At 34.8% G+C, this 284216-nt stretch overlaps 25 protein-coding genes, 1 long non-coding RNA gene and 1 pseudogene across 40 annotated transcripts; 10 read left to right on the forward strand and 17 right to left on the reverse strand.

The window, feature by feature from the left end:
* Positions 1–17843: 17843 nt before the first annotated feature.
* On the reverse strand, positions 17844–20204 carry LOC121247214 (chlorophyllase-2). Its single transcript, XM_041145587.1, has 2 exons — positions 19828–20204; positions 17844–18831 (listed from the first exon to the last, which is right to left on the reverse strand). Exons 1-2 carry the CDS (start codon positions 20107–20109, stop codon positions 18115–18117), a joined length of 999 nt encoding a protein of 332 aa, XP_041001521.1. The 5' UTR covers positions 20110–20204; the 3' UTR covers positions 17844–18114.
* Positions 20205–20453: 249 nt separating this feature from the next.
* Positions 20454–24126, forward strand: LOC121245902 (protein LIFEGUARD 4-like). The gene is made up of 4 exons (XM_041143809.1): positions 20454–21010; positions 21125–21238; positions 23442–23599; positions 23703–24126. The coding sequence occupies exons 1-4, from the start codon at positions 20758–20760 to the stop codon at positions 23907–23909; spliced, it is 732 nt and encodes a 243-aa protein (XP_040999743.1). The 5' UTR covers positions 20454–20757; the 3' UTR covers positions 23910–24126.
* Positions 24127–25528: 1402 nt separating this feature from the next.
* On the reverse strand, positions 25529–29178 carry LOC121246675 (VAN3-binding protein-like). 5 transcript variants are annotated; one of them, XM_041144909.1, is made up of 7 exons: positions 28687–29178; positions 27976–28083; positions 27052–27472; positions 26741–26974; positions 26533–26582; positions 26293–26350; positions 25529–26139 (listed from the first exon to the last, which is right to left on the reverse strand). In XM_041144909.1, exons 1-7 carry the CDS (start codon positions 29011–29013, stop codon positions 25925–25927), a joined length of 1413 nt encoding a protein of 470 aa, XP_041000843.1. In that variant the 5' UTR covers positions 29014–29178; the 3' UTR covers positions 25529–25924. The 5 variants fall into 5 exon arrangements, with proteins under 5 accessions (XP_041000843.1, XP_041000844.1, XP_041000841.1 ...); XM_041144910.1 differs by having other exon boundaries at positions 27052–27469; positions 28687–29177; XM_041144907.1 differs by having other exon boundaries at positions 27976–28086; positions 28687–29177.
* A 10174-nt stretch (positions 29179–39352) lies between these two features.
* LOC121245806 (neurogenic locus notch homolog protein 1-like) lies at positions 39353–41363 on the reverse strand. The gene is made up of 6 exons (XM_041143677.1): positions 41114–41363; positions 40800–40955; positions 40134–40214; positions 39914–40039; positions 39720–39815; positions 39353–39618 (listed from the first exon to the last, which is right to left on the reverse strand). The coding sequence occupies exons 1-6, from the start codon at positions 41217–41219 to the stop codon at positions 39566–39568; spliced, it is 618 nt and encodes a 205-aa protein (XP_040999611.1). The 5' UTR covers positions 41220–41363; the 3' UTR covers positions 39353–39565.
* A 1050-nt stretch (positions 41364–42413) lies between these two features.
* On the forward strand, positions 42414–48041 carry LOC121244296 (protein IQ-DOMAIN 14-like). 3 transcript variants are annotated; one of them, XM_041142307.1, is made up of 6 exons: positions 42414–42549; positions 44422–44591; positions 44693–45914; positions 46055–46291; positions 46715–47407; positions 47585–48041. In XM_041142307.1, the coding sequence occupies exons 3-6, from the start codon at positions 45447–45449 to the stop codon at positions 47603–47605; spliced, it is 1419 nt and encodes a 472-aa protein (XP_040998241.1). In that variant the 5' UTR covers positions 42414–42549; positions 44422–44591; positions 44693–45446; the 3' UTR covers positions 47606–48041. The 3 variants fall into 3 exon arrangements, with proteins under 3 accessions (XP_040998241.1, XP_040998250.1, XP_040998246.1); XM_041142316.1 differs by having other exon boundaries at positions 44422–44554; XM_041142312.1 differs by having other exon boundaries at positions 44422–45914.
* A 13621-nt stretch (positions 48042–61662) lies between these two features.
* On the forward strand, positions 61663–67170 carry LOC121245763 (sulfate transporter 3.1-like). The gene is given in 13 exon segments (XM_041143619.1): positions 61663–62251; positions 62347–62478; positions 62481–62553; positions 62667–62838; positions 62966–63031; positions 63890–64003; positions 64417–64533; positions 64954–65080; positions 65223–65509; positions 65663–65856; positions 65993–66081; positions 66186–66262; positions 66410–67170. Coding segments are annotated over 13 exon segments (1950 nt in total). The 5' UTR covers positions 61663–61935; the 3' UTR covers positions 66596–67170.
* A 2531-nt stretch (positions 67171–69701) lies between these two features.
* Positions 69702–72728, forward strand: LOC121247161 (40S ribosomal protein S3a). Its single transcript, XM_041145511.1, has 7 exons — positions 69702–69853; positions 69951–69998; positions 70105–70210; positions 71261–71398; positions 71506–71691; positions 72069–72269; positions 72471–72728. The coding sequence occupies exons 1-7, from the start codon at positions 69843–69845 to the stop codon at positions 72564–72566; spliced, it is 786 nt and encodes a 261-aa protein (XP_041001445.1). The 5' UTR covers positions 69702–69842; the 3' UTR covers positions 72567–72728.
* Positions 72729–73321: 593 nt separating this feature from the next.
* LOC121247060 (protein NETWORKED 1A-like) lies at positions 73322–81754 on the reverse strand. Its single transcript, XM_041145389.1, has 3 exons — positions 81486–81754; positions 76374–80635; positions 73322–74688 (listed from the first exon to the last, which is right to left on the reverse strand). Exons 1-3 carry the CDS (start codon positions 81586–81588, stop codon positions 73504–73506), a joined length of 5550 nt encoding a protein of 1849 aa, XP_041001323.1. The 5' UTR covers positions 81589–81754; the 3' UTR covers positions 73322–73503.
* A 6152-nt stretch (positions 81755–87906) lies between these two features.
* LOC121247042 (protein tesmin/TSO1-like CXC 3) lies at positions 87907–94058 on the reverse strand. The gene is made up of 10 exons (XM_041145374.1): positions 93785–94058; positions 92536–92696; positions 91658–92438; positions 90662–91149; positions 90470–90544; positions 89188–89368; positions 89008–89103; positions 88857–88923; positions 88522–88678; positions 87907–88439 (listed from the first exon to the last, which is right to left on the reverse strand). The coding sequence occupies exons 1-10, from the start codon at positions 93833–93835 to the stop codon at positions 88091–88093; spliced, it is 2406 nt and encodes an 801-aa protein (XP_041001308.1). The 5' UTR covers positions 93836–94058; the 3' UTR covers positions 87907–88090.
* An 8357-nt stretch (positions 94059–102415) lies between these two features.
* On the reverse strand, positions 102416–122703 carry LOC121247210. Its single transcript, XR_005937234.1, has 3 exons — positions 122573–122703; positions 107240–107244; positions 102416–102428 (listed from the first exon to the last, which is right to left on the reverse strand). It is a non-coding gene; the product is annotated as an uncharacterized LOC121247210 (long non-coding RNA).
* LOC121247209 (homocysteine S-methyltransferase 3-like) lies at positions 118821–123805 on the forward strand. Its single transcript, XM_041145579.1, has 7 exons — positions 118821–119123; positions 120483–120539; positions 120633–120859; positions 121350–121479; positions 122355–122558; positions 123068–123139; positions 123347–123805. Exons 1-7 carry the CDS (start codon positions 118944–118946, stop codon positions 123488–123490), a joined length of 1014 nt encoding a protein of 337 aa, XP_041001513.1. The 5' UTR covers positions 118821–118943; the 3' UTR covers positions 123491–123805.
* A 325-nt stretch (positions 123806–124130) lies between these two features.
* On the reverse strand, positions 124131–127893 carry LOC121247548 (protein RDM1). Of its 3 annotated transcripts, none has more exons than XM_041145907.1 (4): positions 127689–127893; positions 127206–127237; positions 125498–125734; positions 124131–124719 (listed from the first exon to the last, which is right to left on the reverse strand). In XM_041145907.1, the coding sequence occupies exons 3-4, from the start codon at positions 125715–125717 to the stop codon at positions 124352–124354; spliced, it is 588 nt and encodes a 195-aa protein (XP_041001841.1). In that variant the 5' UTR covers positions 125718–125734; positions 127206–127237; positions 127689–127893; the 3' UTR covers positions 124131–124351. The 3 variants fall into 3 exon arrangements, with proteins under 3 accessions (XP_041001841.1, XP_041001839.1, XP_041001840.1); XM_041145905.1 differs by having other exon boundaries at positions 127206–127240; XM_041145906.1 differs by lacking the exon at positions 127206–127237 and having other exon boundaries at positions 127689–127892.
* A 9743-nt stretch (positions 127894–137636) lies between these two features.
* LOC121247554 (type IV inositol polyphosphate 5-phosphatase 7-like) lies at positions 137637–142865 on the forward strand. 4 transcript variants are annotated; one of them, XM_041145915.1, is made up of 13 exons: positions 137637–138179; positions 138315–138402; positions 138930–138998; positions 139103–139187; positions 139284–139388; positions 139488–140196; positions 140304–140497; positions 140709–140817; positions 140942–141090; positions 141342–141606; positions 142139–142216; positions 142309–142482; positions 142564–142865. In XM_041145915.1, the coding sequence occupies exons 1-10, from the start codon at positions 138150–138152 to the stop codon at positions 141562–141564; spliced, it is 1761 nt and encodes a 586-aa protein (XP_041001849.1). In that variant the 5' UTR covers positions 137637–138149; the 3' UTR covers positions 141565–141606; positions 142139–142216; positions 142309–142482; positions 142564–142865. The 4 variants fall into 4 exon arrangements, with proteins under 4 accessions (XP_041001849.1, XP_041001847.1, XP_041001850.1 ...); XM_041145913.1 differs by having other exon boundaries at positions 142312–142482; XM_041145916.1 differs by having other exon boundaries at positions 141342–141590.
* A 4395-nt stretch (positions 142866–147260) lies between these two features.
* LOC121246032 (proteasome subunit beta type-2-A) lies at positions 147261–154218 on the forward strand. Its single transcript, XM_041144006.1, has 3 exons — positions 147261–147573; positions 147678–147801; positions 153750–154218. The coding sequence occupies exons 1-3, from the start codon at positions 147416–147418 to the stop codon at positions 154080–154082; spliced, it is 615 nt and encodes a 204-aa protein (XP_040999940.1). The 5' UTR covers positions 147261–147415; the 3' UTR covers positions 154083–154218.
* Positions 154219–154942: 724 nt separating this feature from the next.
* Positions 154943–156272, reverse strand: LOC121246034 (non-specific lipid transfer protein GPI-anchored 20). The gene is made up of 4 exons (XM_041144009.1): positions 155822–156272; positions 155686–155712; positions 155457–155516; positions 154943–155352 (listed from the first exon to the last, which is right to left on the reverse strand). Exons 1-4 carry the CDS (start codon positions 156156–156158, stop codon positions 155150–155152), a joined length of 627 nt encoding a protein of 208 aa, XP_040999943.1. The 5' UTR covers positions 156159–156272; the 3' UTR covers positions 154943–155149.
* A 1037-nt stretch (positions 156273–157309) lies between these two features.
* On the reverse strand, positions 157310–162695 carry LOC121246033 (stearoyl-[acyl-carrier-protein] 9-desaturase, chloroplastic). 2 transcript variants are annotated; one of them, XM_041144007.1, is made up of 3 exons: positions 162479–162695; positions 158691–159195; positions 157310–158170 (listed from the first exon to the last, which is right to left on the reverse strand). In XM_041144007.1, exons 1-3 carry the CDS (start codon positions 162601–162603, stop codon positions 157610–157612), a joined length of 1191 nt encoding a protein of 396 aa, XP_040999941.1. In that variant the 5' UTR covers positions 162604–162695; the 3' UTR covers positions 157310–157609. The 2 variants fall into 2 exon arrangements, with proteins under 2 accessions (XP_040999941.1, XP_040999942.1); XM_041144008.1 differs by having other exon boundaries at positions 158691–159263.
* Positions 162696–183186: 20491 nt separating this feature from the next.
* LOC121246035 (mitogen-activated protein kinase homolog MMK1) lies at positions 183187–189132 on the forward strand. Its single transcript, XM_041144010.1, has 6 exons — positions 183187–183525; positions 183642–183771; positions 185105–185242; positions 186175–186507; positions 186859–187039; positions 188725–189132. Exons 1-6 carry the CDS (start codon positions 183302–183304, stop codon positions 188898–188900), a joined length of 1182 nt encoding a protein of 393 aa, XP_040999944.1. The 5' UTR covers positions 183187–183301; the 3' UTR covers positions 188901–189132.
* A 532-nt stretch (positions 189133–189664) lies between these two features.
* Positions 189665–194752, reverse strand: LOC121246036 (serine/arginine-rich splicing factor 4-like). Of its 3 annotated transcripts, none has more exons than XM_041144013.1 (5): positions 194343–194752; positions 193362–193463; positions 190605–190746; positions 190480–190526; positions 189665–190053 (listed from the first exon to the last, which is right to left on the reverse strand). In XM_041144013.1, exons 1-5 carry the CDS (start codon positions 194427–194429, stop codon positions 190030–190032), a joined length of 402 nt encoding a protein of 133 aa, XP_040999947.1. In that variant the 5' UTR covers positions 194430–194752; the 3' UTR covers positions 189665–190029. The 3 variants fall into 3 exon arrangements, with proteins under 3 accessions (XP_040999947.1, XP_040999945.1, XP_040999946.1); XM_041144011.1 differs by having other exon boundaries at positions 189665–190005; positions 193362–193469; XM_041144012.1 differs by having other exon boundaries at positions 189665–190005; positions 194343–194750.
* A 12903-nt stretch (positions 194753–207655) lies between these two features.
* LOC121246037 (formin-like protein 2) lies at positions 207656–214245 on the forward strand. Its single transcript, XM_041144014.1, has 4 exons — positions 207656–210059; positions 210325–210533; positions 211409–211653; positions 213015–214245. Exons 1-4 carry the CDS (start codon positions 208537–208539, stop codon positions 213837–213839), a joined length of 2802 nt encoding a protein of 933 aa, XP_040999948.1. The 5' UTR covers positions 207656–208536; the 3' UTR covers positions 213840–214245.
* Positions 214246–214896: 651 nt separating this feature from the next.
* Positions 214897–219180, forward strand: LOC121246039 (sm-like protein LSM36B). Its single transcript, XM_041144016.1, has 4 exons — positions 214897–215057; positions 216173–216317; positions 218691–218804; positions 218941–219180. The coding sequence occupies exons 2-4, from the start codon at positions 216203–216205 to the stop codon at positions 218985–218987; spliced, it is 276 nt and encodes a 91-aa protein (XP_040999950.1). The 5' UTR covers positions 214897–215057; positions 216173–216202; the 3' UTR covers positions 218988–219180.
* A 750-nt stretch (positions 219181–219930) lies between these two features.
* On the reverse strand, positions 219931–224869 carry LOC121246038 (BTB/POZ and TAZ domain-containing protein 3-like). Its single transcript, XM_041144015.1, has 7 exons — positions 224655–224869; positions 224221–224306; positions 223076–223464; positions 222657–222787; positions 222240–222546; positions 220917–221230; positions 219931–220303 (listed from the first exon to the last, which is right to left on the reverse strand). The coding sequence occupies exons 3-7, from the start codon at positions 223415–223417 to the stop codon at positions 220192–220194; spliced, it is 1206 nt and encodes a 401-aa protein (XP_040999949.1). The 5' UTR covers positions 223418–223464; positions 224221–224306; positions 224655–224869; the 3' UTR covers positions 219931–220191.
* Positions 224870–230897: 6028 nt separating this feature from the next.
* LOC121246040 (integrin-linked protein kinase 1-like) lies at positions 230898–236728 on the reverse strand. The gene is made up of 12 exons (XM_041144017.1): positions 236023–236728; positions 235868–235942; positions 235676–235783; positions 234243–234328; positions 233398–233518; positions 233230–233309; positions 233023–233085; positions 232796–232911; positions 232277–232362; positions 231935–232059; positions 231728–231859; positions 230898–231379 (listed from the first exon to the last, which is right to left on the reverse strand). The coding sequence occupies exons 1-12, from the start codon at positions 236449–236451 to the stop codon at positions 231373–231375; spliced, it is 1428 nt and encodes a 475-aa protein (XP_040999951.1). The 5' UTR covers positions 236452–236728; the 3' UTR covers positions 230898–231372.
* Positions 236729–241790: 5062 nt separating this feature from the next.
* LOC121246041 (2-alkenal reductase (NADP(+)-dependent)-like) lies at positions 241791–243809 on the reverse strand. Its single transcript, XM_041144018.1, has 5 exons — positions 243386–243809; positions 243048–243231; positions 242626–242792; positions 242417–242499; positions 241791–242334 (listed from the first exon to the last, which is right to left on the reverse strand). Exons 1-5 carry the CDS (start codon positions 243758–243760, stop codon positions 241953–241955), a joined length of 1191 nt encoding a protein of 396 aa, XP_040999952.1. The 5' UTR covers positions 243761–243809; the 3' UTR covers positions 241791–241952.
* Positions 243810–245267: 1458 nt separating this feature from the next.
* Positions 245268–250182, reverse strand: LOC121246058 (2-alkenal reductase (NADP(+)-dependent)-like). Its single transcript, XM_041144041.1, has 5 exons — positions 249756–250182; positions 247736–247913; positions 246433–246599; positions 245964–246046; positions 245268–245719 (listed from the first exon to the last, which is right to left on the reverse strand). Exons 1-5 carry the CDS (start codon positions 250002–250004, stop codon positions 245341–245343), a joined length of 1056 nt encoding a protein of 351 aa, XP_040999975.1. The 5' UTR covers positions 250005–250182; the 3' UTR covers positions 245268–245340.
* Positions 250183–253725: 3543 nt separating this feature from the next.
* Positions 253726–255961, reverse strand: LOC121246059 (chitinase-like protein 1). The gene is made up of 3 exons (XM_041144042.1): positions 255350–255961; positions 254853–255012; positions 253726–254354 (listed from the first exon to the last, which is right to left on the reverse strand). Exons 1-3 carry the CDS (start codon positions 255735–255737, stop codon positions 253937–253939), a joined length of 966 nt encoding a protein of 321 aa, XP_040999976.1. The 5' UTR covers positions 255738–255961; the 3' UTR covers positions 253726–253936.
* Positions 255962–257429: 1468 nt separating this feature from the next.
* LOC121246061 lies at positions 257430–259245 on the reverse strand (annotated as a pseudogene).
* Positions 259246–260275: 1030 nt separating this feature from the next.
* On the reverse strand, positions 260276–263326 carry LOC121246060 (polygalacturonase-like). Its single transcript, XM_041144043.1, has 4 exons — positions 262745–263326; positions 261337–261626; positions 260969–261197; positions 260276–260837 (listed from the first exon to the last, which is right to left on the reverse strand). Exons 1-4 carry the CDS (start codon positions 263198–263200, stop codon positions 260619–260621), a joined length of 1194 nt encoding a protein of 397 aa, XP_040999977.1. The 5' UTR covers positions 263201–263326; the 3' UTR covers positions 260276–260618.
* Between the last annotated feature and the right edge of the window lie 20890 nt (positions 263327–284216).

Below are 284216 nucleotides of genomic sequence, written 5' to 3' on the forward strand. Positions count from 1 at the left end.
ATCCTAACCATTCTTTTTTGTTTAAGGGTGGCCAGTAAGAATTTATGGATCAGCAACCAATGATGCTAACTAACTTGGTTTCTTCCATTTAGCGCCCTTTATGTTTGAGAGAGAGAGAGAGAGAGAGAGAGTCCTCATTGAAAAGAAAAGCACCCCCCCTAAATAATGTAGTTAAGGTTGAGAGTTCCACATCAGTAGTCATAAAAAACTTAGTTCATAAACATTGCAATAATGAATGAACCAGCAAAAAGAATGTGCAAACCTGATTCCGTGTTGCAGCTATCCAGCACCAAGGATGATGCACTGAAGGTGAACTATCAGCAATGAAAGCTATTGTACTTGCTTCTCGTATGCTAGCTACTACTTGATGGTGGTAATTCTCTCATGATCCATAATATAAAGAGTGAGGCTATTGATGAACCTGACAGCATAATCTTCATACAATAAGTTACTGTTAAGTTCATTACTTCTTCAGAAAGATTGAATTGGTTGATCCCTTCTATAGAGGAGCAAGTTCATGTTATGCCCTAATTAAATGGTGAAGAACTGAAAGCATCTTTTAAGCATTTCATTACCATTTTTTTAAAAGTAAATTAACAGCGAGCATTTTCATTAGCCTAATATTTTCTAAAATCCAGAGCTACCCCAAGCAATAGACTAGAAAATAAAATACAAATAAATTAATATCAACCAGTTTCCAATAGAACAGCTAATATCGTAGACCAATGGATAGAAGTCAACAACTTTATTAACGGTTAAATCTATGGCTTGTTTGGACTACGGTTTTGAAAAATGTTACCTTCCATGAAATTAATTTTGAAATTGGAATTCGAAGCAGCTAAAAATTAGGGGGGAACTCATTCTAAACCATATCGCTATTCTAAAAGCTGTATCCTATGAGCTACCCAAAACAATGTCGCAAATTATTTCCCTTTCATTTTCCAAGTATCCACAAAATTTAAAGAGAAAAATGCAAGCATTGACTGAGTACAAAATGGGGAAATAGATACCACACGAGGCACGAGCACAGACAAATAAACCCATATACACTTGCATATATCCAGAAAAAATCGAGCAAAACTTGTAGTAGAATAAATTTTGAAGAAATGATTCGAACTATTCAAGAACAAGAACGATCTAGATCAGTCAGGAAACTACTAAGACGAAAAGCAATTTCCATGGAATCTGATTTCAAATATACAAAGGTAACAGATATCTTTAGATCAAACAACAAACAAAATACTAACGGCACGGATCTACACGAACCTCGTTTACAAAGGGAAGAGAGTATCGAAGTGTGGGAGAAAGAGGGAAGCGGAGACTTTGACAGGGAAGCTGAAAAGATGTTTCATGAATCAAATAGCTAGGGTTTTTGCATTGATTTAACAGTAGGGTGAATAAATTGAATAAAAGAGGTAAAGAAATTAGCATACCGTGGGGAAAAGAGAAATCTGCGTCTAGCCAAGCTGAAGTTAGGATTTCAACAAGGGATGCATAGTGAAGTCCAGTCTCATTGGGAATTTATCAGAGATAAATACTTCAGATCGATTGCATCCCAGGTGTGCTGTCTGAAACTTCAGAGCATTCTCACAAGTTCTATAATTTCACTAGGGAGAAACAAAAAAAAAATAAAAAATAGAAGCAGAGAGCTGAAAGTGGGAAAATAATTTAGAGGGAAAGAAACCGACGGCTGTTTTCAAAAAGTGGAGAGAAGAGATGATAAAAAAAAAAAAAAAAAAGAAGAAAAAAAAAAAGATAAAGATTCGCTCTGTCTACAGTATACATCAAATATGACTTTACTTTTAGAGATGTTTGTATTCACAAGTCATCTCAACTCATTTCAACTCATCTCACTACTATTCATTACTATTCATTAACTTTAACTCATAAATCTCACTATTATTCACAACCCATCTCACTACTATTCACAATTCATCTCAACTCATCTTAACTCATTTTCGAATCCAAACGAGACCTAGTGTTACTATAGCTAAAACTCGATTTGAGTGGCTTTGCCTAATTCATTGCAGCCGGTTCTTCATCTATAATAGCTAAATGGGGCGTTGAGAACAATGTTTTGAATACCGTACCGGACGTCGTACCGGTCAAGGCACTGGAACGAAATATTTCGGTACCGGTACCGTTTCGAGATAGCGTTTCAGGATAACGTTTCGGGATAGTCGATATATGAATAAATTATATATATAAAAATATATAAAAATTATATTCTAAAATAATAGTCTATATATAAATAAATTATATATAAATACATATATATAAATTATAAATAGTCTACTCTGAATTGAGGATTAAAAAATAAGCTTGTAGTTTGGAAAAAAAAAAAAAACACAGGCCGAAATATCGGCCCGTACCGGCCGAAATATAGGCCGGTACAGGCCGAAATTCAGGCCGGTACAACCGGTATCTGCCGGTATTTTGGCCGGTACGGAAACAGGTATAGTACCTGTACCGGCTGGACGGCTGAAACGAAAAATTTCCACCGTATCGGCCGGTACGGTACGAAATTTAAAACACTGGTTGAGAATGCTCTAAAGTATTCATGTTAGCCCAACATAAGTAAATGCTAGCTAAAATTTGGTTAACAATTTTTTTGAGCTTTAGCATTATTAGTTTAAGTAAAGGTAATTAAACATAAAATTTGACTAAAATATATTTTATATTTTGCCTATTCTATGAGGGGATTAAATACACCAAGTCTAAAATAGTTCTCAAGGCCTAGCCCATCAATGGGTCATCAACTAGAAGACAAAGGAAGAGAGAGAGAAATGGGACAAGAAGGGACAAGAGGATAAGGGTGTCAGTAGGCAGAGAGGTCTCAGGAGAAAGTGGGAAATGGAGAGATGGTCAGACACACAAAGCAGACATCCATCACCACTACCAAAATGCAAATAAGAAGAGGGTTAGATAAAAGAGACCGGGTGCCTACAGTTTCACCTAAAATTGTAAACCTCGATAATGGATTCGATTACAAGCCTAATAATAATAGTTTCACTAGACAATTATCTTAACTGCAAATAAATATAATTAAATTCTCCACATAGAATAATAAAACTCTCCACATGCAATAGTAACCTTAAATAAATCATAACTTAAGACTCTCCCAAGTTCAGATCCTAAATCCTACAACTCGTACTTGACAATAGAATCACGTTACCTATAGAACATAAGAGTACAACCAATCATCATAAAATACTATACACCATATATAAATATATGTCATAACTATAAAAATCCTCTAAATTCATTCATAATTTCTTCAAATAAAACTCTTCAAAATATAAGACTATTTCCTCATGAACAAGATGCATCATCAATCTTAAAACCAAACGTTCCTAACCCCATATTTAGAAACTTCCTTATCTTAGGCGCTAAAACTCTTTCACGTAGTAGGTGCACTTTGACATGCATGTATTCAAAAATTTCATTCATAATTTTCATTAAAACAATAGAATAGTAAAAGTTATAAATACTTACTGCAGAGCAGGAGATGCCTTGATGCTCCTTAATAAAGACATTTTTAGAATTTTCGGAAAACCGGTGTACTACTAAACTTGACTAAAATTTTTCTTTTAAACAACGCGCCAAATGCGAAAGATTCCATAAATAAAACAAACTTTATTAAATACTTAAAATCCAAAAGAGAGTCTACAGAAGCACTTATTTAAAAAAATACTAAAGTCTCGGGTGCTTATGAAAATAATTTATATAAACCTTAAATTATAAACTAAACAAGATATAAACTATTTAGGCCTCTGCCTCGCCTCTGTGGGTCAAGTATTGTCCAGCAGTCTCATCCTCATAAACTTCATCACCTGGGGTACTTTAAAAAAGATAAAAACATACAAAAATGAGTCGAATACTCAGTAAGCAACACATCATACAGTAAACATAATAATCATAATGTTTATTGAAAATATACATACTCATAAATACATACGTAAGCAACATGAACATGAACTTATTTTTCACTTATCATAAGCCGATACTCAATGTTGACTCCCGTGAGTTAGGGTTAGCGAATCTTTTGATTCTGCCCGTTGCTGCAAGTTGTGGAATCCATACATAAGAAAGACACACTGTGTGCACTACCAGCATGTACAACCTGGCAATTCAATATGCCCATAACATATAGTACCGTCTTCATATCGTAACATAGGCTGTTACATATCTTATTATTCATGCTTCATCATAAGTATACTTGTCATGTCTTGTTATATCATATCATAGATTTCAAATGAAATCGTGCCTTATCATTTCAAATGAAATCGCATATTTCATAAAATGTCGCGATATATGTTTCTTCACATAAAATCATGATTTCTCATAAATATTTTAATGCATAAACTTCACATAAAATCGTGCATGACTTTTCATAAACTATTTTAATGTATAACTCTTACATAAAAACATGACTTTTCATAAATTTTTTTATGCATAACTCATTTGATAAAAGAAAAATCTTGCAGACCGGTCGGGCTTATATTATCCAAATAACAGCTCACCAATAATATACTGACACGTAAGCTTTTCATTTAAACTACAATAGAGCCACACCCCTAGGAAATCAAATTAACTGTTCGTCCATCCGTCACCGAACTATTCAACTTTTTTGGAAGCCATGGAGGCCGAGCTTGCTGGTTTCGAGCCGATGACTGTGAGAATGTAAACAGAGGGTATTCGGCATCTTATAATAGCAATTAAAGTAAATTCTAACAATTAGTAAAAGAAGAATGAGAAGAATATGACTGCTTTTTTTTTTCCCGGCTTAACGACGATCCTCTTTTCACATAAGGCAATCACTTTGTTATTGGCAAAGTTGTTCAGTACCACAAGAATAAAATCTCCTAGCACCTTTAAATTATCTTGACATCTATGGCAGCCAAAACAAGAAAGAAAGTGGAAAAAAAAATATTTTTGTTCGATGGGGCAAATTTAAAGCAAAACAAAATTGCAAAAAGACTGGTATTTTGAGGGGAAAAAACAAAACTAAGCAAAATATTTTCTTGTTCAGTACAACTAATTGCACGGGAGAAGAGATCTGCCCATGTGGCGCCCTCGACTCTCACATGTTATTTTTGTGAAGTTCGTGATACCGGGGATGATGACCACACGGATCACGCACCCCAACGACCAGTGCTCAGAATGTGTACATCATGTAATAAGTGTACAAAATTATATTCGCAGTGAAGAAATAAAAAGGTCTTTCTTTATTAAGTACCAAAATTGCTCACAAACAGTAAAATATTAATACAAGATTTATACAGTCATCCGACAGATAAATTAAAGACAAGAAATAACATAAGAGAAACAAATCTCATAACGCTGATCAACATATCAGCAACTTAAACCTCCAGCGGAGCTGATCCCTCGGGCTCTGCGTCAGACTCTACGGCGCCATAAGACGGAACTGTATGGTAAAACACCACAATGAGATTATGATATCTCAGCAAGTAATTAATCAAAACAACATCCAAAAGATTTAAAACATATTAATATAATCACACATTCTCATACGGACAAATATGCAGAAAAAGAAACCACATTCTTTTTTCCAAAAGTACACTTTTAGTACTCACGCCAAAAATCCCATTTTTGGCCCAATCATAATCATTATTACAAAAATACGCATGCACCACGGTCTCCCCTATGGACTGTCCGCACACCCTGGCTCTCATCGTCACATCACGGGTAACGTCCGTGCATGAAATTTCGTAATAAGCAATGCCCAGTTCCGCGCCCAGCGCGTACATGGCCAAGCATCCTCTAACCTTGCCAGCCGAAAGGTCACGGAATCGGTACGAGAGCGTTACCGTCTCATCCATTCTCGTCGTCGCCCTGCGACAACTCAGGGGACATCACGTTAGTCTGTTACGCTCCCGAGTGACGAGAGGAGCTCCACCGAGATAATGCCCTATCTTGGCTTGGAGTCGTGGTACACATGTACCCACATAATCAATCTCAATTTCTAAAACAGACAACGTGACTTCATAGTACAATTTATTTAAGACGATAAATATGCATGACAACAATTTATTGGATGACATATTAAATAACTCATTTACATAAAATAGCCTTCCATTTACAATTATACAGTTTCACAATTACACACGTAATCCCGACCTCCAATCCGGCCCAAGGCCCAACACCAAAACCAACTACAATTACAACCCAACACTTCAACGGCCTAAGGCCTAATTTTTAACAAACCAACAGTTTACAATTAAATAATAGTTATAAAGCCAATTTAAATCACTTGAGTTGCAATGGAAAATTACATACACACGAAGTTGGGAATTTCTGAAAGATCACTCGAGATGGGTGTTGCTTAAGGTGGCGGCACAACGGCAGCAACAGTGATTGCAAGAATAAAACAATGGCTTTTCTAGTGGGTTTTCTCTCAAAGGAATTCGATCTATGAAAAAAGATGAAAAACTCAACTCACGGCAAGTACCAACAATTCACTAAAATCAATTGAAATTCCACAAATTTTAGAACAAAATAGAGCATAGCAAAACTTCAAGCTCTCGGATTTAACAACCAAAATTCTTAAAACAATACACTAAACACTTAGAAATGAAAATAGTTTAGACAAGAGAGGGAGGAAAAGGAACTCGGAAGAATTTAATTTGAGGAATCCGTGGACTATAAATAGACCAAGTATGGCTGTTTGAGGAGCTGTGTGTCGCACGGGTAGAAGAAGGGTGAAAACGGCAGCATAAACCGTGGAGGAGATACGTGGCAGTGAGGGTCACGAGGTGAAGTGGTGGCTTGACGGCAGATGAGGTATGGCGTAGCTGAAGGACACAGAGGCAAGCAAGGAAGCTCGAGGTGGAAAGTGGTGGCCACGTGGAGCGGCAGCTGAACAGCAACCCTTCGGAGTCACTACTGAATGACACGAAGCTGCCATGAGGTGGAGGAGAGGAGGTGGTGGTAGCGGCAGCTGGTAGAACAAGTAGAAGCTGGAAAATGAGAGAAGAAAGAAGAAGGAAAGAAGAAGGAAGGAGAAGAAGAGGGACGATGCAAGGAGAAACAAGATGGAACCCTAAGTTCCATCCAAAATGGCGTCGTTCCACTAAGGGGGAGTTGGTTTCCAGATGCCGCACGGGCTGGGCTCTACACAGGTTGGATAAAAAATTAAAAAGGGTTGGGCTTCAACACAACACACACACGGGCTGGGTCTTCCTTGCAAACGGGTTAGGCTTTACTTAAAACACACACACAGCCCAACAAAATAAAACACTACAAATTAAAAAGTCCAACCGAAAATACACCAAATTAAACATAAAAAAATAAAAAAATAACACAAATAAAATAAAACAATACAATTAAATAAAAACTAGGGATTTAAAATACATGAAAATTAGGAATCTCACAGCCCAGGTGTTTAACAGGAAGAAGAGATCTGGAGAGGGGGAGATCTAATCCCCAACTTGTTTCTTCACCCACCCACAGATTATTGGATTGGCCTAAATTGCCGCATCTTTGTTTTCCCATTGATTCTGCAAATGGGTTCTTGATGCCACCAACTTCTGATGGTGGTGGGATTACAACGAGCTCTAGGTGAATGTTATTAGTTAGGTCATGGTCATTAGCAGCACATGATTCTTTGAGATTGGTATCTGGCAATGAATCATCTCTGGTTGTGTAGATTTTTAATGGCTTGTATTTTTTTTTTTTTTTTTTTGAGGAGCTCTCCAATTGATCTGGTGTAATGAACTTTATTATGTTTTGGATAGACTTGTTGATGTGGCATATTCTCATTGAAGTCTGTTAAGGGCAAAAAAGTAGTCGGATAGCTCCAAAGCTGCTCTATTCATAAAATTATATTTTTTTATAAATAATTTAATGCATAATTCTTCATGTAAAATCATAGATTTTTATAATTTTATCATGTCTAGGGTACGTAAAAAGGGGCTTCCAATGGAGGGCGTACATGCATAATATTTTTATAAAAGACATGTTGTTTATCGTACATATATATAAAGGTATGATCATAATACTTACCTCGTAGCGCTAATCTAATATTTTCGAGGCGCGACTGATTACTTATAAAATATGCTAACTTATGTAAATCTCTACTTTATCACATATTTCGAAATTAAAGTCTGACATAAAAATCCATATTTTCCTAAAATCTTCAAAACTCTAAAATATCGTCACTCTCCAATTATTCTAACTTTCAAATAATTTCTCCAATTATCAGGTGATTAACCTTAACAAATACTACCAATCCCAAGTATCTTATTTATCCTGATTTCTGTCATCAACATGTCACTTAGAAAATAATACTCGAATAATTTCTTGTCGTTGAACATCTATTTTCTCTTGGTTTTTACAATAGGAACTCATCATACTAATAAATAGACCATTCTATCAACACTAATTGAACAAGGGTACTCTTGTAATTTACCTTAACACACTTCATATTCCATGGTACAAGGTATATAAACTCTATATGGGAATGAGTTTACTTGAGAGATAGTGGCAGTGGGACTTTGGCCTTGATCTTCTGGTGGGGATGAGGAGCGACTAAAAGTAGGGGCGTGGTGGTGCTTCACGGCGGCTCAAGACTGGGTAAGAGAAGGTAGCAGCGAATAAGGCTCATGGGTTGGGAGAAAAAAAAAATCCTTTATTTTCGGTGGTGCAATACAGAGTACTCCGTAGTGAAATTGCGATGGCTGGGCACGGTGGAGGTCTAAGTGAGGAGCTGCGACGTGGTTGGCTTGGCTTCGGGGTAGCGAGGTTGCAGGACGTGCCTGGTGTTTGTCGTGGCTGATGGCACTAATTTGCGTTGTTTACTGCACTTCACATGTGGTGGACGTTCTCGCTCAACAGCTTGGCTGCAATCGTGAAAGGGGTGTCATGAGGGGCAACTGTTTTCGGACATGTGTAGCGGGTGACTTGGACATGGGCTGTGAGAGAGGAAGGGGTGGTGGGTGGTGCTGTATGGGTGCGTGGGTCTTGTTTGATGTTTCCGTAGTTGTTCATGACGGAGGGAGCGGCTTGGGCATGCGAGTTTGAGGGGAGGAGGTGGCGAGATAGTCTGGGAACGCGAGGGGTTGGCTGCAGCTACCGATCCTTGGGCAAGTTTCTTTTATGCGTAATGAGCCTTCATATATAGACCAACGGAAAACCCTAGTGATGAAGAAAGAAAGATGTACGTGCATGAGAGTGGAACTAGATTCATGCGTAGTTGAGATATATAGAAGGAAATCTAGTAGCTAGGAGCTTTATTATGAAAAGGAAAGCAGAATGGTAATAGTGTTTGGGGTCTAACACTCACGAGCTTGGAGTTTAAAAAATAATGGAGCCTTAACTTTAGTTTAAAATAAATATAACTTATCCGATAAACTCTTTTATGGGTTTTAACTTATTTATTAAGCCTAATAAAATTATCCATAATTTATTCCTAATGATATAGGATCGGATCGTTATATTAGTACAAGTCCCCTCCTTTTATAGAGGTCTTCTTTATTTTTAAAGTATTTGAATCATACTTGCCTTATGTCACGTTTACATTTTATATCTGAGTCAACCTCTTGGACTCTATCACTTCATTGTCTTATCTCTTCCTTTACTATTGGAAATAAGTTTCCAATGAGCTGACTCTAGCTCATTTTATATTTCACACATAGCATTTATGATTGTACGAGGTGGAAGACTTACTTATTTTTTTCTCGGCAAGTTTATATATATATATTAAAGGAAATATTACATAAAGATATCTAGAGCTTAATTAGCCTAAGATTATAAAATGTGGGTCTTTTCCATTATGGAAATCTAATAAACATTGAGGTATTTGTGTATGGGTGCGTGGGTCTTGTTTGATGTTTCCGTAGTTGTTCATGACAGAGGGAGCGGCTTGGGTATGCGAGTTTGAGGGGAGGAGGTGGCGAGATAGTCTGGGAACGCGAGGGGTTGGCTGCAGCTACCGATCCTTGGGCAAGTTTCTTTTATGCGTAATGAGCCTTCATATATAGACCAACGGAAAACCCTAGTGATGAAGAAAGAAAGATGTACGTGCATGGGAGTGGAACTAGATTCATGCGTAGTTGAGATATATAGAAGGAAATCTAGTAGCTAGGAGCTTTATTATGAAAAGGAAAGCAGAATGGTAATAGTGTTTGGGGTCTAACACTCACGAGCTTGGAGTTTAAAAAATAATGGAGCCTTAACTTTAGTTTAAAATAAATATAACTTATCCGATAAACTCTTTTATGGGTTTTAACTTATTTATTAAGCCTAATAAAATTATCCATAATTTATTCCTAATGATATAGGATCGGATCGTTATATTAGTACAAGTCCCCTCCTTTTATAGAGGTCTTCTTTATTTTTAAAGTATTTGAATCATACTTGCCTTATGTCACTTTTACATTTTATATCTGAGTCAACCTCTTGGACTCTATCACTTCATTGTCTTATCTCTTCCTTTACTATTGGAAATAAGTTTCCAATGAGCTGACTCTAGCTCATTTTATATTTCACACATAGCATTTATGATTGTACGAGGTGGAAGACTTACTTATTTTTTTCTCGGCAAGTTTATATATATATATTAAAGGAAATATTACATAAAGATATCTAGAGCTTAATTAGCCTAAGATTATAAAATGTGGGTCTTTTCCATTATGGAAATCTAATAAACATTGAGGTATTTGTGTATGGGTGCGTGGGTCTTGTTTGATGTTTCCGTAGTTGTTCATGACAGAGGGAGCGGCTTGGGTATGCGAGTTTGAGGGGAGGAGGTGGCGAGATAGTCTGGGAACGCGAGGGGTTGGCTGCAGCTACCGATCCTTGGGCAAGTTTCTTTTATGCGTAATGAGCCTTCATATATAGACCAACGGAAAACCCTAGTGATGAAGAAAGAAAGATGTACGTGCATGGGAGTGGAACTAGATTCATGCGTAGTTGAGATATATAGAAGGAAATCTAGTAGCTAGGAGCTTTATTATGAAAAGGAAAGCAGAATGGTAATAGTGTTTGGGGTCTAACACTCACGAGCTTGGAGTTTAAAAAATAATGGAGCCTTAACTTTAGTTTAAAATAAATATAACTTATCCGATAAACTCTTTTATGGGTTTTAACTTATTTATTAAGCCTAATAAAATTATCCATAATTTATTCCTAATGATATAGGATCGGATCGTTATATTAGTACAAGTCCCCTCCTTTTATAGAGGTCTTCTTTATTTTTAAAGTATTTGAATCATACTTGCCTTATGTCACTTTTACATTTTATATCTGAGTCAACCTCTTGGACTCTATCACTTCATTGTCTTATCTCTTCCTTTACTATTGGAAATAAGTTTCCAATGAGCTGACTCTAGCTCATTTTATATTTCACACATAGCATTTATGATTGTACGAGGTGGAAGACTTACTTATTTTTTTCTCGGCAAGTTTATATATATATATTAAAGGAAATATTACATAAAGATATCTAGAGCTTAATTAGCCTAAGATTATAAAATGTGGGTCTTTTCCATTATGGAAATCTAATAAACATTGAGGTATTTGTGTATGGGTGCGTGGGTCTTGTTTGATGTTTCCGTAGTTGTTCATGACAGAGGGAGCGGCTTGGGTATGCGAGTTTGAGGGGAGGAGGTGGCGAGATAGTCTGGGAACGCGAGGGGTTGGCTGCAGCTACCGATCCTTGGGCAAGTTTCTTTTATGCGTAATGAGCCTTCATATATAGACCAACGGAAAACCCTAGTGATGAAGAAAGAAAGATGTACGTGCATGGGAGTGGAACTAGATTCATGCGTAGTTGAGATATATAGAAGGAAATCTAGGAGCTAGGAGCTTTATTATGAAAAGGAAAGCAGAATGGTAATAGTGTTTGGGGTCTAACACTCACGAGCTTGGAGTTTAAAAAATAATGGAGCCTTAACTTTAGTTTAAAATAAATATAACTTATCCGATAAACTCTTTTATGGGTTTTAACTTATTTATTAAGCCTAATAAAATTATCCATAATTTATTCCTAATGATATAGGATCGGATCGTTATATTAGTACAAGTCCCCTCCTTTTATAGAGGTCTTCTTTATTTTTAAAGTATTTGAATCATACTTGCCTTATGTCACTTTTACATTTTATATCTGAGTCAACCTCTTGGACTCTATCACTTCATTGTCTTATCTCTTCCTTTACTATTGGAAATAAGTTTCCAATGAGCTGACTCTAGCTCATTTTATATTTCACACATAGCATTTATGATTGTACGAGGTGGAAGACTTACTTATTTTTTTCTCGGCAAGTTTATATATATATATTAAAGGAAATATTACATAAAGATATCTAGAGCTTAATTAGCCTAAGATTATAAAATGTGGGTCTTTTCCATTATGGAAATCTAATAAACATTGAGGTATTTGTGTAAGGGGATTCCCCCCCCCCCCCCCCAAGGCCCAGCCAAGCCCGGTCCAAGATGAAAAGTCACAAATCCGGCCCACTAGGAGAATTCCCTGTGTGTAGCCTGCAGGAGGGATGGTGCAGCAAATGATGGGACTCGTCGGGACTCATTGATCTAAGGTCCCTCGGATAATGTCCAGTCATTGAGTGTCCGCCCACACAGCAGACGTGACATGTGAAGGATCATCAATCTACTGACAAGGAAAGCATGAACAGACCAAGAGAAAGGCAGACCGATAGAAGAAGGTTGGAGAACTACACTGCATTTAATGGATCTGCCGCCCGGAAGGCACGCCACATTAATGACGCCATCGCAGAACCATGCCACATTAATAGGACCATCGCAGAACCGCTCTGCATTTAAAAGTTCTGACAAAATGAATAGTACAAAGACTCAGAACCTTATAGTGATAGGCATGATCTGCTCTTCGAACTGATAGTATAAATAGTTGATTCCATGTACGAGGAAATGCTCTCTGATTCTAAGACTTTCTTACTTATTTACAACACTGCAAGAACATTGACTATGGCATCAAAGACTCCTCAGCCCCTAAGCTTCCTTCTCAAAGCCACAATAACAAGTGGAGTTTTCGCAACCCTCGTAGTGCATATCTACTCATATAACAAGTGGACACCATTTAATGTGGAAACGTAAGTGACACTATATTGCCACGTATGTAAAATACAAACTGTCGCTCGACAGGCCGGAAAGGGCATAAGAAGAGTTCATCCCAGACACGTCCAAAAAGAACTAGTGGGGTATCCATACTATAAAGGGTTTTAATCCTATTATCTAAGTACTACCCGGCTTGGAGACGCTAAATAACCAACAAGGTGGACTGTCCCAAAAGTCAACCTAACAACCTGTGTCAGCCGCTAAACACTCCGGTTTGTTTCCCTAAAAACTTGTATGAATTTTATTTCACTAACACAATTATCTTTTGTGGGGTGAAAGTCAATTGGTTTCAATCAGTAAAACCAATTTCACTTAGAGGGATTTCCGTAAACAACTCGCCCACTCCGTGAAGCGAAAAAGGAAGGTAGACCTAGAAGGTTGCCTTGTCCCGCTCGCAGAGAAATGGGGACCGGCTCTTGGCCACGTGAATGACAAAACCTCTATCAACAGAATCTTCACCAACAAAACAAAAGACGCCAGCGGGGTCGGCCAAAAGAAAAACAAAGATACGACCGGTACAACCACCAGAATGACGACCACGACAATAGCCGCATTCAAGGAATTACTATCCATAGGGATAAATGAGTCCAGTGTGACCGGCTAGAGGGGTAAGCTGAGGCACTGCGAACCTCTTTACCCATGATGGCCATACAACAATAGGGATGAATGGGGAAAAGAGGTAAAGGCGTGATGAGCAAAGATATGTGCATTATACATTATGTTTCTATGTACAAGCCGCCGAACAAAAAAGTGCAAATACATGTTAAAAAAAAGGAGGGGGTTGATATAGTTAGGTGCATGAAACCCCTACGTTTCAGCACCAGGAGCACCAGTCTTAATAGCCGGAACAAAGTTTGCCGAATCCACTAACGCTGGCAATGGCACAAAAATGGTCGGCATCTCCTTTCTCCCTAAGTCGCGGTTGGATTTAAAGGATGTCTCGCTAGTGGGGATATCATCAGGCATAAGTCACTGAAGATACTTGGTGAAAGATCATGAACGTAGCTCCAGACTCTAAAGAAGAAATGACCGCATCGATTCATGGCCCTCATTGATCTCTTGTCCCCACGCTTTATCACGAAGTGTCGGGAACCACCTTAATTGCTTGAGTAAGAAGAGGTTAATATCCTGGAGACTAGTCTGCAGTTGCACAACCGGTCAATCTCTTCCTGCAACTACCTCTTCTCTTCCTCCTACTTTTGCTTGTGCTTTTGAAGACGACGCTCCAACTTTTCAACCTCTTGCGCTCGCTCGACAAGTCGAGCCTCATCTTCTCAAGCTCGGACTTCAGATGTTGCTTTTCTTCTTTGTCGCGGTGAGCGCAGTCCAAACCCTCCCGAGCAGCTACCTCCTAATCACCCACGATGAAGGTCGCAAGCTGAGAAACACCTTGATGACACGAAAGCAATACTAAGAAAGAGTGATGAAAGAGAAAAAGGCAGGAAAGGAGTAAGCAAGCCTCGCGGAAGAAGGACGATAGGCATTTGACCACCTGGCCAATGGCTTCCTCTCGGCTCCCTTCCATGGCCAGCTGAGACAAGGAAGTGAGACAAGGAAGGGAGGGTCTCAACAAGATCAGCAAATTCATAGAACTCCCCATGAAGCTCAGAAGGAGCAGTCAGGTCCTCACTCACACACCTCGGGAAGGGGCCTGTTGTAGCATCCGGAGGAGAATCACCACCTGCGAGAGGTTCTACTTAAGTAAGCAGATCGACGACCGGGATCCTCGTACCATCGTTAGCCTGAACTGAAGAATCTGCAACGGAGCACGTCGGTCTCCCAAGAACCTTAACAATAGGAGGAGGTCGACCTCATATGCCTTCCACATCCGCAAGGTGGCTGGAGGAAGCTTCCCCCCCACGTCAGCCACCTCAAAAGAGTGACCCCAAGCGACCGAATAGGATGAGGAAAGGGGAGAGATCTGTGAAGAAGAATGCTGCACCACCCTAGGAGGAGAAGGCGTAAAAATAATTTCGAGAAGGCTGCCCATCTCAGCCTCAACTCTGGGCACCCGTTCTTCTAGTTTGGGGCCGCCTTTGTAATTAGAAGGCTAGCTTCTAAAGTAGTAATTTCCTGCATCAAAGGATCCCGACCTCTGAGAAGTGGTCTGCCCTCGACTGGAACTCCCTCCCGATGAGATTTCTTCCCTTTATATAGAGTAGGTAGGTCCGTGGAATGCCTCCGAAGCGAAGTGATTTGTGGCTGCACAACCAGTGACCTGTCACCAGAGGAAAGGTGCCCCAGGGGAGGCATAGAACCTTCCAGACTTTCTTTGGAAAGAAGGGCCTCAGAATAAACACTGGTAGGGTGTTTTTGCACCCATTCTAGCACAATCGCCAGGCGCGTTGATTCGTAAGGGGTGGCTATCGAATGTAGGGCCTTATCCTCCGGAACCGCTCCCTAGTCTGTCCATATGGGATACTCTCGGCGGTTCACCTAACCCACCAGAAACTCCCAACCACGGCTTGAGACAAAGAAAAACTTGGGGACAAATTTTTTACCTTGCGATACTGTTGTTTCAAGGTAACTAAGCATGGGATGCCTTGAAGCTGCACACATTCCCTTTAAGGCGAAGCACTTTGTGAGCAAGAAGAAACTCGCAGCCAGTATGGTCCTCATCGTACGAGTAGGATTCCAGCATAGCTAGCCGCCAAATAATGTTATAGTAGATCAATAATCGTCAGGTGTTCAGATGCAATTAAGAAGGGACCAAGCCAAGGCGGTCCAGAAGATTGCGGATGGGGAGAGGAAATGACAACCTCAAGCTGCACGAAAACATAAAAAGGGTATAAGGCTACCTTGTAGGAGTGGCCCTCTGAGTCAATGACACCGTTGTCAAGACCCAGAACTTCAAAGGCAACGGATTCTGGCACTTGATAGGTGAAAGCTAAGGAGGTCAATGTGGACTTATTGATGGACGAACACCACCCACTGCCGAAAAACACTGGCTCGACGTTGGCAAAAACACTGGGTTGAACAGATTTTTAGAAGCCATCACTGCCAAAATGCGAAGTAACAGACAGACAGGTTGAAAAGAACAAGAATGACAAGACAATCGTAAAGCAATGAGAGCAAGCCAGGGCCCACTCCCACGTTTTATAAAAGAATGTGACGGTTGGACTTCCGTAAGTCGTCACAACCAGGGTACATGCCGCTTCGGTTTCCTGAAAATGCAGTTCATGAAGCGATATCAACGCGAAGAGTCGCCTAACACCTCTTCATTAATGAGTTTGAAAAGATATGATGAAAAGATGAGTCCATCATGAGGAGACACCGTCAGAAGTAACCAGCCCACAAGAGCTTCTCAAACAGCAAAAAACCTAAATACAGTACCCGGCCTTGGGAAGAGGGTAGAGTAAGTCATGATAAAATTCCCACCATACTCATCCGATGAGAATTACCTAGGTAACTATAATGGGATTCCCACCCCTACCAAGGCCCAACCAAGCCTGACCCAAGACGAAAGGTCACAAATGTGGCCCACTAAGAGAATTCCCTGTGCGTAGCCTGCGGGAGGGATGATGCAGCAGAGGATGAGACTTATCGGGGCTCATTGATCTGAGGTCCCTAGGATCTGAGGTAGGATTGACAAATTCAATCCTAGGGTCGGGTACTGTATTTAGGTAGGATTCCCACCATACTCGTCCGGTGAACATCACCGTACTTAATGATAGAATTAGCGGAGCTCATATCTGAGGTATGATTGACAAATTCAATTTTTTGAGTAGTCGCAAATATGATTTCTCCATTGTTTGATTTGCATATAGCTGTTGCAGTGGAAAATTTGTTCCTGACAACCACATTATAAGATAAAGAAAAAAAACCTTCTAGAAGGGGTATCCACTCTGGAGTTTTGGATGGTGGATTGTTTTTGGTGGTCCACATCAATTGGTGTTCTTTGAAGATTTTTATCACAAAGTTTGAGAACATTATGGGAGTTTGACTTGGATGTTTGTGAATAACCTAGTTTCAAAGGAACCATAGAGAGTCCATTGCTATGATAGCAAATAGTTGGAAGTTATGTGTCTCATCTTTATGGAGGTTTAGGATGTTGGGGTTCAATATTATTCTAGTCCACTCATGAAAGGGCTGGTTACCAAAAAGAGAGATATCTAGAGGCCAGGGTGAGTCTCCATAAGATTTTTGAGTGGACACACCTGAGGAAGAGATGTTCAATTGTTTCCTCAGATTTACAAAGGGGGCCGAGGATGACTGACTTTATTTATCTCGATGTCACTCTAACCTTTAGAGTTCATACAGTAATTCTAGAAGATCTAAACCCTTTTCACCTTACCACAACAATTCCACTAGGTTCCTCTTAGAAGCTGTAAATTAAACTCTTTTGCTTGGCCTTTGGTGTTTTGTTTTCAGGCATGGCATTGTGATCATATCCATGATGGCTTGTGCAGAAATTGTTAAGCAGGAGATAAATTATTTATATGTTTATTTGTTTTCAATCACCGACTCTCTGCTTTATTATCTCTACGAACTGAGGAGCATTTTGGTTTCCACCTACCGGGGCAAATTTCGTACCCAACATATTGCTGTGCTTGGATTTGCTCGATTCTGTGTTTCATGGAGTTGGATATATAGACAAGGTCAGCTTTACATATTTTGTAAGTTTAATTGATTGAAATTTGTTAATAAGATCTATCATCAAAATTCTTTTCATAAGATCACCTTCTGATCTGTTGTATTCTCGACCCTGGAAGCTTCACTAATTCTCAATGTAACGTTAAAGGTATAATTTTGCATTCATTCAACTGTTGAATTGGAGACTAAACAAAAATCACTTAACTTTTTCAACATCTAGCCACGTGCTAGGATTTTACCAAAAACAATTTGTCCATTATCCAACAAACCGACTAGATCTTTTAACTGGTATGAAAAACGCATACCGATTGATCTGGAGCATTCCATCGAAACTAGATCTGGTATGGCACCAAACCAAGCTACTCAATCTCAGCCCCAGTGGAATGTCAGAGGCAAACCCATCTTCCTCTAAGAATGGCCCCGGACACTTCTCATTTCCTCTTTAAAATTCGACCCAAGAAATTCAATATTTCTGAGCTCCACCGGTGCAGTCTCACGCCTATCTATTATAGCCATCAAGTCACTATTATCATCCAGCAGATAAGCTTTCATGAATGCAACCACATTTCCTGCAACAAACCTCCTCATGGGTTCCCTAGACTCCCCATTCTTACACAAACAGTACGTAGCTTTCCCTCTAATACCGGGGGTGTCATCATCCAGGATATCCAAGTGACCATAGTCCTTGGCAACAAAATAACAAGCTGGTGCTCGACACTCATTAAAGAAGTCCTCATGATTAACACCCTTGGGAGCACAAGCAGGCAATAGAGGATTCTTTTTCATTTCACCCAAGCCCGTACCGATAACCATCACAGCCATATCGAGCTCGAATGAACGAGGAACATAGGTGAGTACTGGTGGATGGGTTTGCTTTCCTTTGTCCTTTCCATCAACTGGATCGATGCCTATCAAGGCAGAGAAGTTTAGAGAAGTCTCTGCTTTTTCAAGGGCAAGTGCAAAAGCGGTCTTGCCTCCACGGCTATGGCCAGCAAGTCCTAGCTTTCTTAAATTTGGTCGAACATTTGGTGGAAGCACGTTTTGGAGTCCTTCCGATAACCATTTTGTTGTTGCTGCTGTGGATTTGATGTCACCTGTTGCATCTGCTCCAGCCACGGTGTATAACTATTGAATTGCAAAGAAATTTTTTTAGGAATATGAGATACGTATCATTCAAATGTTTCAACTGCATATCTCAACACATTCATCAGAGTAAAAAAAAAAAAAAAAAAAAACAGAGAGAAGGCCTCTTGAAATTCAAGGCGCTTCATGCTTTTAAAAAATATTCGCCTCCAAGTAGAAAAAAACGTTATAGGAGAGAGAGAGAGAGAGAGAGAGAGAGAGAGAGAGAGAGAGGGTGCATCATCTGATATATGACAATGTAACGTTTCCAGCAGGTACATAAAAGAGAATCATCCGCAACATGGATTTCAAGGATAAAGGGGAAGAAAACAGAGTATGTAGCTCCGAAATATGGAGCGTCCACTGTCCAGGCATTTGAAGTTCGATCATGACCAATCAAAAACACGCCATGAGATAGATATCATGGAGCTTGATAATTTATTCCTGTAGGGAAAATGAAAGCTCCATACTCACAGGTTTTGCAAGTGCCCAACAAAGGAGCGGAAGTCTCTACCATGGATATGAACATCCGGAATATTTTCAGGCAATCAAAGAGATAAGATAAGAAATCTTTCATCTTATTATTATATTTGGATAAAGAAATACTTTGAGGCCTAGTTTTCATTAAATTTTGCAAAAGTATATATGAGAAGTTGCAAAAATAAATTTGTTTGTAATGAAATTTGTGGAGATAGATAAGTAGATTTTAAAAGTTATTAATAAAATATTTTTAAAGAATTTCTTTTAATTTTTGTGAAAAATTATTATGATTGTTCTTTTATTTTCTGCATAAATATAGTCAATTGTAAGCCATACAAATCCAATTGCTTCATTTGCAAACAATAAATATCAAAGGTTATCAAAGATGCAATCAGGATAACTCACTACGCAGCGTGAATCATAATCTAATTGCCTAGAAAAGAGAATCATAGATTGATTCGTATCCGGACCAAAATCAAAACCATTGTACTGAAATAGCAGGTAATGAGAGAGACGAGCCTGAGGGGCGACGACGATGAATCCATGGGAAGCGATGTGTTGGAGAAGCTGAGAGTAAAAAGAGTTATAGAGAAGGTAACCATGGAGGAAGACGAGTAGTGGGAATTCTCCAGCTTCACAGGGCGTCCCAACCAACAGCGGTTTCGGTGGTGGGATTGGAAGCTTTGACTTTGCCGTGCAAATATCAGCTTCCACTGTTTGCAGCATGGTCCTGTACTTCCCAATTTCAAAAACATTTGTAGCTGTAGCAGAAGCAGAAGCAACATCAGAAGAAGGCGGCATGACTCTGTGATGAAGGTGGTGCTCGGCTATTGAAACAGTTTCATCATGCCTGTTTGGATAAGTAAATTTTGTGTGGCATTTGTGGCCTCGGCTCATGAGGCAAAAAGATTTTTTTTTGTTACCGGGATTGAGATTTTCAGTAAGTTAACCGTGGCCCAAAAACCCTGTTGGTTGGCGGTTCGAGTTTGGCGCAATATAAGTAGTGGATCGTGCATGAATCTGGGCTTTTGATTCTACAAGCTGGTTTTTTTTTTTTTAGCTTACTAGCCCAAGTTCTTCTATACTATAATTCATTTACCCCCGCGTATTTTGGCTGCTTATTTCAAAATCATAACAAACTCTAAAAACAGACAACTCTCTCTCTCTCTCTCTCTCTCTCTCTCTCTCTCCCCATCTGCTGAAGGAGAAACGCAGAGCCGAGGGGCGCCATGAAACTCGCTACGCCCATTATATATACAACCACCTTCCAACTTATTTCCACTTTCACGCCTCTAAAACCCCAAAACCAAGACATTTCGATCAAACGCTCCGCCCATCTTCTATACATTTTCCCTCCCCTTCCCGCACTTCCTGTCCTCCCAAACAAAACCCAGAACCTGGCCATACTGCTTCATATCCTCCAACATCTCCCATTTTGTGATCACAAACATGACGAACAAAGGTGACATTGAGTCTGCTTGGGGAAAGAACAACGCCGACCAACTCTACCCCATGTTGCTTGAGAGCCCCCAGCTCCGTTGGGCTTTCATCCGCAAAGTCTACGCTATCTTGTGCTTGCAAATGCTTCTCACAACTGCCGTCGCCGCCGTCGTTGTCTTCTTCCGCCCCATACCCGACTTCATCGCCCACACTTCCGCTGGCCTTGCCGTCTACATCGTCATCTGCGTTCTTCCTTTTATACGTACGTAACTTTTCAATTCTCTAATCCTTCCCTCTTTTCTCAATAAAATTCTTTGTCGGTTTAAATTGGTGCATTCTTGAAAGTTTTCTTTGAAATGCTTTCTATTGTATGTAGTTTTATGCCCCTTGTATTGTTACCACAACCGTCACCCGCTGAACATGTTCCTTCTCGTACTGTTCACCATCTCGATTGCATTAACCGTGGGACTTGCTTGTGCTTTTACCAAAGGTATCTCCTTTTCCTCTCATTCTGTCTCTCTCTTGATATATATTGGTTTTGATTATGAATCGTTTCCTTCAGTTTTTTTTTTTTTCCCCAGCGAACGGTTTTGGTCGGGATTCCATTAATTAAATTTTCTTCTCATTTCTTTTTCCTTTTTCTTGTTATCTCTAATTCTTTATTTTGTTTCATGCAATGAACGAAAAACGTATTAATAGTTGTTCTAAAATTTCTCTTCTCAAAAAAAGTTGCTGTAAAAGTTTAAGCAGACGAATAGATAAGAATTTAATTATTTAATTTGGTTGGCAATAATTGTTTATAATGGAATCAACTCAGATTTTTTCTAAGATTTGGAATTGGACGTATGAATCTTGAACGAAACTGTTATTCTCTGTTCGTTTTGGAGAAACAGGAAACAGTTACAATAATTTCCCGTCAACCAAACAGACCTAGGCCTATTTTTGTATTTGTTCACCAAAACAAAATCACAGTATAATGCTTTTCAAGACAGATAAAAATTCTTGCCATTGGAGAGATTTTTCCTTGGTAAATAAGATTACATTGAATTATCTCAATGAGCGGAATTTTCACAAGGTCGGATCTTTGTTCGTCTTACGACACACGTCACTTTGTTGTTTGCACTTCTATGTCATTTAGGAGGCTACTAGAGTCTCCTAAAAAATTCTACGCTTCAAGATCAAGAGATCTAGATGGTTTCTCTAGGAAAATGAAGAGAGAGAGAGAGAGAGAGAGAGGAGAGTTTTTATCTTTTTCAAGACTCTTTTTCACTTAGCCTACGTACTCTTATTTAAAGAGTCTTCACTCTAAGAAGTTAATTAACTTCCCTAAATTAGTGGAAGTTAAATAACTTCTCTAGAGTTGTGATAGTGGTAAGGAGTTAGCAAATAACTTCCCCGCCCATATGGACATTACTTGTAATGGGATTTACCCACTACCAACATTCCTGTTCGTCTGTAAGATTTGACAGATGTGATGATATATGTATTGAGGACAAAACACAAAATTTTAGGAAAATTTTGTTGAAAGAGACAAAGCTTAATCCTGGTTTTCCTTGAAATTCTCGAGAGATTCGATTGTGTTCCCTCAGTTACCATTGAAGAAACCCCTGAATTGATCCGTGGTGGAAGCCCAAATAGTTCTCTGGATTCTTCACAGATTTCAGCTGAGAAACATAGTGAAACAGACGATTATTAAGGAATTTCCTGGCCAAATTTTATGAACATGCTCTTAAAGCCTACTGATTCACCCATTTGGCCATTTTGCTTTCTTGGATTTTGAGGAAGCCTCAGTTTTTTTCTCCAGAGATTCTGTTCCCAGTCATAGCATGTATGATTCACTCATCAGCAGACATGCAAATGTTAAAGCGGGCATTAGTTGAGACTTTTCTTCTTCTTCTTTTTTTTTTTTTTAAAGGTGGAAAAATCCTATAATATTATAAACGAAAACTTCACTTTTGACGAAGGAATACTTCATTAAAAAACATGCGCAAAGCAATCTTATTACAATCAAATAGCAAAAAAACTCCTCTATATACCCAAGAAACCCTACTCGTGTAACTTTCAAATAGCAAAAAAAAACTTCTCTATAGCCTCGAAGATAGCCCAGGAACTTCTGCCTTTCATAAGTAGGGCAAACCAATTTTATCAGTGCGTAAAATACCCTTAAAGAAGTGGAATACCTATCTGCGAATACCGTACATTAGCACAACCACTACTCCCCATCCAGGCAAGAAAATCGGCCGCCGCATTTCCTTCCCAATATTAGTTGAGACTTAATCAGTCCTTTTAATATTACTATTATTTTGATTAGCCTGCTGGCATGAATAAGACATCTAGTCAGAAAAGATAGCTTTGGGACTAAATTTCAGGCCTATATGTTGTTTACTAATGACAAGATGGACACTCTTTAAACTGAATCGACCAAATTGCTTCCCCTTATAGCTAGCCATAGATGAATCAAAGTAATAAAATCGGGTGCAATGAACCCCAATGCACCACTGCATAACTCATTATCACTGGATTGCCACTGCTTAGAGAATTGAGCTTCCTTAGGGATCCTCAAAACGTTTACGATACTCACATAATCATGATGCATGATGTAGTTATTTTGAGTACGCCTTTACATGTGCAGGAAAGATGCTAGTTTCTTTCTTACCTGATTTGAACTGATGTTTGTTTTCTGTGGAAAACAGGGGAGATCATCTTAGAGGCTGCTATTCTCACTTCTGTTGTGGTTGTTAGCCTAACTCTCTATACGTTCTGGGCAGTCAAGAGAGGTAGTGATTTCAGTTTTCTAGGACCCTTTCTTTTTGCTTCTCTCCTGGTGCTTATGGCTTTTGGCCTCATTCAGGTACATGGGGACTTGATAATTTCCAACTTCCTCTCTCTCTCTCTCTCTCTCTCCCCACATATAGATTTGGACTAATCAAGGGACTAATTTTATGAATGAACAGATATTCTTTCCTCTGGGGAAAATAACAGTGGCAATCTATAGTGGATTGGCAGCGCTCATATTCTGTGGTTACATTGTATATGACACGAATAATCTGATCAAGCGCTTCAGCTACGATGATTATGTCTGGGCTTCAGTCTCCCTCTATCTAGATATTGTTAATCTCTTTCTTAGCCTGCTCACTATACTCAACATTGTGGACAACTAAAAAGTCTTCAGTTTCTCTCTCAGTCTCGTGTCTTTCCGTATTCAGATTGTCAAAAGTCGTCACAGAAACCTTGAGCCTTTGTTCACTACTTAAGGGAGTACAGTAAGCATGTAAATCCAATTGAAAGAGTATTTTTTTTATTATAAAGTGATGTGATTTAATGTAGAATATCATATATTATAAAATTATTTTTATTATAAAATAGATTTAACGAATTCTACGAAAATCTCATAAGTTTATAAATTTTTTTGTCTTTGGCTTTTATTTTCTTTTTAAAAAAAAGGGGGGGAGTGAATCAAAGACACGTGATATTTGTTCTGGAGTACTCATTACTCACAGCAACTTCCTTTAAATCCCAACCTATAGAAAGAGAAACAAGATATGTTTGCTTTCATATACTCCACACTTTCTCTTTATTTCTCTCTATAGAATTTAAATAATGATATGATATTTTATATAGTATGTACATGACAAAATAATTATCCTAAATACTCCTTTAAGAGAAATTCAAAGGAAGTTGTCAATAAATACAAGAATTATTTTTTTCAATTTATAAGTAATATAAGAGAGACACTTTCTAATAGTGTTGCAAAAATATTTTTCAAGGAAATCTACTAGGAATAATATTTTCCAGTGATTTAATAAGATGGTGATAATTCAAATTAAAAAAAAAATTATAAACTTCATTACACAAAATAAAGAATATATTTTATAAAAATAAGATTATTTTACATAATATCCCATTATAAAAAAGACCGTGGTATGTCCACTATTTTCAATTCTTGTCGGCTACTGTTAGGCATAATTAATTTTTTTATTTATATTTTTTAACAATTTTAAATATTTTAAAAAAATAAAAAATAAAAATATTATTAAAAAATATTTCTTTAATTATTAAATAAAAAATTACAACAATAATACTGAGCGATAACAACAGGCAGTCAGAATATCTTTTTACTTAAAAAAAAAAAACCGTATTGCGTAAAATTTGTTGTTGGTACGACTGCTATTGAGGGAAGGATGACAGCAGTGTCTCGTACATTTCATCGAACCGACAACCAAGTACTGAAGACTTGCGATGCTGTCCAGGTTGTAAAGTTCCGTCTGGGGAAACTGGAGCAAGTATTGGAAGAAGTTAGAAGAAGTAATTCACACATGAGTGGCTATACAGCCACCGCTCCCAGCTGTACTTGCGATGCTAGTTTTAGGATTTTATTTTTTATTTTTTTTCATATATGCATTTTTAAATATTTTTAAAAAAATAAAAAAATCATAATATTATTAAAAAATACATACTTAATCATTAAGTAAAAAATATATATATATATAAAAAAAATAAAAAATTGGGAGCGGAGCGGTAGCCCCCAGCGGGACATTATATCATTTTCGTTAACACATTATCTGACAATTTGGCGGTTCTCTGCTTCTCACTGAATAGAATATTATATTATGGCACAGCTTGGTTTCTTAATCCAATAAAAAATGTTAATTTATAGAAGACAATCATTTATCCACCAGAACAGAAACTTTCGGCAGAAATGTGTTTGTTTTAACCCCAAAAGTACTTAACTAAACTGGGTGCCAGAAATAATGCAGAGACAGAACCAAACCCACATTCATAAAATAAATAAAAAGCACGTCTTCTCTACTAAATATTGTTCTTTACACAAAATGAGATCCTTTCCTTCGCTTTTTGACTTGGACTGCGACAGAGTCCAATATACTCCTTTTCTTTTCATGAACAGCAGAACAGACTCGGACCACATGGTGTTAACTTCGACTTAAATCACTCTACTTTTCCATTCAGAAACAAAAAGGAAAGCTCCACATTCCCCCCAATATCTGATAAACCACTTAAATTTTAATCACTCCTTTTTACAATAAGGAACCCAAGAAATATCCCCACCAAACTGCAAAATACCCCTATTATGTTAGGAGGGAGTCAAAAATCCAAGAGTCCCACAACTTGGCCATTTCCCCAGAATTTCTCCTTCATGTGTAAATTGCACATTTCTTCACATCCTCTGCCTGTTATTCTTTTCAGCAGAAATGGCGAGGAGCCTTGAGACTCCTTGAGTCCAGATATCATACTCTCTCTGGTTCCTGCACTCAAATTCAACCACACCGCGCAACACTGTCTTCAATCCAAAGTATCGGCGGTGCTCACCACCTTCCAGCAAGTGGCGGCCGGGCCATGCTGGCATCTCTTTAATCACTTCCAACACCACATCTGTAAATTCAAAAGGATATGGCGTTAAAGAAGCAGCCTTTTGATCTTTATCCCCCTTTAGTGCCAATTGCTTTCACAAATCCCCATATATACGAGAAGACCCACCTCCAATTCTGTTCAAATTATTAGAGAAGGACAAAGGCAATTACTTACTCTTTTTCTTCTTTGTGATGGTCCCAGCAATATGCCTGCTCTTCATTTTCAGCATAACCTGCACAAAAAGAAGTCACAAAGATGAAAAAACAAGACAAAAAAGAAAGTAGATCTTCATTTATTTCATCATGCTCAGTTTTGTTAACTTTTACCCATCAACCATATGACCAAAAAGTCCAATTGATAATTGAATTCCAATTTCTGAGGAAAATCAAACAGTTCCAGGCACAGAATGGCTACCTGATTCATTTTGTTGATGTAAACAGACACTATTTTCCCGTGAAGATCACCTGCGTTCATCACAACAATGGCACAATCAAATTCTCTTTCCATAATTGACTCAGTTTCACATTTGAGTAAGAATCGTGACGTTTCCATATGAACAAAAATACAAGTAAATCAAATTTAAGATATTTCTCGGTAGAGAGTCGGCAAGAGAACTTTTTACCTTTGCGGGTGCGCTTGAGCAGCTCACCTCCTCGAGCAAGTAATTCTCTACTGCAGATTCCCAGAAAATTTTCTTCAGGAACAAGCTCACCACTGAAGCTACTATTGGAATTACCGTTACTGCCGTTGTTACCGTTACCCCCAGCACCAATTCCCTTGTCCACCGGTATAACAGCTGCTATATTCCAAACTTCCTTCAATGCCCTTGCCTTCAGTGTGGCCGCTCCACGTAAAGCTGAGGGATGTTAAGTCAGTAAATATTGAAATTACACATTCCACCAATGCCCCCAGATGATTTTAGAAAAAATTTACCTGTTGCAGCCGCAGCAGTTAATGTCATTATATCCCCAGGCGACCTGACGTTCACGGCGGAGCTTACCACCGAAGCAAGGTGCTCACGCTCGGCTCCCATGGCCTCCGCTGCCTCGACGCATTGGGTGGCAACCAACGTAGCAGCCGACGCCACTGCCATGTCCGTCTTTGCCAACTGATCGTCCTTCCCTGCCCCCGAGGATGCTGCGGTGGCAGCAGCTATAGCAGCCATGGCGGCAGCCACCCCAGCCACCGAAACAGCAGCATGAACCTGGGCATTGTAGGCCCTGGTCTCTTCCTTTTTCTTCTCTTTCCTGTCCTTCAGCCACCTCCCCACAGTCTTCCCTCCGCCACCAGCTCCGCCAGGAGTGGTGGCGGTTCGGTATTGGGTGTTAAGAGGATTGGTTGAGCGGCAAAACTGCAACAGAGATTCAGAGGAATTCGCGAGATGAAGTGCGTGTTGTGTGGGTCACTACAAATTGGCATCATGCGTGTCTATGTACACCTCCCCTCATAACGTTAATAAAATAAAATACCACAAATTTTTAAAATTTTTACTTTTGTTCATATGCGATGCAATTTTTAATATCTCATAGATTTGAACGAGAGTTTTACAAATGACAACAAAACTTATTTTAAAATTGAATTGCTACAAGTTCTAGAGAATCAGAATTTGGTCTCTCTGAGAAATTCTGACGTTGGTTACAGAGAAAGCCTGGAATACGCTCGCTCTTAAGAGTGGTCAATTCTGTAACAAAATAAAAAAAAGACCTAGTATTCGTGCTTTGTATCGAAAACGAGGAAAACAAAAGTGAAACAAGTACGATCCACTTGTATGCCTGTCTCTCTGGGTGTGGTTTATGTTTTACTAGTTTCCGGTGACCGTAAACGGTTTTGGCCGGTGATAAAGAGTAAAAAAGAAACCTTTACGTCGTCCATTTCGGAGGGGGAGACAGGTGGGCTATCGGTTAAGGAGCCGTTGAGAGGGCCACTGCTATGTGAGAGCCTGCCTGAGGTGCGTGGTGATACTTCCTGCTGCAAACAGAGAAAGGAAGATCAGGATGTGTATTTGGATTAGCGGTAATTAATTGCATGAGAATGATTGAGAAAGTAAGAGGAATCGTTGAATTTCAAATGCGGGCGTCAGCTATAAGATTAGTGATAGAGAGATCTGAATTTAGGACCCAAAAATAGACATATTGATAACAGAGCGTGTATGAGAAACACTAAAATAAAGGGCCAGAGGCGGAACACAAATCTATGAAAGCTCTGTTGGGGTTGTAAAACATATAGTACGGTATATACCAGAAGTCTAATGTAGACAAGAGAGCAATAGAAATTAAAGAACGAGAAAGGCAGGAATGGGCAACTATGAACTACGCAAAAGTTTAGAACATAAGCCAAATTCAGAAACAAACACCAGGATAAAACAACGGCAGAGCAAACAAAATAAGAGACCAGTCAAAAGAAGAGGAGAAGCTGGAATAAGATATAACCCATAAGAGAGAGAACAAAAAAGCAAAAAATAAAAGACCAAGCTAAAACAAAAGTTTCGATCAGCCCCAACAACCCAAAATTCTCATAAGTTGTCCACACACGCTCGGTGTTGGTTTTCCAGTCGCCGCAAACACTCACCGACTGAGACATAATCCTGTCCATGACCATCTGAGAGGTCTCAGACGAAGCAAAAGAAAAGGGGTTCCCGGAGACCGTAGCACTCTCCTCCAACTCCCCGGCCAAGTCCTCCATTATAGTTTCGCCATTAACACCAGCACCAACACCACTGGAGGTCTTCGACAATGCCACCATTTGTGGTGGGGCCAGAACCTTTGAGACCTCCAGCGCCGAGACGCTCCACGACCGGGAGAGAAACTCCATGGGCTCCCGAGGGGTCTCTGGTGGCGGGAGCAACGAGCAATGGAGCAAGTTGGGTCGCCATGGGTCCTGAACGGCCTTCTCCATGACAGCGTTTCTCCGACTCCGTGACTGTTTGTGTGTTTGAAAGAGTGCGTGGGTCAAGGTAAATTCTGAGGGAGGAGATGACTGTCGTCGCTTTATAGACGCGAGTGGCTACGTGTGCATCTGAGAGAAAGAGACAAAGCGGCGGAGATGTCAGTCTAATTGAAAGCTCTCGAGGATTTAACTAAAAAAAAAAAAGTACATTTTATTGGTGAATACTGAATACGGCCTTCTATATTGTTGATGTAAAAATATCTAATTTCAGATTATTATTTTTTTATTAATCAAATTATGTTACGATAAAACTGTAAAATTACAAGCTGGCGCATCAAAACCGCACGCTGATATGATTTTAATCTTTTATCTCGTAAAAATAATTTTTATCTTTAATTTATATAGTTAAATTAAATAAATATCTTACGTATCAATATTAATATATAATTTAATACACAAATTCATTTACAAAAAAATTTTTCTTTCTTGATGATTATAAATTTTATAAACATTGAATCTCGTTTGTATTCAAAATCTATCTTAATTCATCTCATCTTATTATTATAATTTTTTTAAATTTTCACATAAAATATAATAAATAATTTAATTTTTTCAAATCTTAAAACAAGTATCGACAACTAAATATATTATGTGAATTACAAGCAACATTAATATATCTATTTGTACCTTAATTATAACAAGTGCTTACGAAAAAAAAAAAAAGAATTATAGGAAATCTAATCCCTTGAACTTAATAGTGACCGTATCGTATTGAGAGCAAAAATCTTAATATATATATATATATGACGTATGATTTTTTTTTGAGAATATATGACGTACGATTTTAAAATATCGTAATAGTCGACACTTTGAAGAAAGAGAAAGAGGGCTCGACACATCAAATAGTCGGTACCAAATATTCCGGACTTATTCCAATGACAAACAAAATAGTACTTACCCCGTAGCCTCGAAAAGACAATAATATGGAAAACTATGGGAGTTTGCAGCTTCGTTGCAAGGTTATTTAGGGAAAAAAATCATTGTTAAATTTTCCACTTTAAAATTTAAACTTTCATGTATATATTCTTTACACCAGAATTACTTTAATAAGAATTTTTTAATGAAAGCTTCTTATTTAATATTTATAATTTTGCAACAAACTAAAAGTAAAATAAAATTCACAAAATTTCAAATAATTATCATTAAAAAAGATTCCAAAAATTATTTTATTTTATTCTACCAATTTGATCAAATCAAATTATAGTTATTTTTTAAAGAGAAAATTTACATACATTCTTGAAGTACGTAAATATTTTGTAATTATTTTGAAAAAGAATAGAGTCTATTATTAAAAAATTAATTTTTTCTATTTGAGTCTAATGTTTTATTATTATTTTTTAAATAATTACACAATAATTATATAATTCATAATTACAAATATGTTACACAGAAATACAATAGACATCTTAAAGAAATAAAAGGAGCAAAAAAGTGAAAATTCGAAAATATAGACATTATTGGAAGAATGATGTTATTATATCCTTGAAAATATAGACATTATTGGAAGAATGATGTTATTATATCCTTCCATTTTATCATTTTATTTTAATTGCTTGTATATTTATTTATTTATTTTATTAATTAGGAAAGTGAATAATATATTTATTTTTTATATCTTTTAAAAATATTAAAAAAATATAAATAAATAAATAAATTTTGGCTACCCCTAACAGCACTCTTATTGGAATGGGTGTGGAAGGGAATTATACTTGGCAGTTGGCAATTGGACCCACACGGACCTGAAAGGCTGAAAAAACGAAGGGTGGAAACTGGATCAACGAGGGGCATTAAATGAGATGGGCCAGCTGTACTTATGGCCGTGGATAACCTGCGAAGGAAGGTAAGCCATCATGTAATTGCGTGTAGCTAAATGATTGGTAGCCAGCATTTCAGCATGCATGACCCTCCACCTAAATTATGAGAAATGATATACATAATATATTTTGTATAAAATAATATTATTTTTATGAAATATTTTATAAAAATATCTTTATTTAAAAATAATTATATAAAATATTATAAAAAAAATATTATGTGTAAATCATTTTCTTTAAATTATTAGGCTCTTTTGTACTCCTGATCAATTAGAAAATAATTATTCATTTTAAATAATAAACTTTTGGATGTTTAAAATTAGTATTTTTATTTTACTTATTTTTATTGAAATCAATTATCTGGAAACAAAAATTTGACTAATTTTGAGTTGTTTAGTTTGAGAAAAATGATAATTATAGTTGTAAGTATATAAATATTATATAATTATTTTAAAAATAATGAATAAATATAAGAATTATATAAAAATAAAATAATTTTTTAATAATAAATTTTATATTTTTAAAACAATTGTACGATATTTATATTCTTTATAACTGTATAAATGTATAAAGCATTACCCAATTCGATAATTTTAAATTCGAGACATCTTGACTTGTACTCTTCACCCACCTTAAAATTGGATAATCCCTTGTCAAGTTTATTGGGGGGTGGGGGAGTCAAAGATAATGGAGGGGGTAGAAAAATCCCTAGATAGCCCGTACCACAAGAACCTCAGTATTGTGTCTTCATTCTAAGGGAGCCATGCACTGATCATTCAATCTATCATATAAAGTCGATCAGATTCGTTCTTATCTATTTGATGCATGTATACATTCGTTCTTATCTATCACATGCTAATCACGCGGCATGAATCTTTTTAGAAGTGACTTCGTTTGGTTATTCAATTCACCTCAATTTATTTTAACTTATTATTACAATTTTTTCAAATTTCAATACAAAATATAATAAACTATTTAATTTTTTCAAATCTCAAAATAATAATAATATTAAAAAATAATATTCTAACAATATTTTATCATCTCAACTTAACTCAACTTAATTCAGTTCAATATCCAAACGCAACCTAAACATTTGGTGATACAGCATTAATGAAATATTCTACACATCATTCCTGCATATGCATCGCTTGTATTTGTGACGTTTTGTTATCGTTATCCGTACATCACAAATTTATTAAAAAACTAAAAAGTAAAAAAAATTATGTGATATATAAATGATGAATATAATAATTCTATTGCATTACATGACCATGTATCTTATCTCTTCGAGTAATTATCCTGTTGAAGATCATGGAGCGAGATATATTTTTCAAGTGCAATAGCTCAGTTCAAAATTAGTGCAACTCATTCGATGACTATAATAGAAGATTATAAATAGGCATTCAACTTTCTGTCAAACCTAAATTAGAGGTGTTAATATGTAATATGATTTATGAATCAAACACTAACATAATATGAAATTAACTGGCTGATTTAGCTTTGATATAAATGGATTTATATTAAAATAAGTTGATCCGTTAAGACATAATTAATAAATAGGTGAATAACAGATTAGACTGCTTAACCCAAAGTCAAGAGCCTCAATAACACCTTTAGATTTTATTTCAAAATTACAGTTTTATTATTGTTTGGTTGTAATATTGATATTTCTCATTATGCTTTTATTTCTATTGTTTGAATTATAATTCTAGTCCTATACTCATATTTTTTATTGTTAAGTTTGTAATATTGATTTTATTTTAGGTTAAAATCTGGAAAGTATTGATATTTTTTGTTAGCAGGTAGTCTTATTGGTTTTTTTAGATAATGTGGCTACTAATAAATATAGATTTGAACTTTTATGTACAATTATGTTAATTATGTCAAATGAGTTATGCGAGTTAAGTCAATTCATTTACATGAAATGTATTAAAATTAGTTGACATATTTCTAATTAATTACTTTAAAATTGAAGCTGTTTTATTATTTTTGATTGTAATATTGATGTTTCTCATTATGTTTTTATTTCTATTGCTAGAATTGTAATTCTAGTCCTATGACAATATTTGTTATTATTGGGTTTATAATATTAGTTTTATTAGAGGCTAAAATTCAGAAAGCATTGATATTTTTTGTTAGTAAGTAGTTTTATTCATTTTTTTAGATAATGTGGCTACTAATAAATATAGATTTAAACTTTTATATGGAATTATATTAATCATGTCGAATGAGTTATGTGGGTTAGTTCAACCTATTTACATGAAATATATTAAAATTAGTTGACATATTTATAATTAATTACTAAACGGGTCAAAACAAGTGACACGATATGACCCGTTATTTAAACAAATCGTGTTAGTTTTGAATGTCTGATCCGTTTAATTTAATAGGTTGTGTTCGGATTGACTCATATAATCGAATGATAATTTGACAGAACACAAACACTACCCATAAACACAAATTACCTCCCCTAACCTAAATAACCTTCATGACTGTGACCTAGTGCATGGCCTCTTGGTTGATATTGCAGTTTATTAATAAATAAATGGGATCTGAACTAATCTGAGTCAAAGCTTATCATTTATGTATTATTATTTTATAAAAATAACTTATAAATAGAAAGCAATTGAATCATTTTTATTTATTTATTTTATTTTTACGTGAGATTGATGTAGTACCTACCTGTTAATTAAAATCGTAATGTGTATCACTTTTTTTAATTGGTTATTGGTCCCCACGTGCAACTACTAGCAATTAATTCCAATCGAATGCACTTAGAAGCTATATTTCCTAGTTCTGACTATGCAAAAGGCAACGATCGAGTTCAAAAGATTTTCAAACGTGTGGGTCGGGGAGACATGCAAATATTGTGTAGATGAGATATATATATCTCTATTAATTCAATGGAGCCTACCTTCGTATATGTATATTAATTATAAATAGAAATGGAGATGTAATATATATGTATGCTTGTTTTTCAACGTAAATCATGCTACCTAATGAATTAATAGCCTGGGAAGGCAGGCAAGCCACTTAACCTTGCAGGTCCGTCGTGGTCCAATGAATTGGAGTTTATTATTGGAAGATATGCAGTCCTATTTATGTCAATTCTCGCATCTGTGGCGTAGAGCGTTTTTAGTCCCCACCATACTCGCCCTGTTGACAATAGTCTGGTCCTCGCCAAGGAATTAGAAGCATAAACCTATTCGATATGGCTGGACACTATGCTAATTTTGATTAATTCTTATTAGCGATGCCAACCCATTTTCTTATATCACTATTTACAGTACTTAAAGAGAAGAAAATATAATAGATAAAGTTATTCTATTTTCAAACTGATCATTTGTATAGTATATATAATATACATCACTTAAATAATAAGATTTGATTTATAAAATTTAAATTTTAAAATTTATCTTTTAAAAGAGATTATCATGTAATTTAAGAATTTTATTAGCTAGATATATATGTTCTATACACTAACTTGATGGTAGAATTTTTCAAGATGAAACAATTGTGGCAACTTCTTGGACATGCCACGTAAAAACATGCATGAATGTTCAACTCCTAGCCAGGTGCATGCCTTAGCTTGTATACGGATGTATGTCTTCTTCGAATCCTTTTGAAAAATATAAATTCACGAAAACTATATATCGAATTTTATTAAAAGTGGATCAAAATTCATATTTCATTAGTTATCTACGTCTTCATGCACGTAAGACAAGACCTATATAGCTACTATATATGCTAGCTAGAACGTACGTATTAGTTGTATTCCACTTGTAACTGTATATATAACTTAGATTATAATATTATTTTATCGCTTTCTCTAAATCGTGATTTTGAAGAACGGTCTGAAGATCTCTCTAAAAATTATCTTATGACAATAAGTAACAGTGCATCCATCACTCTCACCGCTACCAGTAGTAGTTCCATTATTCGTAATTTTTTACAAATATCTTATTTCTATCTTTTAAGATATCGTCATCTTTATAAGATATGAGTGACGATCAAGAAATTGATCATAAAAATTTTTTTATTTTTACTTTTTTATCCATCAATTTGTATTTTTGTTATTATTCTAGGATATTTATTAAGAAATCCCACCCCTCATCTTATATCATATTTTTTAATGAAATATATTTACTTGTTTAGAAAAAGGAAAAAGAGAGACAGAATTTTGGAGAATAATTTGTATTATTTTTGTGTCTATAAAACTGTACAAAGCAGGCCTACTTTTAGTTGAATATGGCCAAATTAAATAAGATAATACGAGGAAGAAATATTCTAATATAGAGTAATTACATAAATTTAAGAATATTTACCATTATATTTATTAAGAAAGATGCTAATCTTACAAACACTAACTCCAACGTTCATCAGGCGAAAACCTCAGGGGTCTAGGCCACGTTTCAACCCGACACTACAAGAGAGGTCCTGACTCTGTCCTGACAAGCTCGCCCAGTTCCCCTTCTGTTCTCTTCAGCGGTACTGTGTGGCATAATGTTTTCGTTCTTGGTGGTGTCTCTCTGTTTCAATAATTTGTTGCCCTGAGGTAAAGGACGTCTGGCACAAACACTTCTCTCGATTTGGTACATTCTTCCCGCGATCGGACCAAAAGCTTTAAACCACGACTGGCCTTTTTGCCCCCCTCCTTTTTAATATTAGCATTTAGAACGTAATATAAACTCGTATTAGAGAGAGCAGAATATAGTGTGTGTATATATATATATATGTACTGAAATACGTTATCCATGGAGCAGTTCTCTAATGTGGACAACACAGGGGTGTCACTATAGCCAAAGGTATGGAGCTGTGTGCTTATATAGTACTGGGACTGCAGTCTGCTTGAAATCTTGAAACCCAAGAGAATGTTTGTACGTTTTTTTTTTATATAAAAATGTCAACACTTTGTACGTTATCAAACAATTTAATATATATATATATATGTATAGGAAAATCTGTCCCAGATTCAGACAAGTTTATAGAGCTTTGTGTTGTAAGCGAAATCATCATGTGCGTATCGGGAGAGTATTAAAACTATAATGTGTACGGGAATCATCATGTGAAGCCAAGGAGAACCATGACCATCTACATATTCTGATCTATCACAGAAATTGTCCCCGATGACACCAGTACCACGCGCACAGGCCATGCAGTGGCATTAAATCCTTGACGTTGCTCGGGGTTCCTTCCCATCCCATCCCGTCCCGTCCAATATCCTATATGCATGCGTGGAATAAATGGCACTGCATATTAGACCGATCCCACTTGCGTTGGTTTCAGTTTTGGTAAGCACATTGATTGTGATGTAAATGCATTTGGACGAACCTCCCCATTAAGTCCAGATGCCGCTGTTATCGATCTTGTCTATCTATCAATATGGGCTGTTAGCTTGATGTTGCAGCTCACTGCTCAGACTAGATTGGATAGGGAAAGCATTAATGTAATGGGACGTAAATTCTCCCCCATTCATAGTTTCTAACTCTCACTTCCAAATATAATGGCCGGCCGGCATTTTTGTCGCTTTTAGGTGCTATATTTCTTCGAAAGGCTTGAGGTGATGGCGTTGTTTATCAAAAAAAAAAAAAAAAAATCATTCTCATTCTTTAGTGTATCAACTTGTGATTAAAAAACTTGATTTTATTTAAGTTTAATTACGACTTGGTCAAAGACTTTGTTTACTACCCTTTTCAGCACAAATGGTGATCACTAAAGAAATTATTTGGAGTGGCAAGAACAAGAGCAGTGTGGTGGTGGATGGGCTGGTGGACAGAAGGATCTCATTTTCATCATTAAGACTCAGATGCTACGTGTACGGTGTAACTGGAGAGAAGCTCTCAACCAATCTTAATTATTCAAAGAGCTAGTCTAGTTTGCACTTGCAACCACAGGCAATCTATCCTATCCTTATTCATGTCCCACGCCCCATTAAAGACCGAGGGCTCTCTCTGTCCCAGCCCTGCAGTGCGGCATATATTGCTATTTAATTCAGCGCTGAAGGCGCGCACCACCACAGTCGCTAAATAATCTAATGGGAGGACTGAGTTATGGAAGGAGATCATGACTTCAAAAAAAAAAAAAAAAAAAAACCATATCCACTCGATCCACTGTCGCGCGCAGACATCCCAATCCTTACTTTCAACGTGAATTTAAGTGGAATCTTTGAAGAGGTCGCATCATCTGTCCCTCTCTTTCCCCCTGCCCCTCCCCCACCCTTTCTCCTTTTAATTTTTCTTTGATACATAGACCAAACCTTACCTTTTGATAAAAAGGGCTTAGGCGTTATTTATTAATTTAGGATTTATACGTACCATTATTCATTTGAAGAATTCAAATGATGTTTGGTTTCTGTATTAAAGAAAATTAAAAGAATAATATTAAGTATAAGTTTTAAATAAATAACTTCTGCAAAAATAATTTATAAAACAGTGGTGGGAGTTAAATCGGGATAAAGACAAGAATAAACCTCAAGTATATTATATGATGAGTGTCCTTACTCAAGTAATCAAATGATAGTCCTTGTATTTAGTCGGTGACGACAGGCCCACACGAGCACATACTAAATATGCAACTAGCTAGGATGTGCGTACCAAAGATAAGTTGAGGTACACAAGCTTGGCAATGATGATACCTTTAAAACAATACCAATTCCCAATTCATAAACCTTGCATTTTTTGCAATCACGGTATAACATTGATCATGATGATTAGCATATTAATGAAGTGCACCGTGGGCCTCACCTCACCCAAGAATGCACCATCTCGACTATTATTTCTCCATTAATTAATCTTTTAGGGAAAATAAAATAGGGGTCCCTCAATAATTAACCATGTTTGTTTTTGTTTTTGTTTTTTTTTTTTGAGAAAAGAGCATGTCTAATAGACTATAAACATAGATCTGTAGCTCCAATTTCCAAAGACATGAATCCTGTCATGTTCCAAAATTTACTGCGATCTGAAGACAAAAGTGGCACATCATGCTCAAAAGTCCAAATTAAAAAAACCAAGACAGAAAAATAATAAAGAAAAATAGAAAATGAATACAATAATTCAAACAAAAATTTATTTTGTTTCACGGACATCAAAATTCAAGAATTAATACAATAATTGAGAGGTCACGTAAAGATGTAAACACGAAAAAATAAACGAAGAGCGATAATTTTTGTACTATAACTTCACCAAAAGAAATTATATTATAGACGGAGAAGGAAGATAAAAGTGAAAGTGAAGGTTACTGTTCTATTATATGCCAGAGATCCATGAAGCCAGATGGGAAAGCTTTTGAGGGAAACGAAGTTCGAGACTGTGGAAAAGCAACATATAATTCACACACGAAATTCGAAAAAATATAAAGAGTGAAAGGGAGAAAGCAGTGGCAGTTGTGAGCATAAGTATTGATAAAGATCTCAATTTATTTTATTTTATTATTATAATATGTTTAAATTTTTATGTAAAATATAATAAAAAATTTAATTTTTTAAAATTTTAAATAATGAAATATTATTTAACTTATGTCACTCTATCTTGTCTATTTTATTTTGAATGATTTCAATTAATTCTAAACTAGTCATAGATGAAAAATTTATTATTTTTTAATTTATTTTATAAAAAATTTAAATTCATTTAAATGTATATTTTAAATTATTTATATTCAGATATATTTTATTATTATTTATAAATCATACTACGGAGCCTACAAATAGCAGAAAAAGGTATGCGAATGACATAATAAGGAGGTCCAGAGGTTCAAATCAATCAAATGTGTTTTAATTCCATCTATCAAAGTGGGCCGTACGCCGCCGATAGAGTGGCGCCGTAACTCATAGAGATGTGGTTGTGAGAGAGTAGAGGTTGGATTTCTTTATTTATTATCAAATAGATGGGACAGCTTAATCTGGACCACCTGCGTTGGAGTGATTCTTGGTTACTTTCGGGCGCCATAAAAAACCCAGCAAACCTTTAATTGTTATTCAGCCAGAAATCCAGAACTCCTTTTCGGGTAAAAGCTGCGCCAAGCTCGGCCCAAAACCCTCGACTAGGATACATGGGCCTACATTTATAGTCTGGTACTGTCTCTAGCCTCATCCTGAACTGATCGAGCATTTTATTCCTTGCCCAGACTCCTACTCTTTTTGATAATTATGCCATCCCTTCCAAAATCATGTTAATGAAATCCATCGACTGTGCCTGGTTTTCTTCTATTTGAAAAGGTGTTTGTTTAGTCAAAAAACTGTAAAGGATCTTAGTTCCTGTTCAACCACTCCTCCAAGTGCTCGTACTCAAAATTCATGACCAAGTTTGGCACATTGCTGCTCACATGTCCAAAATGATAGAATTATTGGTTAAATGATTGATTTGTTTATGGGTTTTTAAGGCTTTTTACTTAGGAAGAGTAACTTGTCCTTATATAGAGATTAGCAAAGTGCTCTTAAGTTACAAAATGCCTAACAAAATAACAAGTAGTAGCGATTTTAGAATGTATAGAAATTATTTATAAGACCTGAATATATATAATACATATAAATGCCTTGTAATATGTATCGATCAATAGACTCTTCCCGGAATTAGTGTGTCAATTTATGTGTATAAGACCTGAATAAAGCAGAGTTCAGGGCCAGAAACCAGGTGTAGCATATGCTCATAATATATAATCATCCTATTTCTACGGAACCATAGCCCCAATAATCATATCATTATCATCAACCACAGCAAAATTCCTTGTAGAATTGAAGAAGTAGCTGTAAAAGAGAAAACAGGCAAAACATCATTGATAATAACCCAAATAATTGGTGCTTATGGAGAATTAACAGACTCGAATAATTAGTAATACATGTCTCACCTGGGCTCGTTCCTTCATCAGCCACTGCTTCAGCGGGAGCAGTAGATTTGTTTCCAAGTGGAATTCCAAGGTTCGCACAATTCATCCCAATTGCACCTAAAATACATACAAACAAACTCAGGTCTGGAGTTCCCTTCTTTATGTACTATTTCCCTTTTTCTCCATGACAGCAAAATAGGTCTGTGCTCTCTTACATTCTTCAAAACATGGGAAGGCAGTAGCATTGAGAAGATTATGATAACCATCGGCGCACACACAAGAGTATGTGAAAACCGATGTCTTGTTGCAGAAACCACCTCCACAGTCAGTCCAGTAGCAGGCTATATGATCAAAACAACGAAATAGATCCATCAATACCAGTAGAAAAATGTCGAGCTGACAACAATATTTAAGGTTAAAACTATAGTGCATTACGATCAAAGATGGATTCATTAGCTTTGCGTGCTTTCTCTTGGAAGGGTGAGGGGGCTTTTGCGCACGAGTAACTAAGGGTACCTGGAAAAATCCCAAGCTATCAGCATCAGCAGAATCATCGAATAGTTTGACAATGATTAAAACGGATAATACCTTTTGAATATTAATACCTTTTGAATATAAATTCTTAAGGGCTACTGTCCAAAGATGTCAAAGAAATAATAAGGCATTGCTTAGGTACGATATGGACATCTCATATTATACATCCATACAAGTTTCTTCCTTTACGAGTAAGTTGGGCTCATCTCGGCATGACACGATTCTATAAGAAAAGATTAGGGTGTAATTGATATGCATCACCAACTTATATCAAATTTCATTCACTTAATTACTTATATATTACCTCAAATCTGATATGCTTGGTTATGCTTTGTTGTTATTCCCAAGTTATTTTGAACACCAAAAGTATTGATCTGATGCCAATAACACACCACCAAACCACAAGTGACCAAGCTATAGCTACAAGTTCAGCAGAAACAATATCGGACCCCGGGCTGCAAATCTTTTTCAGTGGAAGCAATGCCATAATCATTGAAAGAAAATAGCGTGGCCACTTGGATTTACGAGAAAAACAGAGACAGGGATAGAGATAGAGAGATATCTTACAATTGGGAACCACGCAAGGAAGAAACTTGAGGTGATCATCAAGGTCAGAACTAGTCTGACTCCACCCGGGATCACATTCACATTCATAGAAGAAAGTGCTATTAGCAGATGGCTTGCAAGTTCCTTTTCCACATTCCACTTCTTTGCACACATCATCTGTGGTCACGAAGAAAACCAATATTAATAATAATAATAATAATAATAATGCAATGACATCCCAAAACAAACAGAGAGCGCGGCAATCAAAAAATATATGAGCTTAATGATCATGACCCCAGACGTGGTAAACAAAGTGTACAAGGTCGATGACAAACCAAAGATAGGAGACAGAAGAGGGGATAAAAAGTCTCCCAGAGCAATCGGAGGGAGGAGAACAAGCACAACTGCAAGAAAGGCAATGACCCTGGCGGAATTAGCCATCTCTGCAATCACGACCAAACAACAGAGAGAGAGAGAGAGAGAGAGAGAGGCAGAAAAAAGAGAGAGATATGGAAAGCGCCCCCGTGAGGTGTTGTGTATTAATGGAAGAGCCGCAAGAGAAGAAAATAGGGTGTGTACTCTTTAAATGCAGTTGGAAGTAATGAAGCATCGTGGCTGAGGTATAAAAGCTTACATGTCTACAGTGAGTAGTTGAAAGTTTGGGGGTTTGAATCCTCTTCTTCAGTATATTATTAATGAGAGTGTTTAATTTAACGTGTGGAAATATTCTCATAATTTAAGGCGTTGAAGAATGAAGGGATCGATCTCTGTCTCAATGTTATCATCAATGTCTTCGGTTGATCTACGCGTTCAAACCGGCTGTAATCTCGGTTTGTTGATCTCATTGGCACCGCAGACTGCAGAGACAGGTTTTGGTCAACATCCGATGATGCATATGGGTGAATAAAGCATGTGGGTATCATCACTTCGCAACTCTTCAAAATGAATGTTAGACGAAACTCGCGAAATCGAGGGCGTTCCCAAAAAGTCAACAAACTGACCAAACAAGATGACTACTAAACTATCAGACCTCCTAACAAATGACTAATGAGATATCCGGGCTGTCCAATCCTCATCGTTCGAATCTTAAAGCCTGAGCCTGGCGCTTCTATTCACTGGGCTTTTCTATGCTTACGTGGGCCGAGACTAGTTCGGGCCCAAGCCTATCATTAACGCCACGTGTTCTTTTGGGCTAATATAGACGACCACACAACTGCACTAGCAATATACTCATAGAAAAGCGAGCAAATTATAATAAGAAGAGTAATGTTAGAGAGAAGTTATTGTAGTAATACATACTCTATACTCATTACATAATTATTTTTAGTTCTCTATTTTTTTATTTTAGATTTAAGAAATGTGTGGTCTAGATGATATTACATCATATGTGCAAAATAGTTACTCTCAACAGTAACTTCTATCTATATTTATTCTAACAACAATAATGCCAATTTAAAAAAGAAAGAGATTGACTATACATCAACTTACACTCTACACACACTCTACATGTCATCATTTTTTTTTTTTTTTTTAATCTACAATGTTAAGTGTGCTGCAGCAGACAGTAAGCTGCTGTAAATATTTTCTAAAATGAAATGTAAATTGTGGGGGGCAAGCAGTGGCAGTACTTGCCAACTTTGGGAGCTGTGCTTATAAAAGATACACGTACGACGGTACGAGTATAGAGCCAATCCGACATGATCCAAGAGCATCGGTGATGCAAAGGGTGGTTGGAAGATGTCCACCTGGTTTCCCCTTCTCACTTAACAAAGTAATTCATTCTCTCTTTTCTAGAAAACATAGTTTACAGTAGGTATGAGAATCTATATCACTGTGGACAAGTTTTCAAGTAAATATATATATAAGAGTGTGTGGCGTTTCCTGAAGTACTTTTCCCTTCTCTTACTTCGGCATTAATGTTTGAAATGTCAAATTACTTGAGTGCAATTTGTGGGATTGGTAAGGGAACAACAAAAAAGTGGTATGGCAAGGAGAGATGGCCAAGTTAATTGGTTTGGATCTTTGCTTGGCTAGCTAGTCTATCTGCAGTTTGTTGTACCAATTTGCAGCTTGGCCTTTTATATTCTTTTCTCCCTAGAAGAGACTGACTCCATTTAGAAACACAAGCAAAACCTAACTCTGAATCTGAGGAAGTGTTGCGTTAGGAAACAAGCAAAAAGAAGAATCATATGCCATATGGAGCCAACAAATTAGCATGTGCTTTGAAACAAGAAAGAAAGAGATGCACGTACTAACAAAAAGAAAGGAGGATCTCTGTATACGTTCAATAAAGCAATCTTTCACATGCATATATATATATATATATATATATTATCTTTTTTGGCCCATGTGATTACTTAAAACACACTCTGTGATTATATAGTAATTTATCATTTATTTAGTGTTTCTTTTCACAACATCTCCTTTGCCTTGTATTTTCTATCACATACTCTTAACTATGTAATGAATATATATAGTAACCTCTCCATTGCTATGATTATATTATTGCTCAAGAACAGAATGTCCTTGAAGATATATCTACTGTTTAATTTGCACATGACCGACAAACAAATGGGTGAGAACACACAAATATCTTTTCTGTCTCCCTAGCTGATCTTCTGGATCAGAGATTGAATTAATTGAACCACCCCCCCCCCCCCCCCCCCCCCCAACATCCATTGAACTCTGCAAAGCTACCTTTGTACTATCTTTCATTGCTGAAGGTTGTTGTTGGATACATTACACATCAAATTATTACAGCTGCAGTTTTTTTTTTGTTGTTTGGGGGGGGGGGGGGGGGGGGGGGGGGGGGGCGGGCGGGGGCGCTTCAGTCATGATTTAACTCTTTTGGCTTCAGCTGAACTTCTCCAAACTGAGGATCTCATTTGTCTGGTCCCATTTTTTCTTTCACTGGTTTCAACCGTTTGCCACAACTGCAGTTCTTTTTGTCTTTTGTAGACATAGGTTGGAGTAGAGACTTCAATTCTTATAAAGCACAAATTATTAATCAGCCAAGCACGTTGCCTCATGAACCACTTGGATCCAAATCCCAAAAGAAACCCAAAACTCCCAGTCAGTCTACACAGTATACTGCAGATTGATTATAATTGATAAAAGTTAAGAGAGAGTTGCATGCTGATAATTTCCATTAAAAGGTGGTTAAGGATTGATTAAAATGACTGGAGTGGAAGAAAGGGAAAATCCCAAAACAGTGTTTCCAAGAACCAAACACCACGTGAAAGGGGGAGCATATGAGCATACCATGTGACTGCCACCTAATTGTCCCATTGAAGAAAATAATAGAAGATAATAGTACATGGGTAAGATGGTCCCACATAACATCAATTCAATGTTCATGCATTAACCAACACCGGCTCTTGAGGCCTAACTCTTCTGCTTTATTCCCTGTAAACATAAATCCAGAAATACTATATGAAAAAGCATTTGTCTTGTCTACAATCTATTCCTATGTTTTGCAGATTGAAAAAGATATATCATCAAGTGCAGTCATTTTAATTCAATGATCCAAGAAAATAAAAATGCTTAAGTTAGGACTTAATTAAGTTCCCTTTGTTGGGATGGGGGTGGGTGTATTTTTATCATCATGACCATATTGTAATTAAGTTCCCTTGTTCTTCTGCAGCTTTAATGATTTCTTCTACCACTTTTGCTGATCTGTAAGAGTTTCTCCCTTCTCTCAGCCCTACATCTAATACTACCTAACTATTCAGATGTGCAGTGCTGGACTGGTTGTCCTCTCCAACAAGCCAAGGCAGGTACAAAATCTCATTAATTAGCTCGTCTGCAAAACAAGTGCTCATATTCTCTTTTAACATTGTCTCTAGTAAAGAGGTAAAAAAGGCTTTTAGCTCAGGTTATAGGGAGAATGACTTCCTCCTTGTTCTTGGTATCAGGGTGACCTTGCTTGGATCATGGAACTTGGAAAGGTTAGACTTGACTCCTTAGAAGGAGCACGTGCAAACACCCATGCCCCAAATCATTAATTTATGATGCAATACTTGTAGTGTGGAACTCAATATCCCCTTAATACAATTCTGCATGAACCCCACAAACCTACAAGGTCTTCCATTTTCTTATATCCATGACCCGAAATGGACCCCAAGTGGACAGCTTCCCTGCCCAGATATGAGTATTTTACTCTGATTCTGGATGTTCATGAACCATTTTCACATGCTTTCTGATCCTTTCCATCCCGCATAAACCAAAATCACATAGTGACCAAAACATCCTAGCTAAACATATCACAATAAGGAACACCTGCAAGGACAAAATGGGTAGAGGAGAAAGCTCAAAAAAAGGTAAGGATTTCGTACCATTTTACTTTTAGGAGGGTGGCAAGTGGCTTATTTGGGAGCTTCCTCTCTTTTTCTTCCCCTTATGAAAGTGACACAAACACCTGATCGCCAACTGTAGGTGGTAGTTGTAATAGATGAAGTGATATTATATCAATAAATGAGACGAGATAATAGAACAGTAAAATTAGACTATCATAAGAAGAGCATTTATGCTCAGTTCGGATGAGGGGCATTATAGTGTTGAAAGCTACATATCAAATATAGACTGAGGGATCTTAGAGTATCAGTAGTTGCATTCTTCTACTTGTGCTATTGCTGTGATATAAGAACAGCTTAGAAAGATTTGACGGGTATGGGGAAGATGGGCAAATGGTTTAGAAGCTTCTTGACAGGGAAGAAAGACAAGGAGAAGGACCAGCAGAAAGAGAAGGAAAAGCTTCCAAGTAATCAGAATTCTTCCATTACCATTGAGAACAATTCGACAACTACAATTTCCATACCACGAACAACATCTAAAGAGAAAAGAAGATGGAGTTTTCGAAGATCCTCAGCTACAGAAGCAGCTCCAAAGGACTTGAATTCTACTGAAACCGTTGCAACATCGCCGCCAGTGGTAACGGCCACTCTGGACATTGAGAATGAGCAGAAAAATCATGCCATAGCAATGGGCGCAGCTACTACAGCAGCAGCAGATGCAGCCGTGGCTGCTGCACATGCTGCAGCTGCGGTGATCCAACTCACAGCACCTGCCAATGGTAAAACCCACGCAGTTGAAGAGGCTGCTGCCATAAAGATTCAATCCATTTTCCGTTCTTATTTGGTAAGAAACTCTGGAACTCCATATCTTTACTTGGGTAGCCGATATATCTATCTTAAATACAAATTACAGAGGTAACATATGGTGATAATATCGCAGAAATGAAAGTGAGAATTGTAACAATTTCATTGGTGTTGTGACAGGCAAGGAAAGCACTATCTGCTTTAAAAGGACTAGTGAAGTTGCAGGCATTAGTGAGAGGACACCTGGTGAGGAAACAGGCCACGGCTACACTTCGGTGCATGCAGGCACTGGTGACGGCACAAGCTAGAGCTCTTGTAGAGAGGATCCGGATAGCGGAAGAAGCAAAGCCTGCTAATTATTGGCATTCTACCCACAGAAAATCGACACAAGATTATCGGTTCAGACACACCTATCACGTTAGTTTCTTTGTTTTCTTGCAATACTTTTGGCATTCGTGATCTTATTTTCTATAAAAAATAAAAAATAGTGCATTGCAGCCAAAGTATTTTAGAAACGGACATTCTATTTGTTTCCACAATTGCGAATATATGTCTTCTTTTGTTGTAGCACTTCAGATATGTTGAAGAAGAACCATGGTTCACATTTTCCAAGATGGTTTGAAGTGTCATTTATACACCGTTGACCTTGTCTTTGAGAAATGAAACAGCTTTATTAGTACTAAGAAGATTGCTATTTTTCTCTTTCGCTCTTCTCCAACATTATAAAAATGGGAAAATGTAGAGATTTTCGAATTACCAGGGCTGGCAAAGAAGTCAAATACTGATGAAAATTGGTACTTTCTACAACAATGATCGGCAATCTGGTTATTGTGTATCTAGGAAATGGATGAAGGCTTGGAGGAGGACACTAAGATTGTGGAGATGGATCTTGGTGCATCAAAAGGAAGTTTAAAGAGCAGGAATAGCTACTCTAGCCACCCACAATTTGAAGTAGCAGAGCCTAGATTTTCCATGCGTTATGCAGCACAATGTGCATGCTCTAAGCAAGACAACTGCCAGGCCTCACCAGCTCCATCAGCTCTGACTGACATGAGTCCAAGAGCATGCAGTGGGCATTATGAGGACTATTCCTTTGACACAGGGCAAAGCAGCCCCCAATACTACTCCGCTGCGTCCAAACCCGATCCTTCAAGAGTTCCTTTCTCTTTCCCCAGGCCTAATTATGGAGAACCTATGTCCTATGACTACCCATTATTCCCAAGTTACATGGCCAACACGGAATCTTCAAGAGCCAAAGTCCGGTCCCAGAGTGCACCAAAGCAAAGGCCAGACTCATTTGAGAGGCAACCAAGCCGGCGTAGGGCATCAACGGAAGGAAGGAATGTCCCAAGGGTCGTGCGGATGCAGAGATCATCTTCACACTTGGGTTTAACTGCTCACAACTACCAATACCCGTGGCCAATCAAGCTTGACAGATCTGCAGTTTCACTTAAAGACAGTGAGTGTGGATCCACCAGTACAATACTCACAAATCCAAACTACTGCAGACCTTTTGTAGCATATGATGCGACTGTGAGTATTAACAACCCAGAAGTCGCAAAAGTTGTTTATGAACCACAAAAAATGAAGTAAATGCCACTTGGAGGAGGAAAACTTATAAATTCACTAAAAGAAGATCAACATTGTTAGCTAATCTTAATCAACATCTGACCCAGTTGTTTCATGATTTCTTCTCTTCTGTGACTGCAGGCTCAGGGAAATAGGTACTAGGAGTTTATCTCCCACCATAATGCAGACATGAAACCTGTCTATGTCCCGACCCAAAGAAACATGCAGATGTCAAATAGACATTGGATGATCCAAGAGGGAATGGTGAAAAATGGTGACACTATTTGATATAGAAGCTACATAGATTTCTTACTCCCCCTCCTAGTCTCTGAATTCGAGAGTTGTTGCAAGAGTGCAAGTCATCTTTTAGTAGTGCTTTTATTTGTACTTTGGCTGAATGTTGCTGCGGCAAAAGTGTAAAAACAACCTCCTAAGGAATACTTCAGTCGGTTAATCCATATTCCAGGGCGCTCAACCCCAACTGGAAACTGGCATCTAGCTGAAGTTTTATAGATGCTGGCTAACAACTTTATATGTGGACGCTTGCGGTTAGTTTTGTGCAGTCTGTCGATTTGTGCAGGTTACATGGTGCTGCTCTTCTCCTCTGTCTTTTTGGCTTTGGCTATCTTGGCTGTGATCTTGTGGAATTGCTGTGTGCTTGTTTTCTTGCAGCATGGTTGGTGATTCCATTGCAGGTTTTTCTTTGCTTCCCACGGTCTATACCCTAGCTTTGCTGTAGTGTGTGTTGAATGGTCTATTGTTGGTCAATTGCTTGTTGCGGGTATTGTATGATGAGATGAGATGAAACATTTGCTTTCATCAACCAACTTATAACTAATAAGAACCTGACCATATCTTATTTGCTGAATCTGCTTTAATGTATTGCCTGCATGACATTGAGAAGGATAACATTTGGAAAAGTAGATTTGGCAAGGAGAATTTTGGTGTCTAGATGCAAACATGATATAATTGACAAAGATGAGGCATTAAAGGCGGAAAAATATCCCTCAATTTCTTGCCCAAACTTGAAGGTTTCAAGTGGGAGAGAGGTAAACATATAAAATTGATCGTACTATCTTAATTGCTCATTTAATGTTGTTCGAAAATATTTATACAGACATCAATGAATGTTGTAGAATCCACTTTATATATTTATTTCTATCCTACTTGAGGCCTTCAAGTTCAAATAAAAACTTGACAAGGCCTTAACCCATAAAGACAAGTGAATCACCCGAACAGGTATCACAGTGTAATCAATGATAATATTATTAACTCTTATCTTCTCTAATTAAAACTCAAGTCAATCCAAACATTCTCAAATTTCTTATAAAGTCAATTAGCCCATATTAAGAAGTGTGCTAATATTAAACTCAATCGTTTTAACGAGCATTTCTAGTATGTTCAAACGTTGTGTTAAGAATTTAGTCCTGCCTTTTCTTTTTCAATTAGCCCATTAAGGAAGGCCCTGGCATTCTGTTATGGGCCTTTTGAGGTACGGCCCGTAACGTCCCAGCCCAGTTACGACCACATGAAAAACACCGAATATCTAGATAATACTTGAAATAGTAACATGTAGGCCCATGAATTGATACTTGAAGCTTTACACGCAATCCAAATCCTAAATCCCAAAATAATTACTGTGTGAATAAGTCGTTGATATAATATACTTCATCTGAATTTAGATTAAATATTAAAGGTTCTTCTTAGAGATATTACACGTTTTACTTTTTAAACTTAGGATTAAAATACATATCCAGTGAGAAGATCATAGTGTCTAAAAAGTACTATAGTCTAAAAATTAATATTCCTAAACTTATTCGGTTGAATTATGATCTAGGGCATGTTTGGTAAATATGAAAATTTTCAAAATTTCTTATAACTTTATTCTCAAACATTAAACACTTTTCAATTTCAAATTTAACATTTTCATTTAATTGTTATCTAATCATTACTCAAACATAAAAATCAATAAAACTCTTACAAACTTCAAAATAAAAATTATATTAAAATAACTAATTTTTTAATTTTATTTATTCACTTTCATAAACTCCAATTTAATGCTTATTTTAAAAAATATTCTTATTTAACATTTTCTTTCCGTCTACTAAAATCTAATAAAATATATTTATTTAAATATATTTTATTAGTATTCACAAAATTTTAAAGATAAAAATTGCTAGGTTTACCGGATGGTTATGTACTGATGAAATGCACCGAAAAAAAAAAAAAAAAAAAAAAACAGAAATATTGCACCATTAATCGGTGTACCTAGAAGGGCAAATTAAGATACTCCCAGGATCTAATTAAACATGCCTCAGATGTTGCAAACTTCAGTCACAATGTTAACGCGACGATCATTTCACTTCGGCACGATTCTCGTGTACGTTAATCTAGGCCAGTGGGGGCAGCTGCTGGGAGAAACGCCTTTAGCCCCAAGATAGACATGACATCTCTATCCACTGCTTGTTTTTCTATGTTAGCTTTGTCCCATTCTTAGTTTTGGAAGTGGGGTTTGTTTTCGTCTTTGGAATGTCTTCCTTTGTATATAATATATCTTGAAAGTGTACGTACTGTTGTTATATCTATAAAAAAAAAAATATATATATATATAAAATAATTCTAATTTTACACTTGATCTATTAGATAATTTATTTAATAATAAAAATAATTTTATAATCTAACGAACTATATCAAACCACATCATGAGTTTGTAAGATTAATATTTTTATATAATCAATTTATGAGTAGAATATTTTCCATCTTGAAAACATTGACCCGCAAGATCTGATCTCGAATCATCGTGATTTCTTTTTCAAGTCCTAAGCCGTTCACCCCGCGCGGCCCCCTCCATTCAAACCTGATCTACTCATGATCATATTTTCATCGACATGACAGGGTCGATGTTTGCTGGTAAACAACCGCGAGTTGCTTATGCTAATGAGGTTTTCTGGCACCATTATATATAAATATTGGACATGATCTAGAAAAAACGAAAAAACAAAAGGAAAAAAGATAAAATGTCTGAGCATTTCTCGACAACGTTAATTACAAAATAACGTCCCCTTTCTTAAAATAATAATAATAATAATAATAATAATAAAAAGTCAGTTTAGCAAGATATTTATTGATTTTCCTAGAAAAACTGGTGCCATGCATATAATATTTATTGATAAGTACGATAATGGAACCTCTCATTTCAAGCGAGTACATGAGGCTCATTGATTCCTGCATGATATTGGACCTGAGGCATTAATGGAATCATGAATGGATGAAAAAGAAAAAGAAAAAGAGAGCACTGCATTCTTGATATATAATGTGAGAGGAGGTAGCTATTCACGGGTCTGAGAGTGCAGCAGATATTCCAAAGCATATATAATAAGATACATATAAAAAAGTGACCCTTATCAAAAGGAATAGGGCCGGGGCATGCAATTATAAGGTCGCCTTTGAGATATAGTGAGATTCACGATCTCATTAGGAAGTCCCACTTGCCCTTCAATAATTAAACAAAGCCCACCATTCTATGGTCACCTGGCCTGCAATATTGCCGACTTTCCTTTTGCATCTCCATTTTCTTTCATTATTGCTTTTTTTTATGATTGCTGATCTGCCTTTTTTCCAATATGAATGTCCTTATAAATTCATGTACTACATTCAAGTATATCTTCTATAGAAAAATTTTCTTGCAAGCGAGTTTACACACCAAATTACGCACTGATAGTGACATATAAGACATCTGTTTAATGAAACGATATGAATAGAGATAGAAATGATTTTCGTGAGATATAAGATCTTCTTATTTTTTCAAAATTTTTCTTCTTTTAGTTTTCTTTTCAATAAAAAAAATTATATCAACATCGATATGCAATTTGATATGACCGCTTGTACCTAACAAGACTAATCTTCCTTCCATTCATTTTCTCTCGAGTTTTAGTAAGGACTATATTCTCGTATGAGTTATGCTATCAATAAATTTGATGCGTAACTTAAATGGATATTAGATTAGTTGATGTGACAGGCTTCCACATGACTAGTTATTGTGGATTGCTGTGCCAATAAAAAAAACTTTCAAATAGTTCTGGGATGCGTTTGAGAACGCATGTATTGTCATATATTTTTAGATATTTTTAAATATTTTCTTTTCAAATATTATAGATATTTTAGAGGATACTTTATAAGAAATAAGATGAAATAAGAAATATATAATTAATAATGATATAATTTATAAATAATAGTAAAATAATTTGAGTTAAGATATTTTATTAAATTTTAAAAAATGAGAGAAAAAATTGAATAAAAATATTATAAAGTTAAAATATTGTTATAATATAATTTTTTAATATAATTTTTATTTTGAGATTTGAAAAAGTTGAATTATTTTTTATGTTTTGTTTAAAAATTTAGAAAAGTTGTAATAATTAAGTAATGATTAGATAAAAAGGTTGAAGATTTGAAATTGAATAGTATTTATGTTTTAGTGATATTTGGAAAGGAAATGAGATGAAATTTTTTGAAATGAAATGAAACCATCTCTACTCCCAAACAACCTTTAAATATCCAATCAAGTCTTATTTTTCTTGTATATACCATGCATTTCTTATGTGTATACACACGTACAAGTAGAGTGAACGGTTCCGTACATCGTGTTGAAGGGTAATATTATTTTTATTATGAGTAATGCTATACATCACATCACCATCTCACGACTTTCATCTCATTATGTAAGATGTGACATATTTATCACTATTGAATGATAAATAATCATCAAATAAAAGATCATCTAATAGTAATAAATATGTCTCATCTTATATAGTAAGATGAAAGTGAAATATCCTTTTATTATAGAATTTACGATATGGTCATGTATAGAATTTTCCTTTCATTATATATAAAGTTCATTGAAATAGAGGCCGAAAAGGTTGACAAAGTTTTATACATGAACTAGAGAAGTGCGTTGTGCAAAAATCATTCAAAAGTACCAATGATCATCAAGACGATGAACACATGGACATGATGACAATCAACGCAGAAGAGCTATACAAAAAAATTATTAACACAAGATCAGATCATAAAGACATGAAAGCGCGTGTACGTGCAAACTTCGGCCAGATTGTCTCTATATACACGGATGAGGATAATAGCATTCTATTATTTATGAAGAGTGATGAAGTACGTACGTAAGTAGATCACGATTAGGGTTTGACATAATTAGCGGAATACTAAAGAGTTAATTAAGAGGTATACATGATATATAGCGCCTATGACGTTGATCTACTGCATGCCTTTTTAATAATAATCGTCTGCATCCTGCATGCTTGCAGAGATATAATATTAAAGGATGATGCTACAGCCCCCAGCGGGGGGCTTCCGCTTGGTTGTAGTGTTGTTTTACATGTGTCCTTTTTTAAGTTATTTTTTATATAGATTTTTTAATATTTTTAAATATTTTTAAAAAATAAAATAAATTTATAATATCATTAAAAAAATACTTCCTTAATCAAAAGTAAAAAAAAATTATAAAAAAAATACTTCTTTAATCAAATAGTAAAATATTTTTATAATTTTTTATTTTATTTCGTGATTAAGAAAATATTTTTTAATAATATTATGATTTTTTTTAAATATTTAAAATAGTTAAAAAAATTTATATAAAAAAAACTTAAAAAAATACATTAAAATATTTTTACTAGATCCCAACGAGAGCCCAGCGGGAGATCTAAAATTTTCTAATAATATTAAAAGTTAGGGTTATGACTCATAGACAAAAAGTACAGGAGGAAGATCAATAGTATCCGACATTAGTGTTCTTTTAATTTCTAACGTACAATAGAAGATCTCTTTCTCAGAAGAAGAAAAAAAGGAACTAGCTAGGAATATAGCTCTCACGTACCAATGCAGTATGCGGTCAAGCTAGGATGATCATGATTGCGATCGATCGATAACTGATCTATACCCCATTTTAAAAAGTGAAGTAGCTTTAATTTTTCAGGATCACTGCTTTCTGGCAATTGAAGGGAATCTTACACATGATGAGAGTGCTGAGTTACGAGGTAAAGCTAGCTTCGATCCTAGTACTACTTATGAGCAATTCAATTTCGAAGTGTAAGACAGGAAATTAGCTAGGCAAGCTGTGAAGATTTGAGTAGTGGATGCATGGTCGGTCGGTCGGTCGGCAGGCGCAGTACGTTGGCAATGATGAGATCAGGAACTGGCCGGAAGGTGTATATTGCATTTGCAGCAGCATGCATGTGATTATATTGGCCTGCCCGATTGCTGTCCTTCACTTTAATTCTCTTGTCCTCCCTTTTTCTTTAGCATGCTTTTGCGCATTTATGACTTTATTGGCCTACACATGATGATATTCTTTTCAGAATACATAATACAACATATCTTATGTTAGTTCTTCGTTTTGGGTTCATTTAAATGTTGAATTGAAATGATAAAATATTGTTAAAATATTATTTTTTAATATTATTATTATTTTAAAATTTAAAAAAATTAAATTATTTATTATATTTTGCGTTAAAATTTAAAAAAATTATAATGATGAGTTGAGATGAGTTGATGATCCAAACATACCAGCTTCGAACGTATGTAGGTTTGGCAAAACTCTACTACCATTATTATATGAGTGATGTTTATAGGTACAAGCTCTAAATAGATAAGTCTCGTATATGTCATTTGTAAAAAATTGAGTCCCACTAAAAAAATAAAATAAGTTTTTTTTAATACTTTTTTAAGGTAGAGTCTAATTTTTTACAAAGCTTGTTCAGGATTTTTCTATTTAGAGGGTGTAAAAATCATTTCTATTATTATAATTATAATGTGCATGACAAGTACTAATTTCTTTAGTGATCAGCAAATGATTATTATTATTATTATTATTATTATTATTATTATTATTATTATTATTATAGGATCATGAGCTAGCGCGACAAAGAAATTATATGTGGAGTTTAATTAAAAAGCAGCTCCCATGACCAAGTCCCAACATATAATATATCAGATGGAAAACGCTTATGATCAATTGTGATCAGTTATAATTATTACGAAAATATCATTTCCTACTCGAATGAGTTCACTCTTGTTACAACTAATTACTCATCACATGAAATACTTATTTTTCTTGCTAATACTGATGAATGCATGCAGGCCAGAGATTTTGCACTTGTTGATTGCATGCAGCTGCATGCATGGAATTTTAAGTTTATAATTAACTCTACATGAGCTAGCTGAGGCTGTGGATCGAGTGTGGAGGCTTCCCTCAAACTTAAACGGGCATTACTCTCTGTGAATGTTGTTTCAAATTTACACGGGCAGTACTTGTTGTTTCAAATCTACGAGTATCATTTAATACTCAATTTATGGTCACAATTACCAGACCTTCACAGATCATAACCATCATAAAGAAACATTAATCATTTTTCCAAGTGAGGCGCAATTCCCTTAATTTATTAATCAGTCGCAAAGTATTTACAAAATATGTAGCTAGGCAATAATAATGCAGTACTTTATTAATCAGATCACCCAGTACTTCAAAATGGGTATGGAGATCAATCTTTAGTAATCAAACCCAACACACACACACACACACATATACATATACATATACACACATGACTACGTAAGTACCTGAGGCCATGCCAATTTCTTTCTTGGTACCACACATGCACAGATGCAAATGATCAAGCCGAAACGCCTCGTATAAGTTCAGTCCTATAGATAATTCAACCTTTTAATTTTTTATTTGAGTCCCTTTGAAGGATACCCTGTTTATAACTCTTTTCTTCAAAGTCGAAGCATTTAGCATACCATGATCGGATCGGAATTCCTTGAAATTCATGTTCGAATTCTACTAACTAGATTTGGGATTAAAGAGATTATAAACATATTGTGAATTATAGTACTTGTGAGAAATATTGTAGAGTACTTTCATCTCATGACATTAATATATATTTCGATTTTTCTCTAAGTCTACATATATATATATATATATGTCGTTATATACCATGTAATTAACAAGGTCAATAAACCGATCACGGCCACCTCAATCATGCCCATGGATGGCTCTCTTTAATTCAGGGTTCTAAATCGATCAAAGGCGCTCATGATCGATGATCAATACTAGGACAGATCGAGAATTCCTTTAGACAACAAGTTTCAAAGGCTCATAATGTTATAGGGTCCCTGGTTATCACCTTATAATCGAATAATATCGTGGTGGTGCTCATAACAGTGCTTCCCACAATTAATTAATGCGATTTTTCTTTTATATGCATGCAGTATGCATGGGTGCATGTCAACATATATATATATATATATATATATATATGTGTGTGTGTGTGTGTGTGTGTGTGTGTGTGTGTGCGTGTGTGTGTGTGGTTATTGATATGTAAGGCTCTCTTCCTATTCTCTCTTATATAACCATGCTATTGCAGTACGGCCTGTTACGTACACAATCAAATGCAAATGCACGCTAGCTGGCCATCACATGCAACCCACAAACTAACTGGGAAGTATATATATATTGATCTCCACATCTGCGATATGAACCTCAGAATTAAAGACTGGTCACTATTGGACTCCTTATAATTTTGTAACTTAGTTTTCAGGTTTCCTAGTTTAAGTACTGGAAAATGAATGCAGCAGGTAATAATTAAATCAGATCCAGTACTTCAAAATGGTTATGGATCAGAAGCTTCTCAATCCTTGAAAAGAGTACAGCAATCATGTCATAGATCAGTGGAAATATTAGGAGGTTATACTTGGGGAGGTTATTAACTGGCCGAACTGTTAGGGCTCAACATGCAGATGGAAGCCATAATTTTCTGGATAACTTTCATCATTACCATATACCGATTTTCCAATTCCTGCTGCATGTTTCAACAAGAAATTCAAGAAAGCTGGTCCAGATTCTCCTTTGCATCTTACTTTGAAGCTCATATATTTCAAGCATGTCATGAGCATGCATGTCTTGATCAATAATGCTCTGCAATTCACTGACTTTATTAATTACAAATTAAGATGCTGCAACTTTAGGCTTGCATTAGAAAAGACTATCATAAAACATGACACCACTACAAAAAAATTGCTTATTTACGACCAGTTAATTCCAGCGAAATGATTATTTGTAACTAAAATTAATTGTAAATAATCTTTTAGTCGCAATAAATTGGTCATAAAAGTCCATTTTTCTTGTAGTGCACATGCAGGTTGGATCGACTTAATGAACATTAATTGTCATCCATATCATGTCATGATCATCTTAGGAAATATGAAAGTACTATTATTTTGTTGTTTGAATCCAAATGATCAGATAGAGGATTTCAGAATATATATATGGATCATGTCGTACTTAAGGATAGGATCGATGCTGCAGCCCGCGCATCATCATCGTACGTACGTAATTGTCTTTGCTGTTATAATTATTCTTCTTGTTGGTTTTTTACGTGGCCATGCAATTGAACGTTTATGATCACAATTTTCTCTATCAACGGAATCAACGCCACAACCCTCGAGATCTTTTTCAGTGATCTTATTAAGACTAGAGAGTTTTAAAAAGGAGAGTACTGATAGATACATCATAAAGTGGATCCTAATTTATATGAACAATAATATTGTTGTAACACACATGAAACTATTTTTATATCCGTTAATTACTCTTAATTTCAAATAAGAATTGAAGAAATCTAAATCCTATAAAATTATCATTTGTCTCAAAAGTTTAAACTGATGAAAAGAAATAGAGATAATCATTTATATTTATCTTAATATTCCTCTAAAGTATGGGCTAGACTCACCCTCAATAAGTGGGTCCAACACATGAAATATAATTTAATGGGATAAAGTACTATAGAGTCAATGTTCAAATTCAGGACATATAATCTGATACCATATAATTAAGACGACACCATAATATTGTCCCCTAAGCCCTACATTGTATAATTCCAATAATTTTCCTAGTCAGGCCCCAAATTTGGAGGTGTGACAGTTTGGTCAAGCCACTTTTACATTATTATTAAAGTGATACTATTTAACTACATGGTTATCATGAACTTTTGGTCTACACCATGCATGTCGATTCTTAATTAATTATCACATAGTGGATCATTCGACCGATTATTAAGAGCAAGACCGTGTGGCTAGCTAGCTGGCTGGCCAGAACTAGAAAAAATATCTCAAAAAATATCAGCAAGTTGAGTCCCAAAAACTTAATTAAGGCCTTGTTTGCATTCAAAATCCATCTCAATCCATCTCATCTCAATTCATCTCATCTCATCATTACAATTTTCTCAAATTCTCACACAAAATATAATAAATAATTCAACTTTTTCAAATCTCAAAACAACTTTATTAAGTTTCCACACAAAATATAATAAATAATTTAACTTTTATTCTACTATTCATAAACCATCTTAACTCATCTCTGAATCCAAACTACAAACAATTCGTGTTACCAATGATCGTGAGGTTTAATATATTTCTAGCTAGCAGGTAGAAAAAACGATGATGATCAGTAGTGCTGATCTAGAAGGGGGAGAATGGCTATCACTATCATCATCCTTTGGTGTAGCACTTATAATTATATATAGAGGGAAAGACATTAACAAATTAAAGAAAGGAAATGCATGTGATCCCCACCTTCCTTCCTAGCCTGGCATGAAACACATAAAGCAACATTTTCAGCTTCCATGGAATATTATATTATGAATTAATATTGTCTGATCGATGGATGGAATTAAGAAGCTTCCCATTTCACAAAAAATCCATCTACTAGATCTGCATAAACGTGTACAACGTGTATGCGTGATTTTTGCTCTCATTTCGATTTTAGTGGATCGATCATTATTGGTACTACTACTCATCATGAGGCCGCGCGGGGCTTGACCATTGAGAGATCGATCGACCTCATGATCAAGTTAGAATCTTGTTATTCATGTAAATATCCCATAGCACTCTTTTTTTTTTTTTTTTTGAAATAATTATGAGAGATTTTATATAATTGTATTAGTTAGTTGTAAAATAATGGACCATACAATAATTGTATTAATGCCATTATTCTGCAAAAAAAAAACATGAATATAAAATTATTTTCATTAAAATATGTGGTAATTTTAATTTAACATGAAATAAACTGAAAATGAACTTCAGAATATTTATCTTAAATTTATCTATGAAAATTGTTGGTTTACATAAAATCATGTGACCAATAATCTCTTTTGAATAGAAAAATCCTATTATACATATATATATATATATATATATATATATATATATATATATATTCCTGATCTCATCATTCCCTTTGAAGGCAAAATTTAAGGAAGCAATTAATTTATAACCTAATATACTTGACAATGCATGCATGCTTCTTATTTAATAATTATTTTATTTCTTTAATAATAATTTTTCTGTTGTTGGCCGTACTAATTTGTAGATCTACCATGATTAATTAAGATTAATGCGAAGAAACACACCAACCATTTTTTTTTTAAAGAAAATTACAATGAACAGTGTATAAGATCCATTCAATTAATCAGAGTACTACTGTACAAATTAGGAAATTAAGCTTATACTCGGTTCACACTAATTTGTACTGTCGACGAGTGTCCGTGTCCCTACAAAATACATGATCATTCGGTCAACTTTTCCATCAACAATATTGGTCAAAGCTTAAACATGATCTCCAACTTCCTTTGACCTAACTTAGGCCCGTTTGGAATTTAGATTAAACTGAGATCAACTCAATTCAATCTTATTTTAAGCTGAATCTGATATCTAAATACATAACTCTCAAATCACTAAACTCATTTTAATCCAAAATTCTTTACACGTGGGACTCACAACATTTTTCAACTCAACATTTCTTTACATGCTGGATCTACAACCTTTTTTAATTTCTTATAAATACATCTAAAGTTATCTTAATATCCAAACACATCTTGCTCATCTTAGGTGGGCCCCATGAAACTCACTTCACCATCTCAACTCACTACTATTCATAAAAAACTCATGAATTTTTTATAAATAGTATCCAAACGGGGCCTAATATTCGCCACCTTCCCAGTAATGATACATGTATAATTTTTTTTACAACTTTTATATAATTATGTGTTAAAATATATTTATATAAAGTGATGTTACTTTTATAAGTTATTTTATAAAAATATCTCTCGTCTAAAATATGCAGATTGTATAAATATGCATGTTATAAAAAATAGTTGTAAGTGTATCGTTTTCGTTTAAATTAATGGATTTTTATTATTTTATATTCTATTTACAATGAACTTAATAAACATAAGATCTTCAACTTCCTTTCTTAGTGTTCCCCTCTAACACACAAAATATAAAATATATTTAACTAAATTAATAATTAATACCCATAGATATATATTGGTAGGACGTAGGACTTAGGACTTAGGAGTAATTAGGAGTATTAATATATATATATATATATTATATATATAGCGGTGTAATGAATGTGAAGAATACTCATGTAGAGACTTGGGTAATTCCCATGCACTGTCACAATCGTCACACGAAATATCAACATCGATCGGTACGTAGGTGCATGTGTCGTTTGGCAAAAAGTTTGCGTATAAAAAATGAATTAAACGTATCGGTAAGAACCAGTTTTGAGTTTGCCACTTGTTATGACATTTAAATTAAAATCAATAACACCTATATATAAAGTGATAATTACAATTTACAACATGAATTATTGCAAACTGGCCGGCCGGGGATATCTTCCGTTCCGACTATCCAAATGCCAAATCCCTGCCCATCTTAATTGGTCCGGCCTAATACGTCACTTGTATAAAGGTGTGGTCTCCATCCCCCATCCATTAGAAGTTTACCACGGCCACGTTTAGTACACAGATTGTCGTACGTCTACGTGCAACGAAGGCAGTGATAGTCGGTATTATCCGAGTAGATCAACTACTTTATATGTACGATGAGAAATAAAGTGTGTCGTCGTGTATTTCTTTTTTAAAAAAATATTAAATATCAGATTAACATAATTTTTTTTTTTTTTTACGATAGATTTTATTTTTTTTAAAATGACTGTGTAACGATTGCATAACCCATAACCCACTCTTTTTCATGTTATTGTGTTTGATTTTTTGCCCGCGCAGAAGCCTTCCCCATCCCCCTGCATTCCTTCGGAGCCAATGTGAGTTTGTAGGTGACGTTGCCACTGTTTCCGTCTCCTATATCGTCTTTGTAGCTCTTGTCCCTCACCGCCAGCCCCATATCTTGCTATCCCTCGCCCATAAACTCCCCGCGTAGAAGCCTTCCTTGTCCCCAACCTACGTCCCCCTACATTCTCATCGGAGCGAGCATGAGTTTGTGGGCAACATCGTTGCCGCCACTCCCGTCCCTCACCGCCAGCCCCACATCTCGCTCTCCCTCACCTACAAACTCCCCTCGTAGAAGCCTTCCTCGTCCCCAACCCGTGTTCCCTTGCATTCCCGTCGGAGCCAGTGAGTTTGTGGGTGATGTCGCCTCCGCCGTTCTTGTCCCCTCCATCATCGCTACCATTCCCATTCCTCAATGCCAACCCCACAACTAAGTCCATCCAAAAAATTAATAGAAATATCCAAGTCCCAGAACAATTCAAAAGAATAAATCCACAAGAAGATTGAAAGTGGAGGGAGATAGATAGAGAGATACCTAGCGGTGTGATAGATGGCTAGCGGTATGGCAACGTCAGTGTCAACAGGAAGTAGCGGCAGCACTAGGCTACACGGATGGGGGTCTGGGGGCTCGGGTTGTGGGGGGTTTGGGAAAGGAAGGGGCGAGGGGCGCGGGGAATGGGGGGGGAAAAAAAAAAAGTAACCCCTTAACTGAAACTATCGTGGCTCTATGCTACATCAATTTGTGAAATTTTTTGTGTTTACAGTAGTTTTTGAATAATTATATAAAAATTATTTAAAATTTCTATAAAAGTATGTAAAAATATACCTTTTATCATCATTATTGGGGAGATAATATTATCACGAACCTAACTTTGCTTACCCAACTAGTCGGCCGCTGGTCGCGTAGCAAATTAAACAGTACTACTGCAAGGTCGGAGGTCAAAAGTTGACGACTTGCCACGTGTTAATCCCATTTGTGGGGCCCTTAGAGCACTACTCGAAGATAATCCACTACACTCTTATCGCCAACTTTAAATAACTCCCATCCGCTCCCCATTGTTGTCATTGCACACTAGCTTACCTCTTAATTGCCTCCAACCCAGATTTAGCAATCTCTCTCTCTCTCTCTCTCAAATGTCACCAAGCCTAGCCAACTAGCAGCCTTTCCTTCGAAGAAACATAGCCTCATCGTCGTTTACTGCAATTAAGGCCACGTACCGTCATTGCAGCGGTTATATATATAGAGCATATTACGAGAGATATAAGGCCCGCGTCTTGCTAGCTAGCTAAAACATCCTTATAAATTTCTACATAATCTGCAGCAGTGTCTCCAAATCTGATATAGGATTTTCAATGGGTAACGGCGACTATCAATGCCCACACCCTGTTGCAATTCCTCCATCCAAACCGCTATCCAAGTCCTTACAATCGTCTATTAAAGAGACTTTCTTTCCCGATGATCCCTTCCGGCAGTTCAAGAACCAGCCTCTATCTAGGAAGCTTGTACTTGGCCTGCAATACTTGATACCAATCCTCGAATGGGCTCCTAGATACACGTTTGACTTCTTCAAATCCGATGTTATTGCTGGAATCACTATTGCCAGTCTAGCGGTGCCTCAAGGCATAAGCTATGCAAGTTTGGCCAACTTACCACCGATTCTCGGGTTATGTAAGTATCTCGGATTTGTATATCAAAACGCGTATATGCATGTTAAGAATATATTTCGATCGAAATTATGAGAAAATCTCCACTGAAAATTGCAGATTCCAGCTTTGTCCCGCCATTGGTGTATGCCATGTTGGGGAGCTCAAGAGATTTGGCCGTGGGCACTGTGGCTGTTGGGTCCCTTCTCATAGCTTCCATGCTGGGGAAGGAAGTTAACCCTCATGATAACCCAAACTTTATATTCAACTGGCTCTCACTGCTACGTTCTTTGCTGGAGTCTTTCAAGCTTCTCTTGGATTCTTAAGGTCTGCTGCATGCTCTGATCACTAGGGCTTCCTGTTGGTTGCGTTCCGGTTTTAGGGCATAACTAAATACTAGATTTTTTTTGTTCTTTTTAAAATGTTCATTTAAACTGCAGACTTGGATTTATCGTGGACTTCCTGTCACATTCAACGATAGTGGGGTTCATGAGTGGAGCAGCCACGGTTGTTTGTCTTCAGCAACTTAAGGGGATTCTTGGGCTGATTCACTTCACTCATGAAACTGATCTTGTATCGGTCATTCGCTCTGTATTTTCCCAAACACACCAGGTAAACTTTCTTTTTCACATGAATATATATATATATATATATACACACACACACACACAGCCTAATGTATATTTCCAGTACTTTTCTTTTGTTGAAATTAACTTTATGCTCGTGATTATAATTACAGTGGAGATGGGAAAGTAGTGTACTGGGTTGCTGTTTTCTCTTCTACCTTCTGCTCACAAGATACTTTGTAAGTACTAGCTAGTCGCATGACTTTAAGCTGATCATGTACGTACGTTCTTTTTTTAAGCTTTTAATAACGTATTAATCGAAGTTTGTGAGAAAGAATTGAACGTATTACTTATAATTAAGGAAAGCCTTTTCATGCATGTGATCAGTTACCCACCTCAATATATAACACCGCCAACAAACAATAATTAGGCAACTGATGAAAAGTGATTTTCTTTAATAGAACTGTCGGAATCTATCCAAAATAAACGCGTACACCCATATATCATGTTCGTATGAATAATGCTATCATGTCTTCTCAATTTATCTTCTTATTTTGATTGCTCATACATTTATTTATTTTTAATAATTAAGAAAGTGACTATTGTTATATCGGCTCATGTTACTATCCTCCTCAATAGCTAGCTAGCACTGAAGGTCTCGTTGTTCTCTATAAGTGCAAAAATTAATTATGGGCGGATACAATTTGTCAAAACTGCAATCAATCAATTAATTATTTTGACTAAGAAAATTAGGCACTTGATTTAGCTTGTTTTGATGAGTATAAATAGTAAGAAACCTCTAAAAGAATAACTATAAAAAGAAAAATCCCATTTTAGTCTACGTCTTTGTATGACATTGTCTCATTATAATCTCTTTCCATTACAAGAAAACTGCTTATTTGCGATTAATTAATTCTAGCAAAATAACTATTTTGAATTAAAATTGATTGTGAAAAGTCTTTTGGTTGCAATAAATTAGTCACAAAAGCTCGTTTTTCTTGTAGTGTTACTTAATTCCTCTATTGAAATCAAATTTATGTTTACTACATCGATTTACTTATCTATCTACTTTTATGCCATTGATCGTCATGTACTAGAGCAAGAAAAGGCCAGTCTTCTTTTGGATAAATGCAATGGCACCTCTGACGTCTGTCATCTTCGGAAGCATCCTCGTCTTTCTGACCCACGCTGAAAAGCACGATATACAAGTGGTAACCTCTCTCTCTCTCTCTCTCTCTGCACTGCATGCTACCCGCACTAGTATGCGCTGTCCGGCAAAGTAAACCTCCACTATGAGCGAGTACTGCAATTTTCTATGTCGTGGTTGCTTCATATGCGTAATAAAAGTAGCTCTGAATTAATAGCGCACAAAATATAATTAATTCTACGTGCCTAGCTAGCTAAACGTAAGAATCATACAGATCATATTCTTGGACAGTACTCTACACAAATCAAAACATGCATGATTAATTCCAGCTGTACGTATATTGATTAGTACATATATGTTTTTAAGTACTGTTGAGAGGGCCGGGATATATTTGACTGGATGTACTTACGTAGCTAGAAGCATGATCTATATATGATATTTGTGATGACGTCTTTAATTTGTTTGTTCTAATTCCAGATTGGGCATCTGAAGAAAGGCTTGAATCCACTTTCCGTATCTGAGTTGGCTTTTGGGTCGCCTTATCTGTCGACAGCCATCAAAACTGGGATCATCACTGGCGTCATAGGCCTTGCTGTAAGTCCTCCGCCCTTGCTACGGCCTCATTCCTTGCGTCATCCATCACACAGGACAAACGAAATACAACTAGTAATTCTAGTGCTTGAATTGCTCTTTAATTGTAATCGCGGACGCCAGATTTTGCATAGGATGGTACCTTTCCTACCATCTTATCATGTTTATAAGAAATTAATAACTCTCGATCGTTTTGGCGGAAGAATATCATATTTACAATTAGGGCATTTTAGTGCAACTGAAACCGCTAAAAAAATGGCAAAAAAAACCATTAAAAAAACCTGTAACTATATCTCAACGTACGATATCCGAATAAAAGTAGTATTATAAGACTGCCATACTAAAACCTGCTGCATAGGTTATATTAATCTGTGTATATTTCTGAAGAACAAAGTTAATACTTTACTGGTGACTGTGAAACAGGAAGGAGTAGCAGTTGGTAGAAGCTTCGCCATTTTCAAGAACTACCATATCGATGGAAACAAAGAGATGATCGCTTTTGGGATGATGAATATTGCTGGCTCTTGCACTTCATGTTACTTGACAGCAGGTACGTACCTGATCCATACCTCTAATTCCCAAAGTCCAAACCTAAGCCTGGGTCGTTACATCTCACGAGTTGGGCTAGCAATATTTTCATCAGCTGCTAATATACGCATGCATTCAAATATATGCAATGTGATCGCATGCAGGACCATTTTCGAGAACTGCAGTGAATTTCAATGCAGGATGCAAGACAGCAGTGTCGAACATAGTCATGGCAACAGCAGTGATGATCACGTTGCTATTCCTGACACCGTTGTTTTACTATACACCTCTTGTTGTTCTCTCCTCCATAATCATCGCTGCCATGCTTGGCCTTATTGACTATCAAGCTGCCATCCACCTCTGGAACATCGACAAATTTGATTTCACGGTGTGCATGGGAGCTTATCTTGGCGTGGTCTTTGGCAGTGTTGAGATTGGCTTAGTCATCGCGGTATGTGTACGTGGATTCATTAGGAGCTAGCATATAATATCGATCCGTATCCTAAAATACAAAGAAGTTTTTGTTTTTGTTGCCTAAAGTTGGTTTTTATATATATATATATTTAAGGCGTTCTAATTTGTAATGTGCAAATATTAATTGCAGGTTACGCTATCTGTGCTAAGGGTTCTACTATTTGTAGCAAGGCCACGGACTTCTATCTTGGGCAATATTCCCAAGTACTCCATGGTTTACAGAAGTACTGATCAATACCCAATCGCTAACAATGTTCCTGGAGTTCTCATTCTCCAAATTGACGTGCCAGTATACTTTGCCAATGCAAATTACTTGAGAGAAAGGTAAACACACACACACACACACACACACACACACACACACATATATATACACACAGAACGTACGTGTAAATGGTGAACATACATGCATGCATGACAAGATACTTATAATCTTAATTGCAAAACTTGTTCTGATCAGGATATCAAGGCGGATCTTCGAAGAGGAAGAGAGAATAAAATCTTCTGGCGAAATTACCAGCTTACATTATGTTATATTGGACCTTAGCGGTAAGTAATTAAATCGAAATTAAATTGTCAGTCTTAAACTAATGAAGATAAGATTAAAATCCTGATTGCTGATCAAGAAATTATATGCCTTCACAATATCACAGCTGTGGGCAGTATTGATACGAGTGGGATCAGCATGCTTGAAGAGATCAAGAGGATTGCCGATAGAAAGGGCCTCGAGGTAGAAATGATAAACTTTTTTGGCATTATTATATATATATATTTTTGTATTTCATAGTACTTTATATTAAATTGCTATCATAGTCCGAAAATAATCTTTATATATTTGGTTATTAATTATTTTTGCGTTATGTTGTTTTCAATTTAGCTCTTGCTTGCCAACCCAAGAAGCGAGGTGATTAAGAAGCTAGACAAGTCCAAATTCATCGAAAACATTGGTCAAGAACGGATTTATCTAACAGTAAGAGAGGCTGTGGCGGCATGTAATTTCATGTTACATACATGCAAGCCAAATCCGGCCGATGTCCAGGCCATTCCGGAGAACAATGTCTAAGCAAGCCCTGGCCGGCCATCATGATCAACTTATAATTGATCAAAAATCAAGTTAATTAATACGTAAATATCAGTGGATGCAGCCACACACACACACATATATATAGGTAATGGAAAATTCTATACATCACAGTATCATTCCACTTTCATGCATCTTATATTATATAAAATATGACACATTATCATGACTATTGGATGATAATTTATTTTATCACTATTATGTAATATATTTTATCATCCAATAGTGATAAATGTGTCAAATCTTATATATAAATAGAATAAAAGTGAGATGTAAGTGAAGTGTATAGTATTATCATACGTAATTAATAGGCCAAGTGATCCTCTAACGAGGAAGCGTATTACCTAAGTTAACAGAGGATTATTTTTGGGTTCTTATAAATTTCGTGTGTATTCTAAATCAAAATGTAATGTGAATGTAATCTGAATAAAATTCCTGATCAGGCAAGTGCATGGTCTGATTGGGGGTCTTTGTGAGTTCTCAGTTTCTCCATTCAATATATATGCAATCTCTCCAACACAATATATATATAATCAAAGTTTAAATTGTTGGCCACACGTGTGCCTACATGTGTCGTATGTGCTGATCATGCATCAACACTGATATGTTATATTCAGCTTTTGATACTAGAAAAGTAGCACTACATTAACATGTCCATCATGGCATTACAGTGGGTGCATATAGAAGAACAAATCGCGCGCGCCATTGAGATAGAAGCTAGGGAATTTATAAAGAACTAAAAATAAGTGAAACTCAATCTGAATCAAAAGACCGGAACATGTTCTAATTTTATTGAGTCAATGGGGCCGGTGCCATTAGAACAAAAGGTATTTGTCTAAAATGATATATTCCTTAATTTAAAACTAACCCTAAGACTTCGTTTGGTTCTTAAACCCATCTCGACTCATCATTACAACTTTTTCAAATTTCAATACAAAATATAATAAACAATTCAATTTTTTCAAATTCTAAAATAATAATAATATTAAAAAAATGATATTTTAACAATATTTTATAATCTCAACTCAACTCAGTTTAACATATCAACCGCAACCTAAAACTTTTCTAAAAAACAAGAAATTCAATGCCTTGCCTCAACTAAATCTGCAGATCAACATAAATCTTGGACGTCTTTCATGTCTAAGTGTCTACAATTCTTTCAACTAAAAAAAACCAATGGACCAATGGTATTGGTTTGTATGATGAGCTTTGCTAGCTCAAAGGGGAATCACAACCAAACCCAAGTTTAAAGGCAAATACAAAATACAGTAGTCCTAGAAATTAGAATATTCTTCTTCCCCTCGCCTCCACTTGGCTCCATGCCAAATACAATCCCAAATCTTTTCACCTAATGCCTGCAAACAAGAGAAAGCAATACCCATTTAAAAACAGATAAAGGTAAAAACGATAGACAACTCTTTCAGCTTTGAAAGTTTTCATCTAATGGCTACAAACAAAAGAAAGCAATACTTTTTATTTTTATTTTGGCCAAAAGGCCGATGGCGGCACCCCCAGTACTTTATTGATAAAACCTCACTTGTGGTAGAGGGAATCGTGGTTACAATAATAACTAATTTATTAAAACCAATCAAACCAATTCCCAAACCCAATCTAAACATGCCTATGATCGACGTAAAGACAAAACAAACCGAGCAGACCCATAGCAATGACTAATTACAATTGAATAAAAGAAAGCAATACACATCCATTTAAAACAGACAAAAGGTGGAAAAGAATTGTTCCATGTTAGCAATAGTTGCAGCTCTTTCAGCTTTGAAAGTTTTCCAAACACGTCAAATCCAATATTTGGTCGATCCACATGAGAGATTAAGAAGCCATTAATAAATCTCCGATTAGAGAAACTTCATTAATTTCGCCATTCATAAAGATTTTATTTGCCCAGCAGAGGAGTTTTTGATGGATCATGACAATCCAAATTCTTGTTTACTGTCTCTTGGAATTATTTTTAGTTTAAAAATTAGCCAAATCAATTTTCAGAAAATAAATATAACCATTAAAAAGTAGAATGTTGGATTATTTGATGCTTGCAAATTTATGACGAGTGCAAAGAGAATGAAACACCTTTGCAAGTTTGGATCTTTTTTTGTTGAAAATTGCTTAATTATATACATAAACCCAATTCTTAAATCACAAAATTCATCTTAATTTAAAATCTCTTTATACGTGGGACCTACAACATTTTTTAACTCAACACCTCTTTACACGCAGGACCCATAATATTTTTTTAACTTCCCATAAATACATCTTCTTAACTTCCAAACACGTCTAAACTCATTTTAGATGAGTTCCAAAAAATTCACTCACCATTTCAACTTACTACTATTTATAAAGAACCCAACTCATATCAACTCAGTTTAACATCTAAATAGAGTCTTCGCCAAACTATAGAGATGCACTGGTATTTGGCTAAGCCAATGCATGAAGTGCTCAATACAAGCGAATGCGAGCGCTCTTAGCTTGTATTGAAATTAAACTTTTCAATAAAAGATTTGTATTCCATACAAATTTAGAGTGCTGAGTTCAAACAAAATCTTTCATTTAATTATTTATTAAAAAATAAAAATTATTTATGAGTTTGTTTGTTGATACCTCATACACATTATTGATAAGAAAATCTATTACCGGAATTATTATAAAAAATACTGTACTTTTATATTTTTATAATTGTTACAATAAGTAAAAAGTTTTACTCACCAATTTGTAAATGGTACGATTTTAAAAAAATAATAGCAGAAAAAAGATAGAAAATATTCACCCACTTATTTGCAAAGTTAATTTCACGTACAAAATTACCATTCACTCCCTAAGTTCTAGGACTTTACGGGAGGAGTACTGTTATTTTAAGATATCTACACCATGCTACCTGATATAATTTAATTTAAAAAATAAATTTTAAATTTTAAATTTATAAATAAAATTTTATAATTTATACCACACACTCCTTTGCAAGACGCTCTGTGCTAATTAAAAGAAAAAAAAAAATCGAAACGAAGAGAACGACGTCGCATACTTTTGTTTTGTGACGAAATGTCTAAATTATCCTCGTATCGTTCATTCCCACCAAAATGACATACCCACCCTCTGAGTGCAAACTCGACCTATATAATTCTCACATACAAGATTAGGGTTTTGTGTCTCCGGGTTCGCTGCGTAGCCGTCGTCGCTTGCTCTTACTCGCTTCCCCACTAAGCTCATCCCCTCTCCTAATATGGCCGTCGGGTACTGTACTCTCAATGTTTCTGTCATTCTCTCTCCATGTGAAATAAGATCCTTGGTTTTGTTAAGCACTAATAGTTTTGGTATTTGTCTGGAACAGAAAGAATAAGAGAATTTCCAAGGGAAAGAAGGGAGGCAAGAAGAAGGCGTGAGTGTCATTTTCCTATTTGATGTTAACTCTTCTTTTTTTTTTTTTTGCGCTTTTCTTTTCTTTCTCGAGCTTTGTTGTGATATATAGTTGTATATATGATTAGGGCGGATCCGTTTGCGAAGAAGGATTGGTACGATATCAAGGCACCTTCAGTGTTCGCAGTAAAAAATGTGGGCAAAACCCTTGTTACTCGCACTCAGGGTACCAAGGTATCTTTTTTAGTCATTTAATTTCTCCATTCGTTTTGTGCTGTTTGGTTGGCGAGAAAATGGGATAAGAAATTGAGTTAAAATTTTGGCCTGGATTTCTGAGTTCTCCACTGTATATCGTAGGCTACATCTGCTGTAAAGATGCAATATTTCTTTTAATGTTTTTGGCTGTGGCTTGTCCAATCAATTTATATGCGTTTTTTTAGCTTAACTAGTTGGCGAATTGGGTTGATGGTTAAGCAACCCTTTTTCATTGATATATGACTTGATGTGATTTAATGGTGCTATATTCTATTTAAGTCAGTTGTTCGCTTTCTTATCAAAGTCTCTGGAACATATTGTTTGGTTATGGGGAAAACCAGGTTTCTAATTCTACTTGCTATCCCGTTGCCAATTTCATATATTTGCTCAATGGAGGCGTTTGATTTCTTTGCTTCTAGAATTAGACTTTTATATTAACTTCATAAGACAACTTTACCTGTTTTTTTTAACAATCTAGGTTCCTCATAGTTTATATTAAGTAGTTTTGGACGTGCATCTCTCATGCGAGTCCTTGTACTGAGTAATATTTTAAGTAGGGTAACACCTAGATTTTTTTCTTTAGCTATTTAAATCTGAATTAAGGTTTCAAGTTTTTATGCACCTTACTCTGTCCTTTTAGAAATTATAATACCTCCTTTTTTGTTTATTAAGTAAGAAATTATGAAATTTTTAAAATTATGGAAGTATTGATATTACACAGTAATAATGCTTGAGCATGTCCTGCTTTTATTTTTTTTCAAGAAAATTGTTTTCCTTTCCACTTTTTTTTTATCACCTTGTATATTGTTGTTCTTTTTATGCCTTAGAACATAAAAGTTTTCAGTTTATGCCTCTGATTCTGGTTGTGGCATCCTTGTCTTTATGTGCTTTTCCTCCCTAATGTGAATTTGATGCGATTCTTTTGTTATCTTTACTGTGTTTGTTGATGATGTGCTTTTCCTCCCTAATGCCAATTGCCAATATATGTTATCTGTGTACCTACTTATGCCTCTATTGTCTCTTTCACAGATTGCCTCTGAAGGGCTCAAACATAGAGTCTTTGAGATATCAATGGCTGATCTTCAGGATGATGAGGATCATGCATACAGAAAGATCAGATTGAGAGCTGAGGATGTTCAAGGGAGGAATGTCCTGACCAATTTCTGGGTATGCTTATGTAATATAGTTTCACCTGCGTCCAACATTGTTAATGCTATTTTTTAATGAAAAACCAAACTTACGTTTTTATTTTAAATTGTTTTCAAACATTTCAGGGAATGGATTTTACCACAGACAAGTTGAGGTCTTTGGTAAGGAAATGGCAGACAATGATCGAGGCTCATGTGGATGTGAAGACTACTGACAATTACAGTTTGAGGATGTTTTGCATTGGATTTACTAAGAGGCGGCAAAACCAAGTCAAGAGGACCTGTTATGCCCAGTCCAGCCAAATTAGACAGGTGATGCTAACTAGATTATCCGGTTAACTAGGTACCTATATAACTTTTTATCATCAGACAGCAAAGATTTTGTATCTTGGAAGACTTCTCCTGCTTTGTTCTGTATTCTGTTTGTGTTTAGCATAATTTACTGGGGAAAAATAATCTAACGTACTGGCATAAATGATTTGATTTGTTGTTGAAGTGCTTGATAAATGCAATAACAGATAATATAAAAGATGAAGTTCACTCTCTTTTTCTGGATGTCTGTTTCTATTCATTAAGATTGGTTGCTAACTCCATGTGGTTGGTATTTTGATTTTCTTGTCGACTGAATGCCATTTTTAAATGTTTATTCTATCCGAACAGTACATATAATGTTGCTTTGGTCATGTCAGATCCGTCGTAAGATGAGGGAGATAATGATCAACCAAGCATCGTCCTGTGATCTGAAGGAGTTGGTTCGCAAGTTCATCCCAGAGTCAATTGGCAAAGAGATCGAGAAGGCCACCTCGGGCATCTACCCTCTACAAAATGTGTTTATTCGGAAAGTCAAGATTTTGAAGGCTCCAAAATTTGATCTTGGAAAGTTGATGGAGGTGAGTCTTGTCTATCTATCTATTTGTTGTTGTATGTGCACAATAGAGATTATTGAAGAGTTCATAAGGGTGACTCATTTCCAATCAATAATTTCAGAAAGGTTACACTTATTTGTTGATGTGTTTTTCCGAAACTTTTGAGCTCCGAATCCTACATATGGAGCTAGCATGTTAACTTGCCTGTTATGATCGTATGTGTAGGTTCATGGTGACTATTCAGATGATGTTGGTGTCAAGGTGGAGAGGCCTGCTGATGAGACTATGGCGGAGGTGCCTGCTGAACCAGTTGGAGCCTGAATGTAGGATTATGAAGTTGCCTTCTAGCTTTTGCTATTTTTCTTTTTTTGGCATGAGAATTGTGTTGCTCGATTCTTTTTTATTATGAACGCAGTTCTGCGTATTTGTCGTCAACAAACAATTTTGATCTGTTCAATCAAAGTGGACAACTTGTTGTTTTCAGCCGAAATGCTATATATTACCACCTTTTATCTCACTCTTATACGATGATTTGTCAATATTTATTACTCTATTTCTCGATATATATCTTCTTTTTCTGGGTTTTTCCATAATTCACCGTTTTTATAATGACGAGTTACGAACAAAATTGTAGGTTAGACTCCTGTCCATTGCCTGGTTAAAATTGTTATGCAGGGATGTTTCGGAAGACAATAAGGCCATCCGGCAATGTTTTCACAAACACTTTTTTCAGTTTGGTGTAATGGAAGGCAAATGTTTTCCAATCCCTCAAATTTAAGTTGGATGGATACAAAAATGTAGAGGATAAACATTAAAGCGATCAGAATTTGAGTAGTTTTATAGTCACAAAAAGATTATACAAAAATAAGTCTACAAATTGACATGATTTCATATGATACGTGAGATCTATTTTTATAATAAAGTAGTTTTACAATCTAATATATCATATCAAATCGGGATTACTTTTATGAGATCTCTTTGTGGTTAAAACATTTTCAACAAGATATTGCTAATTACAAGGTATGGCTAAGTGTGCGTGCTTAACTAATATTGATAGTCTTACGAAATTAAAAGACTGAAAATGCTGGAAGAAACAGCATATGATAATTAGATCAGCCCTAAGTTCCCACAGTTTCTGTAAGCAGAAAGTGCAAGATGTTCACTGATTAATCCAAGGAACGATCAACATAATATTAGGAACGTCTCAAGGAGTGGAACTTGTGGCCAACGGAAACATGCTTTCTTCTACATGATCGCTTCAGTCTCCATTAGTTGAAGGTCTAGTACAGCAACAAAAACAAGCCTTCTTCTTGCTTGCACTACTTCTCCCATTGTTGTAAATAAAGTCTCCCAGAAGAATGCCTGTTCTGTCTTTTTGAAATCTATATTTTGCTTTGCTTTTCTTTTCATCCTCCAATTTCAGCAGAATATTTTCGATGTTCTGTAACTCCAACTGCAAATGTCCAATATTTTTGGACCCTTTTTGTGCCTGTTCTGTTCCTTTCTTTGTGGAGACATTTCCAGCCTCCAACTCTTCTGAAGTTCTCCCACCCAAAGATGAGGGGCTACCTTCAACCTCCTTAGTCAATTTATCATTGATATCCACTAGCTGCAAAACAGCCTTCTCAACTTCTTCTAAACGTCTTTGGACTGTTTCATGTTCAGTGTCATTGGCCTTCTTGGTGCTCTTGTTCATTTCCATCCTCTTTTTCAGACTTTGCAGAGTCATCTGAATGCTCGTCAATTTCTGGGCATCGGAAGCAAGACTCTCCAGGATCGTCCTCTTGGTGCCATCTTGATTTGGCTCTCTAACACTTGTTGATACCTCTACCTTGTCAACGCTCAACTCCTTCTCGATCTGTAATTCTGAAGAGAGATCCTGATTCTTCCCTTCCCCATCTGCAAACTCGTGGCATGCAATAACATCTTCCACTACTGGTGCAGATGCCTGATTTTGTGTCTCATAGACCATTGGATCATGGCCGCACTCCTGCTCTGCAGTTTCCCATAACTCAAGCATCTGATCATCAGCTCCACCATTATCTCTCCTGCTTCTCCCATATAATGAACCATCTGAGACTTGATCAAGCAGTATATCTTTCATCAAACTCCCATTTTCACGTTTAGTCTTCTGTGACTCCAGGTCACTGGTGAGATAATTCCCAAGTTCCATCTCTTTCTTTCTTATGTCTTTCTCTTGATGTAACGTGTCTTTCGATTCCAACCCTTCAGTGTCTTGCACTACATCTTCAACTTTGATGACGGTATTTATGCTTTCTTGTGTTGCAAGCTTTTCCATTTCTTCCACCACTGCCCTTTCTACTGCTCTAATCTTAGCCTGCATCTTCTGCAAATCTGAGATTCTGTCGTGTATTGCAACACTTTGATCTTCTTTAAGCTCTTGACAGCTCTTTTCATGAAGATAAATTGCCACTTCTTTGTCCTAAGACGCATGCATGTCAGATAAGAGTACAAGATTAGGTTTGAAAAAAAAAAAAAAAAAACTATGGGATTTAGAGACATTGATACGGACAATATCAAGATAGCGATGTTGAAGGGCTCAAGATTATAGAAAGAAACAACAAATCTATCACCACTATGAAAAGATTAAAATGACTTTAAATTTATATCAATCATTCAACCTGAACATCTCGTACTCATAATTAAATTCTTACTGCAAAGAATGTGATGCTCAAATCAGTCTGAAAATATCATAAAGAGATAACTCTACAAACATTTTGAGTATATTGAGATTCTGCACTACTGCAGTACTGTCAGTCCACCAGCATGAACATTACAAACTTATTCTAATTTTATTATATTTAAAACAATTAACTTGTAATAAATTTAAACTTTTGCATCTTAAATATCTTGAGACACTGACTTGAGAATGTCCTATATTAATACACACATGGAATAGATATGGATAAAATTCATCAGTACCAATTGCCAGTATTAATATAGAAATACTAGATTGATCGAGGCATGAGATAGATTAGTACCATACTAGTATTAATATGGTAGAACTACTTATAAATAAATACTAGTAGCAATTTATGAAGGCACAAGATAGATTAGCATTGAAAATATTGGTCAAGGGATGCAAAAAAAAAAAAAAAAGCACTGTCCCTGGAAAATAATCATCCTTTCTGCACCAGGTTTGCTGGTATCCTTTCAAAGAGATACAAAGATCTTTTGTAGTGTTTATGTGCAATGACCAATTCCTACAAACTTGAATAGCCCAACAGTCGAAAAGAAAAATACAAGCAGAAAGTGTATATATATGATAAGTTAATAACTATGGACACTAGAGATAGAAAGAATGGTAAGTGCTCAAGACTGGCAATCTTGCAGCAAGAATTATTTGTTCTCTGTAATTCTTAATAACCAAATTAATTGAACATTGGAACTGTAAAGACGTGCCAAGATATATGCGAGACTCCCAACTAGGTCTCTATAACTAATAAAGAGTTAAAAAATATGGAGTAACATTGGTACAGCAAAACGAGTTCAAATACGATTTTTTTTATTGGCTCTGGGTGTCCGAGAAACAAAGTCCCGACTAATCCCAGGGGTGCACAGGCCCATGGCAAGGAGTTTCTTGCAAGTGCACCTCAGGTAATTCAAGGGGAAGTTCCCCTAGTTCGATGGCTCCTAAAAATTGTTTGCACCCAAGAGGATTCGAACCTTAGACCTGAAGGGAGCATACCATCAAGGTCTTTACCACTTGAGCCAAACCCTAAGGGTTTTCAAATACCAATGAACTCAGAGTTATTAAAAGAGATAAAATTATTAACATAAAATGTAAATTTTAAATCTAATCAAATGAGAATAACTTTTGTGCTGTCTAAAATTGTTATGATCCTGAGGGTTAAAGGTTTTAACCAAATTACTGATTAGTATACAACAGTTCTAGATCAATGGTTGGGTCTTTGACAAAAATCAATCGCTTCAATGAAAAAGAACCAAGTAATATAAGCCATAAACTTTGCTGGCCCTTTTTATTTTTTAATTTTGGGAGGAAAGAATTCAAAAAACAAATATTGTTATGCACAGCAACCATATGTTTTTAACTATGACAGAATGTAGTTCATACTAGATGTTTTCAGAAAGAGGAAAGAATACTACCTTTTCTTGATTTCCTGCTGCGAAAGGCTTATAGTGAATGAGGGCGTTATGCTCAAGAGAGGCTATATCATTTCCCAATGAAGCTATGGCAGGAACATATGCAGACAACTGAGCCTTCACTCCCCCAAGTTCACTTTCTAAGAAGTTTACTCTTTCCTTCATCCTTTCAATCTCCATACTTTTTGCAGCAGTTTCATCTTCAAGAACCTCACAAACTCCAACAAGCTCTTGAACCTTATTTTCTAGTAAGACTTCACAAATGGCAGAAATCTGGAGATCAAAACAAAAGGAAGTAGCCTCAGCCTCCCAAAGTTCAAATTCATCTCTCTTCTCTTGCATCTCCAAACTCAAATTCTCTTCTCTAATTCTGTGTTCTTCAATTTTTAATTGTAGTATTTCTAATTCAGAATCCATATTTGCATTCACTTCACGGAGGCGTTCAATATCTTTTTCCTGCATTTTGTTATCTTGAAACACTTCACTAATCTGTTTCTCTAGATTTTCATTTATTAGTTTTGATTCCTCACATTCCATCTTCAATTTCTCAACAGTCCTGCACAATTCAACGTTTGACTTCTCTTTAGCCTTTAGCTTCTGTTCTGCTTCTGAGAGCTCTGTTGACTTCTGTCTCAGAAATTCCTCTCCAACAAAAATTTGATTGCATAGTTGGTCATTCAAGTCTTTGGCTTCATTCAGCTCCCTTGCCAGATTTTCTACTGACTCGTTCAGATATTGATTTTCTGCTTCTTTCATTCCCAGCTTCTTCCCCAACATTCCAACCTCCTCCTTTAGATCACTGTTGACCACATGGAGACTGCTGATATTTTCAGTAAGTGCTTTTAGTTTCACCAAATTCTCAGTAGCAAAGCTCTCAAAAACCAAAGAGAGGTTGCTGAGAGCTACTGTTTCATGGAGAATAAAACTGTTTTCCTCTTCAAGGATGCTTTTTTCCTCACTTAGGTCTGAGATTTTCCTGAGCGAAGATTTCTTCTCTTCAAGCAACAGGGAATTCTCTTCCTGCAATACCAAGTAAGCACCGTCCAAAATTTTCAGCTTCACATGTTGGGTTTCCAATTCAACCTTTAAAGCACCCTCCTGATGTTTGCTCTCGCCAATTTCCAATCTCAACTGCATGTTCATCTCTAGAAGCTCCTGCTTGTTATTTTGCAGATTAGCACTCTGCTCTGTCATGACCTCAAACTCATGTTCAATGAAATTTTTCTCCGACTCTAGCTCTCCACTCTCTAGTCTCAGTTGCCCAAGTAAAGTTAAGAGCACTGAATTCTCAACCAGCAGCTCCTGCTTCTCATCCCCAATTCTCAACAGAGAACCTTTTAAATCTTCAATACCATCCAAAACATCTGACACAGGTATATGCTCCAGAGAAATCTTATCAACATGCCTATGATGTGGATCAATTTGAATCGCCCTGAACACCTGATGAATTACCATCCTCAACTTTTGGATTTCGTCTAATAAGAACTCTGCTTCTACTTGTTGCTCAAGATTCTCACACTCCAACTCTGTAATCAGTTTATCAGAAAATTTGGATGCTTCAATATGTTTTTGACATTCAATCACTTGAGCTGCATTCTTTTCTTCTAAATCTTCTATAAACTTCTGCAGGATGAAAATATCAACCTGGGCAACAACTGCTCTATCTATCTCTTCTTCAAATCCCTTCTTCCCCAACCTACTTTCTTCGTGCACGGTAAGGACTCGGTTTTCCAAACCTGCCAAACAAGCCTGACTTGACTGCACAAAACTAACGCGCTCTTGTTTTTCCAAAAAGAGTGAACCCTGAAATTCTACTAATTGGCAAAGGGTCAATTCTTTCTCCTTCTCAAGATCTGAATATTTTTCTTCTAGTTTTGTAAACCTCTTTTCCAGGTTCCCAAGTCTCTGTTCAACATTTTCCAACTGAGATACAAGGGCGCGTCTCTCCTTTAGAAGATTTGACTTTTCATCACTGAGCAACTGGTATAATTCTTCTAAGCTCTTAGATTTTTCCCTCAAACCTTCAAGCTCCATATTTGCACCAGAGAGAGAATTCTCTAGCATGATGTTCTTCTCCCAGAGCTTCTGCATGTTCTCAGTGATAATTTGCAACTGCGGAAGCAGAGCGGCTTTTTCAGCAACAAGCGTGGATTTATCTCCATGGAGAAACTGACAGGACTGCTGCAAATTCATGACTTTCTCTCTCAATCCTTCCAACTCATGATTTAATCCTGTCAAGGAATTCTCCAGAACAGCATTGTCTTTCAAAAACTCATCCATAGGCTTCAACTTCGCATGAAGAGCCTCTCTCTCGTCTCTTTCCCTTTTGCATACCTCTTTCAGCATTGTGTTCTCATTTCGCAAGTCCTCCACTTGTGACTCAAGGAATTCAGGATTCAGACCTACTGACTCCACTTGCTCCATAATGGCCTGGTATCTTCCTTTCAAGCCCTTGATTTCCTCCTTCAAATGGTAAACCTCCTGCTGAAGGGTATTGCTCTTGTCTGATTTTAATGCAACCTCACCTTCAAGTTTCTCTTTCATCATCTTCAAGCTAAAGACTTCATTTTGTATATTGTTTATTGAAATAGCGGAAGAAAACTTCAGTTCATCCAGGCTCCTGTTTTCTTCCTTAACCCTTATAAGTTTTTCTTCCATTCCATGTTTGCAGATCTCCAAGTCTTTCAACATCTGAAGCCCATTTTTGAGCTCCAATGTCAGAGCTCTCTGCTCCTCTTGAGATTGAGAGTGTGACTTCTTCAAAGCCTGAAGAGTGGCTTCAACTTGCTCAAACCGTGAGTGCTCCTCTTGCATTAGATTTTGTAATTTTTCCAACTCATAATGCTTTTCCGAAAGTTCTTGATCCTTCACTGCAATCTTCTGTACCAGATTGTTAGCTTCTAATTGCAGAGATTGATTTGATCTCTCCAATAGAAGACACTGTTCTTCTGCAGTCTTCAATTTTACAGCTCCCAGCAGAATTTCGCCATTGATGCGTTTGGCATCTTCTTCGGCATCAAACAGTTCACTTTCCATCTTAGCTATTATCTCCAAGCACTGCTTGTACTGAAGTGCTGCAGCTTCTTTCTTTTCATTTAGTTCCGTAAGAGCTTGCTTCAGTGTTTTAACTTCAGTTTCTCTTCCTTCAATTTGCTCATTTAAAATTCGAGCATTTTCCTCAGCAAGTGAGATTTTAGTCTCCAAAACAGATATCTTCTCAACATATTGCTTGTACTGGAGATGGCCCACCTCCTTTTCAGCCTCTAATCTAGAAATTTCTTGCTTGAGATATTGGTTTTCATTTTCTGCTTTAATAGCTTGCTCATCAAGCCCTTTTGCATCCTCTTGGGCAACAGATAACATTTTCTCCAGCCAAGATATCCTTTCCAAACACTGATTGTATTGAAGAAGACCAGCATCCCTCTCAGCTTCTAACTCAATTAGGGCTTCTTTCAGTATGTTAATTTCAATTTCAGCTTTGCTTGCTCGTTCATCAAGGCCAACAGCATCCTTTTGTGCGAGATCAAGCTCCCTCTCCAGATAAGATAGCTTCTCCAAACTCTGCCTGTATCGAAGAAGAACAGCTTCCTTTTCAACTTGTATCTCTGCTAGGGCTTTCTTTAATGTCTGAACTTCAGTTTCAGCTTTCCCTGAATGCTGAGAATCGGAAAGGACCTGGCACTTGTTTTCACATGATATATGAGAGAACCCGTCTTGCAAATCTTTTTCGCTCTCTTCTGCTTCATATACATTCAGGCCTTTTCTTATCCTTCCTTCTGTAACATTTGAGTTTTGGGGCATCACTTCTTTAGACCCAAACATCTCATTGAGCTGTTTAAGATCCCTTTTGCTTATTATAGCATCACATTCTTCTGAATTCTCTCCACCTGTTTTATGTAAGATGGTTGAAGAGAACCCTAGTGCATCCTTGAGCAAGCCATCTGGGTCTACTAATGCACGAATTGGATGCAACATTTCTGATGTACGAGGTTCAGCCTCAGGACCTGAAGAACCTGAGGTTGAATCATCAGCCAGCACATAAGGCATGTGGTTGGGAAATGCTTCTTCCATGGTTTGATGGGCCTGGCAAAGCTCCACTGTTGCATTATTGTATCTCTCAGCTAACGCACGGTAAGCTCGGTAGAACTCCTCTACCAATTTCATAAGCTCTGGGCGTTTCTTGTAGTACATTTCTGCCCTCCTTGCAAAAGAATCTGCATCTTCTTCAATGAGCTTGATCATTGCTTTGACTTTGGCATCCATCTCTGTAGCAACAGATTCAGAGTCAGTTGAGAATGTCATATGAAGTAGCATGAAGATGACATGTGCACGTTACAAACAGGCACACGAATGTTCACAAACAGGCATAGAGCAGCACATCCAGTTGTTATCCTGTCTTAAAATTTTTAAGTGGTCAATAATGCCATCCAACCTTCCTAGATCATGACCCATGGAGAATCATCATAACTACACCTTTAACTATAAAAGTGAATTTACCACCTACAATTTCTATCGTTTACAACAAAGGTGATTATTTATTGGGTTATTCAAATCTATTTTGCATGTATAACAGGAGCAATCATGTGGCAATGGAATAGCAAGATGTGTTATATTACAGCCTCTCAAAAATACCAATACAAGACTAATCAAATGAATATACAAGAGGTGAAGTAAATGGCAAATTCAGGAAAATAGACACACAGCCATCTGAGTTGGTTTCAACTGGTGACGAGATTATGAGGAAAGTAACAAAAATGAAATGGCAATATAAAAGAACATACCAACAGAAGTAAAATATCTTGCCAAAATTGCAACAAATTGAAGGCAGTATGTTCTCATAAAGAATTGTTCAACAAGGATCCCTCAATGCTCATCATATGGTTTAAGTTTGGGGACACACTCAGTTGAAAGATTCCAGACTAAAGTGAGGTCCTTATATTTACTAGAGTCTAATAGGCCCTCTTTAAGTTGATTTCAGGCCCTAGAGCAGTTACCAGTAGTAATTAATAGGAATCAAACGCCATCAATGATACATGTAAAAGAGCATATATGAGCAAGAAACAAAATTGTGAGAACACAGTGATAGGAAAATAATTCTCCGAGAAAAATTAACACCTGTAAGATTTTCTTGAAGCCATTTGGAATTCTTCGGGCTAATGTGGCTGTCCCACCACCAAGAGTATAAGCGTCTGGACTCAGAATGTAATAAGGTTGCCATGACACCAGCAAGGAACAACAGCACAACTGATTTTGACTTGGAAAAAGCCTGGCGCTTATACCAGTATTAAGTAACGGATCCAGGCTAGAATATCAAATTAATATATCGCACCGCCCAATTATATTCCAGATGACGGTTTACGGCTCTATATTTCTCACTGCTAGCACCTAAACACCAAGATCAACAATGGAAAATATCAATGTAAGTAAATTGGAGTTTGATCTTCAAAATCCTAGAAAGTTCACATAAGCATCTTCAATATAAACGATTAAAACTCCTTAGAAAAATACATCTTCACTTAAGTTCGTGCTACTCCTTGCTTCAATAGCCTTCAAACTTCCAAATTAACCGATCCACAGAACAGGACCAAGAGGAAAAAAGATAAAACAAATTTTAGAACATCATGAAATAATTAAGTAAATTATCACGGAAATGCTGAAACCAAAAACACGAACACCAGGAATGCATGACACTATCCGCCACAACTCTGTTAAATGCATCACCAAAATCAGCAAGCACTGTCATATAAAGGTACATTAAGGGATCGATACGATAGAGAGAGAGAGGGAGAACTCGTGACCAAGTGAATCCAGAACTTAAAAGAAGCACATACATACAAACGGTTTTCGATAAAGATCAATATACGCCTTTCCAATGCTTTCTAGTCATAAAATATGCATGGCCAGCAAGCGAAACTACCATTCAAAAGAACGTAAGGGTAGTAATTATGAACAGATGGGTCTCAAAACTGCATACAAAAAAAGAAACCAAAAACTAAACCTTTATGAACTTTAGTGTGATAGTATCATCGTCAACTTATCAAATGTATGAAATCCAGTGATGGGTTATGAGCATCGGATGCAGCAAGCAGAGCTACCATCCCAAGGAACACAAAATCACAAACTTCAAAAAGAGGGCAGCAACCAACTCTGTAAAAAAATGATTATTTATGAACCCACTTCGATCCAGTACACACGAAAAGAATGGAAACTGATGATGGGCTTTTGGCCAGCAGCTGAAATACCAGAACTCCTGCTGCCTATCATTCTTCTGACCCCATTCTCTCTCTCTCCCGAATGGGTCCTTTGCATTATATTAAGAGATTTGGCACTCACTGTTTAACGCCTCATCAGCTGTAAAGGAGGACGGGCTGAAATAAAAAAGTACGACGAAACGTTTAATTTTTTTTTCGAAATTTAGAATAGAGGTATTTTGAGTATGCGTATGCGCTCAAAAAATCTTAAAGATAAAGACTTCCTTAATCCTTCGCTGTTGATATCATTGTTGAGTGATACGTTCTAACTAACTACATGGGATTTATTTAGTAAACAGTCGTATTCTTGAGGTGTTTTGCTGTCTTCTTGTCGTTACTTCGAGCGTAGATTTTGGTGATTTTAAAAAGAAAAAGTGAGTCTGGGGGATAACCTTTAGTACTTCTTTTAAAAAAATTTATTTTTTTAGTGGTGTTCCCAATATTTTTCAATATAATGATATTTATACACTCTATAATTATATCTAGTATTACTCATGTGATAATATCTTAATTTTTTAAGAAAATGATCAGCCGCATGCAATTCAACCTCTATACATTAATCCACGCAACACATGATTCATATTGTATAGTCGTGCATATTGGTATTTTTATGCTACATGGTTTGTCTCAATTTGGTGACATGTTAATCACATGATTTATGTGATACCTTATCAAGATTAGTCATAATTTCGAGAAATTTTCTTTTCTAATCGCATGCTTGGATTAGTTTGGATTCGAAAATGAGTTGAAATGAGTTGAGATGGGTTGTGAATAGTAGTGAGATGAGTTATGAATAGTAGTGAGATTTGTGAGTTAAAGTTGATGAATAATAATGAATAGTAGTGAGATGAGTTGAGATAAATTGAAATGAGTTGAAATGACTTGCGAATACAAACTGGGCCTAAAAATGATTTAGTACACATCCATAAATAAATTAGTTTTCCTATTGGAAATAGCACAAAAGATCATTATTCAATTTTAGAATCTAATTAATCACATTAGCCTAGTTGCACATATATATATATAAAAATAAATATATATATATATAAAAATAAATATATATATATATATAAATAAATATATATATATATATATTATCTTGAGGAAAGAGTGGAATAATGTTGTATGAGTCACCCTTTTAGGATTGCGATCACCACCTTTTAGCGGCTACAGCAAAATCACCATTGTAAAGTACCTTTAGCGATAATTCATAAAACAATTTAATGATAATTATTGTTCTTAATTGTCCTATTAATACTTTGGTTATATATTTAGAGTTGTCTTTTATTTTGGCTTATAAACATCACATGATCCTGGTGGTCGCAGCTTAATGATCTGTGCGCACATGGAGTTTTTTTAAAATGTTAAAAAGCATTACACGTCCCACGCACTTAACACGGTAATTATGGTATACCTGCCATTCTTTTATAATTATTAAATAATGAGAAATGATTTCTGTAATTCTTTTATAATTATTAAATAAAGAGAAATGATATTTGTAGTTATCAAGTGTGTAAACGCCGCATAATTTTTTAGAAAAAAAAAAGTAAATATGATATTTATATAAAAAAATTAATTTTTTAATAGAAGATCCTACTATTTTTTAAAAGGAATACACGGTACTTGAACAACTTATGACTGTATCTAACATTACTTTTAAATAATTAACCAATACAAACATGCCACTTTATTAAAAATAAATTTTAGATTTTGCAAAACTACCATTTATTTAATACAAACTTGTATAAGATCAGTTTTCATTTTAATAACATGTGGGGTGTATTAATAAGCAAGTTTACAAATGGATTTGATATATATATATATATATATATATATATATATATATGAATGTGAATGTGCTGTCAGCATAAACATGCATTGTGTGTCCATGCATATATGCCAGCCGGTCATGGACCACCATGGCTCAACCTAAGGTTTGTGGGTGATACAATAGCTAAAAGCTTTTTAAATCTTGTGAAATATATATATATATATACATATATACATATACAAAAATTTTATGTGTAATCATTTTTTCATACTCTTTACGTATTCTATTAATGTGATTGGCTGCGTTATTTTTTTTAATATAAAATAATTCATTTGGTCAATCGCATTAGTGAAATACACAAAGAATACGTAAAAAATGAATATATATAACAAAACTCAAAAATTATGATTAAATATGCAATTTAATTTGCTGGAGGAAATGGTGGATTGGTGGGAGTGAGAAGGAAATATGATCTAGTACTGATCATCTGTTTTCTTCTCACCTAAAAAAGGTATCATCGATATCCTACATTTAGATTTAGTGGGTATGTATCGTTTTCTTTTCTTTTATTTTCTTTTTTTATTGGTGTGGTAAGCAGATCATTTTGTCAAGGGGGAATGTATGAAACTAAAAGGGGGAGATCAGTTGAGAGAACTGTAGATAATAATCATAGAGATCATGTTGTTATCTTGAAAAGAAATGGGAGAATTTAATTGTTAATCATGAGCAATGTTAGAAGCATCTATAGCATCATTTGGTGGGTTAGGTTGTATTAACAAAGGCTGAAAAGTGACCAAGATCATCAGGGTTGTGTTATATATAGTTGCTTCCTGGCCTACTCAGTTGCTAGAGTATCAAGGAATTACGTGCATTTCAGTAATTGTTTAGGTATATTAATCATTGCTGTCAAGTAGTTTTCATCCTAAATTTTACATAAATCCTCAACACGCTTATTATCATTAACGCCGCTAGCTCAAAGGAATCATGTAGAAGAAGATTCTCTCAAATGATAGCGATATATATATAAAGTAGGCCCTACAACATTTATCGTTTTATATATAAATATTTCAAGCAATATTAAATGAGCAATAAATATTTTAAGATCTACTTTATGTGTCTATCTCTGTCCCACTTGATACTCTTAAATTCAGACAATAACTCGTCAAAACTTGATTCTTAGAAGGCAATCCACCTATTGATCATCCTCATGGAAGCTGGTTTTGCATTACAGAAACAGTATTGTTAATGGTTTGAATTCCCTTAGCCCGCCATAACAAAGACATAGAACCTAACTTCACTAGCTAGCTAAGATGTTGCCTGCTGGCACCAAAAGAACACTCACTCACTAAAGACGACAAAGCAAAACCCTAGCTTTGCGGTAAATTTTATCGACCATTTTTTTTGTCTTTTATACCAAGTACTTCCGATGATTTGATGATATATACTACCCACCAAAACCTTATTGCTTTGAAGACAGTACTAGAGCTGTAAATCACGAGCCCATATGATGTGATCTCTCACTCTCACTTCATAAAGTTTTTTTTTTTTTTTGGGTGGCATCTTTATAAAGTAATTGAATGGATAGAGATTGATGGATGAGAGCCATATGTGAGTGAATGTGGTATAAAACCTTAGCTAGCCTCATATCTACGTAGCTCCCTTCATTCACACTTATTCGGAAACTAATTATATCTACCTCCCAACAACCATTATTTATCTTCAAATTATAAAAAGTAAAGGGGAAAGAGAGAGAGAGGGGTTTGCTTAGATTAGATTATCTTGGTCTACCTAGTTTAAGGATTTAAATTTATTTGTTGATTGAAAAAATAAATAATAGATGTTTAGACTTGTTTTATCCTTGTTAGCTTATTGTATAGGTTGTTTTATTTAAGTTGATTTTGATGCTTGGGATGGTTTTTTTTTTTTAAGATTTGTAAATCCCAAATGTTCTGCTTGTTACCACGATATCCCTCTGCCATAAGCGAGGGTAATTAATAAAATTAGAATACCATCTTCTTAAAAAAAACCAGAGAGAGAGAGCTTGGATTCGACCTAAGAGAGAGAATTCACAATGTATTTTGGTTTTTAATGTCTTAGACAGCTATGCCACCACCTTGTTACAGTGAAAGGTATTGAAAAGTTAATAACACCATCATTAGATTTTGCTGGGTTTTCTGCCACAAAGTAAAAAAGTGAAGAATTAAAATGGTAAATATGTTTTGCCCCATAAACTGCCAAGCTGAAAAGAAAAAGCCATGGCTCTCCATATCTCACCACCCACATCATGTACAGGTTGTTTAGTAACTTTATTCCACATGGCTGCAGGGATTAATGGTGCGAGGTTTTGGCAAAGGTACATAACTTGCAAGATTTTTTCGAGAATTTGCATGAAAATTAATGAGACGTATTAAGCATTGGGTGGATCTCTGATCGACTTTAAGCTTTCATAGGCTTCAAAATCCTAGCCTTTGCTAAAGAACGGCATTTAGAACAAGCGAACAAGACATCTCTAAAGTCTCTAAACTATACATATTTTGTACAACATTGGCATCTCTTGGTTTTGAATAATGCTACTATGACTCTCAATTTGTCCCCTCATTTTGACCGCTCATACATTTATTTTTTTTAATTTTTTTTAATTTTTTTTAATAGTAAAAAAAGTGACTATTAGTGTATTTGTATTTTTTTTTTAAAACATGTTTATAACATATTTAAAAAATATTAAAAAAAAAGTACAATTTACATTAGTCAGCATTCAAAGTGGACACATGCATGCCGCAGATAGCACCCCTCCTTGGTTTTATGCTCACATTTCCAAGTTTTGATTTTCCTCTTTTGTTATGTCTTGGGCCTTTTGGCTCTTACCTCACTTCGTCTCGTTTTAGGCTTCGTTTGGATCATCAACCTATCTCAACTCATCATTATAACTTTTTCAAATTCCAATACAAAATATAATAAACAATTCAACTTTTTCAAATTCTAAAATAATAATAATATTAAAAAATAATATTCTAACAATATTTTATCATCTCAACTCAACTCACTTCAACATCCAAACACAACCTAGTTTACTATGTTTTGGGGCTTAGCTTAGTCGGCTTTGGTTTCAAGTACTTGCAAGAGTCAGAAGATCCGAGTCCTAAGAACGGAAACCAGCTAAAGTCCAGTTCCTATTCCTTCAACCCATTTCAAATGTAAAGGTGCCCTCCAACATGCTTCACTAATCCACGCCATCCTCTACAAGACTTGAAGGGCAATTCCAGTATGAGCAACTGCTCAACTTTTATACAGGCACATACCCAAATCAAGCAATGCTCATAAGATCTCATAAAGATGGTGATAGAAGCATTTATAGAAGGAAATTTGTACATAGCATACTCCCAACTTTTGAAATTTCTTTTAGAAAAATAAAAAAAAATATATCCAAGAATGATAAGTGTCACATTTTGCTTGATGGAATGAGCGCGCCGTGTGTAGCATTATTTTTTACAGAACCGACGGGTTAAACTTCAAGAAAGAAAAGCAATGAACTACAATAACATATTTTACAATAGTATGCGTTATGAGGGCAAGATTACATTATTACACAGGTAAGCAAGGCGGGCTAAGATGGGACATGAACTTGACAAAGATATATTTCAACAGAAAAAAAAAAGATTGGAACAATATAATTTGAATTTTATACGGAATTAAACAATTTAGTGCTTGGGAGTGAGAGAAGGAAACGAAGGAATTGATTGTAATATTAGCTTCCGGCCACTCCGGCGACTAGGAGATGACCCAAAACCACTATGAGGAGGAGAGACCCTCTTTCTATTAGGAGAAGCAGACTTGATGCCAGTATTAGGAGAGGTGTTGCCACGCAGAATCTCTGGCATTTCATCTTCAGGGACCGTTTTGGAATGCCTCTCCAACTTGGGTAGGGAACGGAGAATATTTGGCTTTCCAAATTTTTGGCTGGTATATAATCCAGAAGAAGACCCCACGGTAAGAAATGAAGATCTTGGCGGTTTGCAATTTGAAGAAAACGGAAGTGGAAGCGCCGGTCTGGCACATAAAATTACTATTTAAAAATCCATTAAATTGCATGTGAACATCATTAGCCAACAAAAAAGTTTGAAAATTGAACCTGCTAAGCCGTAATGGAGTTGTAGGAAGAGTTGACGCTGGATTCTGCTCTTCATTGTTCTGATTGTCTGATTTCTGTAAAGCCTTGTCCATGACGCTATTTTCACATGCATCTGTTTCTTCTTCTTGGTCAGCTTCTATACCCATTGGAGCAGACTCTGCATTAAAACAAAATACTAAGAACATTGACATATAAAGTTCAGACAACATCAGCAAGACAATTACAGCACTTTGATGGAACACTGATAGAAAAAGAAAGATAAAATAAATAAAGGAAAAGGGATAACTTGATGGTTTCAGCAGCAATATGCACCAGGATTCAGGGTACAGACTCACCATCCTTTCTACCAAACGCATTCTTGCACCCTTCACATCTGCAGCCAATGGAGCATCCAACTCCACCCTTCAAAAGAACATCAACATTTCTGAATTAGATTATATAGGAAAGTATAAGCACACAGACTCTGCTGACTGCTGAGGGGAAAACCTGATAGCATTCACAGTATTTCTTGAGGCAATTTGATTTCTTGCAGTTGCATCCCCTTTTATGTCGTGCCGAAGCAGGGGTCTTGCTGGATTCATCCTGTAAGAAAAATATATAAATCAGGTTTAATTGCACTCCAACTTTCTTTTCAAGTAAAGAGTAAAGCCAGTCTTATTATCTAACCCCAATTTCGGTTACAGATTCAGAGCTCCTAATCACTTTTGGAGCAAATGCTAGAGGGTTGCGGGACTCGATCTGTTTACGAGTTGCAAGAACGGTGTCTTCATGAATAGGCTTGTTGAAGCATTCTTGACATGAACATGGCTCTATGCAGTAAACACCAGCAGCAAAGCATTCACAATAACTGAATGGAAAAAGTAAGAAGAGCAAAACAATAAGCATGAAAGTACTAAAATGAAAAGGCCACTATAAGTTACAACCCAAACCTTTATCACACATATCCATTACCACTAATGCAATATATAAGCAATGCGCTGGAAAAGGATAAAAAAAAGTGAGGAAACGACTACAAGGACTTGCGGAAAAGTTGGGTAGCAGATGCCAAGACAGAAATATTACTCACCTTATAAGATTAAAGTATAGTACAGTATCTTGAAATACGGTGAAGAAAAAAATATGCAAATGGTAAACAGCTCTAGCTTTGGAAGGCTTGCTTCATGGGTAAGTGGGTTGGCCATCAGCTACCCCATAATTCCCCCCCTTTTCCACTGCCCCCTCCTCCCCACCCAAATAAAGGCGAGAATGAGAAAAAACCTTTTTGGTCCACAAGCTAACTGGCTCCTTTGATTCCAGATACTTTCATGGAGGCACTTTCTTTTTTTTGGAAAAGTTATGGACACAGTTACAAGTAAATACTCCCATGACATGTTGGTCAGTTAGGAAATACTCGCATCATAATTGAAAAAGAATCCTTTGTCTCCATCAGTTGGCCTCATACTCAACTCCTTTCTTTTCAATCTTTTTTTTTAGGTAAATGGAAATTTATTGATAATAGAAAAATAGAAGCAATACTTCTTTTCTTTCGATTTTACACCCACTAAACCCTCTGTCAAGCTCTTGTAACCATAGCATGCCCTTCTGGTGATCACCTGTGGCCTTTGTAGGCCAATTTTGAAGCTGGCCATATGAGAATATGTTAAGGCCATTACTTGAAGCCCCTCAAAGGTCCAGGTACATCGCGTTTTAGGTTTTAAGTGTAAATCATACCATCATCAAGGGCTTGTCTATGTTGAAATATGATAATTTAAGACAATAAAAACAAAGAAGAATATAATTTTAGACAATAACTCTCACCTTGACACTCATAGAACAAACAAGATTAGTGAACCTAACACAAACCTGGGCTTCAAAATGAAAATCTACTTCAGTTAAAAACTGATAATCAGGCACGGTAAATCCTAAGCTCGAGGTTTGACTTACGTATGAAAGAAATGTTAACACTTACAGTTTCAAACACTTTGATTTCTTACAGTTGCAACGCTTGCAGGACTCACTTTCTCCAGCATGTTCCAACCTGCGCCTGCAAATCCAATCCAAAATTGTCAGGTGACAAAGAAACCAAAAAAGTAGAAAAAAAAAAAATCTATGAAATAAGATATGAAAAGAGAATGAATAATACGTAAATAGTTGAGCAGACCTCTTCTTTTTGGGGCTATTCTGATTAAACTCATCACTAACTAAATATGCTGATCCCTGAGACACATCTTCTACATGAGAAATCCCATTTTCAGCAAGTTCTGTGTCTCTCTCAGAAGAAGAGACTGAAGTCAAGGATATACGAAGAGGTTCTTGACTGTTTGTAGGGGAGTTAAGGGAAGCAGTTGAGCTGGGCAGATAAAATTGTTTTCCAGAGGACAAACTTTCATGCTTTACATTTTTGTGATCCTTTGAATTTGTTGCAAGAGCATTTAAGTGCAAACCAATTCCAGGTAGAATGCACCGAGAGGAATCTCCACTAGGTTTAATTGGGACCAGCTCCTTATCATAACAGGCAATCTTCTCATCAGATTGCAATAGCATAGAAGAATTAAGATTTGAAGCATCACCTAAGTTCTTCCTACGAGCTCCCACCATCTCAAAATCAAGGCAGCGCCTTCGCATACCACGGTACAAATTAGAGACAGCCTATACAAAGACAACAAATATGTATGTTATGAAAAATAATGTATAGAATTACAAAGGGATCAATATGTGGAGAAACCTAATTTACATTTATGTAAATAGGTTACCAATTTAGCACAGCACTGAGTAATTGCATGTGCAGCAAAAACTGTAGATTTAATGTACGGAAGTTATGTAATTGTACTTATCCAAATAAAAATGAAAATAAAATCAAAATCTTAAAAGCTATAGCAGACAGAATTCAAAATTTCAAGCTAATCATGAATTCACCATTCTGGAGAACTATGTGTGAGCAGATGGTTAAGTAAACCACATAAATTATTGTTTTGCAAACTAAATACGTTGTGTATATCACTTATGCAACAAAAACTGTCGATTTTCAGCATGGAAGGTAAAGTTGAGGAAATAATGCATACACATATTTATATCCAAATTTAGGGTACAAATAAGTTTTGCAGCCATGCAACTAATGCTGCAGAAGTTGGCAATTGATCCTACTCGTGTCATTTACCTTAGAAGCATATGGAATGCATGTTGCCACCCCACTATTCATTTGCTCACTTGTATTGCTAGACATACCCTTATTCAGATTATCAGCAGTGTCATCCTTAGTCTGCTCTATTTCCTGAAGCTCGCTGGCTTCTCCAGTTTCAGCAGAAGGATTGTTGATTTCATGCTGTTTGCCAGAACCAGTTGGATCAACAATTTGCATTGTCTGCACATCATTGATGTCAATTTGCTGGAGTTGTGACATAAGAGAAGTGGAAAATCTTGTCATGGGATCCATTGATTTCTCAATCAGCTCCTTAAAAGCTTCCGAGTTAGTAGGAGAAGTAAAGATAAATAGATCACTGACATCAGAAATCAAACTCTCCCAATCACCTTCCATCCCTTCTATCTTTTGGCCAGTTCGGCACATCTCAGATAGATGCATTTCATCTTCAGACAAACCCTTTTTGGAGGCCTCTTGATCATTTTGAACAAGTAATGCCGACTTGCCAACCAAATCCGACACAAAACCTGTCTCGGTGCCACAAAGAGGTGGTGGGTTACAGTCAGGACTACCACAATCATACTTTAAAGTACATGGAAGCTCAATCACAAACTTTGAATGTTCAGTAGACGCCTGAACAGAATTTTCTCCAAATGAAACCTCTGGATCAAAGGTTTCCTGTAGCTCAGCCGAGTTAACAAACAACTGAGCCCCATCTATACTGATTCCTTCATTTGTACAGATTTTATTCCCATTTCCAGAAGAAAACTCAGGTTTAGATCCATCTAAACAGGTTTTCCTGGAAAAAAAAAAAAAAAAGAATTTTTAAAATAAAGAAATTGCTGAATAAAGTGCAACTTCAGATGGAATGTGAAAGATGTAAGAAAAACTCTTACCTTTTCAGGAACCTAGATTCCTTGTGAGAATTGACATGGGGTGAAGTGAAAACAGATGGAAGAGATGCAAAATTAAGTGGGTTGAACGTCTGAGTAATATGAATGGACTTCACTGGCTTGATAGGAGAAAGACTGTTGATATAGTTGAAGACAGGGGAATCCTACATGCAGTGAAAAAGAAAACTTCTTAAGAGCATGAAAACGAGGTAAGCATAGAAAGACAATCAATTACATTTTTAAATAGACATTCAAATATCCTCAACCGTCCATTATTATTACTAGAATTTTTGTTTTTTTATGCAAATCAAACTTCGTACAAATATCAGAAACTGTCCCATCTGAAGGTAAAAGAAGTGTCAGAAACAGAAACAAATACATCAACTTTCTATATCAAACAAACCTTGCCGATGGAGATCAAAATATTGTAAAAAACCAACGATTAGTCAACTATTAGGGAAAATTAACGCTTACGATAAATCGAGGTCATAAAGATTAAGATTTAATCCAAATTACAGGAGTTTCCATGAATTCTGCAAGAAAAACATGAGGAAGTTCTGTCGATGGCTTAACCAGAACTGCAGAGCACCGAAAGATTTTTTATTTTTTAGGGGAGATAGAAAATTAAAAAAGAACAAAAACAGCTCATTTTTTGAACCTAAATACACCAGATAAACATTACATATAATATATAGGGGGGGATTTTGTTATAAACAAATATTAACAACTTATCTCCCCCAAAAAATAACAAGCAAATCATCTTTCAAGAAATTTGCAGAAGAAGACTGCATAAACTATAGCACAATGCAGATGTTCACTGTATATACAAAAAACTAATTTTTTTTGGTTAGTGTATATAATATATCACCCAGAAACCAGAAATCAGGCAAATAACCACTAGAATTGCAGAAACTGAACTGAACTTGGAGATCTAAGCCCGGTGAAACAAAATTCAAAACATTTTTTTCCAAAAACCATATTCTTAAAAAGGGTAAATAATTAACTGTCGAAACAACAATATCTAATTCATCAACTCCAAAGTAAAAGAAAAACACCCAATTCAACAAACAAAATTCCTAAAACGACCAGCAAAATCAAAGACCAACCCAAGCAGACGAACCAAATACAGAAACCAGATCAACCTTCACGAAAATGCACAAGCTTGTCATCACCATGAAAAAAAAACAAAACTCAATTACACAAACCACTCAAATAACCAGAAACATAAACCAAATGGGTCACTGCATCTCACCTCGAATTTAGATATGGGTGTCCCGATCTGGTTCTTCTCTGGGGTGTCCATGTCCGGAGAAGAAGCTCTTTCGCATGCCTCCCCTTCTCTCTCTCTCTCTCTCTCTACTTACTTTCACTCTCCTTCTTTCTCTCTCTATTTCTCTGACTTTTTAGCAGACGAGATTCAAGAAGAAGCGGGAAGGCGAGAGTGGGAGTACATTTTCTTGTGGGGATAACCCCGACCCTACCACCGCGAAATTCCCCACTCCACACACAAACACACAACACACTCCCACAGCTCAGTATGTCTTTTTGTGTAGCATATAGTTCACATTAGTTTTATAGTCTTTTACAAAAGTAACCTACAGTGTTGACCCCCTGTCTTTCCACTGTCTGCTCTGGATCTCGACACTTTTTTCCCTTCTCCCAAACAACCCCTTCATGTTCTGCTATCTAAAAAAAAAAACCATCTTTTCTTCATTTTTATTTCCGTTCAATTCAAGTCAGCCTCTAGCCAACTGTATATGATAATGCGGTAGTGTTGAGACTTCCAAATCTAAATTAGGCAACAATGAAATTCTCACACTGCATGAAAAGTCGATATCTTGGAGCTTTAATGGGTATGTCATTGGCTAAATCCACCGCTTGCAGCTGATCTTGGGACCATTAAATTGAATCTTTATTAATTTTCTAAGATTGCGTCTTAAACCAGTTGCTAATATTGGAAATTTCTTAGCTTTCATAGCTGGCCAGTAACGTGTAATGAATTTGATATCCAATGACGTACAATTAACTTCCAAAAATGATAATTACGAAACCAAATATTACAAAGTGAAGTTTTGAAACAACAAATACCATCAAATAGCAGCTTTCTATTATCCAAAACCGAAGTCACCAGATTTGCTAAAACCGTTACCAAAGTGTTGAATCCTAGATTTTGGCAATGAAAAATGAGGCAAAGCATGCCTATGATCACGCCCATAAAAACTCCCTTTGACCATCTTTAAAGATAGAGGGACAAATGTCATCAGAATATAAGATCACTAACGATAAATCGTGACGGTTAAAATGCTACGATGATTGCTTTCATTTCATTTTTTAACTTAATCTTTTGGCTCATTATAAATATGTTCTCTCCCTCCCAAATTTGTGTTGCAAGGGCACTGTGGACAATATCTCCTGCAATACTTTATGCATTAATAAATTTATTTCAATGTATTAAGAAAAAGTCTACTGCTGCCGTTTCAAACATATCGTTCGGTTTGATTGTTTAGTAAATTTTTTTTTTTTAACTGAATGATGAAGGAAATAATTTTAAATATATTGATGTATTTTTTTATTTTTTAAAAATATTTAAATATATTAAAAAATATTAATAAAAAAAATTTTATTTTTATAATTAAAAGTAACATCGAACGTGCTAAGACGGTAGAATAGCACCTAACGTTACATTTTTCATGTGAGTGACATAATGACAAAGTTAACTAGGGGTGCGGTACCTTAAAAAAACTATGTGGTTTTGGCGCGCGAAGCTTTTGAAAAGAAGGTTATATAAGCTATGTTTGAGGTCCATCAATGGCAATGGGTACTACCATGCTATCACATATGATTGGCTAAAACCACATCACTCAATTCTTAGCATGGATTTTAACCCCAGTGATCAGATTTTATTTCCATTTTCTCAGACACAATCCGTCATTGGTGTAGACATTTTTACGTGGGTTTGTTGGCCAATCACATCAAGGATTGTTTTCTTTTAATTGTACCCTTCACATCAAAGTTATCAATCCCCTTGGCTAGAACCCACCTAGGGACCAACATCCATTAATGAGTTATCAGGACACGTGTAGGGTTATGATGCAGGCACGTAATTTTTTGGATGAGCATTTATGTCCCCCTTGCATGTATGGGTACAAAACAATCAAGATGTTAATGGGTTTGCTGTAAAAACTGCTGTCACGTAGTACCATTGAAGTTTCCCACTCTTCCAAATATACATTTAGTAATTAGTACCATGCACTGGGGCCAATTGGCTGAAGTGGTCCCCTTAGAGAGCAAAGGCAAGTGTCACGTGACACAACCACCTTACACCTCTCTTGCAGTAATTACACGATTAAATCAGACGGAGGTAGTTCTATAGAGCCCGCTCACAAGTCCCGCTTGTACATCCCATTTGACGTGGTTTGTCACGTGACATTCACCTGTTTATTTTAATTATTAAAAAAAATTGGAGAAGAATAAGAAGATGATGATGAAAAACAACTAGATCCTTTATTTCACAATCTCAAAAACCCCTTTATGCTCTCCAACCTCGACAGTCTACTCCCCAATTTCAGCAGTGGCATCGCATCGAGTCCACACGGCAACAAAAAATAATTTCCGCCATCGTCTCTGTAAGAAGCTTACAAAATTGTAAAGCATGAGAATGCCTAATTCGACGCAGTTTCTCGAGCAAAACACAGTAAATTATTATCGTCGAATAACAATTTATAAATGAGGTTGTATCAGAGATTTAGAACAAATTCATTAACTTGGTTGACCTAAATTTCTAAAACAAATTCTGAAAACCAATTCTACAAAAAACATATAATTCAAACTTACACTAATTTACTTACATATAACTTAAATGTCACATGTATGCAATTGGATAGAGGAATTTCAAGAGAGAGAGAGAGAAACAGTGAGAGCTATTGAGGAATGAGTCTAGAACTATGAATTCAAAAGAAGAACCATATTTTCTGACTATCACTTGCTTTCTATCACTCTGTATGTTTGTGTCTTGGTCTCATTCTGAAACGAAGAAACAAAAGTCTCTTCAATGGATATTTCTAGTGGCTAGTGAAAACTACATAATTTTCAAGTTTGGATCGCAGCTTTTCCCCGTTTGGCTAGGTTCCTCGTCGTTTTATGGAGGCGGCAGAAGAGTATGTTGGCTAGGTTTCGAGTTTGGATCGCAGCATTTTAATTTTAGTTTTTAATTTTTTTAATTTATTTGGCAGCCATGTCAAGCGGGAGCTTGAAGCAGGATCAACGAGCGGTGTGCGCATCTTTTTTCCAGATTAAAATAATAGATACATATACGAATTTTATAATATTTAATGTAGATTATATAAGATTTTTAGCCAAATGAATGTTATGCATCAGTTACTATTCACTCTTATATCTCAAATTTAGAACTTTTTCATAGAGTGTAGATGTATTTTTCATAAGGTGTAAGGGTATTTTCTATAAGATATGAGATGTGAAATGATGAATAATGAATTATGAGAATAATTTTTTTTTACAATAATATGAATAATACATGAACATTTAATATTGTATATATACTTTTTTCCATATCGGATTGGACCATCTAATTCGAGCAATAAGTTGAAAAAGATATTAATTGAAAATAATTGATTGAGGGAGAAGTTGAGAGTTAGGGCCGGTTGATTGGGAAATCCATATCTTTTATTTCAAAATTTTTTAAAATTTCTTCTTCAAATATCACTAAAATAAAAACATTTTTTTATTTTCAATTTTCAATTTTTTCTCATTTAAACGTTATAAATTTTTTAAATTAAAAAAATATATATATAAAAAATAATTCAACTTTTATAAATTTTAAAATAATTGAGATAAACATTTACAACTTAAAGCGACCAAAAGAAAGTCCAGAACTAAAGTAATGAAATAGAGCAGCATGTAGACTGTAGATACTACATTGCTAGACCCCCCCCTTTTTTTTTTTTTTTAGATCATATGTTTTGGAGTCAGTGTAAGAAACGTTTTTCCGGGTTATTTTATTTTATTTTTTGGCTTGGTAATTAATGTTCTTTCTTCTGGGGTTTGCCAAGGTTTTTGTTTTTCTCTGTCATGTTATGTTTCTCAATGGATCTTTCTTGAAAGAAATAAAAATGTGTTGCCGTCTGTCTTCCTTTTTTATAATCACAAAGAGTAGGTATTCGAGTCCTAAAATATGCATGAATTCGGAGCCTTGGTGATTGGAGAAAGGGTATGTATATATTTTCTTCTCATTTTTTTTTCCTGTCAAAAGGAAAGGGTGCCATTTTCAAAGTTTATTATCATTTTTAACTCCAATAGCAAAGAGAGATAACCTCTGCACCATGATTAAACTGGTCATGTAATTGTAATCTGAGGTATGTTTAATTTAGTTAAAAAAAAAAACTCGTTTAAATTTGAGAGTCTTACGTGATATTCAAATAAATATACAAAGTGTATCCTACAATATTTATTATTATCTGTATATATTTATGATGAAGTATGTCATGCAATATTGTACTATGAAAAAAATATATTCATTATCATTTTTCTCGTCATTCTCTCACTATCTCATGACGTGATATTAGATGAGAGGTTCACAAGTAAAATATAATAAATAATCTCCTATCATCTAATGACACATCATAAGATGATGAGAGGATGATGAGAATTGTAATGATGAATATCATTACTCTTATACTATATGTGTATATTATACATACTTCGTATATTTATTTATTTCCCAAAAAAATGCTATTTATTTTTTATTTCATATGAGACTGTTTTGATTTTACAAACTCTACTAGCAGTCTCAAAAGAATGATTAATGAAAACCTGACATTATAGTCATGACACCCACAAAATCAATAAATAGTACTACCATCAAAATCCGATGAGAATAATAGAGCTTTCATGAAATAAATGTCCATCAATCTTACAGAATCATGTTCACTGGAATTAAGCACATTTAGAAACTAGAGCAATACCCCCTTGCACAGCTTAACCATCTCATTAAGCTAATTTAATTTTGATTCACAGCCCTCTTGACACTATTTTGCTATTTGAAATGTTATTTTGCTTCTTAAAAACTATTCATTCTTTGGAGTCGATCACCTTTATGAGATGATGCCTTGGTACAAGATAATCTTGTTTCTTTTGGTATGCTAGCCAACACGGTAAGCTGCAGTTTGAATAGTGAGATGAAATGAGATGATTTTAGATGAAAGTTGAATAAAATATTGTTATAATATTATTTTTTAATATTATTATTATTATAAAATTTGAAAAAATTGAATTGTTTATTATATTTTGTGTGAGAATTTAAGAAAGTTATAATAGTGAGATAAAATGAGATGAGATGAAGCACTTTCACGATCTAGACAGAGCCTAAATTTCTCGTCTCCTTACTATAAATTGTGTAGGTATCTCCAATCTCAAGTATTAGTATTATTATTATTTTATATAGTTTTCTCTTATTCATGAAGGGTTTGTTTTATGATTAATAATTTTCACGTAGTTTTCTTAAGAGGTTGATTGTGAGATTTCTAATTATAACCCAAGCTATCTTATAGAAGGACTTCATCTATCATAGTATGAAAATTTATTAATAAAACCAAGACAACGTACTCTTCTTTAAAAAAAAGTCTGATTTTTCTAATTGTTATGTGCCTAAAATGCCCCAGTGAATCTCAACCCTCCACAAGATCTGATGGTCACATTTTATTGCATGTGTTAATTTTCCTTCCGTATGTTTTTGTTGGGTATGTTTGTTTTGTAGGTGTCGTGTTGTGGGCCACTTTCAGTCAATAGAGTCGTGGGCCTTGTTCGGCCGAGTCCTTAGGAGGTATAGTACTATAGTTACCATAAGCATGTTGTTTCACGGCGGAGTCGTGTTCCGAAAGTTAAATAGATAAATCATGCGTAAGCCCTTTATAAAAAGGAGAGTTCTGCTAAAAAAATAATAGATTTTTTTTTTTTTTTTTTATATTTTTTTAAAGTGAGATCCATTTATTTACAAAGACTTATGTCGAATTTTTCTATTTGGAAAGTGTAAAAATCATTTATCCTATTTACGTGTCATGTTTCTCAATCAATGATAGAGAAAAACTTTCTAACGGTCCATCTGCTTTTCCTCAAATAACAGCTTCCAATAAGCGTTTGCTACATAGCTCTTTCATTACACATAGCATATGCTTATCTATAGAGAAAAAAAATTCCTCCCTCGTAAAAACCCTCTCCCCTTCCACTGAAGCCCCTTGTTTTTGTTCACAAAGTGCTTTCCCATAAATTTCCTCCGACTTCCTTTTGTGTAATCTTTGCTTCATTACACTATATTCTCTCCTTTCTTTTTCCACATCACCTCTGCTACCCAAAATTTTCTTTTTCTACTTCTTCTCAGTCTCTTATTTTGATTTTACTTTTATTTTCATTTGTAACTTATTTCTCAGGCGACTTGTATGTTTTCTACTCTATTCTATTACTCCTTCCTCTAGAAATAAGAAAGAAAACAAAGGGTTATTCAAGTTGTTCTGTGGGTAATCCTTCTCGAGATTGTTTGAAAGTTGGTGGTGAGTTGTTTGGAAGTGTGGCATTGCGAGCCACTCTAGCTTGCCAATTCAAGCTTGCAGATGAGAAGAGGAAGAATAGAGGAGCATTAGAAAGCTTTGATTTTGCATAATAGAAAGAGGAAATGGATAAGTCTCGGCCAAAACATGGATTTTTTTTCTTTTTTAGTACTTTGTGGTAAGTTGTTCTGGGAGAAATCATTAGAAAATGATTTTCGTGTTGAATTGGTATGTAATAATAGGTATTTTAAACATGTAGAATGAAAAAATAATAGCAAAATTAATGAAACAATAGAGATTTTTTCCTAAAAGATCTGGGTGAGGAGAGTGAGAGAAGAGGGGCTTTCATAAGTGATAGAGGAAATGGGAGATAAGAGTTTTGGGTGAGGAGAGAGGAGATATGGGCAAAGGAGAGAACCCGATTGTGATGGGTGACGATCGGGGGTGACGACATTTTCTGGTTGTGGTGGCAATGGACCTGTTTTGGTGTGTCGGCAGACTGATTCGAAAAAGATAAAGTTGAAATGTTTATTCTCTTCTCATAACTGAGTTTCTTAGGTATAATCAAATGAGACTAGTTTTAGTGTGTCTAGTATAAAACTAATTACGTGTCTTATTTTTATTGGGGGCTACTAAACGCCCAACATCAGCCCAACCGGTCAGAAGTGAAACTCTTAATGATATCCAGTATTTTGAAGTAATTTGTAAATGGGAGGTTTTCGTTCCTCTAAGTACCAATTTCTTTGCTATTTAATTAATCAGAGAATTTAGTTAAGTACAAATCATTAATTCAGGATAGAGTTTTTAATTATTAAAACATTAGACATATATGGTGCATGGGGCAAATATCGTCGTCGTTAATTTGGAGGAACACTGATAATATTGATTTCTAATTAATTAATTGTAAGATGGAGGGCCGCCTACGTCAGCAAATCCCTTCTATGCCATAACAGCATGCTTGAGAATTAAAGTGGCAAACTTTATTGCAGAGATTAAAGACTGACCAGCCTTATGTGATGCATAGGGAGGGCTATGTATAGACCCCTCGAATGGTTCTCTGACAATCCTAAAAAAAAAGTTACATAATCTTTCTATATTTTTGTTCTCTCTTGAAAAAGTATATAGACTGTGGGTGTATTGAATGTTACTCTAATTTATTCTACGTAGTACACTTTACCATTAAGAGGAAACGCTTGGGGCTTGCTAGATTATTTGTCCAGACTGGATAGACTTGTGGAGCAATTCAATAATAAACTGTACTAGAGGTATTTCACTGTGCATTCGTACTATTAATAAGGTTATAATGCGTGTTTTCATTAGCCACAGAACGCTTGATTCATGTTCATATCAAATTCTCACACGGCACTGTTGTCTTTGATATCATAGTGAAGCAATTTGGATTGGGGGGGATGGTATTGCCGCATCTACTGAAACTGCTGCCCTGAGGACATCATCATTTCAGCAAGAAGTTGCTGTTTGGCACAACTGACCATCCTAACGTTACAAAAGTAAAATATTTATATATATATCCTATTCTTCAACTTGTAATGTTTAATCTACTGACATTGCTGCAATGATTAATAACATTGATTTTCATTAAATGAGAAGTGGCTTAGGATTTCCAATTGAAGCCCACCACGAATCGTGTATGCATGTGCCAATGATCGACAAACTAGTTATTGGAATCCTCCATTGCGCGCATGCATTGTTCCATTACTAGCTAGTACTAGGAAAAGATAGAAATTATGGAGCTGTTCATTGGAAAAATTGGTACTACTGCATGCATGCACAGATAGGTTTATAATCAAATTGAAACCCAACTCGAATCGTGTACATGTGCCATGGATTTTCTCTTGGCTGGCGATGGAGTCATGCTATATACTCATGTCACTCGTACATCTGTTGGGTGGATGATCATCATGGTTTAAAGGGGTATGAAGCTCAACCTTTTTAGTATATATAAGGAGCTTAATTTGTCATTCATGAAGCTCGTGAAAGCAACTAAAATTATCATGATCTGCAAAATAACAGTGGCATGGAATTGCATTTGAGTAGGATGCTCCCACTCAAAGTTCAGGTAGGAGAATATCTAAAGTGGATGCCATCGACGCTAATTGGCACCAAACTCTCCACGCATATCCTCAAACAAGATAAGCTTTTAAGATCGCATTTTGCTTTCTTTGTCTTTTGTTACGTAAGTTTCTCTAAAGACAAATATTCTAACCACAAAGTGATTACACAAAAGTAATCATATAAATTGATGTAGTTTGATGTAATTTATCATATTGTAAAGTAAATCTAACGGATTACATGAAACTACATCAATTTATAAGATTACTTTTGTGTAATTATTTTATGACTATAACATTCATTTTCTCCAAATATCTCCGACAAGTGGATTTCTAGTTTGACCATTTTGGTAGGAAGGAAGTGAGAGACATGCAGCATGTCTCCCAGTTTTTGTTGTTAATAGTGGGGAACGTGCTGTACAGGATATCGTGTCGTGCCCCAATCTTTAACCATATTTGTAATAGACCAACCTTTATTAGATATGGGTTAACATGTCCATATGTTTTCCTATAAAATATAGTTCCGTTACTTACAAGTGGTTGTGTAGCGACTTGTTATAGGATTGATTACAGATAAAAATAAATAAATACATGTAAATACATGTTTTTTTTGTTATTTGATGTGGCTGGTTTTCATATCAATATTGTGGTGAGATTTTCAGTAAACGAGCTTGAAAATTTAATTTTTAACATAAAATAGAATTGACAATCTTTAAGTGGGAACTCTTTCTTGCAAACCTAGATAACATATCTCCGACAACTATAAGAGTTGTCTTTTTGCTTCTCCAACCATATAATTTCTTAGAGATTGATGATATCCTAAACATCGTCTGTTGTGACGATTGAACAGATCGTATTTCAAGTATCAACAACATCGAGATTGAATTTTGTGAGTAAGATGGCAGAAAGAAATTAATATAAAAATTCCAAGTTGGGCAGCATGCATTCTTAAAACATAAATAAATTATTATTATTATTTTAACAAGAGGATGGTATCTTAATTTTATTGATAGCCCTCACTTTTAACAGAGGAAAACTATGGTTACAATCAGATATGACTGTAAATTATGAACCAGTCTATTCGATAGCCTGTTCGGTACTTGCTCGATTAAACTCGAGTAGAACTCGACTTGTGAAAAAAAAAAGTTCGTTCGTGAAAGTATATACCCGCTCAAATTGTAAATGACACATATCCGACAAAACTCGACTCAACTCGGCTAAGGCTCGTTAAGGCTCGCTCGTTTATGCTTGAGTAGACTTATTAGCTAAACTTGATTAAAACTCATTCATATATTGATAAATATATACACACATCTATGTATACACACACACATACACACATATATATGTAGTAACTAATAGTATAAGCATACTACTTTTATAATTAAATATATAATATGTAATCTAATTACTTATGTTTATATAGTGAAAATACTTTATAAATATATTTTATAATTTATATAATAATTAGTCGATAAAATTTAATAATTTCATATACTAGTACGTAAGAACCATATATGAAATAGATATATGCTATCATATTAAGTGTATGTATTAATAATATATGTAAGCATATAATATATTGTTATTTTGGATAAATATCAACTAGTTAGATATTAATTATTTATAAATTTTATAATTCAATAGAGGTTCTACTTGTTAGTTGTATAAATTTAATATTATATCTTTATTTTTTATTTATTTAATTTATTAATTATTAAATCTTATTCAAAAAATAAAAAAAATATACAGTTCGAGCTCGAGCTCTCGAGCTCGTTTGTAGGAAAAGCTTGGGCTCGAGTTGAAAGTTTAGTTTATCGAGTCGAGCTCGAACAAATAATTAAAAAAAAAATCTTGAGCTCGAGATCAAGTATTTTGAGTCGAGCTAAGCTCGACAAGCCAAAGACCGATTCAGCTCGGCTTGATTACAGCCCTATAACCAAAGACCTGGAGGTTACAAATAAGCATAAAGACTCAAAACCTAGGTATTAAAAACCAAAAGACTCAACCACAAACTAAGAAAGCCAAAAAAATTACAAACCAAATAAAAAAAACAATCCTAAGAAACCAACTTTGATAACCTCAAATAAAAAAAACTAATTCTAACTATGCGAAGAAGGCCTGATAACTGATTAGGTAAAGTATTTCTATGATCACTCCAGCCCGTATTTAATCCCCCAACGCCCTAAATCAATTATTTGTTTTATTAATATAAATTATAGGTAGTGCAGTGATGTACTTGTTTGTTTGCTCGGAAACTTGCTATAAAACAACTAGTGAGGTGCAAGTGATGGCACTGTCTGTTTCAATCTTATCCTTCATATAATTATAGTGACAGCCGGCAGGCAACCCAACCTTATCGTATTTACATTTTTTCTTGGCTATCATCATCATCAACAGCAAATCACCTTTTTGTTATCTTGACTTTGCACAAGTTGCTTGCTAGGCAATCCTAATTCATCTAAATCCCTCTGGTTCCCAGATGGCTTCTATTAATTTTCCCCAATGAATTTCTCTGATCTTCCTCTTGGAAGTGATGGCCTCGTGTCACCATTACTGTCTGTCATTTTCCTTGTTATTTACTTTACTATATATCTCTTCTATTATATAAGTGGCTATTTAACGCCACCTAACGGAAAACCTTGTTTTCTGTTAGTTCTCTGTTAAAGTCACCTTTTTGGGTTTATAATTTTTCTTCTTTTTATGCTCTGCAGGTTGAAGCAAAAAAGGAAAACTGTGGACTCAAATGTCACGTGATAAGTCTGCAGATCCCAGTCCCAAACCAAAAAAGGAAAACGCAAGTCACCTTTTTCTTATCCTTATCCTTTTGGCTTTGCAGTTTTGGCAGATAATAGTTATTTTGAGCTTAACTAATTTTCACCTTTTTTTTTTCTGCAAATCCCAGTCCCAAACCAGAAAAAGAAAACGCAGATAATAGTTATTTTGAGTTTACTAATTTTCACTTTTTTTCCTGCAAATTCCAGTCCCAAACCAGAAAAAGAAAACGATTGAGACACTACAGCAAGTGACCTTTTTCTTATCCTGTTGGCTTTGCAGTTATCAGTAACAGCAACAGCAAGCCTATCTATGTCATAAAATGGTCTCAGACTCTGTCATCACAGCAAAATCACATCCATCAATTTGGTTGAAGTAGTGCAAAACTCACGGATAAAAATAAAATCGTCCTCAATGAAAAAGGAATATCAGTGCATGTTTAGTCAATTTTGCAGTTTCATTAGATTATTTTGGGTTTATTATTTTTCTACTTTTAAGTTTTGACAGTTATGTCAGTTCCTCTTTAGTTGTATACTTTTTCTTCTTTTTATGCTCTGCAGGTTGAAGCAGTCCTGCTCTGCAGGTTGAATCAATGTGGTATTCATTTCAATTGTGCTGTTTAAAAACAAAACTCACGGATAAAAAAAAAAATTACATCCTCACTGAAGAACAGGGAATAAGAAGGAATAAGAAAGAAGCAATAAAAAAAACAGAAAATAAAAGAAAAATAAAAATCATGTCAGGAAGATTTTTAAGTACAATACATCTAAGTGGATAAAAAAACTGTACAAAAAAAAAATCGTACCCCTCACTAGACACAAAAAAACACATGCATGGGAGGAGAGGGGACACTGCAATTTATAAATATAATGTGTTTTGAGAGACCAAACCTAACCAAACCAATCCACGTCTATGCAGCCTTTCTTCCAACTAAACAAATTCTGCTCTTTGCTCCTCATGCAACTTCACTTCCAAGTAAACAAATTCTTGTCTTTGCTAAGGATCAAACAAATTGTTATAGGTGAATAAGCAAATTTAGTGTTCATCTTTTACTGGTTGGGTGTTGATCTTGAGCAAAAGTCCTCTTCTTTCTATTTTTTACTTTTGCTGGTTTTTTTATGTTTACTGATGGTTTTTACTGGTGATTTGTTTTCAGCTGATTTCCCAGTTCTGTGAGGTGTTCTTGGGTGTGGATCAACTGAACTTGCTGTGAGTGCATGATTATTCAGTGTAATATTTTCTTATGGTTGTTTAGTATAGTGCTTTCTAACTTTTTTTTTTTTTTTATTCATTGATTATTGCTTAGTATTGCCTTTGAGTTATTTTTAGTGGTTTGTTTTCAGAACTTGTTAGTTGATAACTTTTAGATCTGCTGATTTTTACTGCTTCTTTTCTGGCTTGTTTTCAGGTTCTTCTAAAGTGTTCTCAGCCTGAGATTTAAAAAGCTGGAACTTTCTGTTGTTTAATCACTGTGAGTGCATGATTGTTTAGTGTAATATTTTCTGATAGTTGTTTAGTATAGTGGTTTATGACTTACTTTTTTTTTCCCCTTTTTATTCATTGATTATTGCTTAATATTATCTGTGAGTTATTTTTAGTGATTTGTTTTCAGATTTTGGAAGTGTGTTGTTGCTATCTTTCTAGGTGCTGAATGTGAAATAAGAGGGGAAAAAATGAAGTTTTAAACTAACTTAAACTTAGTCATCTAGCAAATGAAATTTAAGCCAAAGTTCATGCCTTACATAGTGAAGATATAAGCTGAAAATGAAGGAAAAATTGCTGCAGCACAAGTAGCAAACATCATTGAGATGGGTTTAAATTGCAGCAGCACAAGTAGTATTTTGGACTCTAACAGGTTGGTTTAAACCTGTTACTTTCGGACTAAAAAGTTTATAATTATTGTATTATTATTACATGCACAGTAACAAATATAATATAAGATATCATTTATTTCCTAATTTTACCAATCCAACTAAATAAGATAATGAAAATCATGTTAAATAGTGATACATAAGTGTTAGAAAAAATTTCCAGAGCATAAAATTTATACAACTCATTCTCAAACAATCAATAAAATTGTTTCATTCCATTAAAAGTAAATTTTAGTAGTATAAAATTACTCTACATGAAATCGGATCAAAGCAACCAGTGCAATACACACAATATTCACCCAACAACCAGCAGAAATATATTACAGATGAATGTTAATTTCCCAAAATCAAGTGGTTTTTTTCTCGTTTGTAAATCTCCACATATTTCAGATTTGAAATTTGAAAGTAATTTTAACAACACAAGTCTAAACACAAAACCTAATAACACAAACAGAACCACAAAAATCCTAACTTTCGGATTCAAAAACCCTAATTAAACAATTACATAATATCATGAAGCAGATTTGAGATTTCAAAGTAATTTTAAAAAGACAAAAAAACTTACAATGGGGAATCGAAGACAGAGAGTGAGGTGAGGCCGACGGTCCGTGAGTGGTATCACTGGTAGGCTGCGGCTAGGTTGTGTGCGACGGAGAGTGGAAAGCAGAGAGAGGACGTGGTGGTGGGAGAAACAGAGAGACTCGGAAACAAGGGTGGATGAGTTCGGCGAGATGGGTATGGCGGCGCATGGTTCAGCAAGAAGAAGAAGAAGAAAGAAGAAAGAAGAAGAAGAAGAGATGGGAGAAGGGAGGGGAGGGTTCGTGCGGCACATCAGAGAGCGGAAGAAAAAAAAAGTTAGGGTTTGAGCAAGAAGAAGAAGAAGAAGAAGAAGAAGAGAAGAAGAAGAAATGGGAGAAGGGGATGGCTTCGTGCGGCGCGATATGAGGGTGAGGAAAGCGGAAGAAAAAAAAAGTTAGGGTTTGAGCAAGAAGAAGAAGAAGAAGAAGAAGAAGAAGAGAAGAAGAAGAAATGGGAGAAGGGGATGGCTTCGTGCGGCGCGATATGAGGGTGAGTAAATTATGAAACCCTTAGGGTTTCATTTCAGGGGTGCCAAAACGGCGTCGTCCGAAGGGCTGGGTTACTTCCCTTTTCTCTTATACGGGCTGGGCCCGAAGTCACCCACAAAATCTAACTAAAATAAATAACTATAAAAAGCCCACTCTCAAACAAATAAATCACTTATATGGGCTTCCTTTTTTTTTTTTTTTTTCTTTTAGATCTGAAAAATACATAAGTGTTAGAAAAAATTTACAGCTTAACTATAAAATGTTAAATAGTTTTTCATTACTGTATTTAAATGTTATTGTTGTTATTTAAAATGTTATTCATATTATTTTACTATTTTACAATAGTAAAATAAAATAATGAAATATTATTAGAAAATTGAAGTTTATATCATATATTATTGTGACACAGGAAGCTCAATCTGAAGAACAAAAATAATATATACGAAAACACATTAATACAAAATACACAATAATTTTTGCAATAGTAAAATAAAATAATGAATACAATCATAATAATAATAATAAATTGAAATTAAAGAGACAATAATAGTATAAAATATTATTAGAAACTGAAGTTTATCTAATATATATTATTGAGACACACACAGCCCAATTCCAAAAAAACACCTTAATACAAAATACACAATAATTTTGACAATAGTAAAATAAAATAATGAAGATGCTCATAATAATAATAAAAAAAAACGCACTCTCAAACAAATAAATCATTATATATCCCTTATACGGACTTCCTTTTTTTTTTTTCTTTATATCTGAAAAATACATAAGTGTTAGAAAAAATTTCCAACCTAACTATAAAATGTTAAATAGTTATTCATTACTGTATTTAAATGTTATTGTTGTTATTTAAAATGTTATTCATATTATTTTATTATTTTACAATAGTAAAATAAAATAATGAAATATAATTAGAAAATTGAAGTTTATATCATATATTATTGTGACACAGGAAGCTCAATCTGAAGAACAAAAATAATATATATGAAAACACATTAATACAAAAATAATATATAAGAAAACACATTAATACAAAATACACAATAATTTTTGCAATAGTAAAATAAAATAATGAATACAATCATAATAATAATAATAAATTGAAATTAAAGAGACAATAATAGTATAAAATATTATTCGAAATTGAAGTTTATCTAATATATATTATTGAGACACACACAGCCCAATCCCAAAAAAACACCTTAATACAAAATACACAATAATTTTGACAATAGTAAAATAAAATAATGAAGATGCTCATAATAATAAAAAAAAAACACACTCTCAGACAAATAAATCATTATATATCCCTTATACGAACTTCCCTTTTTTTTTTTCCCTTTAGATCTGAAAAATACATAAGTGTTAGAAATAATTTCCAACCTAACTATTTAAAATGTTAAATAGTTATTCATTACTCTATTTAAATGTTATTGTTGTTATTTAAAATGTTATTCATGTTATTTTACTAATAAAATAATGAAATATTATTAGAAAATTGAAGTTTATATCATATATTAATGTGACACATGAAGCTCAATCTGAAAAATAAAAATAATATATAAGAAAACACATTAATATAAAATACACAACAACTTTTACAATAGTAAAATAAAATAATGAATACAATCATAATAATAATAAAAAATTGAAATTAAAGAGAAAATAATAATATAAAATATTATTAGAAATTGAAGTTTATCTAATATATTATTGTGACACACACGGTCCAATCCGAAAAAAAACACCTTAATATAAAATACACAATAATTTTGATAATAGTAAAATAAAATAATGAAGACGCTCGTAATAATAATAACAATAAATTGAAATTAAAGAGCGAATAATAATATAAAATATTATTAAAAATTTGAAATTTATCTAATATATTATTGTGACAAAACAGGAGAAGTATATAAATAATTCTCATATCCTCATTAGGTTTGGGATTAATGAGAAAGAATAAAATACTATAAACAAATTTTAAAAATTGTTTAAAATTTTTTGCATCATTCCAAAATGTTTGAAAATAATATATTTGAACAGTCTTTTTGTGCTTATAATAGTGTGTATGTGTACAATACAATCAAAATTTACAATGTATTTTGTGTCTAGACAGGAATTATCGTCGTTGTCAAGAGATCTAAATATATAAAAGACTCTCTACTATTCGTTACAAGACATGTAAGTGCCTTTTTATATAATATATATATTTCTTCTTTTGCTAGACCCTACTTGTACTTTTTAGTAGGTACTTACTAATAGCAAATTAATTGTTTATAGCATTTAAAATGCGACATGAAGGTATGCATTTCGCATTAAGAAGTTATTAATTATTCATTTAGTCTTCGTTGTGTGGAAAAGTATCCAACCTTTTGAAGAATTGTTTGCTTCATTAACATAATGAGAAGTGGTAAGATTGTGTTAATGAATTATGTAACATTTATTTTTAAATAGTAATATTAATTTTGTAAAAGTTAAGCTTGAAAACTCTTTTTTGAAGATCATGGAAAACAACCAGCAAAGAAAATCCCGTATAAAGATTTACCAGAAGAGAAAAAGGAAGAAGTCCGTAGAAAACAAAGAGAAAGATATGCTAAAAAAAAAGCGTTTAGAAGCAATTCCATCCAGTTAAAAGATTCAACTTTATTTGGGGATGATCAAATGACTACGTCAATTGATGAACCTTCAAATAATGATGTCCAACATATAAACAGCATTCAGGACTTCGCTGTTCTACAGAAGGTGTCAAAGAGACAACGAATTTTTCGCGCTAATGTTGACATCAATGAATTGACTTCATCTCATGAAGTATGTGTTCCTCCTGGTGTTAATGTCTGTATGATTGGTTCAGAGGCAACTTCATCATTAAACAATGTGACGAATCGTTCTGATTGTCCGAGTGATTCTATGGATTCTCTGATATGCAAATCGGGAAACACATATATAGATGAAACAACCGTCTCTAATCAGCTTTTAATTCAACAGGTTTTCCTGAAAATATTTTTTTTATCTTTCTTATTCAAGCAACCTTATATTCTTTTTCATTGAAATTTGAAAACATCCTATTCAAATAGGCTCCATATGTTATTCGAGAAGAGTCAAGCTTTGAAACAAGTATACCGCCACCGTGTAGGGGTAAGAAACAAGTATAATTATATTATTCGTTCTTCTGATTCTTTTGTCAACTCTTGTGACTCTCCCAATATTGTCCTTAGTCAAATCATTCAAAGAATTCGATGGGTTTACGCCTATTGTCTTGTGTTCATTTTATTACTGAATAGGTGGGGGTCATCGCCGCTCTGTTGGACTTCGACAGTTATTACAAGTCGTGCCATATGAAGCATATTCTTTGCCATATGTCCCTTGTTGCAGACATTGTAAAGCAAAACGATTCTATCACGAGACAAACGGATTTTGTTGTGCTGATGGGACAATTTCTTTGGTCGCAAATGATGTCCCTGATCAGCTTTATGATCTTTTTACCTCCAACATAGATGAAGCCGTGCATTTTAAAACCTATGTTCGAACTTATAATAACAAGTTTGCATTTACATCTTTTGGAGTTAAATTCGATAGAAATCTTTGCAGACGGAATAGATGAATTTATACATTCCGAACTCAGGGACAAATCTATCACTATATCAATGATTTAGTGCCTTTAAATGGCCGTCCTTCTTATCTCCAACTGTATTTCTATGATACTGAGCATGAATTGGAAAATCGCATTTCTGATTCTGGCAGAATGAATCCATCAATTATAGCTCAACTCATTGATATTCTTCGCATCAATCCATACTCTGTGTTTTTCCGGTCTCTTGGTGATTTGCCAAATTTGAAAAATCAAGTAATCCATATAAGATCAGATGCTGGCCTAGATCAGCGTGTATTCAATGCCCCGACATCTTCACAAGTTGCAGCAATATGGGTTGAAAATGAAGATGCAGATCAGTTGGAAGGACGGGACATTTGTGTCTTCAATCATTCCGGTGGAAGTCATATAGTTCAGTACTATTTTGGCTGCTATGATCCACTTCAGTATCCGCTGTTATTTCCTTTTGGGGATACTGGTTGGCATCAAGGCATTCGAAAGGTCAATAGAGGAAGCATATTAATACGTGATCAAACAACCCAATCAATAGATCCTCACCAATCAATATCAGCAGAAGAGTTGCTTAGAAGAGAACAACGAGGTGAGAGTGTAAATTTAATCTTCCCATTTTGTACTTAGTTTGTAGATATCCAATTTTATAATGTTTCATTCTTCTTCAACTTTTGTAGCATCAAACAGAAAAACGAAGGATCCCATTGTTTCATGTCGTGAATATTATTCCTACAAATTGCAAATCAGAGAGAATGTCAGATCGATTTTATTACTATCTGGTCGTCTATTGCAGCAATTTGTTGTTGATATGTATGTTAAGATCGAGACATCAAGATTAGATTATTTTCGTACCAAACAACAACATATTCGATCTGAGTTATATCAAGGTATTGTTGATACTATAACACTTGGGGAAACTAATGCTTCGAATGTTGGAAAACGAATCATTCTACCTTCGTCGTTTATTGGAGGTCCAAGAGACATGCGAAAAAGATATATGGAAGCAATGGCTTTAGTTTAGCGTTATGGTAAGCCAGACATTTTTTTAACAATGACATGCAATCCAAATTGACAAGAAATTTCAAATGAATTACGCCTCCATGAGGAGAGTCAAAATCGGCCTGATTTGGTTGCTCGGGTGTTTCGTGCAAAATTAGAAGAATTAAAGGATCGTTTATTCAAACGACAGATATTTGGAAAAGTTTCAGCATATGTTTATGTTATTGAGCATCAAAAAAGAGGGCTTCCACATGCTCACTTTTTAATCATATTACAGAGGGATTGGAAACTCTATGCACCTGAATCTTTTGATGAGATTGTGTCGGCAGAAATACCTGATAAAAATACGAATGTACACTTACATAATACTGTTGTCAAGCATATGATACATGGACCATGTGGGGTGTTGAATCCAACAAATGTTTGCATGAAAAAAAATGGTTATTGCAAAAACCATTATCCAAAAAATTTTGCATCACGTACAACTGTTGGAAATGACTGCTTTTCAATATATAGGCGTTCTGACAATGGAATAACTGTCAACGTGAGAGGTCATAATTTGGATAATCGTTGGGTTGTTCCATATAATCCGTATTTGCTTGCAACATTTGACTGTCACATTAATGTCGAGATTTGTTCTACGGTAAAAGCAGTCAAATATCTATATAAGTACATTTACAAAGGGCATGATCGTGTTGCTTTCAATTTGGTTTCTGAACAAAATAATCCACAAATTGATGAAATCCAACAATTCCAATCGGCTCGATGGATTGCTCCGCCTGAAGCTATGTGGAGAATATATGGCTTCATTGTTAATGAAATGTATCCAGCAGTGTATAGCTTACATTTACATCTTGAGGATCAACACCAAGTAACTTTTCCAGCAAATGAAGACTTAGTCAATGTTCTCAACTCTGATCGGTCTGCAAAATCGATGTTAACAGAATTCTTTGCATTAAACCGAGTGGACGAGTATGCCAGGACGTTGTTGTATAAAGAATTTCCAGAATTCTATGTTTGGAACCAACAATACAAAGAGTGGACTTGTCGAAAAAATAAAACTGTTATAGGTCGAATTATTACAGCAAATCCATTTGAAGGTGAGAGGTATTATCTACGGATATTACTAAATCATGTAAGAGGGCCTTTGTCATTTGAAAATCTCAGGACAGTTGATGGTGTTGTGGCTCCAACATTTCGTGAAGCAGCGACTATGCGTGGTTTGCTACAGAGAGACAGTGGCTTAGAAGATTGTTTACATGAAGCAGCTCTATATCAAATACCATCCAGTTTGAGGCGGCTTTTCGCAACTATATTGGTTTATTGCAATCCAACCAATCCGAGAGAGCTTTGGGAACGTTTTGAGCAAGATATGTCGGTTGATTTTAGGTCAACTGAAGATTCTATGTTCAATATAAGAATGCAAGTTTTGCGCTCAATCTCTTTTACACTTGAATCAATGGGAAAAGACATTAATTCATTCCATCTTCTTGATGACAATATTTGTTTCGATGAAGACCAATTCGAATCTAGAGAAATTGATGATGAATTGGCTGTTGAAATTCCAGAAGAAGATATTGCTGCATTAGAATCCCTTAATAGTGAACAACGACATGTTTATAATGAAGTTTTGGGAAAGGTTTTTTCAAATAGAGCTGCTACATTCTTCGTTGATGGCCCTGGTGGGACAGGAAAGACATTCTTGTACAAGGCACTTCTCGCAGCAGTGAGATCAAGAAAATTAGTGGCTCTTGCAACTGCTTCATCTGGTGTTGCTGCATCTATCCTTCCTGGAGGTCGAACAGCACACTCACGCTTTAAGATTCCATTGGATACTGACGAACATAGCATGTGTTGTGTCAGTAAACAAAGTGCCATTGCAAAGCTATTGCGTGTAACAAAGTTAATTATATGGGATGAGGCCCCTATGTCAAGAAAACAACACATCGAAGTATTAGATAAAATGCTACGAGACATTAATGATTCAGAGTTAACATTCGGTGGAAAAGTTATCGTTTTTGGTGGAGATTTTCGTCAGGTTTTACCTGTGGTTCGTAAAGGAACAAGACAAGAACAAATCGACCCCAGTTTGGTTTCTTCCTATTTGTGGCCTACATTCATCAAGTTTCATTTAACTCAAAATATGCGAGCAAGATTGGATCCAATTTTTTCAGAATATATCTTAGAATTAGGCAACGGAATGCCACCAATCACAGTTGATGAAACTATAAAGATTCCTGATGGTATGCTTGTTTCGTATGAAGATGACTGCACTTCTTTGGATCATTTAATAGATGCCGTTTTTCATGATATTCATGAATATTCAATAAATATTTCAGCTATGATGAATCGGGCCATATTAACACCGAAAAACAGTTATGTTGATGAAATAAATGCATCGCTAATTCATAGATTTCCTGGTGAGCTTAGGCAATATTATAGCTTTGATGAAGCAATAGATGCATCTGAACAATCAATCATGGAGGATTTTTTGAATACTCTAACCCCAAATGGACTTCCTCCTCATGAATTGTTACTGAAGATAAATTGTCCCATCATGCTGCTTAGAAACATCAATCCTTCAGAAGGACTATGCAACGGAACACGCCTAATTTGTCGAGCTTTTGATCAAAATGTCATTGATGCAGAAATTGCAGTTGGACACCATAGCGGAAAAAGAGTCTTTATTCCAAGGATCCCATTCTTACCAACTGTTGATGAAAATAGTGGTTTCCCATTCAAACGAACTCAGTTCCCTATCAGATTAAGCTTTGCAATGACTATAAATAAGTCACAAGGGCAAACGTTGAATTTTGTTGGGATATATTTACCTCAGCCTGTTTTCTCACATGGTTAATTATATGTGGCTTTATCAAGGGCTAAGACTGCATCTACAGTAAAGGTTTTAATACGGCCAGTGTCGACTGAACGATCAGAAAAGAATTGCACAAAAAATATTGTGTATACAGAATTATTAAGATTGGGATGTTCAGATTAATATTATATGGGTAATGATTCAATTGCATAATTTGAGTTTTATATTATATTCTTGAAATATTTATTGTATTCTTTAATTTTCTTTGCAATTTCCTTTCTAAATTTAGTATTGGGTTTATCATACTTATACGTTTAATATATTTGTATGTGAACAGCTTTAAAGATGAGGACGGTTTATACATCGATAAAAGATATCACTCCAAATATAAGAAATTGGACAATAAAAATGATCGTGGCAGACAAGTCACCCAAACGAACAGGGCAACGCTCGCCAGTAAAGTACCAAAACCTAACGTTGATTGATCCAGAGGTATAATATTTATTTCTATCTATCATCTTTTATTTTTTTCCATATACTAAAAACTTGTAAATGATTTTCTTATTCTTGCATCCTATTTATTAAATTTGTTTATTTGTTTTTTTACTACTGATTTGTTGGGTTTTTTTTTTGTTTCATTTTTTAAATCGTTTCATATTATATAAATGTAGATGATGTTCCGTTTATTTAGTTATCTTCCTATAACACATTTAAAAGAAATTATTTTTTTAAAACCCAAAAACAATTTAAAATTAAACAAAATTATTATGCTCAATTATTCACAATAATTTTTTGTTCGTTTCAATTTCTTATACTGTACAGGGAAATCGAGTGCAAGCCACAATGTTTGATAAAGATATTGACTCACGAGATAATACTTTACATCTTTTCCAGTCATATTACATCAGTAATGCATATGTGAAGCCGCTTGATCTAAAGTATAGAATTGAAAAATATGAATATCAATGGATCCTAAATTCTAGAACGATAATTGAGGAAGTTCCGAAAGATGAAGAACAATTGGAGCCACCGAAGTACCAACTCGTTCCATTCAATGAACTAGATGCTTACAAAAATTCAATTGCAGAAATAGGTAATTGACTCTTTATTTTAGAATATTTGATTATGAATATATTAAAAATTTAAATCTTATTTCTCAGATATTTTGGCTGTTGCAATCCACATCAAGCCATGTAGAGAGATAACTTCAGCGCATGGACCTACAACTATTCAGGAAATTTACGTCATTGATCAAAGGTAAAAATATTTTTTTGGGTAGGTTACTCTTTTAGAATTATGTTTCATTCTTTATTTCTTACATATTTTGTTAATTCTTTTTTTTATTCCAATTTTGTAGCTTAAACCCCATATGTTTAACTATGTGGGGTCAATTTGTTCAAGATGAATGCAAAACAATCTCAGAAATAATAAAGACAAAGCCAGTTATACTTGGAACAGGAATAAGAGTTGGTTCTTACAATGGTATTTTTAATAATTAACAATATTATATTTTTTTTATATTGTATATGCTTGCATTAATTATGATCTCTATTTCCAATGAAGGATTGTCTCTTTCATCGCGTCCGAAAAGTAAATTTGTGATCAATCCTGTTCTTCCTGAAGCAACTTCATTGCAGGAGTGGTAATTATTACAAATATAAGTCATTATTTGTTTCATGCCACTTGAATATTAAAATCTCCATATTTTTATTTTTTATGTTGCATTTGTTTTTATGAATTTTAAGGGCGGTGATTAATGACTTATTACTTGAGAGTATTATTGCAAAATGGTTGACATACCCGTCAACATCTCTATCTTCTGTTGGTATTCGAGAAATTATCAAGAATTGTGATGTTGCTGAGTTCATTAAAAGTTTACAACCCATGCAGGTAAAATCCTATTCTTTGTAGCAGATTGAAATATTTATGCAATCAATTCACCTAAAAAATTGTTTCTAATGTAATGTAGAAAGCAAGATTTTGGATAAAGGCGAAGATAATTGTGGTTGACTTGCGCCAGATATTTTTTTACATGTCATGTATTGGCTGCAATAAAGGAACTGGGTATGATTACAATGATACATTCATTTGTTACCATTGTAAACATCAAAGCATTTCTCAACCACGGTATGTATCTTTCAAATTTTTTGTTTTATTTGATGATTTACGTAATAGATTTAATGTGTAGCTTTTATTGATTCTAACTTAAAATGACATTTCCATCAAATTTATAGTTCTCGAGCATATGTTGAACTCGACGATAGTACAGGAAAATTATCTGCTGTTATGTTTGGTGAAGTTGTAGAACAAGCATTCGGTTGTTCGGCAGTTGAACTCATGAATCACACTGGTGATGTATGTTTTCTTATTTTTCATTAAATTTATTGTTGTTAGTAAAAAAGTTCATCTTAGAATTTTTGACATGTTTACTACATTATCTATGAGCACATTGAGTTTTATATTAATTTCCCATATATCTGTTCTTTAAATTTTTATTAATCATGGAAGCTTATTCAAAATTTTCTTTACAGGAGCATCTACCATATATTGAAAATCTTGTAGCAGAAGTTTCGCAAAAAGAATGGATGATCCAACTTTTAGCAGATCCCAATCGAATCAACCAGCAGCAATACAAGAATTTCAATGTCGTCTCTATTGATGCAGTAGAAAATGACACAAAATGATGCATCATAGTAAAAATATCAAATGACTCATATTATGAACTGATATTTTAGTTAGTTTTGTAAATATGTGTTTGATTATGTTATATTATAAACTAATGTTTTATAAATATTAATATTTTACTGAACTAGACAAACGTGCTTTGCACGTTGTTCCGACCTAGTATATATATATACATCTACTTCCTCATCTATCTCTAAAATCGTGTTCTCTGAATTTTAGAGCACATGAATAAGAGATAGATATCCAAAGAAGAAATGATATGAATAGTAAATTTTTTATGGTTGGTATGTGTTTTCTTCGTGAAAATTATATCATGTATTTGTAGTATGATTTATACCTAAAGTAGATAAATCTTAATGAAGCTAAGGTAAGAGTCTAAGCCAACAAATTAAACAAAAGGCCAAAAAAAAGAAGAAGAAAAGAAAGAATAGAAAATATAACTGTTTTGGTTGGAAAGAAGGGAAAAAAAGAAAATAAATAAATTTCAACAGTTTTTTCCTTAATTGTCATTACAAAAGATAAGAAATATGATAACAAAATAAGTTTTTCCTTTGGTTTAATCTCAATTCATTTCGTCTTATCTTTTTTAATTATTATATTTTAAAAAAAATATATTTTTTAATTATTATTTTTAAAAAAATAATATTATAATAATATCTTATTCAATTTTTAATATTCATTTCAACTTATCTTATCTCAATTCAATATCCAAATCTAACCTTAATTTTACATAAAATTCAGAGAATTATTTTCTGTTTATTTATCTTGATTTTTTATTTTTATATAATTATGAAAAATGTCTAGAAACAAAAATATTGCCTTCCCTCTATAAATTTGTTTTTACTTCTAAAGAACCGTAGGTAGTGAACTCGCCAGTCGCCACGAAACTCACCGCCTTCTCCCCCCGGGCCCCGTGAGATCTCGCCGAAACCTTTTTGGGTTAGAAGACATGGATTTAGGATGTGCGGAGGAGACATCTTCGTTTATGTCCGGTTTCATTCGCGAGTGCGGTGGATACGTTGTCATTGATGGAGGCTTTGCTACGGAACTCGAACGACACGGGGCCGACCTTAACGACCCTCTCTGGAGCGCCAAATGCCTTATCGATTCTCCTCACCTTGTCAGAAGGGTAATCTCTTTATATCTCTGTCTTTGTTTTTCGTTTTGAGTCAACAAAATACGAGTAAAAAATGAAGGGACAGGAGGTACCATAAAATGGTTTCCTGTTTTAGATACTAAAAACATATAGAATTTTTTTAAGAAAACGTGAGCAAAGTTATAATATCCCTTCATCTATCGGAAGAAAAAGAGTGTTTTTTTATAACTCTATTTTTGGTTGGAGCAAATGGTTTTATAGCATTTATAAGTTTTGCTTCTCATTTTGCGATATTCAAAATTTCAAAGTAATTCCCTTTAATATGTGAGATTTTCCTCCACTGTATTTTTGTTGTTGTTTTGATTGCAATGAGCTTTTTCCATTGTAAATCTATCTTAACGGTCATGTTTGAACATGATGCTATTTATCATGTTTTTAAAATTCATGGGTTTAGTATATCAATTTTGATAGTTTAGATGCAGCTTGATAATTTAAAGAGTGACACTGTAGTTGACCCTCAAATTTTAATGGGATTCACACAAATCTAGAACCATCCGCGTGAGCTCTACTTAGTGAAGAGTATCTTCACAGGTAAAGCCTTATGAAGGCAGTGTTCTTCAGTGAAGAATGCAGAGCTGTGTCAGGTATCTCATATTAATAGGACAATCAAGCATATTCCCAGTGGAAAACAAATACATATACATACATATGTAATAGATGTATGCGTAAAGGTTTTCTGTCCACGAGTGGGTATTTGTGGTCCATTGTTGGATTCTCACAAGTCTCTTTCATGCAATATAAGTCATTTTAAAATAAAAAACCGGGGCTTGGCACAAGGTGGCCTGTTGCATACAAGAGAGAGAAACGGATAGTTATAGAGATGTCAATACCAAATTATTCTAAATTAATCACGCATCAGGCCATCAGCAAATCTAATTGCAATCATTCAAATTGAGTTTGAAAGATTGTTGAAATTTAGATGCTTGCCTTGTTTGCAACTTCTTTCACCTGACTCTTGTGAGGTTATTGTCCTATTGGCAAAATAACCCTTCAACGAGAAAGGCTAAACTGCCAACGTAACTGTGTGTTCTGATCGATTATTGGACTAATTGTTAAATAACTGATCTAAAATGCTCTTGTGCTCCTTGTGAAAATTTTTGTTTATCGATATAAAAAATAAAATAAAAAAGAAAAAGAAAAAAAGAAGCTCTTGTGCTAGAAGTAGGCCTTTGGAAAACAGTATTATCGTCATATATTTGTTCTTACTTCTTAGCTTTCCTTTTTCCACCATCACAAGCCTTAATGTCTCTATTATTTTACAATTTAGACTAAAAAAGGAAAAAAACAACTGACTATGACATTTCTTTTGAATATTTTTGTTTCGTTGAATAGGTTCACCTAGATTACCTTGATGCTGGTGCAAACATTATATTAACAGCATCTTATCAGGTAGTTTTTGATACCCACCTATTATCCTCCTCTGTTTTCACCTTTGGAAATTTTAATTGTTAATAGAATTTACGTTGCTTCTATTTGACACAGGCCACCATTCAGGGATTTGAGGCTAAAGGCTTTTCTAGAGAAGAAGCAGAAGCTTTGCTTAGGAAAAGTGTAGAGATTGCATGTGAGGCACGGGAAATTTACTATGATCAGTGCGCAAAGGAATCTTGGGACATCATGGAAAATGTAAAGAATTCGAGACGTCCAATTTTAGTTGTAGCTTCTGTGGGAAGCTATGGAGCTTATTTAGCTGATGGTTCTGAGTACAGGTGTGTGAACATGGTGTCCACAGAATAATTTCTAAACCTGGTTTTCATTGATATTTGATATTTTTACTTTTATCTCTAATTCGTCATTGCTTGTCAAAGCATGCAGCTTATGTGCATGCATATTGTACTTTGTACTTGAATGATGCATGCGTGCCATTTGTTATTCAAATGCTTAGCTTGAAGTCTTAAGTATAGGATTGAATTTAAGATCGTTATGAAACCTGCATAAGTGACACACCATGGAAAATTGGACATTTATCTTTGGCGAAGTGGTCAATTGGACATGGTTATGCCTGTCTTAATTTTGGGGAGAGTTTGTTCTCAAAGAAACTATAATGTCTAGCATGGCCAGGCTTGTTGGCATTGGCTTGTGGTCTTTTTTTTTTTCCTTTTTTTTTTTTGCCAGTTTGGCTTTAGATAGTATGATTTTTTATTATGATTTATCAACATGCCTTTTTATGTTTTTTTTTTTTTTTTTCCCTCTTCACAGCGGAATCTATGGTGGTACAATTACTTTAGAAACGTTAAAGGATTTTCACAGGAGAAGGGTTCAGATTCTTGCCAACTCAGGGGCTGATTTAATTGCATTTGAAACGATTCCAAATAAGCTAGAAGCAAAGGTATCATGCTGACAATATGCAACTATACTTTCTGACACGTGTTAGCACCATCTTTTTTATCTTGTAGTTCCACAGGAGGTTCTCATGCAAGTGCCATCTCGTCAACATCCATTAATTAGTTATCTAGCTCCTTATCAAGTCACTTAGTGGTTATTATGTTGACCTGAAAGGAGAACATGATATGTATGGGAATATATATTTAGTTGTACTCTTAAGTGAATATCAGGAGACGCCAAAGGTAACCTGGTTACATTCTTCCATTTTTAATTCCAAATTTATTTTTACATCTTTAATTCATGCAGCTTAGTTTTGTTTCTCTAATTATTTAACAAAGTGCCTACGTACTCGAGTGATAATTAGAAACATGTCAGGATAGTTATTGAACTGTATCATGTGCAAGGCATATCTAGTTTTCTTTAAAAACATCGTGAAAAGCGGATTTTTTAAGTGACCTTTTAAGTGTAAAACATGGTACACAGCCCACAAGCATCTTGAATTGTTCCACCTGCCGTGCACTTGCGGGAAACTCCTTACTGAGGGCCTATGCACCCCTGGATTAGTCGGGATGCTGCACCTAGACACCCGGTGCCAATAAAAAAAAAAAAAATTTGTTCCACCTGATGTCAATTCCCTTCAGGGGTTCAGCTAGAGTCATCTCATTTGGTATCAAAACTTGTCAATCCAGAAAAAAGGTCTGGGAAATGGTCAGAAGCCAGAACCATAGTGTACATCAAATATATTTTTGCTCATTTAATATGGAAAAATTTATCTTGTTGGTTTGATACTATGCCTTCTGATATTTGATGACAACACTTTCAGTGTTGCCCTTGGCTCTGGCTGAGCCATATTCGTTGACTCTCTTTTATTTCATGCAGGCATATGCTGAGCTTCTTGAGGAAGAAGGCATAGAAATTCCAGCATGGTTCTCTTTCAATTCAAAGGATGGAATTAATGTTGTTAGCGGAGATCCTATAGCAGAGTGTGCCTCCATTGCAGATTCATGCAAGAAAGTTGTTGCTGTTGGAGTCAACTGTACCCCTCCTAGATTCATCCATGGACTAGTTGCATCTATACGGAAGGTATATTTTTCTACTAATATGGGTTCTAAATCGGAATATTTTCTCACGAACTAGTGGAGGAGTTTGGTTAGGTGCCCCTAAAAATTCACTAATCAACATTCCTTATGTTGAATTCATGTGATTTCAAGTTTTTGTAATTCGCACTGTTACACACCTCTTAAGAAAGATTCTTTAGCTGCGGCTTTAAAACTTCGGGTGCTGTGCTCGCCTGAGATTGTTTTATTTCTTTGTTATTGTCCTACACGCAAGTAACCATTATGTCCTGTGACTTGTAATAGAATTGGATAGGTGCATTACATCATATATCCCGGCAATCCTCACCTCATTGTCCAGCGAATTTATTCGATGTATTGCATAGTTGGACCAATCATTCTTTGGCATATTCATCACAGCTAATATAATTCCTCTTCAAATGAGCTGTGAAATGAAGTAGAAGGATACTACTGATGCATTTCGCACTTACCCAGCTTAAAATTAGAAAATTTTGAATTGATGTTTTCAATTGGCAGATAACAAGTAAACCAATACTGATATATCCCAACAGTGGTGAGATGTACGATGCTCAGAACAAGCAATGGGTGGTGAGTTTCCTGCTTTACACTAACGCTCTTTGCTGCAAGGATCCAGTTCATATAGTTTGAAATAATTAGTTTATGCCAGTCCTTCATGGACATCAATCACTGCCTGCTACATTCGTCCAAAACTCACCTTGAGTTCCATGGATGGTAGGTTCTGACAATGTTTAGTATTCCCTCAAAGATCTGAATTTTTATGTTCTCTTTTTGCAGGAATCAAGTGGGGACGTAGATGAAGATTTTGTCGCGTACATAGTTAAGTGGCAGGAGGCCGGTGCTTCTCTCTTTGGTGGGTGCTGCAGAACCACCCCGAAAACCATTAGAGCCATATCCAAGGCGCTCTCTGATAAAAACTAATGCAGTATGGTCTGAAATCATACCACCAGGCTTCCTTCCAGTTCCCTCCTGCAATAAGGTAGACTGCAAGGAACTATGTCTTGACTAGAAAACTGGAAAGGAAATCCAATGCTCCATCCCTTGACCGGCAAAAGTAGTTCAACGCTGAGCTGGCGCATCAGACACATGACCCTAAACTTCGAAGGCTGGGATTGTATTAAGAATGAGAAGCTAGGAATGGGATTTTTTTACTTGCTACTTTCCTTGTATCATACTACTGGAAGAAATAATGACAAAACTTGGGCAATCCGTTTTGGATTCGAAAAGTATTTCGTTTCATCTTATTTCATTATTACAACTTTCTCAAATTTCTACACAAAATATAATAAACAATTCAACTTTTTTAGATCTTAAAATAATAATAATATTAAAAAATAACATTTTAATAATATTTTTTTCAACTTTCATTTAAAATTAATCTCATCTCATCTTGAATCTAAACGAGCCCTCGAATTCTCTCCTACCCTCAAATTCTCCTACCTGCTGCTTAAGTAGATTGTCATCATCAAAGTCTATGTCAGTTTGATTACATATTGCACGAAGAATGAGCACAGTTGCATTTAAGGCTTCGAATCCAAGAGAATAACTTGATAAGATAAACGCCCCAAGAATAAAAAGCGATATCATTCATTCTTGATTCTTTCCAATGACAGTTTATGCCAAGAGTAAACGATTACATGCATTGGAAAGAAAGAGAGAATGTTTTCTTCATACCAAGGAGATACAGATCCTGAACAAATCTGAGGAACCTAAATGACATTTTACAGAACCAGCACATGGCAGGTGAAAACTCTAGGGCCTGCTGGCCTTTCAATATGTGGTTCATAATTGTGGGAAAATGTTATCAACAAAAGTATGGTGCATTGGGTCAAAATGCCAGATTTTGGCTAGATGAAGATGTGATGAGGTGCAACGATGGACTTCTTCCATAAGCCAGATGGCAGCCTCAGCTTTACAAGGGTGAATTATAGTATCCAAAGGCTTATTTTCATCCTCACTGCCAATCCTCAGTTGGTCCCACTGTCTTAGGAGACTATTGGTGAGGTAGTGCAAGGGCTGACCATATAACTGCTTTATGGATTTGCCTAATCCCATCCATGTGTTAAATGGAATGACAGAACCACGGTGTGTTGGAATTGGAATTTGCTTCATGTACACCTGATACATTTCTGCCCTTCTGACTAATGCATCTGCAGCGCCCATAAAAGATAAGGCATTTTTGAAAATGAGATCAACATTAGAATTAAAAAGGCAACCAAAGGTAGAATAAAATAGAAAGCTGTACGAATTAATTTAAATGGCAATGTCAAAAATGGGATCCACAGTAACTTACGAGCCAGAGAAAGTTTCTAAGAGGTTCCTACCTGCTGAGACCCATATTAGCATGACTGTCAGCAAAGTGCAAGCAAAACTCAAACAGACACGATTCTTTTCATCTTAGTCAACATAGAAGAATCTAGTATAAAATATTTTCCTTTTGCTTGATGCAACTTGCAGAATTTCAAAATGATCTAGAAGTGAAATGTTATGCATCCAACATGATGAAGGGAAGGAGGAGAATCAGCTTTTTCACAAGGAAAGCAACATCTGAATGTTGGGGGAGTGGGAAACTTAAGAGATAATGTTGGCAAAGTTAAAAATCTATACATTTGTCCCAAATCAAGTGACGTCATATATTACAGAATTGAGAGCTAGATTAGATTTTCATACTCTTGTGCCATTGATGGACAAGCAAAACTTGTTAGTAATTAGTATTAATCAATTGAGTCAGTCATGCTGAAACTGCTCGTCCAGCACATTTAATGGAACACAATGCATTGTACCACTAGGTGATTATAATTGCTGACATTTAAACATAGATGGATAAGGACGATCCTATAGAATAAAGGCAAAGCAGTGCCACATGGATTCTTTTTCTTTTTTTATAACAAAAGTAAGACAAGGCCTTAATCCCAAGTGAGTCAATACCTTCAGGTGTTATTTCTTTGGAAAGTTGATTTAATGCCACATTATTCATTGGCTGCTTGCCATCACTCTCATCATTGTCTGGCTGCTTGCCATCGCACCACTGGTTGACTGGCAGATTTTGATCACACCCATCATTGACTTCTATCTCTGAGTCTGAGGAAGAAGAATCATCTGACGATATAACATCAACCTGCTCATTCCATGACATTGCCCTCTTCATGGTAGATAGAATTTATCCTGAAGAAGAAAAATGATCGACTTTACATCAAAATCAACAACGGAAAGCTTAAACAGAATAAGCAAAACAGTTCCACGCTCTGAGAAGGATCAAAGTAACTTCATTTAGAGCAATAAATGTATGCCCAGGAGAAGGCGCCAAAAAAAAAAAAAAAAGCACAGAAATGTGCAATGAAGTAAGAAGATAAATAACTGCATGCATGAAACTTTGGCCCAATGAAATTAAAAAATGAGAAAGAAATCAAAGCCTGTGAATGCTTTTAGAGGCATTTCACACCACCATGTATTACTTTCACTAACAGTAGATTTAGATATATTAGCATTCCCATTAGTTCAGATGCATGCCAATGCCTTCTGTTCAGATCCAAATCATGTTTTTTATAAATGAAAAACTTCATGGTTTTGCCATGCTTCATGACTGCAGTTATTTCCAAACAAGTCTTAAAAATGATGTCTACACCCTTGTATCGTTGATTTTCTCTTGTGATGGCCAAAACTAAGCCCAAGATAAACCTCTCAAAGAAGCCATTATATAACCTTAATAAAAAAGACTATGGACAACGAAACAAAAGGGTAACGGCAAGTAACTACACACAAAATTATTTATAAGAAAAAAAAAATTGCGCACAAACAAACCAATAGAAGGAGGGAGGAGGGACCACCCTCCCCTATCTCCTCTCAAGTTTTCTTCTTTCCTTTTCTGTTTTTGGTTGTTTTTTCAGGGCTAAGTATGGCGGAAGGCCGATCTATTGCTCTTCGGTGTTCGGCGGCCACCATGAGCCCTACTGCAGGTTTCCCAAGGCACCGATCCTTTAGACGGGTGAAGAATTTCGCCAAACGGCACTGTGCGTGAGCCACACGCGAGGTCCAAAGTGGGCGCGTGAAATCCACGCTCCACCGCCAAGGTTGCTCTTTTGCCGCCATGCGTGGCTTTTCTGGGTCCAGGGCCATCAGTTACTTCAGACCTGACTAACCACCATACTCCCAGGATGGCGCGTGGCTCTCACACGCTATAACAGTCACTTTGTTTGTCTTTTTTTCCTCCAAAGTTGAAAATGAGGTTCTATGTCTTTCCAAGATGTAATTCATTTTTTCCCACGTATCTTTAATTTCTATTATGTCTTTTTGTTTTATAAAAATAAAAACAAAAAACACAGTCTCTTGAACTTTTGTCCATAAAGTGTGTCCTCTACTCTGCCTTAGACAGAGCATGGGGTTTGTAAACTCTGTCTTGGACAGAGTTGTGCTGTCTCTCAGACGGTGGTCTGTAGAGGTTTGCAACATGGACTAGACCATGTCGGTCACAGTTGTGACTGGGGAGATATTAATGTTGTAGTTAGCTTGTTATGTATGTTTTAAGTCAAAGTTGTAATGTCCGTTATTAATGAATGTAGTATGTTTTATCAAAAAAAAAAAACCAATAGAAATGGATAAAATCCAAGTACTCTAAATTGAACTTTATTGTGCATACCGTTGACAATAAAGCTGGGATCTTTCTGATGTCTACTGCAAAAAAAATGAAACCGATTCACTTCCTCTAAAACCATTATAGGCTCTCCATCTACCATATCTTCGAAGCAGGAGGTCTATCTTCCAAATCTGAGCAAATAAAGAGCCTTTTTACTTGATTAAATTTATTCTCCCCCCCTTCTCTCTAGGTGACTGGAAAATCCAACGACCCATTTGCCTTGCTAATTTGCATGACTATATAAAACTATCTATAATGCACAAAAGATAACCATTTGATCAATGAGAAAAACAAAGCTACCACAGAACCATTGTTCCCACTAAAAATTTATACGTTTCTCCATAATGCAACAAGCTAACCCCCACCCCCAATTCTCCATTGTTGGGTCTTGATCTAAATGGACAATTCGACGAGGACCCAGTTATAACTTTAACAAACGGAAAGAAAAGTATCAAAGAAGGAAAATTGAGACAGAGAGAGACTTACCTTTGAACAGGAACTTGATTTTTCTCGGATGGGTGAACTTTTTTTCAAGTTTTTGCGCTGGCAAACTTTGTCAATTTAACGATGTCGGAGGCAGATGACGATACTGGGGGAGAGATTGCTGTGACTGTTATGGAAGCGTAGACCATATATAGAACTGGTGCAGTTTGCCCCAACTGGCGGCCAGTCAAGACCCTAAGCATTGGCATTCGGTTTGATGATCTCTAAAATAAATACATTTTTTTCGTAAATTTAAAATTAGCATAACTTCGTATTAAATTAACCGTGGCATTAATCAAAATAATAATATAATATTATTTTTTTAATAATATTATTTTTAATTTATTTTTTTTATTTTATAATTACACTAATTATATATTAATTAATAATTTAATTTAATATTTAAATTATTATTTCTCAATTTAAATATATTATAGCTCAAAATTAAAAAACAATAATTTATGTAAATAAAATAATGATTATAGAGCGTAAATAGTTAATCTTTAAATTTAGAGATTATGTATGTTGAATCCAATGCAATGATTTTAAATACAAATTTATCAAATTTTAAAAATGACACTCATTTGATAAATCCAATATCAATGCTCTTACTAGAGATTTTTAATCCTTTTCTTATTTTAATTACGAATTTATAATATCTTTTCGGTACAAAGCGACAAAAACGCATATTTTTGAACTTTTTCTAATTAACACTGAGAATCATATTTAACTGAATTAATAACTGTTTAACAAAATTTTGAATTTTCTCAAATAAAAATTTTACAGAACTTTTGTTAATTGTCTAAGTGAGATTCTTAAGAACTCCAATCTAAACTTAAATGCCAAAAATGGCTGTTAATATAAGGTATTGAATTTGAACGAAAATATGCAAAAATAGTTATTGAAAAATGATTTGTGCAATTTTAGAATATGCAAGATTGTTGAAAAAATGAAGACCCACATGAAAAAATTCGTTTTTTAATTGTGAATCTCACTTTTTCTCAAGATAAATATATATGACTTATACATCTTAAGACATATTACTATTAATTATTAGAATTCTACTAATATTCTCATAAAATTAATACACATACAACGGTTTGCACAATCTTATTTTAAACTAGAGATAAAAATAAAAATTTCATAAAAGAGTAGTTCTACTCATCTGCTTCCTTTCCATATACACCACACGAAGCCGATGATATGGCTTTTATTTTATTTTATTTTTAAAATGCATGTGTTTTAGTTTAGAGACCCCAAATCAGTTTGATGTGGGTGGATTTTGAATCCCCCGCCCCACATTCTTCCTCTGCTAGCCTTCATGTCTGCCATAATTTGGGATCGCCAACGAGAACAACCGATTGGCGAGAATCTAGCAGAGCTTTTTTATTTGCTCAACGACCGACCTATCGCGTTCAGCTCACGTCTATATTCAACTCACATAGGTTTTCTCTCACGAAGCTACTCCATAGTTCTTCATTGTCTTCGTTTTATTAAAGAACGTAAATTTTGTTGGAGGGTGGAGGTTGTTTTGTCGATCTTGGGTTTTGTGGATTTCACAATTTCGAGTCTCTACAAACCACAAATGTTCAATCCCTGTTGATGTTTGTGTTTGTATATATTCCCGGGCGGCTGGGGTTGTTAATTGTTCCTCTGTGATTCAATAATATCTGCTTTACTTCCATTGAAATAGAAAACAATGATGATGATAATATAAATGAAACATATGTCAAACAAGTCAGCTTAACCTAATTATTAATAAGAGCACATGGTATGGGTCATAAATCATGTGTGCATGATAAACATCAGAGATAACCACATTGTTCCCTCCCCCTCTATCCATCTATCTATCTACCAAGTGGGCACATCTTAGGTCAGAAATCATAAAATCGTGCAATAATAGTCTAGAAAAAAAAAAAAAAAAAAACCCACCTCATAAATCATAGAAATCATAAGCACAACCCCAACTCAGAAATCATAATCATACAATAATATAAATCTAGGGGTTCTGGTTGGTCTGTTACACAACTAGACCGCTCAATGGCCGAGAATCGCATGACGGTGGGTGGGAGGAGAGGATTTCTCATATGGGATCAGCAACTGGGTACTCGCGAGGGAGAGTAAGATCTCAGATGGGAGAAAATGAAATGTCTGTCATGGGGAGAGAGATTCAAAAGGAGGGAGAGACATTCACAAGGGTTTCTTACAGGGGGAGAGGGATTCAGATTCGAAGGGAGGGAGAGACGTTCACGAGGGAGGGATTTCGTTTTAGATATTGGACCGGACTTCAAGTTAGGCCGGGTTTGCCACATCATATAATTCGTGTGGTGTATGATCTGAAAACTAGACTAGAAATAGCTTTTTGTTTTATTAAGATATCCTCAATTTAAAATATTGCAACAAAAAATTATAAAAGGATTATACTATTATCATTTATCATAATAATACGTAATTCTTTTAAAGATACGGTGCTCCTCGAAAGTCAAAACCGGGTAACTCACTCGAGTTCATCGGCCTTGCATCTAGCGACCTCTTCTGGGAGGAGAAAGAGGGTGGGTGGTCGAAACCGGGAAGAATTGTTCGACGTGTCGTTTAGGAAGCAAACGAAAGAAGCCACAATTGAACCCAGCCCACTAAAATTGAAAACCATTGAAACAACATGGTTCAATATAGAAGGCGGCCTGGGTACCTTACAAAGGATTTATAAAGTGAAATATTTAAAATTATTTAATAATCTTTTAAATAAATGGTTCTAATTTTATCATTTCAGTGTAAACTCCTTTCAGTTTGTGTTTTATCAAAGTTTCCTGCACATGAATGCACATTTTCTGCTAGAACAAGCCAACTTCTATGAGCAATAGTACTCTTTGAGTGCACCAAATTTATAAGCCATCAGTGTATGATTGTGTCACCAACATCTTTAAAAAATGCACCAATTCAACCTCAAAAATCACATTGGGGGTGTATGAAACTGAGATTATATGGGATGTATAGCAACTGCACCAGTTGTCTGTGCAGAGAATTTGATAGTGACAAGGTTTATTAGGCAGATTGGTTTTCTTTTCTCTTCTTTTTATTTTATTTTTTTTTAAGAAGAGTAAGGTACCTCAATTTTATCGATACTCCTCACTTGTGGTAGAGGAAAACCGTGATTACAACAAGACATATGTGGACTACATTATAATCAAGAATAGCCAAAGTCAGTCATCAAAATGACTAAGCGTTTGGATGTTGAAATGAGTTGAGTTGAGTTGAGATGATAAAATATTGTTAAAATATTATTTTTTAATATTATTATTATTTTAAAATTTGAAAAAGTTGAATTGTTTATTATATTTTGTGTTGGAATTTAAAAAAGTTATAATGATGAGCTTAAAGGAGTTGAGCATCCAAAGTATATCCTGATTACAAAACAGAGGCTTAATAAAAAATACAATGGGCCAAAACCTTCAGTTTGAGACAGGTTGTTACAAAGTAAAACCTCCATGTTTATCTTCACCTTAGGCCGCCCACCCATACTTGCCAAAGCTGGAGCTTTCATGGAGGACAAGACACTGAGACAGATAAAACACCTCATGACTTGAAAAAAAAAGGCAATATTATGGAAGCTGATATCATATCATGCCTCCATAAAAATCCCTTTGAAATGAATGGTGGGTGGCCTTTTCTGGGCTTAACATTCCTCCATTTCTATCCATCCAGCAGGTCCATCGACTTTCATGAGCTATCCAAACAGGAAGTCAACCATACTTGTTGGATAAGAAGCTTTTGTTGTGCTCTTGATTTCTGTACCGACAGAGAGATTGATATTGTGTTTGGTTATTCAACTAAATTCAACTCATCTCAAACTAATTATTAATAAGATTTATTATTTTTTCAACTTCTTATAAAAAAATTAAACCCATCTTAACCTATTTCATTCATTTTAATATGAAAAGTTAAACCCATCTCAATTTAAAAAAGTTAAACCCATCTAAATGAAACTCACAAAATATTATTATTTATAACTCAACTCAATTCATCTTAACATCCAAACGTAATCTCAAATTAAGCACTACGACAGACTTCTTTTTCTAGACATTTTTTTTTTTTTGTCTCGAAAAAGTCATTTTTCATTAAATTCATTTCTCAATTAAAAAAAGGAGCATATTATAAGGGTCAAAACCTAATTTTCTTCCATTCCTCATTAAATAGTGTGGTCCTTAGAAATTAAATTCTCAAGTTATTATGCTGATTCCCATGTAATTGATTGGTTGCGTTTGGATAATCATGTGATCTTAGATATTATGTGAATAATAGTGAAAAAATAATGATAAAATATTAAATAATAACGAATAATAGTCAAAAAGTAATGAAGTATTCTCGAAATACTCCAGATCACAATCAATCAATAGTAGATGGAAAAAAAGAATTAATGGACAATGAAATGAAGAATTATTAGGTATTTTTATAGTATAGATGACGTGATATTCTTATTATGTTATAAATTTTCATGTCATTAAAATTAGCTGCATAAAAACTAAGTTTTAATAATATTATGTTGTAGAATGTGAGTGCTACGACTCCTCAATAAGTACGTACTTTAATGATAGATGCCATATTGTTAAACTCTTTGAAAGAAAATATGGGTTAAAAATGACATCAATGGTCCAACATGATCGTGGTATTATTTACAATGATAGCAACATTAGATATCTCACATGCCGAGGAGATAAAAATGAGACATCTATGATCATGAGAATTCCCTTGTATTTTTTCATTTAGGAGCATGCATGAAAACAACATCAATTAGTACGACATATTTTTGCTAATTATAGCCACCTTTTTCATCTTCGGCTTGGAGATCCCTAAGGTGGCATGCTCAACTACAAAACCATCATCATGGCTAAATTAACCTATATGTATATATTGTCATCATCACACACAAGCATGTCTACCCTTTGTAATTTGTGTGACTTACTCATTGGTGCATGGTGAGTTATTGGGACCCATGATAAAATGGTGAAAAAATAATATAATATATTTATTTATTTATACATAAGAATGATATTTGGAATTACAGGGTATGCAAGATCCGTACACTTCATTCTAAAAAAATAGATAAATTTAAAATGCACATAAAAAAAATTATTTTTTTTAATGATAGATCCCATTTTTTTAAAAAAATAACGTATGTTTACGTAAATAAGTATGTATGTTTATCTTGAACTACTCATGTCATTAAGACAAGAGAGCATTCAAATTTCAAACACGAAATCTTTCTGTGGTGTCTCAGTTTAGGGTTTGTCCTGGGCAAGAGAAGAAGATCAGGAAAAACAAAAACAAAAGACAAAAGATGGATAAACAAATACAAAAGAAGAAGACATAATCCCTTCAATCTGGGAAGATATGATCATAAGCAGATGTATTTGTACATGCAGTGAGATAGGTCTACATCAATACATGATTTACATTACAATACGTATATATATATATATATATATATTTATATATAATCTACTTTACTCATGAGGTAGATGCTAAAGACAGTGACAAGTGAGGAAAGCTTTGTCGCATTTTGAAAACCAAAGGACCCCCCCAAAAACCATGCCTTTGAAATGGGTTTAAAAGAAAGAAACAAACAAACTTCAGTAAAGAAAAAGAAACAATTATGGGGTCTCTCTCAAAGCCAGAAAGAAAGAAGGAAAGAAAGAATGCTTGATGTTCCCTTTGACTGCCTCGTAAAACTAGTTTAGCTTAACCAATGCGCGCAGTTTAGATTCAGCCAAAGGAGGCTGTTTTGGGGAACAAAAAGTAAAAGCAGCAACCAAATCTTCTTGGGAGTTCTTTTTATGTTCTTCACCTTCTCAATCAATCTCGTGTATCTTCTTATCTTCTGTGAGAGATCCTCCTCATTCATGCTCCTTGACCTTAAGCTAGCTCTCAATCTCATCCAGTTTTGAACGTTACAGCCGTTTTGGATCTTTTATATATATATATATATATATATATATATATATATATATATATATATAAAAGATGATAAATCCAGATGATGATCATTTTGAGGAAATAAATGTAGAGAATCAGCACTTGGGATAAAAGTTCTTTTTATCAAAATCTTTTTTCTACCTTCTCAATCTCAATATCAATCTCTTTGATAAAAATGGATAAATCTAAATCTGACAATTTTTAAATGAGTTGAATACGTATTATTTAGATATATCAAGACTGTATCTAACATTACTAATCATAATAAATGCTATCGGCCCATCTCTTCCTAATCCAACACGTCCTAATTAAGATTTTAAAGAAAATCCTAAGAGATATGATCCTGATTTTTCATTAATTGAGTGCAGCCTCATAGTCAACTAGCAAGACAGATGATCGGTACTAGATTTAGATACCTGGCCTATCTATTTTTCTCTCTTACGTTAAAATAGTATCATTCCAAAATTAATTATGTATTCGCTGAATACATGAACCCGGTGTTTCCTTTGATGCCCACTTTGAGATTGGACAACAGACAACTAGCACTGTTGTGTGGAAAATATATATATATATATATATATATGATTATAAAAATTATCAAGGTGGCTTTTGTATAATTCTGATGTCTAATTCATTACTTAAATGGACCCATCATATCCTTTGATTTTGCAACAACTTTCCTTCTCCACAAGATTTTGTCTTTATAATTATATATATTTAAAAACTTAATTATTTCTTAGATTTTAATTGTTCTTCCACTAATATTTTCCCATCACTTGGGCTTATAATTTATTTATATGCACACAGCCAAACCAGATTAATTCAGAGGGAAAAAAAAAAAAAAAAAACAAACAAACTCTCTTGCCTCTCTCCAATCTACAATCATGTTTCGAGAAAGAAAAATTATATTTTTAAGTTGGAGTGTACAACACACCCAATAAATTGTATACATAAGATAATTTGATTTGAAAAATAAATTTTAAATTTTAAATTTTATAAATTGAATATTATTATTTAAGTGATGCGGATGATGTGCTTTACACACCGGTTTGAAAACAGAATAATTCTTCGAGAAATGTCCAAACTTCTTTTTTCATCATTTTATCATTTGAATCCAAACAAACTGGTACCACAAATATATCATCCATGAAATGCTGCATCGAGCTGATTGTGAAAGGAGGGGGAAGAAAAGGAAGTATATTTCAAGTTGTAGGGCCAATTCTTGTGCCCTTTAGATGTGCAAATATACCAATAATGGCCATTAATGCTCTTTAGTTTTTGGTACAATCATTCACTTTTTCTCCTTATTGCTTGAAATTATTCATCCCAAAGACCCACATTAGATGAAGCAAAAACGTGTCCATGTTGTTCTTAAACTCACCCAAAAGGAAACTAAAGCATATTGTCACCAAACATTTTCACGAAGCAAGTCATTTGATGCTGATTTGATGGCCTTGATATGAAGAAGATGGAAGTCCACTCACTGTGCATGTACAGAAAATATGACAAAGGTAAAAAAGCATTTGAATCGGTCTCCCATAATCTTAGCTTTTATCCTCTAGAGTTCGCGAAGGCCCCAATTCCCACGGAGAACCTGCATATTATAAATATATATATATATAGATATATATATAACATATTTAAGAAAACACTATAAATACAAAGAAATCTTATAAAGAGATCTCACATACTGATGCAGTGTGTCACGTCTCCACCTATTTTTTTTTCTTTTTTTCTCCTCTCTCCTTGTGCCGCCACCCCTGCCCTCTCTTTGGGCTAGCCATGGTGGTCAAGGACCATCTCAGAGTGAGCAGAAGATACTGACGATCCAAGTGGCACCACCGGCGTGGAGCTCACAGTAGCTCGCCATGCACGTTGGTGGCCAAAGACCACATTTTCTTCGCATACTGTGTGCATGGTCGACCGCACGCTGCTAGGTGGTTGGGGTGGCAGGATCTAAGCTAATGACTTGTCTTTTGGCTGTCTGTGGTAGTCGGGAACCACCTTGAGAGGGCAGACAACGCCAGTGAGAAGGGAAAGGGGGGAGAAAGAGAGAGATAGAGGAGGAGGGGAAGTAGAGAGAAAGAGAGAAGAAAAGGGAGACGTGACATACTGACGTGTGATATTTTTGTGTCTCTAGCAACCCTCATATATATATATTTAAAAAAAATCAATGAGTGAATTTGTCATTTCAAAGACTATTCATAGAAGATTCAAACCATTTCACTGCTATTTATAAATAATTTGAGATATTTTAAATATCCAAACCAACTCTTATTATCAAAACTCATCTCAATGTAGATGTGCTACATGGGATGTCCATGCACCTAGTGGAATTTTTCAAGAGTCAGCTTGGAGCTGAATTCTAGAGAATTTTAGGCTTCTTTGTCAAAAGGGAAAAGGAAAACCAGACACCATATTATAATGGACACTGGGATTTTCTCTTTATTTTTTTTAAATAATCATTACAAGCAGAAATCAAAAGAGCTATAAACAAAACCTCAATCATCTCTAACTGGGACCAACTCTCTCTCTCTCTCTCTCTCTCTAAACACTACCCCACTTAGAATATAGTCATGTAGAGTTGGTTAGTGGGGTCTGATATATGAAGGTGTGAAGGATTTCCATTTATAATGTGAATATATCTTGATTTAACGCCTTTTGTTTTGTTTTGTTTTGTGGTACCTCAACTTGGACTGCACCGCCGTCAGCTCAATATATATATTTTTCTTGTCTTTCATTAAACATATAAAAAGTTTGCCCTAATCGATGGCTTGAAAGGCACAACAATCATGAGGACTAGCAAAACTCCAAATATAAACAGACGTCCGTCCGTCCCTCCACTTGGATCCATTGCTCATCTATTTATTTATGTATTTAAAAGTGGTCAATTCAGCCTTCAAAGCTTGGGGACCTTAACCCACAAGCTTTTCATGTCTTTAATATGGTTGTTTATTAGGGAGCCAAGTTTTGTTGAGAGCCCAAGGAGTAGGAGGCGAAGGAGCCAGCGTGGGCGGCAGGCGGCGCGGCAGCATATGCTTTGTGTGACCAAGTACTATCCTCGAGCCAAAAAAAAAACTTCAAGTGTCAAAGCTCCAAAGCTCCAATGCAAAAAAACTCAAACTAATTCATCTAAAATTAGACGTGATTGAATTCCTTGCTTGAATCCAAAGAACATCCAATGTCTAGAAATTGAGACACCGACCAATGTTTCAAAAGCCATAAGCTTAGATGAACCAAAAAAATAAAAAAATAAACTTCAAAGTTGCTTTAGAACATTCCCCATATTCCATGCCATCCCATTAAGAATTTATAATGTATCAGTTACTATTTACTCTCACACTCCATACTTGTAACGTTTCCATAAGATGTGAATTATTTTTTATAGAATATGAGAATATTTTTCTTAGGATGTGAAGTATGGGACGGTGAATAGTAGTTAATAAGAAGAATATTTCTCTTACCAATGATCGATATGTAGATCAAGTGACATACTCATTGCTCCACAGTACCAAATTTGGTAAAGATGGAAAGATATAAAGATTAAGAAATGCAGAATCCTAAAGAACAAAATAATCGCCATTTTCTTCTGTTGCAGACATTCTTTGTCCAAGGGAAGAAGAAACAAAAATAAAAATAGGAAGAAAAAACAAAATAGAGAATAGAAGAAGCAGTACAATATTGCTACTACAACGCATACATACATTCCCTTTATCTTTTTTTCCCCTTCTTTAAACTGCTTTTTTACTTTGAAAGGAAGACTAAAAACGGGAAGGACAGGCACAAAGCAATAGGGTCTGCTACAGATCCCATCCTTACCTCCACTTTGCTGACCAAGGGCAGCCTTTGTCCAGCTGCCCGAGTCATTTTATGTACGGGAGTTAAAAGCCTAAACAACTGCCCGTTGCCCCCCTTCATGCTTTGGCATGTCTTGTGCTTTGGAGTAACATTAACATACTAAACAAAAATAATTCGAAAATTAAAATAAATAAAAAAGTTCTTGAGACTGATCTCTCTCTCTCTGAGCTCTGTCTCTCCCCTGCACTTTATTCCGTTCAAATTCGATACTTTGCTGTTGTTACTGAGACCGAGGCCCTTTGTTCAAGGAGAGAGAGAAAGAGAAGCTCAGTCTAGCCTTCTCTCTCTTACACTTTCTTTCTCTTTCTCTCCCTGCCACATTGTCTTGTTCTGCTTCGGAATCTCATCTCACTTCCACGCATTAAAGCATCGTCCCTTGTTCTCTCTCTTTCCAGTCGTTACGGTTTCGTAGTTCTTCTGCTTTTGCTTCTTTGCCCCTTAACGCTTTCATATAGTGCATTTAATAGTGCGAGAAGAAGGAAGCCATAAAACCCATTTTAACGCTTATTTTGTTCTTGCTCCAAAGCTCGATACATTGAAAACCCGGGAGCTGGGTAAGGAAAATCTCTGCTAAATCCCAGATATCCAGAATTATCTGAGAATACCAGGAGAGCTGTATGAAGTGGTAGTGAAACAATGAGAGATGAAAATCCCAAGAAAAGCAAGGTTTTTCACTTTCTTCTGCTAGAAAAGACATTCGTTTGTGGAGGAATTATAAGATTTTGTTTCTGGTTTCCTTTATTATTATTATTATTATTATTGGATGATGTTTACCGATTTTTTGTTTCTTGTTTGGTGAAGCTCTCATGGTCAAAGAAAATGGTCAGGAAGTGGTTCAATATCAAGAGCAAGACGGAGGATTTTCAGGCAGATGATGTTAATTGCGGTGGTGGGTGTCTTTGTTCTCTTTGGGTTCTTTCTTGATGTCAACTTTTAGGACTTTGGGAATTACTCCCTCAATGCTAGAAAAGAATATGCTTGGTCCTCCCCCAATAAAGAATCTATTACCTAATTTATCGCCTGCTGGTTGGTTGCCAAGAAAGCTGAAGAAAGGAACTATTAATATATATATGTACCTTGAGTTTGATCGTTGTTAACGTTGTCATGGTTTTCAGAATTCTATGATCTCGAGAACTTAGCCAAATAGTCAAACTAGTCTCAATTGGGTAGGGGCTTCTGTGTCTCCCGCATCACAAGTAATCAATGATTTCAAAGTTCCAAATTCTCTAATCCTGTCTCCAAGTTTTCTCGGCAACCAAACAAAGAATCAACTCTCTTGATCGAGTTTGTTTTTGCAGCATTAATACCGAATTAACAATGATGCATTGACAAAGCATTAACTCTCTTGATCGACTTCGTAGCCAATTTGTTTTGAAGTGGGATCGCTGATGCATTAACAAATGATTCCTATTTCAGGAGGTGATACGGAATACAGGACTAGCTTCTCAGAGAGGGAGCCATGCACAATCAAAAAAAGCAAAACTGGTTGAGTATAATTAGAACACAATTTGAGACTTCATTTACTAAGAATATATCCCAAGATGTTATTTTTCCTTATCTCTCTTATTTTCCCTCTCTCCGATGCGCAGAAAAATTTTGCCGGAACACGGAGCAGGGCCGGCGAGGAAGAATGAATCTTGACCACCCCCGAATCATAGACGTGCAGAACTATAGGTATTGTTTTCCTTCATTTTCGTCCTCTTCTTTTCGATCTTATTGGATGTTATTGTACTGACTATGAGAGCTTTTCTCTTTTTTACTTGGGGGCAGCATATTCGTTGCTACATGGAATGTGGCTGGAAGATCCCCACCGAGTAATTTGAATCTGGATGACTGGCTTCATGCCGCGGCACCTGCTGACATTTATGTTCTTGGGTATGCTTTGGGTAGCTTATATTTCCATGGTTTTGCTTGATGAGAAGTCTGAAATCAACCCATTACTAACGGATGCCCATTCTATTCCTTGCCTCTCAGATTTCAAGAAATTGTTCCATTAAATGCCGGTAATGTTCTGGGTGCAGAAGACAACGGTCCTGCCAAAAAATGGCTGGCTCTCGTTCGAAAGACTCTGAACAATCTTCCTGGGACCAGTGGGGTTGGTGGATGCTATACACCATCACCCATTCCAGAGCCAATGGTAGAAATAAATGCAGATTTTGAGGGGTCTACTAGGCAGAAGAACTCATCTTTCTTCCATCGTCGATCCTTCCAGACAACCCACAGCTGGAGAATGGACAGTGAACCTTCAATCCCACAACCAAGACTTGATCGTCGATTTAGTGTTTGTGATAGAGTAATATTTGGCCACCGGCAAAGTGATTTTGATCCCAATTGCAGATGGGGTCACCGGCCGAGTGACTATTCCCGGCCAAGTGACTATTCCAGACCGAGCGACTATTCCAGGCCAAGTGACTATTCCAGATGGGGTTCATCTGATGATGACAATGGGCCAGGGGACTCCCCAAGTACTGTGTTGTATTCTTCACCAATGGCCTATGGCGGATTTCAATCTTGCGAAGATGGATATAGAATGCCAGGGCATTCGAGGTACTGTTTGGTTGCAAGCAAACAGATGGTCGGCATATTTCTCACAATATGGGTAAGAAGTGGATTGAGGGATTCCGTTCGGAACATGAAAGTTTCTTGCGTTGGCCGAGGATTGATGGGTTACCTCGGAAATAAGGTATAGCATTAGCTAATTGTGGCAGTTACCATATGCATCTGCTTGTTCTTTGAGTTTTTGTGGAAACTATTAACTGAAAATGACACGCATTATTGTTGTATTTGCAGGGATCAATTGCAGTCAGCATGTCTTTACACCAAACAACATTTTGCTTCGTCTGTAGCCATTTGACCTCAGGGCAGAAGGAGGGTGATGAGCTAAGAAGGAACTCTGATGTCATGGAAATCCTTAGGAAGACAAGGTTTCCCCGTGTTCATGGCTCTGGAGATGGGAAATCCCCCGAAACTATCCTCGAGCATGAGTAAGACCCTTGCTTATCGATCATCGATTAAATAGGGCTATTAACTTGTTGTGAACGGAAATTGTAGGGGGTTAAGAGAAAATGCAGGCTAGTAGGGAAAGCAACTTGGAATTATCATAGCTCACAATCTTTTATAATTATCATAGCTCAACAACGTTTTGTCTTCAGTATTATAATTATGTATCTTTCTTCTTCTTTTCTCCTTATCCAGTCGAGTTATTTGGCTTGGGGATTTGAATTATCGTATTGCTCTCTCTTACCGCTCTGCCAAAGCGCTTGTTGAGATGCAAAACTGGAGGGCATTGTTAGAGAATGACCAGGCATGTTTCTCTTCCAGGGTGCTTCTGTCTGTTTCATTCTCAGTTCCAAAATGACTTTTTGTTTTATTGTTTTTGCTTATATGAAGAAGAATCCAATCTAAATTGTTGATGGTTCTCTTGGCAGTTACGTAGAGAGCAGAGACATGGTCGTGTTTTTGTGGGGTGGAATGAGGGGAGGATTTATTTTCCACCAACTTACAAGTATTCAACTAATTCAGACAGATATGCAGGGGACGATATGCATCCAAAGGAGAAACGCAGAACGCCTGCTTGGTAAGATGACTTCTTCAACCTTATGGGAAAATAAGTATGTGAATGATAGCCCAAAGCAATATGGAGGGGAGATATGAAGAATAAATTAAAAAAAAAAAAAAAAAAAAATCTTTCATCTATGAAATTGTAGATTGTAATAGGATGTGGGTACTCGGCCCTTCATGTTGGGACATTCATTAATTCAAAAACTTGTGGTGGTATTTTTATTTGTTCTGGATGTGGTGCTGATTTTAATAATTTTTTGTATGAAGGTGTGATAGAATTTTGTGGTATGGAGAAGGTCTCCAGCAATCATCCTATGTCCGGGGTGAATCTAGATTTTCAGATCATAGACCCGTTTATGGCCTATTTTGGGCTGAGGTTGAATCAAGCCATAGCCGTTTGAGGAAAAGCATGAGCTGTTCCAGTTCCAAGATTGAAGTGGAGGAGCTTCTGCCGTATTCGCATGGATATACTGAACTCAACTTTTTCTAAACGAAAGAAGAATAATTGTGATCCACGTTAGTTTGCACTTGAGTATGCTCTCTCTCTGCACTATTCTACATGTTTTTAAACTAGACATAAGGCGTTGGAATGTACCTGGTATCTTTTTTTACATTATGTTAGCTGCCCATGACTGAGAGACTACCATGGCCAATAACCATTTAAAGAATTACAATTTTTTCTGCATATCAATTATGATTTGCATCCTGAGAACTCAGGGGGATACCCCTCTTTCAGTTCTCTCTCTCTCTCTCTCTGTCTCTCATTTATATTTCTCCTTAGTGCATCCTGGGTGGCTGGAAGTACTAAAATGGCTCAGTATGCAAGTCTTATTAATGACAGTAGCTCCCAGCCTCCTGCAAGCCATTCTATAGTAAGCCTGGAGGATATACTTTGTACAATATCCCCCACCTGGATCTGAATCATGCCTATTTCTCAGAACACGAACTTTGCATAATCTGAAAGGGTTTAATATTTACATTCTCTTTCCCTTATCTTTTTAAAAATTTTGTGGAGTAGTAGATCTCTTGGTTGTTCCCATTCTGATTTAACATTTGGTCCCCAGTTGCAGGCGGGAATAACTTTGAAGAAATTCATCCTTGAAGGGTGATGGAGACATTCCGTTGCCCACGTACCAAAAGAGGTTGGTCTCCCCCTCCTTTTTTTCTCTCACTTTTCTTGGTTTTGCTGAAGTACACAGTTTCTTTGTCTAATTTTACCTCTACTTTCTCTTGGCAGGAGTTGATTCTGTAATTTTGTCACCAACACAATATACCTTCAAACATCATAAACGTTAGCTAACAACGTAACAGCATCAGTATGATGCATTATTTCTGTTTCCTGATTAACAAGCACCCTCCTTCTGGCATCTCAGAGTCGGGCACGGGTATAATCCTATATGATGATCAGGTACTATATGTCTGCTTACTTCTATACTTGAACTAAAATATGTTTTGCATGTTCTTATGGTCAAACTCTTTGGCTTTGCAGGATGAACTCAACCTATACAGAAGTGCCATGTGGGGAGATGACAATTTTTTTCTATTCGTGATTTTTTAATTTGTTCAGGAAATATATAAGATGACTGAATGGAGGTGAAAGATAGTCAAAATAAGCCTGTGTACTAACTTTAAATGCTAAGAAAAGTAAAGAAAGATCTGGTGGATACTCATTGCGAAAGTAATGTGAAAAATGTAAAGAAAAGAAAAGGAAGAAGTTGATTATAGAAATCTGAAGCCTCTTGCTCTCTGTATTGTTAATGATTCTACTGAAAAAAGATCTTGTTCTTGATAGTCTCCCATCTCCACTGCTGTTTGCTTTTCTTTTCACTCCGAGGCCAATGACAAACCAGAAAAGCACAAGACAGACTCACAGCTTTGGCTGTATCGGAAACGATATGGTTTTGGAGAATGCTCTTTGAGAAAGTTGTCTAAACTCAACATCTTTTGCTGTTGGCTCCAAATTAGACTCCTATAATTAATTAAGATACCCACAAAACAGCGTAGCAGTAAATACAATATGGTCGATATTTTTTTCAAACAAGGGGGCAACATAACTGGAAACAGGAATAGTTTATACCCTCAAAAACTGTAGTATGTTGGGACGTGCCGCAGTACTCTGCTCTATATGTTAATGCATGCGCACTGCCTCTGCCCTCTCCCTGCATGTCAGCGCGGAGGAGCATGGGATGCATTTTATGCATTTTGGCGTTTGTGGATTCCAAGTTTTCTCCCCACCTTTACTGTATTTTTTCCGCCATTGGGTCTGCTGCAGACATGTGGTGATTAACCTATTGTCGATTTGGACGCTGTTGAATCTCGAGGATGTCATCCTCTTCAAAGGAACCCCTAAACCTATGAATTTCTCTACTGTAGCTACTTCTCTTATTCCATTCCGGGCAGTTGCATGGATCTGAGAGCTTCAAAGAACGAACATTCTTTTGTTAATTAACTCTGCTACCTAGTATTTAGAATCAGCTACAAGTCTATACTTGAACTGTCTTTATATATAATTTGGATTAAATCCCATATGGAAAAAGAAACCTCTAGCCAATCGGTATACTGACAATAGTATGATGAATTCTGGAGAGTCCTTTGATATATTTTTTTCCTAGGTTTTATACTTTTTGTGTAGGCGAGGTTTGTTACTTTTGAAGATACAAAAGCTTGTTTTTACTTTTATTCTTGTTCATCATTGAGGATTCTACACGCATGGCGTGGGCGTTGATGATAGTATAGAATCATAATCATGGACTGAAAAGGGTTCTGATCTGATCCCAATTATTTTCTTTACAATTCCTTAGCTTTCCCTACCTCAAATGTCATTTGCTGATTCTTTCGAGATATTTGAGTAAATTCTACTCCATATCTGGGATAGGGAAAGACGGGCACCACCTAAATGTGCACTATCCAGATAACATTCCTGCAATGCAAAGCTATGGTCATCGTACTGTTTTTTCCTGTAATATCTATGATGAATGTCAAAGATCCTATATGCTTAGTACTGGCGACGTTGTAGAGATACTGGAGTGGCGCATGGTAACCAAATTCTAGTACGAATTTAGTGTGATGATAGCAATAAACGTGAAGCCCTACTGCAGCAGAACTTGTACATGTAAGATCCTCCATTGATGTTTTAAGGTAGTGGAAGAATAAAAGAGATGCAAATCTCATTTTTATTATCTTTTACATTAGAGAAAGGGGAGAAAAGAAAGACATACTAAGTCGGAACAAAAGAACTGGGAAGCAATTTGAAAGGGTAGTTCAAATGATTTAAAAGAGGACAATGGCTTGATTCGGTATATCAAATTGTAAAGCTCTTTTTATTATAAGGTAGATCTAACGTGTCGTATCTAGCTGCATAAGTTTGGAAACTTACTTTTGTAAATTCTCTTTGTGAACCTAGCACTACACTTCTCAAAAACAGGTTTCAGCAGTTTCACTTCCTCAATGAAGAACATGCTTTGCAGTTGGTAGAGAATGGCATTTGTGCATTTCTCTAGCTTTTTTTGAATATGCTGTCACGGGTCCCCAGTTGCAGCCTTGCAGACGGGAATCACTTCGCAGGGTCACCCCCTAAAGCGTGCGCACAAACCGGAAAAGAACAGCCTCTATATGATTCATGAACTTTGGATGACATCGCTTTCACAGAATCTGTCTTAATGTAAATGATCCTAATATGCCTGTAGAATACAAGTTTGAGTGATAACAAAGTTGGAAAAAAAAAAAAAAGTGTTTTATGGCATCTTAAAGGCAAAAGAAAAGAAAGGCATGTCCAAACATTTGCAGTTCTGCATAATGACTGTGTAATGTTCCTGTTTTAATTGGTGAGGCAACTAGTTTATTAGTAATCTCTCAATATTTAAATATGAAAAGATCTCCCTCCATCTTTGCAAGGATGAACTCTCTAATCAAGCAGCTCCAAATGGGTAGATGAGGTTTGCTTTGTAAGATGTATGTTTCCTTTGTGTGTGTGTGCAGAAGAAAAATAAACAAGTAAAATGGAGAAAATAAATGCAATGGACTGAAAGGAAGACCAAATGCAGGTAAACACAATCATTTGAGTACAGCTTCTTTATGTTTCAATCCAAAAGAAGAGGAGGTAGGGATTTGATAATAAGTATTCAGCACTGAAGTAATCAATGACATCAGTTTGGAGTTTATGATGGAGGCCTGAAGCTTTTCATTTTTTCAGCTAATGATTTAACTGAAAAGAGTAGTTTTCTTATCCTACTTTTTCCAGTGAGCTCGATTAACAAACTTAAAAGCAGAACAGGCCTCTTACAGTTCTGACAGTTAAATTGAAAAGTCATAATTTAGAGGCTTTTCCTTTTGCACAGATTGGTGTTCCCCTCTATATCTAATATCTTGCAGATTCAATATGATGACTCTCTGACTCAGTAATTCATGTCTATGGAACTAAATTATGAGCATTAGAACTCATCATATCCTATATTCTCGAAGCTTAATGGGGCCTAAATGGATGCATAGCATAGTTTTCAATTATAGAGATTGAATTTCTGTGGTGGTAGCTTTAGCCTTAGGTTAGTGGGAAGGCAGGCAACGTGGGCTGCATATTCTTTAAACAAGGTAAAAGCACATCAGTTTTGTCTATGCAGTGCAGACCATGGCGAGGGATTGATCCTGCTACTCTCTGCCTCCTCAGTTGCTTATCATTGCACTTTATGAATGTGCTGCTATTTTTTGGAGGAAATGAATTTTTTTTTAGGATCCTGGTTTTCTTTTCATTTAATCTTCAGAAATTTCAGGGCCTTGCAGTGTGTTTTAAACCAAACAATCAGCAATTTGATTCCCCTCCCTATATACATTGCAAAAACAGACATTTAAGTTCTGAACACTTGGCAAGAATATCATTCCATACCCCAAGCACTTCTCAATGAACACCACCAAAATCCTTTAAACCAATTCAAAACCACATGAGAATCAGACTCAAGATCACACACAATACCAGTTTAAGCTAATGCCTGGATTCAAACCATCAAGGACAACCTTTACCTCAGCTCTGTGTTCGTACCCCACCCATTATTTGACATAGAAAACTCCCATCCATGTTCAGCTTTACCTATCCCAACAGAGGTCTTTGCTATCTACTACTGAGTAATTGAGCTTGCCTGCAAGGAACATAACGAAATGACAAAAATATTGTATGCTTTACATTAGGTGAATACAGACTATAGAGTTCATTTCAAGTGGAATGGAGAGGATGCTATTGCTATTATGAATACCAAGCTGTTAAATCAAAACAGAGTCCCAACCAATTCTCTCAAACCTCAGAAAACCTGAGACATTAACATTCCAGACAGCAAAATTCTGTGCTTTGAAGATCAACCCTTCCAAACTTCCCGATTTAGCATCCATTCTAATTAGAAAACATCTTTGTTATAACGTCTTATGATGGTTTAGATTTTGAGATGAGATGAGATGATTTTATATAAAAGATGAAAGTTGAAAAAAATATTGTTATAATATTATTTTTTAATATTATTATTATTTTTAGATTTGAAAAAGTTAAATTGAGATTTGAAAAAGTTGAATTATTTATTATATTTTGTGTGAGAATTTATAAAAGTTGTAATAATGAGATGAAATAAGACACTTTTCAAATACAAACGAGACCTTAAGGGAAGCCCAAACCATATCGGGCCTATATGATCAATATATAATTAGAGCATGATCGAAATTATTATAAAAAGTAAGAATTTCTTTTTTTCAAATAATTTAAGGTCTCATACATCACTACATTTATCAGGCATCACATTTGCAGCCAAAGACCACTTCAAATAATGATCTACCGTATAAACCAATCACAATGCCAAGAAGCGAACTGGCTTGTGAAACAATGCAGTCGCACATGATCCACCTCGAAAAAATAAAAATAAAAGAACCTTTAGAATAATTTTATGAGCAGAGAGAAATGATCATGATCTGGGCCGCCAAGAAAATAAAAAGATTCGAGGCCGAGATTTACTACGACAATTAGTGAGGCTCAACAGTCGAGGCCCATCCTACCAGCCCACATAACCTAAACCTGCAAAATAAAAAGATTCTAGGCCGAGATTTAATAGGACCATTAGTGAGTGAGGCTCAACAGTCGAGACCCATTCTACAAGCCCAAATAACCCAAACCGGCCAGCGCATGATAGTCAGTTACTAAAGTACCCTTATCATCCAACGAAATCCCAACAATCCCCTCCAAAACTTGTTCCTCAAGGTGCTTCTGTATACCAAAGCTAGGGAAAGAGAGCGAGAGAGTCGGAGACAGAAACCGAGGAAAGGAAGTGAGAAATAGATTGGAAGAGGGTAGATCCGGATCGATAAGAAGAATGGAGTGCGTTTTCGGACTGGTGGGCGAAGGGTTCGCCGTCGTGGTAGCGGACACGTCGGCGGTTCACAGCATACTTGTGCACAAGTCCAACGAGGATAAGATCATGGTCCTTGACTCTCATAAACTCATCGCCGCCAGCGGCGAGCCCGGCGACAGGTCTCGCTTCTATTTCTGCAATATCTGATCGATAAATAATTAAGAAAATTTCGTTTTTTTTTTGTTTCAACTTTTTTGTTTTCTTTTTTAAACTCTTCTTTCAGAGTTCAATTCACGGAGTACATACAGAAGAACGTGGCTCTGTATCAGTTCCGAAATGGGATTCCTTTGACCACCGCCGCTGCAGCTAACTTCACCCGAGGCGAGCTCGCCACCGCCTTGCGCAAGGTATATGCGTTGTTTCTTTTATTTATTTTTCGCTTAATTCTTAGGTTGTCTTAGTTTATGTCAAATGATATGCATGTGTTTAGGGGTTAAATCTTGCCTAGGGTTGGATTCAAGTCGGTTCTTGGTTTATTGGAAGGTATGATTGTAACACCCATTCCTGTAGGTCAGGAATATTACGTACATTCATAACATAATGCCGGGTAAAGAAATTTGAAGTCATGAAAATACCTAATTTATTGAATGTTCAAACTAACTTAACATAAAAGTCTTTGATAACTTAAAGCTGAAAACATAATGAAAAAGGCATAAACTAGTTCTATGTGGTGATCACTTATTCAAATATTTTAATCATAAACTAAGTCCTTGTGGAAATAACACTTATTCCAGTCTAAGTCTTTGAACTAATCTACTCCTGGCTCTCTAGCTTTGCGTCCTCGCAATCAACATCTGGGACATTAAAACATAAAGATAGAAAAAGAAATGAGTCGAAGACTCGTAATAGCACATCATAATGTAAACTTAACTTGGGTTAACATTAGGCTTGATTAATAAAACTTTAATTTTTTTTTTTTATAAGTAAAAACTTTAATGTATCGTAACATATGCAGAATTAACAAAATCGTGGAATTTCATGTAACATGACGCATGAGTGACTGACTCCATGCATTTCCTATCAATTATGCATAACTTGTTCATCTTGTCTTTTACTTATTTAGTGGCCATCATTACATGTGTGAATTGGTCTAGTTGTTGTTGACCGCATATACATATCGTGACATGAGGTGAACCACACTTGGGTTCATGGCACCGTGTATCGTATCATATCATGTAGTGATGCACGCTTGCTTTTGTGTTATCACTTAACATATGGTGAACCACGCTTGAGTATGTGGCACCATGTATTGTATCATATCATGTAGTGATATACACTTGGGTCCGTGTTATCACTTAACATATGGTGAACCATGCTTGAGTCTGTGGCACCGCATATCATAACCTGTGGTGAAACACACCTGGGTCCGTGTCATTTCAAAACATCATATCTTTCATGTGGTGGACCACACTTGAGTCCGTGGCTTGCACATCCACCCATAACATAAAATCAATTTTAAAGTTTACTCGACGTTCATGTGTTTTCTTACTAACTTTCATAATGCATGAGAACATGTTTGACTTCATGAATTTACCTGGCATGGCATACTCTTGTGCATGGCATAACATTATACATGGCATATTAATATGAGTCTTACACCACATAGCATAACATAGGCATGGCATAACATGATCTAAACATTTCGTGAACATTACATGGCATACATGACCTAAATATTACACGAACATTACATGGCATACATGTAATTTTCATAACATCCCATCTGTCTAACAATCCATACCAGCATAGCATCACAAGCGTATCATTGTAATTCATTGAGATTCGTGAAAAGGGGCCTAACCTTGAATTGGCTTGTAGCGTAGCGTGGGTAAACATCACATGTTTCATGCACAATCAGAATAATTACTGCACACATATAATTATGATCATGCTACTTACCTCTTAGCGCTGATTCCTGGTTCCCACTTCATAGCGCGTTACTACTAGACGTTACTACTTTTCTAGAAAACTTGTCATAGCGTTATTCCCAATTGAATATATATCATTAACTTTAAGGCCTCGTTTGTTTTTTGAGATGGGATGAGATGAAAGTTGAAAGTTAAATAAAATATTGTTAGAATATATTTTTTTAATATTATTTTTGTTTTAAGATTTGAAAAAGTTGAATTGTTATTATATTTTGCGTGAAAATTTGGGAAAGTTTTTTTTTTTTTTGATAGGTAATAAGCAATTGTATTGATAAAGATAGGCATAACCTGAAAATTTGGAAAAGTTGTAATGATTAAATGAGTTGAGATGAACTGTGAAAACAAACGAGGCCTTAATATAATAAAATATTCATCTACATACTGAATTCAATAAATACTAATATTATATAGCTATTAAAACAATAATATCATGTTTAATCCTTTAAATACAATTTAGTAAGAAATATATATTTTATCTATTCTATAAAATAACAATGTAAATAATAATTTCATAAAATAGGTTTACAAATGCTATAGACTAACCATATTTAATACCCAGCAACGATTATCGGGCTGGAAGTGGCTATATCTATCGAAAGGGGGGAGATTAACCCTTATCAAAAGCACTCTTTCCATCCTTCCCACTTACTATTTTTCTCTATTTCCATTACCGGTGAGTGTGGCAAACCGGATAGAAAAGTTGTTTAGAGCTTTTTTGTGGGGTGGAATGGGGGAGGAATCAAAACTTCACCTTGTGAGTTGGCAAAGGGTGAGCTGTCCATTGGCGAATGGGGGGTTAGGGGTGCGAAATTTATGTGTATTTAACAAGGCACTCTTAGGGAAGTGGTTGTGGAGGTACCATATGGAAGGAAACTCACTATGAAGAGAGGTTATTGATCATAAGTATGGTTGTGTGTGGGGGGGATGGTGCTCTAAGGAGGGTAGGGGGTCTTACGGAGTAAGCCTATGGAAATTCATAAGGAAGGGGTGGAACACCTTTGAAAAACATCTCAAGTTTGAGGTGGGTGATGGAACACGTACCCCTTTTTGGTTCGATGTATGGAGTGGGGAGAGTCCTCTTTGCATGGCTTTCCCAGTTGTTTTTAACTTGGCTGGAAATCAACAAGCTCCAGTTTCATAAGTTCTATGTCGTGCCAATGGTATGGTCACTTGGAATGTCACTTTTACAAGAAATGCTCAGGACTGGGAACCAGAAGAGCTGGCAGATTTCTACAGTTACTTGTATTCAGCAAAGTTAGGGGCCAATGGGGGTGACCGTATGTTGTGGACTCACACGAGGAAAGAAAAGTTTACTGTTAAATCCTTCTACAAGGTCTTGACAGTCCTACAACCCACTTTCTTTCCATGGAAGAGTATATGGAAGGTATTAGTGCCATCTAAAGTTGCTTTTTTTACTTGGACAGCTGCTCTTGGGAAAATCTTGACGGTTGATAATTTAAGAAAACGAGGTATGATGATCACGGAGTGGTGCTACATGTGTAAAAAGAGTGGGGAATCAGTAGATCACTTGCCCTTACATTGTGAGGTGGCTGAAGAGCTATGGGCTGGTATTCTTAGTAGAGCTGGGCTGAGTTGGGCTATGCCCAAGAGTGTGGTGGATCTATTAGCATGCTAGAATAGATCTCATAGTAGTGTCCAACTAGCAGCCGTGTGGCGGATGATTCCTTTGTGCTTAATGTGGTGTTTATGGTTGGAAAGGAATGACAGGTGCTTTAATAACAAGGAGCATGCAGCGGGGGAAATCTGGAACTTTTTTGTATTCTCTCTTTTCCAGTGGTTTTCTGCTATTTTATTGAAGGGAGGGAATGTTCATGAGTTTTTATCTTCTTTCTAGCCTACTAGAATGTAATTAGGTGCCTCACTTAGTAGACTTCCTGTGTACTTGGGCATCGCCTAATTTCATTCACATTAATAAAGATTATTACTTATCAAAAAAAAAGTTTCACCTTAACATTTTCTGGAAAATAAGTTCAGGGGTTACATATAGGTTCAAATAAAACTTTGGTCTGATTTAAAATCACTAAAACAGTTTCTGTCCACACGAAGAACCAGTCCACTTAAATAATATACAAGTTTCTGAAAGGCATAAAAATAGAGCCCAGCATATGACAAGGCCCATGCGGTAAATCAGCCCACTTAAAGATTCACAAAGCTCCTGGCCGAATTGGCTTAAGGCCCAAGGCCCACTTTGTATTTCAGAGGAATAGGCATCCCTAGAGGAGCCGAAGGCTGAGAAACAGGGAGCTCATGAGAGAGGGAAGGACCTTGCGACAAACTTACCGAGAGAGGAGGCTGAATGCAACGGTGGTGGTGAGTCGAGGTCGACTGTGGCTCAACTTTCTGAGAGAGAGAGATTTTGTGGTCTGTTAGACTGGGAATCGCGACGGAAGAAAAAGAATGGAGGGATTCCGACATGGGCTTACCGGGATAATGGGGATCTGGCGAGATTTGGCTGGCCGGCAATGTCTGGGTTACCCAGTGGTGGTCTGACATCCTCTGTGGTCGACGGTGGGCTGAGCAACAACACGTGGGTGTTTTTATTATTCACGGTGGAGAGAATAAAAAATGACAGGGGTTTATGGGTCAACTCACATAGCGGAGGAAGGAGGGCTTACCGTCAGTGTGCTCTGTGGTGGTTTCCGGTGAGGTGGTTGCTTAGTGGCTGTGAGGAAGGTCATGGTGGTGCTGTGAGGGCTGGTTTTCTGAATAGTGAACTTTGACTTTACTGGGTTCTAGCCCTGGTTGTTGTTGGCGTGAGGGAGGAATAATGTGAATAAAAAGAGAAGATTTAGGCTAGGGTTTTGAAGCTTCAATTTGGCTACAAATTAGGAAACTACTCCAACTAGGAAACAAACACTGAGGGGCATATGGGCGTGAAGGGTGGAAGAATCCCACAAAAAAAAAAAACAATCACTATCTCAAAATAGTTCTTAAAAAAATAATAACATTACTAAAAATAATAATAATAATAATCTTAATTCTAAATCCTAGTTTAGGACCCATATGTTACAATGATTGATAAGGGTTTGTGCTAAATGAGGCAAAAGTAAAATTTTTATGGAAGAAAATATTTACTTTCTAGATGAGTTGTGAAACTGGTTGTTCGTGCTTAGTTATTTGTGCAAAATCTAACTCGTTTCTTGTGTTATGTCTCTCATGTGGTGTTTTGCATTGGATAATCATAACGAAATTAAAGTCAAATTGAGGATTCTTCTATGAATAGAGGTTTTGATTATCAATTTTGCCTCGTTATTACTTATAAAAAAAAATACCCCGCTCATCATAATTTTTAAAATTTGACCCAAGATCAAACCCCTTGTGTTATCTGACTTTTTTTCTTCTCATTTCACTATTCTTAAGGGTGGTTAGGCTAATTATGATTTATAATGTGGAGAATTGCCTCTATCAGGAAGATTATTGCCATTTTCTTTTACGGAGCACTCATTTGTTTGATAGTTTAGGGTATAAAATAAGACATTTGGGATCTAGTTTTATGGTGAAGATAATAAGGTGCTGAACTGCACTGCTTGACATTATGAGTTGGAGTTTGCATTAGGAACTTTTCTTTTATAGGTATTTTTTTATTAATATAAAAAATAGGCATAGCCTAGGTACACGGGACGTATATGAGAGAATGCACCTGATTAGGAACTAGAAGATAGATACAAGGAAGTCATGATAATAAGCTCATTGAAGTCTATTACTCTAACCTGGAGAAATAAGGTATTGAAAGAGAAACTTTTAAGATCATCTAGAGGCGGTACTGCCATCAGCTCGATTAAGAGTTCTGAATCAAGGTCTTCAAAGTTCCGGTCGTTCCTTTTCATAAGGAACTTAATGCTTATAATATAGTATATGGAAAATATGTTGGTGGTAGGAGCAACATTAGTTCAAATTGGGATTTCAGTATTGTTTTTAGTAGTTCGTTAATTTTGCCAGTATGAAGGTTTGGGTTGTGGTAAGTAAGGGCTATGCTAGAATGTTAGTAGAGGTTTAAAGTTTACCCTCTTATGAGAACAGACTTTGGCAGCTGCTCTCTAAGGGCACTTAGGCTTTGCTTTGAATTTCCTCTATCTTTGGCTATTCTAGTGAAGATTATCTCTTTGTTTCCTCCTAGGAAACACGTTTCATATGAAGATTGAACTGATTTTTAAAAAGGGCTATGACTTCTGGGTAAACGTAGCCCAACTCATGGCTAAATCTATGCTTTGTATGGATGAACTTATTTTCATTATTTTAATCTGAGATGCTTCTGTTGCCACATGCGGTCATATACACATCTCATGAGCATCATTAGGTGGTTGAGATTCTAAATGACGATATACTTGTGAAATTTATTTTTTCAGAACCCATACTCTGTGAATATCCTTCTGGCTGGCTACGATAAGGAGACAGGCCCATCTCTTTACTACATTGATTATATTGCTACATTACACAAAGTCGACAAGGGTGCATTTGGTTATGGGTCCTATTTTTCACTCTCCACAATGGACAGACACTACCACAGCCGCATGTCAGTAGAAGAAGCAATCGACTTGGTTGATAAGTGCATTATCGAGATAAGATCCAGGCTGGTCGTGGCACCGCCGAATTTTGTCATCAAAATTGTTGACAAGGATGGAGCAAGGGAGTATGCCTGGCGTGAAACCGTCAAGGATGCTGATGTGGCTTCAGCTTGAATCCTTTACTTGGTCGTTATTTTTTTCCTCCTTTTTGTTGGGTGTTTTAAATTTCTCCATAAACCTGGATGCGTAGTGTTTGATAGTGGTATTGCGACTGGATAATTAATGCAACTCTTTTGTCGATCTCTTTCTTTAAGCGAGACATTTTGCAATGCCATTATTCAGTTCTCATGGTACTTCCCACAATTTACACAAGAGTCATGAAGTGTGATTTGTTTTATAGCTTTACGTTCAGTATGAGCCAGCAAAGAAAGAAATGGTCTGAGGCATATGCGTTACACCTTGTTTGCTCTCATCTTATTTTCATGTCTTTTTTTCCCTGGGTTCCTATTTCTTCATGCTTTAATAAAGCAATTCAGTGTTCAGGTTTCAAGTTTTCGGGGGTGCATGCAGCATCCTTGAAAGAATTCAACTGAACAAGACTGATGATATTAGATGATTCGATTTGTTAAAACTTCATTTTCATGAAAAATATTCAAATTCACCATTTGTTAAAACAAATATGGGAAGGGAGTTCCAAGAAAGCGATTTTTCTTTTTTTTTTTTTGGGCACTGAAAATCCATATCATTTCCATGTTGCCTTTTTCTATATTCTTCTTATCTTGTCATGCTTCTCTGGGAATCATGGTGGAAAAGAATCACAACATTGGTTCAGTAGCCATTGATATTTTAATTTTTAAATATCAAATTTTGCATCAGAAGCATGCCTGTAATGGGCTGCAGGTTTGAATTGGAACCAATTGAAACAGTTCATATGGTTTCCGAGACTCGTCCTACTCTAGAGAAAATCTCAGCAACTTGTGTCTTATATTCCCATTTCAGCCATCGAACTCCTCAGTAAAAAATGACATGTTTTCTGAAGTAGAATAATAAAATCTTTATTTCCACTGATGTATGCGTTTTTACAAAGAATTCATTCTCCCATAAAATATAATCATCCTATGTGGCTCTCAATGATCTGAAGGAGCCCAAATAATAGTCATGCCCTCGAAAGAGTACTCATCAACAATGCCAAATCGAAAGCATACATACAGACTGGAAAGACAACAGGCTAAAACAGTTGCTCAAATAAATACTCCTAACACAAGTAGAAGGAAGGATGGTGAGAGACTGTAAGAGGGAATGGCAGCTGACGGGGTCAGAACCGGGCGGCTTCCTGTAGTTGCAGTTGGAGCTTCGGAATCCACTGTTGGAGCTGGTGGAGTGAGAGGTGTTGTGTCGGATTCTGGTGCCTGAGTAGGTGATATGGGTTCCGGGACAGAAGAAGCTGCCCAAGAAAACAAATTATTCGAAATTAACATCAGCATCATTGGCACCAAAGCTAAAAGGCATTGTGTATGTGCAACTGTGACTAATAATTTTGCTTAGTACCTTTAGGACTAGGAGTTGGAGAGAGGCCGGGGGACAGGGTTGGCCCTGGCGAGAAGGGACCTGCCAATCATTTTGAAACATGTTAGTGCTGGAAGCAAAACTAGAAAATAAGAAGAGAATCAACATTCAGTGGAGTGCTATATTGACTAGCTATGGCCTCTGAAGTGTGGCATACAAAAACGCCATTAACAATAAGCAGAACCAGTGATAGTTGGAAGTAGATAAGTACCTGGAGCAGGAATAGGTGCAGCAGAGGCTGCAAATGGTACAAAAAGCTTGCATTAGTATCTCAATAGGTTCGTCAAAAAAATATCATAAAATCCACCTAATTAAATTCCTGATGATATTTTCTTCAAATGTTCTACCTTTGCATTGGACGGGAACGCCTGGCATATTACAAGCACGAGGGAGAGAGATGGCCAAGGACCGATTGATGGGTATTTGGAAGGGAACGCTTCCAGTTACAATGAGGCACAGACAGTCCAGGCCACCACTTGTGAGGGACTTGAGGGAATTGCAGCAGTCTGCACTTGGTGAGGTACCATTTGCAGTGCTATTTGTTAATAAGTTCATGCAAGGGGTGAAGCTAGAAATGATGGAGGCGTTGCATGGGGTACTAATCTGGCCATAAACAGGAATAATGAAGACCACCACCATGGCCATTATCAAAACAATGCGTGAACAGGGCATAAGGAGCTCCATATGAAATTTCTAACTTGAGCTTGGGGGTAGGAGTTAGAGAAACGAGACAATTAACGTGTTGAGAAAGAACCAAAAAGCTTGGGTTTTGGGACTTTGATGTTTGTGTGAGAGAAGGATTTGGGAATTTATAGATAGAGGAGGCCAAATAACAGAAGTGAGGGAACTTAGGTGAACTTGAAGTTGGTTTTGGAGTTCAACTACTTTAACGAATCTTTGTGAAATAATGTAGCTTGAAGTAGATGGAAATGGCGGCTTGTTGTGCCATCTGTGTAGGCGTGTAGCCTATCTTGACTAGCATTTCAAACCTACATTTCGTGTCAGTCTATCTCTAAGCCCATTGCTGAAGTCAGATATTCCTTTTTTCTTGTACTTTCTTGTAGATCAAAAGCTCTTAATTGTCCCGAGCGAATACGTTAGATGAATTTTACTAGCTCATTGAAAAAACAAATCGCCAGAGCATCTAAATCTTGTGCATATTTTTTACTTTCATTTTCATCGAACAACGACGGTATGAAACGGGCAAAGCCTCAAGTACATACAACTCTCTTGGGAACGAATTAGCTCGATCTGCCATCTCCTGAAGTTTTAAAGGAAGCTTCCCACCTTCTAAGCCACAAGACCACCTCCCCTTGACCTCAAGTGGAACAACACCGGCGCGGAGATACAACGCCACCTGCAGAACCAACAGCACCACCTGCTGGGCTACAGCAAGTAGAATCCTGTGTACATTGACCACATTCTTATTATTTTGATACTACAGGATGCATGTTAGCTTTGTGGACAAATATCACGAATTCAAAGGATTTATTGAGCTTCTACCTGGAGCTAGTTAGGGTCTCTGTTATGGCTTAAACCCGACTTAAGAGAGAGCGCTTAGAGCTTCCCAACATCTATGTCACTCTTATCCGGTTTCCGTAGTAATTTGCTATTATGATCATGCTTAGATAGAAAAACCACCTACGATTTCCCCGTCCTAAAACACAAAACGCCACGAGTCCATGGTTGGAGTAAAACAAGTTTCAATCAACGTTCAACCATCCTCCATTTCAGAAATTCAACTAAAAGATGGCCAGGGTCACAATCATTACCAACTCTTTCAATCTGACTGAGGTCACATGGTGGCATGGGGAGGGGGGGGAGAGACACATCAACTTAGATTGCCATCAGAATTAAAATTTCCAAAAAAACAAACAAACGTTTTTCTCACACTGATAAACTGTGTAGGAACAGAAACTGATGTAAAGTACTACTAGACATATCTTATGACATCAAACGGGAAAAAACCGTATCTACAACCAATTCGTTCCCAACAAATTCTCTGCAGTGTGCATACTTGTGGAACATCATAATGGAATCAGAAACAAAATGCAGCTCGAAAACTTCCACAACTCCATTTAGGATTCAAGGAAATGGACATGCAGGAGAGAAGACCTTTTCCTTCCGTACTGCACTTAGAGCTTCACTTCTCTATCAAAAATCCAACTGAATGGAATGGTGGGTGCTTGCTTGGCCCTTCCGTGAGCTCTTTCCTCTAGCCTTCTAATTCTTGGGGCTAACCCACAAACATAATCCTGTGCTTTTCGCCCCTCAGCTGAAAGTCCAGTTAGGTTCTCCACTTTCCATCTTCCCACCAAAAACTCCAATATATCAGCATAGTCCTTGGCAGTGTAGACCCCTAGTCGCTGTGCAACAGCTGAAAAGTGCTCAAAAAGGTTATCATCACGGCCATCGTACATCAAGTGGGCTGGCATGGAGATTTTCTTCCTCATCATGTCAGCAAATGCCAAGACAGTTCCATCAGGATCAATCTCAAATAGCTTTTCAACTATCTTGGTATAGGCAGTTTCATGACGTTTCTCATCCGAGGCAATTGTGCCACATATTTGAGCCAAATTTATGTCTCCGTGCTCCTTGGCAAGCCTGGCAGTGTTCCCATGGGAGATAAAAGTTGCCCTTTCTTGGAAAGATGTATAGATGAATCCGAGGTAGGGACTATTTTCTGTCCGAGGATCCTACAGGAAAAGATATTAAGAAAATCAAAGTCAAGGATCAAGCAGGGACGGTGATAGACATAACAAAAGAAGATCTAAGTACTCATCAAGTAAACTGCTGCTGCTTCTTTTTTTTTTTTTGAAAGGATATGTATTTTCCTCAAAACCATTATATTAGAAGACAAATTAGGGGACCATAGCATGAATTGAATACAGTTCTAAGTACCCATCAATCTGAAAATTTTGGAGCAATAAACCAGTAAAGGCAATCGGCAGTGAAGTGATTCAATGTACTTAACCTTCAAACTATGCATGCTTGTGTTTGTGCTTGAAACCTTTACATTCATTTATGCATAAAACAAGCCAATGGCCTGCGTAAGTTCCAAACATGGGCTTCCTACAGACACTGAACACGAAATCCTTGCATGAATTGCAAAGGACCCACACCAACTGTAAGTGATTCAAAGATTTCTACTATCAAAACAAATAAAGTGATGCAAGGATTCGAGACAAGACTGAGTATATTTGGCAAGGATCTCACCATTCCTGACCCAATCAAATACTGAATTGTCTTCTCAATTTGCCTCATGTCTACTCGTCCACTAAGGTAGAGATATTTGTTGAGTAGGTCCCCATGCCTGTTCTCCTCAGCAGTCCATGCCCTTGTCCAAATTGCCCAAGAAGTAGGGCTTGCACCTGTTTCATCCCGAACTCCATCTAAGGTATTAAGCATTGTTTGATAAGTTGGAAGGGCTTCTTCTGTAATCATATCCCCAATCAAAACAATGAAGTATTCGTCTGGAATCTCCTTTGCCCTCTCCCTTAATTCCTTGACTTGATCATGAAATCCATCAGAGGCAGGGTCTGGCAGAAAATCCTGTGGTTGCCAACACTTCTCGACTGGCTTCAGGTGAACCAAAATGTTTTGTTCAGCCCAATCCTCCATGGATTTAAAGATCTCAATCTTTTGTGGCGGCATGGAATGGGTGACTTGAACATGCACTTCCCGAGGAGGCATAAAAAGTTTCTTTGGATTCTCAACCTCCCTGCATTAAATGGAAGAATTTGGTATTAGATTGTCCCAGCAACCGATGGGGAAAAAATCAGGTGATACCTGCCACAAAATTGTGCACTGGTTCACAATGACCCAAGAGAAGAGGACATGTGCATTTCCTTATTTGTAGTTCATCCACGACACATTACATCCAGTACATGAAAACTGATGTGTGGGAACTTCAGTTATGTAGTACAACTCAGATTAATTGAGATGCATATGGTGCGCAAGATCCTATCACTAGTCCAACCGCATTTGAGACATATGTCCAACTAATGCAAATGCGTTTAAAAACTAATTTGGTGCTGAGAACGTTGTACAGTAGATTGGCACATGGCATTACAGGAACTAAGGAAGTTGAGGTATCAGATCTATTAAGGAAATGGATTGAGTTTGAGAAAAGGATGTAAAACTTCAAATTTTCAACTGTGGAGAAGTAATGAATAAAAGAATTAATTGCAAATGCAAAGACAATTTTTTTTAATGGATAACCAAATAAAGGAAAGGGAAGGTCCTGATTATTGAACTGAGTCGTATAATGTGATAGTTGTATACTCTTCCGAATCATACAGATTCATTTTTTTTTCCCTCGAAGAAAAGCATCCAAACAAGAAATTAGTTAGACCCCTAAAAGCTTCATTCCGGCATGGTTCATCGCATAAGATCCATCAAAAGACTGCCCATAAATAATTTTGAATAGATAATGTGCTAGTTGTACTCTTCAGGATCTCACAGATTCTTCCCAAGCAGAACTTGACTACTTACCACTTACTACTCGCTCAAACTCAACTCGTTTACACCCTTACAAAATCTAGATGAATAAGTTAATTAAAACCAAGAAAAGGGAGAATACGAGTACTCTGCTCCAAAATGAGGAAAAAGAGGGGAAAAAAAAAAAAAAAAGAGCATACCAAAGAATCTATGCAAAAAAGGATCCGAACTAGGTTCAGATACTTAAATTCTAATCTAAGAAAAGTGTCATCAGCAAGCCTCCATAGATTAAGACAAGAAAACACATTGTAAAAAACCTAGATGAAAACGCATTATATGTCATTTTAAACCATCAACAAAATTGAAAAACAGATCCGGTAGGAACATTTTAACCCCAAGTAACAGCAGTATGCCAGTGAATATATTTTTTTGTAATTAGTAATGCAAAATCTTCATCAAAAGAAAAATGCGTTACCAAGTACACGAGTATACAAGAGAACACCAAACTAGAAAAGGAAAAAAGATCAGGAAATTCCAGAAAGCTAGAAATAGAAGAACCCTCCTTTACCTATTACATGCACATGCATACGCACAAATGTTGATTCAATAAGACAACACCAACGAACTCCCTATGTGGACATGCGCACAAATATGCACCTATAGAAAAGTGGAACTAATACCCACAAATAGACCTAGAATTGACCTACAAGGAAGGAAAAAGAAAGGGGCCAAGTTGGGCTACAAAACAGGAAGCAGTATACAATATACAGGCCTACCAACTTGAATGCTCAAATTGAGTGAAGATTAAAACATTGATATATAAGATCAAACCAGAAAGAAAAACACATAAGAAATTCAGCTGATTGTAAGTAATCATCTCAACAGGCTTCATTTTAAAAGTGATAAAGAGAAAGAAATTGGGTTGGGGGGGTGGGGAGACAATGGGCTAGAACAAAAAAAGGCCTACAGAAACACGTTAGTAGGAAAAAAACCCTCAAAGTCCAACCGTGGGCCACTATCCTACCCGGGTATAGACATGCATCAAGAAAGCTTCCAGCCAAAGACAACCACAATGCTGCCAAAAACGTGAAAAAAACAACAGCTGGGCTTTCATGCATCCATTCAATTAAAAAAATAAACATAAATTGAAAAAAACTAATGATATGGTCCTTCAAAAATAAATCCACTCTTGGGGGAAATTTGAAATATGGACAAATTATTTTTGCAAAGCATAATTTTCCGGCACATTTTCCACCAAAGGTAAATAAGACATCAAAAACCTAAACATGCATTAATACGGATATACTAAAAACTAATGACTTAAAAACTATTTCCGCCAACACAAACAAACCAAAAAGAGGGAAAGGAAAAAATACTAAAGACAAGAAGACCAAAAACTCTAAACAAATGGAAACAGGCATTCCACCCAGAAATAAATTAATAATATAATAAATATCTTAATTACCTCCATCCAACTAATTGAAAGGATGACAAGATAACAAAGTAGGCATCAAAATCACAAATCACATAGAAAACCAGGTACTACAAAAGTATAATCAAACCACCAAACAACACAAAATGAAAGTTAAAGACCATCACACGGATCGTCTTGAAAAATTTAAAGAATTTTCAAACAAAAATGAAAGCAACAGGAAAATATTTGATAAGGTCTCGTTGTCAGTAAAATCATTCCTTAGATAAGAATATAGCAAAATATGAGGTAAAACAAATTTTTGGGTCTTCTAGAGAAGTGCAACAGCAGAGAAGACTTCAAAAAAAAGTATAAAAAAGTGCAAGATAAAATGCTTATTCTGCCTCATTTTCAGTTTTCTTCTCTTTTCTTGGCTTTTGGAGACCATACCGATCACACAATAAGAAGAAGATTCAGGATCATGCACAAATAAATATGGAATCATTAACTACACTAGAAGAATAAGCAGAAACAACAGAACAACCATCTCCATAGATTATAGCAGAAACCATTGAAAAATTGATACATTCAACACACATAAGAAACATTCCTTCCACAGATAAAGAAAGATTGCATGCATTTCATAACTGATTATTGAAATTGAATTAGACTATGGGACACTAATCAAATATGTAAACCACCTGCAAAATCACCACAAGGAACTGAGAGAAGATTAAATTCATCGTATTGAATTCGCAATAGTCGAGTAGAGCGGAAAGATCAGATTGACAAAGCAGCATTTGGAAGACGATAAACATCAGGCAAAGATAAAGGAACATCTTGAAGATCACCTAGAATCGTTTGAGGGGAAACAAAAACCCGTATAGGGTAATTTAAAATAGACAAAAGGCATAAAAAATAAATAAATAAAATAAAAAATAAAAACTCATTTCATAGTGAAGCCAACAAAAAGATCATAAAATTTGATATGCAAGCTTAAGCCAAAATCATGGGGTAAAAGGAAAAAAACGAATACCCAGATCCATAAACATCTCTAAAAATAATAATAAACAAAGATCCATCGATTATCCCAATGGAATGAACGCGTGAAAATCTTTGCACAGGCCCAGAAACTGAACGAATAAGCACTCACTTGGAGCCAGAGCGAAGGGTGGAGGCCATGAAAAACTTTGGAGATCTGAGGCCGGACTTGCGTGGGACAGCAAAAGAAGGCAGCTTTGGAGGTTGAGAAGTGAAAAGACCGAGTTTGAGAGCCATTTTCGTTTCTCTCAGCAACTTCCTCTCGGTATTCTTCCTCCACAGGAACCCAGAGAAAATGCGACAATTTATAGGCAAGGGAAGTGAAAGAGAGCCACTCTTAAGTGGGCAGTGGCTGCAGCCTGCGTACATGGTATAAATGTTAACCGAAAAAAAAATTTAGGAAAAATGCCATTGCTTTTTCATGGAACTACGAGATCACCCTTTTCAATTTATTACACCGAAAGTTTTAATGCTGCTGTTATATATCATATTCTCCGGTCTTTCTTTTGTCTCACTATATAGAGTGTATTGTGTAACACTTTTATAATTTTTTAGATTATTATTTAATTTTTAAAAAATAATTCAAAAATTGATTGACAATATTGCCCCGTCTCTATCAAAACGCTGGTTGGCATCGCATATAAAAGTTTTTTTTTATAAAATTAATAACATCTTCCTTTGAAATTTATGACGAAACTAAGAAATTATTTTTTGTGAAGTTTGGATAGTGAATTGAGATTATATGAGATGATATGAAAGTTGAATAAAATATTTTTATAATCTTATTTTTTAATTTTTTTTAATTTAAAAAATTTGAATTATTTATCATATTTTATATAAAATTTTTAAAAAATTATAATAATTATATGATGTCGGTGACAAATTAGATCCTGAATAATGCCGCTGACAAATTAGGTAAAACCCTATTAATGGTTTGCATATATACATACATACCCAGCAGAAGCGGGGCAAAACAGTAAAAGAGAAAATAATGTAACGAAGAATAATTTTCGTTTATGATTATATTGAGACGAACGAAGCTGAGATAATGAGTGAGGGAGAGAGAGAGAGAGAGAGAGAGAGAGAGAGAGAGAGAGAGAGAGAGAGGGGTATCCCACTTGGCAAGCTTTCTTGTTTGCATGGTTTCCACTAGGAAAGCTCTGTTCAGTGCTAAGTTGCATAGGTTGGTTTGTTGTCTCTCTTTCACTCGCTTTCCGTCTGGTTCGGTGGACAGGTGCCAAAAGTCTTGGTTGGGTGGGCAGAAAATATCAATTCTCCTTCTTTCCCTCGATTCAATACAGAGAGACACGGCATTCATTGCTCACTTGAAAACCATATTGTTTAAAAAGTCTACACAATTCTTTTTAAATTATGTAAAGTTTATGTATATTTTTTAAAATAGTAATGTTATATACAATTCTATAATACGAAAATTTTTTATGTTTTTTTTTTAAATAAAGGGATCTATTGTTAAAAGTAGATTTTTTCATAATTACAAATTTCACCAATACATAAGCACCCATCACTTCACACGACACACAACCTAATCACAAACTTCAGATTTAAATCTCATTACTTCACAACATTTAACCCCATCACAAACCACCCCACTTCTTCTCAATCTATCACAACCAACACATTCTATACATACATTAAATATGTCCATATATTCAAACATAAAACCATACACCAAGTTCTATCAAAAAATAAAACAAAAACCATACACCAAGTTCACATAACACAAATTTGAAAATATCTTGGAGTCCATACACATACTCAATTTATCATTATATAAAACTTACTAACATACTTGCTGCCCATCTATATCAATCCAACACAATTACAAATTCTAAAATTTTAATAAGCTCCATTCATGATTCCACACAATTCCCAACATTTACATCATTTTTTTTTTGTTCATTGAAACCAACACATTCAATATTCAAATATGTTCATATCGTTTATACACCAACCCCAAACACAATCATATAGATTTATAAGCTTCATTCATGGCTCAAATCAATTCCAACTCAATATAACACAACTTGTCTATGCCCAAGCATTCAAATACAACGTCATTTAAATCAAGTATGCTTATTAATCTAAGAGATAGGGAAATAGGGGTTATACCAAAACTCTAGGGCTAAAAATGTCTCGGATGGTTGTTGGTGTTGAAGCTGAACATAGGCTTGAGGCAGGAAAAGCAGTTGTTGCCTACTGGTCCACGGTGGTTCAAGGCTGAGCAAGTGGTGCTCTGTTCTTTTTTTGGATTGCTAAAATAAGGGACTGTGAGGTGGCATATAGAGGAGTTTGGTGGTAAGGAGGTGACTGGTAGCGAGAATCTATTGGTGGTTGTTGGGCTTGTCATGCACGGTGAGGAGAGAGAGAGAGAGAGAGAGAGAGAAATAGAGAGGGGGATAGAGACGTTGGGGGGTTTTGGGATGTTGTTCACGGTGGCTGGTGGCTAAGCTTCCATTGTCCATAGCTGAGACGAAGAGAAGCCGTGAGGGAGAAGAGGGAGATCTAGAGAAAGAGAGGAGTTCGAGAGGAAGGGAGAGGCATCATAGGTTGGCTTGCAAATTTACTGTGCTTGAAGGAGGGAGGCGGCGTGTTTGTGGCTACTGGTGGTGGCAGGGTCCGTGAGGGGGAAAGAAATCGAAGAGGGAAAGGGAGGCAGCGCTGGGAGGGAGATACCAAGAGAGACATATGGCGATTGAGGGGCCAAGAAAGGGAAAAAGAGGAAGTCGTCAGCAAGGTGCAACAATGGAGGTGGCATTGTCGACGATGGCAGTGCTGGCATGCTGGGGGGGTCACGGGAGGGGAGATAGAGCAAGTTGGAAGAGGAGGAAAGAAAGAGAAGAAATGAAAGAATGAATGAAGAGAAAGTATCGGGATGTGGAAGAAAGAAATGAAGGGAAAAAAGTGAGTTTTAGTCTTAAAAATATTTGCAGTGGTTCATTATCGCCACAAAAGCTAATAGTTGCTCAGCACAAAAACTAATAAGTGATTTTGGTGTCTTATCTGGCGAAATTATTTTCAGTAACTTTTTGTTGCCGCAAAAAATTGTTTTTACTGTTGAATTTTTGCTCGCTAGACATGATCTCGCTGCAAAATGCTTTTTTTTTTTTTACGGACAGTTTTTGTGTCATCAACTAAGTATTTTCCAGGATAGTAGATCTTGAAAAAGCAAACTCGTGGAAAATGGATAAATATATTATAGTGCATGCATTGACATTGATTTCTAGATCTATAAGTTTCGAGTTAGAATTTATAAGTTATGAAAGCCATCTTAGTTATTTTATATGATACACTTTCTATACATCACACGTAAATTTATTTATAAGTTTAGCTAAATTGTTAAAATGTTGTTTTTTAATGTTTTTTATTCAATAGCTATATTTCTTAGTTCATCTAAACATCTTTTTGTGCAATGGTTATAAAATCACCACTAATTTCAAAAATATAAATTTATGAAAAGATATATATTTAATTATTTATATTTTATCTTAACACTTTCATTCAAGTGTGGACCAAATTTTTCTTTAATAAGTAGGCTCAATAAGTATAATATTTAATTAAATAGGTAAAGTATAGAGTAAGAGTTCGAACTCAAAATCTCTTATATGATACCATGTAAAATCATCATTTATCCCAAAAGTTTAAGTTTATAGAAATATGTAGATTTAATTATTTATATTTTATCTTAACAATGACAATTTTCATCTAACAATTGTTTTTATCTAACTATCTTCTAAGCTAAAAGTTATTACAAATCTAACAATCTTATTTATCTATCTATCATTATGCATCAAACGGTAAATTTAATTTAAACATTTTTTTTATCTAACGATCGTAGTGTATCTAATAGTAATTTTTATCAAAGTTTTATCTAACTCAAATCATGGTGTAATTTAAAATATAATAAAACGTGGGCAATTAATAGTATCTCATATAATATTATTTAGAATATAACAAAATCAATAAAAATATTTTCTTGCAGAAGGAACAATATCTCATATATTTGTTTGAGTAGTATTGTAAAAATTAAATTTAGTCAACATTTGACTAATCCAATGCAATATTATTTTTATGTAATTTGAATAACATATACATATCTAGTCTACGTAATATCGATTACTGGATGCTAATGCACTTGGCTAGGAAGAGAATAATGTTAGATACAGTTATAGGTTGTGCAAGCGTCGTGCATTTCTTTTGAAAAAGAGTAGGATCTATTATTAAACAATTAATTTTTTTTTATATAAATCTCATATTTATTTATTTTTTTAAAAAGATTATATGGTACTTACACATTTTATGATTATAAATATCATTTTGAGATATATGACGGAACATATTGGTTTTATTTTCTTATTGACTGAATAGTTGACTTTTCAAAGGAAAGTAATGGTTGAAAATATTGAGGGGACACATGGCATAACGGTCATTATGATCATGCCTTTACAAAGGAGAGGCTTAATTGATATGTGGTGAATAATGAATGGAATGATATGTTTAAAGAAGCTTTGGTGGAAGGGCTTGTTGCTAGAAGTTCAAATCATAAACCAACTATGTTGTCTGTTATAAGGGATCAGTAGAAAGCAGAAGAGAAGACACCATCTTTTCAAATTTGAGGCAATTGGCTTAAGGAGGAGGAATGTGAGAAAATGGTTGAAAATGTATGGTATGAGAAGCAGCAGTCTCATGAACCTATGAAGCAAGTGCAAAAACTTTTAAGAGTTTGCAGTGGGACACTGGTGTGTGGTTTTAGAAAAAAAGATAAAGAGAGAAGTGAAAATATTGAACAGTTGTCTACCAGGACAAAAGAACTACAAGATTTGGAAGGGCCACAAAATATAGCAAAAATACACAAACTACAACTGGAAATGGGGAGGCTCTTGGAGCAGGAAGATATAAGGTGGAAGCAAAGGGCAAAGAGAAATTGGTACTATTTTGGTGACAAAAATACGACATTCTTTCGTGCTTGTGCCAATCAAAGAAAGAGAAAAAACCAAATCCTCTCTGTGGTGGATGCTTAGTCAAAGCTGAGAGTAGAACAAGAAAAGATTGATGAGGCTTTCAGACAACACTTTTCTGAAGTATACAGGTTTGAAGCTCCTTCCAAAAGAGTAATAGAGGACTGTGTGCAGTCTCTAGAGGTACAACAAGCAGTATGAATGTTGAGTTGGAGAAAAACTTCACTAGAGAGGAATTGAAGGTAGCTCTGAAACAAATGGGACCTTACAAATCCCCTGGACTTGATGGCTATAGTGCATGCTTCTACCAAACTTTCTGGAGCATAATAGGTGATGATATAAGCGAGGCAGCTCTAAGTTTTTTAAATGGAGATAAATTGGAAGACTCTCTGAATTTCACCTATGTGGCTCTAATCCCAAAGTAGCAGAACCAAAAAATGTAGGGGATTTTAGGCCTCTAAGTTTGTGTAATGTTCTGTACAATCTTGTAGCTAAGATCCTTGCAAATAGAATGAGCAAGGTGCTAAATGAAATTAACTCTAAGAATCAGAGTGCATTTATACCGGGAAGCCTGATATTAGACAACATCATTGTAGCATACAAGGCATTGCATTCTATGAAAACAAGGTTGAAGGGAAGAGTGAGAAGTATGACCTTAAAGTTAGACATTTCAAAAGCTTATGACAGAGTTGAGTGATCCTATCTTAAAGTTGCGATGGAAAAATTAGGCCCTGGAGACAGATGGATTAAATTGATAATGGCTTGCATAACCTAAGTTACTTATATTGTGCTTATAAATGGGGAGCCTGGTGAGGTGATATGTCCCATAAGAGGATTTAGGCAGGGGATCCCCCTTCCCCCTATATATTCCTTTTATGTGCTGAAGAGTTGAGTAATTTAATTAATGCGGCATAAACAAAGGGGAGAAAAGGGGTGTGGCAGTGGCAAAGAGAGGGGTAAAACTTACTCACATCCTTTTTGCAGAAGATTGCATAATATTTGAGAGAGCATATTAGGACGAATGACAAAAAAAGTAGCATATTACAGCTGTATGACCAAGCATCAGGCAAGTGCTTGAATAAGCATAAGACTACCATCATGTTTAGCTTAAATGACAGAAATGAAGATTGTGATAGAATTGTGCAAGAGCTTGGAGCTAGGGTGCAAGATAACTATGAAAAGTATCTAGGTCTACCTACAATGGTGGGAAGATCAAAGTACAATACCTTTTGAGATATTAAAGATAGAGTCTAGCTTAAGAAAAACAATTGGAATAACCTTTTTCTATCATCTGTTGGGAAGGATTTCTTGTTAAAAACTGTTATCCAATCTATTCTTACCTACCACATGAGCGTGTTTTCTCTACCAAAGAGGTTGTGTAAGGAACTTGCAGCTTTAATGGCAAAGTTCTGGCAGGGTCACAGATATAATGATAAGAAGATAAAGTGGATGAGCTGAGTGAAGATGGGGGCCTCAAAAAGTAGTGTAGGACTACGCTTCAGAGAGTTAGAGAGTTTCAATAAAACTCTTCTAGCTAAGCAATGTTGGAGAATTCTAATTAATCCTAGCTCCATTGCTACAAGGGTGCTCAAAGACAAATATTTTAAGCATACTAATGTGCTAGAAGCAAAGATAGGCAATGGCCCTTCACTGATTTGGAGAAGCATGTGGGGATACATTGAGCTTTTGAAGGAAATGGCTTGTTTGGAGGGTGGAAAATGGGCATAACATAAAAATATGGGAGGATAAATGGATCCCCAAACTATCTTCTTATCAAATTCAATCTCCAATAAAAAAGCTCACAACAGATGCTAGGGTGGTGCAGTTGTTTGATGGGAGTCGAGGAAGGTGGAAAGGAGATTTAGTGAAGGAAACCTTTAGTGAAGAAGAGGCTGGAGTAATTTGCAGCATTCCGATTAGTCAGTTAGGTTTGCCTGATAAGCAAATTTGGGCACCCTAAAAGAATGCTATTTTCAATGTCAAATCTCCATACCATCTTGAGCTAAGCTGAAAGAGAAAGGTGAGTGGGGAATCATCCTATGGGTCTGAAGGAAAATGAAAGGTGGAAAACTCTTTGGAGGCTAAATGTTCCAGGGGTGATTAAAATGTTTGTATGGAAAGTACTTAACAATTGCTTACAAACAAGATGTAACCTGTTTAAAAGGAGGGTAATCGAGACTCCATGATGTCCCATATGTGAGAAAAAGGAAGAAACCACTTGCCACACCATATGGAGTTGTCCAACTGCTATAGATGTCTAGGCAGAGAAGGTTGGTCCTATACAGAAATGGTATTCTGGTGAAGTTGATGTTGGCCTTGTATGGAAGAAGATGGTAGAGAGATTGAGGCCCGGTTTGGATGCCCAAATGAGATACAAATTATCTTATATGAGCTGTAGTTCATCTTTCATCTGCCTATCTAAACAACAGAATACAAAATCTTATCTCATCTCTAGTTTTTCAACCATCGCTACAGTTGGGCTACAGTAACAATACAGTACCGCTACAGTTCACCTACTACAAAGTTTCATCTGACTCTACAATACTGCTACATTAATGCTAACTACCACGGTTTTAATATATATAATTACCCTTTAGAGTTTTTTTATTTTATTGCAATATATAATTAGAAAAATATATGTCAAATTTTATAAAATATAGTATAATAAATAAGTCATAATTAGAATAATTTCGTTTAATAAAGAAATGCGTTCATATTTGGGAATATTGAAATAATCACTCCAACTACAAAAAATATATTTTGGAAAAGTCAAAATATTTATGAGTTTTTAAATTAATAATAGATATTACTTATTTTTAATATATTCATAATATTTCCCACTCAATAATAAAAAATACTTTTCAATAATTGGTGGGACCCACCGCTTTATCAAATCCCTAAAAATTTAAAACCATCTCATCTCATCTCATCTTACAATTCAAACACATTTTTTTACAAACTATCTCATTTCATCTTAACTCAAAAATCTCATTACTATATAAAATATCTCAGCTCATCCCATATGAACTGCGTAACTAAATGAGGCCTAAATGATGGACTTGAGTTAGCAGCCGCTGTCATGAGAAATATATGGCTGAGAAGGAACAGATTTGTGTTTGAGGAGCATTTTCTCAGTCCAAGCGCAATCTTTAATCAGGCTAGGACTAGTTTAACAGAATATAAGCAAGCCCATTGTAAATAGAGTAGAAATTCAGTAAATACTCAAGTAAGTAGAGATATTATTAGATGAAAAGCTCTTGTGGAAGGTGTTGTGAAGATAAACTGGGATGCTGCTTTTGATAAAAATAAAAAATAAAAATGGGAGCAGGTGTGGTTATCAAAGATGAAAAATGGGAAGTTCATGTCTCTTTATGTTTTCAAAAACACAGATCACATCTCCAACCTTAGCAAATTCCATAACTTTGTGGAGAGCTTTAAAACTATGTACAGAGCTCAAAATTGGCAATGTTGTACTAGAAAGGGATGCTATGGGGATCATCAGTGCAATTAACAACACAAAGGAGCACTGGGAATGGAATGGTTAGTTAATAGAAGACATTAGAGGAATTCTAGTAAATAGACCTCATTAGAAAGTTCGACATACTTATAGAGAAGGAAATAAGGTAGTTCATTTATTAGCAAAATTTACTTATAGTGTAAATGAAGATAATTTTTATATCGAGTTTAGGATTTTGTACGGAAAATAGAGAATATTTAATATTATTTGAAAGATTATAAGAAAAATAATTTATACAATATATAATAAGAAAAACGTTTGTTGCAAGCGTCTGGTGCAAACGGCGTGCAAACGTGGCTGATGTGGAGATACTTGATGAAAGAGACCGAGCTGATGAGAGAGAGAGACCAAGCTGATGGAGTTGATGAGAGAGAAAGACCGAGCTTATGAGAGAGAGACCGAGCTGATGAGAAAGGAAGAATTCATTTTAAATTTTATGTGGCGTGGACAACTGCACGCCGGTTGTATCTACTGACTGTATATAGAAGAACTGATATAATAATTCTACTAGCATTCCACATATCACACACCATGATTTTTTTTTTATTTTTTCCCATAACAAGTATGAGGTGTATAGATGCTAAGTAGAACATCTTGATTAATTTAGCAAGAATAAAATAAAAATAAAAATTTAAAATATGTATGATATGTGGTATGAGATGATGAGTAGCATAACACATACACTATATTGCTCTTGTATATCCCATTAAATATTTTAGGTTCTAGATTCTTATATATCAATGTTTATTTGAACTATATCAAAACATGAGATAATCTTTGTTGAAAAAATCTATTTAGAAACCTTCTTTTTAACGCACTCGGCACACCGCTAAAATGAAAGTTTTCCACATCAACAATGCTAAAAAATAGTCATGTTTTAATTTGTTTTTAAACTATAATGAATCTCACTTTAAGCGATATATTAACACGCTTCTGTATAGCAAAAGTCAATCTTTGTTTCCTTGCATAATTATTAAAGCAATTTATTTCTATTTACTCACTTGTCTAAAAGATATTATTATTATTATTATTATTATTATTAGAGTAATACTAAATACATTTTTACGGTATACCAATTTATGCACTTTTCGTAAAAAAAAATAGAGACCACAAAGAAAAAAATTATTTTATGTGAATTTTAGATTTCTCGCACTCTTTTTAAAAGAAATGCATAAAATTGTACATTTTATGAATGTGTAAATTATTTCTATTATTATTATTATTATTGATGTTATTTTGACTTTCTAATGTCATATATAAAAAGAGTTAGTCTATATATAATTTCTATTAAATTATTTCTATTATTATTATTATTATTATTGATGTTATTTTGACTTTCTAATGTCATATATATAAAAAGAGTTAGTCTATATATAATTTTTATTTACAAAATATTCATGTAAATTCATAGAATTATGTTAATATTAATATTCTTTTTAAAATGATAATTTTTTCCATTTTATTTTAATTTATCAATAGAACACGCAATCTCATATTTAATACTGTACATAGAATGTCTCGTATAAAAGAGAAGATCGATAAATGTCGTACCTTATTAAATGGGGGTGGAAATTGGTTGATGTGTACAACACGCTACAAATGTGCTGTCCGTCTTAGAATCTGCATACACTACACGTGGAAGTTGTGCGTGCGTATACGTAAGATGCACCTCTACAATTTGAGTAACGTCGAGTTCATGCATCATGCATTAAAGTGCCAACGCCATGCTGGGCTGCTGCATGTCATTAATTAGTAATTTCCTTCTCATTGTGTCGGCAAAAGCCCACGACCCTTTTGTTTGGAAAATAGTCCGCTTATTTTCTGAATTAGGTCAAACATCTGCTCGAACAAATTAATGCATCCTTCTTTTATATGCCCAGGCCCCAAAAATGTCGACACGTGTGTGTGCGTGTGTAAAGGCAATTATTAAAAGGTCTAGCCAAAATAAGATGATAAACTAGAGATCATTCATGAACATATATTAAATCTAGGGCTCAAGCTGTTGGAATATTTCCAGTTGCAATCAATGCATCTACTTGTATAGATATGCTTGTTCATCCATGCATGCATGATGCATTCACTTCTTGCATGTACATATTTCAGATTCTTCTTGCATCTATGTAACATGTAAAATATTTAATTAAATAAAATGAAATGTAAGATTTGATTTTAATATCACATAAAATCATCATTTATATAAAAAATTTAAATTAATAAAAAGAAGTAGATTTAATCTTTAATATAATAGATTTAATATTTAATATTTATTTTTAACCCTCTATACAAATAAATAGAAAATCATGCTTTGGTAATTAAGATTTTGTTGATTTAATAAATATTGTTTTCTCCAAAATCCAACCAATCATATCAACCTTAACTGGGGGGGGGGGGGGGGTGCGGTTTTAAAAATGAGTCTTACAATACACAGTTATCACTCAAATATCTTTAAATCCATTAACATAATAGCCTTGACTTAATATTTCTATCTCTCTTTATTTGTCTTTGATGTGCATTGTACAGTTTGTTTAGTTTCATATCAATGATATCATATAAGTTTTTCTTGTTTTTCTGAACTTACTTAGTCACATAATTTTTTTATTTTTTTCTCATCTGGGTCATTCTTGACTTCATTGAGTTTCTTGCATATCACCTATATCACCTGTACATAATCTTTCTTTACAACCTTTGAGATGTTTGTAACCGCATATTAATTAGTTAACTAGTTAGAACTTTCAAGAAAGTTTATCTAATAATTAAAACAAATCTGAAAGATTCTTGCATGTGGGAGGCAGCGGATTTATCTAGCTAGATGATTAATGAGACGTGTCTAGCTAGAGAGATAGAGAGTATGTGAAGAATTTATTAGTTATTCACATGTTTTTTTTTGTTCACTTATTAATAGTTATACAATTATACAATAAAAATCTAACGACTTTTATATTATTAGATATTTTTTCAAGTTTATTCTTGATTTATAAATTTTTCTTAAAGCTTAGAAAAATATGAGTAAGTTGAGAGCAATTGTATAATTTTATGACGTATAATTATTATTTTTATATAATCACGTGCAAAAAGCACATATTACTTATGCTAACACATACCGCACACTTTGTCGATTGCCCCCCAGACACCAAATCCTAATTCCGCTCCTGACCTTAACTATTATTTGGGATATGCTCTCCTTTAGCTTATTTTCGTGTTTTCGGGTCGTGTTCATGCGTGTCGAATCATGAACATTTGACTATATAGGTCAATCCGAATTTAACTCGTTAAGTTAAACGTGTCAAACTCTCAAATCCTAATACAACTCATTTAGATAATTGGTCATGTCATGTCACCCGTTTTGACTCATTTAATAATTAATTAGAAATAAATTAATACAACACAACCCATTTAAACTCATTTCATGTAAATGAGTTGAACTAACACGCATAACTCATTTGACCTGATTAACATAATTTAACATAAAAATTAAAATTTATATTTATTACTAGCCACAAATCTTAAAAAATATATATCAATATTTTTTAAATTTTAACATATAATAAAACCAATATTACAAACCATACAATAACAAATATGAGCAAAAATCTAAAATTACAATCTCAACAACAAAAACATAAGTATACTGAGAAATACTAATATTACAACATAACAATAATAAAATTTTAGTTTTGAAATAAAATTTAAAACGGATCAAAACGAGTTGATTTTGTGTTAAGCGGGTTGACTCGTTAATAAATCGTGTCTTAAGGGTCAACTCATTTTAACTCAAATCCATTAACATTAAACTCAAATCTGCTAATATCTAAACACTTATTCATGTTGAGTTCATAGACCGTGTCATATATTACTATCTCTAATTTTATAAGCTGTGATGAATCCAAGAAAACCAATATATATATATATATATTTTTTTTTTTTTATAAGTGAGAAACCAATACATATATAAAAGCGCCTGCAGGCAACTAACATCTGTTTTAATGCAATCTACAGCCACCTAGTTATTTACCAGCATGCAAAGTTGTCATTTTATCTTAAATTGATCAAACCGGCCCCGTCATCATCATATGACTAATCTCGGATACAGATAATTGTGTCATCATGATGTGCCATTACCCACCTAACTTGTTTAATAAGTTAATCATATTAAATTGATATGAATCTGTTTTAATTCGTTTCAATCTGTTTGATATTAATAGATTGAATTTATTTGAATCTGAAGAATTTAATGTAGTATTAGACTATGGTTTAGCAATCGCGGAATCTATGCGTAGATTGCAAATATTTTTTATAATTTGAAAACATATAAATACATGTGAATTATATTATAATTAATGTTGGAATTTATGAATAGCTTTAAAGTCTTGGGGGTCTATAAATTGTTTTTATATATCTCCAAATCGCAAGAGGTATTCAAATAAATTGGGGTCTCCCTTTTCAAAAAATAAATAAATAAATAAATTGGGGCCTATAATCAAAACACTATAAGTACTAGTGGATAATAGGAGAAGTCTTCTTGCAAGAGAGTTCGCGCACTAAACCGTATACCGATGCTAACATGTAAGGTATCTGTTTAATGAATTGTGTGAATTGAAGACGAAAATGATTTTTGTAAAACAGATGACCTTATTTTTTTCTCAAAATTTTTCTTCTTTTATTTTTTATTCTAATAAAAAAAATTATGTCAGTATCAGTATGCAGTTTGGCGGTTTGGTGCGTCAAACCGCTTGTATCTAGTACGCGATTTGGCGAGTTAGTGCGTCAAACTGCTTGTATCTAGCAAAACTCTGGATAATAAACCCTAATGCACAAGTGCTACTAAGAGGGCTAATTAAGAGTGTGTTCCCACTAACCTCCATCGTGGCCATTATTTGCAATAAAAAAGAGAGAAAAGCTATAGTACGGAGAGTATATTGGGAAAAACTTTCACTTAAGACGAATCTTGAAAGCAACGCATATAATCTTTCATATTTTATAATGGATTTGTGCTCTTAATTTGGAACTTCCATCTTGATATGTGAAAAATGATGACATAAAAGTAAAACGAAATAAGAAATCAATCATACAACACATATGTGGTTCGGTAACTTGTTTACGCCTATGAAGTTTTAGAGAATTTTATTCTCTTGAGGAATGTCAAAATACAATATGAAGCGAAATCACAATGCTCAGGACAGTCATACTATTCATAATAAACATATATATTATATATGGTTGTACAGCAGAAATCCTAACTTCACAATTGCTGGATTATTCACATGAGTGAAGTGTTGAACGAGTAACGAATTCTCTGTCTGATGTTCACTCAAGCGACATGTCGAGCGAGTATCGAGCAAACTCTCTGTCCAAACTTCGCTTGAGCGATTTGTCACTCGGTAACTTTTCTACGTCCATGGAGCTGCAGAGGATTTTTTTCTCTTGAGAAATGTTAAAGTACAATGTGAGACGAAATTACAATGTTCAGAACAGTCATATTGTTCCTAATAAATATATATAGACCATATGGTTGTATGGTATAAATCCTAATTTCACAATTACTGGATTATTCACTTAAGTAAAGTGTCAAGCGAACTATCTGTCTGATGTTCGCTCAAGCGAGTATCGAGCAAACTTTCTGTCTGAGTTTCACTCGAGCAACCTGTTGCGCGAATGTCAAGCAAAATTTCTTTTTGGTATTTCTATCTGCCTGAGCTTTGCTCGAGTGATCTAGAATTTGGCTTGGGCTTGGGCTTATCAGCCCAAGCTCGTGCTCCATGACCCAAGCATCATTGAAACTCAAAAAAAAAAAAAAAAATCATGATGAATCATTGTCAAGTCGGATCATCAAATCGGGCCACTACAAAAATAATTCAGGCTCCGCACACCCAAAAATCTCCCTTGAAGACTGCTATAGCCAACACATCACCATCTGCAACTACAACTGAAATCCCCCACCTCTATAACTCATAGCCCATGTCTTCAACCTAGAAGAAGAACTGAAGTTGCTCACGTGTAATACCTTCAGTCAACACATCTACAGGGCAACTCTCAACTCCCATTGCATTGGGAATATCTCATCTTGCATAACCCCTGGCACACATCAGAAAACCAACAACTTAAGCCTCATTCTCTGACTATAGGCGACTGATCCCTCATCATGCTACCATCTTGTTCAGTCTTTAGCCAACGTGCCCACCTTTTGTGTAGTGTCTGCTTCCTCTCTAGATGTCCAATCAACTTCTTCACAACTAACTCTCACTTGCTCGAACTTCCATCTCGTAAGATTTCAACGTAGTTTTGCAGTTTACTACCTTTAGTCAGCAACATATAGTTCAAGGTGGGAAAATATCGATGCGAAGGTCTGGTTGTCCTAGAAGCCTTGCGAGCAACAACTGTAGGTATGGACGACATTGGATCACCAAATGTGCTCTCCTAGTCTCTCACACCTTTGCTCTATACTACGGTCTACGAAATTTATCTAGGCTTACAAATATTGATTCATGAAGAACTACAAAACTAGTCCCCTTTTGCATCCCCGACCTCACATTCAGAAGTATTTTCCCTTTTTGACGCATGTGACCAAGCCTAACATGTCGCAACTCTGTATTATCAGGCACATCACCAGATCTGGATGTAAAATACAGAGTATATGTTCTTTAAACATGAGCGAAAATCATTGCACCCTTCGTGACCTTCCACGCATCTCCCAAAAAACCTATCAAATAACCGTTATCTTCAAGTTATCCCACAGAGAAGTTTTTCTTCAACTCAGGAGTATGTATGACATTTTACAAAGTCCACTCATTCTCGTATGGGAGTGTGATGTGCACATCTTCCAATCACACTACATCTAATGTTTTTCCATCAACTATGTGTATCTTACCAAAATCATCAGCAACATAGTTGCATGATCTCTCAGTGTGAAGTGATATGAAAGGAAGCTCTTGAATCCAACACCCAATCATCAACAGAACTATGAACTGCAAGAAATATTGCATCCTGTATTTTCTCGATCACCACCTTCACAGCGTCGTCCTCAGTCTTCTTTAGATTCTGACAATTTGTTTTGATGTGGCATGTCTTACCACAATTCCAGCAAGTGATCTACTGCCCATACCTTGACTTGCTTCTGCCCCTATTTTTAGACTTTGACCTATCATGTCCTCTACCTAAATATCAACATTTACGGTAGAACCCAAACCGAAGATCTCACTAGAATCTCTTTTACGTACCTCCTCAGCAAGAATCAGATCTCGAACATCGAAGTATCTCAACTTCAGCTTACCGGCAAAATTACTCACAGTCATTCTCATGGCCTCCTAACTATACAGCAATGATGCTAGCAGGATCAATACCCAAATCTCATCATCAAATCCAATATTGATAAACGACAATTGGTTTGTGATAGTGTTAAACTTATTCAGATGTTAGGCAATAAACATACCTTCTATCATCTTCAGGTTGAATAATTTCTTCATCAGACGCACCTTATTATTCGCTGACGACTTTTCATACATGCCTGACAAAGCTACCACAGGATCCGTTGTGCTATTTTCCTTAATAACATTATGTACAACTGATCTCGACAGGATTAGCCAAATAACCCTTAAGACCTATTGATCTAATAGTAACAAGTTCTAATCAGCATCCTCCATGCTATTCAGCTTCTTCCCCAACAAAAAGAGATGAAGTCTCTTCCTATAAAGATGATTCTCAATCTACATCCTCTAGCACCCAAAGTTTGTGCCGTCAAATTTCTTGATTCCAACCTTTACTTTATCTCGTACCATCGATTTCCCTTACACCCAAACATTGTCTTTGATACTAGTTGTTATGAAAAATGAAGAAAGAAAAGTAAAACAAAACAATAAATCAATCACATGACAAAAATTTACCTACTTCGGTAACGTGCCTACATAAACACATATATATGGTTGTATAGCCATACTTGGAACGATTTTAATCTCTTAATGAATGTCAAAGTACACTGTGGGGCAAAATTACAATACTCAGAACTGTCACATTGTTCATAATAAATACATATATATGGTTGTATAATGGAAATCCTAATTTCACAATTACTGGTTATTCGCTCGAGCAAAGTGTCGATCGAGCCTTGAGTGAACTCTTTGTCTGATGTTCGCTCGAGCGACATGTTGAGCGAGTATCAAGCGAACTCTTTGCCTGAGATTCACTCGAATGATCTATTGTGCAAATGTCTAGAGAACTTTCTGGTTGGCGTTTCTCAAGTGAACTTTCGGCCCAAACCTCATTGAAATTCCCTCCTATAAAAGTAGGCCTTAGAACATGTTTGGGGTTGCGTTAGAATTCTTAAAAAGTGTTTAAGTAGCTTCTAAAGCTCTTTAATGATAAAACTAGTTTGGTTATTACATATTAAAAGTATTTTCTAATCCCAACAAATCTAGAAAGTACATTTCAGGAAAAAAATATCATTTTGATACTTTTCTTCAAACATACTTTTCCACTTTTCCAATTTTCCAAATAATGAAAAAAGTAGTTTTAATTTTAAAGAATGTTGTTATTGGGTGAAAATCAAGAGTGAAAAAAAAGCAGAAAAATTTATGGGTTTTATAGGTTCAGTTTGATTGCTTTCAGTTCTTAAGAAACATAATTAGAGGTGTAAAAAAATCAGAAAACCGATTCAACCAAACCGAAACTACGTTCAGTCTGGTGCCGGTTCAGTAGTAGTGTTTCTCATTGGTGAAACTCCAATTCCTTGTTGGCGAGGATAAACAAGCATCTCCATTTGAGTCTTTTTGCTTCACTTGTTTTGTTTGCTCGTTTCCAATATGTTTTGTATCGAAGTGATTTTTAGATTGTCTCCAGATACAAAAACTCGTATTTATTATTGTTGTCTGTTATATAACAAGAATTAATAATTATATAAGCTTTTCTTTTATTAACTTAGGTTTACCTTCAAATATTGAAAAAAATAAAATAAAAAGGAAATGATCTCAAGTGAGCTAAAATATACCTTATAATGGGCTGAGTTCGTTATAATGGGCCGAGTTCATTAAAAATAAAGAGGTACTGGGCTTCTAATTGGGATATAAAGTAACTAAAACAAAACATTAAATTTGAAAATAGTAATAACTTGCTGTATATATACATACCATCTCTACCGTGTTTTATTTATTGAACATTTGTTTAATATCGTTCAAAAAAATTATTAGGGCAATTACAAATATTGGATAACTCAATTCATATATATATATATATATATATTCCTCTATGTCCTTAGAACTCGATTAAAAATTACAAAAGATTCAAATACATGTATTAGCGGATCTTCTCTCCAAATTATGGAAAGGCTACTTTTGTAATTATACCAAATAGATATATGATTTATATAATTATGGAAAATGCTAGATTTACCGAGAAAGTGTACCGAATATGTGTACTAAAATGTGTTTTTTTAAAGCATTTGTGTGTGTGTGTTTTTTTAATATTTAAAACAAAATGCATACACATGCATTAAAAAAAAAAACAGAATACACTATTCGCTACCCATTTCGATACCAAATATTGGCGGGACTCCCTCTAACTATACTGCACTTTTTCTTTTTTCTTTTTCCTTTTTATTTTTTATTTTTTTTTAAAGTAAAACAAACTTCATTCATTCATAATGGGACATTATAATTTTGACCTAAGACATACAAAATACAAGTCAACTACTGCTTTTAAGGCTTTTCAATACACAAATTTCTTTGTGACTGATATGGTCTAGTCCATTGTTGTAACTCTCTACAGACAAACCGTCTGAGAGATATCACTCTGTCCTAAGATAGATTTAACAAACCTTACATTTTGTCCTAAGATAGAATTAAACAACCCTACACTCTGTCTAAGACGGAGTAAAGAATACACTCTATCAACAAAAATTCAAGAGACTATTTTTTTAACCTAAAACAAAGGAAATAATAGAAAACGTAAAAGATACATGGAAAAATAACGAATTACATCTTGGAAAGCTGTAGATCTGCATTTTCAACCTTAGAGAAAATAAAAAAAACAAATACCGAGGCTGTCCCTCACACGCCACCCTGGAAGTACGGCAAAACATCAAGTTTGAAGAAACCGATGGCCCTAGTCCTAGAAAAGCCACGCGTGGCGGCGATAAAGCTCCCCTTGGGTGGCGTGTGGATGTCACGCGTGCACTTTGGGCCCCGCATGTGGCTCACGTGCCGCTCTGTTCGACGAAACAAAAAAAACTAGCGAGAAAATGGAGGAGGGAGGAAGGAGGAAGGGAGAAGCCAAAGCTCCAACCCTCCTATGGTCTGAGTTTTCTGAGGGGGGAGATTGTAGAGAGAGCGAAAATAGGTTTTTTTTTATCTTTTTATAAAGGCCACTTCCTCTTGCACAACTTTTTCTATTTATTTAAATTCACTTATATTTGGAGTGACGTTAGAGCATTGGTATTGGACTCATCAAATGAGTTTAATCTTTAAAATTTGATAAATTCATGTTTAAAATCACTGCATTGAATTCACCAAACACTAAAATTTGAAACTTTGAGTTACAATGCATTCCAATTCATTTTCAAATTTGAAGAATTACTATTCACACTCTATAACCATTATTTTATTTACTTAAATTATTGTTTCCCAATTTTAAACCACAATATATTTAAGTTAGAAAAAAATAATTTAAATATCAAATTAAATTATTAATTAATATATAGTTAGTGTAACTGTAAATATGAAAAAAATAAATTAAAAATATTATTATTAAAAAAATAATATTATATTATTATTTTGATAAATCCAATGGCTAATCCAATGTGAGGTTATGGATAGGGAGGTTTTGAATTTATAAAAAACATATACTTTTCATCAAATTTTAAAGATAAAAATGATGAATCTAATACTAATGCTCTTAAAAGAGACTATCAAAATTGATATATTACATCTTCAAACTAACGTTCTGATAAATAACATAATTATGCCAAATCTAACCATTAAAATAGATAGAAATAAGTGATATGATACAATGCTCATGGATGATGATATTTAGCAATCAACTATAATTAAATGATGAGATGCACTAGTTTTAATAACTTGAAATGTATGATATAAATGTAATGTTATATACAGTCTTAGAGTGTGTAGTGCCTGAGTATTCTATTTGAAAAAAAGTGAAGGTTACCATTAAAAAATAACTTTTTTACGTGGATTTCAAATTTACTTATTTTTTAAAAGAATTATGAGGGGACTACATATTCTAAAACTGTAAATATCATTTCTCATTATATAAAATATCTTATAATGTAACAATAAAAAATTACGTTTAATGAATAGAAAGAGAGAATAAAAAAGTTTATTTTCTTAAAGTTTTTAGGAATAGTAAAAGAAAAATAGAAATGATGATACAAAATTATTAGACTAATCATTAATTAAAGAGGGATGCTAGAGATACAAAAGAATCTTATACACTGATGTGACACACTATCAGTATATCACGTGTCCTTTTTTTTCTCTCTCTTTTCCCCTCTTCTCCCCGACATCTCCTCTTTTTTTTTTTTTGCCCTTCTCTCTCCCCTTCTCCCCATGCCTCTCCCCTTCTCCCCCTTTCCCTTCTCCTCGTGTCGTCGTCGCCATCGCCTTTCACCAAAGTCTCCGTCGAAGCTTCCTCACCCCTCATTGACGTCGCTACCACATCCCTCACCTTTCTCACAACTCACCGACGTCGCCCTTCACATTCTTCTTCATCATCTTCGTCCTTACTGCCCCCTTGATGTCCTTGCCACTCACCAACATCCAAAGCTTCATCGCCCCTTGCCGACGTCGTTATCGCACCTCTCACCTTCCTCGCCACTAGCTGACATCGATCTTCACCCTCACCTCCGTCATCATCGTCGCTGCTATGCCCTCGATGTCGTCACCACTCATTGACATCCTCGCCTCCATCAACGTCTTTTCTCTCAGTCGAGTTGAGGGGGTGGGGAGGGATTGGAAAAGGGCAAGGGAAGGAGAGGAGAGGCACGAGAGGGGAGAGAAGAGAGAGAGAGAGGAGAAGAGAAAAAAATTAATTAATTAAAAAAAAAAACACATCAAGATTCCGTGTCTATATTATTTTTCTTAATTAAATAGACGGTGGAAACAAAATTTTACGTGTTTGTTTTTGTTGGTTGGGTAAAACCGAAAACGGAAGTCCCCCTATCCTCCAACCAAACAGGAAAATGGAAAAAAAGGAATAGGAAGAAAGTGAACGGAAAGAGAACGAAAAAAAAAGGACGAGAAAGAAAGTAAACGGAAAGTAATAAAATATTGTTTTTGCAATAAAAGAGAGAATTTCAGAGAGACGTGCAAGGAGTTAATAGGGGGTTTGACCAAAAGCAGTGGCACCCAATCATTCGTTAGGGCTTTTATTGTTACAACTTTTTTTTACAGTTACAGGGTACAACAGAGAAACAAAGTAAAACACGAGAAGGAATTAGGAAATGGACGCTGCAGGAGGGCCAGCTCCGCCTGCCGACGCTGTGATGATGGAGGCGCAGCCCGACCCGCAGCAGCAACCGGCGATGGGGATGGAGAACATATCGGCGACGCTTAGCCACGGAGGGAGATTCATTCAGTACAACATATTCGGCAACATCTTCGAAGTCACCGCCAAGTACAAGCCCCCCATCATGCCCATCGGCAAAGGCGCTTGCGGCATCGTTTGGTCCCTAAATACTCTCTCTCTCTCTCTCTCTCTCTTCTTTGTGAATCTTAAGAGATGGATTCTGTGGTTTTATTTTTTTTATCATTTTTTTATATTTGGATTATGAATTTCCGTAGCTCGGCTTTGAATTCGGAGACGAACGAGCACGTGGCCATCAAGAAGATTGCTAGTGCGTTCGACAACAAGATCGACGCCAAGAGGACTCTTCGCGAGATCAAGCTTCTTCGCCACATGGATCATGAAAACGTCAGTGAGTGGTTTCAATAATTTTTCTTCATTACCAATTTAGAACTACGTAGATTAGTCGTTTTCTGGGAGTTTCTTATTATTTTTAAATAAGAATGTTTAATCACTGAGTTTATCGTTTTCTTTTACCCAGGAAAACTTCAATTATGTATGCGATATTTGTGGAAAAATGATCAGGGTTAAGTACCCGTAATGTTTAGTAGTTTGCTAGTGATGCTAGCTAATGCTGGAAACGCAGAGAATATTACCTGTTCGATTTAAACGGGCATTAATTAAACCACATTTATAGTGAATCTTAATTCTGATGACTTTTACACTCCGATGATTCATCGGAGTAGAACTGCATCAAGGATTTAGAAGTACGAACCACAGTGTTCTGTATAACGCTAGTCGTTAGTGCGAGTCATTACTCGTTGGCATGGCTGACGTGACAAGTTGTTACTAGTTAGGATTACTTATGCTGTCACATCGCATTGTAGGAAGCTTCTTATGCTACTGTTCGATACCATGATCATTGTGGCCAATGTAGACTATTTTAATGTATAACACAGTGTTGTCATTATTGTTTTGTTCAATAGGATTATGTAGAATTAAAATTATGAACAAAAAATCTATTTTAAGCATTAGTCTTTTTTTTTCCCCCTATCTTTTCTTAGCTGAACAGATCTCATTATTACATGTAGATGTCATTTCATTTGTTGGCCCACTTTGGCTGCCGGGACTTCTGAAACCATCTCCATTTTCATAGGCATGTTTAGAACCAATCATTGCAAATTAATTGACCAATTTTCCCGGGAGAGTGTAACATATAAAATATGAATGTGGCGTACTATAATTGCTTTTATTTGTAAGATAAATGTAATTATTAGTTAGCATATCCTAATCATTTTTTACCACTGTAATTATTAGTAAGCATATCCTAATAATTTTTTCCCACTACGGTCTCTTGTCTTCACCTATGTCTATGAGCTCTAGCTCAAATGTCGCGTCCTTCCCTGTAGGTATAGGTGGAGGATAAGGTTGTGGTTCAGAATCCACCAGAGAGTATGTGTAACTTATCAATAAAAAGATTTGCTCATCTTACTTATGTGATTTATTATTACGCGTTTGCAGGGGTCAGTAGACATTCTCCTTAGTTTTTTATTTGGTCATGCTTTTTATATTTCTTGTACCCCTGAACCCACCAAAGAAGAGGACAAGGAGGGGGGGGGGGGGGGGGGGGGGGGGGGGGGGGGGGGGGGGGGGTGGGGGTGTTTAGAACCTTCTGTAAGAGACGTATGAATTTGGTTCTGTTTTTTTTCCCCAATTAATATCACTTATATTTGTGATGCAGATTGTTGCAATCAGGGATATAATACCACCCCCACAGAGGGAGACATTTAATGATGTATATATCGCTTACGAGCTAATGGACACTGACCTGCACCAAATTATTCGTTCAAATCAAACATTGTCAGAGGAGCATTGCCAGGTATTCTAAGCAGTTAGGTATTATCAAAGTATTTGGACATTATCTTACAGGTAAGAGTTGTTTAGAAAACCGTGGAGCCATAAATCTTCCTTTGCCTATGATAAAGGTAGTTGAATGGCATAGTATAATCGTAAATCAACTTGGGAAATGAAAATTGACGCATGCGGCATGCCTAAGACTTAGAAACGCAATTTCCTTTGGATTCTCCAACTTTCTAAGTTTATTTATGTTGGGATACAATAATGCGAGAATAGTAAAGAAAAATAGAGAAAACAATTATACAACACAAGATTTACGTGGTTCGACAATTTGCCTATATCCACGGAGCTGCTCGGGATTTTTATTTAGAGGAATGTTGAAGCACACTGAAAATTACAAGATTTTCACTCAACTCAAGCTCTCCCACTCTCTATCGCCTCACTCTCTCAGTGCCCAAAAATGCCGTTTCGTTTCACTCTACAGCATTTCTAAAGTTTTAACACTTATATATATATATATATATATATATATATATATATGCGGCGTAGTGAAAACCCTAAGGCGGTGAATTTTCCACTTATTTGCTCGAGCGCGACTCGAGCGAACTTTCTGTCCGGTGTTCGCTCGAGCGCCAAATCGACCGAGACTCAAGCGAACTCTTGGGTTGAGCTGCGCTCGAGCCCAATGTCGAGCACCTGTTGATCTCTTTCTGGGCTTCCCTCGAGCCCATTGTCAAGCGCCTATGGAACAAACTCTCGGGTTGAGTTTCGCTCGAGCAATGTATCGAGCAAGCAACGAGCAAACTCTCGGGTTGCCTCTGTTCAAGTGTAAACCAGGCTCCACACTCAACAATTTCTTCTTTTTGTTCCTATTCTTATTATAATTTTCAAAATTCACAATATCAATCTGCCACAGATAAAAATAACTATACTACTTTTCCATGTTTTATGCAGTATTTCCTGTATCAGATCCTCCGTGGATTGAAATATATACATTCTGCAAATGTTCTGCACAGGGACTTAAAGCCCAGCAATCTTCTTTTAAATGCCAATTGTGACTTAAAAATATGTGATTTTGGACTAGCTCGTGTCACCTCCGAAACCGATTTTATGACAGAATATGTCGTTACAAGATGGTACCGTGCACCAGAGCTTTTATTGAACTCTTCTGATTATACCGCAGCTATTGATGTATGGTCAGTTGGCTGTATTTTCATGGAATTGATGGATCAGAAGCCCTTATTTCCTGGTAGAGATTATGCGCACCAACTAAGTTTGCTTATGGAGGTAATTTTATTTGCCATATTTTAACTGTTACACTACTGGTTTCTGGGAAAAAAATGATCATTTTACGTTTTCTAAGTCCAATTTCACTTTCTCTTAATATTTATTGCTTTTCATTTAAGACCTGCCTATTTTCTGCACTTCACCTTATCTTAAGAAATGAAAAGGTCATAGAAGTTTTACGCTAAATTTGGCACTGAATATATTAGCAGATGACTTTGAGGTCTGATTTAGGATTATTCAAAAATATTACCTTAAATGGATTTCTTCTATCTCACCTTTATTAAACTATATGCTTCCATAATTGCATGTACTCATGAATAAGTAATACACATTTTCATCTTTATCATGCAGTTGATTGGCACCCCATCAGAGGCTGACTTGGGGTTCTTGAATGAAAATGCTAAGAGATACATCCGGCAACGTCCTCTTTACCGTCGGCAGTCCTTCACTGAAAAATTTCCACATGTCCATCCTGCAGCTATTGATCTTGTTGAAAAGATGTTAACATTTGATCCCAGACAGAGGATTACTGGTGAGTTAATGAATTCTAATGTGTGTGCATAACAATACTAATCTCAACTGAAATAAACAAAGTCTTAATCTCCATTAAAGTATTTTTACTTGTGAAAAAAGCATGTTAATCTCTATTAATCCTTGCATCAGAATACTAGTCTAATTGTAATCTTTATCCCACATGATTCATTGTTTTAACATGCTTTATTGGTCTGGCATTACTTGTCATTTGTCTTTGATTCCTTAAGTTTTTTTTGTCATTGCTAGTAAACGAAAAAAAAAAATGTGCGAGCCATTGAGAACCTTTTGTATCACTAATTTGATCAAAAAGGTTCTTACAACGGCCATACAATTTGTGTCAAAAGTGAAGTTGATTCTGTTATAATTTGATCTTTAGTTAAAGTTACATAAAAGCAGAAAAAACCATTTTTTAGTTGTACGACATTCGTTTAAACATCCTATTCTGGGGCTGCTGTTTTTTAAGTTCTTTGGGATCCCTTTTTTGTGCACACATAGATAGAATCAAACCAATTCCCTAAATGTTTTGTGGGTATTGCTCCAATCTTACTCCTTTCCTTTATCAGGCTGAGAATTGATTCTAGTTCTCCATCTCCTATCATAATTTTATATGATTTTTTATGACATAAATTTTCAGTTGAAAATATTGTGTACCTTTCTTTTTGTGTGGGTGTGTATCTTCATGGCATTTTTCACTAATAGAAAAGTATATTAATAGTATTTTTTACATATTCCACTAATATGACATTCTGTCTTGCATTTGACGTGTTGATTATTGACATAGTGTGGACGAGAAGCGCACACACACACACACATATATATATATATATATATATAAATAGATAGATATAGATAGAGATATAGATAGATAGACTTAACTTTTGACTAGTGATACTGAAATTGGAAAAATCAAGACCAAGGATGTGAGTTAAAAGCATGATCAACAAGCATGCCTTTCTATTTTCAGCTTTCCCAAAGGACTCGTTATCTCAGGAAGTCCCTGTTTAACATCATTTTCATCTCTCTCCTATGACCTGTTATGCTGTGGTGGCTATCATTAAAGAGCTATCGGATGCTGCATGTCATTGATGTTGCATTTTACCCATACCAAGGCACAATAGTAAACGTCACATACCTCTCATTTAACAAGTACGACTTGGGGATTACCAAGTGAAGGTTGCTACCAAAATGATTGAGCTATCTCAATCTGAACGTCAGGCAACAAATCGCTTGGAGGATCCCTGGGTGTTAATAACCTACTGAAAGACTGTCCTGTATGAGAAAGAAAGACGTTAGGATCTCTAATTATGAACCCACTTGAAAAAGAACACCCCAACCCCTACCCCAACCCCCTACCCTGGTCAGTTTCAATTTCAATCCAAGTTCAACCTAACTAGTTTCCAACAATCTTTGCTGTAATCTTGCCATTCAAAATGTTACAGCCGATATCCTAGGGGACTCTTTATTTTGCCATGGTCTTTTAAAAAAAAAAAAAAAAAATCTCTCTTGAAAAGGTTTTCTAGATAAATCTCCCATGAGAACCTCGCCATCGTGATCTGACATTAAATTTTTCCAATGATTCAATTAATCCATTAAATTTTGTGCTTACCGCTGCAACTGTGTTGTTGTTAACGTATTTGTATTAGCACATTTAAAACATGACTTATAATTTTCTATTTCCAACAGTCGAAGACGCTTTGGCGCATCCCTATTTAACATCTCTACATGACATCAGTGATGAGCCTGTCTGCATGACTCCCTTCAGCTTTGACTTTGAGCAGCATGCACTGACTGAGGAGCAGATGAAGGAGCTGATCTATCAAGAGGCTCTTGCATTTAACCTCGAGTATCAGCACCCATAAGGAGTCGTGCTGTTTATTCACTCATCGTGGATTTGATCAGTGTAGTCTCTCTGCTTTATACATTCGGTGATTGATTTCCTTGTGTATATATGTTGCATTTCAAAATGGGTGGTTCTGGAGTTAATTTACTTGCGGGAAGAACAGAATTCAGAGGCTGTTACAAATCTTTGCATGGCGGTTTACCTCTCCATTTGTTATTCTATTATTTAACAGATGTATCTCTCTTTCTCTATCTTTGTTTTTCTTCTCTTTTAATATTCTACTGTCTATGGAGAGAGAGAGAGAGAGAGAGAGAGAGAGAGAGAGAGAGGCTCATTTTTTAGTATTGTAAGAAATTGGTACCAGATCTGTCTTTTTGTATTGTAGCTCAATAAGCCCAACATGGTGTTGCCATCTCTAGTTCTAACTTACAGGATTTCCAAGCCAAGGGCACAACTACTAGGTCTCACCATTTTCTCATCACTCCATGGAAGAATTAAATCAATAAACCAGACTCCATGAGAGAAAGACAGTAATAACTTCAATTTTCCTGCTTAAATCTATATAATTTTTTTTTATTAGTATGATTAAGAAATCAGAGAACCATTTGACACTGAAGAAGTCTGCAATGGGATGGTAAGCCTACCTTTCATGAATGAACTCGCATATCATGAAGTTGATTATACTGAATAAGATAAATTCCCCAACGTACTAGTACGTGAAACTGAACTTTGTAAAAATTAAAGGCAAACTCGATATCATCACAGAGCTCATCAATCTAGAGAGGCAAGAAACAATGCAATCCACATTTGCTAAACGCTAATCGAGAAAGAACAAATTCGAATTCATCTGCTATAGTAGAAACAGAATTTTTATGAGTACAACAGTATCTTCAACAATGTGGTTAGCTCTTGACGCTCTCAAAGAATCTTGAAAGTGGCACTGGACCATCAGCCTCGTCGTCATCACTGCTAGAGTGCTTGGTTCTTGACTTGTGCTTCCTTTCCTTCTTTGTTCTCTTAGACCTAGATTTAGCTCGTCTTGATTCTCTCTCATCTTCTTCGCTCCTGTAAGAATCTGAGGATGAACTTGAGGTGCTAGACTCAGAAGATCTCCTTCTCGAATGCTGCTATGACAAATGAGGATGGGTTCATATATTCAGAGTCTCTAATATCTGTGATGATTGAATTGCATGATTATGATTAGGTAATTTAGAGACGGGCATCTATTAGAGCAGTCGTATAAATTTTCACAGCTTTTTTGGGTTCCACCAAGTCAACACATAGATCTGAAACGGTGGTACTGTTTGGTAAGCATTTTCAAGCGTTTTGATGTTTTAGGAGTGTTTTCGGTACTGTAGACCACCATGTGCAGATAAGTGGTTTCCCCACGTATCTACATTTTCATGAGAAGAATGGTAAAGTAGCCATTGAATTTAGCATCACCTTTCTCACGTCACGCAAGCAAACGCTTGGCAGGAGTTCCAACATAGGAAGGCACCCAGGGGGCCCATAATACGAGCGAGCACTCACTCGAATTTCTATTCTAGATTGTGCAAGTGTTAAATCTGAGTAATGACAATTTAAGGAATTGTAGGCACCTTTCGCTTTCTGCTGCTACGTTTCTTTAAATCTTTGTCCTTCTTATCTGCAAGAAGAAGAAGAAAGATACTGAAGAGAACACAGGACGCTCACAATTCTTCTTTCTATAATTTATTGCACGTACCTTTTCTGTCATTAGATTTACTTCTGGAGCGGTTTTTTCCTTGGGCAAGCTTGTGTGCCCTTTCAGCATCCAGTTGAGCTCTGTACTCTCTCATCATTCTATCTGTATCTGCTTCCAGTTCCCCCTTTTTCATCTCATCTTCCTAGTACATCAAATACATACCAAATGAAATAAACACAAAATTCATAATGTTTATTTTCCATCAGAAACACATTTTTTTACCAATCTCCATTGTGAAGTACGAAACTATGCTTTGTTATGAAAAAACACAGTATACAGAACTCGAGAGTAGAAGAGTCAGTACATATGTAAACACTACATGAACATGAAGATAAGCATTATATCCAACAGATGTTGTAACTCAAGGAAGTTAACCAAATCTTGTGAGTATGCACGTGTTTTGAGAGTAACCAAACTATAGAGCATTTAACGTACTCAGGAAATAAGCCATGTAACCAAGTAAAGAGAATTCAACCTCCAAATCAACCTCTCAAGTTAAATATGGACTCTAAAAAAAAGGTTAAAATATGAACTCTAAAAACTGGATAATCTATGACATCACACTGAGTCAGTTTCCCCGAGGGGACCAAATTTAAGCTGTAACGTCTTCATTGATCTCATCATCCATTACCTCAATCTCAGGACAAAATCATTCCTTCTCCTCTCACAATTACCAAAAAAAGGTATCTTCTTATACATCCCCGCTCAAGCCACTTTACTTTTGATGCTTATGGCTTCATCTCATTGATTCTATGCGCAAGATTTTATTGATTATTTCAATTTATGCAAGCTCTTTTGTTAGAGAAGGTTTGACATAGAATGCTGCTTTTTTATCACATAATTTGAAGGGGAGGAAGCTGAGTGTTTCATTCATAATAGGAATAAGAAAACCAGTACTTCTCTTTGTTTGTAACACCCCCTTCCCGATAAAGTTAAGAATGTTACCCCATTCCATTTTGAAGCATGGGGTAAAAACAGTTCCATAAACTTTAAGAATATAATATACAACTCATCAATTATTATAGGACAGAACACTAATTATAGCAATTCGGTAAATATAGAACTAGATGGAAAGATAATATCAGAAACTTTTCTTCATGACATCTTAACATCTCATGTGATCAACACTTATTCTATCTTTCACTAGGTCAAATCTCCTCTATTGCCTTGGCCCAAACACGTCTTCATTGCTACCTCAATAGTTTTAAAACATAAAACCCAAAATGAGACGAATACTCAGTAAATAATTCATAAATAGTAAAATCATCTCTTTTTTTTTGTAAGTAAAAATTTTATTCATCATAATAGTAATAGGCGAAACCCATGTACACAGGAAGTATACAAAAAAATAGTAAAATCATCTTTAAAACATGTTTAACTTTATGGCTTTATGGTGAATCACACCTACTCAACATCATTCATTGTGGCTGGCACATCCACCTATTTGCTCTGATAACTTCGCATTATCATCATATGGCCAAGAGAAAATGCTTTGAAAACTATGCATTCAGCCATTTTCCTATCTTTCCTTTCTTACGATTTTCATAGTGTGAGAATAATCATAGCATTGGTATATTTATTTCATAAGCATATACATTTCATATCGTACACACAGACACATTAAAACAGTTGTAAACTTTACTTTCATAACATATCATATAACTTGGATATATATATTTTATTAGCACTGGGTGTTCAAGAACAAAGTCTCAACTAATCCCGGGGTGCACAGGCCCCTCAACAAAAAGTTTCCCACAAGTGCACCTCGGGTAATTCAAGGGTAAGTTCTCCCCAGTCTAATGACCCCTAGAAATTGTTTGCACCAAGAAGATTCGAACCTTAGACCTAGAGAGCATACCACCAAGGCCAAGGCCTTTACCACTTGAGCCAACCCCTAGGGATTTTGGATACACACACACACACACACACACACATATATATATTTGGAAATGTAACATTTTAATTTGAATGAAAATGAAATAATCTACTACCTACCGTACTTCCTTAAGCTAGCAATTCAACAATTCTTTAGCAACTAAAAGAAAACATTCGTAGTCATCACTACCTACTCTTACTTCATGCCTTTCTATACACGTCATAAATATTGGCCTCATCACACACCTAGTAGCTCAAACCCATTTGTAGTCATCTCTAGATGATGTGATCATGCCATTATGCAACTTTCAATTAAAAGAATGGAAGGAGACGGGAAAAATATGCATCAAAGCTTGCCTTTACCTCCTCGTTTTCAATTAATGGATACAGTAGATTAATGGTTGCAGTAAATACAACTCCTTCCCAATCAAAAGCCTCTTTGACAAAGTCTACATTCCACAAAAGGGAAATCACTAGATATCTCTCAATGGTCCACTATAGAAGCATCTTTAGCACCAAAAACACTGTACATTTCGAGGAAGGCTTCCTTGAAAGCTCTATCTCCACTTCCTCAAGGGTGCACAAGTGAACCAAAGTAGGTTTCAAACTCCCAACTGGGTGAACGCATTGGAAGTAATACCAGTTACATGGCATTTCAGGTTTCTTGAGCTCTTGTTACCATAATGTGACGAATATATATACAGGGACATTTGCTCTTATACTCATTCGTTAATGTCATGGATTATTTAGCCAAGAAGTATGTTAATGAGACTAAAATGTGTTTAAAAGTGGGACACAATAAATCATGATGAGGAATAGGATGAATAAAATTCATGCGCTCTTACATGAAGAAAAGCAAATTAGCTATGTTCAGCAGATTACCTTTTGCTTCCTCTTGAACTCTTCCCAGGTGATAGTGTGAGAGGTTTTAAGACTGGCCAAACGAGCAGCATGCCACTCTGGTGAATGAAATGAACCATCCACCTGCGACTGTTCTCATCAGTTACCATCCACAAAACAAAAATACCCAACAAAAACTACTATTCTGACTATTAGATGGCATTTTCAGATCTACAGCTAAGATCTCACTAAAAATACCCAACAAAAACTACTAGCGGTGTGCCACTAGTGCGTTGGAGAGCTTAGATTCAGTGGCAGTGTCCTATAAGAAAATCATTTTTAGGTTATTATGGATGATAATCAATTCCACAAATCTAGACGCTTGAGAAAGAAAGACCATTACTATCGTCGAGGCGATTCACATCCACATTTTTGGTTTGTTTGTGGACTTTAAAAAATTAATATTATGATCACTGAAAGATGTCACTAAGATGCAACCAAGGATGCAATAGGCATTCCTACCTCCAGGAGCTATATTACATATAGGATAGGATTCTGTTTCTTCTCCCTCCCTCCCTCCCTCTTGAACCTTCTGGTATTGCAATTTAGAGCCATCCCAAAGCTCCGGCCCTTAGAAGAGGGCAATATTGATCTCAAGCAGAGAAGTCAAATCAGCATGCTAATTCAGGGTTCAATACTTCTCACATTCACTCTTACCAAATAAGACTATGAACCATGAATAGCTCGTCAGCTCGTCAAAATCCAGATAAAAAACTTAAAAGCCATATCTTTTAAAGGAAATTTTTATACACCAAATTCAAAACTCTACAATTTCATGGAAATAAGCCTACCCGTTAAAACCACGGATTTATTAAATGAACACTGACCAATTGATCACAAACGTAACATTCAATTATTTAACACAATAGCATAAATCAACAAACTACCATGAAAACCAACGAAAGGAATGAAACTTAAGGATGAGAGATTCAATAAGGAATGGTAGTATGAAAGGGTACAAACCATGCCATCTTCAATCTCGTCAGGCGCAGCAGAGCTGGAGCCCAGCCTGGCTTTCTGCATAGCTTTGTAAGCTTGATTTTTGCCCATTTCAAGAGACACCCAGATAAAAATCAGATGAGAAACCAAGCAACAAAATCCAACAAAGAGAGATGCACAGAAAGAAAAAAAAAATCAGATAAATATATGGGGAAAGTAATTAATTAAAGCATTAACGACCGGGAAGGAAGGCAAAGGAAGTAAAAATATTGGGTGTGGGGGGAATTAGAAGAGAGAAAAAGAGGTTGGGTTTGGGGTTGAGAAGGTTTTTCAGAAGGGCTAGGAACAAAGGTGAGGCTGTGATGCAGGGGATTGTTGGATTGGGATCAAGTGGGTTCAATCGTCCATGACTTGTTGAGAGCAGACAGGTCGGCCGAGGATTATATCGTCTATGTATAATTATTTACATCAGCCTATAAGCACAGCAGCACAGCACATTATGTTCTAAGTTAAAAATAAAAAAGAATAATAATAATATAACATATGAGATGAATGTGCTAAGTTAAAAATAAAAAAGAATAATAATAATATAACATATGAGATGTGCAGAGAGTGCGGCACTCTATGTCTATACATTTTTATTATTAAGTTACTGATACAAATACCTTATCATTTCATCATTATAATTTTTTCAAATAAATAATAAAATTATATTTAAATATTGAATTGAATTGACTTAAGTTAAATTAAATTGAGATGATAAAATATTATTAGAATATTATTTTTTAATATTATTATTATTATTTTAAAATTTAAAAAAGTTAAATTATTTATTATATTTTATGTTATAATTTAAAAAGTTGTAATGATGAGTTAAGATAAGTTTATATACCAAATGAAGCCAATTAAAGTCGTGAATCTGTAAGTACCGCATAATTATTTTTAAAAAAGTAAATAAATACGAGATACATATAAAAAAATTAATTTTTTAATAACGAATCATACTCTTTTTTAAAATAACTATATGATACTTATACATTCTACGATTGAATGTAACATTACTAATATTATCTAACGTATATGCATGGTTTCTCTAAAAAAAATACGGAGGATTTTACTTCATTTTTAAATAAAAATATCGTTGTAAATTGTAATCCCTGTACATCCCATCCCACCAGATGTAAGAGACAAATTTGTATTAAATAGATAGCCGTCATTTTATCCCATTAATTAAGGTGGGATTTTGAATTTCTTAATGTGTTTCTAACCCGAAGTAGAAAGAAAATAAGCATATATTTTTGTATTGTTTGTAATATTTATCCTTCAAATTAGATTGGAGGAGCACTTACCGATTAAAAACCAGAAAAAATAAAAGATTTAAACAGTATAAATTTGTAAATATGATTTAGGTCCCGTTTGAAATTTGGATTGAACTGAAATCAATTCAGTTCAGTCTAATTTTAAATTGAGTCTAACATCTAAGTATCAAACTCTTAAATCACTATACTTATATCAATTCAAAACTTCTTTACACGTGAGACCCATAATATTTTTCAACTTAATATCTCTTTACACACAAAATCCACAACTTTTTTCAACTTCTCATAAATATATATAAATTCGTATTGACATCCAAACACATATAAATTCATCTAAAGTAAGCCCCATAAATTCACTTCATAATCTCAACTCACTACCATATATAAAGAACTCAACTCAGTCTATCATCTAAATAAGGTTTAAGCTTGATTAGGCCCAAACTTAAAAATTAAGGTATGAACGTTGACATTTTGATGGCTTAGCCCAGCCCAGGCTTTAATAAGGATTGGCCCGTATAAATGAGTGGGCTTAAGGTTAGTGCAGCCCTATTGTGAAAATGTGTTCAAGCAATGTGTGGCCCAAGTGCTCGTAAACGCAATGACACCTTCAATTGTCTAGATAATTTAAGATTCTCTTTGTCCTGAATATTTATTTGAATTTTAGGACCCACCTTGATGTTTTCTAAGTTTAATGTGTGCGCGCTTAACTTTTACTGGTTAAAGTGGTAATAACAAATACTAAATATGGAAATAATGTTTTTTTTAATTATTTCTATGTTTTAAAACATAATTTGAATGATAATTAAAGAAAAATGATATTTACAATCACAAAGTGCGTAAGCATCGCAAACTCATTTTGAAAAAAGTGAATAAATATGAGATTTACATAAAAAAATTAATTTTTTAATAATAGAACCCGCTCTTTTTAAAAAAAAAATATGCGACACTTGCACTGTTCATAACTATATTTAACATTACTCAAATCAAAATATACATTTTTCTTTTATGAAAACATACTTTTCATTGATGAACTTCTCTATAAAAGAGACATTACACATTGAGGAGTTTCCTCCATGTCTACGATACAGTCTTGTACATTTAGAGCATTCTTTTATAGTGTATGTGCAATTGTATTTCCTTCTCTTTTGATATGTCTGCAATCTTCAAAGCACTGCATATTAGCTCTAATGTATGAGATTAACAAACCAAAATAACTGAGATCTTGCATCTGAGTAGTCTCTACTACCACCATTACTATTTTGGAATCTCCCTCTATGATAGTCTTCCTCAAGCCTAACTCAATTCCAAAAATAGTTGCTATCAGTGCTGCAAAAGCTTTTGCTATAAGAGGATCTGGACCTAAGTCTTGCTTTTTTCTCATGGTTGCCAAAATGTCACCATGTTCATCTCTAACCACCACACCAATGCCTATTTTACAAAGAGTTTTATCCACACCAACATCCCAATTGATCTTGTAAAAACCTGGTGTTCCTTAGTGTTTCAAAAAAATGCATCTCATGAATCAGTTGGTTGACATTGTACTTCACTGTGTTTGGAGATGTGAAATTATCTTTGAAAACAAATTCATTCCTCCTCCACCATATTTTCCATAGCACCACTACCAATTCTACCATTTCAGTCTTGTTCAATCTGTTGATCATATTTCCCATTAAATCCTTTATGCCTCTATGATTCACCTGGCTTTTTTTGGATTTTCACTGAACACTGTCCCAGTACATCATTCGCAGTAACACATTCCAATAAAATATGTTCAATTGTTTCTAGCTGTTTTAAGTAGAGAGGACACATAATATCATTCACTATTTTCTTTTTGTACAAGTTGAACTTGGTAGGTAAAATGTTAATAGAAGCTATCCATAGAAAAACCTTTGCAGCAAGAGGTATTGGCATCTTCCAAATCCTGGTTCACACTTCTTTGTTTGATTGCTTTGTGAGTTCTGTCTTTTGTGATCTTTCTGTAATTCTCCTTGATAACGATAAGCACTTATGACTGTAAAGATCCCATTCGATGTACCTCTCCAAATCAACTGGTTTGGCCTATTACAAAGACTTATAAGAATTTGAATTATAAGCTCAGCCTTTTCTTTAGAGAAAATATCTTTAATCAGATTAAGCATCCATCCCTTTGTATCTGTGTCTATAAGCTCCTAAACTTTAGCTTCACGTCCTAAAAATCTCATGGCACTTTGAGGTTTGAAAGAGGTTGGTTTTGATAACCACTTGTCTGACCAAATAGAAATTGTTTTACCATCGCTCATTCTCCAAATAATCCATTTTTTAATCAAAATATACATTTTTTTTTTAAACATAATCAAAATATACATTAATATGCAATGATGAGTTCCCACAAATAAATACCTTTCTTTTAAACAGTACCTTATAATTCGGACAAATGACAACAATGATCTCAATTCCAACATTGGTTAGTCTTCCATTTAACACTCCAATTACAATTTTGACCACATTAAGAAAAAAAAAAAAAAAAAAAACAAACAACAAACGGAACTCACCAAACATCCATTTCATGGCTATTCGATCCTCATGGCTTAAAAAAATTAAAGACTACTTCTGTGAGACATATGATTTGGAAATGACCCCACGTGAGTAGTGTGAAAAGGATGGAGAATGACACGTACTTCACACCAATAAAACAATTGAAAATGACTGACCAGATTTTTTTATCAAATCGATAGTAAAACACATTATTCATATTATTTAAATAATAATATCTTATTTTTAAAATTTAGATTTTAAAATTTTCTTTTACAAATTAAATTATGTCACTTAAACATTTTACTAATTATATTATCTACACCGACTTATAAATAGAATTTTTCTATTTGACATGGATATGTGTGAATGGACGCTCATGTGTTCAATAATTTCCCTATAATTCATTTTATTATTTATTTTTCTCTCCTTTTTTAATCTTGTAATAAATGAAAAAAAAAATTGAAGAATGATAAACTATATTTTTCACGTCTTAATAGTGAATTATTTTTCTGATTATATAGATGTAAGTCTTAAAATCGAACCACGTAAAATTTGTGTATATTTTATTAAAAAAATTATACTTATCATCTTCATATTACACACTATATATTATTTTGTTTATTTTCTTCTCTTACTAAATGTATGGTGTATGGATGATGTGTAGAATAAATTAATTAATTTATAAAAAATAAAAAAATATAGTATATAATATATGAAGATGATGAATAGCAAAATTCTATTTTATTCTGTGTAATTTTTCTTGCACGAATATAGTCTCCTTTACAAGTAGAGTCTTCAAATCATCCAACTAACTAGTGATTATAATGTTAATAGTACTAAATTATGATAGATCCTTGGTATATATTAAGAGTAATGATATACATATAACAAATTATATAATATATTCTACAACAATGTTACAAAATGGAGGTATTTTTATAAAATTATATTACTTTTATAAGATATTTTATAAAAATATCATTCATTTAACATATTATTATATAATATGTTGTACAAAATATTGTATGAAAATCATTTTCCATATATTAATGGGCCTGCTTTGGATACCTCAAAGACAAAGATTCATCAATGATTAACCAAACAACATAAACAAAATATTTTTGAAGTCGTTGTCCCGTGCACGAACACCACCACCAGAAATGTTTTCCACACGTTTTATATAGTCACGCAAATTAACCAAACCATAAACAACAATCATATAGATTATACAGAAATACGTCCCTCGAAGGATACAGCAAATATGTACTAAAAGTTAAACTAAGCTGTCTTTGTTTCACAAGTAATGAATTATTGTTCTGTTTTTGTAATTTCCCTATTGTTTATATGGTTTTATTCTTCTTTTTAAAAAAAAAAAAAAAAATCTTGTACTATCTGAGATGTACTGAAGTTGAAGGGAATAAGAACGTATTTGAATGTTGAAGTGAGTTGAGTTGACTTGAGATGATAAAATATTATTTTTTAATATTATTATTATTTTGAGATTTGAAAAAATTGAATTGCTTATTATATTTTGTATTAGAATTTAAAAAATTATAATGATGAGTTGAGATAAGTTGAAAATAATTAAAGATCCAAACAAAACCTATTAAATATATGAATTTTTCTAGGACAGTCAGCTGGGTAAGCGCAGGGTAAGTCTCGTTGACATGGCAAAAAAAATTGAATCGAACTCTAATAAATAATCTTTAATTATTTAATTTCACACCATTTTTTTTTATAATTAAATGATTCCTTTGCGGTCTATTTTAAAAAGAAAAAAAATTAGTGCTACCGTAATCCTATAAATTCTCCCGATAAGTCTATTTGATCTTTTTATTTATATTCTTAAATATTTTTTAAAAAATGTACAACATATTATTAAAAAAATATTTTCTTAATTATTAAATAAATAAATAAATTATATCAGGTGCCAACTAGCATATTCTTAAAATATATATATATATATATATATATATCCATTTAGGTTGGTCACGCGGTACTTGACCACGTAAAATCATGCTTGCTTTGTCCAATATCAATAAAATATTAAGAATATTCCAGAAAGATTGTGCACGATTTATCGACAAACAATGGGCATGTTCATGTTGTCTGTTTCTTTTGGCGCTATTGGACAAGATTATCGCCCACATTGCTAAATTTGAGATTCTTAAATAATTCTTTATCTTTTTTTTTTCTTGCACGTAAGTGTATGGAACTACGGGAAAACCTCAAGCCTTGTCTCTGCACTAGTGCCTGCAGAATTTCAATTGCCAACGCATTGGGCCACAACAGCCACATACTCCATCAATTCCACCAAGATTAATGCTGATAGAGTTGCAGCTTCTATTATGTTCTTTTGAAATAAAAAATAAATTTTCTATTAAAAAGTAGTAAATTTTTTATATAAATATTATTTTTTAAGTATACATCACTTACACATTCTATAACTGTAAATATCATTTATCACCCATAAAATTCTCTCTCTTACCTCTCTCCTATGATGTTGGTTCTGATGCAGCATGAAGCGGCAGAACTAAAAAATTGGTGGTGCGTCCTATCTACTTGTTAGTTATTAAGGAATATCCATTGAGCCTAACGTGTGAAAGGAGGGCAACAAACATTCTTGAGATCTTAAATCATCCATGAGTATATAAAGAAACGTTATGTGTATCTCTTTGAAATATAATGATCTTAAATCCCATGACCAGCATAGTATCATTACAAGAGAAATAAATATTTATGACGAGTTATTTGTGACGAGAATAATTATTAGTGATGAGAATATATTCATTTTAATTAAAAAAATAGTCATTTTAACAGTAAATAATTAGATATAAATAAATTGTTTTCTTGTAGTGCGTTCAGTTCATGGCGACGTTATGTACCTCTTTTAAATGGGCATACGTGTTTGACCATTGGCTTCGTAGAACTAAGTACTACAGAAATAGATCACAGTGAGGAATGGTTAAATTAATTAATATATAGCTCTATTTTATGATTGCATGTGAAAAAGACACATTAACAAAGTTACTACCCACTTTTGTGTAGAGTGAGATCGAATTAAACCATTGACCTAATGCTTTCCTTTTCAAATGCCTATGGCTTTTTTGGTTGAATGTGGCTATAATATTCCACAACCAACAATTCATAGCGTCACGCACAAGCACAACTTCTTGGTGCAACATATCTGCATCATTTATAAATTTATAACCTTATTCTGTTGTTTTGACTTTTAAGGGTAAGATTGTGTCTCTTTAGAGTTAAAAAAAGAAAAAAGAAAAAAAAAATATATATATAACACTACAAAATCGTTTAAATATTTTATTTCTTACCATAGAGATTAACGATAGCTTACAACTTTCATTGCAATGTGTTTAAAACATCAACTCTTATGACCTAAAAGAAAAAACAGAGCTAAATTAATCTATGCCAAAGATTCAGAGTTTTTTGTTAAAAATAGAGAAAGCTTAAAAAAGAAGATGACATGTTATAAATTATGTTGTTATTGATCAAAATAATTCTATTAAAAATAGAAAATTATTATTTTATGGGTGTAACCGATCCGGTCCGGTCCAGTTTTTGACAAAATTTAGGATCGAATTGGTATGTATTTATTTTACATTTTCAAAAACCGATTACGCACCGATTATCCTCATAAACCAGTACTTCCAATTTTACTAGTTTCAATTTTAATAAAATGCAAAATTTTCATAAAAAAAACCTGTTTATAAATATATATATATATAACTGCTTTACAAAAATCCATTTTATTAAAAATTTGTTACTATTTACAAAAATCTGCTTTATAAAAAAATATGTTATGCAAAAAAAAAATGCTATAAAACAAATAAAAAAAAATCTACTATAAAATGTTATTAATATATATATTTTTTTAGTTTAAAGCATTTGATCAAATAAATTTTTATATTGAAATTTAAAATTTTATATTATAAATTATAATAACACTATCTTATATATAATGATAATTTATATAATTATATATATTATATATAAATTTTATATAATATAAAAAATATTAAAATATATAATATAGTGAACCTAAAATGTATAAAACCGAAACTAGACCGATACCATTCACTTTTGAAATTAAGGAACCGGTCACAGATCAGATCGGTCCGATCCAGTTTTTCAGTTAAATTTTACACCCCTACTCGCCATTGAAAGTATTTCCCAGATCAGAACAATCGAGACGGAGTAGAATTCAGGGATACAGGCAGAGGAAGGGTTGACGCCGGGGTTGCTTGGCAGAGGGAGGGTGGACAGCGACGGGACAACTTTGCAGAGGATGACGACGTGGTGGGTGGGGGATACGATGGGACGGGGCTCAAAGAATTGCAAATGGGAAGAGAAGAACGTGCGAGAGGAAGTAAAAAAAAAAAAAAAAAAAAAAAAAAAAAAGGAGGATGCCACGCAAGATGTATCTTAGCTTATGCGAAACCTTCCTGTGTAGAAGCGTTTTTGTAACATTTAAATCCGAAAGTGAAATAGAATATAAAAACCGAGGGAACAAATCTACTTTCATTAAACAGTATTATCTTATAATTATAAAAAATGATAAATATATAACATTTTATATAATAATATTGTAAAAGGAGAGATATTCATATTATTATAAAATCTCTTATAAAATTAATATTATTTTATAAAAATATTTTTATTTTATAATGTATTGTAAAAAGTGTTATATAAAATTATAATTATTATAAAAATTGCGTGGGCGAGTGCCGACAAGTCCAGTAGAGGGCGAGTATGGAAAGGATTTATATGAGTTGCAAAATTGTAAATTCCGGTAAGGCAAGAATTACTGTTCTCTATTTATTCCGAATCTGAGAATGACAGTGTCACAGACTGCGGAAGCAATAGGCACGAACCCCTATAAACTGACACGTTTCGTTTTTCTCCGGGGCTTGCTTCTCATATGCCAGTACTCTCACTCACGGGTTTACTGGCATTTTCGTCCTTTCTTTTCTATTTTACCTTCTCGAGTCAATCACCACCGACGCAATTACGGCGTCCTAAGTTTTTTTTTTTTTTTTTTTTAAAACACTATGCTCACATAGGATTTTTATCGATTTTTTTTAAAATTTTTTTACTTAATTAAGTGTTTTTAAATGAAAATGAGATTTTTTTAAAAAAAAAAATATTTAAATAGTTTTAAAAGATAGTGAAAGAAAAAGTAAAAAATAAAAAATAAAAATATTTAAAGTGATCAGTAGAGAATTTTGGTACAAATCCTTGTGCACGTAATAACGTTCTTTTTTTTTAAAAAGTAAGTTGAACATTATATAGATAAACTAAACGGTTCTAAAAATACACGATTTAGTAAGAGTGAGTCTCCAATAATCATTCCAAATACAGCAAAAACAGTACCAAATATAAAGTTAAAAAAAGGGTTATTAAGCCAAAATCTCTACTCCAACCCAATCTCCGGGAGGATGCCACTTTAAAGCGATTTTAACATAACTTGATAAATAGACAATAAATCTACGACTAAAAACTGTAGTCGAGAGGGGTGCGTATGTCATTTTGCTCTTTCCATTAGTATTATTATTATTATTTACAAAAAGTATAGATGTACTAATGCATAAATAAAAAATATTACTTATCATCCTCACATCATACATCAATATGTAATTTATTGATTTTATTATTCTATTTAAACACGTGTTTTTTTTTTACATATCAATATATGTATATTTAAATAGAATAACAAAAATGACAAATCATATGTTGGTGTGGATAAGTATGCTTTTAGACCTTCATATTCGCCTACTTAATGGTAAGGAGATATGTCGCGGGGCGTCTTTTTCTTCTGCTCACCATAAATTGTATGAGGAACAGAAGAACTAGCTCTCCAAAGCTGTCTACAGACCTAGGTGCTAAAGACTCGAACCATATTCTTGTCGACCCCTTTAGGGTCAGTGGGAAAGCTCTACAAGCCACTTCTTTTGAAAAATCATGCAAGGTCATATGGGCTGTGAAGGTTTCTAGGTGTTTGAGGGGGTCTATGACCCCGTCATACATGTTCGTGAAGGGATATTGGAGCTTCGGTGGTAGGGGCATAGCCTTCACCTCCTTGTTGTAGGGTAGACCCAAGCTGGTGAGCAATTGGTCTACTGATGACAACCTGCCCATCTTTTTCACCATCTCCTCATACTTCCATTTGAGGTTACGTAGCTTGTTCTGTATGTTTCTCATTTCTTCTTTTGCATTACCTCCCTCTCTTGCGTTTTTGGATCCTACGTGTTCGTTGTCAATTAGTTTAGCATCATTCTCTAGTCTGTTGATGTCTACCTTGAGCATCTTGTTTTCTCCCCGGAGGGTTTCTACTTCAGTAGTTAGCTTTCCTATCAGTTATTCCATCGTGGCGAGTTTTGCTTCCATATTTGTTGACGTTGTTTCTTCTTGCCCCCGAGTTCTCTGGAAACGGGTTGTTACAGGCATACGAAAGACATATGAAGTATATAGTTATCTTATAGACGACATCACCGTTAATATCGTGTTTCGTACGCCTTTGGGACATGTTCCAGCAACTCGGGTATTAAGTCTTTCACCTGCACACTTAAGAAAACACGGAAAGTAGGGGGTCTTGGTGGAGGCCGGGGAGTCTCCGATGCTAAAGTCAGTATATTTCCTTAGTAGCTTGCGTGTGAGCTTAGAGGAACCAAAGACCGTTCTTCGTATCTGAGGGTCGACTTTTATACCAAGTTTCTAGGTGGGGACAACTCATACCTGACTTAGAGGAGTCTATATCACTTCAACTGTTCGCTTAGCTAGAATCCTTTAATGCAGCGTGACTTCTAGAGCGACGTCATTAATGCAGTGTAGATTCTGGAGAGTGGCGCCATTAATGTGGTATGGCTCTTTAACTCACTTTACCCTGCAGACGTTCCATGTTAAGCCCATCAATGCCTGTTGTTAAGAGATCAAAGGTTTCTCATATTTCTCGCTCACTTGCTTGTGCAGGTTCTCAAGGGTAGGGTGCCATTGGGGATGTGTGGGGCAGCGAGTCCTATCTACTCTTACCATTCGCTTTATTTTGTGGGTGGTCTTTGCTCATAGGCCGAGTACTCTGTAGAGTTCTACTGACTCCTTTTAGAGTAGGATCATTGGGCTTGTTGGGTTTGGTCGGGTTATCTGACTTACTTCCCAGTAGTCCCTCGTAGGCTTGTTATACGAGCCGATATGAAGGAAAACTCCCTTACAGGATCTTAATAATTGGTACTATAGATTGTATTTAAGTCAGAGAGTGGGCGACCTATAAATTATATTAAAATATCTTGGTACTATATATAGATATGGTGTTTAGTCATTGAATACTCACAAGTCGCACTATCGCACATGTTTCCTCAAGATTAGGACATGTTTGGATGCTTGAAGCATGTCAAAATTTTATAAATAATAGTAAAATAATTTGAATAAATATGTTTTGTTGGATTTTGAAAAATAAGGAAATTTTTTTTGAATAAAAATATATTTTAAAATTTGTCTGTATTGTAATTTGTGAATGTGAATAAATCAGATTATTCACTCGTAAGAAATGATATTCACTCTTAAGAAAATATTGTACTTTAAAATAAGAAATGAGGATTGAGAGAGTTACGAGAAGGGAAGGGCTTCATAGCACGTTACTACAGCCGACTCAGGAAAACCGCACCTCTGAATCAGGACAAGAACTCGTTTGTTTTTACAGTTTTTTTAATTCATCTCATTTAATCTAATTGTTATAATTTTTTTTAAATTTTCATATAAAATAAAATAAAAAATTTAATTTTTTTAAATTTTTTTAAAAATAATATTAAAAAAATATATTATAATAACATTTTATTCAATTTTTAATTTTAATTACAACTCATCTCATTCCATCTCATCTGCAAAAACTATTGTGGGTACGTTTGGAATATAAACTCCTCTTAACTTATCATTACAATTTTTTCAAATTTTAATATAAAATATAATAAATAATTCAACTTTTTTAAATTTTAAAATAATAATAATATTAAAAAAAAATATTTAAATAATATTTTATCATCTCAACTCAACTCAACTCAACTCAGTTTAATATCTAAACGAGATTGTTTGGCTCGAAGATGGTCCAGATTGGATTAAAAAGGGTATTCATCTGGAAAAGCAATGTATTGATTGATTATTTATGATGAATGAAGTTAAGATTATTAAAAAAAAAAAAAAAACTACTAACTATTCTTTATCTCCCACAAGTACAAATAAACTATATCAGTACTGTTCCTTTGTTTACGTAGTTTGTTTTAGATACTATGATGATCAAAGAGATTGTACGTAGCAATAATCTCGAAACAATAGATCAACACATATTGATTTCCAAATATTCGTTTCAATGCCCACATCAGAATTATTACCAGAACTACGAAGCCAAATAAAAATGAGAAATGATTTATATAAGTTTTAAAAAATATTAAAAAATAATATTTTATTAGTGAAATTTATTTTTTTATAAAAAATTTGTGCAAAGAAAAATCAAACTTAGAAAAATGTTATTTAGAAATATCTGTATTTAAATAGAATGATAAAAATGACAAATCACATATTGATATGTGATGTAAAGATGATAATTAGTATTTCTCTTACACAAAATTCATCTCAAACTAAACATTGATGGGATCTATTAATTTTTCAATTTTTCATAAAAAAGTTAAATTCATCTCAATTTATTTCATACATTTCAATTTAAAAATTTAAACTCATATATAACAACCTAACAAGATTAAACACATTCTAATAAGATGCCTAAAATATTACTATTTACAACATACTTCAAATCATCTCAACGTTTATAAAAAAGAAAAAAGAAAAAATCATCTCAACGTTCCAATAAAGCCTACTTTGTATTAACATTGCTCAACAAAAATAAGGGAGGGACGGTGGTAAAAGGTCAAAAATCTACTTTCACTGTTCTTTGAGTTTCAAGTGCTTCGTTTGTTTTTATAATTTTTCTTAACTTATTTTATCTAATTTAATTATTATAATTTTTTTAAATTTATATATAAAATAAAATAAAAAATTCAAATTTTTTAAATTTTAAAATAAAAATAATATTAAAAAAATATATTCTAATAATATTTTATTTAACTTTTAATTCTAATCTCAACTTAACTCAATTTATTTCATTCTATCTCGTTTGCAAAAACAAATGAGGCCTTAACTCACCAATGCTTTCTTCTAAGCTTTCATTCACTTTCACAAAATTTTGTATCTTATCTCATTTAATCATTATAATTTTTTTAAATTTTTATACAAAATAAAATAAATAATTTAAAATTTTAAAATAAAATAATATTAAATAAAAATATTTTAATAATATTTTATTTAATTTTTAATTTTTATATCAACTCTTCACATTTGCTAAAATAAATCAAAGCCTAGGCGCGTGCGACACTGCTCCCTAAATAAAGCCCTCGTGTCCCAGCAGATGGCCCGTAGGAGCCAACACAAACCAAAAAGTGCCCGCTTTTCAAACACGTAAGGGCACGAAGGAAAGTTTCTCTGCGATTTCTCTCTCTCAGTTTCACTCACTTTCACTTTCAACAGTCCACACTCCTCCAGAGTGTATAAACAGCTCCATCTGCTACACCAGTGCGACATAATTCGTGGCTAGAAAATACACATCCCAATAATGAACGACGCTCTGTCTATTATCTTTCAGAGATTTTATTTATTGACCTCTATTGTACTTATTTCTCAAGATTTCTTGCTTCCCATTTTTGGCTTCATCTTCTTCAGAGATAATAAACGTCCATCTCTGTTCAGAGGTGAAAAGGAAAGGAGGAATTACCGTAGTGGGGTTATGGGGTTGCTGCTGTGAAGTCTAAACCACCATTCACTTTGCTCATACTGTTCCATCCTTCCTAATACACCCTCACCCTCATCCTCACCCTCACCCACCATTGTAGACCCCCTCTTTCTCTATCTCTCTCCGTGAAATAAGACATTCTCTTGCTTCCAATCCCCTTGCACTCTTTTTTAGGGGTTCGGTCTTCGCGCTTTCTTGAACTATCCATTCGAGTCTGGGCTCCCAACTGCCCAACCACGTTTTTGTCACATCCTTGTTTCCCTCTCTCTGCAACACCTTCAATCAAGAAATACCTTGGTCTCTCTTACTTAGCAATCAAGAGTTGATAATCTGTGGGTGTGCACGCATCAAGGATCAAGCTTTTCTATTTGAACTGCCATCCGGAACAGTCTTTTCTTTCCCTCCATCTCTGTCTACATAATCCATCAAAGCACAGTTACTGTACTCCTTCCTTCTCGCTGTCTCGCTCACCTAGTCAAGGCAGCCCACCAACAACAGTACATTCTTTTGCTTCTTCACTCTGCAAGTGAGTAAAATGCCCACCGCCACCGCCACCGCCGCCGTTCTCCTCCTCACCCTCTTCTCCACCGCCAGTGCTACAACGCCTTCCAACTTATCTCGGAGGAGACACCACCGCCACCTCCTTCACCAGCCCTTTTTCCCTCCTCTGGACTCCTTCCCTCCAACCCAACCCCCTTCCTCTTCTCCCTATCCGCAGCCACAACTACAACAACCAAAACTCCCTTTCTCTTCCTCTTCATCTTCCTCCTCCACCCAACCAAAATCTTTCTTCCCATCCTACCCCTCTCCACCGCCTCCTCCCTCCCAAACTAGCCTTGCCACCTTCCCAGCTAACATCTCCGAGCTCCTCCTACCTCACCCCTCCCCCTCCTCTATCTCCCACCGCCACCTCATCGCCATCTTCGTCTCCGTCTCTCTCCTTATCGTCGCTCTCTTCTCCGCCATTTCCGCTTTCCTCTACTGCCGCAAACACGCATTCTTCACTACTACCGCCAACGTCACGGATAAGGCCCCTCACTCCGACAACCTCCGCTTGTACCCGCCCAACATCGCCACCTCTGATGGGAGCTACAAGCATCCTCACTCCGGTTCATCCAACACCAGCTCCGAATTTCTGTACATTGGTACCTTAGCTAATTCCCATGGAATCTACGACGAAGATATAGCGTATTCAAGCAATGTCGGCGTCTCGGCCACGACCCAGTACCTAAAACTTGGTTCACCGGAACTCAAGCCGCTTCCGCCGCTTCCAAAGCACAGCTTCAAGCAGAGATATGTAAATTCTGAATTGGGCTCCTCTGAGAATCGGGAAAATGACGAAGGGGAGGAAGAAGAAGAATTCTTTTCTCCTAGAGGGTCTTCCGGCCGAAAAGATAGTCCCGTTCATATAGGATCGAGCCCCCAAAGATTGTTTAACGCTGAAAATTTCGGAAGTAGAAGCTTCAATTCAAGAACTGCATCGGACCCGTGTTCGGATTCAGCTTCCCCAACGAATTATTTTTTTAATTCTGCGTCCCCAGCATTGAACTTGAGTACCACAAGCTTGAAATCGAAGTCCCCGGACTTCATGATTGGTTTCCCAGCTCCGGTTCCGGCTCGGCCAATAATGACATCAATGTCGTCTCTTTCTTCATGTACGTCTTCATCATCATCCGAGAGAGGTTCATGGAATACTCAGAATTCGCCGACAAGAAATTCTGATGTTTCAGAGCAGAGTAAGCGATGCCCATCAAGAGCTGATAGTGTGCCGATAAAACTGCCTCCGCCGCCGCCTCCACCGCCACCTCCAAGGTTTTGGGAGGCTCCGGCCTCTCAGAAGCAGACCCGGGACCCGGACCTAGGGCCGCCAGTTCTTGTAACACCTACTGGGCCTGTTCTGTTGCAAAATGTCGCAACTGAACAATTGCAGAGCAACGGAACAGCAGAGAGAAATGAGGACACTCCGAGGCCAAAGTTGAAACCTTTACATTGGGATAAGGTTAGAGCGAGCTCGGATCGAGCTATGGTGTGGGATCAGCTGAAATCTAGCTCTTTCGAGTAAGATAATGACTTCCTAATTTTTTACTTTTTATTAGTGTTCAAAAGCCCTTTCGATGATTAGTTTTTTGTTGTTGCATTATTTGGATAATCAGAGTACTCTATATTTTTTAAGGTAACCTAATGGATTTCTTAAAATTGTTGCTACTAGATGTTCCAGATTTTCCCAGCCCCTTGTCCCACCATTAATACTGCACTCTTTTGCTTGTTCGAGGAAGCAATTATGTCGTTCTCTAAAGTTTGTAGAATCTTGTTTTGGTTGCAGACTGAATGAAGAAATGATTGAGACACTTTTTATGATCAATAATAGCAATAATACGAATATGACCCTGAAAGATGGTGGGAGGCGTGTGATTCTCCCTTCGCCAAACCTGGAGAATAGGGTGCTTGATCCAAAGAAGTCTCAGAATATTGCGATTCTGTTGAGGGCACTAGATGTGACCATTGAGGAAGTCTGTGAAGCCCTTTTGGAAGGTAACTGATCAAATTTATTAAGTTTGTGTGAATTCATTGTAGTAACTATGATGTGCATTGCCAAAATAAAGAGTTCCTGTTCTTGTTATTACAAATAACAAAAAGAAAAACTGGAAGTCATTCCTGATTTAAAACTTTTGTTGCCATTCTGACTGTAATTTGTGTCTACCTACTGCGTGATCTTATAAGATGAGGCATGTTTGGCTGCGCTTGTTATCTTGTGGCAATTTCAAAAACCATTTCAAGCTTAACGACTGTAGATATTCTTAATGTTGTGACCCACTCTTTTTTCATATCTATGGTCAATGGTTTTGGTTTGAACTGGTACATTTCGATATGTACCCTGCCTCTATGGAAACAGTAACTTTGGTCTTTTTATTACTGCATTGGCCTTGGCGTATGTAATTACCTAGACTCTTTAAGAAAGCGCAAAATCTTGTTTTGCCTGTAACAATTGCAACGGAATGCATTGACGAATTGAAATGCTTTATCTTTTTTACTAGGTAGTCAATGCTAGTAGCATAGTTTTTTTGAGACGGTAAAAGCAGATTATTATTGTGTTGATACTTTTTTCATTAAAATCCTTTTATTTGTTCATAATGTCATACTCATAGTACATCTTTTTCCACCATATATAATGTATTTTGTGCAGTTAATCCTGTCATTGAACTCGAGAGAAGGCTACAAAAGAGACTCTTTCTCTGTTTGCCTGCCTGGCTCAATATCATTAGCATGGCCACTCCCTTTGATCTTCTTACTCTCTCTCTCTCTCTCTCTCTCTCTCTCTCTACTGCTATGCATTTGTAATTTTATAACCATTAGTCTCCCTAACAGTTGCAACCATGAATATTTTGAACCTTTCTACCTGCAAGCAGGTAACTCTGATACGTTGGGTTCCGAACTTCTTGAAAGTTTATTAAAGATGGCTCCTTCAAAAGAAGAAGAGCGTAAACTAAAGGAGTTCAAAGATGGATCACCATTTAAGCTAGGCCCAGCCGAGAAATTTCTCAAGAAGGTGCTTGATATACCATTTGCATTCAAAAGGGTGGATGCAATGCTCTACATTGCCAATTTTGATTCAGAAGTTGAATACCTTCTAAGGTCTTTTGAAACTCTAGAGGTAAATATTAAGTTCTGGTATATGTATATCTAATTAGGTCATGCAATCTTGCTTTACATTTGGTTGGAACATTTTGAAGTGGAAGCCTTTTGTGTGTATGTGTGTATATATATTCCATATATGGTCCTTGAAGCTCTCCTTAACCTTATTTCTTTCTTATCCCAAAATACATATACCTTTCTCTCATGAGTGGTGAGCACAAGGTAGGAGCTCACTTTACATGATCAAAGTTGAACATTAAGAAAAGGAATATTTTGAGGTTCTCTCTCTCTCTCTCTCTCTCTCTCTCTGTGTAAAACGTGTTTAAAGCCAATCCATTTCGACAAAGAAAGCTTATGAGATAGTCCAGTGATTCCTCCATTATTCCAGTCTATTTTCCCCTGCATTTATGGTAGTCAAATGATTTCCTGACCTACATTATGATGATGCAGCCAATATAATAATTGACATCGATTACAACACTTGGCCAAATGCTCACGAGCATCTTGCCATGTACTTTTATTAAAGAATCTCTCAAATGGTATCCACACAATATTTTATCCTCCATCTCCTGCTGCTGCCTTTCTGAATATGAATAATTTTTCATGACTTTGTACCTGAGTTATGATTACTCCAATTTTTAGTCGTGAGGAAAAAAACAAAGGAAATATCATTGATCAAAGTTGCATAGCATTTAGGACACAGGTATAGGCTTATAGCTTCATAATTGTGTAAAGAAAGTTGGACATGACTCCTGGTAATTAATGCGGCTTTCTGCATTTAGCATTGAAAGGTTGGATGTTAGGGCAAGAACAGCATTTTCTATTGAGCAGATCAAAGTAAAAATGGAATAACAAAGCGTAGAACTACTTATAAATTTAAATCTTTTTGCAGAATGCAATGACTGGATTGATATTGAAATCACTATTCTCCTCTTAAAAATATTGATAGTGCCCAGAATAGCAGTGACCATTCAAGTCCCAATGCTTTGGTAATTGAGTAATATGGTGGAAAAGGCAAAGCCATCTCAACAAGGCTTTATTCCAACTATTTGAGCGGCTATATTTTGAATTTTTTCCTTTAACCTAGTATAGAGCCGCATCTTTGGGCCAGCGCAGGCTTGTCCTTAGTCTTGCACCTGGCCAAATTAACATGCTTGATTTTTTCTCTTCTAGTTTCTGGGTGCTGGTGCACAAGGCAGTGTAGGAAAAATGTGATGTTATGTACAGTTGTCAGAAAAATTACCCTTTTTTATTGATGAATCTAGTTGCTGAACTCCTTTCCCTCTTGCGCTTATATAGCTTCTTAGTTCTTGCAATTCTAGTGTAATTGTGAAGGCATACATGTACCAGCAGTTGTTCACACTTCTCCATTTCTCACAGGTAGGTTGTGAAGAATTGAGAAACAGCAGAATGTTCCTGAAGCTTCTTGAGGCTGTGCTCAAAACTGGGAACCGCATGAATGTTGGCACCAACCGTGGTGATGCCCATGCGTTCAAGCTGGACACTCTTCTCAAGCTTGTCGATGTTAAGGGTACTGACGGAAAAACCACTCTACTGCATTTTGTTGTACAGGAAATCATTAGAGCTGAAGGTTCTAGTCTTTCCAGTACCATTCAAAGTGAACCGACTAAGAAAAATCAGCAATCTGCTTTCCGGGATGATATTGAATTTAGGAAGCTTGGCTTGCAAGTTGTTTCGGGTTTGAGTGGAGAGCTCACCAATGTGAAGAAAGCTGCTACAATGGATTCAGATGTGCTCAGCAGCGAAGTTGCAAAGCTTGCTGGAGGAATCACGAAAATATCTGAAGTCCTGAAATTAAATGAAGAAATTTCATTGAAGCAGACTAGCCGGAAATTTTCAGAGTCAATGCATGGGTTCTTGAAGAAGGCTGGGGAAGAGATTCTAAGGATCCAAGCTGAAGAGAAAGTTGCTTTCTCTCTTGTGAAGGAAATAACTGAATATTTCCATGGGAACTCAGCTAAAGAAGAAGCTCATCCATTTCGGATCTTCACGGTGGTGAGAGATTTTCTTTCAATTCTTGATGGGGTATGTAAGGAAGTTGGCAAGGTTAATGAGAGAACTATCGTCGGCTCAGCCCGCCAATTTCCTGCACCTGTGAATCCATCCCTTCCACAGGCATTTTCTGGGTTTAATGGAAGGCAGCATTATGATTCCTCGGATGATGAGAGTTCATCCTCATCGTAGCACTTGATATCGATGCCACTTTCTGCCCTTTTTGGCATTTGCAGAGGGAGCTTCTGGGTAGAGCCTGCCTGAAAGTCAAGTATATCATCTGCTCTTGTTTGGTACTTGGATATACTCAATAGGATTTTGGGACTGCTTATCGTAGGTGTAATATAGAAGGGATTGCCTGCTGAAGATAACAAGGTAGTTTTGCCATACTAGCCAGATTTTATTTTGTAAATCTGTTGAATATTTGAAGTTGCTCAGTGAGAGTTGTTCGTGACAAGTGATTAGCTCTGCGTCACATTCTCTCACTCGTCTTTGTGTAATTGATCTTTGTTTCCCAGACAATTGAGGGCACTCCTCGGGTTAACCTCCTGTACTTGCAAAAGGTCCCGAGCAATGAGAAATAGGATGTTTGCTACAATCACAGATTCACAAAGACAATCCAAAATCATCTGTCTTGTATTGATTGAAGTATTCCAAGTGAGTGGGAGTGAGAGTAGATGTGCTTGTGCACTTCAAGAAAGAGACATTTGCTTCAACAAAAATCAAATTTTCCATACGGTTTCCGTTTTACACATTAAGCTGAGATGGGACAAAATAAAACACTTTGGCCACAAAAGTAAACTTATAAATTATGTGGCATGATATTGTAGTTCATACTGTAAAGTTATTTTTATTGTAAAATAGATTTAACGGATTATATGAAATCACATCAATTTGTGAGGTTATTTTGATGTACTCTTGAGGTTATTTTTATCTATTCTCTTTTTGTACGTAACACTTCTAAAAAAAATGTTTTTTCACGACAAGAAAAGTTTGTACTTTGTAACATTCCCATCAGAAATCTTTATTATTTCGCATATGCTTACCTAATTTTTTTTAGCATAATTACTGTTATTATCGTAAAATTTTATCTACCATATTCTTTATTTTATTTTCTTTTATTGTCTTTGATTAAGTTATGGGATAAAACATAAATAATTCAACTAAAAATAATGAAGATAATGATTAGAATTATCATAATTCTAGAAGAGCTAATTAGCAATAGGGCCTCACCGAAACCCAATAACAAGTCCTAAAAACCAATCTGGGAGGCCCAACCGAGGGGAAGAGAGGAACACGTCTTCGTCGTCGTCCTCTCGTCGCTAGATTGCTTTTTCACCATATTAGCGACGTTAGGGCTTATTGCAGCGCACAGAGAAAACTCTCGCTCTCGCTCAGATAATCAAACGGGTGCGTTGTTGATCCTTTATCTCGTTCAATGTTCTTGTGCTTTTAGTTTTTGCGTACAAATTGAGCTGTTTTATTTTGTTTGTATGGTTACTCATGAATTAGGGAGCTGGTTTCAGGACTGTTCCGTTAGGGTTGAAACCCATCTATCATAATTTTCTTATGAGTGCACTCTTTATTATGGGTGATGCTATCAATGGGGATTTTGTTAAATAAATAAAGTACTTTGCTTTGTTGATTCTTTGGTTTGCGTTGGGTTCTAAGTCTTCAAAATCCTCGTTTCACGCACTTTCACATATTGTGAAAATCCTCTAAACTCAATGGGTGATTTCTATTCTTTTCTTGTTTTCTTTAAGCTCTTTGGGTTTTTCTTGTTTTGTTGATGTTATGATCCCATCGGCTAAGTATGAGATTGGTTGGTGGTTTATAAATTCCTAGACACCCTTTCTTTGTAAGCCGGTTTTCAAGGATAAGTTCTACCTATTGGGTTCATAACAAATGGTATCAGAGTCACCCCACGTCTAAGGCCATGTTGCGACGGTTGCAATCGTGCGGCACGGGGGGTGATATCGGCATGACAGTGTTCGTCTGGGGCTAGGAAAGACCTATCGCACAGCCAGTCCGTGTGAGCGCAGGGACCACCATGGACGTTGGCTGCGGAGCGTGATGGTTGTTACAATCCCATATCGACTAAGTACGAGATTGGTTGGTGGTTTATAAGCCCCTAAGTACCCTTCCCTTGTAAGTCGGTTTTCAAGGGTGAATTTTACCTAGTGGGTTCATAACGGTTGACTTGCGATGGTGCTTGGATGCAGATTTAAATAGATTATCGTTACTCATCAAGGGGTTGATTTCTGAGGATCCTTTTGGTGCACATGTAGTATGGAATAATGGTTTTAGAGGACACTGGGGTTCCTTGTTATCACCAGAGTCTAGGGGTTGGAATATTGAGCACTAACATAGAAAGATTTTAACATAGAAAGATATCATGGATGAAAATCCTGCCATGCTTGTTTTGTAATTTCCTTTAACATATCAGCTATCTATCCTCTCCACCACATGCTAGTTATGCTATATTGGTTGAGTGGATGCATTCTCTCTCTCTATTATATAATCAGGAAGAGAAGTTCAGATTCTAGAGAAACGAAATGAGTGGAGGAGGAGAGAAGGGTTCAGCGACCACAAAGACCCCCGGAGATTTCCTCAAATCAATTCGTGGGCGACCTGTTGTTGTTAAACTGAATTCTGGAGTTGATTATCGAGGTCAGTTACTCTTATTTCTCATTTTTCTTACCTTATTTTGGCATGGGTATGGTAAATGGTATAAGAAGATGAAATCTGCTGCCTATTCTTGCTAGTCTTTGTTGGAAATGTTATCTGGTCTGTAGCAGACATTCTTGCCACTGAGGGATTTCAGATAATTCCAATTCCACTGGCCAGTTAAGGTTTTGCATTCTATTACTTGAGAAGGTAAGGGTTTTGTTATATTTGGAAAAAATCCCCAATGCTGATAAAACATAAGAAATATATACATGTTATAAAACGGGAAAAAATATACCATTGTTTATTTGTTTATTACATTTGGTCACTATTTAAATTGTCATTCAAGAAAGGTTTTATGATAGGTTAGCATCTCATGCTTGGGACATTTGCCCCTCCCTTTTTCTCCCTTAAATGTTAGGCAAATGGGGTGAAACAGAATCTTGTGGCAGTCATTTATGATATATACCTTCATCCTTTCAAATCTCTGTTAGAGGGAAAAATGAAATTGGGTACTTTTTTTTTTCCTTATAAGTAAACAGTAGTATTAATAAGGATAGGCATAGCCCAAGTACACTAGAAGGTATACAAGAGATAAGACCTATCTAGGTCGCTATAGAAGAAAGAAAAACATGTACATTTAGAACATTAAAATCTATAGCTATAGCCCAAAGAAATAAGGTGTGAAAAAATAAAGCTCGAAGCTCCTCTAGTGTCCGCTCCTTGTCTTTGAATGTTCGCTCGTTACGCTCTCGCCATATGCACCACATAATGCAGGTAGGAACCATCTTCCACACAACTTTGATTTGTGGAGCACCACCCGGCATCACCACCCAACTGGCCAATAAGTCAACCACTATGGCAGGCATCGCCCAGTTTAACCCAATTCGACTGAGTACTTCGCTCCACACGGCTCTAGCTGTCTTACAATGTAGCAAGAGATGATCCATTATCTCGCCATTTTTCTTGCACATACAACCAATGTTTTGAATACCGTACCGGAAGTCGTACCGGTCAAGGCATTTGAACGAAATATTTCGGTACCGGTACCGTTTCGTGTACCGTTTCGGGATAGTCGATATATGACTAAATTATATATATAAATATATAAAAATTAAATTCTAAAATAATAGTCTATATATGAATAAATTATATATAAATACATATATATATAAATTATAAATAGCCTAGTCTGAATTGAAGGTCAAAAAATAAATTTGTAGTTTGAAAAAAATGAAAAAATAAATTAAAATTGAAGGTCGAAATATCGGTCGGTAGCGGCCGAAATATAGGCCGGTACAGGCCGAAATTGAGGCTTGAACGACAGGTACCAGCCGGTACGAAACATATAGAGTACCTGTACCGGCCCAGAGGCTGGTACGGAAAATTTTGGCCATACTGGCTGGTACGGTACGAAATTCAAAACATTGCATACAACACAAATTTGAGATAATTACCTGGCACTTTCGCAGATTATTGGTAGTCAAAATCTTATCCAGGGCTGTTGTACAAGAGAAGAAGAGTGCTTTGGGAGGCGCCTTATTCCTCCACAATCTTCTCCATGGGAAATGAGTATTTGGTAGAAGTGTAAGGGACTTATAGAAGGAGCAAACCGAGAAAGTACCATTGCCTGCAGGTGTCCACCATAGCTTATCGTCCCGCAATCCATTCAGCTTCATAGAATACGCACTAGGCTGAAAAAAGCCTCAAAACTGTCTATTTCCCAATCTTGGGCTGCTCTACTAAAGGTGACATTCCATTGATCAGAACTGAGAATCTTGCCATTGAAATGCACCATCTGATCCACATACACCACTTCTCCCCAAAGAATCGAAGAATCCTTGGGTACTTAAGGGGAGAGTGGATGTGAGGCTCACATCCTTGTGATAAATAATTGCTTCTTTCTTTTTTTTTTTTTTTTTTTTTTTTCGTTCTTTTTATTAATTTACTTTTCTTGGGTCAAAGAATCGAAGAAACGTTATATACCCGATACGAGTAATGGCTAGTATCAAACATCCATTTATGAAAGGTAGAGAAATACCAAACGGATATAAATAGAGAAGTGATATTTATTGTCATATAGTGTTCAAGCGCCACGTATTCCTTTTGAAAAAAATGAATAAATATGAGACCCATATAAAAAAAAAAAAAAAAAAAAAAAATCTTAATGGTGGATACTACTTTTTTTCAAAAGGATTGCACAACGCTTACACAATCCATGACTGTATCTAACATTATTCTATAAATAAATGTCTATGAGGAATTTGAGCCTTACTAGATTTCGATAGACATCTGACTGATGGTTGGGTACACTCCAATTTGTTTAGCTGGTATGGACTCTGGAAACATTCATTCATAGATTGTCTTTGTGTGCAGGTATTCTCGCATGTTTGGATGGGTATATGAACATAGCAATGGAGCAAACAGAAGAATATGTGAATGGGCAGCTGAAAAATAAATATGGCGATGCTTTCATTCGCGGAAACAATGGTACTTTATAGAATTGCTTTAATTATTTTTTTACTTTTATTTCTCAACTTCCTTTAATGCCCCATACTGTTGTATTATTTGACTGGTATGGTAATTGTTGACTTTTCCCCTTTTATTTATTTATTGAATTTTGCAGTTCTCTACATTAGTACATCAAAGAGGACGCTAGCAGATGGGGCTTGAGTATTGGATTATATATTTAATGCCCCATACTCTGCAGTCAGGCTTTCGATGTTTGTATTTCTGATGTAAGATGATGATATTGATTTGGAAATGAGAATTAGACAGTGCTGCTCAAACTTGGACACATGAAACTTTGTTATCTTTTGTAATGGGATAAGCTATCAAATATCTGAATTGAAGATTGATGCCTTAATTGTTATTTTGATGAACGATCATCATGGTCATGAAGCTTGTTGCACAGAATTTCTTTTAGGCATCCTTTGCTTTTGGTGGCCATTTATTGAAGTTGGATGTTCAAGTATCCAATGAGAAAATCCCAAAATGAAAAAGTAGGAGATGTTAAGTAGTATATTCCTTTTTGGGGCGAATTGAGCTCGTCTCTCATCTTCTTCCCCAGTTATTTAGAGAATTAATAAACATTTGTCTGTTTGGAGGGAAATCAAATAGGCTAATTTTTTTAAAAAAGAAAAATTCTGGCTAGGTTTTATTTTTGGAGAAGTGTTAGGTCTTACACAAAAAATCTTGCGCAAAAAAGGCAAAACTGGCGTGCCATATTGTAATATTATAGATTGAGGAATTCTATGCATCAGTCATTATTCACTTTCACACTCCACACTTGTATTTTTTTTTTTTTTCTTAGGGTGTGAGGTAAGATGATGAATAGAAACTGCTGAGAAGAATTTTTCTTCTAAATTTCCTTTAAAACAAAAATAGCTTTACAATCGAATCATATTAGATCACTTCAATTTTTAAACTTTCTTATATTCTTGTGTTGTGTGTAGACAAATCATTTATCTTATTATTAAATTGCATGAGGAAGTTTTTTTTTTTCCTTAACTTCATCAAAGAAGCGAATTTTTCCCAGTTATTCTGGATAAATCTATTATAAATCCAGCTCGAATGTACATCTTGGCAAACATGATGGACTTGGAGAAATGGCCAGTGGGTATATACATCATATTCCATTAAATTTAACATTACTGAACAGACATGTAATCAAACCAGACACTTGCGGTGCCATTCGAAGAATTTCACAAGTCTCCCTGAATGGCTCACAGATTCTTACCATTCGTTATAAAGGCAAGCTCAGTCACATAAATTATTTTCCTCAAATAAAGCTGAGGTAATAAAATTATAACCCCCACATTCCTGTGAGTATACAAGGTGTATTCAGCAAGGAGGGGGATCACAATGAACCTGAGCACTAACCTGAGAATGTTCGTAGTGACTTCTTTGCTGCTATCACTCTACTCACCAACAGTTTCCATCTAGCTTCATCTTTCTTGGTCTGCTGCTGCATTTTTTCCTTGAAATGCCTAGAAGAGAGAGAGAGAGAGAGAGAGAGAGAGAAGAATATGTTACTAATACAACATCCCTTAGCTCACATCTTTCACTCAAGATCAACAGAACTAAGATTAGAATTCTGCCAAGGGTTGGTACTATGCTGTGTTCCAAATTCAAAGCCTCTAGGAATACAGACTGAACCCCCCATGAGATTCGTTCAACTCGTGGGGTGTATCATTTTAAATTATGTTGAAATCAGAGCAAATTTTACTGCCTAGATACTGTGCTAGTAAGATTTTGGTAAGTAATCAAGTCATCAATTTAATGCCATCTACACATCACCTAGCAAACTGAATTCACATTTCCAGCTTAAATTAATAGGTCGGGGGGACCTTCGATATTTTTCATAGGAGCAAGTGAAGGCAAAAAGTGTCAACTAGGTGCCAAGCCATCAAGTTAATGCCAACTAAGCATCACCTAACTCACTGACCTAGCATTCACTAGTTTAGATTGGAAAAACATTGCTATAATATCAATAGCTTAGAAATGATTTAACCAGATTTTTATCCTTTCAATCAAGACATTCTAATCTATTTCCCCAAACGGTGAAGGGTATAGAGCTGGAGATGGAAGTTTCTTGCTTACCTACAAAGAGCGACCTTGCAATAATCAGGCTCATTGCACATGCGAGAATGCAATTCAAGCAGCTGCCACATACGTTTGCAGTGTGCACAGCCACCTGGAATCCGTGTCTTACAACTAGAAAAATGACGGACTAACATCTCAAGCCCTTTGCAAGCTGGGAAACGACAAGCAACCTGGCTTCCTTTCAGCGCCTTGTCACGAGGCCCTATTGTTCTACACCCATCCCTGCATATGTGAAGGAGGGCTTCCATCGCCTCATTCAGTTGCAAGTAAACCTTTTTCTCTTCAATTTTCTTCAACCGCTCTTGCTTTCTCTGAAAAAAAACATTATTGAAACTAAGGTCCTAATTTTTGAGATTAATCTAAAGGACTGAACATAGAATAAATTGATAAAAACATCACCCGATCGAATTTTTTGTCAAACACCCATTAATTAATTCCTACTTTTCATGTGCACTTGTATTAACCTGAGTCTAGAACACGAACACAATAAAATGCTGTCAGGAATTACAGCAGCTATTAGACTGGCTAGCCAAAGAGAGATTTGTAGGAAAGAAAAGGCTAGGGCATGATTGCCAAGATCATAGCATTTTCAACATTCAAAAAACAGAAAGGTAAAGGGTTTCCAAGGAAAGAGAAATGATTTAAATAACCTTCCACGCTACAATGTGATGAAACACAGCTCTGCAATGAGATTTATACATTTTTCAGGATAAAGTCAATAAAATCACAGCAACAGAACTCACCAAATCCGATTAAAATCACATAAATTAAAATAAAAGAGCCTCAGATTGTATTCAGAGTAGTAGTGTATTCAGGGCAAAAAAAGGGATGTTTTCATATAGTAATAATCTAACATAAATCTCTAAGATATAGGTTTAAAGGCATAATTAAAAGCAATATTTACTTTAGGATTATATTTGAAGAATGCATATTTTGTCTCACTAGGACTGTAGATATTCCACGGCAGGGACATCTTTGGCAGATTCCAACTATTAGATACTAAAGAGGGGGTTTTTTCCCCAACCCAAAGCTTTATAGATAATTAGCCAAGAAGTTACTATGTTGCCAAGCCTATATGAGCAGGCATCTACCACATACTCAGCTCAAAAGCTTTCCGTGTTGCTTTTGCTGGTTTGAGTTTTAATAGATAATTAAATCAGATAAAATTATAGAAAAAAGGCAAGTGCATATAAGATTTTCATCAACGTTTCTATGCCGCCTTCATGGTAGATGCAGATTTGATACACTTTCGCACATCTTCTTTTCATGAGTACAGAAATAAAAGAACTAGGTTTGAAAAGAGAATAGGAACTGACTTACAGAATCTGCCTCGACAACGCACTCCAGAAGTTCTTGTTCGAGTTCAGGATTAGCACGCTTCATTACTTTCCAACCTTCAGTTGAAGATATAGTTTTGAAGTCCCCAATAATAGTACGAACGCAAATGAAGGAGAGCCGAGTTGCATCACAGTTCCTTGCCAATTGAAGCACGTCTATAACGTTTTCTTTGGTCAGCCAGCCCTGCTCCAGAACATATATACAAACTCTTTTCAGCGATGGAATTGAATAGGAGTGTGACAAAGCCAACAAATGGAGAACATGCTGTTTCACCGCTTCCTCTTCATAGCTGGCATTGGGATATTGTAAGAAGAAACAATTCTAAGAACTTCAGCCAGAATAACTACCTGGGAGTGAAATGGGAATGCAGACAGATGGAAGAGGACATATCCAACATACCAGGATGAGTAAAGAAAACGAATGAAAGCATAGACAGCTTGGTGAGGCACCCCAGGAACCTTTATGTATCTCATACCATTCATAACTTTTGCTTGCTGCAGAATATTCGCCAGCACTGTGGATGCCGCACTCTGCACAGTGAAAAATACAATTGATTAGCCTTAGGTTCATCCCTCTTCAATTACCCTGATCAGCAGCCAAATAAATATTTCCAGGAACTTAAAAGTGATGAAATTATATTTTCAAAAGTCCCATTGCCTCTGTCATAATGCCTTTTTTAGGAATTGAAAAGGCAGATTTTTTTTTTCATTCGACAATATTTTCAAGTGAGAACTTCAAAATAGTAAGGTCATGACCTACAATTGAAATTGGCGAACTCCAATTTAGTCAGAAGGAAAAGTGCAGTTCAGTTAACTCACCAGAACACAGGAATGAGCCTGAATATGTGATTTGTCCTCTGTAATAACAAACACATCTGAGCCATATCCTTCCTTGAAAAGTTTGTCCCATGTATCTTTTGTTTCCTTTGGGACAGAGCTACAGTCTGAAATCCTATTGGAAAGTTTGATTCTAGTACAGGATTTGACAGGGAAAGGTGGTGGTTTTGGAATATGACATTTAGAGGATAGAGAAGTGGTGGGAACTTCCAGCACAGGTAAAATATCAGCTGGATTATCTTCCTCTAGGTGTATATTAAAAGATCCACGGAAGGATTCACCACTCGAAGACAGCCAGGGAGAGTCAAAATTGGCTGAAGCCATCAACTAGTATCGTATATATGTTGTACAATCAAATTCAGATCAAAGATCTGCAAACAAGACACAGATTGAGGGACCTCTAATTAAAAGTAAGCGAGCTACAGTACAAAATGGTATTAAAAGAAAATTCATCAAATAAAGAACACTTTAGTAAGCATGGTATTGAACGGTGATAATTAATGCAATAAGAAATATATCTCAAACTAATCTACATATATAGATCATTTTGCCTATAGGGTATCTCCAGGTTGCACCATAACGTCAAACTTCTTCTTGAGAAGGAATATGAAATAAATACAAGTAAACAAAACAGAAACCCCTATATTACCAAACAGGAAAAGAATCGACTGAATAAGTCCTCCTTTCCTTTGTGACTTGCCCAATATTCACAAAGTTGCTTTGCTTTGGGGTTACAGATTTCTTTCTTCCATGCCCACAAAAACCAATACCAAGAAAACATAAACCCATCAGCCTGGACATCTCCAAGCTGCTACCCAAACCAAACATTACCGAAAACTACAATAAATATGTTTAATGAATGTCTTCACGCAGATCTTGACATTGGAATGGGCACTACTTCCGAAATGTATCCAGTACAGTCATAGACTAAACGTGTTCAAACAATTATTCGTGAAAGCACCGCCCCACCCCAACAGAAAAAGGATACGTGGTGGATAATAATATATTACAGAAACATAAATGAATAAATAACAACAGATATAAAAAGTCAGTCACCTACACACAAGTTTGCTTTCAAACGGTGTGATAGCAATCAAACATCTAGAGAGAGAGAGAGAGAGAGATACCTTCAGAAAAGGTAGCAAATCTTCGCAGAAATAAATCGAGATTTGCGCGGTTTTTCGCGAACTTCTATCGTGTAGAGCTAAAGAACCTGGAAAATAAATTAAGAATAACTATAAGAATAATATTAGAGTAACACAATCCCGTTCCCCAAATAACGACAAATATTCCATTTCCAAACCAAAGAAAAAAAAATAAAAAAGAGGGGAAAAAATCCTATTTTGGAGAAACTATCTTCTTCTTCTTTCTTCTTGGGCATCAATAATTGAAAAAATGGAATATATTCTTTTGAGAGAGAGAGAGAGAGAGAGAGAGAGAGAGAGAGAGAGGCCTGGAAAGTGGAAACAGCCATTAAAATTACTTCAAAATGACACAGTTTGGATTTTCAAAAATCAGAAAGAAGAAAGAAAAAGAGTTGTATCAGCTGGAGGTACCTTACCTTAGTCATATTCAAGCAAAACATAAAAGCGGCAAAGTGATTGTCGGAAGCCTTTTTGTTGGATCAAAACTCCTTTGGGAAATGCATGAAAAAGGCTTGGTTGTGAGAATATGAACTTCTTGAAAGAGCTCAGACGAGAGCAAGCAGAGATGATATGTAGAGAGAGACAAACGGAGACAGGTAGAGGGAGAGAGGAAAAGACGTGTGTCTAAAACAGGAGGGAACGTTTAGTACTTTGTTCGTTAGTTATTGGGGAGCCCGAGGGAGAAAATAGGCTTTCAGCTTTCTCACGATATATTGAACTATTTAAAAATAAATAAATGAATTACTAAAAATGAATTTTAGGACTTAATAATTTTTTACTTACTTGAAAATAATTTGACATGCACTAATTTTTAGAATTAATAAATAAATAAATTTATGATTAATGATAGCTACAAGTTTCAAATAAATAAATTTTGTCTAGGTTTTATATATATAAAAAATTATAATTATGAAGTAATTACACAAAAATAATTTCATAAATATGGTTTGATATATTTTATCAGATTGTAAAGTTACTTTTATTATAAAATAAATCTAATAGATTGCATGAAACCACATCAGTTTATGAGATTATTTTTATATAAATCTTTTGTGACTGTAACATTACAAAAAAAATGGATCTCACTAAAAAGAATAAATTTTTATACACTTTTTTAACGTGGGATATATTTTTTTACAAAATGATTGAACGGAGTTGTCTATTTAATACCTATACAAATCATTACTCTAAACTTATTTTAAATTATTAGTATTAGCCGTCATGATTTGATAAAAAAATCATCTCCAATTATTTCCTCATATCCCTTTTATCTATAAAAACAAATAAATTGATTATTAATCAGATCTTATGTTACCTACTTGCAATTTAGATTTCAAACGAATTTAAAGTTAAATGTGATATTTTAAATTGGTTTCACAGTTAAAACAAATAAAAAATGAGAAATGGTATCTGCAATCGTGTAGTGCGCAAGCGCTGCATAGTCTCTTTAAAAAAAGTGAATAAATATGAGATTCACATACCCCATTCTTTTTCAAAAGGATTGTATGGCGTTTGTATACTTTGCAACTGTATATAACATTACTCATTAACTTACAAAAAACTAAAAATGCCACCTCAACATAAATACTAAATTAAAAAACAATCATAATGAGCGATTAAATTGACAATTCGTTGGTATATATTTTGCTCTTTTTTTTTTTTTCTTAAAACTGTTAAATATTTGAATATGTCGCTTAAAACATGGATGTTTTGAAAAGAAGGGCCACTTGACTCATTTGGAAGGTTCAAACAGTACAGCTTCTCTTTCTTTAGGTTTCTTTCCCAAATTCGAGCGGTTCGAGAGGGTCAAGTTGTCTCACTAATGGTTTGCACATAATTGAACACACCCTTATAAATTTTTCAAATTCAAGGTTGTGTTTAGGAATACAACTATTTTCAAATTACTTCATTATTATTACAAATAATTTACTATTATTTACAAACAGTTCACTACTATTTATTATTATTTATAGATGATTTGATATTCTCTTAATATCCTAATAGAGTCTCTCAAAGATCCAGGTTATTTAGTCATGGGTTCACATTTTATTTGGTGGAGAAGTATTATTTATTATTTAATTTCACAATTTTAATCATTATTACTTCTATCTTTTTAATGTGATATTAAATAATTTTTTTAAATTATGTGATGACGCTTTATAAAATAATTATTTGATAATAGTTAAACCAATAATAAATAAGATTTTTATTCAGTAATTAATAAAGTATTGATCCTAGAGCTTAATAATGAACCCTAGTATATTATCCATCGTCCGATATTTGTGAAGTTCAATCACGAGACGATTTGATTATAGCATTAGTAGTGAAAAGGTATCTACGGCTTCTTGAATTTGCTTTGCACTGCCACGTTACTCGTTCTCTCTTCCTCATTTTGTTAATTTATTGATAGGAGTCATCGTGTTGTATGTTATTCCAATTATTGATATCTTTTTTGTTTTTTTTTTTTTCCCCTTCCTCTAATCTTTTTTGTGTTTGTAGCGATCAAGAAAATAAAAATTATATTGATTTTTGGAAGAAATCACAGCCTTTCTTACTTGTGTATTAGTTGGTTGGAGAAATATAACTGTTAAAAAAATATATTTGATGAAAAAATATAACCGTTGAAAAAAACTAAGACAGAAAATATATATCCGTTAGAAAGATATGATCGTTGAAAAAATATAACCGTTAAAAAAATATATTTATTAGAAAAATATAGCTGTTGAAAATAAAATTATTGGCAAAAATAATGCAGAAAAAATATATTCATTGTGAATATATGAATGTTGAAAAAATATGACTGTTAAAAAAAATATATCAATTAAAATAATATGATTATTGTAAAAAAAATATATCAATTTAAAAAATATCACAGTTGAAAAAATATATCAGTTATATTATTTAACTGTTCCACCGCTAATGCTCTTGGATAAGCAAATGTGAAGACGACGAGATGATATAAGAGGTTTTCGCGATTTGTGACGACGACTGTACGGCGAGACGAGACATACAAGTTCGCAAAAATATGACAACCAACTGCTGATAAACACGTGGAGTTGTTGATAGAATATTGGGGTAGAGAGTGCATGGGGCGGCGACGAAAAGACAGAAAGTGACGGTGGGTTGGGAATGATCTGACGTGGAGGTGGATCCCACGTGACTCAGGTGGTGGTGCCCGGAAACACGATACAAAGAAGATTCATAAATTCGTAACATTAATCAATACGAGAATCTTTATTTTTCAAAATAGAAAATGTTAAGTGTCCAGATGCTGGATCTTATTTATTTATTTATTTATTTTTTAGTAATTAAAAATATTTTTTTAACGATATTATGAATTTTTTTCACTTATTTTAGATTTAGAGATGAGATAGATAAAAAATTAATTTTTTTTTAAATATTATTACTATTTTTAGATTTGAAAAAGTTGAATTATTTATTATATTTTATATAAAAAATTAAAAATTTATAATAATAATATAAAATAAAATAAAATACTTTTTGAATCTAAATAAGAATTTAAAATACGAGTTTTGAATGGTTGTATTTTCACTTTTCAATGGCCACGGGGAGATGCGTATTTAGGATGGGGTGAAACTAGTTTGTCTTTGAAATGTGTTGTCAAAAGTGCCATGCAGTGTATCTTGTTTTTGTTTTTAAATGTGACGATAAATAAACACACAACTTTTTGGTGTAATATTTATAAACATTAAAAAAAAAAACAAAAACAAAATGCACATGAAACACTAGGATACATTTGGAGGAAAACTAAGCATTTTTCTTTAAATAGTAAATTTTAGAACCGGTCGGGATGTTTTACTCCAAACAGCAGCCTTCCAATAAGTGACCTCCATGTAGGCCTAACACTTTATCTATCATGTGCCCCACTACAGGAGAAACAAAAAACAAATCTAGCCCCTAATCGTGATTTCTCTCCCATTACAGGATAGACGGAAAACAAACTCAGCAATCTCCGCGACTTGTTCTCTCCCTCTCCACCACGATCGACGACGACCCATCTCTTCGTCGTCGCATGAGGAATGCGAGCCTCCCTCTCCGCCATAAGCAACTCTCCCCCCTCATTGATTCTTCTAGAAATCTCCCTCACTGCCAGCTCTTAATCGTGACCCTCTCAGTGCCGCCACCGACGTATTTATAGCATCAACCCAGTGCCACCAACGACGGATAGAGGCAACATTAAAGTAAGACTAGCTTGGCTTTGACCCATTAACCATCCTTGTAAAAAATGTAGCTCCCAACCACTTGGGTCTCTGCGAGGTAAAAGTTGAGGAAATTGCCCATACCCAAGAAGATCCAAGTGGTTTGGAATATGGCCCTAGCTAATTGAACCCTTACTAGGTGGTAAGAAAACTCAAAGGTAACAAAGAGAAAGAAATTCCTACCCAAGAAGGCCAATATGGATAGCAAGTGCAAGTTGCCATGCCTTAAAATTATAAGTTTGTGTAAGAAGTCTAGAGGGAGAACCCATATTCACAAGTCTCCAAAGCTCACTGTACCTTCGATTGTAACAAGGAGAAAAATCAACTTTTGGTTTCAATGATTTTTTTTTTCCAAGAGAGAAGCATGTCTTAAAGTATGGTTTGTTTCAAATAAAAAGAGATGCTTTCAAATAATAATAATAAAAAATGACAAGATTTTAGAGTCTAGGCACTACAATGGCAACAGAGCATGCGACAGGATTTTCTAATTTTTCCTTAGGCAAAAAACTTCTCCAGGAGCAAGTTGGAGATGGAGATAGATTTGTCGCATGCTCAACCAAGCCTCTATCTCAGAATAAATACCACAACCTAACAAATCAAAATCAAAATGAAATATATGACAAAATACACTTAGGGGATGCAATTATAGATGATACCTCTAGAAAACATGCAACCCTAAGGCCACAAAACTGCAATAAAAACTTCTCCAGGAGCAAATTGGAGATGGAAGAAAGGCTTTATGCTCTCAATAAAAACTTCTCCAGGAGCAAGTTTGAAAACTTATTATTAGAAAATTAACCTAGCAAACGACAGGGGGAGGGCGGCTGAGATGGGCGACGGTGGCAGGAGAAGAAGTGCTTCAGAAAGCAACGAATGTGAGGGATCGAGCTTAGTGGTCATGCAAGCGAATAATCATGTGTGATGCACTTTTTTGACTTAATATGGAATAACTCATATATCAAAATATGATTGGTGTCTACTATTGGCTGAAAAACAGCCCAACCACTCTAAAGCGGCTTTGTTCTTTAAAATATTGGCTTTGGATTCTTACGTTAAAATATAAATATATATATATATATATATATATATATATATATATATATGGAGAGAGAGAGAGAGAGAGAGAGAGACTTTGAACGTGCAATACACACGAGCATCAACTAGACTCTTTCTAGTTTTTTCCTAGTCAATGTTAGTTTCTGAGGATGCATAGATATGCCTTTGTCCTGTCATTTTTTAATAGGATAATGTTAGATTTTATGCTTTATTTGGATAGTTATCTCAATTAATCTTTTATAATTTCATTTCTAAATATCACTCAAATATAGATACTTTTTAATTTTAAATATTCAATTTTTTTATCTAATTATTATCTAATCATTATAGCTTTCACAAACTTACAAACAAAACATAAAAGAAAAATGATCTACACACAATATTTTGTACAACACATTGTACAACAATGCTTTAAATGAGGGTTATTTTTATAAAACATCTTATAAAAGTAACATAATTTTACTAAAATAACCTCATTTTATAACATTATTGTACAATATGTTGTATAATTTGTTGTGTGTATATCATTACTCAACATAAAAATAATTCATCTTTTTCAAATTCTAAAATAAAAAATAATATTAAAAAATAATATGCTAACAATATTTTAACTTTATAATATTTTATTCAACTTGTTTTTTATCATTTACCAAAATCTAATAAAATATCTTAACTCAAACTATTTCATTACCATTCACAGTTTTATCAACTCATTTCAACATCCAAATGAAGCTTTAGAGTTAGAGTGTGCTAACATGGGTCAAATCTTAAAAAATAAATATATGAAATCCATTGTAAATATAAATAAATATAGGCATAAAGTGTGTAAATCTCGCAGATGCGCAGTTTAAATGCTAATAAGTGCTAACATAGCAACACTATTTGAATTTTGGATCTCAACTTTGAGTGTAATGCAGAGTAATTATCTTATACCACATAATATTTTTTTTCCTATCACAAGATATCATATCATTAGAAATAATATTCATATAATCAATTTTAATGGTACTAGATCTTTCGATAATCACATCATCTATACCCCAAGAGTACTGAAGAAATTTTCTCAAATAAGTTAAAGATGTTAAATTCTTCTTTTTGCATATTTCAAATTATATCTTAAGTTCCCATAATTTGAACCAATCCTAGACTTATTTTCTGCAATCATGATGCAAATTTTGCAACCACCAACTCTGATAAACCAATTAACTCTATAGCCCGACCGTTGTTATGGACTGATATATCAACAGTCGGATTTTGCCCATAAGAAAAGAAAAATCAATAAAACTCAACAGTGAGGTGATTCAGATGTTTTGTGAATTGAAAAAGTAATAATAGAATATTGAATAGTAGTGAAAGGTAATGAATATCAATGAAAAATAGATAAAAAGTAATAATAAAATAATAAATAATAGTAGAGTAATCTGACCACCCAAACCTAGCCAGTCATTTCTTAATTACTTCCTAAAAAATGGTGTCTATGATCTTCGAACAGTTCTTTAATCACCCATGAATTGATGTGCTATAGCAAACTTCTTTCACACGTTACACAAGGAAATGGACTCTGCCCGCACCTTGGAGGACAAAGAACAAGAGATAAAACATCTTCTTTATTATTTTTTTAAACATCTCACTCTCAATCTTTTATCCGAGAACTTTGTTCAATTTCCTACTCTGAAAGGTATCCAAATACTAATGTTACAGGTTACAACATGAAACTCCAAAACTTCAAAGTGGAAGAGAAGCACCTCAATCTCCATATATTTTTTTCCCCTGTTTCAGCCGAACTGAGTGCCTTGTCATCTGTCCTTCTCTCTCTCTTTTTTCCCTTTTGTTTTTGATTATTTGCCGAGATCCGCTCTTATATCCTGCATATAATTGTATGATTTCATCTTAGACAGGGAAATCAAAGGGAAAAGAACCTTGCCATTTGAATAACAAGTGAGCTAATGTGCATTGAAAATTCTACTAGAATTTACAATTTTCATGGAAGTAACTGAATGATGCTACACTCAAACCATACGGATATATCGGTATTTTTCTATGTCTCAAAGTTCAAATTCTATGTCACTACGTGCAAGGACAGAAAATGACCAGGAAATTGACAAAGGAGACATGAATATTCATTAAGGTGTTCAAGATTTCTTCACTTTTTGATAGGTGTGGAAAGTTAATTTTCTTCTTATCGGGCTAGAAAATTGGTAAAAGAAACATACCATGGAAGCTTAAAAGTGTCTTTCAACCATCCTTGTTTAGTGCAAGTTGCTACCACTTTGTCTAGCCGAACAATTATCTCAGAAAAAGTTGGCCTAGCAGCTGCTTCTTGATCCCAACATTCCTCAATCAACCTGCATATCCATAATATCAAGCAAAAAAAGAAAAAAAAAAGTAAATTTAATTAGTTTTCTCAAAAACGAACTTACTCTTTTAGATCAGGTGGATAACTTCTTGCTTTGATCTTGAATGGCGGTCTTTTTCCATCCAAACACATCATTTTTGCAGCTTCTTCTGGAGACTTGGGATGGAAAGCTTGTATACCCTCAAACATCTGAAAAAAAAAAAAAAAAAAAATCCATGAATAAGTGATCAAGATTGAGCATCCTGCCGATAAAGATACATGCAAACCAATTATATTCTCCTCTATTATGATATTAGAAAACCAGAACAGTGGAGGTTATCTCAACAACTTGAAACGAATTATAATTAATTACTTAACGCGATGACAGAATAATCATGCTAGCATACAAGAATCTGTGAAAAAGTACCTCATATAAAATGAGACTGAAAGAATAGGCATCCACACTTCTGTCGAACAAATCATCTTTGTAAACCTCAGGTGCCATATATAAGTCTACAATCATATAGGAAAAAACTTATTAGAGCACACAGTAATTGTAATCCATCGTGTTTCACAAGGAATTAATTGTTATTATCCTATGTCCAATATCAAACCACTTCAATTTACAAGACTACAGCTGAATAAAGTCAATTTTGGAACCCCAGAAATATTTACTCTATGAGGCTCTATATGGATTTTTAGTACTTGAAAATATATTTTTGGTTACAACTTCCCAAATCCAACAGATAGCAATTATCACTTCTTTTTGCACACTAAAAATTCATGGTGTCATACGGAGGTGAGAGTTGAAAGGAGTCAATATATTATATACGTTCATCGTGTCAAAAGAAAATATAAATTTCTACTTGTGTTCATGTAATGTCCACTGGAATATATTAAAGATCAAACTCAAGAGTTAAGATATACGGTGTATACAAGAACTTACTTGAACGGTCAGCCCCAGGCTGCGCGAGTTTTGCTTTGCCTGGTTGAATTTTGGACAATCTTATCAAACCAAATCCGGCTACTTTCAATTGACCTCCATTATCCAGAAAAATATTTCTGGCACCTTACCAAAATTTAAAATATTAAAGTACATCTCAAACAATAAAAATAAAATTCTGTTGGCAATTGCGGTACATCAGATCAACTTTTGAAATTTGGTTGCCTTACTTTGGCTTTAAGTCACAGTGGATAATTGGGTCTGGTTTACACTCGTGAAGATAATTCATGCCCCTGGTAAAGCGAAGTTCAGCAAGATACCAGAACATTAGTATGTATATGTTTATGATGTATGCAAGAAGCAGGGGTCACTCTTCTAATGAAAAAGACAAATGTCCACAAAGTCTTTCAAATATAATTCCAGCAAGATAGACATGCCTAGCGATATCAAGAGCAAATCTTAGAGCTTTGGATGGAGACAGACGCCCCTTCTTTTGAATATAATTTCCCAAGTCGCCCTGAAAGATCACCACCAATATTAGCAGTGTCAATTTCAATTCCAAGAGAGAGAGAGAGAGAGAGAGAGGGAGAGAGAGAGTTGTTTACTTTTGAATGATACTCAGAAACAATCATCATGGGTATATTTTGCGTAACGGCTCCAACGAACTGAAGCACATTAGGATGGCGGACCTTTTCTAATAATGTTAGCTCGTGTTTGAAAGCATTTCTGTTGACAGAAGTAAGTTGAATCGATTATGAAAATAGGTGTTAATGACATAACTATATAAAAAAAATCTATGAACCAACAAATTCAACAATGCTGCTGAACCAAAACCCAAATAAATAACCACACTGCAAGTATAGCAGAAACAATATTTAGGCCAAACAATCTAAGCATTATAATTTGCAATAGTTTGACACAACAATAATGTCTACTCCATTTTTTTTTCTTCACCCAGCAACATACGGTAACACTGGATGGTTAAAGCAGTAGTGACAGAGTTAAAAACTGTAATATGTACAGAGATTAAAATACACATTCCATCAGTCCAAGAGGAAGATTGTGAAAATCAGTTAGATCAGGAGATTTATTAACCTAAAGTTTTCTATAAGTTGTTATTAAATCAATGAAAATCCCAGCAACCAAAAAGATGTTAGAAGGGGAAAACTTCCTTGGAATGTCTCAAAAAATGCCAAGCAAGAAAACAAGGGAAACGAAATGTCAATTCAACTCCGAAAATGACTCCTGAAAGAACATTATGTGGCAATATTTGCACTTTTTTATATGCCAAGAAGACATCAAAGTACTACTGGTTCCATAGCCCAAATGTGAAGGCCCTGTACAATTCCCCTTCTTCAGATTATTGTCCTAAAAGCATTTGTATATTCATTTGGAGAAGGGGAGGAAGAGAAACGGATTAAAAAGTCTTCAATTTTGGATGAGCACATACATGCTATCAGGGTCCGAATAGCTGTCCTTGTCAAGTATCTTTACAGAAACCTTTGTACCGTTCCATTTAGCAACTTGATATGTTCCCTGTAAAGGGGTAGACGAACAGAGACATATAAATTTACAATATATTTGACAAATTAAGCATCAAATAGTTAGCTCAGTTCTTTCAAAACAACTAAAAAAAAAAAAGGGAAGAGAAAAGTAAAACAACACATTAAAGATTTAGGGAGATAAAAAGGAGGAGGGTAGTCACTGAACTCTAACCAATCATATTTGCAGATGCATAATTATGTCCACAGTTTCATCAAGATGACAGCGTATTCTAAATTTAAGGTAACATAGATGATAATCATAAAACTCGTAAAAGGGTTATTAGCAATAACAAAGAATTTTTCAATCCACGGAGTGATGATAATCTTGAATAAGCAAGTAAAAATTACATCACAGCAGTACTTGGCAGTATACAAAAGGTCACTCTGAAAACATAGAATTAAATCACATATTCAAACACGAGTTCTCTGAAATAAGTACTACATTATAGATCAAACTAAAAAGTCCAAACTCCATCACTGGTCTAGCTAGTGGTCTTCAAAGGAACAACAAATGCACAGGATATATTTCTTAAGAGCTTACTCCTCGTTATTTCTACACACTACACTTTTTTTTTTATTCTTCTTAAATTAAAATTTTTCTACTCATCATCTATAAATTACACATTCGGTAAGAGAAAAAATAAATAAAAAAATAAAATAGTAAAAAGTGGTGTGTGAAACGATGAATAGAATTTCTTTTCTTTAAGTCGGCTGTTATTTCTTAAGAATATTTTTCTTGTGAAAAGACTAGAACCTACTTGATTAAAGCAAACAATAATAATCACTTTATATTGGCCTAAAAGACAGGTCTTTGCGATTATCATTAAAAGAAAAAAAAATACAGATCAGTACTGGCATATATATGAAACTTAAGGCTCGGACAAAAGAAATAAGGTATCTCAAGCTTCGATTAAATATATGATATCTCAACATATGACACATTAGGTAATATTTTAATTACTTGACAAGTTAGCAAACAAACAAAATAAACAAAAACAGTAGGGAGAAAAAAACTGTGCAAAGAGTCCAACAAATATATAATGACAAAAACGCTAATGAATCATCAACAGATAACACCAAATCATTGCACGGCCTTCTACCGACATCGCATCAAAATGTGAAAAAATATGAACGAACACTCAAGACTTGAGTTGCCTAAATGCATCATTGATTCACTATGCGTTTCATACAAAGCATCTCCGATTGCGGGAAACCAGTTCCAAAATAAGAGACTTGGACATTAATTTCCAATATATTTTCGAATGAATTAGTGTCTATACGTGATTTTTCAAAATAGCACTGATCTACTGAGCTGCTAGTAAAGGGAACAGGACCGTGCCTTCGAGATTCCATCACTCTTCCGAATCTGAAGCTCTAGTGGATTAAGCTCATACTCTGGAACTTCTCGAGGATTTGCAACAGCCATTGGCGTCTTCCTCATGGATTTCTAAAAGTATGCAGAGTAATAATTAATAAGTATGTTTAAAGGCATAAATCCTCACCTAGAAACGAGAAATCGTTCATATCTTACCGGAGCTTTGGCTCCGCGTGCTTTTAGAATATTGTAGACTTCCGTATTTCCGTAATACTTAGCGTCGGCAGCTGCCTGACCAGATATCGAAGGGAAAGAGTGCCGAGAATTCATTTCAAAACAAATCAAACCAAAAAAAGAAAGGGATGCCGTACCGTACTCCCCCAGCGATCACGAGCATCGATGTTGGCCTTCCTGCTGAGCAATAGCTTGGCGACCTCGACATGGCCTTCGCAGGCAGTGATGTGAAGCGCGGTCCGCCCGTCCAAGTCGATGCTGTTGACGTCGATCCCCTCGTTGAGGAGATCCTCCACTCCCTTGACGTCTCCTCTACACGCCATGAACAGCAGCTGCATGGTGGCGTCGAGATTCTCCGGAACCGTCAGATCGATATCGGAGTCTTGTCTGGGGCTCCGGCGAATAGGGTCAAGCGACGACTGTCTCCCGAAGCTGAACCTCTGGTTGTTCCTCCTCGGGTCCATCGACGACTGCCGCGTGAACTGCCGGCTCAGCGTCCTTTTTATCGACCCCGTCGACAACTGCCGCGATATCCCCCGTCTTAGTTGCTTCGCTATGTTCTCCATTTTACTCTCCAATCGATGTTCAGATCTTTTCTCTTTGAAATGCGATAATTATAGGAGGAGGAGGAGACGACGGCTACATGTAGTTGAAATTGAATTGTGTGGGATCGAGAGCTCAAGGGACAGATTTGGGAGCTCTCGATGCCGAGCTATGGAGGGAGGCCTCTCTGCGAGAGTGTGTGCGTGTGAATATCAAATTAAGATCCGAAACAAACGGCTTGAGAGAGAGAGAGAGAGAGAGAATCAGTTTTTGTCTTCCACACAATGGAGCGAAAAAAAAGCCGTTAATAACTTTTGTACGCATGGTCTCCGTCGTAAAAAACGCGGCAACGACCCCTTCCGGTTTTTCATCTTACAATTTGTTCTCTGCACTAGTTATTAAAAGAAGAAATATGCAGATTACAAAATCAGTCATGCCAATTTAGCCCCAACTAACATGTGAATTTATATGATTTAAGATTAATTCTTTATATAGTTTAAATAAAACTATTTGTATTAGGATGTATAAATTATTTTAAAAAAAATCCTACGACAAAAACTAATTTAAAAAATCACTTTTTCATGGTAGATCTATTATTTTTCAAAAAGACAGTATATATTTACATGTCCTACAACTGCATATAGCATTATTTATAACTTTAGAATATAATTAGAACTCTTTAACATCTTTAAAAAATGATAACTTCTTTTTTTTTTAATGTACAAATGATAACTTCAACCCTTAGATTCTATTCACTGATTTTTTTTTTTTTATATATGATTTCTTATTTATAAATTAAAAAAAGAAATTAATGCACTGCTCAATAATTTTCAATTTATAAAATAAAAAATGTACATATTACGAAATTAGACTAATTAGTTAGGCAATAAAAGCTAAATAATTCTTAAAATACACCTTAGTATATTACATAAGAATAATTCTACTTATCATCTTTATACACCACATATTACACTTATTTTTATTTTTATTTTTTTATTTTTTCTATAACAAGTATGTGTTGTATAGATGATAAGTAGAACAACTCAATTAGTTTAACAATAATAATAATAAATAATAATAATAAATAATTTTAAAATATATAAAATATGTAATATGAGATGATGAGAAGCATGCTACTTAGATAATGTTATAATTAATAAAAATTCTATTCATTATCTCCACACACCACACTTTATTTATTTATTTATTATTTTTTAATCTTACAAAATGTGTGGTATATGAATGATGATTGATGAGTAGAATAATTTAATAAGTTTAAGAAGAATAAAATAAAAAAAAATTTTAAAAATAAAAAAATATAATGTGTGGTGTGTGAAAATGATGAGTAACAAAAATATGTAATTAAACTTCTTACGAAAGGTTATAACTTAGCGCTCTTAAATTTTATTTGTATTTAAATTATTTTTTTATAATAACAAATTAAAAATATTAATGAGAAATGCTAAACCCACGAAACCTTTTTTTTTTGTTAGTGATTAAATAAATATTTTTTAATAATATTGTGAATCTTTTATTTTAAAAAAAAATATTTATGATGATTAAAAAATTCATAAAAAAAAATGAAATGGACTTTTCGGACATTTCCTCTAGACATTTTTCGGAGGCCGTAGTGAAGCTTAATATTAATAATTTAATATACATGGTCCCCGCATGCTGATTGATGGTGACGGTCAATGCCAGCGTACGAAACAGACAACTTTTATGCTGTTTTTACGTGACACGTGATAGTGAGGGTTATTTATTTTATTTTATTATTTTACGAGAAAAGTTAAGTTATTATAAAAGATTATAGAATATTTCTTAAATGCTACAATCACAAAAAATACACAAATATAAATTTATAAAATAACGTAAATTCTTGCAATCTATTAAATTTATTTTTAGATAAAAATAAATTGCGTCAAATTATATTTTATTTTATATAATTTTTTTGGATTAAAATATTTTTTTAAGGATAAAAACAAATGCAAATTAATGAGATAAGGGTTGAGCAGTGCTACTCCTAACTCCTACCATTGAGAGCTCCTGCGAGTGGTTTTGAATATATATATATTTTTTATTTTTTTACATGTATTTTTTAATATATTTAAACATTTTTAAAAAAAATTTATAATATTATTAAAAAAACTTATTTAATTATTAAATAAAAAAAAATTACAACAATAAAGACTAGCGATAGAAATCAATAGTAAAAATAGTATTTTAAGGGTTAGAGTGGTCCCGCATTTAGGGAGACAGCAGAGTTCACCAACCAATTGAAGCGTCCCAAAAAGGCAGGTGAGGAATTCATGAAGGCAGCGACCTGTTTTTTTTTTTTTTTTTTTTTTAATCATCATCAAGTTGACTGCTACTTTTATAGATAATAAAGAAAAAGCAAATACATCCAGAGTTCGACAGATTTAATTGTACAGATGAAGTAGGTGGGTCTTTTTTAATGTGAAAATTTAAAAAATAATGTGGTAATTAGATTAGAGGGATATTGCTATAGACTTACCTCGATGACGAAGGCAGCGACCTCTCATCAATGGGCAGTGCTACATAACTGATAATTCAACGTAATAATTCAACTGTAAATGCATTTTTTATTTATTTTTTTCTTCTTTTTATTTATTTATTATTTTTATATATTTTTAGAAAATAAAAAAATCTCAATTCCTTAATATTTATTTTCTTAACTATTAAGTAAAAAAAAAAAAAATCAATCGATGACTTTTATAGATTACTTTTATAGGTCTAACTAATATTTTCCCTAATCAAAGGACTCTATCAAATTAATAAAAATATAATGGATAATCTACAACATTTTAATTTTATTCAAGATTTTGGTTTATGTAAAGCTTAATGACCGTAACAACCTAATATGGTTGCAGTTTTGAATTCCGTTCCAACTCCAACATATATATATATATATATATATATATATATATATATATATATATATTATACGCACTAGGAATGGTTTAAGGTGCATTAGTCTCGAGATACACATGACATAATAATTTAAATAAAAATAAATAAAAAAATCAGTAACTTATTTGTTTAAAAAAAGAAAATATAAGATTAAAGAAATATAAAAAATAAAGATTAAAAAAAATCTAAACTTCAGCAAAGTAAAAGTATTAGTCTGCATCTATGTTGGATTATCTATTTACTCTCTATATAATAATAAAATATTATTAATTTAATAATTTTTTTAATTTTAATTTTTATTTCATTTTATAGTTCTACTAATCAAAATATTAATAATAATTATATTCTAATCAAATTAATAATATTCAATATTAATATTAATAATAATTATATTCTAATTAAATTAATAATTAATATTATATTTGAGTGTTTTAAGTATTTTATTAGTTAAATTTACTTAAAGTTGAATTTTATAATGAGAATGCTCTAAAGCGTTTCTATTCTAAAGAGTAAAATCATTTTAATTTTTTTATTTAAAAATAATTAAAACAAAAAGAAAGGAAAATTGGTATACTGTCAGAACAAAAAAGACATATAAAAAAGACGTCAATTCATGTGTGGCTATTAAAGGTCTTTTAGTAAAACATGATCCATCATAAAATTCTACAAATGAGCTACACGTCAAATGGTCAAGGGTCTTAAGGACCTTTTGGTAAAATAAGATTATTTATTAAATTCTACAAGGGAGCTACACGTCAAATGATCAAGAATTTTAAGACCTTTTGCTAAAATAAGACTTAACAAACTTAATGAAAAAGCAAGAAAAGTTAACAAAAAAATAAGAAAAATTACTATTCACAATTAGATAGTCACTTATTATAATAGAGTAGATATGTATATATTTATATATACTAATCTTGAAACAGTCAATTGGAATGCATGAATACTAAAATATTATGTTATAATTCTTAAACCAAAATGATTATCGAAACTAAATTTACAACATTGAATATGATGCCACACAAAATAGCAAAAAATACAAATTCTTTTGATTCATGTCAATAGCAATTTAAAGTTGGCTTGATTTATCTAATAAAAAATAATTTATACAGTTTTAAAATATGTAAGTCCTGTATCTTATTTTTTTAAAATATAAAAACTATAAGACACCTAAAAATAAAATTTTAAAATTAATTTTTTAAAAAAAAGTACACAACTTTTACAATCGAAATATCTAACATTATTTTTATGATGGCCGATAGGACTGCCGATAGAATGCCTAGATTGATGCATTTTTATTTTTATTTTTCTTAAACATTAAAAAATATGTTTTCTTAATATTTAAGCAAAGTAAAAAGATGCCACGAATAGAACCGACGACCTAACTTTAACATAAAAAGGAAGAGAGAAATTCCAAAACCATGCATGCATGCATGCGCGGGGCTCGAGGAAAACATGTGGCCGTTTTGCATAACCATTTTAAACATTGAAGTCTTTCTCCGATCATCATCTTCAGTTATTCTTACGTACTTTAGCCTTAAAAGTGAACGCATATCTCTAAAATCCAAGGTACGTTTACATGATAAGTGAATTGAATTGAGTTAAATTAAATTGATAAAATAATATTAAAATAATATTTATTATTATTATTATTATTATTATTTTAAAATTTAAAAAAATTAAATTATTTATTATATTTTATATTAAAATTTAAAAAAATTATAATAATGAATTGAGATGAATTATGTTTAAAAATGAAACTTAAAAAACCAAGATCTCGCACGTGCTGTGTGTTAACACGTGTCTCCCACTAAAGATCAGCGTCCGTCCCAAAAATAATAGACATGGAATGATTAATGGCCAATCAATCGCCTTCATCCACGCTTTTTACGTCTTTACTGGCCAGTTGACGGAATGACTATGTGATTGGACTTCCAAACCAAATCAAACGCAATCCCCATCAAATTATTTCTCAAAATAGTTTTTTTTTTTTAGTTTGTCATACTTGGAGGCCAACCAAGGATTTGTTTGTTTTGAGAAAAGAGATGAGATGAAACGAGATTAAAATTAAAATGTTAAATAAAATATTATTAGAATATATTTTTTAATATTATTTTTGTTTTAAAATTTAAAAAAGTTGAATTATTTATTTTATTTTGTGTGAAGATTTGAAAAAATTGTAATGATGAAATGAGATGAAATGAAATGTTTCTTAAAAACAAACGAGACCTAAGAGTTTTTCCATCAATAAAAGATTAAAAATTTTAAACTAAAAAATTATTTAATCTTATATGTAATATTAAATATAGTTCTAAAGTATATAAGTTGCAATATTCTTTTTAAAAGAAAGTGGAATTTACAAATATCACTCCTCGTTCTAAACACATTCTAAACACGTAACGACGCAATTATAGTACGGATTGCATTTGCACCTTTGATTCTTTGTGCAATTTTATCATTTAAAAAAAAAAAAAAAAAACAAAAACGGCGTCCTTTTAACGGGGCTTGATTTTGTTCATCCATGGCCATGGGCTTTAGTTTATCCCTAGCTAGCCTTAAGGGGAATTACGAGGAACATGAAGAAATTATCAAGTCACTCTGGAGCAACCACCACAACTTGTTTTCCAACATTGCGGCCTGTAAAGAGTCCAACTAGAGCCGCCGGCCCACTCTCCAGGCCTTGTGCTTTGTCTTCAACGTATACAATCTTTCCTTCCTTGATGTAAGGCAGAACCAACTCCAAAAACTTGGGATAAAGATGGTCGTAATCGGGAACCAGGAAGCCTTCTACGCGGACACGTTTTGCAACCAGATACATTAGATTGTGAACGCCTTCGGCCTGGCCGCCGAGGTTGTACTGTGAGATCATCCCGCACACGGCAATGCGGCCGCCAATCTTCATGTTTAGTAGCACTGCATCCAGCATCTTTCCCCCAACATTCTCCCAGTAAATGTCAATGCCTTCGGGGAAGTATCTGCAAAGAATGATAACAATATTATAGCATACATTGCTTAATTTGGTTGAATATTAGGAAAGAAGTGTACTCTGCCACTGACCTTTTCAAAGCTGCATTCAAGTCAGGCTCTTCTTTATAATTGAAACCGTCGTCAAACCCAAACTTGTTTTTCAGAAGATCCACCTTTTGTTGGACAGATGATCGATGAGAGTAAAAACAAGACACAGAAAATTAAGAAGAAGCTCGAGTTAATGAGGTTGCTCACTCTGTTAACTCAATCAACTATCTATCTAACATTATTATGCACACCTTTTCTTTGCTACCAGCACTCCCAACAACATAGCAACCCTGCAACTTTGCAAACTGACCAACAAGCTGACCAACTGCTCCTGAAGCAGCTGAAATGAAGACGTACTGTCCTTTCTTTGGAGAGCAAATCTCATAAAATCCAACATAAGCAGTCATACCAGGCATACCTACACATCACAGAGATCATATTATTGCATTCTAGAGATCTGGGAATCAACTCAGACATCATATTAATCTTAGAAAACTTAACAGCAATATGAGAAAACTCAGTTCAGATTCTTTTGAATATACTCCCTTTTTAAGTATCTTAATAAAATGGTCGGGATACATTGGATTTGGCCAAACCAAAATATAGAATATCGTAATATCTATTCCTTTTCTAGCATCTATCAGAGAAATAAATGGAGAAGAAGCTTAATTACCAAGGATTCCAGTATAGTAGGAAAGAGGAACATCAGTGTGTTGGATTTTAGTCAATGTGTCTGCTGCTGGTTTTGCAAGGACGCTATATTCTTCCCACCCGGTTATTCCCCAGACCAAGTCGCCTTTCTCAAAGTTTGGGTGCCCAGAATCCAAAACTTCAGCCACTCCGTATCCTCTGATTGGCTGCATGCCAGCTTCAATGTCAAACAATGTTGATCACATCGACACGCATTCAACAACGTTGATTTCAATTTTCATTTGTTATCGGTGAAACTCCAAACGAGAACTTCAAAAAGACAAAAAGGGTGAATGAGATTGTGAGTACGTTGAGACTCACCAAACCGGGCTGGAAGGAGACGAAATGGGTGGAAGGTTCGTACTTGGTCATGCGGCTTCGCTGGGAGGGATCACAGGACAAGTAGAGGTTCTTCACTAAAACGCCGTCGGAACCAGCTTGATCAGGAAGCTTCAGCTTTATGGTGCCGGTGGTGGTCACGCACATGTCCGATTCTTTTGGAAAGCCAGACGCCGGCACGTACTCTCTCAATATCACCTGCTTGTTCCTCACTACAACTGCTGCTTCCTCTGATCCACCCACAATCGCCATTTTTCTTAACTGTGATCTCCCACCTCTGATCCTTCTTATCCTCCCTGTAATGTGTGTGTATATATTTATGGGGAGGGAAGAGTAGTGTATGCAGGAGACAGGCATGGCCCGTGGGGGTTGGGAACGATGAAACCGATAGATGAAAGTGTCCAATGTCCAATCTATTTGGCTTTGTGGACGACAACGACGATGTAGTACTATGGCATATATATTATAATGCCGCCCGACCACACAACAATACAAATACATATAACCTGAATTCTGTTTGGTGGATAGAGTGCATGGATACAAGTCTTCATAAAGTATATATATATACTCCTGACATCATTTTTTGGATATGGCGATGATTTTCTGAATGGTGATCAGATAAAGGAGAACACACAACAATGATAAGCGATGAATTATAATTAATATATAAATAATATTATACACCACACTCTTATCCCATTATGTAAGATGTAGTACATTTATCACTACATCTTATATAGTGGTAGTGTATAGAATTTTTCTTAATATATAGATGACAGAAAAAAAAAAAAAAAAAGTATTTACAAGGTTTAAGATCTATGTTCAATAGAAGATTTGATGAGCCAATTTACTATAACAAAAAGGCTATAATGGGATTTCTTAGATTCTAAAATAGTGACAAATAGATCACATAAAAGTAAATACACAAACTATTATGATTTCATAGGACACGTTAGATTTATTTTACAATAAAAAAAATTTTACAATCTAACGTATCACATCAAGATGTATAAGTTTATGGGTTTATTTTTATAGAATCTATTTGTAAATAAAACATTTCTCTTAAATAAAATAGAAGCTCGCTCATCTCAACCCTCTCGTGAGTCAATTATATAATTTGTTGAAGCGTATTGTATTAGAGCACTAGTATTGGACTAGCCATCTTCAATCCAAGCCAAATATTTGTTAAAAAAACATTGCATTGAATTAGGCAAGTCTAAATAAATTTGACTTTGAGCTACAGTAGATCGACCAAATGACTATTTTATTCTTTCCTTTTTCCTTACAACGGTCAGACACTCTCGAGTTCTTTTTTTTTTCTTTCTCCCGAGCCTTCACTGGAATTTTCAATCCCTTCTACTCTGTCCCTCACCGGCTCACCTCACCGTCGCCAGCTCCTCAAGCCACCATCCGGCACTCATCTTCTGAGGTTGCTTTTTGAGTGTGATTCTCATTCAGACAACAGTTTTATTTCAAGCATGTGAGGATCTATTATAAACTTCACATTGTTATACTATTATGATCTATTAGGGACTCATCGGACCTATACATAATCGGGCTACATTTACTGAGGAAACACAATTCACGTGCACACTAGTGTCACAATAGATTTCATGTTTAATTATGAATAAATTTATTTGCAAGTGTAATAATATTTTAGAGAAATGCTATGCATCAGCCACTATTCACTCTCACACTTCATATCTGTAGTTTTTTTTTTCATATGTGTGAGGTGTGAAGTAGTAAATAGTGACTAATGAGAAGAATTTTTCAATATTTTATTAGGTGAATTCTACTATGAATAAGTCTATTTATTGACATACCACTTATGTGAATACTTACTACATCAGCTTACATATAAAAAAGTAATAATATTTTTACTCATTTTATGAATATAATTGGTCTCATATATAAGAAGTTGAAGCACTCCAAGTCATTCATTCACGAGCAACCACCACTACCTGTTTTCCAACATTCCGGCCAGTGAAGAGTCCTACCAGAGCCGCCGGGCCACTCTCGAGGCCTTCAGCTATGTCTTCCACGTATACTATCTTCGCTTCTTTGATGTAAGGCAGCACCAAGTTCAGAAACTCAGGATACTTATGATAGTAATTAGGAACCATAAATCCTTCCATTCTGGCCTGTTTCAGAATCAAATTCATTAAATTGTGCACACCTTCTGACTGCTCAAGGCTGTACTGTGAGATCATCCCACACACAGCAATGCGGCAATTGATCCTCATGTTGACTAGCACCGCATCAAGCATCTTTCCCCCAACATTCTCAAAATAAATATCAATACCTTCTGGGAAATACCTGGAAGGAAGGGGGGCAGATTTGAGCATCCTGCTGTTTCTAATAAAGGGCAGTAGTTTATGGCATTGAAAATCAAAGTAATGATCAACTATCCAAACAGTGTTTCTTTAAATAATCTTGAAACTATGAAATATAAAATTATATCCTCTTTCTCCATGCAGTGATGTCCATCCAAAGCTTACTACTCTATCAACTTAAAATGATATTTTTATATATTCTGATTTGCACGCAGATTATCACTAACCTTTTTAGAGCTGCACTCAAGTCAGGCTCTTCTTTGTAGTTGAAAGCCTCATCAAACCCGAACTTGTTCTTCAGCAAATCAACCTTATGTGCAGAGAGGATTGAGGAAAGCAACAAAATCAGATAAAAAGAAATGTTAATCGGTTTTCAGTTATTTGATGACTAGTGGAAATGGATACAAAGTCAATTTTGACATGAAGATTATGTATCAGATGTGACCACTCCCATATAAAATTCAGAAGCATTAATTGTCTTAAAACATACAGGTTCATGAGATTATTTTTAAAATAATGAGAATGGCATAACACCTTTGTAGCTCTGAACTTATTATCCGGTAAATAAAGGAGAATTATTATACATGTCTTGAAATGAATAACGCAAGACTCAATTCCACTTGTTTTCAACAGAAAATTGAAGGTATTTACACTAATTAAATTGACATATTGAGCACTCATCATGAGCATCCTCACCTTTTCTTTGCTTCCGGCACTTCCAACAACATAGCAGCCCAAAAGCTTTGCAAACTGCCCAACCAGCTGACCAACTGCACCAGAAGCTGCTGAAATGAAGACATACTCTCCTTTCTTGGGAGAGCAAACCTCATAAAATCCAGCATAAGCAGTCATACCAGGCATTCCTACATTTAATGAATATGTTAGACGAGCTTTCAGTACCAAAAAATGTATAGCATACTAAAAAATGCCCACCAAAATTGCTTGCTATAAGCTATCTATTATGGTACTAATTACCAAAGAATGGCTAGAGTCTTCAGAATAACTTCTGGTCGTCAGCCACGATGCCTGACATCTAACAAGGTATATGTGTACAAAATTCCAAAATGCAATGGATCAGTTTTATACCTATACTCACCAAAAACTTCAATTGCAAACAAGTAATGTTGTAACACCCCAGTCCGACATTGGGAATATGACCAACTTATGGGCTTTGTAAGTGATTTTAGGGATGGTTCAAATTGACCAGACTTTTTGAAATTACAGTGCAGATGTGGTTCGCACTTTCTCTGTGTTGTTACATATGTTTTAGACAAATATTTGACTATTGTATTGCATTCTCAAAATATAGAGGTGCATAGGATTCTTTTCAGCAAACCATATCGAAATCTTGAGGTGCATGAGATTGATAGGTGTTGTGAAAGCCAACTATAGCTCACCTAAACAGTTAAATATAGCAATAATATGCTGGTTTTCAGACCATTGTGACCACAATATTAACATTCACAATCAGGATTATGAAATGTCCATTTGAATGTTTTCAACTCCTCTCGTACTTGTTCCCATGCGTCAGAGCCCCCACGGGCAACATGTTTTAGGGGAAAATGATATCAAATTCATAAAATACCAGCTATTCCTACATGTACAGCACCATAACTATAAGGAGGTGACTTAAGAGTAAACACCGACAATAGGGCCTAATAAACTCAATGTGTGATACCCCATATGATAAGGATAAGATAAGGATCAAGGTAGATAGTGTATGAGATCTCACATTGCTTGGGAATAAGAAGTTTTTGCTTTTTATAAGGTTCTAATAGGACTCAATTGTATCATTGACTAGTCATTTTGAAATATAGATTATGTAGTTTGGACTTTGCATTGGGGTGTTACACAACGAGTTTCCTTAGCATTGCATAAAGCATTACTTTTATGTATATCAACAGAGGATGAAAATCTTCAACTTTTTCTCCAGTTTTAGCACACCAAACATCTAGACAAAACAAAGTTAGAAGTGGGAACCTGAAACCATTAAGCTTACCGAGAATTCCAGTATAGTATGAAAGAGGCACATTGGTATTGTGAATTTTAAACAGGGACTCAGTTACTGTGATGAGACTATATTCTTCCCATCCGGTTAACCCCCAGATCAAGTCCCCTCTCTTGAAGTTTGGATGCCCAGAATCCAAAACTTTAGCCACTCCAAGTCCGCTAATGGGCTGCAGAGGATCAACATGGAGGTTTTAAATCCAAGTACATAACTTGCGACTTGACATGGCATAAAGCTTCTAGCTGACAAAGATCTCCAACATGTTTGAATATATCACTCTAGGTTTTAGTATTGTATCACCACTTGTAACTAGGCATTAAAGATTGGTATCCAGATGGCAAATTAAACATGTCAAATGAGGAGCAGAAAATGTGGCACGCAGACTGGCTAAAGAAGCTGTCTGTTTTTGTACTGAACTAATAGACATTGACAATATAAATCCATGTATCCAGTATCTTTCAATGGCTGAAGGACATAGAGTTTGATGAAATGAAGGTTTCTATGTTTCCAAAAAAAAAAAGGGTAAAGCTATAGCCAAACCCACACCCACTAAAAATGGGGACTTTGATGAACGGGCAAGGACTGGTATCATAGCTTTTACAAAAGGACCAAGCCCCGTTTAGTTACCCAGTTTAAATAAGATGTGACGAGATATTTTGAATAATATGAAATTTTTGAATTGAGATGAAATAGTTTGTAAAAAAAATATATTTAGATAGTACAATGAGATGAAATAGTTTTTAATTTTTGGGATTTGAAAAAGATGCGGGTCCCATTATTAATTAGAGAGCGGAAAAGTGCACGGTTCACAATCAATTTTTACTGTTTATATACTGTTCACTGTTAGTATTTTACTGTTCATTTAAGTGAATGTTTTAAAATTTTAAGTTGAAATATAGTATGTCTGGATAGGAAAAACTATTGTACGGTACAGTTGAGATGAAAACATCTCATCTATATTGGCTAACCAAACGTGGCTTAAGATTATGCGAAAAATAAAACAATTGGTGCAACCAATAAAAACAGAAAAACAATGATAACGTTACTACTCATACACAATTATGATAAAAAATATATTTTGTTCACTTTAATTCAATCACAGCATCTTATAATCGTGGGCTCAAAAATACCAAAAAAAAAATATTCTTTTAATCAATAATTGTGTTAAAGACTATTTTTTAAAACAGAATTGTTACTTCAGAATTTAGAGACTTTTTTTTGGTTATTGGTTTTTTCATATTCAGACAAACAGGAAGAACTGTGGTTCAATCCCTAAGCCAGTTCTATATTCCCCTGAAAATAGGAAACAAAGAATTTCTTGAACGAATCACAAAACTCCCAAAGAGAATAATAGAGAGAGATTAAGGAGATGCTTGAAAATAATTTCTATTTCATCCCCTCTCATTTCATCTCATTTCTAAATATTATTTAAACACACATTTTCAAACTAATCATTACAATTTTTTCAAACTAATTATTATAACTTTACAAAATTTCAAATAAAAAATAAAAAAAAAATCAAATTTCTTAGATCTCAAAATAAAATAATATTAAAAAATTTTATTTTAATAATATTTTCACTTTAGAATATTTTTTATTTAACTTTTTCTCTTTCATTTTTTAAAAACTAATAAATTTTTAACTTAAACTATCTCATTACTATTTATAAACTATCTTATTATTATTCTCAAAATTTTCATCTCATCTCATTCTCAAACATCTCCTAAAGGTCCGTTAGACAATACAACTATTATCAAATATTACTCAAACACAAAACATTTTTCAATTTTAAATTTTTAACTTTTTTTCTAATTATTACATCATCCAATTTTTCTAAATTTCCAAACAAAATACAAAAGATAATATAATTTTTTAAAATTTTTTAATTTTATAATTCAAATTTTTATCTCTCCTCTCAATAAAATATCTCAATTCAAATTACTCTCCTGCTATTCATGTATATCAAGGTATTCAGAGTATCCAAACCGGGCAGATCGGAGATAGTACTGACCGAACCGGGTGTGAAGGAGCCCATGTAACTGGGTTGAGTGGGTGGCTTCATTCGGCCACGCATGTAGGGATCGCAGGACAAGTAGAGGTTTTTCACTAGAACACCATTAGAACCTTCAGGAACATTCAGCTTTACGGTATTGGTGGTCACGTACATGTCCGACTCCTTGGGAAAACCATTACTGACATAGTCCCTCAACATCACCTGCTTGTTTCTCAGTACTTCCTTGCCAACACCGCCACTCGCCATTGCCGAACTCTCTGCAAGTTGAAACACCAGATTATATACCGATGGTGCGTGTGTGTGGACTTAGAAGCGGAGAAACCAACAAGGGTGAGAGGGAGATTAGAGAGCAGCGAGCTTACAGGCCAACGAGTGTGATATATTAGAGGCTGGAGGAGTAGAAGCGGTGAAACCAATGAGGGTGTGGGAGGGATTTCCTGGCCGGCAAATATTTTCCCTTGATACAATGTGAAGGAGCTAGCAGGAGATGAACGAAGAAGGGAGCCTCAAGCCTGAGTGTAGTTTGCAATTGTGGTGGTCTTTATTAGTCATATTTTTTTCTTTTCTCGATAGCTTTTACTTTATTAACAGACGTGAATGCCGTCTATTAATTCCCTTCCTTGATCTTTTGTCTGGGTCTATTTATATGGGACCCTGATGAATTAATGCTTTACAAATTGTAGAAATGTATTCGAACAATTTAACGGTAGGTGCGGCATGGCTTGGGTCCTGTTACCAAAAAAAAAAAATCTAAGGGGACGATTGGAAATTAAATTAAATTAAATTCATCTCAACTCATTATTATAATCTAATAATATGTGAATATATATAATATATATATATAGGATAGTGATAGAGTTACTATCTTACTACTTCATTTGATTTTTAAAGTCATCTCAACTCATCTTAATTTATTATTATAATTTTTTTAAAATTCAACACAAAATATAATAAACAATTCAACTTTTTCAAATTTCAAAATAATAATAATATTAAAAAATAATATTTTAACAATATTTTATCATATTAATTTAACTCAGTTCAACATTTAAACCCAGCCTAAATATAAGCCTCATATTTCTGTACACCACTTAAAAATATGTGATTTTATCATTTTATCCTCGCATTTTATGAAATATAAAATAAAAAATACAAAAATAAAAAAATAAAATCATATATTTTTAAATGATATGTAAAGCGTAAAACTTCTATATAACTAGATTCTACAAAAAAATAACAGCAAATTTCCTATAAAAAATTATAAGCTAGTCCTAACTCGTTTGGAACATTAGAAATTGGTTTTTTTTTTTTTTTTCCACGGAGAAAAACGACAGCAAAAGCTTGGATGGATAAATGTAAATCTACTTTGTTATGCATTTTTCTCTTTTTAATTATATATGTCATTCAAAATATTTACCTTTTATTTGCTCTCCTAACGATTATTCCATTTTTATTCTACACTCTCTCATTAACATAAATAATATAGCAATCCACGTTTTTGCTGCTGGTTCTTGCCAGAGTGTTCCAAATGAGTTCAGTGGCCAGTGTTTAGGAAAAATAGAAGATATCTTCACCACGTCGGTTTGCTTAACAGGAGATTTTCTGTTCATTTAAAGAGGAACGCTTGACAGTAATGCTAGATAGAGAGGTTCACAATCTAAAGAGGGACTCCAACGGAGCTACACATAACTTAGCAAAGAAAGCTTTAATATTAGGTCAGGACTTTATTGATGTAGAATGTGATCACCATTGTATTCACTCAATTATTTTGGTTCAAAAATGTGTTTCATGATCAATGAAGCTCTTAGATGTTTTAATTTTAAAAAAATATCAAAATCTCTTAAATTATCGTCCAAAATATAAGAGCTTGAGCGAGAGAAATAATCATAATTAAAATAAACTCTGTAGAATATATTGAACATTTAATGCTCTAAAAATATTCACACGTATAACAAAAAATCTTGTGAAATCAACCAAATCATATGTTTTTGAATGAGAGAGTTTATCACTCGTTTATTTTCGTAGATTAGATGAGATGAGTTGAGATTAAAATTAAAAATTAAATAAAATATTTTTTTAATATTATTTTTATTTTGAGATTTGAAAAAATAAATTATTTATTTTATTTTGTATAAAAATTTTAAAAAATTATAATAATTAGATTAGAAGAGATGAGTTGAGAAATAAAAATAAGATAAAAATGGAACAAATATTCAATTTAAAAAAAAAAACATAGCAACCATAAAACTTAAAAGCACATTAAATGAAGGATGATTTGACTGGATCATGAAAATAATAACGCTTGCGACCGAAAAACGAGATGTTTTATGTAATATGTAAATCTTTGTTGTCTGAAGGATGATTTGTTTATGAGAATATCTTTTGAGCGGTACGTCAGATGTGGGGCTGAGAACAACCTCCAATAGACTAAGGCCATGTAGCCCACCCATTAGATTAGGAATGGGATGCACCGCACTGAAGCAGACATCCTTCACCCTCGAAACCCAATCCCTCCCTCACCCTCATCTGAGTCATCTCTCTCTCTCTCACTCACTCATCAAATCCGCTGCCACTCAACACCGTGAACACATCAACGTTGGAGCTGTGAACTTCATCGGATTTTGACGCTGTGAATTCCAGGTTTGTATGAAATTCAGGCTCCACAATTCAACAAAAGCAATAATTATTAGTAAAATACACTATTAAAGAACTACAATTTTGACAATCTAGATGTATTTTGCCAATTAATTCACAAGCACTTTCTACGAAAATGGGAGAGTTTCTTTTTTTCAAAACAATGCATCTTCAAAAAAACAAACCATGAAAACACAAAAAACAAACCATGGAGGACAACGGTGGTGCCTGCGTCAAACTGCGTGGTGGCTGTCGATGGTGTAGGACTATGTGGTGGTTGTGGGTGGTGGCTAACTGCCTTGTGTGAAACTGGTTGGCTTCAGATTGGGTGGCTGCGTCGAGCTGCCAGGTGGCGGCGATTGGTGGAGAATATCAAAAGGCAAGCCGCAACGTCTGGTGAGTGGGTACATCTGGTGGGTGGATAACGACATGTTAGACTGAAAATATGTTTAGGATACTTTGGAGAAAAATCTGATGGAGTGATCCTCATAGAATTTTTTTTTTTACATTATTAATGTGACAGTTGCTTATTGGATGCTGGTTTCACCTCAAAAGCATATGGTACCGCTTTAACTGTTTGTTTATTCATAGTTCTCTATGTTTCCATGCACATCTCATCTCTTGCTGTGGGAATCTTTGTAAATAATTGACTACCGACCGGCAGCCAATTGGGCATATGTCCAATCCCCTTTGCGTTAGGTTCCCTGCGGCAATCGTCTCTTCTAAATAATCATTTGAGAGTAAACATCGCAAAGTTGTGGAGACTTATTTTATTTCAGACAAATAATTGACATCTAGGTTTTTTTTTTTTTTTTAATTATTATTATGTTTTTTATAAATTTGGAAGAAGGTACCCAACTATAAGGGTACAATTGGATCTACCTTTGTTTGTTTTTTACCCCTTTTCTAATGTACTCTGTAAAATAAAACAGATTTGAATCTCCACCATATTTTGACCCATTTGAGGGAGGCCAGGACTTTGTTGCTGAATGAAGAGTTTCAGTGCAGTAGAGGTCTATTGGGCCCCAAACAGTTGAGCCTTTGCATCCATATTTCCTCCTTCAAACATAATAATCTCAGTTGCCGACATTCAGTAATTATGTATTGCAATCTAAAACGAATGCGTGTAGAAGGTAGCAGTTCTCGGGACAACACTGGCAGTACAAAACAAAGATCAATGTCCTAAACACAACAAAGAGATTTACCAAAGAAATCACAGACTAGGACAATAGAGCATGTCTCAATAAAACATATCTTCACTTTACAACTTCTGTAATTGGAAAAAAAAAAAAAAAAAAAAAAACGTAACAAGAAGATGGTTCACAAGTACATCGATTGCACAATATATAGTATGCTTCATAAAAACAAATGGGTCTCAAAATCTACACAGCAATAACAAAGTGCAGTGAGAAATCATTCCACACATTACAACTGACCTGGGTATAGCATCCATCTTTGCCAACTCTTTTTATTTCTGGTCCCCCTTTGGAAAGGAATATATTATCCAACAATCAAATAGGCTACCTAGCCATATCATATAGAGCTCAAGAAGACGCGGTGCTGGGAGAGGTTGCAGGGTTAAATGCAACCTGCTCAGCACAAGAGAGCACCTCATGCGGCCCTGCTTCCTCTCGGCCAACACCCATAAGGTCAAGGTAATACAGGTAATGGGAAATGATGTTGTTCATGGAATCAACATCACCCTTCCCACAAAGAAAGTCCCCGTAAAGAATGTTCATTGTGGTGCCAAAACCAGGACCGCGCTTAGACAAAGTATCGTTCTTGGTCGGTTTCCAGTTGCCAACAAAGGCATCATGGGCTGATGGCTGTGACTTTTTGATCGGGGTCATCCACCGCCAAATTGCGGCCTCGAAAGCAAGGGTAGCATTCTGCTCAATATATTCTGGGTGGTTCAGCAGGTCTTCTTTCAAAGCCTCCCCAGCTGCACCGTAGTTGTAGTTCCTATGATAACAGCACCACCAAAAACGCTATAAGCATAATCTTTTTTTTTTTTTTAGTAAGTATAAAAGCAAGTCTAAGCATAATCTTTGCAAGTGTTAATAAACCAATTATCATTAGTTTTTCTAAGTTAGCACATATATCTATGAAATCCCGGTGGAGGGGGGAGAAGGGAGGGACGGAGGGAACAGCGGCAAAGAGCGAAATCAAGCATAATGTTTGACCTGTAAAATGATCCTACCAATTGTATAAGTCGGTTATCTAGCAAAAGATGCTTCAATCATTCATGATAATTCTAAAATTTATGTACGAGACAAATACTATATCATCATGAAGTAATATTGAAGAGCTTTACATCGCTTCTTCACATGACAAGAATCCTTTATAAACTGCAAAAAACTGAAAGCTTGAGGCGAAAAACAAATGAAACAACGGAGAAAATCAAGAGAAAAGAGAAGAAAAACAGAAGGCTTGGTTATGAAATATAGAAAGTTAACAGACCAGTAGATAGGCAAGGCACCACGGCCATAGTATTCGGCTCCGGGAGCACAAGGGTAGGTGTATTTGTAGGAGTCGTCGCAGTATGACTGGCTGGGACTCATTTCCCTGTTGAAGCAAAGCCCCCAGGCGAAGGGTCCTCCTGTCGCCACTCCATAACCGCCTAGAGAGAGAACCCCAATTATATGTACAATTTTTCCATCAATCAAACTATACGAAAAAACAAAAAATGTTCCAGACACTTAAACAACATTTTCTATTACTAAAAGGAAAATTCTACCAGCTAGTAGTTTCTTAAATGGTCTATTTTTCCTTAATTGATTGTATCTCATTCAGTTCTACACTGAACAGCAAGATCTGAGCCACTACATTAGAATAATTGGCAGCATCCCACCCGGAAAGCTAGCTTAGAAAACCAGAAAACCCTGATAACCGAATCCCCTCAAAACCCATTGTATACTAGAAGAAAGAGAGAAAGGGTATATAGTTACTGTACTTACAAGAAGTCTTGCTGCCGACGTGGGCGAGGAAGGCTGCGATCTCCTTCATCTTCAAGGTCTTAAGACCGGTGGTACCGAAGCCAAGGTGTTCGAAGAGGGAGGCGGCTGTGATGAAGGACTTGTAGTCCCAGAAGCCGACGGCGTGAGCGACGGGAGAGTTCCGCTTCGAGAAGAGATTCTCGAATTGGTAGGTCTGGAAATAGTCGGTGATGGTATCGTTGCAACAGTAAATGGACCAGCCCTTGCACTCCCACCCTTTGTCACACATCTTCTTACCTTTCACCATCTTCACCTTCGTTACCGTGTCCGGATCTCCTTCCGCGACATTCACCACCACTGCCACCACCAACATCAATCCCAGAACTGCCACAATGTCTCTTCCCTTCATCTTCACTGCGTGACTCCGCGTCTTGCTGTATTGGGTCGGGTTGAATTCTCTGGTTGCAAAGCAATGGCGAGATCGAAGGAAGGAATGAAGGAGAAGAAAAAAGGAAGGTCTTGCGGTGTCGGATCGGAAGTCTTTTTCTCTTCTTTGTCTGCAGAACAGATTCTTTGTAGAGAAGAAGAGTGGACCCGAGTAGTAATTAAAGAGCGTGCAAGTCCGAGGGTTGGACGGTAGATCTGGGAAGAAGGTGTTCGGAGTTTAAGTAAGAGAACTACACAGGCTGGATTTGTCGGGATGAATATAGGGACCCACAAACCATTCCACCGACAAAAAATCAAAGAGAAAACAAGTTCAAGTTTTAACTTGGGCCGGGCTAATTTGGTTAGGCCCATCAATAATGTAAAAGGATTTTTTTTTTTTTTTTTTCTTTGGGTGAAAAGAAGTTAAGAAACTATAGGAATTGAATTTGACAAATAAGGGTTCATTTTTCCCTTCAATTTTGATAAATGATCCTAATAACAAGACTTTTAAGGTCGTCTCGAGGAATTAAGTGGCAGTAGGCTCCCGTTGGAAATAATTTTAAATATTAAAATATACACGTACGAATGTGAGTATTGAAATATACACGTGCGAATGTGAGTATGAATCTAAATAATAAAATGTTTAAAAGATAATCATAAATTCAAATTGACACATTTAATTTTTGCTAAAAGGTATTCTAACATGTTCTGTTAGAATCTTTGTAAGCACTGCGTCTCCAACAAAGGGATCAAAAGATTTCTAATTTCAAATGTGTTAAAACTAGTCACTTAGCTTGAAAAATTGTTAAAATCCTGTCAATCTAGCCCCCACAACATCAATGTACATAACATATTGATCTCTCTTCACATACATATGAAAATTTTAATCATATATATATATATATATATCAAAATTTATTTTCTTCCAAAAAAAGGGAAGAAAATCAAGCATTGTATAATGTCCACCTTAATTCCCATATTATCTTTTTTATTTTTTCCCAAACTGTATAAACCCATATAAACATATAGTTTTGATATCCTCAGACAAGCACAAAGACATATATATATATATACATATATGTATATATATATATATATATATATATATAAAAACAGAGGAAGTAGAGTAAGAAGAACCTTATCAACATCATGATCTATATCGTAGTCTTGGCAGGATTTGGCTGCCATAAATACCAGCATGCATCTAATTCCCCACCAACACCTCTATTACCGATCGAACTCGTAACACTTTGCTAATTTAGAGCCTTTGGAGGCTCCAAATGCAGATGGTCTGACCCACCCCCTGCCTATTCTGGACACCCAGAAACTGGGAGTTGAATTTGGAGAAAGAAAACGAGAACTAGAATGTCGTTTGCAGGTAATATATAATTGGAGGCCATGCAAGGCCTGATCTATATCTAGTTACATTACGTGCCGCATGATGCAGCAAATTAAAGCACATACTTTTATTCATAAATAAGTCAAATACAAAGCATATATATATATATATATATATATATATAAGACACATTATTTATAATGAGATAGGATAATCTTATGATAAATACAAAGCCAAATCTCTAGAATAAGATTATAAGGATAGTAATCAAACTAAATTTTATCCTTATTTTGCCCAACCGCTCATGTGACCCACATAGTCAGTCATAGACAATGAATGCGTGGCATGATATCATTCTGGAGCGACTGCAACTACTTGTTTTCCAAAGTTACGACCACTGAAAAGGCCAACAAGGGCAGCTGGACCATTCTCAAGGCCTTCTGCTACGTCTTCCACATACACTATCTTGTTTTCTCTGATGAAAGGCAGTACAGTGTCCAGGAACTTGGGATATAGGTGATAGTAGTTGCGATGCGTGTATCCTTGCATGTGGATCCACTTGAACCCAATGTGCATTAAGTTTTTAATGCCTTGAGGCTCATCAAGGTTGTATTGTGAGATCATTCCGCACACTGCAATGCGACCAAAGTGCCTCATGTTTAGCAGCACTGCATCAAGCATTTCGCCCCCAACATGCTCAAAGTATACGTCAATGCCTTCAGGAAAATACCTGCAGGCATGCAGTACTGCGGTGAGTCGATCCGTGACAATTAATTAATTATAACCTCAACTTGATGTTTTATATGTATATGCAAATTAACTATGTTGGATAGATATTGCTGACCTTTTCAAAGCTGCGTTCAAGTCATGCTCCTCCCTGTAATTGAAAGCCTCATCGAACCCAAGTTTATTCTTCAAGAGATCAACCTGATTCATGAGTACGTACGTAATGCATGCAGAAGATCTCAGTAGTCTTCATTAATTTTAAGGATGCAGGGCTCTTGCAAATTTCATAATAGTTAAATAAAAAGGAAACAAAATAATTGCATCATGCATGATCTATATATATATATATATGTATGTATGTATACCTTTTCTTTACTTCCAGCACTTCCAACAACATAACAACCCTCCAGTTTTGCGAATTGTCCAATAAGCTGGCCAACTGCGCCAGATGCTGCTGAAACGAACACATATTCTCCTTTCTTTGGGCACCAACCTCATAGAACCCAGCGTACGAGGTCATCCCAGGCATGCCTAATATCGATCATGGGTGAATTTAAGAAAGAGTAAATATATACATGCACAGGCCGTTGATAGGGATCAGCATTAAATTGAATTATTATTTAGTTAGTACTTAAGCAACATGGCTCATAAAATCTAACATCAAAACATTACAAAAGAAAAGGATCGAGTTCCAAGGAAACAACATATATAATTAATTAATGCATGGTCCCTTCGTGTAACATTTTGTTTGATATTCCTTATAATGGGGCTCACCAAGAATTCCAGTGTAGTAGGAAAGAGGTACATCAGTGTGCTGGATTTTAATCAGGCTTTCAGTTTTCGTTATCAGGCTGTACTCTTCCCATCCGGTAGTCCCCATACCAGGTCACCTGCTTTGAATTCTGGATTCCCAGAATCCAGAACTTTAGCCACACCATACCCGAATATTGGCTGCAAATTTTCATGGAAAACAAACACTTGTAGCCAGGTATATAAGGCGCTCAAGCCTCAATTTACATATACACATGATCAGATGAAAGGAACCAAAATAAATGAGCATTTTAACCCAAAAATAAGTAAAATGAATAATTAATATTGTCTTACGTACACAGCCAGGGGTGTATCTATCATATCCGGTTAGACCTACGGCTTTCCTCATAAAGAACTGCATGAGAGGATCGCAGGATAAGTAAATGTTCTTCACCAAAACTGCGTCTGAACCTTGAGGAACCTTCAACTTTATGGTACCAGTGGTCAGAAACATGTCCGATTCCTTGGGATAGCCAGTGACATAGTCCCTGAACATCACCTGCTTGTTGCTCACTTCATCTCCAACTCTCGGCGCCATTTTTGCTATATATATTTAGATGAATTAAAGTCTCTCTAGCTTCTTTAATTGCTCACTTGATCAGAGTGTAGGAATTGTTGCTTGTAATGGACCACAGGACCTATTTATAGATACCTGAAACTTCGTTAATCTTCGAATTCATCTTTTTATAAACAACAACGTTACGTGCCGCCTAGAAGAACATACCTTTCCTAGCTGATAATCATTGACCTAATTCCATATCTAGCTATATAGTCAGGTGCAATACGGACATCTGTCTCGATCCTTTTTTTTTTTTTTTTAGTGTGCGAATTAATGTGGTCGCTGGGTATATAGTACTGTTGGTGAGGCTGATCATGTGGTGTAGAGAACATATGTTGTTGCACAAAGATAAGATCACCTTAGATTTGGGTAAGTGCTTACGTATTAACATGAAACTAGCGTCATAGTATACGTCACCGATGGAATTTGGTACTTGTCTTGTTTGTCTTATTCCTTAAAGAGTACAGTATTTGCCGCATCCAATTTAAGACTCGATTATTTTTAGAAAATATCTCATCTTATTTTATTATTATAATTTTTTTAAATTTTTACATAAAATAAAATAAATAATTTAATTTTTTCAAATTTTAAAATAAAAATAATATTAAAAAATATATTCTAATAATATTTTATTTAATTTTTTAATTTTAATCTCATCTCATCTCATATTATCTCTTAAAACAAACGAGCGCTTTAGTGATCTGTTGACTGTTACTGCACAAAAGGCATGCGGCGGCATAACCTTCAGCCATCAAAGTAGAGTTTTAGGCTGATGTTTAACTAGCTGAGATGATATAATAAAATATTATTTTTTAATATTATTACTATTTTAAGATTTAAAAAAATTAAATTATTTATTATATTTTATGTTAAGATTTTAAAAAATTATAATGATAAATTAAGATGAATTTAAATTTTAAACAAAGACAGTTCGAAATCCCTTCTCCCAAATGTATAAAAATAATAATAATAATAATAATAATAATAATAATAATCTGTAGCTGCGTTTTATCTCCAAATTACAATAAAATTCAAAAGACAAATGTGAAATTTGATTGTATTAATATCATTGCAATCTCATTAATATATACCAATTGCTTTCAAATTCCCACAAATCTCAAACCAATCCATTTAGCAAAATCATTCCATATATCTCTTACAAGTTACAGCTATTCATGATCAATCATCATGCAAACACCCAGAGAATGGGTTTTGAACTTTTTGGACTATATTAATTGCTGATCACTGCAAGGCCAGGCTCCAAGGAAGCCCAATGGGCTAGCGACGCCGCAGGCTCAAGCAACGATCGACAAACTTACATTATTCAATGGCCTGATGACCGTATACCACGCTATAAAATCCAAGGATAAAACATCAATCGATCTTTTCTATGCTTATATTTATTCTAACTGGGTTTGTATCTTCCCCGACTACAAGCAACCCGAGGGCTGGACTGCACCAGAAGATGTTCCTGCAGCATGGGTACATGAAACCTGAGCGGCTTGATTCTTGTAAGTTAGCTTCACATCCTCCAATCTTATTCTGGAGCATGGATTCTTTGAACTACAATCAAATTTCACAGCAACTTCTGTGGCCGATGTTCCATGGATGTCCTGGTATGTCACATCACTAATTTTTACACCAGAAACCTGTTAAAAAAATCAAGCTAAGATTTTCAGAAATGGAGCCAAACTTTGAACAAACATGATTTTGGGATCTTCAAAAGGAACTAATTGGGCTGTCTTAATTAGGTCAGACAGCATGGATTTCAATATCTTACCTGGCCAGGGCAACCTTTGTTGTCTGGGCAGTAATTTTGATCGATTAGAATGGGATTCTGGACATCCACCATAATGGCATGTTGGAAGAGAATGTTCCTGGCAAACCCATTGCTGGGCCTTCCCCAAGTCTTAATCCTCACCCCATTCTGAGTGCCGGTAAAAGTAACTGTTTTAACTGTCACGTTCTGCACACCAACCTCTTGCAGGTCCTTGCCCAGACTCCCAATGCTGCACCAGTTAGAATAAAAAAATCCCATGCCCACTTTAGCATCATACCCGCATATAATAATAATGCATTAATTACCAGGAGAATGTGAATACCATATCTAATCTTAGATAAAATAATAACAATAATAATAATAAATACCTGATTCCATGGCCAGGTCCACATGCAACGTTCTCAATCCACAAGTTAGTGGCACCGGGGCCAATTGAGATGCAATCATCACCGGTCCGGATTTTGGAGCTGAGGATGGTGACGTCTGATGATAACTGAACGTGAATGCCGTCGGTGTTTGGGCTGTCGCCGGAGGCGGTGACTTCGACACCTTGCATTTTCACGTTCTGGCACCCGTTGACGACGATGTGGAACATCTGGCTGTTTAGGGAGGTCAACCTACTGACCACGATGTTTTTTGAGTTCGAAAATTCCAGTGTCTGCTTGTATACACATAATAATTAAAAAGATGCAATTATTAATAATGATTATGAAAATCGAGGATAAGGGTTATCCGACTTTGTAACAAAAAAACGAAAGAAACATGGGCCGTTGGCGTACGTTCAGGCTAGCTCTCAGGACTGTTAATTAAAATATTAAAAATGTGGACCGTTGATGCAGGCAATAAAGGCCTAAGCACAAGCTAGGCTTTTGGCATTCCGGTAATTAGTACTAAAGCATGCTTTGCTGAAATTGCATGCAAAACTCCAAGAATATATAGATTATATATATAGATACATGAAAATAAATAATTTATTACTCGAGAACATGGGATTATTCCCAAGTACTATCGTCTGTCTCTACGATCATGTCCTTGGAACTTGGCTTGTCGTGCATTGCATCAGTGGATCAAGGAATCCATTTGTTATTTTAGTTTGTTGAAAAATAATATTATCCCTCCAAGCCATAAATATAAATATATATATATATATATATATGTATATAAAGGCAGTACTTTTCACTGGTGAATCCACCCAATTTGCTGCATGCCTAGAAAATGAACCATATCTCTTTAATTAACCAAATTAATTAGTACTGCACATGCACATAATCATGCATGTATTATATGTAGATATCGTTATCTAATGACCACTTTGACACTTGTCAGCATATATGGAAACTGACCCAGGATGCAACAGTACTCGTTGTAGTGAAAAGACATATATAGCCCTAGCTTCGTCAACCATCATAGATTCATACATATATATATATGTGTGTGTGTGTGAGTAGTGCTACGTGCATGTAATTATAGTTTTGCTTATATTTTACTTACAAGAATTATTTTGTTAATTTTTTTTTAAAATCTCAAATTTTGAATTTTAAATTTCAAGATTTTTAGTACATATTAATAACTGACATCATGTCGAAAAGTAAGTGTTTCTTAAGTACATTTACATTTTTATGTATATATATAATTAATATTAACCACGAAGTTTGCAACTCAAATCATGAGTACTGCATTGATCACTGATAGCTACCTCTAGCTAGTTTTCGAAAATTAAACTGGAAATAAAATAAAAGGTACTGCATGGGGCAACATTGACATTCATTAGCGTACCGTTGCTCCGCTGGGGCAACTCTTGCCTGAGGACTTGCAGTCCCACAAGCCGGTGCCTTGCCCATCAAGAATCCCTCCAGATATCGTAACCCCGTCAACGTGCTCGAACAACAGCCAGTTTCCTTCATTTCCCAGAACGCTGTAGTCCGATGGCGCCACGAGCGTGCCATCGATGCGTATCCCGATGGCACTGTTCTTGCATGGCCCGTTGAAAACCACCTTGCCAAGATCAAATCTCCCGGCCGGCACGTAAATGACGGCTGGATTTACCGAGGCACAAGCTTTTGTCCATGCAGAAATGAAGGCCTGGGTTGAGTCCGTCTTTCCATCTGCTTTGGCTCCCAAACTGACCACACTGTAAGTAGTCACGGGAGCAGCCAAGACGATGGAGGAATAGAATAGGATAGAGAGAAGTGAAAGAAGGAGAGGACAGCTTCTCATATGGTACTTTGCCATTTTGGTTTAGGATGAAAATGTGCTTGTTTGTGTTCCTGTTTCACAGATCTAGAGAGAGAGAGAGAGAGAGAGAGAGAGAGAGAGAGAGAGAAGAGAGAGTTAGGGAGTTGAATAAGGAGTTAAGGATTGTAGTGGTGGGGGAGTTGAACGGTTTTGAGGTGGTATTTATAGAATTTGAAATGCACGTTAATTAGTTTCCATGTAAAACATCATAAAGGTAAGCAAAGCTGCGCCGAACTTTCAACTTTGAAATGATATAATTAAACGTCTACGTTAGACTTTTATTTTTTATTTTTTATTTTTCCTTTAATCACTTCTTCAGTACGTGATCAGGGCATAGATTGAATTTATGGTTTTTGGCTGGGACTATATATAGTTTAATATATAATTAATTATAGGGTGTATCGATCCAAATGAGCTATAATAAATGGAGAAACCATCCGAATTTATAACTATCAAATGCCTATGTAAATGTTATATATGTTTTTATATTGAATTATTCTATTTTTAAGTTCATGTGTAGAGTATATATATCCATATAATTTAAATGGTAAGATTTGATTATTTAAATTTTAAAATGTATATTTTATAAATCAAATTAGATAATGTAAGTATTTTCGTAAACGTGTTTTATATACCGACTTGATAATAAAATCTTTCTTTTATATTCTATGACTCATAACCCGCCCCATATATATATATATATATATATATATATATATATATATATATATATATATATATATATATACATATGTTTTTGTGTTGTGCAAAGATCTAGCTAAAGATTTCTTACTGCAGCGTGAGTAGAAAATGAAGATAGAATATAGATGCAGGTTAATATTCTTACAGCAGATTGGAGTAAAGGCCGGGAACGGCGGGAAGCTAGGAAGACCCGATTTCTAGCAATTAATTAATTGTAATGTGGATAAATAAAATAGGCAAAAAAAAAAAAAAAAAGAGGGGGGAATTGATAGGTAGCTAGGGTTTTCAGTAAATCACGCGCCCTCCGAGCTCAAAGCAATGATTAAGGAGGAATGCATGCACTATATAGGAGTTAGGACGTGGGTTGGTTGAGATGTAGGAGAATTTCAAAGGTTTTCGGTGCACTAACGTAGGCAAGAAGGGAATGAAAAGCAGCGATCGACCGTCAACGTACGTACGTGACAATATGGCTGCCAAATTGCCAATACATACATCCCCATACCGGCCAGCCCACCATGAATTAAGTCACCATGCACCGCCCGCCAATAATATTCTTGTTTTCGGGTGCTTATGCACCTCTCTTTGCTTAAAGCACACGAAGTGCATGCATGATCATCATCTCCTTATATATAATAATTCAGTCCCCTACGTAGAGTCTAGCTCTCACAGAGATCATGATCGACAAATGCCTGCATGCCCATATATCAAGCAATATATATATATATATATATATATATATATATATATATATATATCTCTTCTTTTCTGTCTTCCAAACGTAGTTGTTTTCCTTGGATTAACATCATTAATTTACAATTAACTAATTTCCTAATATAAACATTTTTTTACGTAAAATTCGAAAAGAGAACGAGACATGCATATATAATCGCACACGGCATTAAATTCCCTATATATATATATATATATTTGAAGTATAAAACTTATTTGGATGGATAAAAAAATCATAAGAAATCTGTTATGTTTTCGTTTAGCTCATCATGTTATTGGTTAATTTAACTTAAAAAATCAAAATACGTACATTTCATCTCGTGATTTTAAATGTAGATCATGAGTTTATTAATTAGCCCATACATGCTAGCTGCATGTACGTCTAATATTGAAGATTTCAGTTAAGAGTTTCGTACAAATTCCAAAAGATTCTCGAGATTAAATATCCGATGGAGGCACTATATAATATAAATTAATTAACTCACCCACAAATAGATAGCTAGTACTTGTCTTTTGGTTAATTTTCTCTAATCTAAGATATATATAATAATTTAATTGTATGGCTTTCATTAATGTATAATGTGCCTAGCTATTATTATAAGTACTACTGATCAATGATAAAAAACGTAAAACCAATATTAATTTATAAAATTAGGGCATGCAGTTTTAGAAAATGCAGCTATCATATATATATATATATGAAAAATTCTATACACCAAACTACCATCTAACTTTCATTTCATTACGTAAGATGTGATACATTTATCACCATTGAATGATTTTTTATTGGATGATTCTTTTTTATCTAATAGTGATAAATATGTCACATCTTACATAGTGCATGTGATAAAAGTGGAACGAGAGTATGGTGTATATATAAAAGTGGGATAAAACTAATTAATTCCTGCAGCTTTCTCATTCATTCCAATATTATAATTTGAAAAGCACTATAGATCAGCACCATAGATATGGGGCCTCCATGCGTACATTGTGATTCCAGATCAATGAGAGATATTGTTCCTAATATTAAGGAGGAAAAACATGTGTGTGTGTGTGGATCTATACATTCTTTCTTTATATATTGAGAATAATTTTCCTTGTGCATGCTCGCTAGCTTCCATGATTTCTGGGCAGATTTTGGGGGAATTTTTAAGATTCCTGCAGTTGGCTGCATATATGACTCCATTTGTGGGTTTGATATATTATAGAATGCTAATTAAGCAATCAGGTCAGAAAGGCGCGCATGTGATCAATGTGTAGTACTGCATGAAACATATACATATATATATATATATAATATATGTAATTAGACAAATTTAATATGAAATTCCCAAACCATCCTCTATCACATCGGCATTTCTAAAGTACAGAAGCTATAACAACAGGGACAATAATTGTAATATACGGCAATATATAGGATAATATTACTGATCAACATGATCAAAGGGCAGCTAGCTAGCTAGCTAGGTGTTGCGTGAACAAGATGATCAGGAGATCAGGTTATATATTATATAGTTTAGCTAGGGGCTTGATCATCAACTACTATTGTTATAATAATGATCTTTATAATTTATAAATTCCATTATAAATGCTGTATTAGATTGACATGCACCCCTTGGAAAATTAAAGATCATTTTGTAATATTAATATTATGTTATACAATCCCACGTGAAGATTGCTGATAACGCGGTACTGCATGTGATCAGGAGGAACTTGATGATCAAGGCTAGGGATCGATCTCATTGATTAATTATATTTGTTAGGAAATATTTCAACGATATTATATATATGTATGCATACATGTACGGTTCCTCCTCGATTATGGTATCCGGCCGTAGCAGATATTGCTACGTACTTTGGATTAGGTTGGCCACAGGTGTTATCTTTTCAAATTAATTATTATATGTCATGAATCATTAATTGCATGATTGAATTAAATCCTTGAAAGTTGAGTGGAAAAGGGGATACGGTTTTTTTATTTTGGATTTTTTTCAAAAGCAGCTTCTTCAATCACGATTAATGTTGCCTGGCCTGGCTACTTCACATGCAAGCATGCTCAACCAAAGGATAAACTTGCAAGTCCACAAGGATATGAACCTCCAGATTACATTCATGAACAGATCATAAGGATGGTCTTTTGCAAAGAATAGTTTTTTGTCTAGCTGCAGGAATTCACGACAGTTGAAGCAGTTAGATGTTTGAGTTCATGATGATCATCATGTGTTGCATCGTTCAACAAAACACAAGCCATTCTCATTGTTTTGGGCCTTGTTTGGGGGTTGCTTGTTGCATGCAATCTTAATTGTTATTTGATGAGGTAGCCAGCCATGTGAAGTGTGTTGACATCCACGCCCATATTGCACTGATAACACCGTATATGATGATGGGATATGTAATTAATCAGGCGCCGTGATCTTCGTAACTCGATTATTTCAAATATATATATATATATATATATATATATATATATATGAAATTGTACACAATATCTTCCAGAGAGATCATGAGGTCGTGCATGGATTCATTTGTCATACAAGATAGATTAATTGTCATGTCGTGTCATGCTAGCTAGCTATCTACTTATCTAGAGAATAGAGATTGTCAAAGCTGTAGAGAGTAACATGAACAACGTCAGATCAGAATTAGGCAATTAGCTACGACTCCTGATGATCCTGTCCTGAGCCCCCTGTACGTTTTTCTAATACTCTGCACTTGGCCGGAAAAGCAGGTCGAGTTATAACTACGTGCGGCGTGCCGCCATTGAAACATGACTGTAAATGCATGCATGCATGCTAGCTCTGACTTTAACGTTTGATCATTAGTCAAGTATGTAGACGTAGTACTGTTCCTTGGGAACATGTAGGAACATAACTTAATTAGGGGGTCGTTAAAGGTCGACGAAGACGTACGTACGTGGTTATCTCAATCACACACGTGAATTCAACTCTAGTAATATTTATTCAACAAAAGCTGGTGCTAATTTCCTTTGATTAGGGACCAAACTTTCTTTTGATGAACTGGCACGTGGTATATATTTCTTTGATAAATTGTCAGATCTTGAAAAGGCCTGGCCAAGGTCATGTATATACGTATATATGTCACAAGTGTTACGGCTATAAAGAAATTCTACAAAAATAAATTCACAGACTAACATAAGCCATGACTTAATGTGATTTGTTATATATACTTTATAATCAAATTAACTAATTTATATATAATCTAACATACCATATCAAACTGTGATCAAAGCATTTCTTTAAGAAACTAATTCGACTTTCTAAACACAGTACTTCCTAAAGCTGTTACACAACTGATCACAAGTGACGAGCAATGCTGAAACAGTTGGCCTCATAATCTCTAGCTTTGTCGGGAAAAATCGAGCTCCTATAACATATAAAAGGGTTGGGCCGGCTTCAGTACCCAGGCCTGGAATAGGTTATGTGTTAATTACGATCTTAAAACTAACTTTAAGTTCTAGCTAGCGATTCAAATCAAAGCTGGGCCGGCCTGGTTCAAATCAAACCTGTTCTTCAGCTTAATTGCCTTTTAACGTTGCTAGCGTACATTATACGTAGAATCGTTTTTATTTTTTTATTTTTAAAGCCTAGGTTGGAAGGTTTTTACTTTTTTTTTTTTTTTTTTTTAAGAAAAATTGTTATCATTCATTCACCAGATAAACTTACATTCATGACCAGATATATTCTGAAATGTCTCCATATTAAACATAATATTATAAACTAAAATAATACATTTGGAGTTCCACCTATATACTATTTCTTTTTGTGACCGGTCTGGTCTTCACTATTGTTGATACTTTCTATAGACAAACGTCCAAGAGACAATACTCTCTACTTAAATATAGACTCAACCTCTACAGACAAACATCTGAGAGACAATAAACTCTTTTTTTATTTTAATTAACAATAAAGAAACTAAAAAGAAAAACAGTAAAATAGATGTGAAAAAAGACAGATTACAGTTTGGATCAAGTCCGGTAGATTTCAAAATCTGTGACGGCCCATTATTATTTTTTTACTTTTGGAAAATATTTTTAACTATTTTTGTAATATAATATTAAATAATTAAAAGCACATAGTTTTTTAATCATTACGTAACATACCGGAGAGCGAGTTGGCTGCCTGGTCCATTATTATTTGAAAACTTTTATTTATAAGTCGGTGAGGATAACATACTTAATAAAATGCTTATATAGTATAATTTAATTTGAAAAACTATTTAAAGTTTAAATCAAATATTACAATTTAAATATTAATGTGGATGGTATAGTGTACTCTACACCAACTTGAAAATATAATAAATTTAGTAAATTTTATGAATACCTTAGTTCCAATTCATCACAAGCATTTTAATAAAAATTATATTCGTTTTTTTTCACAAGATCTATATATACCAACAAAAATTACAGTAAAAACAAATTAATAAAAAAACTGGTCTATTTGAGAAAATAATTGTTCTAAGATATTCTCAGACGACGATTTTACTACTATTGATAACTACTATTTATAAATTATTTAACTGTTATTCATAAACTATTTTCTTATACGGTATATTCACCGAAATTACGAAAATATTCTCGATAGCCAATTAACCAAACTTTAGTCGTATAAACTCCGAACGTGAAAACCAGACCCTATCAACATCTGGGGGTTCCATTAGAACTAATAAAGAGAGCAAAATCAAAATGAGTCTGGCTTTGGTCTCTGTCCAACTTTGACTACATGTACAGATGCATGACCATAACGGTATATACCAGAAGTTTCCTTTGACCATCAAACACTTGAAAAATGCCAAACACACCATATTTTTCACAATATATTTTACAATCATGTTTTAAAATAAGAGATATTTATTATAAAATATCTTATAAAAGTAACATCACTTTACAAAAGTACCCTCATTTTACCTCATGTATTGTAACGAATATTGTAAAGAATATTGTGTATATCATTACTCCAAACATTTAACAGAACACATTCAACTCTTGTACTAAAACGGTGGTGGTATTCCCTTAGTCAACGTCTTTTCTTACTTCATCCACATGCTAATATGTTATTGCACGTGGACTTGTTAAGTTCTTGAACCACATCACGTATTAGTCATGCCTTTTAAACGTTAGGAGAGATATAAAATAATAGGAGAGATTTAGATAGTGAATTGATAAGATAATTAAGACGAGGTGAGAGTTGAAAGTTGAATAAAATATTATTAGAATATAGTTTTTATTTTTTGAATTTGAAAAAGTTAAATTATTTATTGTATTTTATGTTAGAGTTTAAAAAAATTATAATGATGATATGAATTGAGAGATCCTCTCAATCCAAACAGCCCCTACATCTCTATCTACAAGCTAATTACATTTTTTAGACAAGTGTTAATTTTATATAATATCATAACAGAAATCTTAAATTTAAATTCTGACTCTACAGCTTTATCTGATTAATTAAATATTTCAAATACTATGCTGATTTATTCTCAAGATTTTAGTCTCGATCTCTAGTATTTTTGTAGGGTTCAGATTTGATTTTAGTTTCTTCTCTAATCTTTAGAACAAAGCTTTACTACTAATTTTTATCGGGTTTACCTTATAAAGACACTTCAATAAATTAATTAATTTTGTTAAATTGAACCTATTCGAGTTGAGAAATGTAAAAAATTAGATTAGAAACAATTTATTTGACTATTGTGGTGTGGTACGTGACACTTATCCCTTTTGTTTTCAAAGCATATGTGAAATTGCAGCCGGCCAGTCAACAAAAGATGCACTTCCAACAGATTTAGGCCAGGTCCGTTTGGAACTTGGAGGTCAAATCAGTTCTGTCTAATTTTAAATTGAATCTAATATTTAAATATCTAATTATCAAATCATTAAATTCATATCAACTTAAAATCTCGTTACACATGGAGGTCATAAACTTTTACAACTCAACATTTATTTACATGCGAGACTCACAACCTTTTCAATTTTATATAAATATATTTAAATTCATCTTAATATCCAAACACATCTAAATTTATATTAGGTGGCATCTACAAAATTTACTCTATTATTTTAACTCATTATTATTCATAAAGAACTTAACTCATTTTAACTTAACTCAACGTTCAAACGGGACCTTAACCCAAAAGAAATAAACGAAACATTTTATCCCAAGTAGTATAGTTACATGACACGTACGCTAAGACAAATTTTTGTTAAATAACAGCACATATATTCTAGTCTCGTACTGATGTATTAATTGAATCATGTTACTTGTTATCAAAATCGTGTTCGCAGTTCGTATCAAGTTATAAATATTAAACTATATGAATCAATTTATTTAATTTGTTTAATCTACTTTAACTCATTTTATATAAATAAATTGAACTAAACCGTATACTTATTTTTTAACTCAATTAATATAATTTCTTGTATAATACAAAGATAATTATATAAATAGTTTGCAATTACAACTAGATCCATGATAATATATTTTATTATCAATATCCAAACTAATAATATATAAGAAAACTAATATTTTCATAAAATAAAATTACATAAATAACACAAAAAAGTTTAATAGTTTGAGATATAATGTAGTCATATACTAATATTACTATCACGCATTCCCAACAATAAAAAAGGTCATACAAGACAGACATTTATAAAATGTAAAAATAAAATTTATTTGTTTTATACGGGTTGACTAGCAATTGATCCGTTTATTATTCGTGTGTTATTAGATCAATCTATTTTGATTAAGATTTATTTATATCAAATTCAAACTCGTTTATTTCATATCGTATCTATGTTAAGTTCATCATCGTCATATATATATATATATATATATATTTCGTGTTCTTATCCTCAGTAACAACTCTATTTTTGTTTTCTATATAATGTGATGCAAACATCCTATAGATACAAGGGGTTATTGTCCAATACATTTTTCTTTCTATATTCCAACTTGGTATCTAGAGCCAGTCACATTTCGTCCCCGTCATTCTCCACTGAGACTCAACAACAAACCCCACAACTCCACCCTCTCCTCCTCCTATCACTACTCTTACCGATATCATCACTCCATCAAAATAAATCGTGAAAATTTTCTTCTCTGGTGTGCTCATTTCATTCCCTATCTTCGTGATCAACACATTTTTGACTTCATAGATGGTATCACTCTACAACAAAAAATGACATATAAGACCAAACATTTATAAAATTTAAAATATGATTTATTCATGTTATACGGATTGACTCACAATTGATCCGTTTATTAATTGTGTTTTATCGGGTCAATCCATTTTGACTAATATTCATTTATATCAAATTCAAACTTGCTTATTTCATATAGCATTCATGTTAAGTTTATGATCATGTCATATCTCCTTATACTTAAAAGAAGCTATCAGTAAGTGAACATGAATGAGCAGTAAATTTTGTTTGACACCTTTCATTCCGTTTATACCCCTATGTGAATAGAACTTTACAAAATAGATGGAGAAGGATCACAGGATAAGGGGTAAAAATGTAATAATACTCAAGTGGAAGAGGGCATCAGCGGAAGAAACAAAGCACATAACAAATGAACTAGGGGTAAAGGTGTAATAATAGTGGCTGACAAAAGTGCACATGGAAAATAAAACACAAAAGTAAGGATAAAACCGTAACCTACCTACCTGGAATTTTAGTTTATGCATTTGTTGTCACGTTTCAATAAATAATAAATGAAAAAAGCATTTGTTGCAAACCTACGCTTGTATGACTAAATAATTTGTTAAGGATAATGATAACTTATCTTCCTATAATTTACTTAATACTATTTTTATTTTTATTTTTTAAAATTTCTTATTTTATTTAGTAATTAAGAAAGTGATTATTAATGATCAATTTAGGAGAGTAATCGGTAATCAGTTTATAGTTGGCCTCTAAATTCTTTTTTTGGTATTTCTCATTTATTATGCTCTTCATCTACTTTACCTTCATCTTTTAAGATATGAAGAGATTATATCATTCGTCCATTTTTTGAGAAATCTAAAATAATGATAATGATAATTAAACTTATGGCCATATGGGAGACAAAAGCAGTTTAGATTCGATTATTATCATAACAATACATAAGTGGTTTCCTCGTTAACTTATGTACAGATCATAATTGTGGTGTATTCAAAAGTGTTATTTATCAACAGCGTAACAATCAAAGCTACTGTTTGTCATATGTATTCGTGTTTTGCTCTACTATTATTCTGTTCTCTTTTATTTCATTGACTATCAAATGAATTGTGGTCTACGTGATTACCTTCCTATGGCGTTTTCTATGATGTCCTTGTTGCGTATGGTGCCCAATCGTATATGACTTGATTGTTCATTAGAAGTAGTTAATGATATCTATATGTTGACCCATCAGGCTGATTGCCTGTAAACTAACTATAAATATGGTCAATCTATTTTAGTTTGAAAATATTTATTACTTGAAAAAATCCATAGATATCATTCATATATATATTTCTCTCAACCGCACGTTGGCCCCACTACTTGTGTGTATGTATATATATATATATTATAAATATATATACCCCTACTTTTTATCTTGTATTTTTTGTTTTTAATACATATGTCAACATGATTTTGAACCGTTAAAGAGTTAAAAAGTTAAGAGGAATGTTATATATCAGTTATTATTTATTTATATATTATATATTTATAGTTTTTTTATAGAATATGAATGTATTTTTTATAGGAAATGAGTTGTATTGGAATAACGAATAGTGACTGATGAAAATAATTTTTTAAAAGTTAATGACTTTAAATTCTGATGATCACATTGAATTCTTCTATTGGTCGACACAAACAAATTCAACGCATACTTTCTCATTTCGGAATCCATCCATTATAATATTTGAAAGTAGTCCGATTAATAAATTGCTTTAACAGTCAACTTCGTCGTGACAAATTATAGAGCGAGGCCAATTATAATAAAGTACTGTTTCTTTATTTTCTCTTAATTTCTTTTTCTCTTTAATAACAACTTTTTTTTTTTCATTAAAAAAAGGAAAAGACACGCAGCATGCATGCCTCCTCACGAGATACTTAGATTACATAAGTTCTACAATCACATAGAAGGTATATGATTTTATAAAAATAAATTTATAAATTAATTATATAATTTCATATGATACGTTAAATTTATTTGAATAATATTATACAGCACACTCTCATTCTATTTTGATCATACTAAATAGTATGTGGCACATTCATCACCTTTAGATGATAAAGAATCATATAATAAATAATCATTTAATAGTGATAAATATGCCACATCTTATTTTGGGGGTTGAAAATGAGATGATAGTATGTTGTATAGAATTTTCATATTAATAACTATTAATCATTTAACTTATTTGTCTCCTTCATATAATTCAAGAAAGAGCAGTGTTAGTGTGCTATCCAGTTTTGACCATTGGGCATGCCCGCTAGTACAAAGTTGGTTTTTTATTTTTATCATCTTTTCTTTTTTATAATTTTTAATATATTTAATCTTTTTTTTTTAAAAAAAATATCAATACACTAAAAATTACTTTCTTAGTCATTAAGTAAAAAAAATTAAAAAAAAATTAAATACATGAGCAGTCAAAATGAGGGGACAAACTCAGGCGACATATTAGCATTTTCCTTCAGGAAAAGTAACCAATTTCTCGAATGTATCAAGTTTCCATTTTACATTTATATTGGAACTTATAATGAGCTAATTTGGTTACACAAAACTAAATTATCTTATCTCATATAATCATTACAACTTTTATAAACTCCCACACAAAATATAATGAACAATTCAAAATTTTTAAATCTCAAAACAATTATATTAAAAAATTATATTATAATAATTTTTTATTCAAACTTTCAACAAAACATCTCATCTCATTTGAACTGTATAACTAAATCATACCTAAATATATAAGAGGAATTCTATGCATTAATCACTATTCACTTTCACACCCCATACCTATAGATTTTTTTTTCATAGGATGTAAGAGTATTTTTCATAGAGAAAAATATTTATTGCAGCCTACTGTGTGCTGCAGCCGCAGCACACCCTGTGCTGCGTTTGAAAAAAAAAAATTGCATGTGGAGTGTGCGGAGAGTGTGGCTGATATATAGCCGCACTCTTTTCATAGTGGGTGTTTTTTATAGGGTATTGGGTATAAGATAGTAAATAGTAGCTGATGAGAAGAAATTTTCAATATATATTATATAATCCACCTTGTATTCTCCTTGTTTGTTTTCATAAATAAAATGAGATAAATCAAAATTAAAGTTAAAAATTGAATAATATATTGTTAGAATATATTTTTTTAATATTATTTTTATTTAAAAATTTTAAAAATTAAATTATTTATTTTATTTTATATTAAAATTATAATAATTAAATGAAATAAAATAAGATGAGTTAAGAGTAATTGTCAAAACAATAGAATGCCTTGAGTTTCTCTAAGTTAACGAGAAAGTCAGAGATTAGTGAGGCATAATTCTTCTGCCAAAAAACCTTAAACAGAAGGGAAAAAAAAGAAAAGAAAAAAAAAAAAAGGAAAGATTTGCGACACCTACCCATGTGAACACAATAAAAAAGGAATAAAGAGACCAAGAATCAAAACTAATCATGAAATGGGAGTAAAACGGTCTCCACGTGGCTGACATCGAAGTTTGCTGAAGTACGTGATAAAGGTGCGATTATGAATAGAACAAAAAATAATATTATATATTATATTTTTGTTTTATTTTGATCCTATTAAATAATATATAATTTTATTATTATTATTAAATAAAAAATATATATATAATAAATGATCATTTAATAATAATAAATATATTGCATCTTATTTAAAATAATTAGATAATAATATAATGTATAGAATTTTTAAATTTATTTTATTAAAAAAAATAATTTTATAATATAACATTACACGTCAAATTATATTTATTTATAAATTTTATTTTTATAAATAATTTTATAACTAAAATATTTCTTTTAAAGTATATATTGCTCTGCCCACAAAGACAAATTCATTGACCTTGTCAACGCTATTATGGAACACAGAAACAGAACATAAAGTATTGTTTCGGGGTCTTTTCGCAATTATTTATTTTTATAAAGTTTATATCTTCCTAATACTTAAAAGCATGTATAAGATCTACAGTAGTGAATAGTTCTTCCGTCCAGCACTCTGTTTCTCATTGCTCTTTCTCGTTGCCTTCTAAAATTCAGTTACAATTTTGATCTTCTTCGTTCAGTTAGCGTGATCTACACACTTAAAATATTTGAGATGAATTTAAAATATCTGATCTACACACTTAAAATTCAGATTTACAGAACAATTCTCAAACTCAACTACACACTTAAAATTCAGATTTACTGAACAATTCTCAAACTCAACTCGAGGAAGAAAAAAAAAATTCCCATGCTGTTAAGATTTCTTCTCGCCGTTGGTACGCAATTCTCTTCTGATTTCACCTCTAACTTCTGCATCTTGTTTCTTTTTTTTTTTTTCTATTTCTCGCATGTTTTTTTTCTTTCTACACCTCAAATGGGTTTCTGTGAATCTCAAACTCAATTCAGATTCACAGTGTGCGACGGAGAGGCAAACGGAACCTCGTGGTGGCTGGGTCTGCTAGAGGTTGTCGTCGGTGTCAACTGGTGGAGGTGCGGTGGCTTGGGTGGCTGCCTACGGCCGCAGAATCGGTGAAACAAATGGGCGAAACCCATTTCGGTTCGGTTTCCGTGGGGGAGAGAAAGGGCTGCGCGTGAGGGACTTCGACGGTGGCTGGGATGGTCGCCGCCTTAAGGGAGACTTCTCGGTGGTGGTCGTGAGGTTCGGTGGCCACGTACGGCGGCGTAACATGACACAAATGGGTGAAACCCATTTTGGTTCGGTGTCCGTGGGGGAGATGGAGGGTTGCGCGTGGGGGACTTCGACGGTGGCTGGGTTGGTTGCCGCCTTGAAAGGGACTCATTGATGGTGGTCGTCAGCTTCGGTGGCCGCGTACGGCGGCGCTAGCTCACATAAATGGGAGAAACCCATTTCGGTTCTCTTTCCACGGGGGAGAGCCATGGCTGCGCGTGGGGAACATTGGTGGTGGCAGGGATGCTCATCGGCGTGAGGGGAACACGCCGGTGGTGGCGGTGATCATGGCCGGGGCTCGGTGGCGCCGGGCTGCGCTGGAGGAGAAGCAGCCGTGCAGGATAATCGCCTAGGAGAGAGAAAATTTAGGAAGAAATTTTTTTTTTCCTACAAAATGACTTAAAATTTTTTTTATATTTTACAATTTTCCATCTGAAAAACATTAAATAACAGTAAATTCTTTTTTTTTTCTTTACAACTTTGCTTTTGTCCTTACTAGAATATTACATTGTTGAATTTTTTACATAGGTTGAGCTCCGTGAAGTTGAAAGTGGAAACAAGATATCCCAACAACTAGCTACTTATAAAAGTGTCAAAAGTATGGATCCTTTAACTTTTTAGTTTCATACTGTGAATTAATAACTGAAATAATCTATTTTGTTTCTCTGATTTTAAAATCTTTTAAGTCATTTATTTTATGTTATTCATTCAATAATTATTCTGCATGGACTTTGAACTGTTTTAAATTATAATTTCGAATTAATTTAAAAATAATACTACGTTTTAAGAAAATTTTTCCTGAAATCTTCCACCGTAGATTATCTAGAGTATTTTGCAAATATAACAACTTTTATATAAAAGAAAATCTACTACATTTATTTTTTTAACAAAATTGCTATAAAATTACTCATAAAATTTTACCAACAAATTTAGTTCTATATGTAAATACTTACATCAATACTTAGAATTTTACCCATATAATTATACATAATCAATTATTAAAATGTTTGAAATCTTTAAAAATTGAAAATTCAATTAAAGAATTTGATAAAATAGAGTACATATTCAATGAAAATAATATTATGCATAAACTTGTATTTTAAAAGATGCTTCAAGAATAAAATGAAATAAAAATTTTATGAATATTAATAATAAAGTTTGTAAATAATAAAATTTATTTCTATTGTAAATATAGATTAAAGTTTGGGTGATGTATATTACCACAACACACAATCAACTAAAAATAAAATTTTACATTTTCTGGGTCATGTTAAGGACAAAATAAGGATTGTGTTTTTATAATTTTAAAAACAAGATTTATTTATAAGAGGGAGGGAAAAAGTTGGCTTTCCCAAGTCAGACAAAAAATACAAATGAGACAAGAAATATATATAAAAACTTGCAAACAAAATATAACATTTTCATGGATCCTTTATAAAAGTGTCAAAAGTATGGATCCTTTAACTTTTTAGTTTCATACTGTGAATTAATAACTGAAATAATCTGTTTTGTTTCTCTGATTTTAAAATCTTTTAAGTCATTTATTTAATATTATTTATTCAATAATTATTCTACATGGACTTTGAACTGTTTTAAATTATAATTTCGAATTAATTTAAAAATAATACTACGTTTTAAGAAGATTTTTCCTGAAATCTTCCACTATAGATTATCTAGAGTATTTTGCAAATATAGCAACTTCTATATAAAAGAGAATCTACTACATTTATCTTTCCAAAAAAAAAAAAAACGATCTCATCTCACATTTGCATCCAAACATATACTAAGATAAATCATATAAAAATAATACTATATTTTATTTAATGAAATAAAATTGCTTAAAACATTCACTAATAATATTTTATTTAATTAGTTCCACCTGTCTTAATTGACTTTAAACTATATGTTTGCTTCTTTTATAATTCCAAAATAAACAAAATACATTTGCCATTTGAAAAATTACATCAATATTTACAGTCTTACTTATATAATTATATGTAATCAATTATTGAAATATTGAAAATTTTAAAAATTGAAATTTCAATTAAAGAATTTAATAAAATAGAGTACATACTCATTAAAAATAATATTCTGCATAAACTTATACTCTAAAAGATGCTTGAAAAATAAAATGAAATAAAAATTTTGTGAATATTAATAAGAAAGTTTGTGAATAATAGAGATGTAATTTTAGATTAAATACTTATTAGATTTTAAGAAATGAGATATAACAGTTAAATAAAAAATATTATCAAATTAAAATATTTTTAAATTATAATTTTGTAATTATACCTCTTTTACTATTATCTTACTACTAAGCAATTTTTTTTTTCCTTTTGCTATTTATATTTCATTTAAAAACCTCATAATTTATTCTTATTACATAATATACAATAAATTAATTGAATCAATCAATATAATTATATAATTTAATTAAAAATAAATTTAATTTTATAAAATTTGACATTCTTTTGCTCTTTAAGTTTATTTTTATCATCAAGTCATATCGATTTCTTAAAGTTATAAACTTATAAACTAACGTTCTGACATAGTTAAATGTTATATCTTATTAGTTATATATGCATATTTATCAAAAAAAAAAATTTTACAAAATTGCTATAAAATTACTCATAAAATTTTACCAACAAATTTAGTTCTATTTGTAAATACTTACATCAATACTTAGAATTTTACCCATATAATTATACATATTCAATTATTAACATGTTGAAATTTTTAAAAATTGAAAATTCAATTAAAGAATTTGATAAAATAGAGTACATATTCAATGAAAATAATATTATGCATAAACTTGTATTTTAAAAGATGCTTCAAGAATAAAATGAAATAAAAATTTTATGAATATTAATAATAAAGTTTGTAAATAATAGAATTTATTTCTATTACAAAATATAGAATAAAATTAATTCAATCAATCAATACAATCATATAATTTAATCAAAAATAAATTTAATTTTATGAAATTTGACATTCTTTTGCTCTTTGAGTTTATTTTTATCATTAAGCAATATCATTGAATTAAATAAATTAAAAACCTCATAATTTATTCTTATTGCATAATATAAAATAAAATTAATTGAATCAATCAATATAATCATATAATATAATTAAAAATAAATTTAATTTTATAAAATTTGACATTCTAAACGTAATTTTACTACAAAATAATTATAAAAATTATTATACATAATCAATTATTAAAAAGTATTAAAAAGCACATGTATGAAAAGGAAAAAAAAAAATTCCTATAACTAACTGTAACTTCCAGTAGTGGCTGGGAGCGGTGAGTGCAGCAACACTCTTTTCACTTAATATGTACGTAAAGATTTATGTGTAATTAATATTAATGTACATGACCCATGCATTGAACTAACTTTGTTTATCGTTTTTCTTTTTTTAAGTAATGATACCCACACAGAACATGATTTTAAACCATATTTCACAATACATGTAAAATCATCACTTTACTCCAGCCTTCAAAAGACAACCTTTTAAAAACAAAAAATGCTCCTTCTTTTAAAAGGCAAAAGTTATTCCTCTCCCCCACAAAAAACATCAATAAGGAACTAATTAAAGACACCGACTCCTTTTCATTTCACACCTCCTTTTGAGAGGATGTACACATGCTTCACATAACTTGAGAGAGAGAGAGAGATTAGGGTTTCTGATCTGTAACAATGAGTGCATGGCTTTATATCCATTAACAAAGAATCCTCATAAAAACCTTCGTGGAGACTAGATATTGGTATTTCCTTTAGTACTACCTGTAAATTTACTACACTTTCTTGGGCAAGTCAACGAAAAAGCTGGCCTTTTTTTTAAAAAAAAAACAAGATAGGGAACCTATCCTCTTATAATAGAACCCCCCCACTTGTATGCATGAGTGGTAGTGGTACTGATGACTTGCACTTAGAACTGATTGTACAAATTACAGATCCTGGCCATTACTTAATTTAATTATATCTCTCTCCTCTTCAATCAACATTATACCATTAAGTTAACTTAATTAGTAATCTTCAAGGGCTAGCTTATTCAGAAAGGTTGGAAAAAGATTTGTTTCATAGTGTTTAAAGAATCAAATTTTCTAATTAGTCGTTTACGTACTTTGGTGATCAAGGTCCACGCTACTCTAAAACTCACATAATATATATGTCTTTCTCTTTTTAAATTACACCATGATCTTATAGAGCATTGGATTTGGTTTAATTAGGCAAAGTTTTGAATAATATATATGCCACTTTTTAGCTTTTGACTATCCATGCACTCAAAACATAAACACCACACTGAATTAACTATGTTGCTTTTTATAATCATAAAATATTATTATTATTTATTTTTTTATGCTTTTTAATATTAATTTTTTAAAAACTTGTTATTTTTATTTTCATGATTTTCTATAACCTGTAATCAATTATTTTTAAATCAATGTGGGTATCATTACATAATGATACCCACAATGCAATTAAGTGTGTTGAAAATCAAATGCCAAATTTGTACTTTTTTGGGTCATGTATGTTACCACAACACACAATTAACTGAAAATAAAATTTTACATTTTTTGGGTCATGTTTAGGACAAAATAAGGATTGCGTTTTTATAATTTTAAAAACAAGATTTATTTATAAGAGGGAGGGAAAAAGTTGGCTTCCCCAAGTCAGACAAAAAATACAAATAATACAAGAAATATATATAAAAACTTGCAAACAAAATATAACATTTTCATGGATTTCAAAATTTGTTGTTTCCTTTTATTCGTTTAAATAATTGATTTAATTGTGAGTTTTTGATTTCTACTTTCTTCATCTGCAATTCATGCTATAACAGTCATATAATTTCTATACCTATTGGTTGTTCATTTTCTAATTTTCATTCTCCATTTTTTACAGCTTCGTTGAATTTGCTGAGTTGATTGGATTTTTTTAGTCTTTTTCCGAGACTACCAAGGTAACCAACGATGCTATAAATATATCTCTTTCAATAGGTGGTTTTATTTTGTTCAAATATATACTTAGATTGAAAAGGTTTTTGACCTTGCATCATTATAAGTTTCTCTTTTATCCAGTTATCAACAAGAGTTCTTTCATTCCATGTATAAATGAAAAGTGGTAAGTTTATATTAATAAATTAGTACAAATTTAACATCATATGATCAATTATTTATTTCATATTCTTATTACTTTAATCCTTGTTTAAAATGATTCCCAATGTGCTGCAAAACATCCTAAGATAAACAATATATATGATGCTCTTTCTTTAGAAGAAAAAGAACATATACGACAAAAAAAGAAAGAAAGATATCTTCAACAAAGGAACTCTACGAATGATACTACTCAACATGAAGAACAATTTTTCTCCCAACCAATCGTTCGCAATGAAACAAATGTGTTGGGAGATCATATAGAATTCATACACAATAATGAAGAGGTCAGGCCATATTGTACAAAAAGACAACGCACTTTTCGTGCTGATGCTGGAACCAGTGATATATCCTCCGTTGGTAGTTTCAGAGCTGCCTATCAGGAAATAAACGCAGTTGAAATTATGTCAACAGAACCTCTTTCTTTGGACGATACCACAATATCTTTGACACTTGGGGCAACAAATACATGTACAGAAAATGTACATACATCTGGTTCTCTTCAAACCGAACAGGTTTATTGTATTTCCTTCGTTCTAACCTTACTTTCTCATCAATCATTTTATTCTTTTTTATTCAACATACTTAATTCTTTATTCAATAGGCACATTCCCTTTCTCGATGCCAACCCAACTTTGACACAAGGTTGTTAACAAATTCTCGGGGTAAGAAAGATGTATAAAATTAAGTCGTACTTCTTCTCTTTTTTTTTCCTCCCTTATATACAGCTTCATTCAATGATACATTTATTGGAAATTATAGCAACTTTAAGAATTTACCTCAATTCTATGGTTCATTTTTCCTCCATAGGAAATCAGCATCAACAATCAGCTGATCATAGGAAAATATTACAAACAGTGACATTTGAGGCAACTTTCTTACCATCAGTTCCATTCTGTAGATTTTGTGAAATAAAAAGATTTCAACATGAAATAAAGGGTTTTTGTTGTGCCGATGGAACAATCTCTTTAACTACAAATGATGTTCCAGAACAACTTTATCATTTGTTTACTTGTAACACAGTTGAATCTGTCAACTTTCTTACGTATGTTCACACATACAACAACAAGTTTGCTTTTACATCATTCGGAGTTAAATTTGATAGAGATTTGTGTAGAAGAAATAGAGGTATTTATACATTTCGAGCTCAAGGTCAAATTTATCATTACATTAATGACTTGGTTCCTTTGGAGGACATCCTTCATATCTACAACTATATTTTTATGATACCGAACATGAATTGGACAATCGTGTTTATGACATCGAAAGATTGGATTCATCAACTGTTGCTCAACTTATGGATATTCTTCATGTTAATCCATACTCAACATTCTTTCGAACTCTTGGGGATTTGCCCAATTTGAAAAATCACAAAATTCATATTCGATTAGATGCGGGTTTGGATCAGCGTGTTTTTAACACTCCGTCAGCTTCCCAAGTAACAGTCATTTGGATTGAAGATGATGATTCGGAACATTTGAAATGACGAAATATTGTGGTATTCAATCATGCAGGTGGAAGTCATATAGTCCAATACTATTTTGGCTGTTATGATCCACTGCAATATCCATTGTTATTTCCTTTTGATGATACTGGTTGGCACCAAGGAATATTAAGAGTAAAGAAAGGGGAAAGACTACCACAACGAGTAACAAGAGCAACAGTTGACCCTCAACAATCAGTATCAGCAGAACAACTGCTTATAAAGGAACAAGAAGGTTAAAATAATTAATCTTCTTTTAACTTTTAATTATTCTAATATAACAATATTATATTTCTGATTTGTTAAATTTATCATCTTACAGTGCTGAAAAAGAATAGAAAACAACAGGTTGTCTCATGCCGCGAGTACTATTGCTACAAACTTCAAATTAGGAAAAATATAAAATCTATTTTGTTGTTCTTGGGCTGTTTACTGCAGCAGTTTGTTGTTGATATGTACGTAAAAATTGAGACGTCAAGATTGGATTATTTTCGTAATAAGCAACAAGAGATTCGATCTGAAGTGCATCAAAGAATAGTTGATAGTATATCAATTGGACAAAGCAATGCTTATAAAGTTGGTAAACGCATCATTCTGCCTTCTTCTTTTATTGGAGGTCCAAGGGATATGCGCAAAAGATATATGGAAGCAATGGCTTTAGTCCAACGCTTTGGAAAACCGGACATCTTTTTAACCATGACATGTAACCCAAGTTGGAAAGAAATCTTAGATGAGTTGGGTCCACAAGAAGAAGCACAAAATCGTCCTGATTTGATTACACGTATCTTTAGAGCAAAATTAGAAGAACTGAAGGATGAATTATTCAAACGGGAGATATTTGGGAAAGTTTCAGAATATGTATATGTCATTGAACATTAGAAAAGAGGACTACCACATGCACATTTCTTGATCATACTACAAAGAGATTGGAAAATCTATGCTCCAGAATCTTTTGATGAAATTGTATCAGCAGAAATACCTGACAAAGAGAGAAATTTACATTTGCACAAGATAGTAATAAGACATATGATGCATGGTCCCTGTGG

Source organism: Juglans microcarpa x Juglans regia, chromosome 1S (genome assembly GCF_004785595.1).
Source record: "Juglans microcarpa x Juglans regia isolate MS1-56 chromosome 1S, Jm3101_v1.0, whole genome shotgun sequence".
NCBI lineage: Eukaryota > Viridiplantae > Streptophyta > Magnoliopsida > Fagales > Juglandaceae > Juglans > Juglans microcarpa x Juglans regia.

Coding starts and splice junctions, on each gene's coding strand:
- LOC121247554 (XM_041145915.1), top strand. CDS start 138,150: ATGAGAGATGAAAATCCCAAGAAAAGCAAG. Junction 138,999..139,102: donor AATCAAAAAAAGCAAAACTG/GTTGAGTATAAT, acceptor TCCGATGCGCAG/AAAAATTTTGCCGGAACACG. Junction 141,091..141,341: donor AAACGCAGAACGCCTGCTTG/GTAAGATGACTT, acceptor TTTTGTATGAAG/GTGTGATAGAATTTTGTGGT.
- LOC121246036 (XM_041144011.1), bottom strand. CDS start 194,429: ATGGGCAAAAATCAAGCTTACAAAGCTATGCAGAAAGCCAGGCTGGGC. Junction 190,747..193,361: donor AGTTCAAGAGGAAGCAAAAG/GTAATCTGCTGA, acceptor TTGATGTACTAG/GAAGATGAGATGAAAAAGGG. Junction 190,527..190,604: donor TAAATCTAATGACAGAAAAG/GTACGTGCAATA, acceptor TTCTTCTTGCAG/ATAAGAAGGACAAAGATTTA.
- LOC121246037 (XM_041144014.1), top strand. CDS start 208,537: ATGCCCACCGCCACCGCCACCGCCGCCGTTCTCCTCCTCACCCTCTTC. Junction 210,060..210,324: donor CTGAAATCTAGCTCTTTCGA/GTAAGATAATGA, acceptor TTTTGGTTGCAG/ACTGAATGAAGAAATGATTG. Junction 210,534..211,408: donor CTGTGAAGCCCTTTTGGAAG/GTAACTGATCAA, acceptor ACCTGCAAGCAG/GTAACTCTGATACGTTGGGT.
- LOC121246058 (XM_041144041.1), bottom strand. CDS start 250,004: ATGGCGAGTGGCGGTGTTGGCAAGGAAGTACTGAGAAACAAGCAGGTG. Junction 246,600..247,735: donor ATACTATACTGGAATTCTCG/GTAAGCTTAATG, acceptor CATTAAATGTAG/GAATGCCTGGTATGACTGCT. Junction 245,720..245,963: donor TTGAGTGCAGCTCTAAAAAG/GTTAGTGATAAT, acceptor CCTTCCTTCCAG/GTATTTCCCAGAAGGTATTG.
- LOC121246675 (XM_041144907.1), bottom strand. CDS start 29,013: ATGGAGAAGGCCGTTCAGGACCCATGGCGACCCAACTTGCTCCATTGC. Junction 26,975..27,051: donor AACTGCTGCGGCTGCAACAG/GTAAATTTTTTC, acceptor AACATCCCTCAG/CTTTACGTGGAGCGGCCACA. Junction 26,140..26,292: donor CATCACAAAGAAGAAAAAGA/GTAAGTAATTGC, acceptor TTGAATTTACAG/ATGTGGTGTTGGAAGTGATT.
- LOC121246032 (XM_041144006.1), top strand. CDS start 147,416: ATGGAGTGCGTTTTCGGACTGGTGGGCGAAGGGTTCGCCGTCGTGGTA. Junction 147,574..147,677: donor AGCGGCGAGCCCGGCGACAG/GTCTCGCTTCTA, acceptor CTCTTCTTTCAG/AGTTCAATTCACGGAGTACA. Junction 147,802..153,749: donor TCGCCACCGCCTTGCGCAAG/GTATATGCGTTG, acceptor TTATTTTTTCAG/AACCCATACTCTGTGAATAT.
- LOC121244296 (XM_041142312.1), top strand. CDS start 45,447: ATGGGGAAGATGGGCAAATGGTTTAGAAGCTTCTTGACAGGGAAGAAA. Junction 46,292..46,714: donor GGTTCAGACACACCTATCAC/GTTAGTTTCTTT, acceptor TTGTGTATCTAG/GAAATGGATGAAGGCTTGGA. Junction 47,408..47,584: donor TTGTAGCATATGATGCGACT/GTGAGTATTAAC, acceptor CTGTGACTGCAG/GCTCAGGGAAATAGGTACTA.
- LOC121246033 (XM_041144007.1), bottom strand. CDS start 162,603: ATGGCTCTCAAACTCGGTCTTTTCACTTCTCAACCTCCAAAGCTGCCT. Junction 159,196..162,478: donor ACCCTTCGCTCTGGCTCCAA/GTGAGTGCTTAT, acceptor CATTTAATGCAG/GGAGGTTGAGAATCCAAAGA. Junction 158,171..158,690: donor ATTTGATTGGGTCAGGAATG/GTGAGATCCTTG, acceptor CTTTTCCTGTAG/GATCCTCGGACAGAAAATAG.
- LOC121245806 (XM_041143677.1), bottom strand. CDS start 41,219: ATGGCTAATTCCGCCAGGGTCATTGCCTTTCTTGCAGTTGTGCTTGTT. Junction 40,956..41,113: donor TCTTCTGTCTCCTATCTTTG/GTTTGTCATCGA, acceptor TCGTGACCACAG/ATGATGTGTGCAAAGAAGTG. Junction 40,040..40,133: donor TAATGAATCCATCTTTGATC/GTAATGCACTAT, acceptor TTGATCATATAG/CCTGCTACTGGACTGACTGT.
- LOC121246035 (XM_041144010.1), top strand. CDS start 183,302: ATGGACGCTGCAGGAGGGCCAGCTCCGCCTGCCGACGCTGTGATGATG. Junction 183,772..185,104: donor GCCACATGGATCATGAAAAC/GTCAGTGAGTGG, acceptor TTTGTGATGCAG/ATTGTTGCAATCAGGGATAT. Junction 185,243..186,174: donor TGTCAGAGGAGCATTGCCAG/GTATTCTAAGCA, acceptor TGTTTTATGCAG/TATTTCCTGTATCAGATCCT.
- LOC121246038 (XM_041144015.1), bottom strand. CDS start 223,417: ATGGCTTCAGCCAATTTTGACTCTCCCTGGCTGTCTTCGAGTGGTGAA. Junction 222,788..223,075: donor AGGCTCATTCCTGTGTTCTG/GTGAGTTAACTG, acceptor TTCACTGTGCAG/AGTGCGGCATCCACAGTGCT. Junction 220,304..220,916: donor TGCAAGGTCGCTCTTTGTAG/GTAAGCAAGAAA, acceptor TCTCTCTTCTAG/GCATTTCAAGGAAAAAATGC.
- LOC121247060 (XM_041145389.1), bottom strand. CDS start 81,588: ATGGCAACCTTATTACATTCTGAGTCCAGACGCTTATACTCTTGGTGG. Junction 80,636..81,485: donor GCTTCAAGAAAATCTTACAG/GTGTTAATTTTT, acceptor CTGTTGCTACAG/AGATGGATGCCAAAGTCAAA. Junction 74,689..76,373: donor CAGCAGGAAATCAAGAAAAG/GTAGTATTCTTT, acceptor CATGCGTCTTAG/GACAAAGAAGTGGCAATTTA.
- LOC121246039 (XM_041144016.1), top strand. CDS start 216,203: ATGAGTGGAGGAGGAGAGAAGGGTTCAGCGACCACAAAGACCCCCGGA. Junction 216,318..218,690: donor TTCTGGAGTTGATTATCGAG/GTCAGTTACTCT, acceptor CTTTGTGTGCAG/GTATTCTCGCATGTTTGGAT. Junction 218,805..218,940: donor TTTCATTCGCGGAAACAATG/GTACTTTATAGA, acceptor TGAATTTTGCAG/TTCTCTACATTAGTACATCA.
- LOC121246041 (XM_041144018.1), bottom strand. CDS start 243,760: ATGCCTGTCTCCTGCATACACTACTCTTCCCTCCCCATAAATATATAC. Junction 242,793..243,047: donor CTACTATACTGGAATCCTTG/GTAATTAAGCTT, acceptor TGTGATGTGTAG/GTATGCCTGGTATGACTGCT. Junction 242,335..242,416: donor TTGAATGCAGCTTTGAAAAG/GTCAGTGGCAGA, acceptor CATTCTTTGCAG/ATACTTCCCCGAAGGCATTG.
- LOC121247042 (XM_041145374.1), bottom strand. CDS start 93,835: ATGGACACCCCAGAGAAGAACCAGATCGGGACACCCATATCTAAATTC. Junction 92,697..93,784: donor CACCCATATCTAAATTCGAG/GTGAGATGCAGT, acceptor CACTGCATGTAG/GATTCCCCTGTCTTCAACTA. Junction 92,439..92,535: donor GAATCTAGGTTCCTGAAAAG/GTAAGAGTTTTT, acceptor TTTTTTTTCCAG/GAAAACCTGTTTAGATGGAT.
- LOC121246059 (XM_041144042.1), bottom strand. CDS start 255,737: ATGAAGGGAAGAGACATTGTGGCAGTTCTGGGATTGATGTTGGTGGTG. Junction 255,013..255,349: donor CGTCGGCAGCAAGACTTCTT/GTAAGTACAGTA, acceptor TTCTCTCTCTAG/GCGGTTATGGAGTGGCGACA. Junction 254,355..254,852: donor GGTGCCTTGCCTATCTACTG/GTCTGTTAACTT, acceptor CTGTTATCATAG/GAACTACAACTACGGTGCAG.
- LOC121247209 (XM_041145579.1), top strand. CDS start 118,944: ATGGATTTAGGATGTGCGGAGGAGACATCTTCGTTTATGTCCGGTTTC. Junction 120,860..121,349: donor GCTGATGGTTCTGAGTACAG/GTGTGTGAACAT, acceptor CCCTCTTCACAG/CGGAATCTATGGTGGTACAA. Junction 123,140..123,346: donor CTCAGAACAAGCAATGGGTG/GTGAGTTTCCTG, acceptor CTCTTTTTGCAG/GAATCAAGTGGGGACGTAGA.
- LOC121247214 (XM_041145587.1), bottom strand. CDS start 20,109: ATGCCGCCTTCTTCTGATGTTGCTTCTGCTTCTGCTACAGCTACAAAT. Junction 18,832..19,827: donor TCATCGTCGTCGCCCCTCAG/GCTCGTCTCTCT, acceptor GCAATTCAATAG/TTATACACCGTGGCTGGAGC.
- LOC121246034 (XM_041144009.1), bottom strand. CDS start 156,158: ATGGAGCTCCTTATGCCCTGTTCACGCATTGTTTTGATAATGGCCATG. Junction 155,713..155,821: donor CGTTCCCGTCCAATGCAAAG/GTAGAACATTTG, acceptor TACCATTTGCAG/CCTCTGCTGCACCTATTCCT. Junction 155,517..155,685: donor TGCACCTATTCCTGCTCCAG/GTACTTATCTAC, acceptor AATGATTGGCAG/GTCCCTTCTCGCCAGGGCCA.
- LOC121245902 (XM_041143809.1), top strand. CDS start 20,758: ATGACGAACAAAGGTGACATTGAGTCTGCTTGGGGAAAGAACAACGCC. Junction 21,239..23,441: donor TGCTTGTGCTTTTACCAAAG/GTATCTCCTTTT, acceptor TGTGGAAAACAG/GGGAGATCATCTTAGAGGCT. Junction 23,600..23,702: donor TGGCTTTTGGCCTCATTCAG/GTACATGGGGAC, acceptor ATGAATGAACAG/ATATTCTTTCCTCTGGGGAA.
- LOC121247161 (XM_041145511.1), top strand. Junction 69,999..70,104: donor AAGGGAGGCAAGAAGAAGGC/GTGAGTGTCATT, acceptor ATATATGATTAG/GGCGGATCCGTTTGCGAAGA. Junction 70,211..71,260: donor CTCGCACTCAGGGTACCAAG/GTATCTTTTTTA, acceptor TCTCTTTCACAG/ATTGCCTCTGAAGGGCTCAA.
- LOC121246040 (XM_041144017.1), bottom strand. CDS start 236,451: ATGGAGAACATAGCGAAGCAACTAAGACGGGGGATATCGCGGCAGTTG. Junction 235,784..235,867: donor CACGCGGAGCCAAAGCTCCG/GTAAGATATGAA, acceptor GCATACTTTTAG/AAATCCATGAGGAAGACGCC. Junction 232,060..232,276: donor TCAGTCTCATTTTATATGAG/GTACTTTTTCAC, acceptor TTTTTTTTTCAG/ATGTTTGAGGGTATACAAGC.
- LOC121246060 (XM_041144043.1), bottom strand. CDS start 263,200: ATGGCAAAGTACCATATGAGAAGCTGTCCTCTCCTTCTTTCACTTCTC. Junction 261,627..262,744: donor GTTGCCCCAGCGGAGCAACG/GTACGCTAATGA, acceptor GTATACAAGCAG/ACACTGGAATTTTCGAACTC. Junction 261,198..261,336: donor GGACCTGGCCATGGAATCAG/GTATTTATTATT, acceptor TAACTGGTGCAG/CATTGGGAGTCTGGGCAAGG.
- LOC121247548 (XM_041145907.1), bottom strand. CDS start 125,717: ATGAAGAGGGCAATGTCATGGAATGAGCAGGTTGATGTTATATCGTCA. Junction 124,720..125,497: donor CAAAGAAATAACACCTGAAG/GTATTGACTCAC, acceptor TGGGCGCTGCAG/ATGCATTAGTCAGAAGGGCA.